The sequence below is a fragment of the Macaca fascicularis genome, chromosome 4, assembly GCF_037993035.2.
Source record: "Macaca fascicularis isolate 582-1 chromosome 4, T2T-MFA8v1.1".
Classification (NCBI taxonomy): domain Eukaryota; kingdom Metazoa; phylum Chordata; class Mammalia; order Primates; family Cercopithecidae; genus Macaca; species Macaca fascicularis.
Window position 1 is genome coordinate 168,082,376 of NC_088378.1, and position 288,358 is coordinate 168,370,733.

The window sequence follows — 288,358 nt, forward strand, 5'->3', positions numbered from 1 at the left end:
GATGCCAGGATGGGCTGGACACTGCAGGCCATTGGTCCCCTCCTCGCCTCCCCACTCAAGGGAAGAGTGCATAGAGCAGTGGAGTGTAGACCTCTCTTCCCAGGTGCGAGGTCACCAAAAGGCTGTGTGATGCTGGGCAGGTTGCCTGACTCTTTTGGGCCTTGGTTTCTTCACATGTAAAGTTAAACTGGTGCATGAAACATCAGCGATCTCCTCTTCTCCCTAGTTCTGGGCTGTACTCCAGGGTCTCATGTTCCCAGAGAAGTGCTTTCACCTGCCCGAGTATCTCCTTTCCTCTAGAGGGCAGGACTCCCTGGCATGTCCTGGAGTCCATTTGAAAAGCTTCAGCTTGGAAACAGCTTCTCACACTTGGTGGGGCACAGACCTGGGGCTATTGTGTCAGAAAAGTCTCAGAAAGCTGTCTGCACGCTAGGACAGGAAGGCCATGAGCCGGGGAAAGTTGGTTACAGAAGAGGTCAGTACAGAGAGGCCACCAGATGGCTCAGTGAGTAGATCTGGGAAAAGCAGAGACTGAGTTTCCCTAGGGCAATGACAGAACCCTGTCCCCAGGGTTTTTCCCTCTTAAGCTGTGTGTCACTATTTGGCAGGTGCCAATTCTCTTGCAACACACAGAAAATATATTTTCTTCTTTTAGAATATTTATAAATATTTATATTTATCTCTAGGGGAGAGAACTTGATTTTCTTCTTTTGGAGAAGCTGTAACGCTTGTTCATACTCGTGTAACGAGTACGAGTCTGATGGTCTACAAGTATGAACGAGTATGTTCATACTAGTGTAATGAGTGAGTAATGTACAAGTGGGTTGGAGCCTCTGATGGGCCCCAACAAGAGAGGGAGTTGGCCATGAGGCTGGCCCTAGCCCCCTACGCACCTGCTGTGCCCAGAGACTGGGGGCACCCCTCACTCCCTCTTGACCAAATACGGGGCGAGAGAATGGGAGCAGCCCCAGTCTGAGGCCATCTACAGTCCCGTTTACGTAGTTGACACGCCTTTCCCTCCAAGACTGTCAGAGTTGTGGGTTCTTCTCATTTCTGTAGCTGTCACTAGTTTTGCTGGGGACATCACAAACTAAATCAGCCTGCCTAAAGACTTTTTGAGAGCTCTCATTTTATAGAGTGATGCTAGGACAGGAAGGCCATGAGCTATAGGAGAGGTACAGAGACGCCACCAGATGGGCTCAGTGAGTGGATCTGGGAAGAGCGTATTAACGTGTATTACATTAATATTCTCTGCAAAATAATCTCAAAAAACTGAAGGAGCAAATGGACAAGTGTCTCGAAGCGAGCCTGGTCTACACTGCAGTGTAAGTGCCACCGTCACTGTCACCCTCATGGTTGAGGAAGCAAGGCCGCCTGTGTGTTGTGCCTGTCTCTGGATCTCAGAGGTAACAGGCTCCCGACTTTGGCTTTGAGGGGCTGAGCAGTCTTAAGCTGAGGAGCTAGGAAGCTCTAGAGAAGAGAACTTGATATATATACAAGATAATATTTTTTCATGCATATACTGAAGTTTTTTAAAGCATAGTTTTTTTTTTTAAACCTAAGATTCCATCAACATTCTTTTTTAATAAATGTGTATTCCACTGTGGTGGTGGTGCACAATTATTTAACCAAAACCCTACTGATGAACATGTATGTAGTTTCCAATGCTTCACTGTCAGGAACAATCCTGAGATGAACTTAACTGCATACATATCTTTATTGTCATATTTCCTACCTTTCCTACCACTCGTTCCTTAAGATGAATCCTTACAGATGGAGTTGCTGGGTCTGGGTTTTTTATATTTGAGAGTTACTGTCAAATTCTCCTCTAAAGTTGGACCGAGACTTGCACGCATCTGAGCAGTCACATTTCCCTTCCTCCTCACCCACACGGGGCACAAAACAGAAGAACTTCACTGCTGTCGCCAGTGCTACTTCTAGTTGGGCTCAGTTCTTGTGCAAGAAGTTGAAAGGTGGAAGATTTGCTTCAGAAAAAGAGGAGGTGGCTCACAAGGCCCAGAGGATGCAAAGTCTCGGAAGATGGAGATTTCACTTGGTTCCCTATTTGTAAATTCTACAACAGACATCTTAGTGTCTTTGTCAGAATATGTGCTTTGCCACATCGACCTTGGATAAAAGCTTGGTGCTACTCCTGATCAAATTACCTACACGACCTTGGGCATGTGTTTAATTCTTCAGGTTCCTCATCTGCAAAACAGGAGTGAAAATAGCCACATGACAGGTTTGGGTAGAGGAGGGGTAAGTTACAACTCTATGTAAGAGAAAATGTAACACTGAATGAAGTCAGTCACAGAAGCTTTTTTGTGATATAAAGGTTAAAAATATGTAGAACTAAAAGTAATTTATTTTAGGAATAAGTTCTTAGAAGAAGTGGATGATGGACACAAATTCAGGAAATGGTCACCTGGGTGAAGGTGACCAGGCAGGATATTGGTCAAATTATAGGTCCTGCCCAGGTGATAGTCATGCAGGGTTTCATTCCATTAAACTGTACAGATGCTTTACACACATATGTATATTTCACACACACACACACACACAGAGAAAACATCCCAGGAGAAACCTCACAAGAATCAGAGAAACATTTCAGATGTGTTAAGAAATATTAGTTTTATTTAACCAGTTTTCACAGCTGAATATTTATTCTATAAAAACTTTACAGATTGTACAGTTTATATATAGTTCAAACTACGGAACGAAAAGGTAGGTCCCACAGATGCAAAAATACTGTACTAATCAATCCAAGATAAAGGCAGATTTACACACTGTACAGCTCTCCACGTGGCCGGGGAGGTGGTCAGTTCTAAGTATAAACTTCAAAACTGTACAAAAATAAGAATTTGATTTTATTTCGCTCTTCATACATTCAATATGATTGCAAGCTCAGAAGCCTAATAATAGGCATCTGGAGTCTGGAGTCAGTACCCACTCCTGGAAGGAGAGCACGTGTCTATCCACACAGGGCACTTGTGGACACCACACTGAGCTCAGTATACTGTATAGACATAAAAGCAGAGACCAAGAACATTAAATGGTGAATATAAGGTAGTTCTTTTTTGTTTTGAAAGGAGTTTTTGCATTTAATAGTGTGCCAAAAGAATTTTAACTTATTAAATAAAATATATTCTAAGTGAACCTAAAAATTACACTTTATAAACATAAAAATATTTTATTTTGGTGTAATACATCAATCATATCTGCAAATAGAAAACCAAAACTGTCTATAAAGTAGTACTTCTCACCCAGCAACAAGAAGCACTTATGTAGTTATTTTTCAGAAGGGTCAGAAAAACTATTTAAAACCCACTAAAGACTAACTTATAACTTAGTCATACTTAAGCTATTCAGTGATTCACTAATACTGCAAAACAAGCTTTCTTCTAGAGACAGTGGTTTCTTCATGTTAACTGGGTAAGAACTGGACATATTTTAAAAAGAAGCAGAAACCAATTGATATCTCAGCCTGAATCCTAAGCATATGTCTGGTTTGAGGGTAAGCTTCTCAGTGGATTTTTCATCAGAAATATTTATCCTAGAAGCTGAGTCTTTTGATTTAGAGTTTCCCGAATCTGAGGTATCTGTACCTTTTTAGAGAAAAAGCCAACGCCTCAGATCACGGTGTCTCTAAGTGGGGCAGGGCAGGTGAGGTTGGCTAATACCCCTGTAGATTCTGCGTTCTAGAAGGAAGAAATGAGGAAAACAAACATTATTCCAGACTTTTCTGTCATCCAAAACCAGTAAAACACAATTCTGTTTTTTATACAGTACTAGCCAAAGAAAACAAAAATTAGAGCTTCTAAGAGCAGTCTAGTGCCCATCTTTATACTTTTACACTTGCGTGTATCTAAGTATAAAATAATGACGTTTGGACAAAGAAGCTTTGTAGTTATTTTTTTAAGGTTACAGTACTTTAAAACTCCTTGATAATAAATAGCGTGGATGTTCCCAGTCCTGCTTCCAAGTGTAAGCTACGGGTGAGCTTGTTTCAGGCTGTGAGAATGGATCAGGGCAACTGGAGCCAGTGAAGTTCTGCTCAGCCCGATCCCGGTGTCACCAGTGGGCAGCCCGACACTCAGAACTCATCGATCTTCCTCTGCAAGTACTTTAACATGGAGTCCATCCCCTGGGCCGAGCCCCAGATCTTCTTCAGCGCCTCACACTCCCGCTCGTTGGCCTGCTCCAGCTCCATCTTCATGTTGCAGCGCACAAGGGCTTTGGATTCCTCAAGCACCTGCGCCGGAAAACAAGAGCTAGTTAGCAGGGTGCGTGCTGGCAGACACGGGTCCCTTGTGCCTCCACATTTATGGAGGCGATCATCCAATTCCAACAATCACCTGTTCAAAAGGTTACCAGACGTTTTCTCACAATATGTCAGGCCTAACAGATGTATAAAGCACATTTCACACTAGGCACTGGGTACATTCTTAACTTCAAAATGGCTCATTTCAAAGGAGAGCTGGGCTGTTGGGATCCAGCCTGCACTGCATACTGCCGCACACTGGCGTGGACCCCCGAACTGGACGTCTGCTCTGCTGATGCCCAGAAAGCTCTGAGGATGCCTGTTGAGGGAATTTTTCTAAACAAAATGTAATTTTCATAATTAGGGTTGCTTGTCTGCCTGGGACAGTTTAGATGGGAATCGTGTCAGTTAATATTAAACATTTCGTATCTTATAATTAGCCAAATGCAATTTTGTTAGAAGCACATTTAAGAAAACAATTTGTATTTTTTTTTTTTTTTGACACAGGGTCTTGCTTTGTTGCCCAGGCTGGAGAGCAGTGGCGTGATCTCCGCTCACTGCAACCTCCGCCTCCCGGGTTCAAGCGATTCTCCTGCCTCAGCCTCTCGAGTACTTGTAATTACAGGCACGCAACACCAAGCCTGGCCAACTTTTGGATTTTTAGTACAGATGAGGTGTTGCCACATTGGCCAGGCTGGTCTCCAACTCCTGACCTCAAGTGATCTGCCCACTTTGGCCTCCCAAAGTGCTGGGATTTCAGGCGTGAGCCACTGTGCCTGGCCTATTCAGCACATTTATGAAACAAAAGTTTAGGAGGCTGGGCACAGTGGCTCATGCCTGTAATCCCAGCACTTTGGGAGGCTGAGCTGGGTGGATCAACTTGAGGTCAGGAGTTAGAGACCAGCCTAGCCAACATGGTGAGACTCCATCTCCAATGAAAATATAAAATAACCCAGGCGTGGTGGCACAAGCCTGTAGTCCCAGCTACTAGGGAGGCTGAGGCACGAGCATCACTTGAACCCGGGAGGTTGAGGCTGCAGTGAGCCGAGATTACACCACTGCACTCAAGCCTGAGCGACAGAGCAAGACTCCATCTCACAAACAACAACAACAACAACAACAAAAACAACTTTGGCCCACTGAGGGAAAGCGGGGAGAAGCTAATAATGTGGCTGAAAGGCTCTAGAACCAGGAAAGAGTTAGGGTTAGGTCCATGTTAGTTGGTGATTTTCACAGGACGTTTGCTAACTTGCTGACATTTCAGACTGAAGTCCATTTCTGTGGCTCCTGGGTATTTGCAAAGGGAGGGCAAGGTGTGCATGGGGCAGTGGTGGCAGCAGTAGCTTCTGGCAGGACTTCACGGGAAGGTGCTCTGCTGAGGACAAATGTGAAGGACTTAGGAATAATCGCAAATGTGTGAGCTCTCTGAGGGAAAAGGTTCTATGTTTTAAAAAGCTACATGTGTAACAGAAGCAAGTAGACATACAACTGGATTGCACGAGGCAAGCTCCTTAATGCGAACCATCACTTCCTGAGTGAACGTCCCGGGCCAAAACACCTGGGAGACCAGGCCCTTGCCACACGCCTCCTGCGCCGTCAGCTTCCGCCCACTGAGCAGCATCTCGTTTGCCTGCAAGGAAGATGAGTGGATGTAATATGAATTGCGGTGGGAGGTGGGCGGGGAAGACCCATCCCTTAAAATCCACACCAAAGAGAGACGTTCACAAACACTGCCCCGCGGGGAAAATGCGGCACATCCTTCAGTGGCACTGGGAACAGACCCTGTGCAAGGTGCTGTCCACTGGGCAGGTGGAAAAGTAATATATCGGGCTGATTTTTTTCTTAAAAAGGAACGCAAAAAAGTCATCTTACAACCTACTACAGAATTACAGGGACTCTACAGTAAAGAAATCTAAAATAGAAAAGGTCTTTTTGCCATTCATTTAAAAAGTTACTGGTATAACTTCCTCTCCTCCATCTGCCTTCCTCCCCCTAATGCCGGCCCTTCCCATGTGGGAGCTCTTTTAACACACAAAACAATCCCGCGAAAAACAGCATATGCAAAGTTAGGCAATTTATAATTTTAAGGATTTGAACCAGGCATAGAACTCCTACCAAACGTTTTTCTTTATCTGGGAGGCCAATGGTGACTTGTTTTTAATATACACAAAAAAATACTCTAATGGCAGTGACTGTTTCTGCTACAGTGTACCTTGAAGGCTGCCTTGCATCGCTTGGATATGAAAAGACAGAACTATCCAGGGCTTGAATGTGTCAGAAAATTACCATAATCTGCTTGAGAGGGGCTGGCTATAGTTATCTCACATGGCTCAATGGAGAAAGCTAACATTAGTTTTTCTTTAAAAAAAAAATATGTATGTGTATATATGAAATTAATTTTAACCTTGTCCTGGATTCTAGATCACTTTGTTTTTTAATACATGACACTTAACTAGATCACTTTTAAGGTTTCAGCACAACATGTATGGATTTTACATCACTCACATGACAGGTTCACAGGTGCCAGGATGAGGCGGGAAGGGGCGCGTACATGTCTGATAAAGAGCCTGCACGCTGGTCTGACGGGACAGTTTTTGGTCTGCCGTTTATCTTGCCTGGTTAATCTTCCTAACAACTCTGATGGTCACAAAGCCTTGACTATGAGCTGCTGGGCCTCTGGTAAAACACAATTTCGGTCGGTGGCTTCCATTTCCAAAAGAGGCAAAATCACCAAAGAGAGAAAAGGCCCTGAAGTTGCTTAGACAGTGTAAGACTGCCCAGTCACCTACTGTCAATGTCTCGATGCCGTCTACTGCATGTGAAACCCACAGCGTGGAGAACACACAGGCAGAGGTGGCAAAGCAAACACGCGGCTGACTCACTGCCCCTCCCATGCAGGCAGAGGCTGGGAAACAGGGCTGGGGACAGGCTCCTCCCAAGGGTTTGCAAGGTTCTTAATGATCACCCAAACTGGAGTCTGTCATTGGAGCTACAGCTTGGACAAAGGCATGAGTTTCTGAAGAGTCTGGAGAAGTTCTAGGAAGCCCTGAACTGAACGGCTTCTTCTCAGTGAAAAGACGGTCCATAAACAATGGATTTAGAAATGTGACCTGACCTCACTGTTCGTGGTTCTGACAGTTCTCCTAACGGCACAGACCCCGACGCAGCAGGAAAGGGAGCGGGGCTCCCGGCGTGCTGACCCCGACGCAGCAGGGAAGGGAGCGGGGCTCCCGTGCAGACCCCGACGCAGCAGGAAAGGGAGCGGGGCTCCCGGCGTGCTGCCGCCACAGGAAGCGCTCTGTGCTGTCGGGGTTTTCCTTTCCTAGACTGTGTTTCTTTCACTCTCAGCATAGAGTGAGGACACTACAGCCAAATGCCTGAAGTTAAGCATGAAGTATGTTCTCAGGAACAGCTTAGCAGAGCCTTAACTTGGGCAGCGGAGGCAAGTGACCCCGCCAGGCCTGGTGCCTGGCTGTATCACGAGGGGCAGGTGTCCTCAGGTTTCCTCTCCAGCCCTTCCTGCGGGGCCCTGGCTGTCTGTCCCAGTCAGTTCTTCCAACTTTATTTCCTGCTACCTGGAGGTCAATTTACAGCCCCACTACTGTTCTCTTCCCTGTGTGTCTCCCTTTCATCCTCTTTTCTTGACTCTCCTGGGCCTGGCGCCAGCCAAGAACAGCCCTCCTCTCTGCTCAGCGCTCACTCACTGCAGCCGGTCTTCCTCCCCGGCCCCGCAGGCTCCGCGCCTGCTCATCCCTGGAGATCCTCTCCCTACCTTTGGTGTTCTCCACTCCAGGCGGCTGGATGTGCAGGACAACCAAGGGCATCTCTCAATTTACTCAAGAGCAAAAATGACAGGGCCGACGCTAGGTCGCTAATGCTTTCTCCTTAAACATGGCCAGTGAGTTGGTCTGAACAAGTCACCCAAGAAAACAACAACAGATCTCCCTCGGTAACATCTGTATCACAGGATTAAATCTACTCAGTCTCCCTCGGTAACATCTGTATCACAGGATTAAATCTACTCGATCTCCCTCGGTAACATCTGTATCACAGGATTAAATCTACTCAATCTCCCTCGGTAACATTTGTATCAAGGATTAAATCTACTCAATCTCCCTCGGTAACATCTGTATCACAGCATTAAATCTACTCAATCTCCCTCGGTAACATTTGTATCACAGGATTAAATCCACTCAATCTCCCTCGGTAACATTTGTATCACAGGATTAAATCTACTCAGTCTCCCTTGGTAACATTTGTATCACAGGATTAAATCTACTCAATCTCCCTTGGTAAGATTTGCATTAGAGGATTAAATCTACTCAATTTGCGTGAGCATATTCTTCTATAAACACACTATTTTCAGTAGTTCTAAAATGAGAAGTTTTAAACTTCTACCCGAATAACAGATTCACACAGACGCAGTCAGTGGGAACCTGACCAGCTAGCATGATGATCTGAGATGGCTGAGTGCACAGGGACTCCCTGTAGACAACCTACATCACCCCATGATGTGGTCAACGTTGTCCAATTATTTAAAAAAAAGCTATTGTGTAACCATCCAGAGAAATGGGAAATGCCGGACGAAGGTTAAATAGAGATGTCTTGTTAGTTCAGCCAGAGTACAGCAGGAGGGGTGGCGAGGAAACTGGCCCAGTATGAGCACAGGGCATCCAGGAATCTCCAGCCTTATGGGGACGGCTGTGGCAGAGGTTTTACCACCTGCTCCCTCAGGCCAGTCTGTGAAGTCCCTAAGAGGCGGCTCTCAAGGTGCGAGCTACTTGCTGGGCATTCTCCAGCTTCACACCTCAGCAAGCCCCTGAGAGGTACAAGCTGTCCACGTGGAAGCCTGTGGGCGTCGGACTGTGCCATCCTCTGTGCATTCCATGAATGTCTACTGGGCACCAGGAAGGCTGAACTACAAGAGACTCCTCGGCGGATGTACACAGCCGCGCCTACAGCTGAGGGCCTGCAGCAGACAGTGTGAGAAAGCAGAGGCCGCACAGCCTCCATGGTTTGCATGTTCCTTTTATCTTGATAATGTGATTCCTTTAGCGTATCCTCCTGGCAGAGCTCTGCACACGCAAAGTGGGGAAAACCACACTCGTCCCAGTCTTAACTCAGGCTGCTGAAAGCTGAAATGCACCGAAGGCTCATGAAAGGAACGGCATCATTTACATAGTCACTTCCAACAAGACTGTCACAACACAAGTCATATGAGCAGCGTCTATTCACTTTCTGTGGACAGGCTTCGTCAGATACTCTCTCAGAAAGTGCGGAATTCACGCTGAGTGAAACGTGGGCTCTTCGCCCTTGAGTTAGAGCAGGGTTTCTGCCCCTGGACACTAGGGACATTCTGGGCTGGCCTGCTGTTTGGTGTGGGGGCTGTCCTGTGTGCCACATGCAGGGTGCTGAGCAGGGTTGTCCCATGTACCATGGAGGGTGCTGAGCAGTACCCCAGCCTCTGCTAATGGCCATCTCATGTGTGACAACCAAGTTGTCTCCAGACATTGCCCCCCAGATGTGTCCCCCGGGGTGAGGTCGGGGGTGAAAACGGCCCAGTTGAAAACAGCAGCTCAGGAGGCACCAGGACATTTCAAGGGGAAGCGAGAAGTAAAGATCTGTCAGGGCTTGTAGAGTGGGGAGAAACAGGCTGACCAGAGGGCAGGCATCCGTTCTGTAACGACTTCAAGCCTCACGGTCCTTTCTGGGCATGGTGAGCTCTGAGACCGCTACCCCCGAGCAGCGTTCAGCCCCCAGCTCCACGACCAAAACGTGTCTGAACATCAAGCTGGTTTAGTATCTGCACCGACACCACACATCTACGTAGATCATACACTGGGAGGGGTCAGAACCCCAGATCTCAACCTCCTTTGGATAAATTACTCAAAATGAGCTTCACGGGATGTTCCGCAGGATGAGGATTCTTTCTTGCTGGGACAGGGTAACTGGCAGGACACAGCGTGGTTTACAGTCATCACCATGATGAACTCATTTTCCTGATCACGACTCTTTACCATGGGAGTCCGGTGGTGTCCGGTGCGTGCAGCACGGTGAAAAGGACAAAGCAAACGACTCCGATAAGCCACCCACGTCCCCACCCCAGCAAGTTGCCTGCTGTGGGAAATGCTGTCAGCAGGCAACAGAGAGCTCAGGGCCTCCCCCATGGACCGCTCTACCCAGGGCCACCGACCCCACGGCCAACCGCAGTGGGGCACCCGGAACCACCGTGAGGCCACATGGTTCCAGAGCTCCCTGTCAGTCAGCTCTGCCCAATCCTGCTTCCTTTCTGCCCTTCCAGGGACGCTGACACCTAATCTACCAGACCCTGCTTCCCAAATCCATCTTAGCTTCCAGAGAAACCATCTTGCGATGGAGGGAGTGGACAAACCGAGGGTGAGGAGGATTCAGAAACTGCACAGCTCCCCATCTGGCAATGAGGACCACCCCTAACAGGCCAGGTGGAGAAGCCACAGTTCTCGGCACAGGGGGCCGTCCGTGTGCTAACACTCTTACAGCTGAGGGACAGGGACTGCCTGTCACCATGGATGCAAGCAGAGGGGCAGCCAGTAGCAAGAGGCAGAGAGGGCTGAGACTTGGCCCTAGCCCCTGGACTTGTCAACAAGAGTGGTCAAGCTCTACCCAGATTAATCAGCCACTGGAGGAAGGTCTGTCAGCTTGCGAGGGGTGGGGAGGTACCCTAGAACTTGCGATGGGTGCTTTTGGGTGAATGCCCCCAACTTCGAACTCCAGCTTCCTCTGAACCCCTGAGCCTACGGACATGGCCCACCCATCCCTATCAGAACACGCAAGCCCACCTTGCTAGAAGGTAAGGCAAACATCTCTCAGCAAGGCAACACTGGCCCCCCAAAACCTGCCCCATCCCCTCTGCTGGCATCAGGCCTGTAACTCGCCTCTTCCCTGAAAGGGGCTGCACAGCCCAGCCAAGGGTGCAGATGGGAGCTGTAAGAAGACACGAGGGTCTGGTTTCTCAGGGAGCCCGACCTGGAGCCCAACCACAAGTAGGACAGGAGAGTTCACTGATGTAGGACCAACTCCTGGGAGATGATCTGACCCGGCTGCTGGGATGGCTACTGGAAGCATGAGGGAGGTGGGGACCCTGCTGAGTGAGGCTGAAAGGCCAGGGCTGAGTAGGGAGGGGTGGGACAAGATGCATATGGAGGCCAGGCGCGGTGGCTCACGCCTGTAATCCCAGCACTTTGGGAGGCCGAGGTGGGCGGATCACAAGGTCAGGAGATGGAGACCACGGTGAAACCTCGTCTCTACTAAAAATACAAAAAATTAGCCGGGGGCTGTGGCGGGCGCCTGTAGTCCCAGCTACTCGGGAGGCTGAGACAGGAGAATGGCGTGAACCCGGGAGGCGGAGCTTGCAGTGAGCCAAGATTGCGCCACTGCACTCCAGCCTGGGGGACAGAGTGAGACTCCGTCTCAAAAAAAAAAAAGATGCATATGGAGCCTGTGGTCAGTGCCAGAGGGAGGGCAGCACAGCCAGTGGGGCCATCCACAGCACAGAAGGGCAAGCCTGGAGTGCTGCCTGGGACTGGGAGAGGCAGAGCGCCTGATCACGGGACCCCACATGACCACACGTGGGAAGTGGCCAGCACAAGCTGAGTTCCATCAGCCCCACAGGTGCAAGGTCAGGCAGGGCCCGCGGTGGATGCACAGCTGGGCTTGGCAAGCTCCAGAGGGCATCGGCCAGCAGCCTAGACCCCTGCATCACCCCCAGACCCTTGCGTACCCGCGCCCTGCCTCAGCTCATACCTACAGCCATGGGAGGACTGCCTGTGACCCAGTGTGGCCTGTGGGTGGGTCAGCAAGCCAAAAAGGGGACAGCAACTTCACCAGAGCCTCATCCAGCAGGCCTGGAAGAGAACGTGGTGAGGAAAATGCCCCCAGTGGCAGATGCACCTGGTCACCCCCTGGTGAGGAGGAAAAGTGGATCAAGGTTAGAGTAACACTAGCCCCCAGCAGGGGTGGGTGTCCTGGACAGAGGCGTGTGGTGGGTGGAGGAATGGGAAGTGTGCAGGTTGCTGTCTCACATTGTCCACCTGAGAGCATCCGCCATGGAGTGGGCACTGAACAGCTTTGAGAGACGGCTGGTGGCCGCTGGCCACCCAGGGCTGGCAAGAGGGGCCTTAACAGCACAGTCTCCGATTTATCAAAGGCTGATGCAGCCACTGTTGCTACTGAGTGTCCAGCCTGCCAGCAGGAGATGCCAATGTGAGTGGCCCTCAAGGCACCATTCCCAGGGAGGCCCACCTGTGGGCGCTGGGCAGCAGGCTGACGGCTCCAACAGGTGTGGGCGCACCCTCTGGGTCTGGGTCTGCCTGTCCCACCTGCAGATCCTCAGGCAGCACCACTCTCTGTGGCTATGGAGGGTCTAGTACACCAGCATGGCGTGCCTCAGGGTGCTGTGTGTGACCAGAACACCATCCTCACAGTAAATACCATGTCAGGGGGCAGGACCCCAGAGTCCTGTGGCTAAGTCACATACGGCACCTGCCGCAGCCGCCAGCCTGGTACGGCCCTGGCCTGGCCTGGCCTGAGAGGTGCCAGTTTGGAGTTGGCTCCATGACGGTGGGCAGCATCTTCTGATTTGTAGCACACACAGTACAAAGACCTTTACATGGAAGGACACGCGGCCTGGGAAATGGGATGGAGGCCGGTGCCGCTTGTTCCTTCCCTGACCCACTATAGCAGGGAAGTGGACAAGTGCAGCGACTCTGAGCCGGACACAGTGAGCAGGCCACAGATCCCTCGCGGTGTTTTCGCATCAGGGCGGCTGCTGAGGCCAGCAGAGGTGGGAGCCGCGGGTGAGGGGAACTAGCCTGGGGAGTGAGAAGGTGAGGAGCAGGGCAGCTCTGAGAACAGTGCGGCACTGGGGGCCACGGTCTGGCCTACCCATCTTCCTCCTCCTCTCTTGCATTCCTTAATTTTAAATGTTCTGCTTTTCGAGAACGTTTAGATGCAGGAAAAATGACAAAAGTAGTACAGAGTTCCCATAAACCTTCACGCAGCTCTCCCTGGGTTAAAACGTCACATAACATCTTATGATGACCAAAGCCGCTGACAATGTGCTATTCACTCAACTACAAACACGATGTGAATTTCACCAGCCTTCCCACTCTTGTCCTTTCGCTGGCCCAGGAGCCCATCCAGGGTCCCTGATGTTCTGAGCTGTCATGTCCCCTTGGTCTCCTCCAGTCTGAGACGGTTTCTCAGTCTTTCCACGTCTTCTTTGACCTTGGCGTTTTGGAGGAGCGCTGCGCGGCGTCTGCAGACTGCCCCACAGTCCGGGCCTGACGTTCCTCATGATGAATGTCATGATGCAGCGCTGAGCTGCTGCACCTTCAGGAGGAATCCCACGCAGCGACGAAGGCTGCGTTCCCCTCAGCGCTTCACGTTGGCTTTTGTCTCATTTCTGTGAACTCTGACCACTCAGGAAGGTGGTACCCGCCAGGTTTCTCTACTGTAAAGTTACTATTTTTCCCACTACAAATAATGAGAGGATCCAAACATCCTTTTTCTCATCACGCTTTTACCCACTGATTATAACATCCAGGTTAAACATTTCAGGTTCCGGCCTGCAAGTTATTGCTGCCTAATCTTCTTCCTCCAAGTTTCTCCCAGAAAGAAAGCCCCTTGGAACCTGAAGGAGCTGACCCCCAAAAGGTGCATGAATGACCTGAATGGCACTGGGGTGAACACGGAACTGTGCTGCCATGATCCCTTCTGGGGAGGCCTGGTTGCCTGACTGCGGGTGCTGCTGTTGGCAGACGGCCATAGGGCGCCTTTAGGGATGCCCTCAGCTGCAGGGAGCCACCTCGTCCAGGGCACAATGCTTCCCACGCATCCCACACCCAAGGATGATGGACACAGTATCACTTTGACCTCTTCCTCTGACCGGTCCTGCTTCCTCCCCATCCCTTCCACAGGTACTGACTACCTGCCAATTCTCCATGTGCCAAACTCATCTCAGTGTCCGCTTCTGGAGAACCTGACCTGTGACACCACCTCCTGCCCTATTTCAAGGACTAGGGAATGAGATGTGAATAACTGCTTGATAAATCACAAGCTACAATACAAACACAAACTACTATAATGAACGGATTAAACAGCTGAAGAAATAAAAACACACAATTATATGGAAGACAACCCTCTAATCCTGTGTAACTTTGCTCCCTCTTAAAATTGCCTTCTCTTCAAAGCGCAGCTTTTAAGTTATTAGGTGAAGAACTTTTCGATTGCAAATTGTTGGTTGGGTTACAGACTGGATATTTACTAACAGTAGATATCAGTGTGAATTATGCAAAGTGGTAGGGTAGGCTCCTCAATGAATGAAGTCCTTTTCTAGGGAATGATGCAAAAAGGGTCAACAACGTCTATGAACCCAAATCTGAACTACAAGATGAAAAGTCCCCACAGAATGACACACTGTACAGCTTTAGAAAAGCAATAACCAAACCAGATTTCTTCAGGAAGCTTTCTAGAATGATTTTTTTTTTAAAGGTACTCACAGATGCTCCTCCCATTATCTTGGGAAACATAACGGTAGAACAGCCATCTGGACTCTGTCCGAACGTAGTATAGGGTGTCTGAAACCAAGCCTTTTCATTAGCCCAAACCACATCGCAAAGAGGCAATATGGATGCTCCTAGCCCGATGGCTGGGCCATTGACCGCTACAATGATGGGCTTCTTAAACTGAATGAAAGTATTCACGAAGTTTCTAAAATGAAAAATAAATGGGGAATTACTCAAAACATTGCATATTTGAGCAAAGGAAAAGTCTATTATGGAATTCAGTTCACCAAGATGTAAACGCTGCGGAAATCATGAAGACCTGAGATTTGTTTAAGGCCTTCCCCAGCAGTTGCGGACCCTAGACTTATTTACTACGTGCTGTAAAGGTTTGGTGACAGCCCGCAGCCCACGCATGTGGTGGCTGTCGCTACAGGACCTACGTGAAGGCCACAGGGTAACACGCAGCCATGAGCTGCGCTGGCCTTTGCAGGTGGCTCTCGAGCTCTATGAACAACACATCTTGCTCCCCAACCCATCCTCCCTCGAAGACACACTGGGCCTCCCTCGGAGCCCAGTACATATTCTGGGCTTTATAAGACCAATCAAGAAGCTGTCACAGAGGAAATCTGCCAGGGCATACTAAGACTGCCTGCTGTTAAGTGGATAGTAGTGGATTAGGGGTCACAAAAACCCTGGGATCTGGGTCCGGCCTTGGCTCCTGATTTCAGACAGCTCACTGATTATTTGGCAATAACTGCTATTTCCTGAATTTACGTGCGAGTGGACTGAACAGTCTGGGGGACATGGAGACAAGTCTCACAGGCTGGCTCAAGACAGGAGACCCGCAAACAAGAAGAGCAAGCAGCACAGGGCCCAGGCCTTACCCACATCCTGCTCCACTGCGGGCTGGAGGGGACGGCTGCAGCAGGAGTTCGGAGGACAGGGGGTCAGGCGTGGAGCCACCTTTGAGCAGGATGGAGGTTTAATAAATCAAGCTAATGCTATTTTGGGATTTGCTTTAGATCAGGCTGGAAAAGTAGGCTGCTTTTCAATGTAGGGTAGCTTGGTGTCATAGCACTGTGGGAATGTGCATTTTCTTCCCCCGAATACTAGAAGCTGATTTTATGCTCAGAGGTTGTTTCTTCTTAATGATTTCACACAGTAGACAAAAGAATAAACACAAGATAGTCCCTTTAGTGCAGGCTGAGTTCTAGATCAGAAGTGCACCTTTAGTGCAGGCTGAGTTCTAGATCAGAAGTGCAGAGTAAGGACAGCTTTTCACTTGCTGGATTCTAAACCTGACCCCCATCTTTAATACTGAAAATAACAATCTAGATGCTCTCTACAGTTCAGCCATTTAAAACCAGAGCAATCTGTTCAGATCTTCTCTGAAAATCATGACTCAGCATCTGAGATAGCTCCTCGCTCAACTCCCCGAGATACTGATGGATGACTCATATTTTTTGGAGGGGGCAGGTTGGGGAAGTGAGGAGGGTGTGTGTGTGTGTGTGAACAGGAGGGTGAGGAATTGCAGTTTAGCGGCTGGACCTCAGTCGAGCCCCCAAGGTTTGTGGGATCTTTGCACTGAGCAAGAATTAACTCATTCAAATGAATGAGTTGCACCAAGTCTTTCTAAATGAGAGAGCCTAAGGCACTGTTAGAAAGATCACACTAAGGTTTACTGATACAGAATGTCAGACAACCTTTTAAGCAGACTCTTGAAATAAGCCCAGAAGAACTACATGAAGCTATTTCAGTTGTGTTGTCTTTTGAGGATTTGGGGTCAATGACACAAGACGGAAATACATTTCCTAGGCCCAGTGACTGATGACTCATGAAAAGGTAAAACTGCTGAACTGTCTCCATGATAAGGAGCAGCTGTTTCCAAAATCTGAGTAGCTCCACTTTCACCTGCCTCATGGAACAGAAGGCAAACGGGTATAGCCGCTGCCCAGGCTGACATCTGGAAACCACGGATGGGGCGATCAATTAACATAAAAGGGATGATAAAAATCAAGGTAATAAGAAGATAATTCTATAGAGAAACAGCAAAAGGAATTATTTCATATATCCTTGCCCCCCTTGCCCCTATATTTGTATTAAAAAATCTGCTTCTAAAATATTAATAGATATTGATAAGTCAAAACTTAGGTTTTAATAGGCTGAAGGCTTTTTTGGGGAACTGAAATTTTATTTTTACTTTTGCCTAGAATGGTGACTTCCCCTGCAGCTGGTGGCTCTTTCTGGGCGGAGTATGAACGAACCAGCATGCTCTGGGGCACAGACCCCCTTCCCTTTTGAGGGAATGGGAACTGGCCATTCTGAATCGTGAGCCCGGAGATGCCAGCAAAGGATGTGGTACACACAGAGACTCGTTTCGTTTTAAAAAAGAAAATCTTTACAGAAATGCTTTCTCTGCCTAGTACAACTTCCCAGGACCATCAAGGCTTAACCAAGGGAGCTGCACATCAAGGCAGAAGGCACCAGAGGCGAGGCAGGGGCTGCCTTCAGGCCTGGGACGGTCCTCTCCCGAGTAGCCCCTGCTTCTGTGGGCTTCAACCAAGTGTGTTTTAAACTTAAAATAAAAATGTATGAACACTCAAATGTGTGCCACGCAATGTATTGAATTTAAATTTGTTTCTTTGGAATTGAATTCAAGGCTGTTGTTGGATATGGCAGGGAAGGAGGTTGATATTTGCCATATAATTAGTCTAAAAAGACTTTATAATTAAACAAAACTCTTCCTTTAAAGGACATTTACTAATTTGGAGACAACAAACAGTTGGAAAATCACATAAGATGTAGGGACTGTCAAGGGAATGTCTGGGGAGAAGGAGGCAGCAGGGACCTGAGGTTGGGCAGCCAGTGTGCTGCTGCCTTTCCATGGCTGAGGTCTCCCTCATTTGAACGGCACCTTCACTTGAAGGATCGAATGGGGTACAGGTCAGGGTCATGGGGCATGTTTACTGGCTCCCTTTGTTCTCTCCCAAATCCTCTTGCCCCTGGGGCACTGCCTGGACAGGCCCCCCGGTCTCCCTCTGTGGGAGGAAGAAGAAACCTCGCTTCTGGGGAGAGAAGTCTCCTGGTCGATGACACCCCGTGGCAGCTACTGGTTCCGGCAGACTTCAGAAGCCCAATGCTATCCATGAACTTGAGATAATTTTGTTTTAATCACCAATGCGCAGAATATTTTTGTGGCAATTACTCTGCAAACTGCAAACCACCAATCCTCGTAACGAAGTTAGCTACTTTAGACACCTGGTGACCTAATACGAAACCTCATCTTCCTGTTTCCCGCTTTTCCCTTGGAAACTTGCTACAATGAAGTCCTTTGCCTCCAAGTTTTAAGGAACATGAGACAAGACACCAGAGAAATGAAAAATATACACAGGAAGAGCTTTTATCCATATAAAAATTAATTTAAATGCAAATAAGAGGAGGAAAGGTTAAGTGACTTTGGTGTAACTAATTATTTTTCTGATCTTGCCAGAGTATATTAAGGAAAATTCACATTGACAAAAATATAGTCACATGAAGAAGAAACAAGTCGGTTTTCCTAAAGTAGGACTTGGCTCTTCACAAGAATATCAATCCAGCTTTTTGTTGGGAGTAGGGAGAGTGGAGTGAGCAGGGAACTGATGAAAATGAACTATTAAAGTGACATAAAGTTCAACAAAGGAGATCTCCACTTAAACCTGACTTGATCAAGCTTTCCTCTGCTTTTACTAATCCCAGCGCCACAAGTCCACAGCCTCTGTCCAAGGGAATTCAACGCTGGAGGGAGGAGTGAGCTGCACCCGGCGAGGCACCAGCAGGGCTCACGAGTGGAGCCAGGGAAAAGTCTACACGGGAAAACGGAGCCAGGACCCAGAAGCCACTGGCTGACACATCTGATTTTCTTATTACCGCAGAGCTACCAAATAGCACAATATTATGTGTACATTGAGCAGGACATTATGGAGAACATACAAAGTGACCATATGAGGCATGGTGGTTTGTATTTTAAAAATAAAAGCTAAGTTCATGGAATTCACCCTGAATGGATAATAATGAAGCTGTCTTAGAGGTGCTGAGAGTCAGCCAAGGATTTATGATACTGATCAAGCAGTTTAATCTTAAACTGAAGAACAAGATGGTCCCACCTAGTGTACCACAGGGATGAAATCCCCTGGGAGATCAGAAACAATACTTAATAAGATTGTTAATAAAATTTCAAACTACTTCTGAAAAAAAAAAACACACATATGATAGCCTATAAAAGGCAACTCTCAAAAGATTTAGGGATAACGTCTTAAACACATGTGTACATCATATGAGAAAATACAGTAATTCTGAAAATGATTAAATATGTTATGAAAGACCAAGGCAATCCCCTTCAACCCAGAGGTGTGGGTTCCGGGACTCTTGTGATGGGCTGTTTGGGCAGTGCCCAGCAGAGTCATCTTGGGTGTCTGTCAAAGAAAGACGTCCCTGCCTACCCCGGACTCACCAAAACAGAAAAAACAGCCCCCGCCACCCACCACACCAATCCTGCTGTGCAAGCTCTAGAAGGGTTTAGGTGCTAGAAAGCCCAGTGCCCCACGGGCAGTGCTCAGCTGGAGCCTAGTAACTGCCAAAAGTAGTTCAACTTCAGCCCTCCAGAAATCTGGGATTTTGGAAAAGATCAAATTTATTTTATTGCCATTTTGCAAGTCTGTTTTCTTTCATTTGTCATCCTCTGTAAGTTAAAAAGGCAAGCACAAAGGGCTTATGGGGGCCACCTGGGGATATGTCATTTTAGGGAGGTGGGTAGAGAAGCATAGCCAACTTTCTGGTTGACGACTAGGTTTCATCCATTTCAAATAAAATTCACCTCTGAAAAATCAGACACTTCTAATTATACATAGAGTGATTAGCATGAGGGGATATGCTGTTAGCAGAATTAAATGGTTTTAGAGAAAGTTTTTTGCACTGTTATCATATAGCAGAGGAAAATCCAACAACCAAGGAAACAGAAACATCTCAGTCATATTGTCACATGAAAAAAGCAAGTTGCAAAGCAACGACAGAACTAAATTGATATTATTTATGTGTATGTATGAAACAAATATTTGAAAATGCTTAGATCAAGACATCTATTTTACATCATGGTGACCATAGTTAATGTATTTTATACTTGAAAATTGCAGAGAGTAGATTTTAAGTGTTCTCACCACACACACAAAATGGTAAGTATGTGAGGTAATACGTATGTTAATTAGCTTGATTTAATCATTCTGCAATGTATTTGTGTTTCAGTATATCATGTTGTACGCTATAAGTATATACAATTTTTACTTGTGAATTTAAAAATAAATCTAATAAATTGAACTGAACATGAGAACAAAATGTTCAGAAAAAGGTTGGGGAAGACACACCAATCAATGATGGATACCTTGAGGGGAGGGAAGGAGAAGGACTTCCGCTGTTTATTCCCTACTATCTGGTTCTCTGTCCAGCTGGAATTTAGGATGAACCTGAACAAGAACGTGTGCTACTTGTATTTAAAAACAAAACAAAACAAAAAAACAAAACAAAAAGGGCTCCATGTGACGTTGCAGAAGCATCTCATCAGAAAGCCTAGACAATTTGCTTCGGAGTCAAGCAAATGCTAAGTTATTATTTGGAAAAGATCTTTATTTAAGGATTGAAGACAGAACATACTCATGGCACAAATAATAGGAACTCTGTCTATACACGATCATATACTCTAATCATTAGAACATTCCCTGAACACTTGCTGGGTTTAAACCAACCTTGAAATCAGTTATTTGCCCAAGGCAAGTAGTAATTTATGGCAAGCCCATAGAAAAGACAGATGATTTAATTGATTTGGCTGCTCGTGTCTCTCCGTGGAAGAAGAAGAATATTTTATTCTCGAGGCTTGGTCAGGTCAGGCCCATTCTATCGGGATTTGTACACCAAAAACAAAGCACCCAACCAGCGTTTAAAAAACATCATTTTTACATACCTGATCGCTTCTGCCATTTTAGTGCTTTCTCTTTTCCTGTCATCTGTCAGACGTCGTATAAAATAAATAAAGTCAAGTCCACAACAGAAGACGCTGCCGACCGCGCTGAGCAGTACAAGCTTGCTGTCGTCGGCAGCGGCTGTGCTCAGAGCGCTCTGGACTTCTCTCATCACCTGAAAGTCACCAGAAGTTAAAGTGGCAAAGAATATTTTGGGTGTGAAATCCTAAAAGCATTTTTTTTTTTAGACAGTCTCATTCTGTTGCTCAGGCTGGCGTGCAATGGTTTAATCAAGGCTCACTGCATCTCGAACTCCTGGGCTCAAACAATCCTCCCGCCTCAGCCTCCTGAGTAGCTGGGACTACAGGCTTGGGCCATCATGCCTGGCTAATTTGTCAACTTTTTTGTAGAGATGGAGTTTTGCTATGTTGTCTAGGGTGGTCTTGAACTCCTGGGCTCAAGGGATTCTCCTGCCTTGGCCTCCCAAAGTGCTGGGATTACACACATCAGCCATCACGCTTGGCCTGAAAGCATTTTATTACTGGATAATCTGCATCTATGAAAAATGCATCATAGCCTGATATAGTTACTGATATCTACCATGATTTTAATTAATTTGCAAATGTCTCTTTTTCTGTAACCAGAGATTGAGATGCTGGGGATGGAGTAAAATATAACTACATAACTAGAGTATAATTAAAAAGACATGGGAATCTACATTATCTTAGTATTTCTACAGCCATTGCGGCTCTTAGATAAGGCAAGTTGCTTATTGTATCACTGGGCATTTCTCCAGTTTGGACAGCAGGTGGCACATTCAAACCAGTTGAAAGAAACTCGTTCAGTTCTACTGTTTCGGTTTTGTTTTGTTTTAAAAACTACCCTATTACACTTGGGACAGAAAATAGTTTGCTGCGTAAGTGCATTAAGTCCAAGTACGTTAGCACAGACAGGTAATTTTAGGGCATAAAATCATTTTAAATGATCTCTGTGAAGCATTTAAAAATAACCAATGAAGGGACTCTGCAGTCTAAAAGTGTACCACGGACCAACTTTGAACTGGTTTGTTATGTGACCCCGGGCAAACACACAGACTTTCTGTAGTTAGGTTTTCTTGTCTGGACAAAACTCAACCTAGCTACTCATAAACTACTAGGACTTCACATTTTGGAAAGGTACAGGTTAGGATCAAATACTGCCAATTCTAGAAACTTCACAAAATTCATGTTCTAACCTTTCCCACTACCAGTTCTAGAAAACTTCCTTACAAGGCACTACCAGCAATGAGCATGCGTGGAAAGCCCTGCTGTGTGTTCTGCTACAGCCGCTGAGGAGGATCTGGGGACTGGAAAGACAGTAAATATTCTGAAGGGACTGGGACCCCTGGGGCACTTATATTCTGTCTGAACAAAGAACCCTTTAAGAATCTGATGAAACCTAAAGCAAGGCGCGTGCACACACATTTTCCACGTGCCTTCATGGAGCCCTGTGCCCGCCAGATGAAGAGCTTCCAGGCAGGAGGTGGACCAGAGGCACGGAGCCCTGGGTGGACCCACACCCAGGAGAATGGGGATGGACACGCAGCACACTCCAAGCATCCTGAATTCATGGCCATCAGAGGTGTGACACGGAGCAAAGCCCGCAACTTCTCCTCTGCTCCCTCCCTTCTGGTGGGCATCGGGAGATGGCCCAAAGGGAAGGTTTAGAAAGAGCACAGGAAGAGCCAATTCCGCCAAGCAGGCCCGGAAATCAGGCAGGGAGAAGCGCGAAGCCCATGCCAGCCCAAGAGTGCCTCTCACCTCTGGATTCAGTGAGTTATTCTCTGAGGACTTTGTGGATAACAAGATGTGGGTGAAGCCATCCTGCTTCCTGACCACAATATCTCTGTATCTGTAGGCACTTTCTGTTTGCCTCACGCTGAAACGCAATCGTTTGTCAAAAGGCTGGTCTCTTCTGTCGTCAATAAATTTCCTTTTGCTGGCCGTCACTGCTGTAACAGATGTCTGTATGCTGGTTGTCCCATTGGCTGTTAATGCATCCATGAACGGAGATGTACCTGCTGAGAGTTTGAAATCACAGTAGTCTGTGACGTCCCACCACCAGTTCACTCCCAAGTGTCATCTTTGAACTGGATAAAAATGTTCATTACACACTTAGGATTTAATGTATTCATATAAGAACATTAAAACTTCGAACCTTTAGAAAGCCAAAGTCTACTTTTAAAGCCACTTTTTCTCTTTCAATGTCTGACAAGAAAATCACTCTTTTGTTTCCCCTTGCCTAAAAAACACAGATGGAGACGTACTCATTGAAAGGAGGCTACACAGTTAAGAGATTTTTTTAAAGGACAGAATCAAGAGAGAATGGATCTCGTGGAGAGTGTCTGTTCCAGGTTTGAGCAGCTGAAAGAAAAAAGGAAAATGACTCAGGAAAATACCTTATTATTAGAGCCAAGGCCATCTAGTCGAAACTTCTTTTTCCGAAGGCAAGATGAACTGGACAGACACACGGATGCAGCCGGCCTTCTCTCTGGGTCACAGAGCCGTGTGGCAGCCGCCACTTCAGACCACCGCCCCTGTGTGACACTCAGCAGTTGTTTCTAGCTGCCCTGGGAGGGGACTATCGGAAAGTCCATCTACTTGTCCCTGTTCCATCCTTTTTCAAACAGCCCTGTTAACCAGCTGAAGATAGCTCTCCTCTCTCCCACCACACAAAGCATCCTGCCAGCGTTCCCTCATACGCCACAGCTTAACAGCAGCGTGTTTTGCCAGGGTCTTGAGATGGGGTCTTGCTATGTTGCTCAGGCTGGTCTCAAACTCCTGGCCTCAAGTGATCCTCCTACCTTGGCCTCTCAAGCAGCTGAGATGTACAGGCACGAACCACTGCGCCTGGCTAAGAATGCAAATAATTATCCTATCTACATGAATTGTCCAGACATGATCTTATGTGGTGATGAATGCACAGAGTGGATGGGGAAAAAAGGAAAGAAATGTAAGAAAACCAGATCGGGCTTTACTAGTAACATCAGCAACGGGAGAAGTTCCCTGAGCGCGGAGCATGAAGAATTATGAATCAGAAATATTTCCTCCAAACTGAAAGAGAATAAGCCAAAGCCACCAGAAAACTCAAGAATGGACATTTCAGAGGAGCCAAATAACCTCCCTGGCAAAACAAGCTAGCTGTCATTCAACTGCTGGAAATACTACTTTAATTGCTAGAGGTTTTCTTTTTTTAAATTAAATGTTTTGAAAAATTTAAAGAGGTTATAATACATATATATGGTTCAAGAACCTAAAAATATAAAAGATATTAGAGTGAAAGCCCCTCACAACCTGATCCTATTTGCACAGGACCCCCTGCCCTCTCAGACACTGGGGCTGCTTTCTCAGGGGCCCCACCAGAGCACCTCCATGGATATACAAGAAGATATCACGGCAGACTTCTCCATCACCCTGGCTTTTAAAAGCACACATGGCAGCACACTAGACACAGGGTTTTGCTGTATCTTATGCATTGTTGCCTTGCTTGTACTTATACAAGAAATATACATTGCTACATCTCATGGTTATTCCTTTGACAATATCTTAGAATGGCTTCTCTATCAGAACAAAGCTTCCTGTTCTTTCCAAAAGCTGCGTGGCAGGCGAGGCCCACGGTAGGGATGCACTATAATTCCTTTTCCAGTCCACACTGGAATACGCACTACTATTCAGGGACTTGTCGATATGACCAACGACACAGTGACCTCTGTCACCCCAACGCTGTCAAATCTCTCAAGTTTCCAGAGGACTTGTAGCCTGGAGTGGTTCTAACTGAAGACCTCTGGGTCGGATGTTACCCGTCAGCCAAGGTGTTGCTGAGTCCTTCCAAGGAACTCAGGAAAGACTTTTCTTTTAACCTCCATCCTCTTCCCTACCAGATCCTTCTCTCATCTTCGTTTAAAAATGTTTGGCAATCTTGTCTCCCCTCAGGAGCCCTCTCTAATCTGCTCCTCTCCTCCGTGCCATCCTCCAGTCTCAGTCCCATCACAGCCTCACCCGTCTGCACTCGCTGTCTTCATCTGTCCCTCTGTCCCTCTGTCCATCATTCTTCAACCCATTCAACTGGGACCCAGAGTCCACATGGCCAGGAACCTTCTGAGTCTACAGAAATGGATGCTGGATGGCTCTGAACCTGTGAGTCTGGAGGAGTGGGAAAGGGGCTTCCACAGGGCAGCCTGGAGTTGCTGAGGGAGGAGGCGAGGGAGAAACGCTTGCTCCTCCAGGGTGAGTATCCAGGGGGAGATGTGCACGGCCCGAAGTGCACAACTAGATCAGGGGAGGGAAGTCAGGGCTGGAGAGAGGTACTTGGGGTTGGTGCCAAAAATGGCTAAACTGACAGTATGAGCTCCCAGGGGAAGACTGACACAGAGAGTGAGCCTGCTGAAGCCAGCTGGGAAGTGCTGGGGAGGAGCACAGGCAGAGCCAGGAGGCAGCAGGGAAGCAGGAATAACTGGCAATCACTGGCTTCCTCAAAGGAAGGAGAGCAGGCCACAGCAGTGAGGATGTGTCTGCAGGGGCACGTGCTGCAGAGGTGGAGGAGAACGCAGAAGAGGTAACATAGGGGGAAATGAGAGGCCACTCGTAAGCGTGGGCAATGCTTCACTACGGCGTGAAGAGTGGAAGCCAGACCACAGGACACAATGAAAGACAACTAAAAATCAACCAATAAAAACACACATGAGCACAGCAGTTGTTGTTAAAAGGGCAGGTGAGAAGACATTGCCACTTAGGTGACAGCCGACAGCAACGATTTCCCTGCCTAAAGAGAGATCGCACCAGGAACAATGCTGTGCGGAAGCAGGCAGAGGCTACGTGACACAGTGCTGGCATGTTGAGACAGGAGGCAGATGTGGAGACTTTGGGCATTCTCAGAAGGGGGTTCCTTCAGACTACACATGCCAGCAGCGGGTAATGCCAAGTGAGAGCTCCGTGGGTCTTTAAGAGCTCCGCAATCTGAGCTGGATTTTTAATTGCTGCTGTATCCAAGCACAAAAAGCAGCATCCTGGCAACACAGGGAAGGCCTGGTGCCATGGCCCAAATGCCTGTGCCTCACCCCAATTCCCGTGGTGAAATCCTCCCCAACAAGGCGATGGTCTGAGGAGGTGCGGCCTGTGGGGGGTGATTAGGTCATGGGGGTGGGGCCCTCATGAATGGGATGAGTGCCCTTAAAATGAGGGCCAATACCCCCTGGCCCTTCTGCCATGTGACGATGCAGCAAAAACGTGCTATCTGTGAACGAGGAAGTGAGCCCTCAGCAGATCCTGAACCTGCTAGCACCCTGATCTTAGGGTTCTCTCCAGAATTATGAGGACAATTAACACAATAATTCTGTTGTGTATTTACAAGCCACCCAGTTTACGGTATTTTGTTATGGCAGCCCAAATGGCTAAGACACCTGCCTCCCACCAGGACAAAGCTGGCTGGCTTCAGGTCCGCCCTCCCCACCTCTGAACTGCTCTTGCTTTCACTGTGTCTTTCCTTTCTCTATGTAAAAGTCACATATTCCTGCCGGGCGCGGTGGCTCAAGCCTGTAATCCCAGCACTTTGGGAGGCCGAGACGGGCGGATCACGAGGTCAGGAGATCGAGACCATCCTGGCTAACACGGTGAAACCCCGTCTCTACTAAAAAAAATACAAAAAACTAGCCGGGTGAGGTGGCGGGCACCTGTAGTCCCAGCTACTCGGGAGGCTGAGGCAGGAGAATGGCGTAAACCCAGGAGGCGGAGGTTGCAGTGAGCTGAGATCCGGCCACTGCACTCCAGCCTGGGCGACAGAGCGAGACTCCGTCTCAAAAAAAAAAAAAAAAAAAAAAAAGTCACATATTCCTTAAACCCTCCCAGCAGTTTTCCTGGTGGCTTCCTTCCACCGAAGCAACATTTCTAGGCTATGGAGTCCATGCAGCCTTTATATGTGAGTCTCAGAAAAAGCTCAGCATTTTCTTTGAGGCGATAGTGCCTACGGAACTATCCGTGGTTCTGCTAACTTAAAAATGGATTCATTTTGGCTCATGCTGATCATGACTACTTGACTTGGCCTTCAGCCTCCTGTGTTAAAACTGTGTTGGCTCCTAGTGCCAGTGAGGTCCCTGCTCATTTCAGACTCTGTGATCTTGCTGGAGCTTCAGCGACCACACCCCATCCCAATGTAATTCCTGGCACTCCCTGTTACTCATCTGAGTAGGGCATGTGACACTGAACTTTGCACTATTTAGGTAGAGAAGTATTCACAGCACGATCAAGTCTTGGAGTCCCAGACTGCCAGCACTGACTAGGACCCTGATCATCACATGTGCCCCCCACTCAAGACAATCGAGCCACAGTGTTCTCACATCACCCAGGGTTCTCACGCCACCCAGGTTTGTGCCCATCTCAGGACCTTTGCACATATTCTTCCCTCTGCCTAGAACATCTATGACCTGGAATTCAAATGGCCAGTTTCTTCTGCTTATCTGGACGGCAGCTCAAATTTCAGTGTCTCAGACAAGCCTTCTTGGACCTCCCATCCTAATGCCGGTCCCTCCCATCAGCACTTCATATCACCCTGGTTTGTTTTCTTCAAAGCACCCCTGAAAGTTATTTCTTTCTCATTGTATTTTTATTTATAGTATCATCTATGTACTCCACTAAGCTGTGTGTAAGAGCAGGGTCCTCACCTGTCTTACCCACCCATCTCCAGTGCACACAACACTCAGTACATATTTACTCAGTAAACTCATGGAAGGGGCCTTCAAGTCCCTTTAGTCCACATCCCTCAATTTAGAGACGAGTAGCTTAAATGACTGGCCAAGTGTCACACAGCTCATTACCTCAACCCAAGCCAAGGATGGTAAGCTCTACACTTCAGAGCAGAATTAGCTGCTCATGACTAAACAAATGGTAATCACTGAGATTTAGAAAAAACCCACCCCCCCACCCCAAACTGTGGAAATTAGTGTGACTCCCTGGAACGATGACTCTCATGGAAACACAGGAGTACAAGTTGCCTCAGTGAACTGAGAGTTCCTTAAGGATTTGGATTCAGAGAGTACCAAGGCTTTCCTAGGATTTATTAACATAAAATTCGACTAGGAAAGAAACCTATTTTAGTATCTCTTGCAGTAATTGATTTTCTTTTAATATGTTCAAGAACAAAAAGGATACCCTCAAATACACATGGTGAATCTGTTAAGTATCACTGCTTCAAAAAGTGCAAGTCTCTAACAATGACTTGTGACACCCACTTCCCACCTAAAGAGAACAGCGTCTGTACTTCTTCACCTGCCACTGATAACTAGGAAACTGAATAAAATACACATAACAACTGCAGCTGCCACACTGCAGGTGCAGGGAGGGGAACCCAGACACAGCTGGCAAAAACGCTGTCTTAGAACAGATGACTTGGGGGAGGCCCAGGAGGCTGTAATTTGTGAGGCATGATACGGAAAAGGAGGGAGCTACACAGACAGAAAGTTCCAGAGAGCCTAGGGATCCCTTTGAGTCTTTGCTGAACCAATCTGAGCATGCACAGGGAGAAATTCCACAAGGCTGGGCAGTGAACAACTTTTGAGGAAAGAACAATTACCAGAAACCTATAAAATGAATAATCTCAAGTTTGCCTAGGGACGGAAGTCCTCATCAGCCAGAGCAGAGACCTCATCAAATACATGAGGCATTCAGTAGAGAGACCCCAGAACAGTGGAAATAATCTAGCTCTAGAATACAGAATACTTAAAACTGCACTAACAAAGCTTCAAAATAAGCTGTGAAAGGATCAAACTGATATGCAACTAACAATTTACTGCCAGAACAAATCTAACACTTTAAAAAAGCATACAACAAAATCCAGCACCCCAAAATGTAAATCACAATGTTCAGTAATCAACCAAAAGTAATCAACCAAAAGACAAGAAAAGAAGTGGGAAAATAGGACCAGTGACTAAATCAGTTAATAAAGACTAAAAATGAGAGATGATGGTATTACCAGAAAAGAACATCTTCAAAACTGTTATAATCTCAATGTGCATAAGGATTTAAAGAAAAACATGAACATAATGCAGAAATGAAAGATTAGAAATAAAAATTTCATTGAATATGTTTAACCAATTAGATACTAAAAAGATCAGAGAACTTGAAGGCACAGCAATAGGCTGTGTCCAAAATGCAGTATGACAGGAGAAGAAACAGAAAAAATAATGAGCCATAGTGCTCTGTAGGACAATGTTAAGTAATCTAGTATATGTGTAATTTGAGTCTCAGAGAAGGGATGTGTGTGGGGGGTGTGTGTATGTGTAAGTAAACTATTTGCAGAAATAATAGTGGAAAGTTTTCCGTATTTAATAAAAACCAGAAGCTGACAGATCCAAGAAGCTTAAAAAATACTAATTATGATAAATACACATAAACCCCAAACTAAGGCCTATCATAATCTGTTGACAATGTGAGAACAAAAAGATTAGATAGAATAACAGAACTCAATACTGACATTCAGAAAGTATACAAGACAGAAGAAAATGGAATGGCACCTTTGAAGTATATCAAGAAAAAAAAAAGTCAACCTATATACCCAGCACACAGGCAGCAGAAATGTCCTTCAAAAACAGAGGAGAAACAAACACATTTCTAGACAAAAGCTGAGAGAGTTTGTTACCAGCAGGCCTGCACTGTAAGGAATGTTAAAAAAATGTTCTTCAGGCAGAAGGAAAATAATACCAGACAGAAAGAAGCCTGAATATATACAAAGGAATAAAGAGTATCAGACCAGTAAATATATGGGTAAAAATGACCTGCACCGACTGCATACTAAGTGTCATTAACTAACTGTAGACAGTAGTCACTGTTTGGCCTCATCACCGAAGCAATGTCTCCCCTGCTTTCATACCAACCTAACAAAAATGAATGAAAACCACTTTGCACATACTACAAAAATATATTAAAGTAGCTTCAAAAAATGACTATTCTTTGGAAAAATATAAATTCTCAAGACTGATCTTTGATGTAGCAGAAACAGAAAAAAAAAAAAAAAAACAAGGAAAGAGAAAAAATCATTAACGAATTACCTCTTAAAACAGTTTATAGGCTACGCAGGTTAAGGAACAGCTGTGTAGTACCAAATAGCCTCAGAGCACAGAGAAAAGAAAGAAAATTCACCCAATCTGTTTTGCAAAGAAAACCCTGACTAGACACAAGTGCCACAGAGCAAAATCACATACCAATTTTACCCATTACTCATGAAAGCACAATCTTACTGTACTAATGGTTAATGGTTTATATAAAGGGCATTTTAAGATGTTGTGAGATAGCTTAGTTCAAGGACAAGAATTGTAAAAATATACTCAACAACATTTCTAGATTCTGGGAACTATTTAGAAAATAAACATACATTAAAAAGAAAATACCCATAATCCCTAACTAAAATTAGGAATAAGTAACTTCAAAATTAAAAAAAAAAAAAGGAATAAACAAGTAGAAAACATCAAGTTGTACTAGGAAACATAAAAAGACCCTCCCCCCCACAACCACACACACAAAAAAGGTGGGGGGTGGGAATGCCATGATTCTGGAGAACACCAAATACTGTAAAGCTATTTCTCTTTCCGAATTTGAATTCTAGTAGACTTCTGATTAAAACTTTGGTGGTTAAGATTTAGCAGGACAGCAAGACAAGCTAACATTTTTTTGAAAAGAATAATGAGGGAAATATGCCTAACTAGTTGTATATTATCAATCTACACGAAGAGCACAGTTCTAGCACAGGGGAAAATGATGAGCTAGAATTAGTCTAACAGCTTCTATGATGAGGATACATGCATCACGAATCAACAAGCTGGTATAAACCATTCAATAAATAGCAAAAGTCTTGTTTAATAAAAAGCATTAACAGAACATGGGAAGTTTCTAGACGGAGAAGAACTTAAACACGAAAAGGGTTAAAAAATTTGAGTACATAAAAATTGAAAATTTCACAGATGAAAAGCTAGTATTTTTATCATTAAAGCACTAATAACTGCAAAGCATAAAACAGACCTAAAAACACACACAAGGCTGGGCGTGGTGGCTTACTCCTATAATCAATTCCACCACTCTGGGAGGCCAAGGCAGGTGGATCACTTCAGGTCAGGAGTTTGAGACGAGCCTGGTCAACATGGTGAAACCCTGTTTCTACTAAAAATGCAAAAACTAGTCGGGTGTGGTGGCGCATGCCTGTAGTCCCAGCTACTCGGGAGGCTGAGGCAGCAGGCAGTGAGCCAAGATCACACCACTGCACTCCAGCTTGGGTGACAGAGTGAGACTCCGTCTCAAAAGACACACACGATGTGTACAGCTAATTCGAATGATGGAATGAAAACACTAAAACACAAAAAAATTGATCTGATTTTTAAAAAAAGACACATTCTTTCTACCTTCAGATTAGAAAACTTTAAAATATGGCAATCTAGGGCTAGCGAAGGGCACATATACATAAATCGGTACATTCCTAGAAAGCAATTGTGTAAGATGTGGCCATCAACCCCTGCCCTTGTAATTCTACTTTTAGAATTTTACTCCTAAAACAGAAAGTATATGAGGATACGTTTTTACACACAAAAGGTATTCAAACAGCTTTACTTTTGAAATGGAAAAATTGCCAAAAGCACTAAACTTTGTGCCTAGCAGTAAGGAAATAGTAAAATCAATGATGGCATACATGTACCTGACTTAGTATTATATAGCTATTATATTTGTGAAGATTTTTAAAAATACAGGTCAATAAGTGCATCACAGCAGCTATCATTTATATCATACCTTACACATGCTGAGCTCCGAAGCATAAAATCTGATTCAAATCCCTGCAGCAGCGCACCTGAAATGTGTGTGGGACCTGCAGATCTGATTCCCACGCTCGTGTCCTTCCACTGCCCATCCCCAAAGTCATACATGAAAAAAATAAAAATGAAGGTAACAAAAGGGGTATGTGGACAGATAGATATCAACAATGTTTCCATGTGAGTTTATTAGGAATGTAAATTATAGAAATGTTAATAATGGCTCTTTCTTGATGAGAGAGACACAGAATAAATCTTATCTTCTCGCTATTTTGTAAATTTTTGCAATATATTACTGACAGAATCAAGAAAGCACTTGAAACTACACTATAGGATAAAAAATCCAGACAGAAGTGTCTGGGATATTATTCTTCACTAGGTAAAGATTAACAGATATTTCTCCAATTATATTTTAGTTTAGAATTGTCTAATCAAGAGTTAGCAAGTTTTAATATGTTTTTAAAGCAGAAGGGTCTCAATTGCAAAAAGAGTTCAAAAACTGCTTTTAACTATCTTGGATATTAATGACCACTGTTGTCTTTGGTCTGAAGTCAAAAAGCAAGGACTACAGCATCTACAGAATTAACAGCTCTCCCTTTATGGAGTTTAATATTTCAAAACATTGTATTTACATATATTGAAAGTAATCCTATGTACCTATACAAACCTTACAATTTTATTCAGATTATATAATCTGCAAATTTTCTTTAAGAACAAATTTTCATATGAACATGGAAGTAAATGTAGGCTTTAAACATCAATACTTCTTTTCTTCATAATGTGTTAAATAAGTCCTTCACAAATAATTGTGAAAGTGTCTTTGCTCCACCTCCTTCAATTCCAATTCCCCATCCATAGGGGTCTCCGAGTTATAAAGGCCAGTCTCATTCTAGTAGACTTCCAATAAAAACCTCAGTGGTTAGGATTTAGCAGGGAGATGGGCTAAGAAATTTTTGAAAAGAAGAATGAGTGAAGTATACCTAACTAGTTGTATGTTATAAATCTACATGAAGCGCATAGTTCCAGTACAGGGAAAATGATGAGCTAGAATTAGTCTAAGGATAGCTCCTGTGATGAGGATAGATGCATCACAAATCTATATAAGCTGGTATAAATCATTCAATATATAGTTCACTATATGTGCTCATTCTTAGCCATCTCTAAGAAAGACATTGATACACCATCAGGACTGAAATCAGGTTTTGTTGTAAAAACAAGTGACACATTAGGAACAATCTCAGTATACTGTGAATTTCACACATTTATGCACAATTGTCTAAGGCAGTGAATGCACAACCGCACCCAGCTGAAACTGGCTAGGCAGGAATACACAAAACACACAGAGAACACACTCAAACAGCCGCCCACCCACATCAGGTATTACAACTTTCTGTATGATTTCAGATTGCAGTCCTTCTATTGCTTCACAGTAACCACACGCTGAAACCTTTCCAATGCCCACTTCCACAGGCAAATTTCTGCTGTCCTTTTTCAAGATAAAGTATCATATTTATTGTAGTACTTGCTTTTCTTAACTATTTGACACTTGAAATTGTGCCACTGTTTCTATTAGGCTAACGTGCCCATGACAAAGTTTCTGTGGGCTGTGCCTCTCATCTCATTTGCCCCATAAGCCCTGTAGCTTTTATTGCATGATTTTCCAGTGTGGTGATTTTTAGGAACACATATATCATATTACAGCAGAACTCATTGTAAGTTTTCTTTCTACTGCTCAGTATCAAAGTCATTCATTTTTTGGTTGACTCAAGAAAAAATTTATTCACAGCCATGTTTTAGACGTGGCCCTAAAAATAAAACCATCTAACTTAATGATATGCTTCAAGATGTCATGCAAACCAACCAGCAAGAGCTCAATGGGGAGCAAGGATGGAAATGCTTACTACCAAACACCACATTCACAGAAGGCTTTAAACTCACTTTAAAAGCAAAAGAAAAACCTGAGAACGGAGAAGGTGTAAAAAGCATTTTAGTCCATGAAACATACAAATAATTCCTTGAAACTGCTAAATAACTTCAGAATGCTAGAAATATAAGGAAGGACAGGTGAACGGCAAACCACAAAATGAGAACATTAAATACCTGAGACTCCACAGGCTTAGGGAGCATTCTGAAAATCAACAGAGAAGAACACAAGCTACGGTTCCTGCGATTAAAATGATTCTGTTTTATAGCTAACTTTTCATGGAGAATCAACCCCAAAAAATTAAGTGCCGAAAGAAACGAGGGGACTTTAAAAAGAAAAATAACTACTTTGAGATAAAAGTACCAACTAACGAGATGATGTATCTTTAAATCAACTCTAATGATATTTTCCTAAAACTAAATAAGACTAGCCTGATTAAACCACAGAACTGTGAACCTAGAGACACATAATAATGTTGTATCAGATGTGGCAAGTGCAATGTGCTGCATGATGGCAGGGGTTCTCACCCTGACTCTGCAATGGGATTGCCAGGGGACTTTTAAAAAATGCTCCTTGGAGAAAGGGGAACTCTCTATTAACCACTGTTGGTAGGAGTGTAAACTAGTACACTCATTATGGAAAAGAGGATGCAGGTTTCTTCAAAAATAAATCTGTCATATGATCCAGCAATCCCTTGACTAGATATTTATCCGAAGAAAATGAAATCAGCATGTCAAAGAGACCTCCGCACTCCCACGTTTGCTGCAGCAGTATTCACAATAGCCGAGATATCAAACCGACCTAAATGCCCATCAACACACGGATGGATAAAGAAGATGTTGGTACATACACACAATGGAGTATTATTCAGCCTTAAAAGAAGAGTGAAATTCTGTCATGTGGGGCAACATGGGTGAGCCTGGAGGACGTCATGCTAAGTGAAATAAGCCAGGCACAGCAAGACAAATACTGCATGATCTCACTCATATGAAGTCGACCTCACAGGGAGTACAACAGTGGTTACTAGAGGCTGGGAAGGAGGGGGTGGGGGGAGAAGAGCCAGAGGTCAGTTAACAGATATAAAATTAAAGCTAGACTGGAGGAGTAAGTTCTGAGTGTTCTATGGCACTGCAGGGTGACGATAATTAGCAACAATGTATCGTATATTTTCAAATAGCCAGAAGAGCAGATTTTAAATGTTACCAAAATAAAGAAATGATAAATGTCTGAAGTGATGGATTTGATCACTACGTATTGCACATATATATCAAATTATATTGTACATAATTGTAAGGTGTACATAAGTGTTGAGTAAAAATAATAAAAAATAAAAGGAGGTAAAAAACACTTCCTGGGCCACATTTGCAGGCACCCGAGGGCTCTGGGTGGAGCTCAGGCCCGCACTGTGATCAGATGCACCCCGAGGCTGGGGACCTGCTCCAGGTCGGTGTGTCTGCTGTCCGTTGATGATACTGCGTATCAGAGGACCCAAACAGGATATTCAGGGTAACCCAAAGGAAATGGCTCAGGTCAGAACACTGAGATTACAGCAGCAGTAACAGTTCCCGTAAATCAGAGGAGGGACTGTTCAAGTCCAGGTAATTAACACAGATAAGGAACAATGATAAAAGGGGAGGCAGGCGGCTCAGGATCTGGAAGCCAGCAGGGAGCCCTGAAGTGCATACTAGTGGGCACCATCAGGATTACTCCGTGTTCCTCGTTAAAACTGCACCCAAGGAAACGCACTCAACACAGTGAAGTGGTCTCCAGTGTAGACACACTGTAACTGCTCGTTCTTGTATTTATACTTTTTTAACAATATCATTCAGGAAGATAAAAATGTTCACATATTAATCATCTTTCTTCAGGATTAATTGCCCACACATTGATAACTCTTTCCAACTTTGTTTTATTCCTCACTGAAAGCAAGAGGGGGAATTCCAGTGAACAGTCATACTGGATTTCAGAGCAAGGTGATCACAGGAGGTCAGAGACACAGATACCGAGGCAACGGGTCGGCAACCAACATCTGCGGACCCATCACTGCTGGCCGGGCAGTACCAGGTGTCTCACCCAATCCCCACACCATAATCCCCTGAAGATGAAAACTTCAGGTCCAGGATGCCTAACCACCTCGCCTGCCCAAGGTCACTGAGCAGGTGGGGGGTGCCACGCTCATACCAAATTCAGGCCCATGAGGCTGCACAAATGTGGTCTCCATCACACCCAGCTGCCTGCCACCACATAGGCAGTAATGGCACCTACACATGAAAAACAAACTAGCAAAAGAAGAATGGTGGAAAAATGAGTGATTACTGACAAGAAGCCTCTCCACGAAGGTCAGGAATATTCCCAGGGAGTGCTGGGGAAGTGCTGAGATTTAAACTGACTCCCAAGTGCTTTGCATGCCTTTGGTGCTCAATATGTATTTTTTGAATGCAATTGGTTAAAAAAAAATATATATGGCACGCCGAGGTACCTAAATATGCAGTATATCTGGCCACCTCCATTTCTAGGCCATCAGCAAAGAAACGGAGGTGGCCAGATATACTGCATATTTAGGGGATGATGCAGGTTTACCATGAAAAACCAGGATAGAAACAAACAGACTGCAGCCAGCCTTTGAAGGGTTAAATGCCAAGTTAAAAAGCATATGGACACAAAGCTGGAGGCACGGGAAAGTGCATAGCTCGCCCACCTGCGAGGAGTAACAAAAAGCTGAACCTAGGAAGGGGGCGCTGGGAAACATCCTCCACGGCTCAGAAAATGTGTTCCGAGCCAGCTTAAGGGGAAAAAATAAAACAAAAAAAAAAAGAATCAAGAGCTGTTGTAACTCCCAATGTGTCTTCTTGTTTATCAAATGTTAAGGGCTTCAAACCAGAGTCCTCGTTACTGCTGGCATCAACCTAGGGTAAGGGCAAGTGGACTGGTTTTCACGAATGGGGAGAAGGCCGGTGCTGGGCCACCGTGCGGTGAGCCTCAGTTACTTGGGCAGAGAGAGAAAACGAGGCTTAGTCACTAGTATTCTGCGTCCTGCGGAGGGAAAATGTGGGAAGTGACACACTAGGCACCAATGTTGGTGCTTCCTGCCCTGTGCTTAAAACACACCCATTTCTGTCCTATTGATCTATCTACCCACCTACCCTAGAGCTGAAACTGACCTTCCCTTCTTGCCATGCCTACAGCTGGGCTGAAGACCACCATTTTCCAGAGGAATGGCTCAGGGATGTATCATGCTGGTGCAATTACTAAGAAACCATACACACACACACACACGCACACAATTTAAAACTGAACAAATTCGACTGGGCGCAGTAGCCGATGCCTGTAATTCCAGCACTTTAGGAGGCCGAGGTGGGTGGATCACTTGAGGTCAGGAGTTTGAGACCAGCCTGGCCACCATGGTGAAACCCTGTCTCTACTAACTTTACAAAAATTAGCTAGGCATGGTGGCACGTGACTCTAATTCCACCTCCAGAGGCTGAGGCATGACAATCACTTGAACCCGGGAGGCGGAGGTTGCAGTGAGCCGAGATCACACCACTGTACTTCAGCCTGGGCGACAGAGTGAGAGTCCATCTCAATCAATCAATCAATCAATCAACCTGAACAAATTTGATTAATGAGCTCTGCCATTTCACTTTAACCACTCCTGCTTTTATCCCTCCTACTGCTTAAAGCTGCTGGGGCATTGGTGTTCCAGGAAAGGCACCCTCCACGGTTTGCATGACCCACCCGAGGCTTGGCAGCAGAGCCCCGTCTCACTGGGGACACCTAAGGACTTTGTCCTTAGATAATTATAGTCCAGTGGTGCCATAATGGATATTGTATACGTGTATTTTTCACAAGTCCTGCATATTAGCAAATGGAATCTGGAGCATTTTTATTGTGACACAATGCACACAGCATACAATTTACCATTTTTAAGTGTAGAGTCTGATGGCATTAAGCACACTCACACTATTGCGCAACCATCACCGCCACGCATCTCCAGAACCTTCTGTCTCCCCAGACTCCAATTAAATGCCAGCTGCCCATTCCCACCCCCCAAGCCCTGGTAAACCACCACTCTAGTTTACTTTAGGTACCTCTTATAAGGGGAACTGTTTAGTTATTGATCCTTTTTAGACGGTCTTATGTCACTGAGCACGGGTTTCATCCATATTGCAACACGTGTGAGAATCTCCCTCCTTTCCAAGGCTGATGCGTATTCCATTCTGTGGACAGGCCACATTGTGTTTATTTACTCAGCTGACGGCAGACACCTGGGTTGCTTCCGCCTTTTAGCTATTAACGACGCTAACAGGGGGTACGAAGATTTCTTCGCCATCCTGCTTTCAATTCTTTGGGTATATACCTACAAACAGAACGGCTGCATCATGTGGCCATTTTCATTTTCTGAAGTTGTATTTAATATTTTCCTAAATTATCCAGAATGTTTAGTTAGTAATTATAATAAAACTCTTGGAAAAGATTAAAATCATGGACTTTGATTACTTCCATTTCCTTGTTTAATGTCTTCACTTTCGTTCTCCTGGGATGGAGAAGCGGGGATACAAGGAGGTAAAATCCTTTACATGTTGGAGAGAGGTAAGTAACTCTAACCTGAAAACTCGAAATTCAAAATGCTCCAAAAGCGGAAACTTTTCACCAACGCTAACACTCAATGGAAATGCTCGTCACGGATTTCTGATTTGAGATGCTCAACTGGTAAGCATAATGCAAATATTCCAAAATCTGAAACATGTGAAATCTGAAACACTTCTGGTCCCAAGAATTTCAGACGGGTTATTTAACCCATATTATCAATGATAAATTGTGCAAGAATCTCTAGCCAATTTTGAGGCTATCTTAGCTTAGAGACAACACCTTCATAAACTGTTACTTCTTTTTTGACGGCCTGGAACTGCTGTATGCCAGCCAGCCTTGTAGTTTTAATGTACACACACAGGCCACACATGTATCCAAGCGTAGGATCCAGGCCTCATCAAGCTTGTGCCTCTGGTTCCGTGCAGGTGCCTCACTCTTAAAGACACTCACTTTGCTGAATGACTTTCTGACAGTAGGATAATGAAAAGAACTTGAATTTGTTTTGTTCTGGTCCTCTGGAACAAAACACTCTAATTAGCAATATCACCATAAACTATGCAAAACTATACAGTGAGTGCAGGTTTCAACTAGAGACAATCAAGTGTCCTTGCCCACGTCTGAAGGTTCTGTGGTATAAAGGCCCATACTTATGGATTACTATGTGTAGAAGAATCCTGTGTCAATTTTAATCTTCATTTTGAGTTGTGCTGAGCTCCTCCGATAGCATTAATCCCTAAGGGGATTTGGATTCCTAAATCAGAAAAGCAGCAAAGTCTTTAGTAACCCAAAGGAAATCTAAGTGCTCACCCTTACTCAGTTCTTCAAAACATACACGGAGATAAAGCAGTTTCAAAGTGATCCCTACAACTAGCATTTCAGAATCAAAATTAAAAACACTGAGGAAAGCGAAATCCTTAAAAGTGAAATGTTATTATTTGAAGAAGTTAATGGAAAACTTTATTCAAGCATGGTCAATCTTTAATTACAGACGCAAATTCAAGTTATTTAGTTTTACTTCTGACAAACTAAAACAAAAAAATCAGAAATTACTAAGCAATATTAATCCTATCATTCTAACTAAGCGTATCAGGATAAATTCCTGAAGTAAATTAAACAAGACAGGTGGTACTTTAAATTTAGTTATTTCCTTATTAATTGCTTTGAAAATAAATCAAACATTGGAGAGAAAAAAGTAACAATCTGTATGTTACAATGTCACCTTAAAGTGCCAAAAAAAAAAGGGGGGGTGGGGGGGGAACAGAACATCACCCAACCTTTCTTTTTAGTGCAGAGAATAAAGAAGAATTAACAGCAACAACAACAATTAAAAAGGGCAAATGAAAATATAAAAATAACCATAGCTACCTACAAGGTATCATTCTCCAGCAGTGGGATCTTATTATTGATCCCATCTTCAAAAATTATATTTCCTGCAGAAATGAGTCTACTTTGACATGGGATTGAATGATCAATACTTTTCTTCATGCTGATCCTGACTCTCAGAACCAACTGGCTTTTTCCAACTACTATTTTCATAGACAACTGATCAATTACAACCTAATTTCTCTATTTCATTAACAGTGTGTGGCCATTAATTTCAAAACCTAGACATTAAAGGAAGATACTATCTTGGGTAGATACAAGAAGAGTAGCTACAAGCAAACTTCTACTCCAAAGAAAATTAGCTTACAACCTATTGTTACTGCATCTAATGTGTTCTAAGCTAAAATGTTCAAGTGCTAATTTTCCACCCTTAGTTCACCTCACAGAGGGTAACACTTCAAACACCTCGTTTGGAAGTATATCTATAATTACTCAGAGTAAGGAGGGGTTCAAGGTGTTTGCTGATATTCATCATGTCTACTTCAGCCTTCTACCTGCAATGCCAACAGCAATAGCCTAAGAATGAAAATTTGTCATCTATACTTTTAATCCTTCCTCAGTGCTGCCATTTCTATCAATTTCTCAGTATTCAAACAGCAGAGTACAGCACAGGACAATTAACTTCTGACTTCTGACCCCCACTTCATCTCTAAATGAGAGATTAGAAAAACAGTTTAAACTTGAGTAACATTTACATTAATTTTAACTGCGTCTCAACTGCTATCATAATGACTCTCTATGCTTAGTTACAATGTATTAGTATTAGTAGATGTTACAGACCTCCCTTAAAACTACAAAGGCAAAGACTACAAAGTGTAACAACTAAACCCCAACAAGAAGCTAGTGGTGGAACCACCACACAAAAACAGTCAGTCTTGTGGTTAGCTCCTAAAAGCAAGCCACATACTTAGTTCTGGTGTTTCTAGAGGCTAGGGCAAGCCATGGAAACGCCATTAAAATGAATATTCTAAGGCAAAAACAAACCTATGACTTCAGAAGACAATCTGGTACTTCTAAGATCTAAGATAAATTGCTCCATGAGGTTCTTTAAAAGAAACAAGTCAATACACACACAGACACTCAACCACCCCAAAACCATAAGGAAGGAATAATAAACATGAAAGAAACGACTCGATAAGACAGGGCAGGTTACAAACTCAGCAGAATCCCCAAAGTACAGAAAAGCAGCTGTTTTCCTAGCGTTGCCCCTGCACATAGAGCTATTTTTTCCTCCCTCAAGAAAAATCTTACTTGGAACCTCAAAAACAAAACGGATCAAAGCTGAGGTTCTCTGGGGGGCGGGGTGCTCTGGACTCCCCCTCAGCCTCAGGGCCCACCTGTCAGAGGTGGAGGTGTGGCAGTGGGCCGTGCATGTGGCCAGGCCTCCATGTGGGGGGCCTGCCCAGCATGGGGGTGGGGGATCACTACACACTACACCTCCTTGGAATTAGGAAGCATCATAAGAAAATGGAAATACGTGATTTGATTTGAGAGAGAAACAGGCTGCTGAGAGAACAGACAGATGCCTCTGTCCTCACAGGCTCAGCTGCTTGCCTGGAATGAACCACTCAGATAAAGGTGAATGGTCAGCATCACTGAAAGGGGGGAGGCAGGCCAGGGGGACAGAAACTGCATCCCCCCCACACACATCTGGTCACCCTTCCAGGTGTCATTCTGTTAGCCTTTCAATTACTTTTCAGACCATGTGAACAGGGTCTTCACTTACCTCACAGTGAACTTTTCAAAACCTGTTCTCAGTGGTTGTGACATTCACTCAGTCTTTATCTTTAGTTCTCTTCAGTCAAGAGTTTCTCATCTCATGAGTTCTTTGAGGAAATTCATCCACAAGTACATAGATTTGATATAAAGACTATCTTTGAAATTTAAAAAATTTGGCATGTAGTGTCATCTTCTAAGAGAAGGCTAGAGCTATGCAGTTTGTAAAAAAGATGGCCACTCCAAACCTGAAGGTTTCAAAGCAATCATGTTAATCATTCTGTAGACTACAAAGTATCGGAGACAAGTCTCAATCAGTTTAGATCATGGCCCATGACATAGCCTCAGGAGATGCTGAGAACACGTGCTAAGGTGGCTGGGTTACAGCTTGGCTTTATGCATTTTAGGAATACAGAAGTTACAGGCAAAGACATAAATCAATACATGTAAGGTATACATCAGTTTGGCCTAGGAAGGCAGGATGGGGTGGCGGGCCGGGGAGGCTTCCAGGTCACAGGTGGATCCAAAGATCTCCTAATTGGTAATTGGTTTCAAGAGGAAGCCCTATGTGAAGAGTTGAATCCAGCATAAAGAAATGCTTGAGTTCAGATATGGAGGTGTGGAAGCCAAGGTTCCTGTCACGGAAGCCAAGGTTTTTGTCATACACATGAAGTCTCCAGGTAGCAGGCTTCCTATATAGGGCGACTGTTTCTTATCAGACCTGAAAAGGTGTCAGCCTTTCTGGAAAAGACCTGGTAAGGGAAGGAGATTCTCTAAGGGAAATGAACATTTTCCCCACAAGAGAGCTTTACAGGGGCATTTCAGAATATGTCAAGTTGTATTTTGGGTTATGATAACACGCTTTGGCTTCCTTCAGGGCGCCTATTCCCTGTCATGTGATGCTCTACCTGAGTCAGGTTGGAAATTGGTATCTGGTTGCTACACAGTCTGTTCTGTCAGTATTAGGATCTCTCTTTTAATGTTAATGTTAGTCAGCTGTGTCTGCCTCCATCCCTCACATTATGGCCTGAACTAGTTATGTAGGTTTCTTTAGGGTCCCCTTGGACAAGAGGCAGTAAAATTCTAAGTTGGGGGGGTTAGAAGGCTATTTTTGGTTTAAAATTCTAATATCAAAACACATAAGTTTATCAAACATCCAAAACAACCCTAACATCAGGGCCAAGCAAAATGTGTTCACTGGCTAGAGAGCACAGTGGCAAAATGTGTTTTGGAAGATAGTTAGATAACTTGCATCAAAAATATTAAACTAAACAAAACAAACCTTCGAGAAATCCGAATCTAGGAATTTATTCATCATCATGGATTTCCACTGGGATGTAATCGAAAGGATGCTCTTTGCAGTGTGACTAAACAGTGGGGCGTTTGCTGTAATTAAAGTAGACTGTGGTTATGCCTAATGACACAGAGCTAAACATGATCTATGAGGTTGGGCCAACCCCAGCACACAAGACAGAGATGTGTGTTCTCACATGCAAACCACAGGCAGGGCACAGTGAATAAAGGCAAGGATATGCGCCTGACCTCCTAGGCTCAGAAGCCAGCTCTGTCCGGGATTCGCCCACTCATCCATGCCTACTCTCCCAGCTGGAGGACAGTCTACTCTTCACCCTGTTTCCACAACTGTGAACACTGTGGTACCGTGCCAGGCTGTTACTGCTGTACTGAACACCTCTATGCGTGGGCATGCCTATGTAATACAAGTGTTGCAGGCCATGAGGCTGGGCTGTAAAGGCCAGTCCCCTGCAGCTCTGGCTCATCATGGATAATGCCATGCGTGGACCCCCATGTCAGAACCTACCCCAGTCACAAACCCATTCTACAAACCCTGTGTTCTATGCGAACAAAAGTCAAATGAAAACTAGCTTAATAGCTCAGAATGAAGAATAGGCCCGTGCACAGCTAAAACATTGGTTAGAGCAGGATAAACTATCAATTACAACTTTTCTTGAACTTGTAGGAGGGCTGAGGTTGCAAAGCAGCCACACAGCCTGCAATCTGATGAAACACAAGCCACTCCAAGGAAAGCTGGGGCCATGTGGACTGTGTCTCAAGTGCTGGAGAACATGAGAGACAGATAATAGTAAGAAACACTCAGCTGAGCTTCTAAAGAACAGCAAGAGGCGGTGTGTGGACGGGCACCACAGTGCAGCGGTTCACTGATGAGAAAGTCGGGAGGCGAAGCAGATCAGAGACAATCTCCCTTAGTGATTTAGGCACAGAGCAGGGGACCTGCCACCCCCATGAGAAAAGCAAGGACCCCCCAGTCTCCTGCCCTGCCCTCTCTCTGGCCTCTGGGGGGGAGGGCAGCAAACCCTGTTGATCTACCAGTGCCAAAGGAAGGAGAGTGTGGAAAAGAAAACAAACAAAAAAAAAGAACTCTTTCACTCTTTGAGCAAAAGAAAAAAACCATGAAACACTTCACCCCCACAGCTGAGACACACAGGGCCTAAGACAGAACAACCAAAGATTACCCCGTTCCCAGCCTCCACTGCAGCCCTCTCCCAGCCTAGCAAGAACTGAGTACAAACCAGCAACAGTCCCCTCCCCGGAGAAGAGAAGACCAGAGAGAGCAGTCAGTCCTCTACGACTCAGGCATATAGGGACAGCCAGAAGCGGACGGTAAACCACAAGCACAGAAAAACCTTCCGGCAACCCCAGGTTTCCACCCTCGGGGAAAGGGTGCCATTTTTTTTAATATCATAAAATGTTTAAAAGCCATCAAAAAACCAAAACATGTCCTGTTCATACAGATAAAAGACTGCAGTGAAAATATGGAAGAGGGATTTGGGCTATTTTCAGGATGGTTAGAGGTGAGTGCTCTGGTTTTTGGTAGTAAATTACATTTCCCAAGGTGAGAACGTTAGGAGGAGACAGGTAAGAACTTGGGTGGCCAACAGGCTAGACCCAGGCTCGGCCAACAGGGGCTCCTGGCCAAATCTGGGCTGCTTCCTGTTTTTGTGAATAAAGTTTTGTAAGCCACGTTCATTTGTTTACCTGTTGTCTTTGGCGGCTTTCAGGCTACAACAGTGGAGTTAAGTAGTAGTAGAGACCATCTGGCCTCAAACTCTAAAATATTTACTAACTGGTTCTTTAAAGAGAAAGCATGCTGATCCCTAGACTAGACAGGCCTCTTTTGTCCAGTATAACCCTCCTAGTAAGGAAGTATAGAGAGTTCCCTGGAAGGCCGGAAGAAGATAACTGTTTAGCGACCGGAAATATTTTAAAGCCAAGGGCTGTTGTTTCTAAATCTAAAATTGTTTGCCAGTCATGCTACCAGGCTTTCTGTTCCCTGCTTAAATATGGAAGTATCAGCTTTTCCCCAATCCCATAATCACTTTTTAAACAGCTTTAAAACACTACAGGCCACCATTCTCCATGCTTTTAGCTTTGGTGATTCTATTGCCACTGCCACACACTTTCTGCTTTTTAACAGAGCCCCTAAATGTATCAGGGCCTCACACTGTGGAGAGGGGAGAAGCTCAGGTTAGCAAATTACCAATGTAATGCTTTAAAAGATGGCAATTAAAACCACCTCTGAAATAAAAAAAAATTTTAATAATAAGGAAGAGTGTTAATAAAATTACCCTCATTCAAGAGATTTTCATTCCTTCGCTCAAATTTTGAGCACTGGGAAGAAAATTCTGAAGACACAATAAGGTCTCTGCCAAGTTAGCTTTGATCCCGGGGAAACAAACTTTGAAGAGTTTAGTAGCGTTTGGTAATGCTGGACTACATGTGCGAGCCACCATCATTAACAGTCTGGCCTGGACTCAGAGAAAGGCTCAGGACTTCTGCTAGTCCCCCTCCCCTGCAAGTCACTCTCCTCGGAGCAGTCAGCAGTTGCTATGGTTTGAACATTTATCCCTTCCAAAATGCATCCTGAAATGTAACCCCGAGTGTGGCAGTATTGAGACGAGGGGCCTTTAAGAGGCAGCTGGGTCATGGGGGCTCTGCCCTCATGAATGGGTTATCACGGGAGTGCGACCAACTGGTGGCTTCATAAGAAGAGGGGGAGAGTGAGTGGAGCTGGCACATGAGCATGCTCTGCCCCCTCGCCATGTGATGCCTGGGAACTCGGCAGAGTCCTCACCAGCAAAGAGGCTCCACCAGAGGGAGCCCCTTGATCCTGGACTCCTCAGCATCTACAACTTGAAGGAAGAAAAATTCCTTTTCTTTATAAATTACGTAGTTTCAGACATTCTCTCATAAATGTCTGAAAATGGACTGAGAGAGCAATCAAACGTCAAACGTCAATCAGTGCACGTTATGTCTCCACTTCAATCCCCTCACCATCTGAAAAAAACCCAACCTTCTTACCCCAGCCACAAAGCCCTACGACATTCCACCCCTGCTGATCGGTAACTGTAACTGCGCCTTGGTACCTGCCTTGATGAACAGGGTGCTACTCCTCTCCGAAGGAGCCACTGCAGGGAACAGTGACCCTCCAGGCCACATGCAGATGACGATGAGCTGGGGTTGTCTACAGAAATGAGAAGCGGCCGTGTTATCCTATTGCTCCCAGGAAGAAAGGGTCAGATCAAATTCATCAAAATCAACGTCAACATTTTTCCTAATGGTCAGGAAAAAAAAAAAATTCCCAACTTGCAAACAGGTGAAAGGACCACGTATCATTTCAACATTATGCCGGGGCACTGTGAGCCACTCCCACCCAGGATCATCTCGTTCTTTATGGCCATGTACTTTCATCTGACTGTTTAGCGCTGGTTAGAGCATTTTATAGCTTCCTATGGATGTTAATTTTAGAAAACTGACAGTGATATAAATCAATAGCATTGCTTAGAGGTTTAAATGACACCTGTTCAGGAGAAAAGACAACAGCAAAGGTTAGTATGGCTGCCCTGCAGGCCGTTAAAGTCTCTCTCTCTGCAACTATCCCCCCACTGTTTCAGAGCCTACACATGCTCTCCTGCATTTTCTTGGACTCCACTCTACTATCTTTTTGATTTCTTCGCTGAGTTAAATGAATACTTCACATGAATGGATTCTGTATTTGTAAGTTATGTTTTTACTTACTGGAAGTTGAAATTTGAAAGTGGATGTCCTGTAACCCCTACAGGTTTAAAACTAACCTAGGAAGTTATTTAAAGTTAAGCAATTTTGAAAATTATAGATTCTTTTCTAGTATTTTGTTTAAAGCTAAGGGACAGGGGTTAGAAACACCACGCTCTATGACATGAACTCTGAGGCTCTCAGCTATCCCTAGAACCAATACCAAAATTGGATTGTGCCTCTGGCTACAAACCAAGGACCCCCTTGAGGAAACAGTACCACGAATACCACATCAATTGTGAAGAAAGTGGTGCAGACACATTTTGTTCACTAAACCAGGCAAAACTTTCCTAATGAACTAGGGCAAAATTTTCTTTCAAGTGTCATGACCATGCACAGTTATACTTTTACTGAGTAACTACTGTGTGCATTTATGTGTGAGGGCACTGTGTATCTGACTCGTCAGCACACTCTTATCACATGCTACCAGACAGCTTAAAGCCAAATTTGTGGCCCACTTGCAGTCACCAAAGCCACGGCATGCATACCCTGAACTGGACTAACCATATCCCTGGCTTTAATATGTTTTCATTTTGGTTTGTCTTGACATCTTTGCTTGGATAAAAAAACAAAACACTATATCCCTGTATTTCCAAACTGTCAACTGCCTTAAAAATCCTTTTTCAGGTGAGGTCTAGAGGTGTATAAATCATCAGAAACACTCCACTACCCACTTCATGCCTTCTATCCAAACCATCGCTTCCAACATTGCTGCTTTATAAAAACCCGACGAATCCTTCCAGGCCCACGGAGACCCCTTTTCCCTCCTCTTCATAGTTTCTGTAGACCTCAACCAGACATGCTCGCTCCTTGAACCTCTGAACACAGTCTCTTTTAAGTTGCTCAGCTGAGAGCACTTACCCGCTGCCTTACGTTACAGCCTTTTGTGCACCTGGCCTCTCCGCAGCCCAGCAAGCACTGGCTCTCAGAGGACAAATCACATGGTCCCATGGGGCTCACCCAGTGGACCTCATGACATGGCACACAGCATGCAGTGTGCTTAATAAACTGGACAGAAGGAACAGAGCAGAAAGTATGAAGGGAGTTAAAGGCAGAGCACTCATTCGTTAATGAGTGCCTCTTCTGGCCATAACCATAATAAAACCATAGAATAACTTAATCTGGCCACGAGACAAAGATACAAAAATCAGAATCACCGTTTAACAAACCTGAGCAGGCGAGCACTGCTTGATGCTGTTCCAGGTGCTAATGCTGTGAGACTGAGTAAATAAACATATGCTTAGGTAAAGAAACCAGCACATTAAGCATGCAACTAGAACTGCGGCTCAATGCTACGTTTTAGATGGAGGGGGAAGATCGGGGAGCCTTCTCCCAGGAAGTGCCATCCGTGCTGAGGCCACAAGGATAAGGAGTCAACCAGACCAAAAAAAAAAAAGTATGTGTGCATATGTATATATATGACTACATGTGCAAAACCATGAGGAAGGAATTTGGCCAATTCCAGAAAGTGAAGGGAGCCTAGTGTATTGGAAGCAGAGTAAGCAATGAAGGGTCAGCCGCAAAGGGTCCTGTAGGCCACAGTAAGAAGTACGAATTTGACCAGGCGCAGTGGCTCACGCCTGTAATCCCAGCACTTTGGGAGGCCAAGACGGGCAGATCACGAGATCAGGAGATCGAGACCATCCTGGCTAACACGGTAAAACCCCGTCTCTACTAAAAATACAAAAAAATTAGCCGAGTGTGGTGGCGGGCGCCTGTCCCAGCTACTCTGGAGGCTAAGGCAGGACAATGGCGTGAACCTGGGACGCGGAGCTTGCAGCGAGCTGAGATGGCACCACTGCACTCCAGCCTGGGCGACGGAGGGAGACTCCGTCAAAAAAAAAAAAAAAAAAAAAAAGGTATGAATTTTATCTCAGGTACACCAGAAAGTGAAGACACACCCTTAAACAGGGCAGTAATGTATGACTTACATCTATAAAAAATCCTCCTGGTGTGTGAGGCATGGATTGGAAAAAGGCAATAAAGACAGATGTCAATTGCTTGGACAAGGTGGTGGCAATGGTGAGAGGCAGAGCAGACAGTAAGGATGCAGGAGAGGGGACGGCATGGCTTTCGGCTGGAGCTACTGAATAGCTGGAGGTAGCACTTACTGACACCGGACAGCCTGGACACAGCAGCCCCTCCCTAACTCCTCACATGGAGGGCGTCAGTAATTACCCTAGTGTTTACAGTAAGTTTAATACAGGGCTTAGTCATGACATGATAAATGTATCTTCTTTCCAATATACTTGCTTCTCCTTTCTGGATGAGTGCCTTTAAAAGACTGCTCTCATTCTCAAAGAGCAACAAAACCAAAGGTGTCAGGTGAAATACAGAGACCACCATCTTATGACCTAGGGCCCCTCAAGGCACGGTGTGTCTATGACTGTGACCACTTGCTCATGCATACTTTGTACACTTCTGCACACGAGCATGGAAACTTTTAAATCCCATATATAGTCTAAGCATAGAACCTTTTGGGGCTTAACCAGGTAAGCAGAACACAGCAAAGAATGGAGCCTCAAGAGACAGGCAGAATGTGACCATGGGCAGGAGAGGTGACCTCCAGTTAGTAAGCACCACGATAGTGATTAAGGGGCACAGCATTTCCACTTGTGGATGTAAGAAGCTGCAGGGCGGAGGATGCACAGCGGGTCAGGATGTCAAAGGACTGCCTGTGGGCTACTGGTTGTCCTGGATCAGAATTTAAAGTTCCATTTCTACAGGATGGAGGGGAGAAAATGGGGAGAGACGTTAAGCTTAGAGGTCAGGCATGATTTCGTAGGTAGTATTTAAAAGTAGAAGCATTTATGCTTAAAAAAACAGACCCTGGAAGCTTGGAGAGCCAAGGATATACACTGCCTCGGGGCACGGGGGCGGGGTGGTTCTGAGGAGGTATTTTCACTAAGTAGCTAGCTTAATCTGCAAAGCTAAAGGCTAAGCAAACTACAGTGAAATCAGATACTTCCTTAAGCAAATTTCTAAAACAAACACCTAGCTTCAGTCCAGATCAGTCTTTCTCAAACTAAGGTCCAAGGTCATACCACCTATCCATCTATGGAACACCAATGCCTAAATCCTGTGCTCGCACCCTCTGATCATCTATAAGGCCTGGATGGCCTGCCCAGTCCCAGACCCTTTCCCATGAGGTTAACCAGGTGCTGCCAAGGATCACCCATTGCTATGGTTCTGAATGGCTCCCAGGACAATCAATGAGGGACCATGCCCATCTCTGCAAGGGAATGCCTGGGTACTTACAAAGCAGCGAGGGCTGAGAAACAAGGACTTGTAATGCAGTGTTCCTCTAACTAGGATGCTAGAATTTTCCATGTGTTTGGCATTTCAGGGGTCCACACTAAGTACACTGAGAAATGACAGCCCATGAGCCCCCTGATAGCAAGGAGCGGCTTTTATGTGTCTCCTTCCTTATGGGCACCAAGTGGGGTGGTAGAGAACACGGAGCTCAAGAGGGGCCAAACTGTGGAACCAATGGTTTCCTGTAACAGAGACGTTTACGACATGCTGAAGAGCAAAGGATCAAGGGAGAGCATCTAACTGAACACATCATGTTCGAGATGAAGGCAAAAGCTACTCAAAATCTGAGACAGGAAGCTGACCTCACCATAACAGAAACCTAAAAGCCACAATGTGTCAAGTTTTATAAATACGGCTACAAAAACTATCAAGTAATTTTAAAATCCAGTTTTGCGATCAGTTTTGAGCATCTAAGACTACTTAAAAATTGTTTTAGAAGCTGGACATGGTGGCTCACGCCTATTACAGGCACTTTGGGAGGCTGATGTTGAAAGATCACTTGAGCTCAGGAGTTCAAGACCAGCCTGGGCAAAACCTCATCTTTTGTAGAGATGGCGAAACCTCGTCTCTACAAAAAAGTACAAAAATTAGTGGGGTGTGGTGAGGCACGCCTGCAGTCCTGGCTACTTGGAAAGCTGAGGTGGATCACCTGAGCCTGGGAGGAGGAACTTGCAGTGAGCCGAGATGGCACCAGCCACTGCACTCCAGCCTGGGCGAGATGGAGCCAGACCCTGTCTCAGAAAAAAAGAAAAAAGAAAAAACAAAAAAAACCCAAAAACCCACAAAAAAAACTACTTGACAGTCAGCTTTTCTTCCAATCCTTCCATAAATCATGGAAATACAGGCCAGAACTGCAGCGGTGTGGTCTGTTTTCCCCCCATCTCCCCTTTCTGTAGGAGGACAACCTGGTAACCCACTGGCCCTACAGTGATCCTAGCTCTTGGGGTGCACCCCTGACTCACTTGAGCTTGCAGTAGCAGCAGTTTCTAATGTTAAACAGTAACGTGCAACTCTGAAGACTGTGGTGAGGTGCCACCCCAGGCTGTCACAGCATTACACAGACTATATAATCAAGAAAACCCAGTGTGGAACTGCTTATTACATGCATATGAGAAAAATCCCTTGTGAAAACTGGGAAATGCACAGATTAGACTGCACAACATACATTCCTAAATGGCGAATTTCTGTAAACAGTGATTAATATAACACCATAAATTAGTTTAGGCCACTTATTGAGAACATATTAACAGAAAAAAATGAAATGTGGAAGACTCTGCAAGTAGAAATTTTACTAGGGCAACCTCCTTCTCCCCAAATAAAACTAAACCAAACCAAAACTCAGACTGAGACTATTTTTACACCACTCTTCCTCTTGGTTTGTTGTTATAAAGCTGTGACAATTTTGATAGCTGCCATAGTTTTAGAACTTTTGTCCCATCAGATAAGGTTTATCTGAAAAACCAAAGCACAGAAGTTAAACTTATGCTCACTTTCCCTTTGAAGTCCATAATAAAAGAGCGCTTCAAATCACAGAAATCAGAAGCAACCGACACACTCTGTATGCAATGTCATGCCTTCCAAGGCCGGTCCGGGCTGTGTGGTCCTCCTCTTTTTCTCCTGTGGCCTTCACACTTGTACTGTCATGAGGCAGACACAAAGAGGCAGCCGCATGCACAGAGAATGCTCAGGAGCATTAATTGCTGGCAATCCAGCAATTAAACAGCATGATCTTCTGCACTCACCTAGCTGATAACGCTCACGTTATGCTTTCATGGATTCCTACAAAATTCTTACGTTACTTCAAACAGCTACCAAACTTTGCTGAAAGTGTCATGCAAGAAAATGCTACAATTACAATGTGAACATGGAATACGTAATTTAAAACTACATTAGCAAGATGAAAAATAATCTCCGTCCCGTTTTCCATTCAATAAAAGTCATATCACTCGACCATGGGAGAGGCAGAGTTTCTCTTACCAGATAAAATGTACAACCCTCTCACCATTACCAACGTAGTAATTAAAGCTGTAGACACTCCTCCTTACAGACCACATCATCTTACTATTTGATTTTACAATTTTACTAGGAGGAAGTTACTTCTTCCAAGGCTTAAATCACTGTAGAAACAATTCCCACAACAATTACTGTTGACAGTAGAGAGGCCCTATGATACGAAATTACTCAATTGGTGGAATGTATGGTTATGTGGGTGAGGGATCCCCTAAAAGTCCTGACTTGATCCCTATGCAATCTATGCATGTTACAAATGTGCACTTGTACCCCATACACTTATATAAATAAAAAATAATAAATATAATAAAGGGGAAGGCCAGGCGTGGTGGCTCACGCCTGTAATCCCAGTACTTTGGGAGGCCGAGGCGGGCGGATCACAAGGTCAGGAGAACGAGACCATCCTGGCTAAAGATGGTGAAACCCTGTCTCTAATAAAAAATACAAAAAATTAGCCGGGCATGGTTGCGGGCGCCTGTATTCCCAGCTACTTGGGAGGCTGAGGAAGGAGAATGGTGTGAACCCGGGAACCAGAGCTTGCAGTGAGCCGAGATTGCGCCACTGCACTCCAGCCTGGGCGACAGAGCAAGACTCCGTTTCAAAAAAAAATTACAAAATAAAAAATAAAAATAAATAAAATAAAAAGGGGGAACAAATAAAACTAAAACAATGAAAAAGAAGAGGTCCTATGAAAATGGAGGCAAAGACTTGACACAAGAGGCGTGTGGCATGCAGAAAACCAGTGCTGTGGGCAGGTGGCTCCCAGCCACCAAACGTGGCCCGTCGGCTCTGATCCAGGCCGAGTCAGTGGCTTCACTGGTGTAATTCTCAAACATGAATTTTATGACTGACTTCCCCTTTCATTACTTCAAACTCAGCAGTCCATCCCCTCCCACTGACTGCTTCTAAACATTCCCTCACTGCAACTGTGAAATTAAGCATGCCACATCAGAAAAGGCGCTGAAATGTGGCCTGCCTTTGTCACAGAATACATTTCTCACAATCAGCTGAGCAGCTGAGGAGACAGTTCAGGTCTGTCTTGTGGGAGAAGAGGCAGGCACCCACAGGCACATCAAGTCTGAAGGCTCAGGTCAACCCCGGTAAGTTGGTTGACAGAGTGTCAAAGACAAATGAACACAGTCCTTTAGACCAACGAGAATTCCTGAGTGGGTTTAACATTCCTATTCAGTCTGGAGAGAGCTGAAGAGAACAGCCAGCCATGCGCAAACTCACTTGAGTCAGCATCCTAGTCGTGTAAACCCAGGTTCAGTAAGACGGACACACAGTCACTGTGACAGCCATGCTACTACTGGGCTGGCTTCATTTATCCAACGTGGACTTCTCTGACTTCAGTAGTTCAGATCACGCTGGGGGTAGATAGAGCACTGGGGTGTCTGGGGCAGTGGTCACCTTCCTAATGCTGTCTCTGAGATCAGTAGCTCACATAGAGACGGCCGATCACACAGGCACCGCAGAGGTCTGCTAGTGATTGAACGTCTCCATTTCAGGGCACGGACTCTGTGACAATCATTTCTCAGCTGAAGTTGGGGTGGGGATGAGGGGGACACAGTGCACACTGTAGTCTAAGTAGCTAACGTGGGTCCTCAGTACAGCGTGCAGCTGTACGATGAGGCCCAAAGCCATTTCCAACTTTTCTCCTGGAAACACACTCCTCCTCCTTGCTGCACAGACATAAATAAGAACTTAAACTGCAGACAGAAATTAGAGATGACTATGACTGAGGTAACTGGGCTGAAAGTGTATTTGAGAACCTAGTATGTTCCCATTAAAAAAGTTCTTTTTAAGCAAAAACAAGTCTTAAATAATAAAGTAGGGAGGACAGACCAGATGTTATCATAAATAAACCTGATTGTAAAATGTCATCTTCCCAAAAGCAGGGCAGGGAGGGGCGCGGTGAATGGAAGAATTGAGCATCAAATCCACTTGCTTGGAAGAGCAAATACGTCGTCCAGAAAATAACCTGGAGTAACAAATACTTTGGAGGTAAGATTTAAAATATTTTCTTAATATTTCCTATTAAGAATGCCTTGGCAGATGCCATTTATGATCTCAGACTGAGAGCCAATTACATCAGGTCCGTATCACTGGAGGAGATGGGTATTCCCTATATCGGGGTAATTACTTTTTAAATAGAGACAGTTTATCCCATTCGGTGTCATCACTCCATGAGAAGCAGGGCTGTACAAGGATCAGTTTATTATAATCTCCTTAACGATCGTCTGGCATCTGCTCTTGCCTTAGGGAACGCTGCCCACAACCGCAGGGCTGAACTTTCAACACTGCGAGGGGCCCGGCCTCTGGTCTGCAGACAGCGTGGCATGGCTCTGTCAACCACAATGCTTTTCTGACGGACCCTATCATCAGAAACCAGGGCTCTTTCTTGAACGTCCATTCTGTCAGGCTCTGAGCTCCTGGAAGTCAGGGGCTCTACGCTGTCAAGCTCCGGTCCCACCTGCCTGCCATGTGGTACGTGTTTAACACACATATGAAGCGGCACAGAGCTTCCAGAAACTCTCCCAGGCAGAGGGCTGATGGGTGTATGGCATGGGACACAGAATGAATCTGAAACTAAAAGCAAGCTTTAAAAAGATACCTCAAAACCTGAGGAAAATCTGTTTCAGGAACTCAGAAGCCACGAAGATACTTAGGAGCCAGTAACTGTGTGGACACCAAGTAATACGAATCGAGTACAGCAGACTCCAGCTGCAGGGGCCAGGCACCCAAAGCGGGAGAGGCGAGGTGTGCGTTGTGTGGTTAGGTGGCGGGTTCTTTTATCATTTCACTTGTTGTTGAAGTTGAATGAATCCTTTAAGTAGATTTTGCTCAGATAAAACAATGTAATTTTCAATAAAATGCTAATTATCCAAAGACATTTAAGATGAACCATCAAAGAAGAAAATGCTTTCATCCACTCCACAGTTTAGTGGCCGCCTACCATGTGGCAGGTAGTAGAAAAACTAGGACGAAATGTCTTGGTTCTCACTGTCAAGAAGTTCCCTTGAGCACTGGGATGCAGCTGTGAAGAGGAATGTATTAACCTCACTTAAAAGGACATGTGCATATACAGCAGGGACACGGCGCAGGGGCACAGGTGTGCTGACTCTTCCAATTTGGAGGAGGTCCCCGAAGTGCTTAGGGCAGCAGGAGTGTAGGGGTGCCTCTTGGTGCCTTGGTAATCTGTCCCGACTACCCTGACAAACCACTTCTTTTTACTCTTCTTTTTAAAAGACAAACACTGATAATGGAAGCAGAAGTGATAAAAATTCCTCCAACAACTCACTCATGCACGTGCAAATGTTAATTAAGCCCCTAATGTGTGTAAACAACTGGACTAGGCAATGTAGGACATTCTTAACACCATTAAAATACCTGCGCAACATTTTCCATGTTGCCGTTTAAAGTTTAAGTGAATTTGTCCATCTACTCTGGATCTTGCCCTGGATATTTTTAAAAATCCGATTTTAGTTTTTCAGAGTCTTCTAGGGAATTGGCTCCCATCCATCCAATCTAAGTACACAAGCCACTTCAGTTAAGCCTTCTCCACCCGAGGCAAACGGCCTCTGAGAACTGGACTCCCTGGCACCTGCCTTCAAGGGGATCCTCATAAATAGTCCGTCTGTGTGATTAATGTGACTGACGTGAAAAAGGTGTGTTATCAAATTAGAAAGGAGATAAATGCAGTGCCTAGCCCCCCAAAAATAGGACTAGAAAAGGAGGAAGAACACCTATTCAAAAAGACAAAGTGCAGAACTGGGCACAGCTCAGTCTCCTGGCGAGCAGCATCTTGGGCACAGCTGTATTGGGAGGATGACTGTGTATCGTTTCAGAGGACCACCCAAATGCTGGAACATGACATTAATTCCAAGTATGATTGCCCAGGCCTGCTCAGTACATACTGCCTTTTTTTTTTGAGACGGAGTTTCACTCTTTCTGCCTAGACTGGAGTGCAATGGCGTGATCTTGGCTCACCGCAACCTCTGCCTCTCAAGTTCAAGCGATTCTCCTGCCTCAGCCTCCCGAGTAGCTGGGTTTATAGGCACGCGCCACCACACCTGGCTAATTGTGCGTGTGTGTGTTTTTTTTTTTTTTAGTAGAGACAGGGTTTTTCCATGTTGGTTAGGTTGGTCTCGAACTCCTAACTTCAGATGATCTGTTCACTTTGGGCTCCCAAAGTGCTGGGATTACAGGTGTGAGCCACTGTGCCCGGCCCCTAATGCCATTTCTATTGTTATTAGCCCTGGCTTTCCCTTGGGGTATCCTCTCACTCCCTTTCTTCTAGGTTACAGAGTTTAGATGAAGTTGACCTCACCCCTTGACACTTAGGAGGAAGAGAAGCCCCTTTTCTGTCTGGTCAGCTGAGAGGTCAGGGCGGCAACCCAGAGCTGCGGGGGCACCTTGCTTCCATGCGGGAAGGACTGGCCTGACTGAGCAAGTGGAGGCTGGGGGTGGAATGGGGGTACGAGGATGATGGTAACTTCAGGCCACAGATCCAGCTGTGCCTGGATTTTGGTTCCACGAGCCAACAGATGGCATTTCATTTGCTTGTATGTTTAAGCCACTGTGGTTCAGTTTCACTCACTTGAGACAGAAGCCAAAGTCTTGAGTAATATTGTGTACTTAATAAAATCAATTACACTTATAAAAAACTCACTTGTCATCAGTGTGACACAGTACAAAGAACTAAATGGAAGTCAGGAGTAGGTTCTAACGTGGAGTCTACTTTCCTGCCAATTCTGCTAGTGACTTTGATCAAATCACTCTTTCACAAGCGGCCTCTTCTGTAAAACAAGGATTCTCTGAAAGAGGAAGATGAATGTTGGAGGAACTTAAGACAGAACAAAGGCACCAGAATAGCAGGCTCGGAAGAGGCTAGAAGGCCTGTACCCTTTGTATATATAACTGCTCTCAACCTTAAGGTACAGCATGCCATTGGAGGAATATTCCAGAAGGCCAGTACCTGGCTGCAGCAAAAACAATGCTAACGGGAATACAGGAGACAAGGGGGATTTGTAACAGGGCTCAATTCCTAGTAGCACATGCAGCAACAAGAGCAAATTTAATCTGAAAATGTGATTTTCCCCCCTTTGTCCTTGTATCAGTTAAAGTTCGAAAGGAGCAAGAACTGTAGTTAGAAATATTCCTTTTACGTCATCTGACCTAAGAAATCTCAATTTCTTTTAAATTGTACATCATGTAAGTCCAAAGTAATCAAATACACTTAGGTATATTCAAACTGAAGAGGAACCATAAAATTAATGCAAATCATTTAGAGGTTTTCTATTCCCTTAAGGCAGGGTCTAGATGGTCCTATCTCACCCCATGAGTGGGGTAGGGAGGACCGTGAATCGTGGACCTCTTTTTAGGCACTCCCTTTAGAAGCATGAACACCACAGCTCAAACATGCAGAGAAGATCAATGTAGTACCTGGGCAAGGACAGGTACATTCATGAAATGGTCACATTTTGGAAGTTAAACCACCCAAAAGAAAAACAGGCAAGATATATATGTATGTATATGGAATTAACAGAAAAATGAATGCGAACAGTCAATTAACCTGCAAAAACAGTTTTCCTTTTTTAAAATTAAAACAATGTGATAGCATTTTCTCATCTGCCAGACGCTGAAAAGGAGATTAAAATGCTGGTTAAGAATGGGCAAATATGTACTCACAATCGTTTCAGCTTTTTTAGAGAGCAATTTGGCAACATCTATTAAAATCTTAAATCAATTACAGCCCTTGTGTTTTATCATTTACAACAGCAATTTGCCAACTAACTCAAATAGTATAAAATGTACCCTCAAATAGGAAAAAAATATATATGCATATGTATATGCGTGTATAAATATATACTTATATGGGGGAGAAAAAAGGAGGAAAGTAAATGAGGCAAAATGTAAACAAGTGGTGAATCTGGGTAAGGGATACTATATGGGTATTTCTTGTACTGGTCTTGCAACTTCTAAGTTTGAAATCCTGTTTATATAAAGTTTAAAACATAAAAAGAATTTGAATCTTAAAATAGAAAGTTCCCCAAGACATGATGTTAAATAAAAAGAGCAAATGCTAAGAACAAATTATGTAGTATGATCTCATATAAAAGAGTATAAATTCATAGAACAAGATAGAAATGACACACATCAAACTACTGATGTTCTCTGGGGAATCCAGTACTCAGAGGGGACAGGTAATAGTGAACTCTTATATTTTGCTCAAAGTACTACTAAATTACTTGTGCAAAAATGTATGTCATTTATATATTCTTTTTAGAACAGGATGTGTGTGAACATTTCTGGAGCTGTGACATCAATAAACTTCATTTGCAGGGAAAAAAACTCTCGAAGTCTGCAGCAGGGATTCTCAGAGTGAGAAGGAAAACACTCCCTGAGAAACCCTGGTTCCCTATCCAGAGTGAGGGGGTCACTGGACTCCACACAGCTCACACTTGACTCTTTCCCTCAGGACGTGACTGTTAAAGAGCTGGCAGGGTTCATTCCCTAAACTTCTGATGGGAATCAGAACATGCAATTCCAAATATGCCACTTTTGAATAGGATTATTTTGAGCTAAAGGCAACTGAGAAGCAACAGATGCAGAATGAACTCTCTGCCCTCCCCATTTCTGCCTAAAAGGGCTTAAATTCCTATCTCTAAAGGTATTCCCACTTTCCTGTACCAGGAAAAGGAAAACAACTCATTACCAGAGAGATGAAACTGGGCCAAGACTGCATCAGCAGACCTTACTAAAACAGCCTTTGTCTTCCATTAGTTTCCCTGTATATCTACCTCCCTACATTTTACCACCTGCAAGACGCCTAGAAACCCCACTTTCTTTTGTCTAGGAACTTCTCCACAATTTATCATCCTTTGTTAAAATGGTATATAAGCTCTCAAGCCTAACCACTTCTTTGGGGTTTCCTCTTTTGTGTGGAGACCCGTTGGGCACAGAAAATTTAAAACACCAATTAAATGTATATGCCCTTTTCTCCTGTTAGTATGTCTTTTGCCACTATAATTCACAGGCCCCAGCCACAAACCTAAGAGGATAGAGGGAACACTCTCCTTCCTCCTAGACTTTTTTGGCTGGCTGAACTTGTTATATTTAATTCATATTTTACATAAAACAGGAGGTGATTACAAAAGGGGAGCTGATGCTTCAAGGAAAACTACATTGAATGATTTGGAAAGGCTCTAGACTAAAAACTACTGTCAAAACTAGGTGTGAGAAAATGAGAAAAATCAAAAAGGCTAGGACTGTACTCAGATTTATAAGAACACCTGCGTTTTGCTCTGCTTTGAAGAAATCCAAACTGGTGACAGTAAGTGGTACATTATGAGCATGCTTGTCACAAGAGAGGACTCCAAGCAATGAATCCATAACTCAAAAGGCCTTGGCTCTTCCAACAAGCGGCAAATGCAAGCACTCCCTTGGAAAGGGCCTTGGTTCAACATCAATGATTGGAAAATAATGCACATTTATAAAGTTTTAAAATAAAATCATTATGGTGCGCATGTTTTTAAAGATTCCTGGGAGTAAGCAGACTGGCTCCAGCTGGACAAGAGCATCATCTCTAGGGGCTCTGTGCCTGAAACTCTGCACTAGAATTCTTAAGCACATGCAGGTTTGAGGACCCCTGTGCTCACTCTGAGGAACTGAGGAACCCACCTGCTGCTGGGCATCACATCATTCTGCCTGAGGATGCCTATTAAATGCTCAGAAAGGAGGGAGGCTGTGCATCTGCTTGTCTCAAAGGACTACTCTTCTCTCATTTGATTTTTAGCTCTGGACCCTTTCCCTGTGTAAGTGGGTTTGCTCTTGAAAAGAATAAGCAAGGCCGGGCGCGGTGGCTCAAGCCTGTAATCCCAGCACTTTGGGAGGCTGAGATGGGCGGATCACGAGGTCAGGAGATCGAGACCATCCTGGCAAACACGGTGAAACCCCATCTCTACTAAAAAATACAAAAAACTAGCCGGGCGAGGTGGCGGGCGCCTGTAGTCCCAGCTGCTCGGGAGGCTGAGGCAGGAGAATGGCGTGAACCCGGGAGGCGGAGCTTGCAGTGAGCTGAGATCCGGCCACTGCACTCCAGCCTGGGCGACAGAGAGAGACTCCGTCTCAAAAAAAAAAAAAAAAAAAAAAGAAAAGAATAAGCAAGATAACACATGTGGAAGCCTCTAGCATGGACCCACTATATAGGACATATCAATCATCTGTCGGGTTTCAAACTGCAATCTTTCTTGATCAACCCCTCAAACACACTTCTAATTTGCTGTAACTTGACTTCAAATGTCTTCTCTTTTCAAGTGGAGGTTTTCTGCTGTGGCTCCAGGGAATAGCTGCTACCTTTGGGCACTGGTCTGCTAACTTTTTGGTTTTTTTTTTTTTTTTTGAAACAGGGTCTTGCTCTGTGGAACGGGCTGGAGTGCAGTGGTGCCACCACAGCTCACTGGAGCCTTGAGTTACTGGGCTCAAGCAATCCTCCCACCTCAGCCTCTTAAGCAGTTGGGACTACAGGCAGCATGTAGTCACAATGCCTGGATAATTTTTTTTTAAAACACATTTTTAAAACCTACGAAAATATTTTTCATTTTTATAAAGATGGGGTCTTACTATGCTGCCCAGGTTGGTCTCGAACTCCTTGCCTCAAGCTATCCTCCAGCTTCAGCTTCCCAAAGTGCTGGGATTATAGGTGTGAGCCACTACACCTGGCCCGGTCTCCTGATTTCTTAACCTTCCCTGGGGTTAAGTTCTAATGTCTAAGATTAAATCAAAAAGGCCCTATAAAGCCCTGGGGTCTCTTTCTAGAGGGCAGCTGTGCCTCTTACACTTCCCTGATAACCACAGAGGAAAGGGAGACGGATCATCTATTCACGTTCTTACTGAGAGGAAACCACACTCCAGCTCCTCAGAAGCAGCCAGGTTTTCCTGAACACTTTCTCTCAGGAGCTTATTTGGTTGAAATGTTCATGAAATGCAACGTGTGCTAAGGTATTAATATTTCCTCAGTCATTTTCCTACTAGGTCTGTCGGCTTCAATATGAAGTCCAAAAGCCAACCCTATGTCACAACACTGATAAGGTTTATACCTATTTAAGTTTGCTACTAGCATTTTCTGAAATTTCATACTTAGGGAATGATGATGAATTACATGTTTGAATTCATGAAAGAGCAAAGTCATGATAATCCAGTTTTTAAAAGCAATTACTTCTTTTGTAGGATTAATTCATTAGGGAATTAAAGGAGCAAGAAATCACCATTAACATGGATAGACAGAAAGAGGACAGCAAGCTGTACCACCTAAATTTTAGAATTTCTCACATTTCTGAGTGAAATAATATATTCATCATTTAAACCTTTGTGTCATACTTAAGATAATTAAAAAGCAAACACATATGTGGTTGTTCTATAAAAGTAAGTGAGTGTGTGTGAAAATACTCCAGAAACACTCCTTCTTTGGGTTCACAGATATTCAAGTATCTGTGGTTTTTGGTGGCAAAAATATCCCCTCGGCACACATGACCAGTGTTTTGCATAGGGGATGGTTCGTTCCCAATGACTCCACCAGTATCTACTTCAATTAGTTCTAGAAAAACAAATCCGTTTCCTTACGTAGCTCTAAAATTAATCTGGAAAGTAAAAGCAAACAACTGCTTAAAAAGCGTCTGAGTGTGGACCAACAGCCTAACAGAGCTTCAGCGTGGCTTCTCATTCAGGAAGCATGTGCCGGAGGGCGAACGAGCGCTTTCTGAAATGTCTGTGTTTCTGGCATTTCTCCCCTCCTGCTCTCCTTCCCTCCTCTCTGAGCCAGAGATCCAGGCCACAAATGACTCCTTACAACCCTTGTCTTCCACGCGCACCCATTCTACTGGAATCATCCCATCCACAAGTACTTGCAGAGCACCGACTACACGGCAGGTGCCATTCTGGGCACAGTTTGATTTAGTCTGGAAAAACAAAATGCTTTCTTGGAGCTTACGTTCTAGCAGAGAGTATAACAAAGCTCTTCCCTGCACAGGGACCAGGGCAGCGACAGCACCGACCCTCCCGAATCCGCAGGAGGTCCGCTGTCAGGGGTTCCACCAGCTTTGCAGTTGCTTTCCCTCCAGAAAGACCTCCTCCTCGTTAATCTGCAAGCCTGATTCAGATCAAGGCCACAGGGGATGTCATTCACCACTGTCCTAAAAATGGTCCCTAACGGCTTCTATTTTCCTCTAACTAGAGACTATATTCTCAGTAGTATACAGGGCTCAGGGCTGATCTGACCAGCGCCCAGGCAGAAGTGAGAGAGGGGTAGAGATCATAGCCTCGGAGAAAAATGATGGTGAGGGCCTTGGAAAAATACTGTCATTCCCACTCCAACCTCCCAACTCTACAGAACAAGGTAAAATAATTTAAGATTCTACGCTTACACGTCCCTTTTGGTTTAACCAATGCCACACGTGTGGATGCTTTTTAGAAAGGAAGTCACTAAATCCTCATTTAAATGGAAGCTATTACCTTCCTTATATAAGAAATATAAAGGAATGAAGGTTTTTGCTGCCAATTGTTTCACATGTGGTGAAAGTGGAATGTGGATCTGGCGAGGGCTGCAGTTCATTTGGAAAGAACTCACACACGAGGGGGAACCAGCAAGACCGCACTGGAGGTGGTGACCACCCAAAACAGGACGTAACGACTACGGCTCTTAACCCTGTTGGCGCAAAGTTTTGAAAATCAAGGGTTCCCACAACAAAAAATGTACACACACACACAAACTCTCTCTCTCTATATACACACACACACACACACACACACACACACACACAACTTTTGTGGACAAAATAGGTGGCCCACAGATCTACAGCCTCCTAAGAGCTGAGATCAGGTATAGCCAAGTAGGTCAGATGCAGTGGCTCATGCCTGTAATCCAGCATTTTGAGAGGCCAAGGCAGGTGGATCACTTGAGGCCAGGAGTTTGAGACCAGTCTGGCCAACATGGTGAAACCCGTCTCGACTAAAAATACAAAAATTAGCCAGGATTGGTGGTGGAAGTAAATGAATGCATAGCTCCATTCATTCATAGTAATGGATGGTTAGCTGTGTTCCAATAAAACTTTATGTATGAACACAGAAATCTTAATTTCTTATATTTTCACGTTAGTAAATATTCCTCTTGATTTTTTTTTCAAACATTAGGAAATGTAAAATCCATTCTGAGCCTTCAGGCCATACAAAACCAGGAGCGGGGCAGGGCCAAGCCCACGGGCTATACATCGTCAATCCTTTTTGGCAGCACTACAGTCCAGGACCGTGCCTGGCCCCTAAGTTATTAATGAAGACGGAGGTGCTTATCTGTCCAGGAGGCAACAAGCAATGCTGGGAAGAATGTCAGTGAGGCACGAAGGTACACGCTCTAGTTCCCCTTCGGGCTTCGGTTCTCTCCATGAGCATCACCTTCTCTCTGGACTCAACTTCCCTAACTTCAAAACAGAGCGTGCTATTAAGTGAGTCCCTTCTACCTCTGAACTTCACTGATTCCTCACACACAACTAAGTAAGAGAAAACTGTCCCCATGAGGTCAGCAACATAGGAAGTCAAACCTGCAAACAAGTTCACAAGCTCCAACGGAGCTTGAAAAGGCACCGTTTGGGTCAAGTGTGTATCTGAAAAACACTGGCAAGATGGCACCTTCCTGTCAAAGGGAAACCCCAGATTTCAGTTCATATTCCACTTCTTTGCTACACAAGGGCCTGGACCAAGGAGAAAGTCTGCTGAATGCACCACAGCAGGATGGTTAGAATGTCTTAGTGACCACGTCTCTAGAGGAAAGCAGCTCCCCAAACAAACCAACACCATTGTATTTTGTTTGCTATTATTCTACTGAGCTTGGGCTGGGGGAGACAAACACAGGTAAAGGGACAATTTTTTTTTTTAGGGGGGTAGACGGAGAATCACTCTGTCACCCTGGCTAGAGTGCAAAGGCACCATCTCAGCTTACTGCAACCTCTGCTTTCTGGGTTCAAGCAATTCTCGTGCCTCACCCTCCTGAGTAGCTGGGATTACAGGTGCACGCCACCACACCTGGCTAATTTTTGTATTTTTAGTAGAGACAGGTTTTCACCATGTTGGCCAGGCTGGTGTCTCGAACTCCTGACCTCAAGCGATCTGCCCTCCTCGGCCTCCCAAAGTGTTGACACTACAGGCGTAAGCAATCCGCGCCCGGCTAAAGAGGCAATTTTAAGACTACAACTCAGAAAGGAGAGAGAGGAGAGGGCCAGGTGGTGGGGGGCCCCTGAGCAGATGGAGAAGACGGGACAACGTGCGGCCCTGGTGCTGACAGAGAGAGGGAGCCAGAGGGCAGGGGAGGGCCGGGTCGCAGACACACAGGGCACACCTGCTACTGAAGGCAATGGGGTGGAGGTACCAGTGGACACCACTCTCGTCCAAGAATGACTGAAAAGGGATGGGAGCTGTCAGGAAGCAGGAAGCCCTATTAGAAAGCTCCAGCAGGTGAGAAGTCATGAGGACTTGTAAGAGAAAACTGTGGCCAGCACAGCATGGCAAGTGAGGAGAAGGAAGCCACCTGTGTGAACTCCCAGTTGTGCTGTCCTGGGAGATGGACAGGTCACGGCACAACCAAGGCAGCTGCAGAACTCAGGAGCAGGGCTGGGTGTGAGAGTAAAACAGAGGACACCACCGGTGCCAGGCAGACTGGGCTCTGACAGGGGGAGCAATGGCACCTGCACTGCCGATCAAAACAGAGAAACGAGCCCGGCTCCCAAAGGTCCTAATGGGTTAGCAGTGCCCCCACTGAAAGGCATTCCTGGGTATTCAAACGGATGAGCAAAATAAGAACCAGCACTTCTATATCAACGCTGGCCACACTTAGAAGAAAACGCTAACACGAGACAAGACTCAGCACTTAAGAGGTGAAGACAGGTATACAGCTTCAGAAACGTGCTGTAAAAACTTACTCCCCTAATAACCTAGTTAGAGGGAGATACTGTTTAAAGCAAGTCAGTGTGGTAGCACAGTCTGTGGATGGCGAATTACACAGAGACAACTAGTGCCGAATTAAGAGAAATACCAAAGGCTTCAAGCGAAGAAAGGAGAAGCTGGCAAAATCTCTGCAAGTCTCCAGCAGATGCTGCGAGAATCCCCGGACGCTCCATAGCTCGAGGCCTGATCTCTAGAGAAGGACCCACGCCCTCTGGGATCACCACGGAGCCGGAGGCAGCTCCCTAGACACTCACCTTTCCCGTTAACAGCTAAGCCTGTGGCCATGGCTGCAGTCACAGGCCCGGGCACCTGAGGCACTAGTGGATGTATCCTGGGCCTGCTCCCCATCCTGGCCCTCTCGGCACCGGGGCCCAATAAAGCTCCGACAGGCTTTTCTGCTGCCACTTCGGGTGCCACTGTGTCCTCCTGACCCTGCTCGATGGGGTCCAGTTTCTCGGGGCTCTCGCTCTGAAAGCCGTCCACTGCGGTCCTGCTCTTAATGGGGCTCTTAGGCACGAGGATCTTGATACCTGACTTCGCTAGGTCCATGTTCTTCCGGCTGGAGAGAGATGCAGCTGTGTTCTTCCTGAACTTCTGGCTGGCAGCAAACAGCTGGCTGTTTTTGGATTCGTGGTCTTTCCCAATCACGAGTGCCTTAGGAGAGGTCTTAGAAAAGTTGCTGTTGGTGGATCTGGAGATTTGTTTCCTAGCATTGTTGGGAGAGGTCCTGTTTGTTCTGGTCAACGTGCTCTCCTTCTGCTTCTCCGTGTGGCGTCTGTTGAAGTCGTGGATGTATTCCTCACAGTTCACGAGGTGCTGCTCCGGCTCCCAAGTGTCATCCTCGCTGTCATAGCCTTTCCACCGAACCAAATACTCCGTCTTCCCTTTTTTATTTTTCCTTTTGTCAACAATCCTTTCAACCTGTTTATAAAAGGAAAAAAATAGTTTTTAAAAAATCAAAATTTGGGGTAAAAGTCCAAGTTTAATTAGGAAACATCAAAAATAGCAAAAACCACAAAAGATTATAAAAATGATCTCTTCCCCAACCCCAATAAAACAGTAATAGGCCATTTGGGGTGTAAGCAATTTCCCTGAAAGTCAGTCAAACAAGACACAACATTTTTATGCTGAGAACGTGTGGATATGCATTAGGTGACTTATGGTTCTTGTGACTAGAAGGGGCTCTCTGTTATTTCTGTGTTGAAGCCTGACCAGCGAGTTGGTTTCCATACTCATGGCTGGAGCAGCTCGAGGCATCTGCAGCTGTGCCTGGTAATCCCAGGGTACCAGCAGCAGACACCCAAGCAACAGCCTGGAGTGGTGACGGCAACGAGCTACCAGGGGCTGAGAACCTTCTGCGGTGTGACACTGCCATCAAAGAAACATATGATCTGTATCATTCAGAAGCACTCAATTAAAACTAAAAAGGTCAACAGAGAACATCACACTTGATTGTAACAAAACAGTCTAGAGTGATCGGATTATTATTTTCAAATCTTGGTTTTAATTAATTTTACACTAACATCTTTCAATGGAGGTGCTGTTAATCGTTGAAATGGATGACCAATACATTCTGGATCAAATTTGTCAATTCACACAACCCTGCCTTGTAAGCATGTTTTATGACTGTGACAAATTCTACTACCATGACATCCGAAGTGCAAATGGAAGCGAGATCTTCCACAATTCACATGAACAGGAATTATCTGACATAGTGCCTCCATACGTTACTGGAGAAACGCCTAGAATCTGTTGTTACATTTCCAGGAGAAACACCTAGAATCTGCTGTTACATCTGCAGTTAATATAAAAGCATCAGCCTGCATCCTGGGGGCAGTATGTGACTCTGTATCTTGTGGGCAGAGGCCTACAGTCACGGAGTGGCTCTTTAATTAAGAATGCAAGGTCTGAGCCTATCAATTATTAAGAATATCAGTACATTTCTGGCAGTTAGAGGTAGGTCGGACTACACAATGGCATGCCTGGTTCTCTAACATCCCCAAATACTTGAGCCTAATGAGTAGAAGTGCAGATGATCGTAGAGAACGGGAGAATACTCCAATCCCCATCATTTCATCTACTCTCAAAGAAACAAAAAACTCTCCTGTTTATCTACCTAAGATACAGAAAATTGAAGCCGTTAACTACTGAACAGCCCTAAAACTAAAGATATATTACTGCTCCCGAGCAAAAAGGATTAGGAACAGAAAGATCTTAGCTCATCACAGGGCCGATTTCACGTCTGACAGATCTCCACATTCAGTAATTAATGTCAGGTCAGCAAGTGCGAGGCCACGCAGGCCACATCAGAGCAGGGAAAGCTTTCGAAAGTCATGTTTCCCCTGCTCTTCCACTTGTGAATAGTTGTGTATGAGGGTGTATTTCAATGTAAGTAAAAGACATGCTTCTGGAAAAGTCCATATAACGATGTTTCTGCAGAAACAGTTTAAGAGTTTTAAATGAAAAGGGGCAAAGAGATTATGTCTTGTAGGAAAGCTATGTTTAATGTTCCCCCCTCCTCCTGCCCAATTTCCGCTCCAGAAGCGGGCAGTATACTAAACCAGAGTACGCCTGTTTGCTTTCCTCCGTGTCCTTAGAGCCGAGGCAGGAGTCTGGTGGAGCACAGTGCATTTCTTTCCCCTCCCTCCTTAACCATGTACCACTGGTCCCCCCAGGGCCAGCATCCCTGGGGACCTACAGCTGCCAGGCCCCACGCAGATCCTGCCCCTCCCTCCCCAGGAAATTGAGCAAAGAGGAAGAGCAACAGTAGCCTCCACAGCTAAGGGTAGGTGTGTGCTCCGTGTTAGGCATACTCACTGGCCGGACTGAGTATACATAACAAAGTCATAGTGGACATATTAGACCAGGAGTTGGCAAACTTTACATAAAGTGCCAAAGAGTAAATGTCTTAGGCTTATGCGCCATCTGGTCTCCCAATCACTTAACCCTGTTCCTGTAGCAAGGAAGTAGCCAGACACAATATGTAATGAACGAAATGGCATTAAAGACAAAAACAAAAACCCCTCTACCTATGGACACTAAAATTTGAATTTTATCTGTCGCACATCATGAAATATTATTATTCTTTTGATGTTTTTCAGCTAGTAAAAAAAAATGTGGACCAGGCGCGGTGGCTCAAGCCTGTAATCCTAGCACTTTGGGAGGCTGAGGCGGGCAGATCACGAGGTCAGGAGTTCAAGACCAGCCTGGACAACATGGTGAAACCCCGTCTCTACTAAAAATACACAAAATTAGCTGGGCAAGGGGGTGCACACCTGTAGTCCCAGCTACTCGGGAGGCTGAGGCAGGAGAATCACTTGAACCGGGAGGTGGAGGTTGTGGTGAGCCAAGATCGAGCTTCAGCACTCCAGCCTGGGGGACAGAGCGAGACTCCGTCTCAAAAAAAAAAAAAAAAAAAAAAAAAAAAATGAGAAAGAAAAAAGGTATGAAAACCATCTTTTGAGTTAACCGGCAGGCAGCCATAGCTTGCGATCTCAGCATCAGACTGTGAAGGAGCAATAACATCCGGGGCAGGCAAACTGCTCCATTAATTCCTGCGATGGAAACATTATACAAGTCTGACAAGAAGGAAACTCTTCACCCAGCAACAGCAGAGTATACATTCTTCTCAAGCACACACAGGACACTCGCCAGCACAGACCATATGCTAAGTCTTAAGATAAGCTCAGTACATTTAAAAGGATTGCAATCATGCAAATTCTATCTGCAAATGGGGATGATACTGAAAATAACAAAGAAGTTGGGAAAATTCATAAATATGCAGAAATTAACCCATGCTAAATAATCAACGGGCCACCTCCCCCCAAAATGTCTTAAGAGAAGTTAGAAACTTTGAGATAATGAAAACAACACAACATACCAAAACTTGTGGAATTCAGCAAAAGCAGTGATGGGAGGGAAATTTCGACCAGTGAACACCCACACTAAAAAGAAGACCTCAAATCAGTAACCTGAACCTGTATCTTAGGACACTGGCAAAAAAGGAAACTAAACCCAAGGCAAGCAGAAGAAAAGAAACAGAATTTAGAACTTAATAAACTGAAAAACAATATTTTAAAAGCAACAAAACCAAAAGTTTCTTTTTAAAAAATTAACAAAATAGACAAACTTTTAGTTATTCTGATTAAGAAAAACAGAACATCCACATTTCTAACACCAGGAATTAAAGAGGGAACATTACTACAAACCATATAGAAATAAAAAATTAAAATACTATGAACAACTATATGCCAATAATTTTAACAACTCAGATGAAATAAACAAATTCCTAGAAAGATACAAACTAGTCAAATTGAATTAAGAACATCTAAATAGACCTATATAAGACTGATCATCAAAATCTCCCTTAAAGAAAAGCATAGGATTACATAGCTTCACTGGTGAATTCTATCAAAATTTTAAATAATTAGTACCAGTTTTTCATAAACTCTTCCAATAATTGGAAGAGAAAACAATTTACCACACTTTCTACGAGGCCACTATTTACCCAATACCAAAACAAAAGACATCACAAGAAAGCTATAGGCCTATACCTCTTTTATGAATATAGACACAAAAAATCCTCAACAAAACATTCGCAAATTGAATTTTGTAATATATAAATATGACCATGACCAAGAAGGATTTATTCCAAAAATGCAAGGCTGGTTTAATATGTGAAAGTCAATTAATGTTCATATGCCACATCAATAGAATAAAGGGGGAAAAATCACATATTGTTTCAATAGGTGCAGAAAAAACACTTGAGAAAATTCAACACCTCGTCATGATTTAAAAAAAAAAAAAGAAGTCAATAAACTAGAGGGAACTTCCTCAACTTAATAAAGGGAATCTACGAAAAACACACAAATAACATCACGCTCAATACTGTAAGACTAAAAGCTTCCCCGTAAGATCAGAAAAACACGATGTTTGTTCTTGCCGCTTCTATGCAACATTGTACTGGAGTTCTAGCTAGCTCTGGCTGAGTGATTAGACAAGAAATACAAAGATACCTGAATTGGAAAGGAAGAAGTACAATTATTGCTATTTGCATATGACATACTCTTCTATATAGAAAAGTTTAAGGAGTCCATTAAAAACTATTAGAACAAAGAAGTTCACCAAGATTGCAAGATACAAATCAACATACAAAATCAATTTTTAAAATGGAATAATTGCATTTTATTTCTATACAGTAGCAATGATCAAACTGAACATGAAATTAAGAAAGTCTCAGTTATAATATCATCAAAAAGAAAAAAACAGGAGTAAAACAGGTGTAAAACTTATAAAGTGGAAACTATAAAACATTATTGAAAAAAGTAATTAAATGGAAAGACATTCCATGTTCATGGATCAGGGGACTTAATACTGTTAATACCATAAAACTCTCCAAATTGATCTTCAGATTCGATGTGACTCTTATTAACATTTAAGTTATTTTCTTTGTAGAAACTAGCATGCTAATCCCAAAATTCACATGGAATTGGTAAGGTCTGAGAACAGCCCAAAAAATCTTCAAAAAGAAAAAGTTGAAGAACTCACATTAACTGGTTTCAACTTAATACAAAGCTATGGTAATTAATACACTATGATATTGGCAACATGGAACTACAGACATAGCTTAATGGAAGAGAGGGCCCTGAAATAAACTCCCCTATATATGGTCAAATATTTTGGACAACAGTGCCACGACCATTCCATGGGGAAAAGAATAATCTTTTTAACAAACAATGTTGGGACAACTGGATATCCATATGCCAAAGAGGCAAGTTGGACCTCTACACCTCATACCATACATTAAGTTGATCAAAGATCTACAAGAAAGAGTGAAAATTATAAAATTCTTAAAAGAATATAGCGGTGTAATTTGTTGTGACTTTAGGCAGTGATTTCTCGGATGCGGCACCAGAAGTAATGGTAACAAAAGAAAAAAAGTGGATTAAACTAGACATCAAAATTAAAAACTTTTGTGTTTCAAAGAATACCACCAAGAAAGTGAGAAAACAACCTAGAGAATGGGAGGAAAAAAATTTTTTTGATAAGGGACTTATATCAAACATATAAAGTTTTACAGTTCAACAATAAAAAGACAACCCAGTTTAACAATGGCAAAGGATCTGAATAGACATTTCTCTGAAAAAGATACACAAAGGACCAGTAAAGCACATGAAAAGATGCCCAACATCATTAGCCATCGGGGAAATGCATATCACAACCACAGTGAGGTACACTTCACAGCCGATAGGATGGCTGTAATAAAAACGATAGGCCAGGCGCGGTGGCGCACACCTGTAATCCCAGCACTTTGGGAGGCCGAGGCGGGCGGATCATGAGGTCAGGAGATCGAGACCATCCTGGCAAACATGGTGAAACCCCGTCCCTACTAAAAATACAAAAAAAAAAAAAAAATTAGCCGGCGTGGTGGCGGGTGCCTGTAGTCCCAGCTTCTCGGGAGGCTGAGGCAGAAGAATGGCGTGAACCTGGGAGGCGGCGGAGCTTGCAGTTGAGTGGAGATCATGCCACTGCACTCCAGCCTGGGTGACAGAACGAGATTCCGTCTCAAAAAAATAAAAAATAAAAATAAAAAATAAATAAATAAATAAATAAAAAGGGTAAGTCCTGGTGAGGGTGGAAAGGAATGGGAACTGTCATGTACTACTTGTGGTAATGTAAAATGGTGCAGCCACATCGGAGAACAGTCTGGTTGTTCCTCCAATAATTAGAGTTATCATATGACCCAGCAACTCCATTCCTAGGTATCTACCCAAGAGAAAGAAAACTTGTCCCCACCAAAACTTATACAAGAATGTTCACAGCAGCACTGTTTATAATAGTCAAAAAGTAGAAACAATCCAAATGTCTACTAATTGATGAATAAATAACAAAATGTGACATATCTATACTACAGAATATTTATTCAGCCACAAAAACGAATGACGTACTGATACATACAACAACATGGATGGACTTTAAAAACACTACACTATGTAAAAGAAGCCAGTCACATATATGATGCCATTTATAAAAAATAACCAGAATGGGTGTAATGCACTCCGCCCTTCCCTAGATACTAGCATTGCTGCTCTCCTTCCACCAGGACACTTACAGAGACAGAAAACAGATTAGTGGCTGCTTAGGGCTGGGGGGAAGGTAATAGGGGTAAATAGGGAGATGATAGCTAACGGATACTAGATTTCTTTCTGAGGTGATGAAAATGTTCTAAACTCAACTGTGGTGATGGATACAAAACAGTACATGTTAACAGCCACTGATCTATAATTTAAATGGTTAAACTGGTACGTGAGTTAATTTCAAAAAAGCAGTTTAAAGAAAGGAGGAAGTGAAATAAAGACACTTTCAGATGAGTAAGAGCTAAAAGAACTTTTTGCAAGAGACCTGTCAGGAAACTTAAAGGGTCTGAGATTTCACCTGCTTGCAAACTACCAAGCTATAACTTGTTTTTGACATTTTCACGGATGCTGGCAGAAGACATGAGTCCTCATCAGAGAAACAGTCTGTCTCCCCTTATCAGTGGGGGATATACTCCAAGAACCCCTGCCGACGCCTGAAACCTCGGATAAAACCCAGTCCTATACGCACTCTGATCCATCTGATAACTGAACCAGCTACTAAGTAACTAATGAGGTGGTAGCATTTACAGCATCCAGACGCCGAACAAAGGAAAATTCATGTCCTGGGCAAGACACGTCAGGACAACATAAAATTTCATCACCCTACTCAGAAGCGTACACAAGTTAAAATAATGAATTGGCTGGGCGTAGTGGCTCACGTCTGTAATCCCAGCACTTTGGGAAGCTGAGGTGGCAGCACTGCTAGAACCTAGGAGTTTGAGGCCAGCCTGGGCAACACAGCAAGACCCTATCTCTACAAAATATAAAAAAATGAGCTGGGCATAGTATGCAGTACACCTATAGTCCCAGCTACTTGGGAGGCTGAGGTAGGAGGATTACTTGAGCCAAGGAGGTCTAGGCTACAGTGAGCTGTGATCACATCACTGCACTCCAGCCTGGGTAACAGAGTGGGACCCTGTCTCAAATAAAAAAAAATTATAAGTAGTTTCCAAAATTTTTCATTTAACATTTTTAGGGCATGGTTGAATACGGGTAACTGAAACCGTGGAAACTGAAAGCTTAAAGGGTAAACGGGGACTACCGCTCTTCTACTCACAGTAGTAGCAGCTGTCAGTCTGTTAGTACTGCTTGTACCGGTTACCTAAGTCCGCAATTCCAGGGCAATACAAAGACAGTCAGGTAACAACTGCTGAAACAGTAGGTTACATTACAAGAAAGGATCCCTGAGCTTGGGGATCCCAAATGTTTATAACGGGCATGACTGCCCACTCCCATCACGCAGTAAACAAACTTACCCTACGGCCTGGAGACACTATCTATCTCCAAGGCTAACTGCTTACACCAACACTACTGAAAAGACAGTCCACAACAAACGCACTCACTCTCTTTTCCAGAGACATACAGAAATGCAAGAGATCCCTGGAGAACTCTCTCCCAACAAGACTCACTCCTTACATTTACACTGTCTTGGATTCTAGCAAATTTCCCTCTGAGTATCCACTCCATTAGCCACTCTGATCAATCTAATATAGGCCGGAACCAAATCCACTCAATTTGTCTCACACATTTAATAAAAGCTGCTATCAACAGGACTCCAAGCATCATGATGAGCCGAACTAAAATCCTGCCCTTAACCATGCTTCCCAGCATGCCGGACCCAGCCAGCTAAAGCAATACCATAAAATATCAGGGTCCACCTTAGCAAGCCATGTGGCTTTCTCCAGAAGCTTCTGAATGGACATTTCCTTTTGGTTGGGGCCACTGACACGGATAATACAGGATGTGTTAGCAATTGCATGAACTCTGTCTTGGCCGAAAGAAGGAAATCTACAGCAATCCTATCATCCATTAATGGATGTTTCCAGATGCTTTTATGGATCACTTCAGAGAACGTCACAGACAAATTTCCTACCACCATGTCCACGGCTCTCACAGTGGGGTAAGCTACCTGTAGGATGCACACACACGGTGGATCAATGATCCCTCTGGGGAGCTGCCCCAGATACTCAAGGGGAGCCTCATATTGGAGAATTCGCCGCTGTTCTATGAGGACTACGGGATCTAATTAATGTAGTTTTTTTCTTTACATACTCAAGGTTCTCTGATGATCACTGCTAAGGTGCAAGTCACCATGATTCTAGGAGGAAGATATGTTCTTCACACAGGGAGAGTGCAGTCTCAGTGTTGCACTGGTCCTGAAAAGTGCTGCTTACAATTACCAGCAAGCCCTGCATCACAGGGGCACAGGCTGACAGTGCCTTCAACATAGCTTTCTAGATGGCCACAGCTCTTAAAAGTCTACAGTTCAGTTCAATCATTGAGTCTTGCCCTTGTTTTTGGAGGAACTGCCTGACAGCGGTCAGTCCAATCTATCCTGTTTGCCTGCTCCATCAGTCAGGTGGCACTCATCTGTGCCATGGCCATGAGTATGAGTGGGCAGACAGCCAGAGGTGCTAGCAGGTGTTCTGCGTGGCAGGTGCAGGAGCTGGCACCATCCACTGCTGCTTCTGACAGAATTCTCAGCATGGGTCAAAGGAATGCACCAAATCGTCATCAGAGTGGTCTGGCAAGGAGGAATAGCAGATCCAAAAGCTTCACTTAGGTCCCTTGCAAAAATCTGGGAGAACCACACCAGGGCTTTTTCATCCCTGAGGAAGGCTCTAGGGGTGGTTCTGAATGACATGGATCATTAATGTTCCCTGTCCCAGAACTTCCCAAGGTATAATGCACTCCCCATTTCCCTAGGTACTAGCATTGTTGCTCTCCTTCCACCAGGACAAAATTGTTGTTTCCTATTTTGGGAGCTATTTTCACCTGTTTACCAATGATACCCTACTCATATCCAGCCCTTCTGTAAGCAAGGGCCAGATGCAAAAGGGACAAAGGCAATTTTAGGTCGCTTTCACAGACTGATTATGTCCTCCATGTTGACCAATCTGGGCCCCACAGTCATGGTAACATCTCACGGGTTATCACGTGGCTTTAATAAGGGCCAGGGGAGAATTTCCCAGAGCAGTGGAGCGGAGGGCAAGAATTTAAGTCAACTTGTTTGGGTTAAATTTCTCACTCTCCAGTGGGTCATCGTCATTAGCACTGGAACCCTCATCTGGGGCAGGAAGAGCTGGAATACTAGTCAATGTCTTATTAGACATTAACATTTTCCCACAGGTGTTTGTCTATGTCAGGGTAATCTCCCTGAGAGGGTTACACATCCCTAAAGCAGCCAGGATTCACTGCAAAAATCACTGAGCCTTTTACTGCCATCTCCCAGCGCATCTGAGGTTGGCAGGACCAGTGCTGGAAGAGCCAACCATGGGACAACCTAGCTGTTAGCCTCCTGCCTTAACAAGTCCCACCCTTTCTTCTCCCAAAAGAACCAGCCAGCATTCAGTTCAAACACTTTGTCTGCTTTCCACCCCTGGTGGTTATCAATTTCTCTCCTTTAACTTTTGAAAAGGGTCAGAACCATCTGCCCACCAAAGGGTGAAGATGTCCTCCCACCCAGAGAAGAGTTAGCAATAACCAGGGCATTGTTTGGGCAGCTGTGTTTAAAACCATCTCCCCAATCTCCCCTCATGAGCAGGCAGCAAAGTGGAGGACCATTTATCACTAGGATGACAATTTGGTCACCACGTCAGCTAAAATTCCCATGGATTTTCCTCAAATCTCACCAACTGATCCATGAGACTCCCATCCTCCTCTTTGAGAAAAACCACAAGGAAGACAGAAGCTAACAAGTGAGCTTGCCGCGGTCTCAAGAAAGCTCACGGAAGGCAAGCGACTCTTGAGTCATGGATCAAAGTGAACCAGGAGCAAGCGCGGTAAGCCAGGGTACCAGCATGTTCCTGCTCCTCAGTTCCCAGAGGATGACACCTCTGCGTGCAATGGACGATGTCACAGCAGCAGAACCCTGAGCTTCAAAAGGCAAACTTTCATGATGGATAGTGAGCATGCCTGCTGCAGCCTCTGGCAGGAGAAATGACTTCTGTCTTCTCTGTGAATGTCCGTGAAAGGGTAGTCTAGAAGAAACGCAGCCAGTGCACTGCTCGCAAAAGGTGCAGAAATGCAGGAGACCTATGGAGAATCATCTCCCAACGATTTCTATCATGAGAAAACTAACGAAAATTATTTGAGCTGAAGCAAAATGGTACTACCAGATGGAACCTGAGATACACAGCAAGAATGAGAACCGGAAATTGTGAATACCTGAGATACACAGCAAGAATGAGAACCGGAAACTGTGAATACCTGAGATACACAGCAAGAATGAGAACCGGAAATTGTGAATAAATATAAATAGTCGTTTTTTGTTTCTCTTAATTTTGTAAGACAGTGTAATAATGCTTCATGCAAAATCCCAAAAACACTATTGTGAGGCTTATCGCATGTAGACAGAAAATACATAACGATAGCATAAACAAGAAAACTCAATTGAATGATACCGGTACAAGATTCTTCTGTTTTACATAAGGTGGTACAACAGATTTTTATCATGCATTTCAGAAGCGTCTGATACCTTTATTTAAACCATGAAATGCCAGGTCTTTCCCCCAGAATTTCTGAGGCCCAGGATGCAGCCTCGTAATTCATGTTTCAAATAAGTTCCCATTCAATGCTGAGCCTGAGTGATTACTCAGAAGCACTACTCTACAACAAGCACTTAAAAAAAAGGCAAAAACAGAAATCATAATAATATAAACAAGTATAACTAAAAGCCAGTAGAGAATTATAATGAAATGTCAAATTTCAATAATGTTATTACCCAAAGAAAGCAGAAAAGAGGAACAGAGGAACAAAAAACAAAAAAAGAGAACTAGAAAAAAAAACACTAGACCTAAATCAAACCCTATCAACAATTACACTAAATGTAAGTGGACTGAGTGCGCCACTGAAAGGGCAGAAATCATCAAAATGGATTAAAAAAAAAACACACACACACAAGCCAAGTACATGCTATCTATAAAGGATGCCACACAAATAAAAAGACACAGATAAGTCAAAAATAAAAGAATGGTAAAAGAAAATGCTATGTAAATAACAATTTAAAAGATGGTGTTTCAAGAGAACGAGAAGACAAACCACAAACTGAGAGAAAATATTTGCAAAGGACTTACCTGACAAACGGCTGTTACCAAAATAAAGATATCTTAAAACTCAAAAAGTGAAACTGATTTAAAAATGGGCAAAAGACATCTCACCAAAGATGATGTACAGATGGCAAATAAATGTATGAAAAGATGCGCCACATAATAGGTCACTAGGGAAATGCAATTAATACAACACTGAGATACCACTACACAGCTATTAGAATGGCCAAAATCCAGAACACGACAACAGCAAATGCTGACGAGGATGTGGAGCAATAGAAATGCTCGCTCCCTGTTGGATGGAAAGCAAAATAGCACAGCCACTTTGGACAACAGTTTGGCAGTTGCTTACAAAATGAAACATACTCTTATCATATGATTCAGCAATCATGTTCCCTAGTATTTACCCAAGAGAGATGAATGAAAACTTACGAAAACTTTCCACACAAACATTTATATAGCAGCTTTATTCATAATAGCCAAAACTTGTGACGCCATCAACATGTCATTCAGTATGTAACTGGATAGATAAGTATATTGTGGTACATCCAGACAATAAAATGCTATTCTGCACCAAAAAGAAATGAGCTATCAAGCCACAAAAGGACACAGAGGAACCTTAAACATATTGCCAGGTAAAAGACACTCATCTGAAAAGGCTACATACCATATGATTTAAACTATAGAACATATTGTAAAAGGCAAAACTATGGAGACAGTACAAAGCTCCGTGGTTGCTAAGAGAGGGTAGGAGGAAACATAAAGGCAGAGGATTTCTAGGGCAGTGAGACTACTCTGCATGATACTACAATGGCAGATCCATGTTGATACATTTGTCTAACCCATAGAATGCATAGCACCAAGAGTGAATCCTGATGTAAACTAAGGACTTGGGGTGATGATGTGCCAATGTAGATGCATCAAGTGTAACAGCTGTATCACTCTGGTGGGGAATGCTGATAATGAGGGAAGCTATGTGTGTGTAGGGACACGGGAGGGGGTATAGGGAAATCTATTTTTCAGCCTAATTTTGCTGAGAATTTGAAACTACTCTTTTTTTTAAAAAAAAAAAAAAAAAAGCTCTATTAAAACCACAAGGTTGGGCGCGGTGGCTTACACCACTTACAGTGCTGCTGTAATCCCAGCACTTTGGGAGGCTGAGGCAAGCAGATCATCTGAGGTCAGGAATTCAAGAGCAGCCTGGCCAACACGGTGAAACCCCGTCTCTATTAAAAATACAAAAAATTAGCTGGGCATGGTGGCAGGCTCCTATAATGCCAGCTACATGGGAGGCTGAGGCAGGGGAATAGCTTGAACCTCGGAGGCCAAGGTTGCAATGAGCCAAGATGGTGCCATTGCACTCCAGCCTGGGTAACAAGAGCGAAACTCTGTCTCAAACAAAACAGAACAAAACAAAACAAAACAACCACAAAAAAGAAATGGGAATATTATAATTACTCTTAGATGAGACTCATGAAACTAAATTTATTTTTTCTTAATGCTGGTGTTTACCGAAGTAAACTCTAAGAAAGCATTATGAGACATAAACAGGGACATTTCTTCATTATAAGCTCGATTCATTAAGATTCTATAACAACCCTAAATGTGTATTCACTTAGTACAACAGCTTCAAAATATACAAAAGAAAACTGACAGAACTTAAGGGAGAAAGTAATCTACAAACTCAGTTGAAAACTTTAACATCCCTCTTTTAGTAATTGATATATAATTCACTAAAGACTTCAACAGCACTCTTATTCACATTAAACTAAGTGATATTTACAAAATGTTATATCTAACTGTCGAATATATATTCTTAAATCACTTGAAATATTCACAATGACAGACCACTTGGTAAGCCATAAAACAAGTCTCAATAAAAATTTTAAAAGAGTGAATGATTATCTTACAGGTTATGTTCTCTGACTGCAGGGGAGTTAGACAGCAACAACAATATCATATCTAGAAATAAATAAGCTATTAGTAAATTTTTCTAAATAAACCATGAGTCAAAGAAGAAATCACACAAAAAATATTAGAAAATATTGTGGGATACAGCTAAGGCAATGTTTACAGGGAATTGGGTGCCTTTAAATGTTTACCCTAGAAAAAAATAATTATCTAAGTTTCTACTTGAAAAACTAGAAAAATAAACTGTACCCAAACCAGTAGAAACAAGGAAATAATTAGGAACAGAAATAAATTAGAAGAGCAATAAAAAATAACATTAAAAAGCCAAAAGAATGCTTCTCTGGAATATTATTTAAATTGATACAGCCCTAAGTCACAACAGTCTGGAAATAAAACACACACGACCAATATCGAAATATAACGGAATAACACTACAGAGCCTACAGACATTAAAACGACAAAATATTACGAAAAACATTATACCAATAAATTCACCATCTTAAAAGCAGACACGTTTCTTGATAAATACAACTTACCAAAACTGATACCAAGATGAAACAAAATTATGAATATATACACATATGGCTATTTTACACATATAAAATTATATATAATACACAGTAACATATTATTTATAATATATTAAAATGTTACACATACACAAATTTCTCCCAAACCTCTACACACACACACACACACACACACACACCCCAAACCGCAGATGGCTTCGCTGGTGAATTCTATCAAACATTTGAGGGAAAAAAATACCAATTTTATAGAAATCATTTCAGAAAACGAGAGACTATTTCCTACTTCGCTTTATGAAGCCAACATAATCTTAAAAAAAGAGGTAAATAAAAACAGTAAATTATGGACCAATATCCCTCAAGAATAGATACAAAAATCCATATGAAAGTATTAACAATCTGACCTCAAAGATATAAACAATTAAAATGTCATGATTAAATGTGGCTTATCCCAGAAATGCAAGGTTTACAAAATCAATATAATCCCTCATACTATAAGAATAAAAGAGAAAAGCTGTATTTCAATGGATGCAATAAAATACTGCTGAGAAATTAAAAGCCTAAATGAATGTAAAGACAGTCCATGTTTACAAATTAAAAGAGCAAATATTAATATAAAATTTCCCCCAAATGCATCTATAGATACAACACATTCCCAAAAATAATCCCAGCAGGCTTTTATGTAGAAACCAACAAGATGATTTTAACATTTAGAAGGAAAGGCAGCAAACTTGAAAGGCAATCCAAAGCGGCAGCAAACTTGAAAGGCAATCCAAAGCAATCTTGAAAAAGAAGTACTAAGTAGGGCTCATACAACCTATTTCAAGACATAACATCATAAAGCGACAGATTTTAAGGAAAAACAGTACCTGTGTAAGTATCTACAAAGACATCAACGAAACAAGAGAGCACGAGAAATAGACTTTATGATTCTAAATTACCCAACGGATTTCTGATTATGAAGATCCCCAAGAAATCTATTTGATCAAGTCTTTTTGAAAAATGTAGCTGGGATACTGGATATCCATATGTTACAAAGTGAACCACAAACTACGATATACACAGAAGTTCATTCAAGATATATTACAGGCCTAAGAATAAAAGCTGAAGCGATGACGTTTTTAGAGCAAACCAACATCATTCTTGTGACGTTGGGGAAGGCAAAAGTTCCTCAGGTCACAAAAAACCACTAACTAGGAAAGAAAGAAAATTTATTTTAAAAAAGACTGCATTAAAAAAATTTTAAACTTCTCATCAAAAACACAAGGTTGATGGGAAGAGACTGTGAGGACAGAATAAATTTTTTTAAAAAATGGTGAAAGATGTTAAGAACAAGCCATAGATGGGGAGATATCTATGAAACACCCACTCTCAGTACCAACTTCTGTCTTGGTCTACTTGGGCCACTGTAACAAAACACCTTAGACTGGGTAATTCATAAACAACAGAAATTTACTGCGCACAGTTTTGGAGGCTGGGAAGTCCAAGGTCAAGGTGCCCGCAGATTTGGTGTCTGGCAAGGGCCCATTCCTCATAGATGGCATCTTACATGTGTCCTCACGTGGGGGAAGGGACAAAGAAGCTCTGTTGGGCTTCTTTATTAAGGGCACAGATCCCATGGCCGCGTCCTCATGGCCTAACCTCCTCCCAGTACCATGATGGCACTGTGTTAATCCCCAAGTGTCAAGATATGAATTTTGGCAGGACACAAACATTCAGATCACAGCATTCCAGCTCTGGTCCCGCAAAATTCATGTCATTCCCACAAAATTCATGTCATTGCCACGTGCAAAATATATTCATTTCGTCCCAATAGCCCCTAGTCCCTAAGACCTATAAAAAGTTTCTAGAATAATGAAAAGACCAAGTATAATTAAAATGTGGACAAAAGATTTGAACATATGCTCCCTAAAATAACCATATGAATGTGTAGTGAGCACATTAAAAAGTGATGAATATTTTACTTGTCAATCAAAAGTTTATTTGAAGTGATGAATATCACACCGTTCATGAGGGAAATGTAAATTAGAAGCACAATAAGTTACAACTACATGCCCATTACAATGGCTAAAATGAAAAAATCACTGAGGTAAGCAACTAGGACATTCATACATTGTTGGTATAGGATTTAAAAGTAGGACAGCCACTTTGGCAAAAGGTCTGACAGCGTTTTATAAAACTCAATACATACCTACCCTGTGACCCAGCAATCCCCAACCTAATTACCCCAAAGGAATGAAAACACATGTCAGCAAACAGACTTGTACAAAAATATTTATAGGAGCTCTGTTCATAATGGCTCCAAACTAGAAACAGCCCACGTTTTCATCAACAGGTGACTGACCAAACTACGGTATAAATTCTCAAAAAATACTTTGTAATATGATCCCATTTAAAAGAAAATTCTAGAACAAAAACTACTGCATAAGCAACAACAACAAACAACAAGGGTGGGAGGCAAACTGACTGGGAAGGAACATGAATGAACTTTCTGGGGAGACTGACAGCTTTCCAGCTTGATAAACTTTTAGGTTACCCAGGTATATGCATTTATTTAGCTCAGCAACTGGTCGCAGTATTTAAGATCAGCACATTGCATTGTTAGGAAATTTTACATCAAAAGAAAAAAGCTGGCCGGGCGCAGTGGCTCACGCCAGTAGTCCTAGCACTTTGGGAGGCCAAGGCAAGCAGATCACAAGATCAGGAGATCGAGACCATCCTGGCTAACACGGCGAAACCCCGTCTCTATTAAAAATACAAAAAATTAGCCAGGCGTGATGGCGGGCGCCTGTAGTCCCAGCTACTTGGGAGGCTGAGGCAGGAGAATGGCGTGAACCCAGGAGGCGGAGCATGCAGTGAGCCAAGATCGCGTCACTGCACTCCAGCCTGGGCGACAGAGCGAGACTGCGTCTCCAAAAAAAAAAAAAAAAGACATTCTTTTTAGTGGGTTATAAACATTCACTGAATAATTTTTTCAACTTAGTTGTATGTTTAAAATTTTCATAATTAAAAAATGTGAGGAAAAATGTGAGGAAAAAAGGAAAAAAATCAGTATTTATTCTCAATTTAAAAATTCTCAGAAAATAAAGAAATACACAACCAACCAACTAGAAAAAGCAAATTCAGTAAAGTCACAGATATGTCAAATTTTTTAAAATCAAATGAATGTTTATATAGTAGTTGTAAACTGAAAGCGAGATTTTAAAATTTCCATTTACAATATAATAAAAAGCCAAAATATTAGAAATATATTTAACAAAAATGACAAAACATGGCTGAGACAAATTAAAGAGCACCTATAAATTGGGAGACATGCCATATTTATAAGTTGGCAAATAAAAAATTGTCAATTTTTCCCAAACTGATACCCAGATCCAATACAATCCCAATCACAAGTCCCCAAAGGCTTTGTCATGGAAATTGACAAGTTTCCATGAAACTCTAACATTGATACAGCAGAGCACCAAACCTAGAATAGCGAAAACAATCTCACGAGAGAAGAGCAAAGTTCTTCGGTCTCACCGTATCTTAATTCAAGACTTACCACAGTGGCTAAAATGATAAAGAAAACCATCAGTGTTGCTAGGATGCAGGACAACAGGGACTCTCATGTGATGCCTGTCAGAGTCACGAGCGGCACAACCACCCTGGAAAACCAGGTGGAGTTTCCTAAACACACACCTCCCTCAGCAATTCCACTCCTAGGCATTTTACCCAAAAGAAATTCCTGTGTTTGTCCCCAGAAAGACCCATGCAAGAATGTTCATCGCCACTTGAGTCAGAAGAGCCGGAAATGGAATCAGCCCAGGCACCCATCAAGAGCAAAGCAGATGAACATGCTGGGTATGTTCACACAACGCAACACCGCTCACCATCCCACGACAACATGGACGACTCCAAACGTCACCATGCTCAGCAAATGAAAAGAGATACAAACAAGTACATACTATATGACTGTATTTCTATAAAATCCTAGAAGTGGCAAACCTTCCTGTGGAAAGGAAAATTAGAACAGTGCTTGTCCATGGTGGTGGGACGATGGGAGCCCAAAGAAACTGTCAGGTGGTGAAAATGTTCTGCACCTCTAGGGAAATGGTAGTTCCACAGGTGTACACATTTGTCAAGCTCGCCAATTGTATACTTAAGATCTGTGCACACACTGTACGTAACCCATATTTCATTTAACGCACCTCGCAGAAAGGAAGTTAGGCAGTGCTTAGTCTGGGATCAGTCTTGGAACGGAGAAGTGCTTCTGGCCAGCAGCACCTAACACGCAGTTGGGCTTTCAGAGACCGTGGGCTGCTCACAGGCCGAGCTTCCCATGAGGAGCACAGAGCAACAGTTCCTGCCGTGCACACAGTGGGGAAGGCCTCGCTAACCCTAACACCAGCGCTCAACAGAAACATTGAATAACGTGCACATGTATACACAAAAAAGAAACGCTATAAAATAAAACTGACATGCTGTAAATAAGAGGCTATGACTTATTAATAAAAAGCCCTTTCAAATCAGCAAGGCCAACACAAAGAATACCCACCAAATTCTGAGTCAGCAATTCATAGAAAAAACAAATACAAATGGCCAATAAATATGAGTAACATTTAACCTCACCAAAGTGAACCATTTTCTGCCTGTAAGGCCTACAAAGGTGTGAAGAAACACCTTTAACTGTCGAGAGTGTGAGTGGGAAGAATTTTAGAGGCACCCGAACGATGAGCACCGAAAAGTTTTCAAACGATCTTCCTCTACGGCTTGAAACAATCTTCCTCTACGGTTTGGAAATGTAGCTAAGGAATGAACCCAAGGAAATAACTGAATGGGGGCTCAAAAGACGCACATATGTGTGCCCACGTACAGATAGGCAGAAGACAGGGACGAGAATGAACAAACGGGTGGCAGGAGGTGAAATCTGTGCGGCTGTGGCACATGTGACGGTGTGCCCTGTGAGATGCTCCTACTTTGTGGTTTCAAACCAGGCTCTCAGAGCCTATTCACGATAAAACACGTCACCACAGGAATGCTAAACTTCCCTCGTAATTTCTTCAATAATGACAGAATTGTGTATTATCACATCCATTTATTCCTCAAGCAGGTAGGCAGAATTAAGGTACAGAAATCTCCGACAGTCATGTTTTCCAGAGTGTTAAATGTAAGTTAATGTTCTAACCAAATACAAAGGAGAAATGCTATGATTTAAGTTATTAACGTGTGGATTTCTATCCATCCCATTAAAATATGCACAGAACAGTATCATCATTATCCCCATCTTTCCTTCCCGTAAGGACACCAAATACTACAGCAAAGAAATGTCTCTCGGTATATACCTACGAAGGTAGAAGAACAGCATATTGTTATTCTCTTCCTCCCCAATACGAGATTGGGAATTCTATGTGCATAAAAATTAAATACACCCCTTTTGCTAAAAGTCATAGTACTCATTATCATACCTATCCACTTCTTTTCTTACATGGCCTTCCCAAATAAATACTGATTTAAATATTTAAGAGGTTAAGCCATTTATTCATGCTAAGAAGTGGGCAGTGGAAAAAAAAGGTTAAGCCATGGAGAAATTATACTGGCACGTCCTATTTCTAGTGTTTTGTTCTAACAAGTGTAGAATGGTGTCTGGTACAAATATAACCACTTGCTTCTTTGTGTACTTGACAAATTACAAATTGAATCATATCTATAGATGTGTATTGTATAAGCAGAACTTCTCCCACACAGCTGCTACAACTGAGAAGGAAAAACTATAAAAACATATTCACAACAACTGTATTATTCTTCAGATACCTCAAAAGATAATAAAGCATTTGTTATTTCTCATTGACAACACAAACCAAAAATGTTAAACAGAAAGCTTGAAGAAACCATAAAGAAATTCCTGTTCTGAATCGGAATCACTCTTACTATGCTTTACTGTCTGTCTGTATTAAATGGATAGAGACAAAGATGAACTGTTCAGGAACTAAAAATAGATAAACTAGGATTTCTGAGGTTAAGAATTTTCTATCTGGTTCTATCTTCATAATAAAACGGCAAAGTTAGAAACTATAGTGTTATAGGCAAGCCTCTACATATCTCAAATTATAAAAACTTTGCGGTTGGGCGTAGTGGCTCACGCCTGTAATCCTAGCACTTTGGGAGGCCAAGGCGTGTGGATCACCTGAGGTCAGGAGTTCGAGACCAGCCTGACCAACATGGTGCAACCCTGTGTCTACTAAATACAAAAAAATTAGCTGGGCATGGTGGCGCACGCCTGTAGTCCCAGCTACTTGGGAGGGTGAGGCAAGAGAATCCTTGAACCTGGGAGGTGGAGGTTGCAGTGAGCTGAGACTGCGCCACTGCACTCCAGCCTGGGCAACAAGAGTGAAAACTGTCTCAAAAACAAAAATCTCTGCCAACATGTTTGTTTTTTAAACCTAATGTACCACCAAAAAAAAAAAAAAAAAAAAGGCCAAATCAAAACACCAAGACATGCCTAAATTAAATAGGTATGGAATTCACCTGGCACACAGAAAGCTCTTGGTGTAAAGGTATGACAGGTTTCACAGCTGCAATGTGATGATCACTCACTGAGAGGGTACCTTAGTGTTGAAAAACTAAGCCCTCTGCTAACAAGAATAAGTATTTCCACCAGAGGAATAAAATCCACTCCAGGGTGAAATGCAGCAAAGCTGTTCCACAGCCCCCAAGACTACTCAAACCACACACTGATATACTTGCGCACACATACTCAGACCAATGACGGACAGATAATGCATTTAGGAACCAGAATACAACAGCTCTGGTCAGAAACCCAAATTGCAACTCCTGCACAGAGATCCTGGGCGATGTTACGGAGGCAGGACCTCTTCCAACCTCACAATGCAGGCTCCTAAACTGCAAAACTGTCACAATGCCAATGCGGAATATTAGGGGTCAGTGGGAACTGAGGTTCCTTCAGCCGTAACTGGGAACTTAGCTTCCTTCAGTCGTAACATGCATATCAGAAGAGGCATGTCAGACAGACCAGGGGTACTGAGCAGTTTGTGTGAGAAAGCACCCCTTTGTATTTCTTCTAAACTTCATCTAGGGGAAACTATTTAGGGTGGAGAGGACACGACCAAATACAAATTTTACACAAAATCCTAACCCACTAGAGTGAATCACAGATGCACAGTCAATATTTGCAGGCTCCGGGTTTGACACTAGCTTGAAAGTCTGCCACGTGAGAGGCTGCGATGCTGAGACCCTTCAGTGTGTTGGAGCACATCCCAGAGTTTGGTTTCGCTAACTGCAATCTTTCATCATAGCAATATTTATTGAACCCCTATGTCTTGCTTTTGCTGAGGATATAGTACAGGTTGAACAATCATAATCTGAAAATCCAAAATCCAAAATCCAAAATGCTCCAAAATCCAAAACTTTTTGGGGCAGCCTTGAAACCTGCCTAAATTTTGAATGCACTTCCAGTCCACACTAAAATCCAACAGCAGGGAGTGGAAGCCTTATGGGCTCAAGATGTTTGTCCACAATCCCTGACCAAAACGTGGCTCACACATAAACTATGCAGACACAAGACTGACTCCTAGAAAGTCAGGCTAAAAGCAAGGGGGACGGGGTGACTGAAAAGAAAAAAATCAGTGTTCATTCAATGTAGAGAGGACAAGATACCTCAGCTTATACCCAGGCAAGTGACTCAAAACACAAATACACACACACTCCTAAAACAATAACAAAACTCAAAGTAAAATCCTGAAAACAAAATACCAGGAAAAGCATGAGTCATACGCAAATTAGAATAGTCAATGGAAACTAAGTTTGCCTAGAATTTGGGCTTAGTAGAAAAGGATTTCACATCAACTATTTTAATGGTGCTTGACAGATTTTTAAAACCATGTTTACTGAACTAAAGGAAAACATGATGACAATGACTCAAATAGAAAATGCCAACAAATAAAAAGCATCTATCAAAATAAAAAAATAATTCTAGAGTTTAAAAATCCAATGACGGACTCAACAGTAGATGTGAAATGGCAGAAGAAAGAACCAGTGAACATCTGAGAGATCAACAGAACTTCTCCGAAAGACAGAAACAAAGATGTAAGAAAAACAGACTCAGAGAGTGGGGAAACAGCAACAGTGCAGACATACACGTAATGGGAATACCCTAAGGAGAGGAGAGGGGAGAGAGAAGGAACAGAAAAAGCATTTTAAGAAATAATGGCTGAAAATATTCCAAATAAAATGAAAGGCAATTATGTACAGGTCCAAGAAGCTCAGCAAAGCCCAAACAATATAAACAAAAAGAGATTCTTAGACACATACTAAACTGGTGGAAGAGAAAGATAAAAATCTTAAAACCAGCAAGAAAAACAATAATTCATAATTTATACAGGAACAAAAATATATATAAATATAATGGCTGACTTTTCATCAGAAATGATGGAGGTCAGAAAGCAGGAGAATGAATGACATCCTCAAAGCACCAAAGGGAAAACAATCAAGAATTCTATATTTAGCAAAACTATCCTTTGAAAATGAAGACAAGGCTAGGCACAGTGGCACGCACCTGTAGTTCAAGCTACTTGGGAAGCTGAGGTAGGAGGATCACTTGAACCTATGAGTTCGAAGTTGCAGTGAGCTATGATCACACCACTGCACTCCAGCCTGTGCAATAGATCAAGACCCCATCTCACACCAATAAATGAAGGAATAAATTTTTAAAAGAAAAAAAAGAAAGCAAAATAAAGGTATTCCCAAATAAATGAAAATATCTTGCCAACAGAGCTGCCTGACAGAAAGCATGAAGTCCTATAGGCTGAAAGGACTCCAAAAAGTAATGCAAAACCATGGGAAGAAGGGTAAAGCACTAGAAAAGGGAAATATGTGAGTAAATACAGAAGACTACTTGAATATTCTTTCTTCTCTTGATTTCTTTAAATGACATAACATTGTATAAAGCATTAATTACAACATAACGCACATTTAACACACTCTGTATAATAAATATGAATAAATTACCAAAAAGCAGGGGGGAGGAGATGGAGAGATATGAAGCAAAGCTGATATACTGACTAGAATTAGGGTAGTATTAATCCCAAGTGGGCTGTGATAAATTAAAATGCATATTATAATCCCTAGAGCAATCAATAAGAAAATAATCCAAAGATTAAGTTTTAAAATTCAGAGACTACGGTACAGGCCAAAAAATAAAACAAACACATTTAACTAAGAGGCAGCAGGAAAGGATAAACTGACAACAGATAAACAGAAAAATAGCAAATTGACAAACTAAAACCAACCATATCAGTAACTACATTAAATATGAAACAACTGAATACTCCTAACTAAATGCAGAAATTACTAGATCAAGGCCAGGCACAGTGGCTCACGCCTGTAATCTCAACACCTTGGGAGGCCAAGGTGAGTGGATCACCTGAGGTTAGGAGTTTGAGACCAGCCTGGTCAACACAGTGAAACCCTGTCTCTACTAAAAATACAAAAAATAGCTGGGCATGGTGGTGGGCGCGGGCAGTCCCAGCACTTGGGAGGCTGAGGCAGGAGAATGTCTTGAACCCAGGAGGCAGAGGCTGCAGTGAGCCGAGATTGCACCACTGTACGCCAGCCTGGATGACAGAGCAGGACTTCATCTCAAAAAAAAAAAAAAAAAAATTATCAGATCAGCTTTTTTAAAGCAACCATATGCTGTCCACAAGGGACACATTTTAGATTCTAAGACAAAAACTGGTAAAAAGTAAGAGGAAAAAATATGACATGAAAACAATAATCATAAGAAGTGACTGTATGAGTATCAAACAAGACTTTTAGCCAATAAATATTACTACAAAGAGAAACATTTCATAATGGTAAAAAGAGTCAGTATCTCAAGCAAGATGTAATAACTATGAATGTGTGCGTGTATGTATGATCCTCAAACACGTAAAGCAAAAACTGACAGAAATGAAAGAATACACAATTCTACATTTATAGTTGGATATTTCAATATCCCACTATCAGTAACTGATAGACCAAAACAGAAAGTCAGCAAAGATATACAAGACTTGAACACTGTCAACTGACTCACTCTGAAATTTACAGTCCGTCCAACAATGGAATACACATTCCTTTCAAGTGCATTCAGAACATTTACTACAGGAGACCAGAATGTCGGCCATAAAATAGGTCTCAGTAATTTTAAAAAGATTTAAGACATACAAAAAGATCCTTATCTGGACACATAATAGTCAAACTATCAAAAACTATAGAGAAAATTTTGTTTAATGGCCATAATGGAATTAAATTAGAAATCAACAATGTTGGAAACTCTCCAAAATTTAAACATTAAAAAAAAACACACTTCTTAAAAAAAAAAACCATCAGTCAAAAAAGAAAATATAGGGAAAATTAGAAAGTATTTAGAATTGAATGAAAATGAAAGCAACACATGAAAATTTTTGAAATGTAGCCAATATAGTGCCTACAGAAAATTGTAGTTTTAAACACTTATGTCATAAAGAAGTAAAAGAACCAATAATCTAATCTTCCTATTGAAGAAATAAGAAACAGAAGGGCAAATTCAGCCCGAAGGAAGCAGGAGAGAGGAAACAATAAAGATTCAAGTATAAATCAATTCAGCAGCAGCAACAATAAAACAGAAAAATACATCAAACCAAAAAATAAGTTATTTGAAAGCTTCAACAGAATTCAGCTCTTCACTAGACTGACCTTCCACCCAAAAAAAGAGAGATGACACAAATAACCCATATCAGAAATCAAAGAGGAGACATCACTACCTACACCTGGTAGAAAGGAAGGAAACACGATATACTCTGAATAACTCTGTGTCAACAAATCAGGCAATTTAGATGAAATGCAAAAATTGCTAGGAAACTGTAAGTTACCAAAACTGACTCCAGAAGAAAAGGAAATCCGCAAAATCTTTTTTACCAAAAAACAAAAAACAAAAAAACCCCACAACAACCTACATAACAATATTCCTCAAAAACAAATTCAGCAACATATAAATAGGATTGTGCACCATGACCAAGCAGAGTTTATCCCAGGAATTCAGAGTTGGTTTCACATCAGAAAGTCAATTAATGTAATGGATTACAGGACAAAAACCACAAAATCATCTCAATAGTCACTGACAAAGCATTTAATAAAATCCAACACCCCTTCATGACCAAAACTCTCAACAAATTAGAAATAAAAGGGAACGTTCTCCACTTGATAAGGAAATCTACAAAAACCCTACAGCTAACACATACTTAATGTGAAAGACTGAAGATGTTTCCCCAAAGATCCCAGGAAAGAAGTAAGGATGATCATTCTCAGCACTCCTATTGTCCATTGTACTGCAGATTCTTGCTAAAGACAAAATCCATATTGATTGGAAAAAAGTAAAACCATCCTTATTCACAGACAGTATGATCCAATATGCAGGAAGAAATTAAGAAAGTTTTTTGAAAAACTTTGAAAATAAATGAGTTTAGCAAGGCTTGGATTTGCTTTAACATACTCCAGAAACAACAAACAAAACATTAGAAATGAAAAGTGGGTCATATCTACAGTTACAAGTATTTTAAAACAAACAAAAAAGGGTATCTGTGAGAAATTATTGATGAAACACTAATGGCAAAATATTCTAATTGTTAATGCTAGGTGACTGATGATGAGTTCACAAGAATTTGTTATACTTATCTGTGACAGAAATTTGAAGCTTTTCATGATAGCTTGAAAATAAAACCAAACTAGAGGATCAATTTAGTTCCTTTTTTTCCTTCTCTCTGGAAATAATGGTATAAAATTCTGAGAATCCATTCCCTTGACTGTTTGGTAGAACACATGCGTGAACTCTCTGGGCCTAGTATGGGGGTAGAGGGCAAAATAAGCCGGTATAGATTATTAACTAATTCATTTATTGAATGGTCTCCTACTCTTCTTTAGTCAATCTGGTTGGGTATTTCTAGAAAACTGCTTATATTCTAAGTATTATATAGTAAGTCCTCTGTCTTTGACAGGTTCTTGGAAACTGTGACTTCAAGCAAAATTATTTATAACACAACAATTTTTCCCCTCATCAACATTATAATAAAATGACACTGAAGGAAATGATCTTATTCAAGGACTCGCCATTGTCTTTTCACTTAAAGTAGCAGTTTCCAAGAACTTACTGATGATGTTAAGTGAGGACTTACTATAATATCTCATACTTGCTGGCATGCAGTTGTTTGTAGTCTTTTAAAAATACTTGTTGTTGCTGTAGATGTGACCTTCTTTTCATTCCTAATGTTTTAATCTTCTTTCTTGTACTTGATAAACTGTCACTTTAAAAAAATAAATAAATAAAAATAAATAAAAATAATAAATAAATACTTTTGCACTTGTATCCTCTCAACTGTATCCGTGTTTTGGAATTATTTTCTGTTCTTCTCTGTAACATTCTTAAAGAAAACAAAGAAAAACATCTCTTCTCCTTTAACTTTATTCACTCTTCTGATTTTTAATTTGGGTACTTGACTGACTCCAAAATTTTGACAACCACTCTTAATTCCAGTTTGTTTTCTTCATTGGCCCGCATGTTATATTGAATTCAAATTTCCAAAATGCGTAAAATTAGAAATTCAGTTTCTAATCTAACAATTGTGATCAGATAACACAGTATGATATAAATATGTTTTTTGTTGATATTAACTGCTTTCTGGTCTAGTGTGTAAAGAAATTTGAATGTCTTGTATTTTAAAAGAATTTATCTCCTTATTAAAGGTAAGGTTCTTTATGTCCACTTAAACAAAACTGTAGTGGTTCAAATTTTCTGATCTTTGTAATTTCTCATCAATCTACTAGTTACTTACAGAGAAGTCATTCAACAACTGACACTGACTATAGATCTAAAATTATGTTGCCTTTGCCTTAACTATTTTGAAACTATGCTACCAAAAGCAAACAAGTTTAAAATCACTTTATCTTCATGGAGAACTATTTGTTTTATCAATGTACAATGACCACCTTCATCTTCTTTCCTCCTTAAAATTATGTTTTATCCAATCTGATCATCTCTGATCTTTACCTGAAATTTAATCCTTTTTTAGCTATTGGGATTACAAACACATTTTATCTGTATTTATTTTGACCATTTCATTCTATACACTTTGTGAGAAACAAATGCTTGTTACTTGGTGCTACAAGAAAATAGCACTTGAACATAAATTTCCTTTTCTCAGCAAGGCAATTTTTACTTCTATAGAAGGGTGTGACTCACAGATGGAGCAATGGCGAGAGCACACCTGGACAAGGAAGGGGAACGGGTTCTTATTCCTGATGCAGGTAGCCCTTACTATTGTGTCATTCTCCTGTTGGCTAGGGTTGGACTGCACAGTCTAAGCTAATCCCAACTGGCTATTTTAAAGACAGAAGGGGTATGAGCCGGAGTGGTGGGATGAGTAGTTTGGCGGGAAGGGCGGTTATAGAACAGGTGACCCGGGATGATTCAGGTCAGAGCCGGTGACCAGGGGTGACTCAAGATGGAGCAGGTGACCAGGAGTAACTCAGGGCAGAGCAGGTGACCAGGGGTGACTCAAGACAGAACAGGTGACCAGGGGTGACTCAGGATGGAGCAGGTGATCAGAGGAACAGATGTGAACTACTGACTAGAACTGGCAGCAAAGTTGTTTACTGAAACTAGAGGCAACGGGGCAAAGAGAACCAGGAAGTTAAACTTTAAATTGGAGAATCAAAGAATAAGAAAGCTGAACATACTGACATACTGATTCTTTGAAGAGAAACTTGGAGTTCACTCTCTCTAACACTCTTGCTTTTTCCATAGTTCTTTGGCTCTTTCTTCCTATAATTTGTAATTTTCAGTTGTTATCCTTACAGCTTTAGCATGTGTATTAGTTCATTTTCACGTTGCTGCTAAAGATATACCCAAAACTGAGAACAAAAAGAGGTTTAATTGGATTTACAATTCCACATGGCTAGGGAGGCCTCAGAATCATGGTGGGAGGTGAAAGGCACTTCTTACATGGTGACAGCAACAGAAAAATGAGGGAGAAGCAAAAGCAGAAACCCCTGATAAACCCATCAGATCTCGTGAGACTTACTCACTGTCACAAGACAGCATGAGAAAAACTGGTCCCCACAATTCAATTACCCCCTCGCCCTGGGTCCCTCCCCCAACACGTGGGAATTCTGGGAGGTATAATCCAAGCTGAGGTTTGGGTGGGGACACAGCCAAACCATATGAGCATGCTTATCTATTAAAATCTAAAATTATTTCCTTCCCTCCCAAATAATAAAAGGACAGGATAAAATATTACTCCTGATCACCTATCTTCTTGTTGCTACAAGTTTTAGTCGATAAAATGTTCCCCAATTTTGTCAAAATTAGTATTACTGTTTTGTACAACTAATACAACTAATGTGGTTTAGATATACCTGCCATCTCCCACTTCCTTGCTCACCAATCATCTAAACGCCTTTCTGAGCTCAATTTCTTTCTTTTTGAAGAATATCCTTTCGTGATCTTTTTAGCATGAGTCCCACAGTGGTAAAAATTTCAGATGTTCAAATGTTTGAAAGTGTCCATTTCATTTTGCTTCTTGAATCATATTTTACATTAGTAAAGTATTCTAGGTTGGCAGTTATGTTCTCAGCTCCATCTTCATATTTCTATGATTACCGTGGAAATCCACAGTCAGTGTCATTGCAGGCCCTCAGGCGATCCCTCTTTCTCCCTCTGTGCCTTCAACATCTTCTACTTTACCTTTGAGGGTCTGTACTTTCTAATAATATGGGTCTGAATTCAATTTGCTAGGGTTTTAGCATGTTTCAACTTGAGGATTTTATCAGGGCCTCTCTTGTCTACCAAGAAACTAGTTTTACTTAAATTGGACTTTCTTGTGCTTGAGACAAGGTCTTGGGTCCCAAATGAGGAAAGGATATGGGATACAGGTTTATTCCAATGCAGGCATTAAAAACTCAGCCAATTTGAAATCAGCTTTTTATTAAATATGTCTTGGCTTCTGCATGGAATATGTCTTACATGCTTATAAAAATTTGCAAAAGGATATTTATTTTCTTGATTAAATATGTTCATAGAACAAAATGGCTTTCTAGGAGCAACTCTTCATAATCTCACCCTCATGGGAAATACCATTTTGCAACAGGAACCAGCTGCATCAAAGCCAGGATCTCTTAGAGAAGAATGCCACCAAATGCAAATGTCAATACCTAGTTACCTGTTAATTCCTTTGGAAGGATCATTCTTTTTGAGTGCAAAGTGCCCTTTTTTTAACTCCAAAAGAACAAGACATTATGTGACTCGATTTTTTCTATTTTTGCTATGAAAAGCAAGGCAAATAGGGGAAGAGATAGTCTTTTTAAAAATAATTATTTCAGATTCAGGGACTACATGTACAAGTGTGTTACAGTGGTATAATATATAAAGCTGGGGTTTGGGCTTCTAGTGAACCCATTACTCAAACAGTGAACACAGTACCCAACAAGCAGTTTTTTCAACCTTTGATCCCCTCCCTCCCTCCGTTTTGGAGTCCCCAGTGTTTACCGCTCCTATCTTTGCATCCATGCGTACCCACTGTTTAGTTCCCACTTATATGTGAAAACGTCGTATTTGATTTTCTGTTTCTGCATTAATTCACTTCGGATAATGGCCTTCAGCTGCATCATGTTGCTGCAAAGAACATGATTTCATTCTTTTTTATGGGGGTATAGTATTCCATGGTGTACATGTACCACATCTTCTTTATTCAGTACACTGTTGATTGGCACTTAAGTAGATTCCATGATTTTGCTATTGTGAACAGTGCTGCAATAAACATACATGTGCAGGTGTCTTTCTGACAGAACGATTTCTTTTTTATTTAGGTAGATACCCAGAGTAGAGGGAATGCTGGGTCAAATGACAGTTCTAATTTTAGTTCTTTGAGAAAGGGAAGGGACATTCTTAACAAAGTGAACCACCTAGAAAATTACTGCCACAGAGTTTTTCTTTGAAGCTACAAAATAGGAAATAGTCTAGGAATTACAAACTAAGAATAAGCAAATTAACTGTTCTAAAGTATTTTATGTGAAAAGTTTGTAGACCTAGCACACTAACAGCTATAGTGGGCATTCACATTAACTTAACAGCCCCCAAAGGTAGGGAGCTTCGAGATCATTGTTTATTAGATCATGTTTACAGCTCTTTCAGAGTTTGTTACTTTTAAGGAATACTCTTTTAATAAATATCACAATATTTATTATTTACAATGGGTTTTATGTTTATATGGCTCAGATAAAAATTACTCTCCACAAAAGAAAGAAGTTGTAGGGTGAGCTGTCACCAGGCAGAGCTGATGGCTACATCATGGGCTTAAAGCCTACTTTATAGGCTTAAGCCATGGTCAGAATTAACTCATCCCACCCCCTCAAAAAAGAACAAAAATACCTCCGGTGAAACAGCAGCACTTTCCTCTCTCTTTCAAACAAATGTTTCTTTCAGAGCTAAAACCTACAGACTATGCCAGGGGATCAGGGGCAATTACAGGAAAGGAGGGGACTTGTTACTTTTCATTCTAGGGTGTTTTATTTATTTACGTAGGATGTTGAAACAGCAACAGAACCTGGCACACACAGAGACCTGCACGATACCCTCAGGAGCAAGACATCCAGGAGTCTGACAGCTCTTTTTGTTTCTGGTTTCTGGGGAGCGGGGGTTGGGGAGGAGGCAGGGTACCTTTACTTCCTGTTTATGACCAATTCATAAAAATGACTATGTGATTGAATGAGGAATGTACACTTTGTATTGGATGCTGGATTTTCGGGAGATGGTCATGGGTCTTTATAACTTAACCAGATCCATGCACATCATAACCAAGGTGCTTGGAGAAGCCAAACTGCATAAGGACAAGCAACAAGCGGAGAGTCACTCTGTACCCAGCACATGTAAAGAGACAGATACAGTACTGCACGATGGCAATAAACTGGACTCACGCGACAGCTTCCAAGGGCATCAAGAAGCACAGCTTTTAAAATCTACTCTCTTTAAGGAGCAATCCCATAAAGTTAAGATATCTCCAACATATAAAAATATTGTGGCAGCTCTACTCATGAAAACATATCCTTAGACATCACATTAGACATGGACTATGTCTTAGGTTTCGGGTTTCCATTTCCCGTCCTACAAGTCTCTTCCCCCTACTTCTTGAGAAAAGGCAGACCATGATGGCCCTCAAAAAACATCTGACGCAGGGAAGTGGAGCTCAAACATGGCCAAGGACAGCATCTCCAGCTCTATTATCTGGGTGACCACAAAAGCCACTTAGGGGCAGGTGCCACTCCAACGTCCAAGAAGAAGTCCTGGGGCCACCTCCTCCCCAGCCACCAGTCTGGCTCTGAGACAACTTATGCCCACAGCTAATGACCCCATTTGCACCTTAGTGCCTTTCAGGCCTGGGTGCACATCCAAGAGAATGGTAACCTAAGCATCACTGTATACGCCACAAATACACATAATCAGAAAGGACACAGATAGGCTTCCCTAATATTTTGCTCATAGCATCACATTTTTCATTGACATTTATAAAACATAAACTGTTCTATATTTTTAGATCCTCTGCATTAAATAAGTAACTGAATAAGTTAACTAAATATAAATATAAATATATATGGCCGGGCGCGGTGGCTCAAGCCAGTAATCCCAGCACTTTGGGAGGCCGAGACGGGTGGATCACGAGGTCAGGAGATCGAGACCATCCTGGTGAACACAGTGAAACCCCGTCTCTACTAAAACTACAAAAAAACTAGCCGGGCGAGGTGGCGGGCGCCTGTAGTCCCAGCTACTCGGGAGGCTGAGGCAGGAGAATGGCGTGAACCCGGGAGGCGGAGCTTGCAGTGAGCTGAGATCCGGCCACTGCACTCCAGCCTGGGCGACAGAGCGAGACTCCGTCTCAAAAAAAATAAATAAATAAAATAAATAAATAAATAAATAAATATAAATATATATAAATATTTATATATAAATAGATAAATATCAATATATATAAATATTAACTAAATATAAATAAGTAACTAAATATAGAACATAACTGTTCTATATTTTTAGATCCTCTGCATTAAATAAGTAACTGCTGTTAATGAACTAATCTCACTTTCCATACTGTTTTGATGATTGGTGTGATGGTTAATACTGTCAACTTGATTGGACTGAAGGATACAAAGTATTAATCTTGGGTGTGTCTGGGTGGGTGTTGCCAAAAGAGATTAACATTTGAGTCAGTGGGCTGGGGAAGGCAGATCTACCCTTAATCTGGTGGGCACCATCTAATCAGTTGCCTGTTAATATAAACCAGGCAGAAAAACATGAAAAGGAGAGACAGACCTAGCCTCCCAGTCTTCATCTTTCTCCATGCTGGATGTTTCCTACCCTCGAACACTGGACTCCAAGTCCTTCAGTATGGGGACTCAGAATGGCTCTTCTTGGCTTCTTGCTTCTCAGCTTGCAGATTGGCTATTGTGGGACCTTGTGATTGTGTAAGTTAATACTTAATAAACTCCTATATATATTATTTATATTATATATGATATATAATACATGCATAATATGATATATAACATATGCATAATATATTATACATTATATATATCTGTGTGTGTGTGTGTGTGTGTGTGTATATCCTATTAGTTCTGTCCCTCTAAGAGAACCCTAATACAATCGCTAACAAGCTCCCCAACTGGAGACTCACCTCCCATATGTTAGCACCTGCATGCTACACTATCAGGAGCTTCACCATAGTAGTTGGGAGGATGGGGAGGGAAGGAAGGAGGGAGTGAGGGGAATATGGATGGCAAGAACTGGCGGTAACAATCATATCCATTACGCAAATGTAACGAAACATTAACACTAAAGTCACAGTTCAAAAGTTTTTCTTTTGCTGGAAGTATAAACTTGTTCTTCAGATCCTCATGAACTGTGTTTGTGCTGACAAAAGTCATCCCACCAGTCTAGCCCCGAGGCCGTCACTCAGAGCTGTCTGCCTGCAGCCAGGAGAGGTGGTGCCAGCAAACAGATGCCCTTATCCACCAAACATCTAAGTTAGCAAGCACTCTGTAAATGGGGTATCTAAAGACAGAATTATCTCCTAAGTAAGGCAGAGTCCCTAAAACGCAAGTGTGCAGAACTAGCACTCATCAAAATAATCTAATTGTCTAAAGACAGAATCCACAGTAAAAATTCCCTTTCATGGGACGGTCAAAGGCAAGGCTGCCACCCTGAAATTGCGCTTTCCTTACAGAGGGAGTGAGTGTGGTCGTGCTCTGGAGACCACTGTTGGCTCTGCCAGGGAACCGTGGCCAGGACATAACTCCATCTGCTTCTTTGTCTGTGATGCAAGGGCAACCGACTCAGGACTGAGGAGGTCTAAGCAAGGCACCCGCACCCAGGGCAGCTGAACCACCTACACAAAGGCAAGTAATCCACAGTGACCATTATTGGAAAAGAAAGTCTACAAGTAGAAGCACACAGCTCACAGAATCGAGCTCACACCAGAAAGAAAATGTCGCTGTCTGCTGTAATCCAAGGATAGGTTTGTTCCACAGAACGTGTCCCTGCTGTGCGAGTCACTGAAAAGATCACAAAATAGAAAGCACGAAGGAAAGCTCAGTAAGAGAACCGCCAGTCACCAAACCAACAATGAAACCTTCCCACGAAAAAGGCTTAAAGAAATAACAAATCAGTAAAATGTGTACAAATGATTCTAGCTCTAGGACTACTCTAAAAGCACGTATACTCTCACAAGCCCATGAGTCAGGAACAAGCCCAGAATGAGCAGAGACCCCTGCAGGTAGCCGACATTTAACCTGGGTAACATTTGCCCAGTTTTTAAGCTGTTTTAAGCTCTTTACCTCTGTTTTAAGCTCTTTACCTCTGTTAACTCATTTAATTCCTGCAAAACCTGATGAGAGATATCATTTCTGTCCTCCCCTTTTTCCAGAGGAGGAACTGGGGCACAGAGGTTAAGTTACTCTGTCAAGAGAGCAGTAATTGGAAGAGCTGGATTCAAACTCACACAGTCTAATAGTCTCATTCAAGTCTACACTCTCCACCTTCAAGCTGACAGCCTTAAATTGCAGGTCTGTACATAAATATTGGAAGATTTGCAACATATCCTTGAATTTAAAACAAAAGGCAGGTCACAGGAAAGCATGAATACGCACGCCAACCAAGAGAGATTGCCCAGACAGGCTGGCCAGGGTGGCGCTCAATCCCATGGTTTGGGATGTGTGGTGCTGGGCAGGTTCCTTAAGCTCCGTGAGCTCTGGTTTGCTCATCCAGGAGGCTGGATGGCTGGACAATAGTAGTGCTGAACCTCAGAGGGCTGCTGTGACAAGTAGTGGAAGTGTTTGGGTGTGAAACATTTTAGTGCCTGACACCTGCCAGGACTGTACTTATGTTCGTCATTATTACATGTCAGTAAGGTAATAACCTAGAAGAATAATCAAAACAAACGGTGGTTTAGTACTGAGTCTTAAGATTTTTTCCCTGAGTTTCCCTTCCTCTTTACTGCTTGAATTTTTCTAGGAAAATATGTAGTTTTTAAAATACAACCAAAAATAAATCTATTTAAAGCCTCATTTTGGACAAGAAGTATATTTTAAGATAAAAGGAAATGAAAGAAAGTGGATGAATATGGCTCCTAGTTGAACTTCTTGCATTCAGAAATAAGCACAATTTTGAAGGGCAAGGAAAATAAGCAATGGAGGCAGAGCCTTGAGCTGGTGCAAAACAGCAGCTTCAGTCAATGGGACAAGATGGGGGTGCGGGGTGGGGGTGGGTAGAAAAACCTTTAGGCCGAAAGGATACACTCCGACTTGGCAAATCCACTATTTAAATCGCTATTTCAGCAAAGAGGTGGTTTTTCTTCTAAACAGGCACAATGAGAATGAGCAACAGCTGACTTAATTTCTTTAGCAAGGGTTGAAGGAGCACAGCAATCATCGGATAATTCCCTCTAAAGTTAAATGGAAGACCTGGGTCACGTCTATAATTCAACAGAGCTTTCTGAGAAGCACAGGGCAAGAAACAACATTCTGTCCAATGACAGACTGTATTGAAACAGACAGAAGGGATTCATAAACAGGTGGCTGTGAGCACAGGTCCTGCCCTGGAGACTTGCCCATTAGGAGACTTTTAGAAAGCACCCACACACAGCGAACCAGCAACAAACAGTCTCCAACAATCCACCTGTTCTGAAGGGACTTCGAAGGCCTACAAAGCTACAAAGACCTTAAGTTTGCTAAAGGGTGAGTTATCAGCAAAAGGCAGAGTCTAGTAAGAGTCCCTTAGACTTATTTCTCAAGAATTTCAGCATATTTTGCCCCACACAGGGAAGTCCTCCCTAGAGTAACATTTGCAACTGCTCTTAAATTTGATGTTTACTCTCGTGTATATAAAAACGCAGTTTTTATGTAAAACTTTTCACCAGAAATTGGGTAATTCTGAAATACTTTTGGGAAGGATGTCTGAATGCAAAACTTTTTTTTTAAGTTGTGGTGATGTTTGGTGGTGATGGTTGATTATCAGTGTGAATGTATTTAATGCCAGCGAACTGGACACAGAAAATGGTTAAAACGGCAAACTCTGTCACATATATTTTACCAATTAATAAACCCAGTTTTTACAATGAAAAAAGCCTGTTTTTCTGATTCTAAAAGGCCACTAACTATAACACTGAACCACAAATGACCACTGAAACATGGAGGAAAGTTGCCTTTCTCTTAAGTTGACTTCTCTCACCTCTGTGGACTTCCCCTGGCTGGCTGAGAAAGGAACTGCCAGGAATTCAGGCCCACATTAAAAATCCTACGAGACAGCCATGGACAAAAATATCCTGACTATACTTGTCAGGTTAGGCTAGCGTTTCTCTCTCAAATTAGTGAGGAAATGTGCAAAAATTGTTAATTAATGATTCTATTATCTTCTTGACTTTTCCAATGCGCTGTAAAAGGCTTCATAAAGTTCTACCTGCCCCAAGCTGAGCTCCTGAAGTTCCCCCAGGGCCCCAAGCTACTCCATCTCAGTCTTTCCCATCAGAGTTCCAGCTGGGGCCATCCTGGGCTCTCTTCTTTCCTTCCCACCCAGGTTCAGTCTTTGCAGAAGTCACGCATTTCTCGCTCTTCCCGTTGCCATCGCCCAGGCCCACATCGCCACATCACCACCACGTCCTCACAGCTGTTCCCCTGCTTCTACCCTGATGCCCTCAGGCTGCCTGGCACAACCAAAAGGTCTCATGGACATCTGTGGGCTGCTCCTCTGGCCCTCGTCGCCCTCCCTCCTCTCCAGACATGACTGGGCTCTGTCTCATTCAGGGCCTGCGCACTTCCATGGCCTCTGCCTACAAAGTCCTGTCCGCAATCGTCTATCCAGCCGACCTCTTCACTTCACTCAGGCCTTTACTCAAAGGTCGCTTTCTCAGTGACACTAATACCCCAGCGATCCAACCTAAAATTTCAAACCTTATCCCAACTCTTCATACCCCACTCTCTGCTTTACTTTTTCTTCTTATCATTTATCACAGTCTGACACATTTTATGATCTCATTTGATGCCCCTCTCCTCTCCTAGAAGGCTGGAACTTTTGTTTTATTCACTGCTATACCCTGGTGTTTTTCGATACCTGTGCTGTGACCACAAAGGAGGCACATTTGCTGAGCATGTGAGATCTCTATAATCTATATGAATCAGGTGGGCCAGATCTTAACACTTTTAATGTGTCAAAAGTTAAACTGTAATTTTTTTTTTTTCTAACTGCCTGGGGTATGCATTTAGCCAGACTCAACCTTGGCAACAAATAGACAGTGAGCACAAAAACGATGTCCGAGCACGAGATGCCCAGTACTGAGCTTGGCCGTGACAAGGCAAGGGTTCTAAAGCCTACCCACTCAGCACACTGAGAGCTACAGTTTTCTAACTGCAGGTGGAGACCCTTTAGTGTGTCATAAAATCATTTCATTAAACAGCCTTTCATGAAACGAGCCAGAATAGGAGTGTGTTGACCATAGTTAGGTCAGTATTCTATGAAGCTTTTCAACTTATATGCTTACGTGTAGATTGTGATGTAAACTACATTTTCAACTGTGGGCTACGGTCAAGAAAACTTTTTGAGATAAAAGATCCACAAATAACTTTCAGATGAATTTGTGATTTCCCTGGTCCTTCCACCAAACAGGAAAAAAAAAAAAAAAATGTGTGAAAAATCGTGGGTGCATGTTTGCAACTTTCTAGGTTGAGGATCTATGCCTTCTTAGCACCTTCCAGAAGGGACCCTGGGCTTAAATAGGTTAAACACGGCTGATAAAAATCAGCTGGGTGGTGGCATGCGCCTGTAATCCCGGCTACTCCAGAGGATGAGGTTGGGGGAGTCCCTTGAGCCCAGGAGTTCGAGGTTGCAGTGAGCCGTGATCATGACACTCTGATCATAACACTGCACTCCAGCCTGGGCAACAGAGCAAGTACTCATCTCTAAAAAAATTAAAATTTTGAACTGTTTGATGGGAGGATATTATTAGAGAAAAGGATCAATTATCTTTCACTTTACTTGAAAGGGTTAAATACTAGGCTTTCACACATGCACACGTATGTTTATTGCGGCACTATTCACAATAGCAAAGACTTGGAACCAACCCAAATGCCCATCAATGATAGACTGGATTAAGAAAATGTGGCAGATATACACCATGGAATACTATGCAACCATAAAAAAAAAAGGATGAGTTCATGTCCTTTGTAGGGACATGGATGAAGCTGGAAACCATCATTCTCAGCAAACTATCGCAAGGACAGAAAACCAAACACTGCATGTTCTCACTCATAGGTGGGAATTGAACAATGAGATCACTTGGACACAGGAAGGGGAACATCACACACCAGGGCCTGTTGTGGGGTGAGGGGAGCGGGGAGGTTTAGCATTAGGAGATATACCTAATGTAAATGACGAGTTAATGGGTGCAGCACACCAACAGGGTACATGGATACATACCTAACAAACCTGCACGTTGTGCATATATACTATAGAACTTAAAGTACAATAAAAAAAAAAAAAGAAAAAAAATACTGGGCTTTCATTGGTTCTCTCTTTAGAATCCACTGCAGATCTATTAATTTATATAAACCATCCTCCAATCTATCTATATAGTCAATCTAAAATCCGAAGCATATTATCCAGGAAATAACTATTTCTCTCATTTTATCCTAAAGCAACCTTGTCTAGACATAGACTATTTCTAGAATTCCAACACTTGATAAGGAAGCTCATATTGACTCTATTCATATATTTCATAATTACAACCGGATTGAGTTGAATTCCGACCTTAGCCCTGACTCTCAACATGAGTCTTGGCTGACAATTATCAGGGGCCGCCTCAGACTTCTTCCTTTAATCTTACCTAACTCTTTACACTTCTAAGGCAAGTGGCCAAAAGAGGACAGGCCAAACCTAAATCGGTGTGTGGTGCCTCATGTACACTCCTGGGGTGGCTGGTTTTTGTTTCAACGTCACCCTAGGGGATGACAGACTCCGGGAACCCAGCCTTGCTTGTGCTGCCACTGATGTGTGACAACTTACCTGCTAGGTTTGTGTGCCCTCAATGGGACATGATTCCCCCCAGGCCTTGGAACCTTGTTTCTCCTCATGCAGTGTCATGAGGTTATTTTATTCCAGGTGGCGTAGCATTTTGCCATTTGAAAACACGTGCTATAGTAGAAGACTTGGCGTCTATCCACTCTCTAGACACCACTAGTAGGAACACAGAGCTCCCAGGTGACCAAGCGCCTCCACCACTTCACCAACAAAAATGACTCTGCGGGGTGCACAGTCTGCGGGGTGCACAGTCCTTTGTGCTGGGGAGAACCCTCAAGTGCAAACTCGGTCATCTGATGGGGTAAATACATGACTAGTATGAAACTGCGTAACATGAACAGGGTGATGTGAACTGGGGATGCTGAGTTTTCTGGAAACTGGGATGAGGAAACATCTTAAAGAGGATCTAAGCCATGCCTGAAAGACGGCATCACTTAGATTACCTAAGAATCTAAGCGACAATTCCGGTGAGGAGAGCCAGACATCGGTGTGCTCACACAGGTCTCGAGGGTTAACAATACCTTATCTGCTGACTGAAAGAACTAGCCTACGAAGATGACTCGGGTCCTTGCCCTGCTGGAGGAGGCCGTGTGTGCACAGTGAACCACACCCCCGGGGACATATGTGCAAAGTCCACACACTTCAAGGGGGCTCACCAGGAGTAGGAGCTCACCTCTGCACAGAGATTCAGGACAACACCTTCAGAGAAGCCCATCTGTGCTGAATTCCAGGAAAACAAAATTTTACAAAGTGGGAGAAGGATCCCAAGAAGAAGAAACAAGGTGTGCAAAGGCACAGAAGCACACGAGGCCAGCTAAGAGGTGCCTGCCATGCTGTTCTGCACACGTAGTTGTGCTGTGTCGTGGCAGGAGAAGCTGGGGCAGGTGTGGAGACAGGTGTGAGGAGCCAGTGTGCCACACGAATGGCAGCGGGCTCTATTCTATATGCAAAGGTGACAGCTGCCTGATGTTTTGTTTTGTTTTGTTTTCCTTTTTAAAAGATCTTCCTGACAAGAATGTGGATATTGGAAGAAGAAAGGCAGGAGACAGAGACTCGATGCAATAATCTAAAAGAAAAACCAGCACCTGAAGCAACATAGCAATGAAGCTGAGAACAGATTCAACAGATACTTTAAGAGCTATCCTTGGTACTAAAAATGGGAGAGGAAGGGAGGAGGAGGGGAGTGAGGAGAAGGAGGAGGAAGAGAAGGAAGAGGTCTGCCAAAACTGACAGTGATGAGGAACAACAGTTTGGAGGTTCCGCAGTTGGAAGTCCTGGATTCAGATGCAGGCTCTGCCATCTAGCAGCTTAGCTTTGGATAAGTTATGTTACCCTTTCTTAAGCACTCTGAACTTTGATGTCCTCATTTTACTGGGAAAAATAAGAATACCTACCCTCGCGGTTGTTATGAGGACTGAATGTGGTAATTCTTTTAAAGCACAAACCAGTACCTGACATATGCGTGTGCTCTGTAACGGCTACGGAATTACTGTCATCAACTACATGGGGAAGCATAAGGTGAGCCTTGGCCACCTTACTGTGTCAAAAAGCAGGAAAAGACTAGTGAGGGAGTATGGGCAGATGTCAAAAAGAACAAAGGAGCCAGGCATGGTGACTCCTGCCTAAAATCCCAGCACTTTGGGAGGCCCAGGAGGAGGATCACTTAAGGCCAGGAGTTCAAGACCAGCCTGGGCAACAAAGCAAGACCTCTTCTCTACAAAGAATTAAAATATTAGCTGGGTGTGGTGGCATGTGCCTATGGTCCAGCTACTCAAATGACTGAGGCAGGAGGATCACTTGTACCCAGGAGCTCGAGGTTGCAGTGAGCTGTGATTAAGCCACTGCACTCTAGCCTGGGTGACAGAGACAGACCCTGTCTCAAGAAAAAGAAAAAAAGAACAAAGAAACCCACGAGAAAGGGTTCCCACTGGCTAAAAATTGTACAGTTCAAACAAAAATAATGTATTTGAATCATCAAATAAAAATCATAAACCCACAATGATACGCACACAAAAATGTTAAATCTTCACTTATAATCAATGATTTTACACCAAATGTAAACTTGGTTTAAATCTAAAGTGGCTTAAAAAAAAAAAAAAAAAAGAATTGGCCCTGCCTTTTTGGGAAGAATCATCATTTGCCCCAGTTGGTGACAGCTCTTCCTTGCAAAATAGTTCCACCTGGTAACCACAGAAGGACCGACAGGACTAGAAAATCTTCCGATTTTAACATCCACTGAAGATTCAGCAAGGATCATCAGTAGATGCTAAATCCACGTGTTGAAACATTAACGGGAAATGAGATTTCTGCCTGGTGCCTAGATGTCACCCAACACGTTATCTGCTAAGAGCAAAGGGAAAGCCATCGCTTTCTGGTTACTTCAAAAAGTCACTATAAAAATAAATAAATAAAAGTAGGGGACTGACATAGAAAAGGGTGTAAAATACCACACTTTTTGGTTAGTATCATTATCACCCTCACCTATTTGAACCTCAACTGGGGGCTGGTAGATTCAGCACTCCTCAGCCCTGGACCAATCCCCAAATTTGACTGTTCAGTTTCTCAGGTTTAAACATGAAGAATGACAGCCACGTGCATCTTCTGACACAAGGCTGACAAAGCCTGAATGAACAAATGCACAGCCATGATCAGGGATTGTTGCATTAAGACTTTTTACCAAGGGGCTGGTGGATGCAATGCACCTGCGAATGCAGTGAAGAATTAAATGGTGGTTCCTTTCCAGCCAGGTCCTCGTGCCCACCTGAAAATCCCCTCACAAACGGCCGAGCAAATCGCCTGTTTCTACTCCCAAAAGATCTTTAAACAGAGAGAGCCCCCAGACTCCAGCTTCCTACACCCACAAGAGAAGAGCTGTCCCAGATGTCGCCTGCCACAATGAAGACGTCAAAAGCTCACCCCTAACCTATAGGGAGAGTTAAACATTTCCCAGCCCAGAAGCTCTCCAATATGGTGAAGTACTCATGATTCTTTTCTGACAATCCTTCAGCTCTGTATGATAGATAATAATAATAAAGTACCTAGTATATCTACACGCCAGGCACTAGGTTAAGTCTTTATCATCAGTTAACTCATTTGATTCTCACCACCCTGCTGTTATGTCCATTTTACAGATGGGAAAACTAAAGGTAACTTTGGCCCAGGTTACAGAACTAGCACAGAGCTACTACTTTCTCCTAAATAAGACATCCACGTCCTCTGGCTCTGAGAGGGAACGAGTAGGCCAATCTGTAGTAATTATGCCCACCCAAGTAAGCTCCCAAATCTTGCAGGCAGTAAGATTAAATCAAAATCCCAGTCAGTCAAGAGCCACAGACTCTAACGCTCAGTTTTAATCAGTCACTGCCATGTGCCTCGGTGCCATTGTATTTCCCCTGGAAATCAAAAACTTTTTTGAAATGAGCAGTACTCCTGGATTTTCTGCTTGTTAGTTAGGAACTCTGTACTGGCTAATGTAAATTATACATTTTTTCAAATTTTTTAACTCTTGAAAATTTTTGTTAAGTATCCAAATTATATGGATCCCTCCATTCTACTCGCCCAAATGGAGAAAGATTTACCTTATTCACCAGTCAGCATTTCATCAACTTAGATAAATTCTAGCGTGTGGCTTTCACAAGCTAACTATATGCTTTCAATCACCAAATGGCATATTTCATTTCTACTTCTTGATCTACACTGTCATCACGAAATGTATTACATCCAAAGTTCTTCTGAACCATCATAAACTTTAGGGCTATACAGTAGCATTCTTACAAGGAAAAGAACTCTATGAATACTTTTAAAATTAAGAAACTTATAGAATAAACAAAATTACTAGTTTAAATAGCCCCCAAGAGTAAGTAATAGGAAAATAAAACCACCATGAGTTCCCTACCACAAGCTCTATTGAAATTATAAACTTTTTTTGCTAAAACGTCAACTTTTCTAGTTAATTGACAAAAGGTCACCAAACTGAACATTTAAAGATAAAATACACAGCAATAGTGAAAGGTATAAGGCACTACATATCTTCAATCATAGCTCAACTAGAATGAGAACAGAGTTTTGTCTATCTAAAATCTAGCAATATCACTCGCGCCTAGAAGACACTCAACAAGTATTTGCTGAATTAATCAGGGAACGAATTGTGATACTGGCAATTAGCGTGAAGCATTATTGTGAAGATTCAATAAGCAAATACAGTTATCCTGTGTGCACTTACAAGGCCCTTGTTACTACTACTAATATTCCTCTTACCCATAAAACTCTACAAAGTAGGCTGAACATGTATTATTTTTGCCAACCCAGTGATGAGAAAACAGGTTCCAGAGTTAAATGAAGTCACCCAGCCCAGGTAATCCACTCTAGTTAGTGGTAGGGCTGGAACTGCCCCCCTCCCTCCCCTCCCTTTCCCCCTGATTCTATCCCCTTCCTTGCCTCCTGTTTTATCCTGAGCACTTCACACCATCTCACCATCAAACACACTGCATTTTATTTCCGTGTTTGTGGTCTACACATGAGCTTCATGAAGGCAGAAGTTCATTAGTATTGTTTCCCCGCTATGTCCCTTGAACTTTCAAGTGCCTGGCACTTAACAGGTGCAAAATAAGAATTTCCTGACATGCTTACATTTGGAAGGAAGAGATTTTTTTTTCCTGGCATGACCAGTTTGGGGGACACTTGATCTTAAAAATAAAAAATAAACTGAATGGACAATATTCTTCAAACAGTCAAGTTTTTGTGCAAAAGCAGTGGAGAAAGAAAATAAGAGCACTTATTTTAACACCTTCCCCCAAATAACTCAGTAACATAAAAAAGACTTAAGATGGTTAATCTTTGAAAAGAACATAGTACATGAATTATCACGCTGCTCAGCAGTGACCTTAGTGTCTGTAGTCTCCTGTTTATAATTCTGTTCACCTCAACAAGCACGTGCACTTGTCAGATCATCATTAAGGTTATGTTTTCACAAAGACTCATTTTGCCAAAAGTCAGTACTATCTGTTTTCATAATTGGCTTTTCATTCCACATTTTTAACAGACTCCAACACCATTATGAAGCCCCCTTCAATATGTTTTTCCTCATCCCAGTTTGCCTAAAATGTTGCTTTATACATGTTGGTTTTAAGAAACACTCATTCCTGCCTTTAGGAATTTAAAAGAGAAACGATGGACTAAGGCAAAAAAAAGTTTCATCTAGATGTCCCTAAATAATCAGAATACTCTTAAGACAGACTACTCTTCTAAGCTAAATATGATTAAACCTAAAATTTGATCAAGAAAAAAGTATCGGCTCTACAAGAACAGGTGAAGGACAACTAGGGCCTAATATATTACATTACTTATCTTTTTAATCTTTGCTGTTATGCAAAGAAGAATGTTTAGAAAAAAATGACTCAAGTATTATTAACAAAGTAAACAAGATAAGCTTCGAATATCCTATGAATACAATGACTTTCTGCCCTTGTCTCTATCACCTTCACTAAAGAAAGGCCAAACTGGCCAGCAGGTGTCCCACCAGGCTTCACAGAGAAGCCTCCAGGCAACCAAGTGCAACTGCGTCTTCTATACAATTGACGCCCACGACCCTCAATCCTTAGCATGTCCTGAAAACCAAATAAAGACTAAGATGCAAGTCATCGGGCAGCTATAAATAGCCACACAACTAAAAATACACTGTGCTAATACTCCCTAGGAAGAATTCCTCTCCTGACCAAAATATTTGCCTTTTCATGGAATCGAACTTTCGGATCGGCTGTGATGCAGTGCAGACTCTCTCCTGTCTCGAAGACCTTCATTGTTGTTTTTCTACATAAGAAGCTGTACACTGTTCTCACGTGCCTGGTCACTGTTGGATTTGTCAAACGAACATTTTCAACACTGTAACAGGAGGCATATATCTGGCTTAAGGTACTGGCAATTGTTTCCAAATTGATTATCTAGGAAAGGATATCATAGGTAATTCTGACAACTTTTTAAAAGTCTTTACAAAACTCTCCAATTTCTATAAAAGTTTGCCATTGGAAAAAAAGCACCAAGAATCAGTCTGCCATACTGGAGTTATGTTACCATGAGTTCACTCATTCAACAAATATTGTCAGACACTACTATTTATCAGACACTGTTCAAGAGCTTAATACAATAAGCAACCACGCCCAAAAATACCCTGCCTTACATTGCTCACATTTTTCTTGAAAAGCCTACCTAATTTCACAGAATCATATGTAACTATGGTTAAATTTTACTAAACTTCAATATTTATAAGCAAAAGCACAAGCAAGTAATATTTTCCCATTTCAACACTGGTCATTAATCGCCAGCGGTTCTTAATTTCAATTACGGGACATGTGAAAGCAAGGGCAAAAACCCCCAGGAAAGTTTTCGCAGGTCTTTTTTCTAACCAGCCTTACGGCAATCCCAACATGCAGGATCAGCTACAGACCTCCTGCCAGTTGTTCCTGACTCTACATCCCCAAAGCGCAGGCGGCTTCCAGCACCTTTCAGCTTTTGTTTGTTGAGCCCTACCCTGGCGGTAGGGAGACACAGTTGCTATTTTAATTCAAAATACAGCAGAAGTTGTAAATGTTTAGGAGGCATTTTTGCCCGTTCTAAAGTTCAATTTTTAAAGTATGAAATTTAAAATTACCACACTGATTGATCCTGGAGAAAACTGAAGTTTTACAGGCAGAACTTGATACATACAATGAAGTGACTACACAAATCCTACTTTAATTCATTGAACTTTCAGTTCATGTCAAGAGAAACAATGGAAAGATTGTTAACCCTGAATCTGATACCATCACTCAACAGTAACCACAAGTTTCAGGCATCAGGTTAAGAATACAGATGATCTGAGACCTAGACCCTGCTATCACACAAGATGCTCAGCTACAGAGAAATGGAATCAAAGAGCAATAAACTTAATTTCAACAGAAAGATGTACAACAGCAGCTCCTTAGCTGTGGGAAAAATGTGGGGAAAAAGATAGATTCACTAAACAGGACATTGCGGACCTACAACAGCTGGGTGGACCATGAGACAGGGACGGGGGGTGGGGGGGAGGCAGCAGATGACGAAGTAATGAGATGGACAGAGACTCAACTTCGATGCACCAGGGCTTTCCCAAGACTTACTGAATACCAATCTCTAGGAGGGAACCAGAAATCTGCAACTACCCTCACACACTGATGATTTTGGTGCATGCAATAGTTACAGGGCCATTAGTGGCATTCCTGGGTGGTCCATGCTGGGTTTTCAGCAGCAGACAGACATGACCATAACTGGGTCTCATTAGTTCACATAGAGGGCTGTGTAAATGTAGTGTGCAGAATAAGAATGGGGATATCACAGATCTAAGTGGATCTAAGACTACTGCAGAAACCTAATAGGGGGCTACTTTGCTGACCAAAATGGGAAAAGGAAAGAGTAGAACTATTCAAATTACAGAAAAGCTTAATTTTATGGATTTAAACAGGACAACCATATGTCTTGGTTTGCCTAAAATAGTCTTGGCTTACAACTGCTGTCTCAGTGTCCAATCTGGTTTTGTCTTTGTATTTTTCATTTTTAATTAAATATTATGATTCATTATTGCATTAAGACAGTTTGAGTTTAATAACCTCTTTTTTGTATGTCTTGCTTCTGTCACCATCTCATCTAGCAACATGCAAGACACATACACAGTGAATAGAACTCACACTTCAATGTGTTGTTAACTCTGAAAGTCAACCAGGAATAAACCACCTATTTCCTGGGCCCTTTCCTAGCTCCCTCTACAGCACACTGATGGAAGAAAGCATGCTGGCATCACATGGGAAGCAATCACATAGAATATTAGTCTGACAGCTCGTACTATAATGATTCTGTCATGTACAATGTAAATTCACAACTATTTTATTGTTTTGTTTGCATTTTACAAGCCATTCTAGGAGCAATGAACTAAAAAATAAAAATGCAGATTTAATAAGTACTACATTTCCGTTTCTCAAGAAAGTTAATAGTAAATAGTAATTTGCACATCTCTCCACATTTGCCATCCACCCTGGGGGTTGGGGTCCTATCAGTGGGTGCATGAAAACTAGAAGACATCTGAAAAAATATCCACATCCACCTTTTTTTTTTATTATTAAGAAGGCAGTACCCAAAGACAACTGATTCTTAGATGCAATCACAGAATTTGCATTTATAAAACTGTAGTATTCACATTTCTTTCTAAAGCATGACTTTTCATTTAGATCAAATGACTATTCTAAAATAATTATGCCAATTTTTCCCCTTAAAGTTCTCCTGAACATAAAAAAGACACATAACACCAGTTAAATATTGGCTCTTTCAGCTTGCAAGAACTTTACAGGCAATTAGATCGTGCCAGCTTTCAAATAGGAGACCAGTTCCATTAGTAGTTCTATTTTTTACATCCAACTCGTGGAACAAGGGTCAACAAATTGGTCTGTGGGTGGAATCTGCCCTGTCACCTGTTTTGGCATGGCCTGCAAGGTAAGAATGGTTTTTACAGTTTTCAGTGGTTGGAAGAAGATCGAAAGTTGAATGCTTTGTGATATATGAAAAGTATATAAAATTCACAATTCAGTCTCCATAAATAAAGTTTTACTGGTATATAGCCACACTTATTTGTTTGCATACTGTCTATAGCTACTTTAAGGCTACCAAGGCAGACGTGAGTTGCAATACATAGCTTTGGCCCAGAAAGCACAAAATATTTATTGTCTGACCCCTTACAGAAAAGGTTTGCTGAATCCTGCCTTAAAAGGTTAAACACTACGGTTAATAATACTGTAAAAGCTCAATGAGGAACATTATTTGTTACTGTGATGTTAGTACAAATACAGTTTTTCACATACACAATAACGAAGAACAAATTAAAGTTAAAAATACTTCATCATGGCAGTATCCATTCTCTTTGGCACTCAACTTATTTAGCCTTCAAAAACTACTTTGAAAACCAATCCAGGCATCGCAAAATGTACCTGGAACCCTTTTTTTTTGGGGGGGGGGGGTGGTGGTGAGACCTCTAAGATTGGGTTACGTTTTGTTCAAAATCAGCTGGAAATTTTGATCAAAACTTTCAACAAATAGAACTGTTTTTTGAAAAGTCAGCTTTTGAACCTCTTGGCAAACTGCAATTGTTGAAATCAAAGCTTGCAAGTAAGCATACAGTGAAATTAACCTCTAAAAAAATCAAGTGACAGACAAAAATGGAATATATAGAGCAATGTACAGCAATTTTGAAATTCAGTAAGTGCACTTTGGAATATCTCAAATGGTGGAAAGAATAATTTCATAGCGCTTCTATATTTTTAATTGGATAAAGACAAAATGTTACAGCATCTAAATTTAGCAAAAGATTCAAAAGAATGAAAAAGATAATTTATTTGACAACTTTTTTGTCTTGCAAAATTATTTGTTGAATATAGGTATTCTAAATACAGGTTTAGAAAGATAGTTCTTATGAAAATATTTGAGCTATAATACTTCATATCTCATTAAAAATAACAACAAAATATCCTCCCTTTAGCACTAGGTTGCCCTGAACTCATAAGCTAGCTACCTTAGCACCAATAAACTTTTTCAATAATAAAAGGATGGCTTACAGAAGAATAAAATCCAAATGTCAACAATCTCAAATGTATTAACTGAAAATGCAACTTTTAAGAAGTGTGGACTTTCATGAGAAGCTCAGAAACAAACCCATGTTGGGGGAAAAATATTCTTGAGCGTCACAAGGAAAATGGCGGACAGGAAGATAGGACTAGCTTGCAGCTCCCGCTCACGGACAGAGCAGCGGGCGGAGACTCACCTGGTGAACTTTTGCTCCAAGAGCTACTGCAGGAACATACCAGGAAAGCCAAGACAATCCACAGACCCTTTGGAGGAAGCGGATTGCTGCTGCAGGCCCCAGGGGACAGCTGAAAAACTCCAAAGACAAAGCACATAATCTCTTGGGAGCTCTAGGGCCCCACACACCACCCAGTCCTCCCTATACCACCACAGCTGATGCTCTCTTGACAGCGCCACCTATTGGCTGGAGGCCAACCAACACAAAACTAGCACAATGAACAAAACCACAATTAAGCACCCTCACAGAGCCCATGTCACTCACCTCCCACCACGAGAGCAGGTGCTGGTATCTACAGCTAAGAGACCTGAAGATGGTTCACATCGCAGGACTCTGCAGACACTCCCCAGTACCAACCCAGAGCCCAGTATCTCTGCAGGGTGACTAGATCCGGAAGAGAAAAAACAATCACTGCAGTTTGGCTCTCACAAAGCCACATCCCTAGGGGAAGGGAGAGAGTACCACAGCAAGGGAGCACCTCATAGGACAAAAGAATCTGAATAGCAGCCTTTGGGCCCCAGATCTTCCCTGGGACATAGTATACCCAAATGAGAAAGAACCAGAAAAACAATTCTGGGTCATAAGACAAAACAAGGTTCTTTGACAACCCCAAAAGATCACACTACCTCAACAGCAATGGATTCAAAACAAGAAGAAATCTCTGAATTGCCACAAAAAGAATTCAGAAGGTTGATTATTAAGCTAATCAAGGAGGCACCAGAGAATGGTAAAGTCCAATTTAATAAAATCATAAAAATGATACAAGATAGGAAGGACAAAATCTTCAGTGAAATAGCATAAATAAAAAATAATCACAACTTCTGAAAATGAAAAACACACTTAGAGAAATGCAAAATACACTCAAAAGTCTAAGCAATATAATCAAACAAGTAGAAGAAAGAACTTCAGAGCTCAAAGACAAGACTTTCAAATTACCCCAATCCAACAAAGACAAAAAAAATTAAAAACAAAAACAAAAAGAAAAAGCCTCTGAGAAGTTTGGGATTATGTTAAATGGCCAATCCTACGAATAACTGGTGTTACTGAGGAAGAAGAGAAATCTGAAAGTTTGAAAAACATATTGAGGGAATAATTGAGGAAAACTTCCCTGGCCTTGCTAGAGATCTAGACATCCAAATATGAGAAGCTCAAAGAACACCTGGGAAATGTATTGCAAAAAGATCATCACTTAGGCACATAGTCATCACGTTATCTAAAGACGAAGGAAAGAATCTTAAGAGCTGTGAGGCAAAAGTACCAGGTAACCTATCAAGAAAAACCTAACAGATTAACAGCAGATTTCTCAGCAGAAACACAACAAGCTAGAAGGGACTGGGGGGAGCCTCTCCTTAGTCTCCTTAAACAAAACGATTATCAGCCAAGAATTTTATATCCAGCAAAACTAAACTCCATAAATGAAGAAAATATACCATCTTTTTAAGACAAATAATGAGAGAATTTTCCAATACCAAGCCAGCACTACAATAACTGCTAAAAGGAGATATAAATTTTGAAACAAATCCTCGAAATACACCAAAATATAACCTCCTTAAAGCAGTAACTATATAACAATAACATAATGAAAAAACCCACAAGGTTTTTCATATTCATTTTCATGTTGTGTATTCATAGCACAATGAATAGAATAGTACCTCACATCTCAACGCTAACTGAATGTAAATGGCTCCACTGGAAAGATAACTGAATGGCAGAATGGAAAAGAATTCACCAAGTATCTGCTGTCAAGAAGCTCACCTAACACATAAGGACTCACATAAACTTAAGGTAAAGGGGTGAAACAGATATTCCATGCAAGAGGACACAAAAAGCAAGCAGGAGTAGCTATTCTTTTATCAGAAAAAAAAAAATGTTAAAGCAACAGTAGTTAAAAAAGACAAAGAGGGGCATTATATAATGATAAAAGGACTAGTCCAACAGAAAAATATCACAATCCTAAATATATATGCACCTAACACCAGAGCTCCCAAACATATAAAACACTAGACCTAAGAAATGAGATAGACAGCGACACAATAATAGTGGGGGACTTTAATAGTCCACTGACAGCACTAGACAGGTCATCAAGACAGAAAGTCAACAAAGAAACAATGGACTTAAACTATAACTTAAAACAAAAGGACTTAACAGATATTTATAGAACATTTTATCCAACAACTGCAGAATATGCATTCTATTCATCAGCACATGTAACATTCTCCAAGATAGGCCACATGATAGGCCACAAAACAAGTTTCAGTAAATTTAAGAAAATCAAAACTATGTCAGGTACTCTTTCAGACCACAGTGGAATAAAATTGGAAATCAACTCCAAAAAGTAACCCTCAAAACCATGCAAAAACATAAAAATTAAATAACCTGCTCCTGCATGATCACTCGGTCAACAATGAAATCAAGATGGAAATTTTAAAATTCTTTGAATTGAACGACAATAGTGACACAACCTAGCAAAACTTCTGGGATACAACCAAAGGCAGTGCTAAGGGGTAAGTTCAAATGCTTAAATGCCTACATTGAAAAGTCTTAAAGAGAACAAATACACAATCTAAGGTCACATCTCAAGGAACTGTAAAAATAAGAACAAACCAAACCCAGACCCAGCAGAAGAAATAACAAAGATCAAAGCAGAACTAAATGAAACTCAAACAAAAAATAAATACAAAAGATAAATGAAACAAAAAGCTGGTTCTTTAAAAAGATAAATAAAATTAGTGAGATTAACCAAGACAAGGAGAAGATCCAATAAGCTCAGTTAGAACTGACACAAGAGATACCCCAACTGATACCACAGAAATACAAAAGATTATTCAAGTCAACTATGAACACCTTTATACACATAAACTAGAAAACCTAGAGGAGATGGATACATTCCTGAAAATATAAAACCCACCTAGATTAAACCAGGAAGAAACAGAAACTCTGAACAGACGAGTAACAAACAGTGACACTGAAATGGTAATTTAAAAATTGGCAACAAAAAAAAGTCCAGGACCAGGTGGATTCACAGTTAATTTTATCAGACATTCAAGGAAAAATTGGTACCAATCCTATGGACACTATTCCGCAAGATAGAGAAAGAGGGAATCCTTCCTAAATCATTCTAGGAAGCTAGTATCACTCTAATGCCAAAACCAGGAAAGGACATAACAACAACAACAACAAAGAACCAACAAAAAACATAACAAAACAAAAAAATCCCTGATGAATATAAATGCAAAAATCCTTAACAAAATACTATCAAACTGAATCCAACAACACATCAAAAAGATAACCCACCATGATCAACTGGGTTTCATACCAGGACGCAGGGATAGTTTAAAATACCCAAGTCAATGTTAAGTCACCATATAAACACAATTAAAAATTTAAAAATCACATGATCATCTCAATAGATGCAGAAAAAACATTTGACAAAATCCAGCATCCCTTTACAATTAAAACCCTCAGCAAAATCAGTATAGAAGGGACATAACTTAATGTAATAAAAGGCATCTATGACATACCCAAAGCCAACATAATTCTGAATGGGGAAAAGTTAAAAACATTCCCCTGAGAACTGGAACAAGACAAGGATGCCCACTCTCATCATTTCTATTCAACATATTGGAAGTCATAGCCGAAGCAATCAAACAAGAGAAAGAAATAAAGGCCATCCAAATCAGTAGACAGGAAGTCAAACTGTCACCATTTGCTGATGACATGATCATATACCAAGAAACCCCTAAAGATTCTTCCAAAAAGCTCCTAGAACTGATAAATTCAGCAAAGTTTTAGGATACAAAATTAATGTACACAAATCAGTAGCTCTGCTATACACCAAAACAACCAAGCTGAGAATCAAATCAAGAACTCAACCCCTTTACAAATAGTTGCAAAAAAAAAAAAAAATGCTTAGGAATGTACCTAAGGAGGTGAGAGACCTCTACAAGAAAAACTATAAAACACTGCTGAGAGAAATCACAGATGACACAATCAAATGGAAACACATCCCATGCTCATGGATAGGTAGAATCAATATTGTGAAAATGACCATACTGTCAAAAACAATGTACAAATTCAATGCAATTCCCATCAAAACACCACCATCATTCTTCAGAGAACTAGAAAAAAATATCCCAAAATTCATACGGAACCAAAAAAGAGCCCACATAGCCAAAGCAAGACTAAGCAAAAAGAACAAATCTGGAGGCATCACATTACCCAACTTCAAACTATACTATAAGGCCATAGTCACCAAAACAGCATGGTACTGGTATAAAAATAGGCACATAGACCAATGGAACAGAATAAAGAACCCAGAAATAAAGTCAAATACTTACAGCCAACTGATCTTCAACAAAGCAAACAAAAACAAAGTGGGGAAAGGACACCTATTTAACAAATGGTGCTGGGCTAATTGGCAAGCCACGTGCAGGAGAATGAAACTGCATCAACTCAAGATGGACCAAACACTTAATTAAATCTAAGACCGAAACCATAAAAATTCTAGAAGATAACATCAGAAAAACCCTTTAAGACACTGGCTTAGGCAAAGACTTCATGACCAAGAACCAAAAAGCATATGCAACAAAAACAAAGAAAAATAGATGGGACTTAATTCAACTAAAAAGCTTCTGCACAGCAAAATAAACAATCAGCAGAGTAAACAGACAACCCACAGAGTGGGAGAAATTCTTCACAATCTATACATCTGACAAAGAACTAACATCCAGAATCTACAAAGAACTCAGACAAATCAGCAAGAAAAAAACAATCACATCAGAAAGTGGAACTAAGGACATGAATAGACAATTCTCAAAAGAAGATACACAAATGGACAACAAACATATGAAAAAATGCTCAACATCACTAATGATCAGGGAAATACAAATCAAAACCACAATACGGTACCACCTCACTCCTGCAAGATGGTCATAATAAAAAAATCAAAAAAAAATAGATGTTGGTGTGGATGTGGTAAAAAGGAAACACACTGCTGGCAGGAAAGTAAACTAATACAGCCGCTATGGAAAACAGTGTGAATATTCCTTAAAGAACTAAAAGTAAGGCTGGGAGTGGTGGCTCACGCCTGTAATCCCAACACTTTGGGAGGCCGAGGCGGGTGGATCAGGAGGCCAGGAGTTCAAGACCAGCCTGGCCAACATGGCGAAACCCCGTCTCTACCAAAAATACAAAAATTAGCAGGGTATGGTGGCGGGCACCTGTAATCCCAGCTACTCGGGAGGCTGAAGCAAAAAATTGCTTGAACCTGGGAGGCAGAAGTTGCAGTGAGCCGAGATCGCACCACTGCACTCCAGCCTGGGTGACAGAGGGAGACTCTGTCTCAAAAAAAAAGAACTAAAACTACCATTTGATCCAGCAATCCCACTACTGGGTATCTTCCCAGAGGAAAAGAAGTCATTATATGAAAAAGACAGTAGCACACACGTTTATATTTGCAATTGCAAAAACATGGAGCCAGCCAAATACCTACCAGTCAACAAATGATTGAAGAAACTGTGGTGTATATATACCATGGAATACTCTCAGCCATAAAAAGAAATGAAATAATGGCATTTGCAGCAACCTGGATGGAACGGGAGATCATTATTCTAAGTGAAGTAACTCAGGAGTAGAAAACCAAACACCGTAAGTTCTCACTCATAAGTGGCAGCTAAGCTATGAAGATGCAAAGGCCTAAAAATAATACAATGGACTTTGAGGCTTGGGAGAAAGGGTGGGAGGGGGGTGAGGGATAAAAGACTACACATTGGGTACAGTGTACACTGCTCGGGTGATGGGTGCACTAAAATCTCAGAAATCACCACTAAGGAATTGTTCATATAACCAACCACCACCTGTTCCCCAAAAACCTATTAAAATAAAAAAATAAATAAAAAGACATAGCAAAAAAATTTTAAAGAGTCACAAGGCATCACAACAGACACATGATAAAAATGTATCAAGAATATTTACAGCCTGGTATGATAGCTCACAAGTGTAATCTCAGCACTTCTGAAGGAGGAGGAAAGCGGATCGCTTGAGCCCAGGAGTTCGAGACAAGCCTGGGCAACATGGCAAAACCCCATCTCTATTTAAAAAAAAAAAAAACAAAAAAAAAACGCACAAAAAAATTAGCCGGGTTTGTTGGTGCATGCCTGTAGTCCTAGATACTGGAGAGGCTGAGGTATTGGGATCACCTGAGCCTGGGAGACGGAGGCTGCAGTGAGCCATGTGCAGGCCATTGCACTCCAGCTTGGGCGACAGACAGAGCAAGACTCTGTCTTAAACCAAAGGGAAAAAAAAGAGGCCAGGCACGGCGGCTCACGCACCTGTAAGCCTAGCACTTTGGGAGGCCGAGGTGGGCAGATCATGACGTCAGGAGTTCTAGAGCAGCCTGACCAACATGGTGAAATCTCGTCTCTACTAAAAATACAAAAATTAGCCAGGCGTGGTAACACTCGCCTGTAATCCCAACAACTCAGGAGGCTGAGGCAGGAGAATCGCTTGAACACAGGAGGTAGAGGTTGCAGTGAGCCAAGGTCGTGCCACTGCACTCCAGCCTAGGCGACAGAGCAAGACTCTGTCTCCAAAAACAACAACAACAACAACAACAACAGAGTATTTACTAATTTTTGTAATGTACAGGTGATCCATTTATTTTAATCCACTGACATTTACTTCAGAATCTTTTGAAAAATTTTTTGAATAAAACTATTTTATGTCTATAAATACAATATATGATAAATTGTATTGTCACTCAAGTTATAACACTGTGAGGAATATACACAGAGGCAAATTAGTAAAATAAAACAAATTGCCAATTCATATCCCTGAACATGTAACACCCACTGTGCCTCTAACAATGATTGGCCTATCTTATCTGGATTCTCATTCATTCAGCAAGAGAGTGTCTGCTATGTACAAGGCACTGTACAAGATACTGGGGATATACAGGTGAACAAGGTGAACAGCACTGCTGCCCTCATTCTCATGAGAGAGACTTCCACCCAGCAGAGGTGGGAGCAGACACACATACCCACACCCACACCCATCACTCCATTCCAGGGCACTCACATAGGTCAAATTCTATTTTGTTCCATCGAAGTTCTGTATCCCCAATTCTGTATCCAGGGACAAGGTCTACAAGTGACAGGACCATCTCTATCAAGGTGCCAAAATCAGAAATGTACTCACCCCCCTTCCTCGCATTCAGTCTCAGCATTTTCTTTCAGCCACATTAGAGACCAGCACACCAAGGCCGGAAACAGCCCCCAAATTCAATACAAACAGTTCTTTTCTGCCTCCTTTCCTTTGCATTTTTCCTTGTTGCATGGTGGTGAGCATAGAAATTAGGCTGTCATTATTTTCTCCATTGCTAACAGATTTTAAAAATACTTTAATGAGCCTTCTTTTACAGGACTTTAGAAGGACAAAGCACTTACTGCAGAAACAGGAGAGGGGAGAGGCTGGTGAGAGCCATGCTCCCAAATGGACGCACAATGGCAAGTGGTATCACTGGAAGGAAAGTCGAAGTCTCAATTCCCAGAACCCATAAGGGAAAGGTAAAAAATGAAAAGTAAACTGAAGCAAACAGAAAACGTATCACACTGGTTTAAAGTCCCAACTCCTCTAGGGGGCTGGAATTCTGAAAGCACATGTATAAAATAAATAATTAAAACTCACTTTTTGGTTCTATGCAACTTTTTTCTACTTTATGTAGTTTTGGGTAGCATTTGTGGCTGACTTAGAAACCTAAGCCTTATGAATAACACTAATTTCAAAGTTTCCAGATCAAGCACCAATTTAAAAATAACAAAAAGCTTCAGAACACAAACTATTCCTGAGTTGTGGAGTGCCTGCCAATAAATGTGGCTGTGACCATATTACACAATGGGGTAGACTGATCTAGAATGTAGCAGGGGGCTGGGCAAGGAAAACTATCAATTCCAGCCAAGATCTGTACTTATGGCAGAAGATAGTTTCCCAAAGCATGATGTACAACCTCCTAGTGGTCCACAAGATGACTTCTAGATGGCATAAGAATGAATATTTAGATGTATTAACACTGTTTATTATATAATTAGAAGAACCATAAGCCAGCGCCAATTGTTTAATCGGGTAGTGCGGTGATAAGCCCTGTTACACAGACTCACAGTTATGTAGGGATGGTGCTTACACACACCTTCAACACTGAAAATTGTCAGTGACTTTCCACCACAACCATTCAGATGTACAGACAGGGGCAGACTTGGTAGAGTAGGAAGTTCTGACTTCTCATATGGAAACGTTTCCAAAAAACAGCAATTATTGTTACAACCAACATTATCAGGACTCTGGAAATAAGTCAAAGATTGGCAGCAGACTAGTGAACACTGAATCAAGAAGCTACTGACTTCAAAATTACAGGTTTGCATTCCCAGTGGGAAAGTCCCTGGTTCCTGGTTTTAGAGGGAGCATGGCCAAACTTATTCACAAATTATTGTGTAGGGATATTCTAACCTGACAGAAGGCTATCTAGAAGACCATGGCATGACACCTGAACTTGGGTCCTTAAGCCAGAAAAGTGGGGAAATGGTTCATAAACTAATACCCACAAACACCTGGGCTAAATGATCAAGTTGAGATATACAAACAAGTCCACAGGCCCCCAAAAAAAGCTGCAGGAGAGTTTCTTTAGAAGATCAGGACATTCTAAAGCATGTGGGTGTAAGGGGAAAGACAGAAACCATGCACATGCCCATGGCAAGATACACACACTCAGATAGCAAGATACACAGCAAGATACACACTCCGAAAGACCTGAGAAGTTTCTCGGCTTTCACCTCAGGCTGATCACCTGGCTCAATGCAAACCTGGAGTCACAAAGTTAAATGCAAAAACTAGGAGAAGTGCTCTGTTTTGTTTTGTTTTGTTTTGTTTGCTTAAGTCCAAGGCTTCCAAAGAAATCTCTGCCAAAACACAGTGGGACACAATCTGAGGAACAAAGGCTTCAGTGACCACAAACAATAAGGAATACAGTCTCTACAGAAATAGTGTGGAAATGTCACTAAACAGACAACTCTAGCCTTCAACAACAACAACAAAATCCCAGCAACACAAGGAAGAAAATCCGATTTCCAGAATTACATAATATCAAATGTGCAGTTTTCAACAATAACAACAACAGAAACCCCACAAAGCATATAAAGAAACAGGGAAGTACAATTCATTCAAAAGAATAAAATAATTGACAGAAATCAGCCAGAAGGAAACCCAGGCAGACTGTCTTAAATAAGCTCAAAAAGCTAAAGAAAGATATGAAGAACTGAAGGAAATCAGAAGAACAATTTATAAACAAAATAAAGAAACAAATTTTATAAAGGAACCAAGCAAACATTCTGGAGCTGAAACATACATAATTGAAATAAAAAAAATTCACTAGAGCGGTTCAAAAACAGTTTTTAATAAACAGAAAAAAATGAATCAATGAACTTGAAGATAGCACAATTAAGATTACTGAATCTGAAAAGTAGAAAGTAAAGAAAATAAAGAAAAATGAATAGAGCCTAGGAGGCTAGTAGGACACCATCATGCATACCAACAAATATTATGGAAGACTTGGTAGAAAAGAAAGGGACAAAGCGATTATCTAAATAAATAATGGACAAAGCTTCCTAAATCTGAAGACAGACATGATTTACTTATCCAAAAGTCAATGAATTCCAAGCAGCATAAACTCAAAAAGATCCACACTGAGACACATCATAATCAAACTATTGGAAGTAAAAGACAAAAAGAAAATCCTAAAAGCAGCAGGAGGTGACTTGACAAGTACAAGGTATCCTCAATAAGATTAAAAGCTGATTTCTCAACAGAAACCATGGAAGGCAGAAATCAATGGAACGACATAGTTAAAATGCTGAAGCCAGGCATGGTGGTGTGCACCTGGAGTCCCAGCTACTTGGGAGGCTGAGGCAGGAGATCACTTGAGCCTATGAATTTGAGGCTTACAGTGAGCTATATCATGCCATTGCACTCCAGCCTGGGCAACAGAGCAAGACCTAATCTCTTAAAAAAAAAAAAAAAAGGCTGAAAGGAAAAAAAATCCCTGTTAAACAAAAGTCCTATATCCAGCAAACTAACTGTCAAAACTGAGGGAGAAAGAAAGACATTCTCAGATAAATAAAAGCTGAGGAAGTTCATTACCACTAGACTTGCCCTGAAAGAAATGCTTCCAGTGAAAGCATGCTAAACAGTAACTCAAAGTTGAAATCTCTCTGGTACTGTTAAATGCATGAGCAAATATAAAAGCTAGTAGTACTGTATTTAGGGGTTGTGAATGTACTTTTTCTTTCACACATGACTTAAGAGAAATACACAGGCTGGGTGTGATGGCTCATGCCTGTAGTTCCCACACTTGGGGAGGCCGAGGTGGGTGGATCACTTGACTCGCTGGTCAGGAGTTTGAGATCAGCCTAGTTAACATGGTGAAACCCCGTCTCTACTAAAAATACAAAAATTAGGTAGGTGTGGTGGCACACGCCTGTAATCCCAGCTACTCAGAAGGCTGAGGCAGGAGATCACTTGAGCCTGGGAAGCAGAGGTTTCAGTGAGCCGAGATCACGCCACTGCACTCCAGCCTGGGTGACAGAGTGAGACTCTGTCTCAAAGAAGAAAAAAAAGGACAAATGCATGAAAAATAATTATCAGTCCATGTTACTGGGCACACAATGCATAAAATACATACTTTGTAAGAACATAAAGGGGGCAGATGGAGCTGTATAGAGACAGACATTTGTATGCTATTGAAGCTGATATTGATTTAAACAACATTATTATCAATTATGGATGTTACATGTAATTCCCATGATAACCACAAAGAAAATATCTAAAAGCTATATATTCAAAAGGAAATGAGAAGGGAATCCAAACAATCCATTATTAAAAAGAAAAAAGATCAACTAATCACATAAGGTGGTAATCAAGGCAATGAGGAACAAAAGTATAAGGCAGAGAACAAACAGCAACATGGAAGAAGTGCTTGTCAGTAGTAACTTTAAATGTAAATTAAACTTTTCTGGCAGAAGGCAGAGATTGGCAGAATGGATGTAAAAACATATAACTATATATTCTCTACAAGAAATCAAGATTCAAAAACAAAAAGGTTGAAAGGGAAATGATTTAAAAATATATTAAATGTAAACAGTAAGCAAGAGAGAGCTGGAGGTGGCTACACTAATATCAGACAAAATGGATTTTAAGTAAAAAACTGTAACAAGACACAAAGGATGGCGATATAAAAGCCAGTTCAACAAGAAAATATAACAATTATAAACATATAAGCACCAAACAACAGGGCTCCAAAATACATGAAGAAAATATTGACAAAGCTGAAGGGGAAAACATAGCTTTACAATAATAGTTGGCTAATTCAATACACTGCACTTTCAGCATAGGACAGTATATCTGGAAGATCAATCAGGAAACAGAGGACTTACACAACACTATAAACCAACTAGACCTAACACTTCACCAGACAGCAGAATATACCTTCTTAAGTGCACAGGAATCATTTTCCAGAACAGACCACATGTCAGACCTCATAACAAGTCTCACATTTTAAGAAATTGAAATCTTACAAAGTTATCTTGTGGAATGAAGCTAGAAATTAACACCAAAAGAAAAATGGGAAAATTCACAAATATGTGGAAATTAAAACAACACCCTCCTTCAGCAATCAGGGGTCAAAAAAGAAATCACAAGGGAAAGTAGAAGACACTTAGGGACTCATGAAAAGAAAATCACAACACAGAAAAAGTATGCAATGCAGTGAAGGCAGTGCTCAGAGGAAAGCTTACAGATGTAAAGGTTACATTAAAAAAGAAAAAAAGATCTCATATCAGCAGCCTGACTTTACACCTTAAGAAGCTAGAAAAAGAAGAACAAAGTAAACCCAAAGGTACTAGAAGGATGAAAATAATGAAGATTACAGTGAAGATAAATAGAGAATAGAAGAAAAGAAAAATCAATGAAATTAAGAGTTGGTTATTTGAAAAACTCAATAAAAATTGAGAAACCATGAGCTGAACTGACAGAGGGGAAAAAAAAGAAAAGACACAAATAACTAAAATTAGAAATAAAGGTGAGGACCACTGAGTTAGTGGATACTAAACCACCTGCTCATAAGGTAAATATACACACACATATCTCACATACATTATAATCCTACAAATAACTGATCCTAGCCGATTCTATTTTACAGAATGGAGAAATGAAACTCAAAAATGTTAAGTGACTTGCCTGAGACCATCTCACTAACAGGTGCCAGAGTTGAGATTTAAACCACTTCAAGTGGCTCTGAGGCCACAGATTTTGGTACTACACTGCACTACCCACTATCACTTACACCCTATGGTGGTCTCACAGCTCAAACAAGGCAGTGTGTTGTTACGGGCAATCTCAGCTAGGAAGGTGTGTGTCAGGTGACTCTCACTTTTTTTTTTTTTTTTTGCCATTCTAAGTGTATGTACAAATGACCATGAAACCATTGCATTATTAATTCTCAGGTTACAAATAAATTTTACAAATAGGCAAATATGAAATCCATGAATAATGAGGATTGCCTGTTAGAGCAAACCAAATCTAACAGAATTCTAAAAGGATTATAACCAAAAGGGATTTATCCCAGGAATGCAAGGGTGGTTTAATATGAGAAAATTAATCAATATATTGCATTAGAAAAATTAAAGAAAGGAAAACCACAGGATCATCTCAATCAATGCAGAAAAGGCACTGATAAAATCTAACTCATGATTAAAACATTCAGCACACTGGGAATAGAAGAGAACTTCCTCAACATGATAAGGACATTTACGAAAAACTCACAGCTAATACACTCAAGTGTGATAAACTGAAGCTTTCAGCAACAAGATAAGGACGACTGCTTTCACCACTGCTGTTCAACATGGTACTGGAAGTTATAGTCTGAGTAATTAGACAAAAAACAAAAGGCATCCAAATCGGAAAGAAGTAAAACTATCACTATTCATTCACACTTCTATATATAGGAGATAATCCTATATATAGAAAATCCCAAAGAATCCACAGGAATGTTACTAGAGCTAATAAATTCAGCAAAGTTGCAGGATAACACATAAAAATCAGAGTGTTTCTACATACTAGCAATGTATACTAACCAAAAGTGATCTACAGGTTCATGCAATCCCTATCAAAATTCCAACAGCTGGCCGAGCATGGTGGCTCACGCCTGAAATCCCAGCACTTTGGGAGACCGAGGCTGGTGGATCACCTGAGGTCAGGAGTTCGAGAACAGCCTGACCAACATGGTGAAACCCTGTCTCTAATAAAAATGCAAAAATTAGCTGGGTGTGGTGGCAGGCGCCTGTAATCCCAGCTACTCGGGAAGCTGAAGCACAAAAATCACTTGAACCCAGGAGGCGGAGGTTGCACTGAGCCGAGATCATGCCACTGCACTCCAGCCTGGGCAACAGAGTGAGACTCTGTCTAAAAAAAAAAAAAAAAAAAAAAAATTTCCAACAGTCTTTTTTGCAGAACCAGAAAGGCTTGTACTCAAATTCATATGGATTTGCAAAAGGTCCCAGAAAGTCAAAACAATCTTGAAAATGAAAAAGTTGGATATGTCACCCAAAAGATGAACAGAAAAAAGAAAAAAAAAAATAAACTGAACTTTAACCAATTAAAAACTTGTGTGTTTCAAAGGACATTATCAAGCAAGTGAAAAGACAACATAAAAATATTTGCAAATCATATCTGGTAAGGGCTTAATAACCAGAATATACAAAGAACTCAACAAAACTCAACAACAACAACCCAATGAAAAATGGGCAAAGGACTAGACATTTCTCCAAAGAAGATATACAAATAGCTAATAAGCACATCAAGTGATGCTCATGGTACTCATTAGGAAAACACAAATGAAAATCACAATGAAATACTACTTTAAATCTATGAGGATGACTGTACTTTTAAAAATGGAAAATAAGTGCTGACGAGTGCTGCTGGTGGAAATGTAAAATGGTGTGGCCACTGTGTAAAATAGTTTGGCAGCTCCTCAAAAAGTTAAACATCAAATTACCATATGACCCAACAATGATCCACCATGTGACCCACAGGACCCACTCCTAGACATATATACCAAATACCTGAAAACAGGGACTCAATTATATACTTGAGTATCAAGGTACATTGCAGCATTATTCACAGTAGTCAAAATACGGAAACAACCCATGTGTCCACTAAGATGAATGGATACATAAAATATGGTGTGTCTATGTAAGAGAATTATTCAGTCATAAACAGGAATAAAGTTCTGATACATGCTGAAATACGGATGAACCTTGAAAAACTATGCTAAGTGAAGGAAGCCAGACACAAAAAGGACACATACTGTAAGATCTCCCTTATATCAAATATCTAGAATAGGCAAATTCATTGAGGCAGAAAGTAGAATAGAGACGTCCAGGGACTGGGGGAAGACAATGGGGAGTTTTTACATAATGGTTACAGAGCTTCTGTTTGGGGGAATTAAAAAGTTTTGGAGAGACAAAATACAAATACAAATATAACATTGTGAATAATGTCATGGAATTGTACACTTAAAATTGTTATAATGGCAAATGTTATGTTACATATATTTTTACCAGTTACAAAGTTTCTGTTTGGGGGAATTTAAAAGTTTTGGAGATACAAATACAGCATTGTGATTAATGTCAGGAAATTGTACACTTAAAATGGTTATAATGGCAAATGTTAGGTTACATATATATTTTATCACAAGAGAAAAAGACTGCAGATAGTATGGAAAGCATGCATGAATGCCAATCAAGATTTCTGAACAATGACTTTCCAGGTGTATCTATGCACTCTTACCAGTGACAGACCAAAAGTCACCCCAGAAGCCAGCAATATTTTAGTAAGTATGTTATGTATAAGCACACATAATTCGGAAAAGGAATTGGGACCGTTCTCTGAATATTTGTTCTTTGTGTTGAACCCATCATGGATGAGATCAATTAAGTAATTAAAAAGAGTCTTAAAGGTAAATGTCGTCACGGAAATATACTAAATTACCACAATGTTTTTGCTAAAATGCTAAAATAAGCTTATCTACTCCTTGTTTATACATGGAAGCAAACTCAAAATGTTAAAATTTGTTAAGAAAAGCTGCTGAATCCTGCACTTTTCCCCTCTGCTTTCTATAGAGATAAGTGGTGTCGACTTCTTACAACAATGCACAGCCATGTCCACGTCAGAGCATAGAAGGAATTGGGCAGGCTTCAGGAATCCGTGTATTCTGCTAAGGTATTTGTTCATTTAAAGCACCTGAATTTATCCTGACAAGGTGGTACTGGGCATGCAAGAAGAGAGAAACTCCCTTGTGAGCACAGAAGCGGAGCGGTGGGGTCACATTTGAATAACAAAATTCAGGACGTTTTTGTTGTTGTCTACATAACTGAGACAAATATTAATCTGAAAACTCACTGAAAATATTTTGCACATTATGAAGAGAGCCGAAAACACATGAAATAGGGTTTCATTTTCCATACTAGACGGCAGCAGTGAGTGGCAAAGGGCCCTCTTATCTCACTGTCTGGATTCTACCCACATACTTTGACGCATTCAGATAGATTCCAGAGAATGGCTTCTGGTGGCTCCTGGAGACCCAAGTCGCTTTTATTGCCGGTATTAGAAATTCTTGGTATTCAACCAAAATAAAGAAAATGGTAAAACAGCTTTTGTACTTTACAAGTGTACACAAGTGAATTGGCTCTCAGGCTGGTTATTCCAAAACTATTGACAGATGAATGATAGCATTGATTTCCCCCCTAGATTAACTCTGTAGCTTCATTAATGCTTTTTATATCTCTATTTAAGCTGAATGATATTCCATTTATGGCTATAATAATATTTACTTTTAAAAGAAAAGGTTGTTAAGAAGCTGATTTGGCCAGGCACAGTGGCTCACATCTATAATCCCAACACTTTGGGAGGCTGAGGTGGGTGAATCACCTGAGCCCAGGAGTTCAAGACCACCCTGGGTGACATAGTGAGATGCCCCCCGCCAACCCTATCTCTACAGAAGAAAAAAAGAAAGAAAAAAAAATGAGCCAGGCATTGTGGTGCGCGCCTGTAGTCCTAGCTACTCAGCTACTCAGGAAGCTGAGCTGGGAGGATCGTTTGAGCCCGGGAGGTCAAGGTTGTAGTGAGCCATTTACACCACTGCACTCCAGCCTGGGTGACAGAGCAAGACCCTCTCTCGAAAAAATAGATAAATAAAAAGCTGATTTATTTAAAGACAAAAAGTAACCATTTGGCTGGTACATACGTTATTGCAACAACCACCAAGAACAACTAAAATTTGGAAAATTATTATATGGCTACAATTACCTCAAACAATGTAGGTGCGTATTTTAATCTATGTACTCTGAAAGGAGCATGCTTTAAATTTGGTAAGCCACAAATATTAGGAACACATGGAAACCCAAGGATTGCTCCCCCTCCCCCTGCCCCGCAACACAGAGTCTTGCTCTATAGCTCGGGCTGGAGTACAGTGGTGTGATCTCAGTACACTGCAACCTCCGCCTCCCGGGTTGTTCAAGTGATTCTCATGCCTCAGCCCCCTGAATAGCTGGGATTACAGGTGCACGCCACCATGCCCAACTAATTTTTGTATTATTAGTAGAGATGGGGTTTCACCATGTTGACCAGGATGATCTCAAACTCCTGACCTCGTGATCTGCCAGCCTCGGCCTCCCAAAGTGCTGGGATTACAGGTGTAAGCCACTACACTGGGCCACAAGGAATGCTTTTATATAAAGAATTCCCATATGACCCACTGGGCATGGGGTGGCTGAGGCAGGAGAATCACTTGAACCCAGGAGGTAGAGGTTGCAGTAAGCCGAGATCATACCACTGCACTCCAGCCTGGGAGACAGAGTGAGACTCCAACTCAAAAAATACGTAAATATATATATCCCACATGACCATGACAATCACCTCTCCTCTGATGTACATTTTGTTTTGCTTTTTTCTTGACAGAGCTGTTGTCTTAAGATTTACATTTTGTATACCTCAACTTGCACTTGGACCATAAAGGCACTAGAACCACAAAGATGAAAAGGCAAGAAAGAAATGAATAATGATAAAGGTAAAATGAGATTCTACATGACATCATTAATAAGATGAATACAATCAAAAGCCAGGTTAGAAAAGTTAAAGATGGCTCCCACTGCTATTAATACTGAAACCTATTCTGGGTCAAGAACTGAGTAAGATGTAAGACAGTTCTGGCGGGCCGGGCGCGGTGGCTCAAGCCTGTAATCCCAGCACTTTGGGAGGCTGAGACGGGCGGATCACGAGGTCAGGAGATCGAGACCATCCTAACATGGGCTAACACGGTGAAACCCCGTCTCCACTAAAAAATACAAAAAGCTAGCCAGGCGAGGTGGCGGGCGCCTGTCGTCCCAGCTATTCGGGAGGCTGAGGCTGAAGAATGGCATAAACCCGGGAGGCGGAGCTTGCAGTGAGCCACTGCACTCCAGCCTGGGCGACAGAGCGAGACTCCGTCTCCAAAAAAAAAAAAAAAAAAAGATGTAAGACAGTTCTGGTTGTGGATGTCACATTCCGGATGTGAGGCAAGGCCTGTGGATGTTTTACAGATTTCAAGATGTCTGATGATTCCCGTGTTTCCGCACGCTGCAGGCTGCCGCTCTGCCTCACTGTCCACTATATTTCCATTTCCACAGGCGTTTTGCAGGACTGTTTCCATACCTGCAATTAAGTTATCTCAGTCATCTTGTGGGCATCACTTCTAATCACTTCCCAGCGCACTCACAAGGGAACCGGTTTAATTTGGTCCTATTTTTCTTCATACAGCTCCTCAAAGTGTTCCTGTCTACGTAACCTCTTCTTAAATACAATCTGGTGGGGGGAACATAACATCCACTAGTGAGAGGGCCGTGGTGAAGATCAAAGTCCCTCGATTCCCTCACTGGGATGCCTCCCGAAGGTCCAAGAGCCAAACCTCAGGACCCCAGAAGGCCTGATGCTGCCAGAGAGCGAGAGAGGAAAACAGCAGAATCCAACCCGCAGAGGAGCCCATCTCTTTACCATGGTACAGGCTGGCTTCAGAACGTTGAACCTGATACGTAAAACTTGCTGTGAGGAGGGAGAAAAGCCCGGCTTTACAGCCAGACATCAGGGGAACTGTCTTTAACATCTTTTGTCTCACCACAGGGGAAATCGGGTACTTTTCACAGTCACTTTCAAGTCACAGAGGTGTACTCAGAGCCCTGAAATAACCGGGAAATGCTACAACTGCTGAAAAACCACACTTTAAAATCGACCTGTTGGGTGCACTTATGCACTTTTAGAGAAAATCTAGATCTCTGTGCTGGCATGTGTGGCTCTAACAGCTCTCTGTGCACCTGTGTGGCCACAGGATGAATCACCAGAGAGCACACAGAGGGAGATGGATTAGGAATCAGCCTGCATTCCCCATCACTGGCCTAGGACGGCCCCTCTCCTCGTTTCCCTGCCTACTCAGCCTTCCGTAATGACTCTTGTCCTGCTGAAGTCACGACCAGACCTTCCACTCCACCACCACCATCTGGTCCATTCCCATGATACAGGGTTTCTCCACTCAGCGCTGCTGGCATGCGGGGCCAGATAACTCTTGGTTGTGGAGTCGTCCCTACGCACGGCAGGATGTTCAGCAGAATGCCTGGCCTCTACCCACAAGATGCCAGGAGCACGGCCCCTCACCCGGCCTGGCCATGACCATCACAAAATGTCTCCAGACATTGCCAAATGTCCCTTGGGGGTGACTCTGATCTACCCCCCCTCTGAAAACCACTGTCATAAACACCTGATATCAGATTATGAGATCAGAGGAGAAATAAGCAGAGATCAAGGAAGATGGCATCACGAGTAACCTCTCTGACCTGAAGTTCTTAACTACAAAACTGCAGATACCTGAGCCTCAAGATGTTGTCATGATGAGACCTGTAAAACAATGAGCTGGACCCCAAACACCACAAGGTCCCAACACGTGAAGGTTGACAACAGACCGGAAAGAAAAAGGGCAGAAGTCACCACTATCTGGTAGACATGTCAAATTTTTAAGTCTGGGCAAACCCCTCAGCCACCTGTCCAATGAGGGACTGGGAACATCTTAACAAAGGAAGCTTGAGAACCAATGACTGACACACATAAGTAGTAATTCCTTACCTCTATGAATTGAGTACGAATAAAGCATCCCCAAGTCTCAACATACAAGTGAGATTTTAACGATTTATAATAAAAGCATTAAATCCAATGCACATAAATAACATCCCTATTCACAAAAAATGAAAAACTGTTGAAGAGCTACACAGAGAGAGAGAGAGAGAACCTAAAAAGAAAAAGAGCCAGGTAGCATTTCCATTATCAAGGTATAAAAACAGTTGGATTTACGGACAATACTCAGACTCCCAGTGCTCCTCTCTGCGGGGTACAGGGAAGCACTCTCAATTCACAAGGACCTACAGAGGAGAGCAGGGACACCGCACCTGCATTAACTTTCACAACAGACCTGTGGTCTTAAAGGCAGGAGGGGATCGACCCCTGGAAAAAGAAAAAGTAACTGAAAAATTAAGGCCTTGTGCCTCTGTCTTCGGTCACCTGGTAACACAGTTACACTCAAGTTAACATGATTTTTACATCCACAGTTTAAATGCTAAGCAATTGTGATCAGAGTCAGCTTTCACACCTTACCCATTTAGCGTCTTTACTATGATACAACTATGCCTCCCTCCTGAAGAAGGAAAATTAATTTGGTGATAAAAATGCCCAGACAAAGCATGATAAGCATAACATGAGGAGGAAAACAAGGGACCCACAAGAGAAATGTCCGTTTGCTCATAGAAGACAATCAAATTGTGTCCCAAAAGTCAATAAACTCTATGCATCTACTGAATACATCTCCAACCTCAGACTCACATTGAAGAAATTCATAACACCTCCACGGTCCATATAATCAACAAAGGGCAAAGACTGCCGACTAATTCAGCTGTCCATTGTACATACATCACACAGCGTTAACACAGGGGGGTATCAAACATGCCTTCAAAAGGCTTAGAAAATCTCCCTTTCATAGAAACAGTCTTTCTTAGAAAGGTTTAACAATATCGACACCATTTATACTGCCCACACTCCCTTTCTTGGTGTTTTCTGTTTTATTTATTTTATTTTATTTTTTGAGACAGGGGCTCACTCTATCACCCAGGCTAGAATGCAGTGGCACAATCTCCGCTCACTGCAGCCTCAACCACCAGGCTCAAGTGATCCTCCCATTTCAGCCTTCCGAGTAGCTAGGACTACAGGTGTGTGCCACCGTGCCCAGCTAATTTTTGTATTTTTTGTAGAGATGGGGTTTTGCCATGTTGCCCAGGCTGGTCTTGAACCCTGGACTCCAGCAATCTGCCCACCTCAGCCTCCCAAAGTGCTGGGATTACAGGCGTAAGCCACTGTGCCTGGCCTCTTTTCCATATTACATGTAAATAGTTAGCTACTATCTTAAGCATTTAAAGGCTGACAAAACATAACTTTAGTTGTAGCCATAAAACAAGAATTACCAATGAATGCCTAAACGTTTTAAAATCTTCTCAGATGGTATTTCGAAGTTTCTTTAGAGGATGTTTTGTCCCAAGCAATGAGATTACAAACTCATCTAATTCGGACGCAGCAACCAGCCCAAAACAAACCCTGGGTCACACAGAAGTTTGAACTTTGATAGTCATGGTGAGTCATAAATAATACAAAAATGTTGGCTGATTGATTATGAGATTTAGGCCCTCAAGACACAACACTGGGCAAAATAAAGCTCAGATATGTAAATTACAGATTTAAAAGTTTAAGATGATAAAAATACTAACTTTACAATTACAGATTTAAAAGTTTAAGACGATAAAAATATTAACTTTACACTAACAAAATTTTCCAAATCACTTAGCTTCTAGTGAGCTAAGAAATGCAAATTGAAAGATAACCCTTTTCTATCAAATGAGCTAAGTTTTGAACCCACTGTCTGGCGGTGGCTGGTAAGGGAATGGCTCAGGCGGTCACGCAGGCACTGCCGCTGGGAGTGAGGAGCTGGCTCCGACAAAAGCCATGGCTTCTGATCCAGGAATTTCAGGGTTGGTTGTTTTTTTTTTTTTTTTTTTTTTAAATCCTCTCTTAAAAAGGAAAGGGTGATTGAAGAGTCGGGTCACAGTATTACTTGTAACTGTGGACCTGTAATTAAAGGCCTGAAGGAAAGAGTGCACCATTCAACGCATGAGCATTAGAAAGGCTCTGGCTGCAGTGGGCGGGCTCCCGGGCCTCTTTTGGAGAATCCATACCTCACAGGTGACACACTCTGTCACACACACCACAACTGCGAATGAAAGGGATCCCAAAAAATACAAGGCCTGTAGGAGTAACCAGATTTTAAAACAATACAACAGGCAAGATACAACAGTATTTATTAATTGTATTTCTAAAAGCATTGTGATGATATCAGGAAATGCTCATGACTTATAAAAAGCAGGACACAAATACTGTTAATTGTGTTCAATGTGGGTATATGAGAATTGCAGGTCCCTTGAGGGGCAAGGCTGGAACCTCAGGCCACCTCAAATCTATACTAAACACAATTTTATACTGTCTCAGCTAAAACACATAGTTGTCAGCTTATTATCATTTCCCCATTACAGTCATGCAACCAGACCAATTTTTTGCTCACTATGAAATCAAAATATAGGCTGGGCATGGTGGCTCATGACTGTAATCCCAGCACTTTGGGAGGCTGAGACAGACGGATCACTTGAGTTCAGGAGTTCAAGACCACCCTGGGCAACATGGAAAAACCCCATCTCTACTAAAAATACAAAAATTAGCTAGGCATGGTGGTAGTCCCAGCAACTCAGGAGGCTGAGGTGGAAGGATTGCCTGAGCCTGGGAGGCAGAGGTTGCAGTGAGCCGAGACTATGCTACTGCGAGCTCCAGCCTTGGTGACAGAGTGAGATTTCATTAGAAAGAAGGAGGGAAAGGAAGGAAGGAAGGAAGGAGGGAGGGAGGGAAGGGAGGGAGGGAGGGAGGGAGGGAGGGAAAGAAAAAGAAAGAGACAGAAAAAGAAAGAAAGAAAGAAAGAAAGAAAGAAAGAAAGAAAGAAAGAAAGAAAGAAAGAAAGAGAAATCAAAGTATAAATGCTTCTTCTGTAACAATATCTGCAAAGTACTTACAACAATACTCAGCAGATGGGAAATATAAATCTTGGTAGTACTAGTTTCTTGGGGCTATTTGTATTTTTGACTTTGTAAAATGCAATCCCTTTACTACTTACAAAATCCAAAATAAAACTCTTAAAGTCAACCTACATACACAAAAATAATCAAGAGAATTTTGACCAAAAAAAAAAAAAAAAAAAAAAAACAGGGAGGAGAGAGACGTGCATGCTTGATGCTCAGTGCGCCCTCTACAGCCGGGGTAATGACAGCTCTGTAACTGCTGCTGAATACGAAGCTGAATAGAAACTTCGGAAATATATAGAAATTTAGTGCATGCCAACTGGTAGCATTTTTAAAACATGAAATTCAATAAACTACTGGGGCAACTGGTTATTTCATCTGGAAAAATTTTAAAGTTCAATCTCTATGTTCCCAAACACAAACAATATCCTCCAATAGGGTAACGTGAAAAAAAAAAAAAAAAAGAACTATAAAAATACTCGAGGAAAATGTATGAGTGTGTTTACAATGTTGATAAAGAAAAGGACTTTTTAACCAAGACACACAAGCCAGCTGTCATAAAGAAAGAGTTGACGATAAAAACATTCTGTAGAGCAAAAAAACTATTTATTTTTAAAAGCCAAAACAGGCAGCAAATTAGAAGAAAATGCTGACACGGGACTACAGCATGTAATATGGAAAGTGCCAACTGCCTGATATGGAAGAACATTAAATAAGCATACCTTGGACAAGGGAAAAAACAACAAAAAGTTAAAAAACAAACAAACCAAAAAAAAAAGGTGAAATCTCACTATTAAAACAATCACATGCCAATTTCTGTCGATTAGATTAGCAAAAATTAAAGATTGATAATAACCAGTATTGCTACACATGCAGGAAGAAAGGCACTCAATCTGCGAGTATGAACAAATACACTGGAAGGCAATCTGGTTATACACAGATTTTTTAAATGTGTGTTCTTTCTGACCTAGTAAGTCTATTGGAAAAAACTGTATACAACCTAAAAATCAACAGAGATATGGCTAAATGACAGTACTCCATACTAAGGAATAAAACTATGAGGCTCCTAGGTAGAGAAGGTTGATATGTGGTAATCGACTACATAGTGATACACAAAATATTCTTAAATTCCGAACTTAAAGGCCATATAGCTCTATTTATATAAACTTCTGGTGCAAATTTAAAAATCTACGTATGTGATATATGATATATACATAAACATATGCATATATACACATACATACATATGCAGGCATATTCTGGAAGGTTAGGGTGGAGGGAGAGTGAGAACACAGACATATCCTATTTCCATCAGTAAGTATTTATTACTAGTATATAAGCATAAGTATGTACTATTAAAGCTCAAGTTCCTACTGGCAGCTTTAAAACTCTGACTTTGGGACTGAAGAGAACGCAAACTAATGGTCACAAACCAGGAAAAATGAGAATATTTCTGAATAAGAGATCTGTTACCAAGGGACTGGCAGACCCTACAACACTGCCCCTCAATCTGGCAGGCTCTCTTCATCCTCTCCCTCTTCTTTGAATGGATTCCATCAAAACCCTAAAACAAGCTGACATGAATCCCACATGGCACATCCATAGGATCTATTCTCAATCCTAAATTTGGGCCGGGTGTGGTGGCGCACACCTGTAATTCCAGCACTTTAGGAGGCTGAGGCAAGTGGATCATTTGAGGCAAGGAGATGGAGAGCAGCCGGGCCAACATGGTAAAACGCCGTCTCTACTAAAAATACAAAAATTAGCCGGGCGTGGTAGCCGCCTGTAATCTCAGCTACTCAGGAGGCTGGGGCACGAGAATTGCTTGAACCTTGGAGGTGGAGGCTGCAGTGAGCCAAGATTGCACCACTGCACTCCAGCCTCGGCAAGGAACAAGACCCTGTCTCCAAAACAACAATGACAACAAAGTACTAATTTGTCTGTGAACTCTACTTTTCTAATATTAAGTCCTCACAGTGAATTGAAGCAGAACTTCCTCTCATCATAAGTTAAAATCCTTTGACCTCTCAGGTTAACTCTGCATATGCTCCATGAACAGTAAAATCTCTGTTCAGTTTCACTTTCTAATAGGTTCAAGTCAATTACTTAAAGGTTGTTTTTCCCCTCTCATGATTTCAACTCTAAAATAATTAACTACTATAAAAATAGCTGCTTACACAAAGTTTAAAAAATTTACTTCAACATTTTAAGAAAATGTTTTATTCCCAAAAGTTTGCTAAAAATAATTTTAACTCAATGTGGAAATGAAAATAATGGGAATGCTACCTATCCAGATGCACCAAAAGTTCACTGTTATTAGAAATAAAAAATACTTGGCCAGGTGCAGTGGCTCATCCTGTAATCCCAACGCTTTGAGAGGCCAAGGTGGGTAGATCACTTGAGTTCAAGCTGGAGTTCAAGACCAACCTGAGTAATATGGTGAAACCTTGTTTCTACATTAAAAAAAAAAAACAAAAAAAAAAAGGTAGCCAGGCATGTGGCACACTTCTGTAGTTCCAGCCGGAAGGCTGAGGTGGGAGGATCATTGGAGCCTGGGAGGCTGTGGCTGCAGTGAGCCATAATCGCACCACACCAACTTCCAGCCTGGGCTACAGAGCAAGATCCTGTCTCAAAAAAAAAAAACAGAAAAACAAAAAAACAAATTGCACCAATTCTATTTACAAGTCTGAGATAGAAACTTGAGGCAAATTCCACCAAAACATCAAGAAACAAGTAATTAGATTCTAATAATCGGATAAAATAAAACCAGAACAGCATGTGCACATATACACACACATGCACAAACAGATCCATCAATCTCACAGCAGATATTTACACATCCTAAACACATAATTTAGCAAAATGCATCCATCAGTGGCAGAAGAATAAATGATAACCCAGTAGAGTAAGTCCCTGAAATAACAGGGTAATTCAGTCTTAGAAAATCTGTCACTACCATCATTAGATACAGGAGAAAACCTAAGAATATCAGCGGATGCTGTGAAAGCACACTATCAAATTAAAACCCACTCATGATTTTAAAAAGTAACAAAGACCTCTTCGCCAGCAAATCTGGATAGAGTATCTACAACAAGACATTTCTGGGAACATTCATACTTCAATGGTGAAACACTAGAAGCACTCCAGGAGGCGAAGATGACGACGGCAGTGTTCTCCACCATGTTACTACTCAAAATGGTCCTGGAAGTTCCCAGCCTACACTAGATGAGAAAATGAAACAGATGCATAAACACAAGGAAAAAGAAGTACGAACTATAATTAATTCGAAGGTAGAAGACTGCCGACTCCAAAATCCTAGAGCTCTAACTGACCATTAAAACAGTGTCCAGCAAAGAAACAAGATAAACATATGAAAACTCAGTGATTTTCCCATACAATGACAATCAATTAGAAATCAGTCTTTTTGAAAACCCTATTCATAATAGCTAGAAAAATGACCTATGAATAAATCTAAAAGAAAACAGACAAAACGACAATACGCAACACACACATACAAATGCATATATACCTGGCTGGGCGCGGTGGCTCACGCCTGTAATCCCAGCACTTTGGGAGGCCGAGATGGGCGGATCACGAGGTCAGGAGATCGAGATCATCCTCGCTAACACGGTTAAACCCCGTCTCTACTAAAAATACAAAAAATTAGCCGGGCGTGGTGCTGGGCACCTGTAGTCCCAGCTACTCGGGAGGCTGAGGCAGGAGAATGGCGTGAACCCGGGAGGTGGAGCTTGCAGTGAGCTGAGTTCGCGCCACTGCACTGCACTCCAGCCTGGGCAACACAGCAAGATTCCTTCTCAAAAAAAAAAAAAAAATGCATAAATACCTATACATTCAGCTATAAAACTTCACTCAAGGACAGAAAAAGACAAGTAAATTGGGAGAAATACCATGTTCAGAGATGAGTATCAGAAGGCTCAACACTTCACATACCTAGTCTCCACCCAAATTAATCTAGAAATTCAATACAATCTTCAGCCATAAAAAACAAAAGCGAAAAACAAACCTGAAACAAACAAAAAACCCCTACTAGAATTTTTCACAGAACTTGACAGGCTGATTTTAAAACTTCCTATAGAAGAATGTACAATTTATTTAAAAGCCAATGTAGTTTTGAAGAATTACAGCAAAGGGGAGGGATAGGCAACTTGATATGAAAACATTATAATGCTATGGCCATTAAAACAATGTTATAAAGAATAAAGACTATGTAAATTGATCACTGAAACAAAGTAAGAGTCAAATTGATACAACCAGTTTGGAGGGCAATTTAGCAGGATCTTTAAGTTAAAAATGTTCACACTCTTCTATTCAGCTACTTTCCCGGCACATGTACATAAGACATGCCCTGGAGTGAGTTCACAGCCACACCGGATGTCTCAAAAAAACAAAAGCTGCAGACAACCTTTATGTCCTTCAATGGGGAAATGACTAATCATTTAACACTGCAGAAGTAAAGTTAGGAAGCAACTAAGAAAAGAATGAGACAGGTCTACACACACCGCACAGAGTGACCTTTAGAAGTATCTAGGGCATCTTGTTGATGGAAAAAGTTACAGTATTACACCGTTTGTATACATTCTAAACACACTGGCGGTACTTTCTATGTTCACTATAGAAAACATGTATACAAAACCATGTCCCTACAAATCACCAAAGATCTTGTTAAGATGTAGATTCCCATTCAACTGGATTGGGGTGGTGCCCGAGAGTCTGCATTTCCAACCAACTCCGGCAAGCTTGCTGCTGCTGCTGCTCCACGGACCACCCTGCAGACAGCTAAGGCACAGATGATGATGTGGAAGGTTCCAGGGGAGGCCAACACTAAGAGCTGCTGAATGGGGAAGAGGGTGGAAGACAACAGTCAAGTGAGATGAACAGCAGGAGTCTTTATAATGTTCCAGACCAGCCTGCGTAACGGTGAGACCCCCCTCTAAACTAAATTAATTTAATATTTTTTAAAGAAGAGAGAGGCCAGGGATGGTGGCTCATGCCTGTAATCCCAGAGCTTTGGGAAGGCAGGGCAGGAAGATCCCTTGAGGCCAAGAATTTGAGGCTGCAGTGAGCTATAATGGCACCACTGCATTATGGCCTGGATGACAGACCCTGTCTAAAAAAAAAAAAAAAAAGAATAATGTCGTTCAGTACTTGTGTAATTAAAAGCTGGTTTTAAACAAACCCATACAGACTACTTTTGAGTTTCTCCTTACTAAATTCTAGGAGCCTCATGACGTTAAGTACACAGAGGGCCAACTAGTGTTACCAGCTCCTCTCCTCAAACAAGAACCCGCAGGTGGCCAGAAGAGAGCAGGAGTCGAGGGAAAATAATCAAGAAGCTATAGCAGTGACAGCCTATTACTACTGAAGAGGTACTTTTAAAAACGCTATTTTAAGCCAGGTGCTCTGTTTTTATTTAAAATAGTTTAAGTCTAGAGAGCTTATAAAAAATAAACAACTGCTAGTTCTATCTTTAGTATTATCTATGCAACGCGGTTCAGGAAGTTCTCACATGGTCTACTATGCTTTATTTTTACTTCATACTCTTGCTAATTAATGCTTCCAGAGGAAACCCTTCTTAACTACTGAAGAATCAATGAGCATGCAAAACGTCCCCTCTATAATGCCAACTATCAAAAACTTCTGTCAGGCCTGAAACTGCAGCTTCATCAGCTCCCAGGAAACAGACCTCTGTACGGCTGATCTGACACAAGATGATACGCACTGGCCAGCTCCTTCTCTATTACTGAAGGAATTGCCTGCAATAACTGAACAGACACAAATGGCCACTTGCTATGGTCTGAATATTTGTGTCCCCCCACATTTCATATGTTGAAACCCAATCCCTAGTATAATGGTACTAGAAGGTTAGACTTTTGAGAAATAACTAGGTCACGAGGCTCTGCCCTCATGAATGGGATTGGTACCCTGATAACGGAGACCTGGCTAGTCCCTTCCACCATGTGAGGACACTGTGAGAAGGTCAGAGAGCAGCCCTCGCCAGGCACCAATCTGCTGGGTACCCTGACCTTGGACTTCTGGGCCCCCAGGACTGTGAGCATACATTAACATTATTTCTAAGCCTCCCAGTTTATAGCATTTTGTTACAGCTATCCAAATGGACTATGACACCACGCAAGTCAAAACTGAGATGTGTAGATTTTATTATATACTAAAACAAAAAAGATTTTGGTGGAAATGGATTCATGAAATACATTAAAATAGGAGGCCAAGTCTCAGGTCCAACAGTGAGTCATCCCATACAGTCACAATAACTGATAAAATCTGAAAGAAACTCTGACATAGTTAACTGGTCCTAGACACATAATCACAAGCAGGCATTAAAGTTGAGGAGCAACAACTTTTAAAAGCAGCACCCTCTGAGAAGGCAGAACATAATCTCTTTCTTTAACTCATGCTAGTTGAGAAATCATTTGGGAACTGATGCCTGAACTGAAATCTTGCTAAGTAGGAGTTAGGAAGTACAATGCAAACAACAAACAGCAAAGGGTAACCCATCACACACTTAGAGAACTATGTATTATGTCATTATCCGTAGGCAAGGGCGAGTCATTAAGGCAAAAATACACACACACACACACACACACACACCCCCACACACACACACCCCATGATCAAAGTTGAAAGTCAACTGGGAGAAAGTATGAGCAATAAATATCACCAAGGATTAATACAATACCCCTGTCATACAAAGTACTCTTACAAATGGGTAATCCCACATCCAAGAAACCATCCTGAAGGCAGGCCTCCAGCAGTATAAAACTACACATCCACAAGCTGATTCACTGCAACACCATTTATAATACAAACACTGGAAACATTCTAAATGCCATACATAGGCAAGTGGTTGAATAAACTATGGTACATCCACACGAAGGAGCGGCTGTTTTTTAAAATGAAGATGATCTTTAAGAGCTGATGTGGAGTGATTTCCAAGACATATTGATAAGTGAAAAAAGTCAAGTGCAGAAGAGTATCTTATACCATGCTACTTGCTCTTTTTTTTTCAAGAAAGATAATGCAAGAAAATACATATGTATCTGTTGATTTGCACAAAATATACATGAAAGACAAACTAGAAACAAAAGAGATTGGTCACCCACAGGGGATGGGCAGAAAAGGAGTGGAGGGCATACAGAATGGGAATGGGAAAGCTGGAACAAGGAGGCTTTTCCGAGTGTATACCCCGGTGCACAGCTCCCACATTTGGGAGCCACAGCAAAGTTTCACACATCCAAAATACACAATGACAACCAACCAGGATGCGTGTATGGGGAACAAAAAATGGAATCCAAACAGTAACAAATAAATCTAACTGAATTATAATGCATAAAATAACCACATTGAAGGAGGTGAAAAGAAAAAGCAATCTTGGAAAACGGTATTTTAAAAGACTAGGACACCATAAAGCTAAAGACAAAAAGAGCTGTACACAAAATCTATATTCTTGGAGTTTAAGAGTCAGCAAACCATGTCCATAAAGGGCCAGACAGTAAAGCTTTTCAGCTTTGGAGGTCATATGGTCTCCCTCGCAACCATGAATGATATATAAACAAATAGGCAGGCTGTGTTCCAATAAAACTTTATTTACAAAAACACCAAGTGGGTCAGATTTGACCCACTTCACTGGCACGTGTTCTAGTTAATAAAGCTGTTTCTCACAGGGATCTGGGTTAGCAAATCTGAAACCATTTTGATGTTATAGTAGAGCTGAGCAAATGAGTAAATGTATTACAGACAGTGTGGAGTATGGATTTCTCACTGCTGGAGAAAGGAGTTAAAAATTAAGGAAAAGAAGGTTAGAATGAACGCTATGGTGTTAAACTGGAAATAGAACTCATCAATATGAACTCGTTTTTAACTACATATGCAGAGAGATCCACACATAGATGTGCAGGTTTGTGTGGGCTAAGATGCAGGCATGCACTTCCATGGCTTTGTCCTCCTAGAGGTTCGAGGGCAAAGGCAACAAGAGCACCTTGCCCTCACATCTGCATTTCCAAATGCCATTCTCCAATAAAACGGAACAGTGCTCCTTCAAGTGCCTGACTCCAGAGCTGGAGCAAAGAAAATACAAGATGCAACCTGAGTGTCCTGTGGTAGCTGAAAACAACAAAGTGCCGAAAGAAACTGGGAAAACATGATAAAAGGACACAGGACCCAAACTGCAGGAGCTTCCAATGACCAAAGCTACAACAATCTGAGTAACAGAATAAGAATACTGGATTATAACACATAAAGTAAAAAAAAAAAAAGAAATCTAAGTGCATAAAGACATAAATGAGCCTGGCACAGTGGCTCATCCCTGTAATCTCAGCATTTTAGGAGGAGGAGGCAAGTGGATCACTTGACCCCAAGGAGTTCAAGACCAGGCTGGGCAACATAGCAAGACCCTATCTCTACAAAAGAAAATTAAAAATTAGCCAGGTGTGGTGGTACATGCCCATAGTCCCAGCTACTCAGGAGCCTGAAGGCAGGGGGACTGCTTGAGCCCAGGAGGTAGAGGCTGCAGTGAGCCACCTTCATACCACTGCACTCCAGCCTAGATGACAGTGCAAAACCCTATCTCCAAAAATAAAAAATGAACAAAGACATGAATGAATGATATACAGAGAAGGACGGGCTTCTCCTTACAAAACAACTCCAATTAGCAAATGTGGAGGAAACAAAGGAACTGACAATCACCATTAGGTAAGCACCACAAAACTGCTGCAGGCAGATCCGTCAGTGGAATGAATGCTAAAGATGGGTAAAAGTTCAAGGAGAAATACCCTATTTTCACAGTCTCAAACTTACCGTCCCCAAGATATGTATTAATTACAAAGTGAAAAACAGTTACTTTATGGTGGAAAAACTTGGCAGACATCTCCGTAACCAAGTAATCAAAGTTAATATCACACTAATCAGACAACATCATATACTCCTCCCTCCATCATACACCCCATCTATAAGAGACCCACTGAAATGTATGGGCTGAGCTGCATCCCCTAAAATTCCTATATTGAAGCCCTAACCATTATAACCTCAGAATGTGACTGCATTTGCAGACAAGAGCCTTTAGTGAGGTGACTGAGTTAACATGAGATCTAGAGGGTGAGCCCTAATCTAATATGACTGGCGTCCTCATACGAAGAAATCTGGACACACAGAGACACCGGGGCACGCATGCACAGAGGAAAGGGCATGTGAGGACACGGCGGAGAGATGCCATCCACAAGCCTCTGAGGAAAGAAAGCCCTCGGGAGAAACCCATCCTGCCCACACCTTGATCTTGGATGCAGCCTCAGAAACAGCAAGGGAACAAATGTCTGTTGCCTGAGCCACTTGGTTTGCGTATTTTATTACGGCTGCCCAAGGAGACTAACACAGAAGGACACAACATTGCATCTATGGAATTCTTGCCAAAAATGTGCTCACCTGACAGAAAACCTGAATTTAGGAACATTTTACAAAATAACTTAAAGGCACTCTTCGAAAGTGTCCAGATCATCGAAGGGAAGACTGAGGAACTGTCACAGAAGGAAGGAGCCTAAAGAGACAGGACTCTGAATGCAATGCTGGGTCCTAAAACAGAAAAAAAGCACTCATGGGAAAACGTGAAGCGTGAACACAGCCTGGATAGCTCGTCCCGAAGACTTTCCCTGTTTTCATAACTGTGCTACAATATTACGGAAGATGTTAACACTCAGGAAGTTGGAGGAGTGGTATTTGAGAATGCTGTATCATTTTTACAACTTTTCTGTAAAACTCTAAAACTACTGCAAAATAAAAAGTTGAAACACTTTCTGTTTGAGAGCCATGAAGATCCTCTGGTAGGGGGATGCCAGAACGAATTTCATGTTTTGGAAAGACAGCTCTGGGAGCAGCGTGGAGGTGGTGTCAAGACTCTGCCTCTCAGACGCAGACCTCGCCCTGCCCTGCTCTGAGATCCTGGGTGATGCTTGATGCCACGCTTTGCCAACAGAGGGTGCTGGAGGGACTGCAAGGATTTCTTTTCTTCTCCAGCATGTGGTTTTCCAGGTGGCACAGCCAGTGGGTCGGCATGCAGGGCCCCTCCTGCTGACCTCAGAGGACTTTGTGGATGGCCACTCTGTCCAGCGCTGGCAGGTCTTGCGTCCCTGCGGCATGTACACCCGCTCCCTGCGGGTCGAATCTCAGTAGTAGACAGGCTGTGCTGCTCTCAGCTCCTTCCTCACACTCTTGCACCAGTGACTGCTGCAGCTGCCCCTCTGTACACATCTTCTTCCAGCCCCTCGTGATGGTGAGTTTTACATGTCAGTTTGACTGCTGAAGGGATGCTCAGATGGGTAGCTGGTAAAACATTATTTCTGGGTGTGTCTGTGGGGGTGTTTCAGGAAGACACTGGCATTTGAATCAGTGAACTCAGGAAAGGAGATCCGCCCTCTTAAGCCTCTTAGGCATCATCCAATCCACTTAGAGGCTGGAGAGAACAAAGAGGTAGACAGAGGAAGGGCAAATCCCCTTTCTCTCTTCATGAGCCAGAATCCATCTCTCTTGCCCTCACACATCGCTGCTCCTGATTCCCGGGCCTTCAGTCTCCCACTGGGACTTTACCCCATTGGCTCCCCTGGCTCTCAGGACTTGGAGTTTGGGCTGGAACTACACCACCACTTTCCAGGGCCTCCAGCTTGCAGAAAGCAGATCACGGACCTTCTAGGCCTCCATCATTGCATAAACAAATCCTATAATCCCTATAATAAACCTGGTTCTATGTATCTATCTCTACCCTATGGGCTCTGTTTCTCTGGAGGATCCTAAATACCCCTCCAACAATTCTATGAAATTTCCGCCATTCAAATTACCAGTGTGGCTCTGAGCCCTGATGGCACCTTGCCTGATTCAAGTCCTAACATTTCTTTCTACTTTAATCAAGCATATGCTCTTTTTTTTTTTCCCTATGGGTAGCAGAATAGATTTTCATTACTAAGTTACTTAGATGACACGAGTTACCACGTTTGGTTCTAAAAGTTTCTAAAAGTAAAGCAAAACCTACTCTTAAGTTTAGAGTAAAAAGCAAATTCACTGACTGATGAGCATACACTAGTTTTCAGTGTTTTGAGACCAATGGTTTATATACATTATTCCCATTCAAAAGTACCTTCTAGTCTGTTTTCTGGGTTTTTGTTTTTGGGAGGTTTTTTGGTCTAATTTAGAAATCCGATTCAAGTCTTTATTCTAGCTAACACCGTTAACCAGGCAGCTACGGTGAACAATTTCTCCCTCTTTCTTTTCTCATATTTAAAATAAGTGTAACCTGGAACACACAGAAAAAAGGATAGAAATGGGATAGATGCATGCACTACATGGGCCAATAGTTCTGTAAAATTTTCCACATTTGTGTTTTAAGTGATGGACTAAAAAAACTTTCCAGTTATTAAGTCTTCATTACTCTCCTTGAATGTTAATTTGCCATTAACAGACATTTTTTCAAATAACCTAAAATTCCCACCACTGGCCATGAGTAGGAGAATGGACCAAGACGGACATGCAGACATTGTTCCTTTTAGCAGCGGTCTGTATGACAGTCAGGTCTGAAAAACAGTGCCAGGGTCTAGAAACCGCAGAGCTGAGGGCCGTTCTGCATTGACAGCAGTGGGGCGAGAGTGGTGAGCAAAACAAGCCTCCGAGGCCATCGTTTCCCACTGATGGGGAGGAAGAGCGGGGCCCGGGGCGTCAGAGGAACAAGCTCTCTGGCTCCCAGGCTGCTGGCCTGGAGATGCAGTCGTAAGACAAAGGTCTTTATTTTGAGATCTGAACTGTACTTCTATTTCAACACTTAACCAAAGACTCATTCTCTTCGGCTCTAAAAGTGGTGACTAATGCCTGCCTTGCAGTGATGTGGGGAGCCTAGGAGCTAGGTTCTTAGGCAGGGCTCCGCACTTCAACATGACTGAATAATGGCCTTCTCTTGGTCTCAGGCCCACCATTCTCGTGGGTGAAACTGGAAGTGGGCTGACTGGGCGAGGCCGCTGCTTATGATGTTCCTCCTGTAAAACACGGGGAGTGGCCTCAGCTCTCCCGGATCTCATAACACAAGTGTCACACTTTTCCTCTTACTTCTGTCCACACTGGTTAGTCTGTAAATACCTGACAGCCCGCGTTTCATAAAATTACAGACCTTGACTGGTTTCTTAAAATAGTAAACTCTTAAAACATGCACAGCAAAGTATTTTAAAAATCAAAAAGATTCAGGAGAGCAAAAAAAAGCATGCTATGCCATGAGACACATAAGCTATTAAAAAAAAAGTTTTAAAAAATATAATTTATACTACCAATATAAGGACAAAGGTACCCCCAAAATTCCTCCTAGTACAAAAAACACACATCCACACAAAGAGTTGGATAAAATATCTTTTAACTACGTTTAAAAATACATCATTTACAAGCTAGAATGAAGAGAAGTCATCAGGAAAATAACGATGAAAACTAAAAAAAAAAAAAAATCAAGGAAAGTAAGCCAAGTCTGAAGCCAGGTGATATCCCAAGGCCACGCGCTGATGCTGGAGAGGGATGCAGAGCCACAGTGACGGGGCTCTGAGGTCAGAGCCCACGCAGACAGGCAAGGTCACCGGCTACACTCAAGTGAAAGGGCGACCAGGGAACAGAGCCCACAGGAAACCTGCCTATCGTCTGTCGATCCTGTTATGGGAGAAAGTTGGTGAGAGAATCCTAAAAGAATTCTCACTCATGCCCCAGGCTTCAAAGCAGGATAAAATCTGCTTCACTTCAAGGCAGATGGAGGAGAATGGGGACAGCAGAGGAGGTGCAGAAATTGCCCAATCCCTCAAATCTTGAGATAATAGCCAAGAGGAAACTAAGTAAGCCACAAAATATGACTGATAAATGGGCAAAAGCTGCAGGACCAGGTGGATGAGGATCTGTGCAGAGGAAGCAGAGGGTAGCAACAGGGTGCCTGAGGGATGGGAGCAGAAGAACCGCAACACTGTCAACAGGCACTCACAGGAAAACTCGAGGAGCCAGCTGAGAACAGCAGCCAAAACCAGAAAAGTCTTTGCGTGCTTCCACCTACAGGTGGACACAAAGTCATCACAGTCAGGTCTGAAGAGACCGCAGCCGTCTAAGGCTGAAGCCAAAGCACCCTTCTACTAAGAAAACCTCCTGGGAACAGAAAAGCAATGGAGCAGGAAAGGGACAGTGTGGGGTGGAGGGATGCAACGGAAAGAGAAGGTCTAGCCCAGATGGAAGGGGAAGGAGAGGGATGGGAGGACAGCCCTTGAGCTCAAAAGGTACCAAGCCACATTTTCAAGCACCTAGTGAGATGCCGGAAGAGAGAACACTGTGGCCTCTGAACACCTCTCCCGCCCACCCTCCCTGCACAAGTGCACACAGCCTAATTTCAGATAAAAAGAAGAACAGAAAGAGGCTGGTGGCTGACTCTCATACAAACTTATCTCAAGGGAAAAAAAAGAAAAAAATCAACTCAATAATGACCCTAAAAGCAATGAAAGCACAACAGAAAGACATGCTCATGAAACAGACAAGCTATACTCACCCTAATATTTCAAAACTAAAAATATCAACTTTCTGTAATGGCAGGAAGGGTGAAGAGGTCAAGCAAACACTCACAGAAAACATTTATAACAACTGATTTTTTTTTTTTTTTGAGGTAGGGTCTGGCTCTGTTGCCCAGGCCGGAATACAGTGGTGCAATCACAGCTCACTGCAACCTCAACCTCCTGGGCTCAGGTGATCCTTCCACCTCAGCCTCCCAAGTAGCTGGGACGACAGGCATGCGCCACCACACTCAGCTAATTTTTTTTTTTTAATTTTTAGTAGAGATGGGGTCTCACTATGTTGCCCAGGCTTGTCTCGAACTCCTGGCCTCAGGTGAGACTCATGTCTCGTCCTCCCAAAGTGCTGGGATTACAGGTGTGTACCACCATGCCAAGCTAATTAGTGATTTTTTTGTTCAGTGATCTAAGGTAGTATTTGCAGAAGTCAGGAAGAGAGTTAAATCTCAAAACTATAACTAGAAGGGTTAAGAATTGTGAGTCTGTGGCATCTTGGCTCAAGGCACTGCCCAACCCCCACGGCTATTGCTGCAAAACGTGGGGCAAAAAAAGCCAGTTTCTCACCAGCTAAAGGTGCCAGATATCAGAATCTGGAATTGGGGAAGCAGCTAGAAATTTAAAGCACCCTGACAGCACTAGAATATAGGGGTGACACTCAAATTCAGAGCATAAGATGCTGAAATCCCTAGCTGACAGCTGAACTACATACTACATATGTGCGGATGAAACCACAAGCGGCATGGTGAGAAAGCAGTCAGAAACCAGAAAGCAATATTTTTTAAGAAGAGTAGCATGGAGCCAAATCTGTGAATATGATGCTCTTTCCCAACTGTGCTCTGCTAGGGTGGCATAAAGCTTGAAATGTCAGAGTACAGAGCTCAAAGCTGGTGGAGTGCTAGAAACTAGGGGAATCCCCAGAAGAAACAAAACCACAGAGAAAAGTCTATCTCTACTCAGATCCTTAGCCAACTTCCAAATTTTGCAGACACAGGGGAGACTCACAGCGTGCCAGACTGAAAACACCACCAGTGCAAAGACATAAGAACAGAGCAGAGGTACAAGCCGTTGCGTATCACGGGAAAAACAAAGTGTGCAGTTTGACCAAGCAGTTTATAAACTGTCTGCTACCATAAAAACACAATAATCCTCAGAAGAACACAGAGTTCAGAGTCACGACAGCATATGTCCAACTTTCAGCCAGACAAGAAAAAAACAGGAAATGTTGACCCTACGCAGGTAAAATGATAGCTAATAGAAACTGATTCCAAGTGAGCCCAAATGCTGGATTTAACAGACTTCAAACAGTTATCATAAATATTTCAAAAAGTCTGAAAAACGTGCTCAAAGAATTGAAAGAAAATATGGTATCAATGAGTGAACAGATATGGCAATCTCAAGGGAGAAAAATGAAACTAGAAAAATTAAAATTCTAGATCTGAACAAAACATTTACTGAAATAAACGCGTTAGACTGGCTAAGCAACAGATTGATGCTCAGTTCTGCCATCGGCAATGAACCTGAATATAGAATAATCTGAAGAACATAAAGAGAAAGTGATGAATGAGAAACAAGTAGAATTCCTAAAAATGTGACAACAGGAAGCAGCACATTAATTGGAATCTAGAGCGAGGAAAGGAGGAAGAGACATCTGAAGACACAACAACTGAAATATTCCCCCAAAAGCTCAATAAACCTCAAACAGAATAACACAAATAAAAACTTCTTAGTCACACCTTAGTCAAATGGCAAAAAGCCAAAGACAAATAAAATCCTGAAAGCCAGTCGGAGAAAATGACATGTCATAAACAGGAAAACAATGGCAACAATAATGATAAGAACAAAGACTTCTCCTTCGAAACTTTTAAGTCTGAAGACACTGGGACCACATATTCAAATTACTGAAGAAGGAAAAGGAAGAAAACCAGTCAACCAAGAATTCTAGTATTCAGAAGAAGTATCCTTTAAAAATGAAGGTAAAATAAGGGCATTTGCAAACAAACTATTTGTCACTGGTAGATCTATAACAAGAAATGCTAAAGAAAGATCTCTAGTCCAAATGGAAACTACTACACTAGATGACAACTTGGAGCTACTGGAAGAAATGAACACAGCCAGAAATTATAATTATGTGGATATATGTAATATCTTAGTTTTCTATGAAATATGACAGTATAAAGCAAAAAATACAACACTACTGAACAAAGTATATAAATGCAATACTGTGACAACAATACTAAGGATAAGTAGAGGAACTGGAAATACATCATTGAAAAAATTCTATGTCTTATCCAAAGTGATTCAATATTAAAGAAAAAGCTAAGATGCAGATAGCTAGAAAACCAACAGAAGAATTAAAATGAATAAGAAATTTTGGTTAACACAAAATCAACAAAAGAGGAGAAACAAAAAAGCAAATAAAATCCCTTCCCTAAGAAAAGCAAAAAACGATAGATCTAATATAACCATATTAATAATTACTTTAAATGTAAATGGATTAATTTCAATTAAAAAGCAGAGACTATCAGATTATTTTTAAAAAGCAAGAACTGACTATATTCTGGTTTCTAAAGAAGAATTTTAAACATAAAGACAGAAACAAACTAAAAGTAACAGGCTGGAAAAAGATATACCAAAGCTAGAATGGACACATTAATGTAAAATAAAGTAGACTTTGAAAAGTATTACTAGAAACAAAAAAGACATTTCATAGTGATTTTAAAAGGAAGATCTAACAATATTATAAATGGATACATCCATCCAATGACAGAGCTTCAAAATATGTGAAACAAAAACAGAAATAAACAACCAAGGCACAATCACAGTTGGACATTCTAACACACTTCTCAGTAACAAAACTGAACCAAAAAACAATAAAACAGGGACAAGAGATCTTGGTGGGGTGCAATGGCTCATGCTCTGTAACCCCAGCACTTTGGGAGCCGAGCGAGGCAGGCAGATCGCCTAGCTCAGGAGTTCAAGATCAGTCTAGGCATATTATGAAAACCCATCTCTACAAAAACTATATGGGTGTGGTGGCACACACCTATAGTCCCAGCTACTTGGGAGGCTGAGGTGAGAGGATCATCTGGGCCTCAGAAGTCGAGGCTATGGTGAGCCATGATCATGCCACTGCACTGCAGCCTGGGTGAGACCTTGCCTAAAAAACAAAAAAGAAAAACAGAGATGGGAGACCTATGTGACTATTCCAGCTGTAATTTAGCTGGTGTTTATGAAAAGCTCCATCAGTAACCAAAGAATTATATAATCTTTTCAAATCCACATAGAACATTCACCAAGACAGACCATATACTGGGCCATAAAACAATTCTGAATAGATTCCAAAAAACTGAAATCCTATAGGAAATGTGCTTTGACTGCAATGGAATTCAAAATCAACAATAAAACATTTAGAAAAACCTCAAATATCTAAATTGTAATCGAATTCTAAACCCATGGGCCAAAGAAGAAATGACAAAGCAAATCAGAAAATATTTTGAACTGGATTAAAATGAAAGCATATCAAATTCTGATACGCTGAAACACAGCTACAAGAAAATGTAATGTCAATTAATTCCAATTAAAAAGCAGAGACTATCAGATTATTTTAAAATAATCTTTTATTATTTTAAGCACGATGTGCTCATATAAGACAATAAAGCAATGGCCTAAACTTCCACCTTAAGAAACTAAAACAGAAAAAGCAAACTAAACTGAAAGGAAAGGTAAATAATAATAAAGAGCAGAAACAAGTATCTGCTAATGAATGCAACACTTCAGACTAAGTGAATTCCTTTAAAGATACAACTTACACAAAAACTGACCCAAGGACAAATGTTAAATCTACTTAGCTTATGTTTAATTAAAGGCTGTGAATTCATAATCTAAAAATTTATCACAAAGAAAATCTTAGTCCCCAATAGTTTCACTGATAAATTTTAGTATATATTCATGAAAGAATCCAAACCAGTACAACACATTCAACTTGAGAAACAGAGAAAGTGCTTCCTAACTCCTTTTATGAGGCCAGCATTAACTGTGACATGAAATAAGAAAATTATAGATCAACATACCTTATGAAGATAGACACAATTCCTCAAGGCGTTGACATTTATTAAAACATACATTAACATCCTCAGATCAATTTATACTGAGACCAAAAGTATATATCTACTCTCAGACACACTGTAATAAAACTACAGAACTATCAAAGGTAAGAAATCTTAAACTATCAGAAACTCAGATAACTTAGAAAAGGAGGGCAGGGGACTTTTCATCAGCTCTAAGACTGATAAAAATGGTAAACCAATAAACTTATCTATCTCCAGCTAAACTGTCATTACTAGTGACAACAGTGCAATTATCTTTAGACAAATGAATACCAAGAACTTATCCCCAAATCCCCACTAAAATAATTATTAAAAGATGTCTGGCAAGGCATAGTGGCTCACGCATGTAATCCTAGCACTTGGGAGGTCAAGGCGGGCAGATTGCTGGAGCCCAGGAGTTCAAGACCAGCCAAGGAAACATGATGAAACTCCATCTCTACAAAAATTACAAAAATTAGCCAGGTATAGTGGCACACACTTATAGTCCTAGCTACCTAGGAGGCTGAGGTGGGAGGATTATCTGAGTCCAGGAAGTCAAGGCTGCAATGAGCTGTGACTGTGCCACTGCATTCCAGCCTGGACAACAGAATGAAATCCTATCTCCAAAAAAAGGGGGAAAAAAAAAAAGGATGTATCATACTCAAACAAAAACAAAAACACAGAAAATATATGTTCACACTAAAACTTCTACGTGAATGCTCATATTCATAATAGACAAAAAGCAGAAACAACTCAAATGTCCCACCAACTGATCAATAGATAAACAAGCCACAGTGTATCCACAAAATGGGGTATTAATCATCCGCAAAAAGGAATGAGTTACTGATACATTCTGCAACATAAACCTGGGAAACATTCTGCTAAGTGAAAGTAGTCAGACACAAAATGTATGTTCCCATTTATATGAAATGTACAGGATAAACAAACTCATAGACACAAAAAGTGGATTCATGGTTGCCAGGGGTGTAGAGTGAGATGGGAATTGACAGCTAATGGGCATGGAGTTTCTTTCCAAGAGGATAAAAACGTTCTGGTATTACATAGTGGTGGTAGCTGTACAACTCTGTGAACACACTAAAAACCAGTGAACTATATACTTTAAAAGGAGAAATTCTATGGTATGTGAATTATATCTCAAAAAAAAAAAAAAAGGAAAAGAAAAAGATGTAATTCAGGAAGAAAAAACAGCCCACATAGAAGAGAAGTAATAAAGAAAACAATAAGCTCTCAAATGTAATGTTGGGAAATTTAAGTAACCTGTAATTTTTAAAAGTATTATTGATGTGTTTTCTTTTTTTTTTTTTTTTTTTTTCCCTTGAGACGGAGTCTCGCTCTGTCACCCAGGCTGGAGTGCAGTGACCGAATCTCAGCTCACTGCAAGCTCCGCCTCCCGGGTTCACGCCATTCTCCTGCCTCAGCCTCCCGAGTAGCTGGGACTACAGGCGCCCGCCACCACGCCCGGCTAGTTTTTTTATTTTTATTTTTAGTAGAGACGGGGTTTCTCCGTGTTAGCCAGGATGGTCTCGATCTCCTGACCTCGTGATCCGCCAGTCTCGGCCTCCCAAAGTGCTGGGATTACAGGCTTGAGCCACCACGCCCGGCCTATTGATGTGTGTTCTAAAACTAAAAATTAATCTAGTGGAGGGTAAGATTATAGATTAGAACGAAGAGTTAATCAGTGAATTTCCTTATTGTGTCTTCAAGAAAGATAGATATAAACTAATATACATACTCCATTTTTGGTACACTGAAAAGAATTAAAAATTCTAGATACACATAAAATAGGAGAAAGAATACATTCAAAAGGTAAAGAATGCCAATGTCCTTGTCACATTCCAGGAGAAATTATTGAATAATTTATTCAAAAGAACAGATAAGCAGAATTCAAAGAAACTAATGGCAACCACAAGGTCAGACACAGAATCTGTATAGTTCAACACAGCAAATAGCAAATCCATGTAGAAAAATCTCTCATACGAACTAGGTACTAAAAATAATACTAATAGTAAGCCAAGAAGAATGAGAAACAGTAAACACTAAGAATTCCAACCATTATAGTAATAACAAAATTAAACACATTAAACTGATAAAAGATACCACATTGAAGGGTTAAAATCTAGTTATATGGTGCTTTCAAGACAGAGTTCTAAACAAAACCAAACTTTTTTAAATAAAAAGGGAAGGAAAAAGATTCGACTAGTAAATACTATCCAAAATTAGTTATTACAGCAACATAAACAAATTTTAAGGGAAAAATTTATTAAGTGATGAGCACTACACCTTAATACAATAAATGATCATGAATTTGTATATATCTAAAGCCTAGGCTCAAAATATACAAAATATTTATTGACAAACCTATAATCTTAGGAAACCAACTCATCTGTGCCAGTTAATTAAAAGATCGGGCCAGAAAAAGATGAAGGGTATAGTAAATACTTGATAAAAATACATTTGATATATATGTATATATATATGAACCCTGAATATTTAAATCTAATCCCAATAGAAAATCTTTTACAAAATCATAAGAAAAAAACTTTTCACTTTAGAAATGTAAATGTTCTCAAATCAAACAAAAATCATTTTTCGGTTTTCATTTTTTATACTTTTTGGCCTTTTAGACCTATGAATAAATATCCTAGTCAAAAAATAAGTAGGCCAGGCACAGTGGCTCATGCCTGTAATCCCAGTACTTTGCAGGGCCGAGGCAGGTGGATCACATGAGGTCAGGAGTTCCAGACAAGCCTGGCCAACATGGTGAAACCCTGTCTCTACTAAAAATACAAAAATTAGCCAGGCGTGGTGGTGCTTGCCTGTAGTCCCAGTTACTCGGGAAGCTGAGGCAGGAGAATCACTTGAACCTGGAAGGCAGAGGTTGCAGTGAGCTGAGATCATGCCACTTGAACTGCACTCCAACCTGGGCAACAGAGCAAGACTCCATTTCAAAAAAAAAAAAAAAAGTGAATGTATTTTAAATAAATTTCAGAAACAAACAAAATCTAAAAGTGAAAAAAATGAAATCAAGCTTACAAGATGCAGCAAAAGCTACCTTTAGAGGATAATGTTCATTGAAGACAATACGAGCTAAATGTTCAATTCAATGAGCTAGAAAAAGAACCAAATAACCTAAAGGCAGAAGGAAATAAAGAACTAGAAATAATGAAAGACAAGGATGGGACAGAAAGAACCAAGACAAAAACTCATTCTTTAAAAAAAAAAAATCAAAGAAAAGAAATACCTCTAAGAGAAAAGGTACAAAAAAAATGAGGCAATCTGAGTCATAGATCCAGCAGAGATGTTTAAGTATCCTAAGAATCTTTTAATACAAAAGATATTAAGCCATAATTGATTCAAGAAATAGTACTCATAAATCAGTAAGATCAAACTCTCGATGGATAAACAAATAGTTCACCTTCCATCCAAAAAGGCAGCAGAGGCTGAGATGATTTTTTAGGCGAGTAAAACGCAAACCGGAAAAAAAACAGAATATCCAAAAATTCTAAAAACTGAGAATAGAAAAAAATATTAAGTTGTGTCTTTCTCTTTCATGTGACTAATTATAACAATGATTAGGAAAAAAACTATAGCAATATACACAAAATGACACATGTGACTAAGCAGGGTCACATTTATCCCAGAAATGTAAGGATGGCTCAACATCAGAAAATAAAAATAAGGGTAAAACAACAATCTGCAATAAATGCAGAAACATATTCAATGATCATGATTTAAAACTCTTCACAAGCTAGCAATAAAACTTTAACCAAAAAAAAAATTTTTTTAAGAGCATCTAACAAATATTCACAGCTTTTATTTAGCAATAAAATTTTACAGATCCACTCTTTTGGAATCAGAAATAAAACAAAAATGCTTCTTGTTACAACTTACATTCAACACTGTACTTGATGGTCCTAGCCAATTCAGTAAAATAAATAACAGGTACTGTAGGAGTTTGAAAAAATATGTAACTATCCCTATTTGCACAAGATACAATTGTCTACATATAAATCTAAAAGAAACTACGGTTTTTCAAATACCAAGACAGTTTAACAAGTCTGCTAGGCCGGGCGCGGTGGCTCAAGCCTGTAATCCCAGCACTTTGGGAGGCCGAGGCGGGCGGATCACAAGGTCAGGAGATCGAGACCACAGTGAAACCCCGTCTCTACTAAAAATACAAAAAATTACCCGGGCGTGGTGGCAGGCGCCTGTAGTCCCAGCTACTCGGGAAGCTGAGGCAGGAGAATGGCGGGAACCCGGGAGGCGGAGCTTGCAGTGAGCCAAGATCGCACCACTGCACTCCAGCCTGGGCAACGGCGTGAGACTCTGTCTCAAAAAAAAAAAAAAAAAAAACAAGTCTGCTAGATATAAGATCAGATATACATAAACAGCCTTTCTATGTACTGGCATTAACCAATTGCTTTTCCATTAACGAGAACAACAACAACAACAAAAAAAAACCTCTAGTTTCTAGGAATAAATCAAGAAACGTTGTGCAAAACTTTCAAAAAGTTCCTAACAAAACATTCCTGAGAGAGAGGGGATACGAGTACGGGACATGCACCCCATGCTCTTCGATGCAATCCCTTCTGGCCATCTCAGGAAATCGTTCCAGCCCCTGTCCCTGCACTCTCTCTCTCTCCTGGCCCTCCCCTTCCCGAGCTCTTTCCCATCACACAGCTACCATCACTCCTCTGTCTTTAAGCAAACAAACCCGGGAGCCTGCCCAGCACTCCCAGTTCTCTTTCCATGAAACCATTCCCAGGAGTCGCCCATAATCACCACCTCCAAATCCTCTCTTCCCATTCTTTCATGAGCCCATGCCAGACTCCAGTCTCCATACTCCACCAAAAGAGCTGCTGCCAAGTGGCCTCCACGCTGCCAAATCTAACAGCCAATTCTCAGTCCTCAGTAGCACTAAACACGGTGGGGCTCATTCCGTCCTTGAGGTTTTCTTCCAACGCACCACTATCTCTTGGTTCTCCTCCTCCTCTGGCCACATCTCTTCTCAGTCTCCTTTACTGTGTCTCTATCTCCCCCCCAAGCTCTATGTGATGACGGCTACAGAGCCCCCAGGATTCAGACTTCACATCTCTTCTCTACTTATGCTTACCTCCTGGATGATTAAATGCACTCATGGCTCTAAGAACCAAGGATATTACATGGATAACTCCTAAAATTCTCTCCTGCCCTAAACTGTAATCCTATGTAGTTCACAGCTGCCCAGAACCTCCCGCTAGATGTCTAAAAGGAATCTCAAACTTGACACATCTAAAATCCAACTCCTAAATACCCACCCCCACCAGCCCTGCCTGGCAATAAAGTCAAAGCTGCGCCCTACACATTAACCCCCATCTCAGTAAATGGCAAGCCCATTCCAGGTACTCAACCCTAAAAACTCCAGGTCCCTTCCATTCCTTCTGATTCCCTGACATATGATATTCAATCCATGGGTAAATCCTGCTCAGCAATACCTTCAAAATATCCCCGAAATGCAATCAACTCCTCGCCACCTCCCAATGCCACCGCCTGCATTTCAAACCACCACCCTCTTTTGCCTGGATTATTCTGCCAGGATTATTCTGCCAGCCTCCTAGTTGGTCTACTGGTTTCCTTTTTAGTCTCCCTCCAATTGCCCGGATAGCATCTGGCATAAACTTTAAAATAATTTAATGTTATTACATCATTCCTTCATGGCTTCCCATCTTACTACAAATAAAATTCAAAGTACTTCTTAGCACATCTATGAAGTCCTACAAGTACCCCCAACCTCATCCACCGTTCTCTCCCTTGGTTTCCAGAGACATTGGCCTCCTGTCGGCCTCACTCCAACCCTAGTCCCAAATGTCACCCTATCAATGAAGCTCTGATTGCTTCACCTAAAAATAACACCACCCCCACCAGCCACTAGCACTCCGATTCTCACTAGACTGTTGCCACTACTAGAATAAAAGCGACTTGAAGGTGGGCGGGCAGTGGCTTGAGCGGTCATGCCCGCTGCTATATCTCCAGTGCCACAGATTACTCCATGAATGTGATGCAGTACCAACCCCAGTCCAACAGGGTTTCTCACGTAATCAACATGATGATTCCAGGGTGTAGATGGAAGAGCACACCACCAAGAGGAGAGAAATTTGGCAGAAAAGAAGAACACAATGAAGATATTTGGAAGGATGAGTTTCCAAGACTTACGTAAAGCCATGCTAATCAAGCCAGCGTGGTATGATTCAGGAAAGACACATACCAATTCAACGGAAGAAACTGCCCCACGCATGGATGGAAACATCTATGACAGAGGTAGCAAATAACAGGGAGAGATGATTTAATAAACAGTGACTATGGATTATCCACGTTTCAAAAATAAGTTGGACCCTAAGCTCAGGCTACACACTAAAAACAAACTATAGGTAGGTGAAAGTTCATACTGTAGAAAGCAAAATATTTAGATGAAAACACAGCAGACAATGATCTTGGGGTAGGAAGGATTTCTTAAACAAAAAACGAAATGAGAGAAGCCAGGCGCAGTGGCTGTAATCCCAGCACTTTGGGAGGCCAAGGTGGGTAGATCACTTGAAGACAGGAGTTCAAGACCAGCCTGGCCAACACGGTGAAACCCTGTCTCCACTAAAAATACAAAAATTAGTCGGGCGTGGTAGCATGTGCCTGTAGTCCCAGCTACTTTACTCGGGAAGCTGAGTCAGGAGAATTGCTTGAACAGGGAGGTGAAGGTTACAGTGAGCCAAGATCGCGCCACTGCACTCCAGCCTGGGCAAGAGAGAGACTCTGTCTCAAAAAAAAAAAAAAACACACACACACACACACACATTGAAAGAAAAATCTGACTACATTAAAATGTCAGATTTCATTTGGCAAGTGAAATATAACTATATTATTCATTTTAAAAATGTTTTAAAAGGACAAAGCCATATATCAGAAGATATTTCCAATATATATAGTAGCGAAGATTAGAATCTATTACATACCAAGATCTCCAACAAATCAACAAGGAAAAGGCAAAATAAAAGTGATTCAATGATGTACAATGTTTTCATATAAAATTCTACAATTCCTGGCCAGGTGCGGTGGCTCATGCCTGTAATCCCAGCACTTTGGGAGGCCGAGGCAGGCAGATCACAAGGTCAGGAGATCGAGACCTTCCTGGTTAACACGGTGAAACCCCATCTCTACTAAAAATACAAAAAATTAGCCGGGTGTGGGGACGGGCGCCTGTAGTCCCAGCTACTCCGGAGGCTGAGGCAGGAGAATGGCGTGAACCCGGGAGGCGGAGCTTGCAGTGAGCTGAGATCGCGCCACTGCACTCCAGCCTGGGTGACAGAGAGAGACTCCACCTCAAAAAAAAAAAAGAAAAAAAAGAAAAAAAAATTTATACAGTTCCTTCCTATTACCTCATATTTGTCTTCTGCTAAATATCATGTATACCATTCTATGTTTATGAAATAACTGTTACCTGTATGCATCCACTCTTCTATCTATATTTATGCAGAGCTTTCTAGAATGATGGTCTTCTGTGGTTCGTAGCTGTTAGACCACGGATGCAGGGGATGGGATTTTTTTTTCTTTCTTTCTTTGACGTTTCTTTGCTCAGTAAACACGCACAGGGCCCTGACATTATGTATATCCCACACTAAAGTAATGAGACCACGTAAATGCTAGAAATTCAGAGAGCCTGCCTGCCAAGTGGATGTCAGCTAGGTCAAGCCAAGATGTCAGAGGCCAAACTCTCAGTTCAAAGCAGCTGTTGACAACAGAATATCCTCAGAACTTTCTTCTCTTTTAGGACTGCCCTCTGACACAGTGTTTTGAATATGCTCTATGGTGCCAAATCTTCACGCCCTAATTGAGAAACAGATTTGGACGTGAACTAAAGTATTTCCGTACTAGAAGTCTAGAGAGCGAGGTTGATGATACATTGTAAATCAAAAGTGATTTCTCACACACAAAATGAAAGATCTTCGTTAAAAAAATTCATCACTAGGGCCCCGCCTTGTTCCCTCCACCTCACTGATTCTCAAACGTCCTGATTTCCGCATCTCTCTGAGCCTATGGAATCGGTTATACAATGAACAGCGCTATTGATGACAAAGATCATATGATGCTTTCTCGATTCTTAGGAATGTTAATGCTGGCCACGGTATATGAGTCTTCACGTTGGTTTTGGAAAGGTTCCTCCCTTAATGTATTCTCCAAAGACGTGACGCTTTGTTCTGTTTCTCTAAGAAACACTAATAACAGATGTTAAATCATCACTTTGTACCCATCTTTGGGGACTAAATACTCAAATTCTCTTCCAAAGTGAGCACTTGCTCATGTGTGTTGGACCAAATTTTCAGTTAGCCTACTTGGACAAATCCAATCTCTGATATTTTCTGTTTTTATCAGTGTTTTGTGCTTCATTACAGACATGTGCTTAACTTGAAATCGTTAATGACAGTCAAAAACTGCTATCCATGATGACGCATTAAATCCATTCTTCCTGCAAATTTGCTTAACCTCGCACAAAGCTTATTAATTTTCTATCCTATCATTAGTCACTCATTTTTGGGTTCATACAAAAGATTTCCAAGGTGCTTACACAGGAAACCTACTGGCTGCCTTTGAGATTACAGGTAATTAGCTGAGCCTTCCTATTCTACTTCTATAAGCTACATTAGAAAATGTCGTTGCTTTAGTCACGCCTGCTCTATGTTCTGCTTAATGATCCCACGTATGATGACCAGGGGAAAAGGCAGATGAGGAACTCAAATGTCCGCCTACATTCCAAAAGAGCTTCAGAAATTATCCTAACTCAAGTCCTCATACCAAGAAAAATGAGGATTTTGCTGTTGTTGTTGTTGTTAAGGTCATTAGTATGTGTCTTGGAGAAAAATAACATCTAACGCTCTCAAGTAAACCCAAAACCATAGCAGTAACACCTCCTGAACTCTGACAAGCTTTTCTATAGCACGCAAAAGGTCACTTACACATCATATTAAGTCCCACTGTTAACTGCTCACTAAAAGTTTGTTAAGTAAAAAGCTGTCTTCATATTTAAAAGGTTTCACTAGTATTATATTATTTATAAACTCAAGGCTTTCAAATACCACCACCCTTAACAAACACAGGATGCTTATTGAAAGAGTAAATAGCTTCTTGCTAATACAGCATATACCCAAAAGAGATAACTGAGGAGAACAGCAAATCCTCGTATATGCTTGTTGCTTTTTCTTATCATTATCAACATCCACACACCACGAGTCTAGCAAAACCCTGACGGCATGATGTCCTCAATGATGTACGGCAGGAGAGAAAACCCATTCTCCAGCAAGGATGAACCACCCACAGGGAAGGGGAGCACACAGGCGTAAAGGGCAGTTTCGTGTCATCTGAAAGGCTATTTGTTTTAGAAAAACAGGAGGATTTTATTGTTCACCTCATGTCTTTCATTAAGAACAGGAAACTGCACTTCTCTGAATGGTTCAACTCCACATTACTCCATGGAGTGTTGAGGGGGCCCTACCCAGGGGCAGGTGAGAAGAGTAACCCCCAGAGTAGGTGGGTAAGAGCCAGATAGGGCCAAAGACATGAGAGCGAGGGAAACAGAGCAAAGCGATTTGGAAAGAACGCTGAATCCAGAGTTCAGGTACTGATTCTACAACCATTTTTAGTGGCAAGTGCTTCTGATGACATGGCCCCTCAAAAGCTCACAGCTCCTCAATGACTGTACTGGGTAGTAGGCATTTAAGTTTGAATCACTGGAGTTCCTGCCCACTGGGATTGGGGTAGATGCCTAGGACAGGGAGGCTGCCAGGGCCAGGGAACCAGAAATAAAGCTGGTCCAGCAAGACAGATGTGGTGACGAGGGCCCACTGTGCCCAGAGATGCCACTACAAGACAGATGTGCAACTGAAAACCAGGAGCAGTCGGGCACGGCATATCACATCTGTAATCTCAGCGCTTCAGGAGGCTGAAGAGCAGACTTCTTGAGCCCAGGAGTTTGAGACCAGCCTGGCCAACATGGCGAAACCCCGTATCTACTAAAAATATAAAAATTAGCCAGGCATGGTGGCGCACACCCATGGTCCCAGGTACTCAGGAGGCTGAAGTGGGCAGATCACCTGAGACCAGGAGACGGAGGCTGCAGTGAGTGGAGATCATGACCTTGCACTCCAGCCTGGGCAACAGAGCAAGACCCTGTCTCAAAAACAAACAAAAAACACGAAAACCAGGAACTTCTGCATGTACCAGTATGGCTCGGCTATCCCTGGCACACAATGTAAAGCCAGGAGGAGCAGCACCTGGCCCACCATGTAGCTACAAGACAGGGAGGGCTCTAGCTCACACAGCTTCACCTTGAGGGACAGGGCCAAAGGAGGCTGGCCCACCTGGCACAATGGAGGAAGCAGCAACATCCTTCATCCCAGGACAGCAGAGCAAAGCCAGCGGGTGTCCCAACAGGTGGGGTGGGAAGGCGGCTGGCTGTTTCGCAGGCAGACCACAAATTCCAGAGAAACACGGGTCACTCTAGATACGAATTCCCCACTTCTGCTGCTGAATGGTGGTGGGGAAGCACAGAAAGGATGGGAATTTCCATCCTACTTACAGTTCCCATCCCAGTGACCCAGGAGATTGAGGGTTCAGGAATATGGTGGGGGAAGGGTGGTGTTACAATCTTTTGCGAGTTCCTGACCCACCTTCAGGACCTAGGGCACACTGACTTCCTTATTTGCCCCAAGGGTTCCTTTTCAAACTCTAAGGGAAGCTCTTTTCTTCAGAGAGAGACCTGCTCCACTACTAAAAAGCCCTTTTTCTTTTTTTGACAGAGTCTCTCTCTGTCACCGAGGCTGGAGTGCAGTGAGGCGATCTCAGCACACTGCTAACTCCGCCTCCCAGGTTCAAGCGATTCTCCTGCCTCAGCCTCCCAAGTAGTTGCGACTACAGGCACTACCACGCTTGGTTAAATTTTTGTTATTTTTAGTAGAAAGGGGATTTTACCATGTTGGCCAGGCTGGTCTTGAACTCCTGGCCTCAACTGATCCTCCTGCCTTGGCCTCCCACAGTTCTAGGATTACCAGCGTCAGCCACTACACCCAGCCTGAAAGACTTCTTCAACAGTTCGCCAAACCCCAAGTCATGTCCCTTGCCCACTACAGAGCCGAGCCACTGGAGACCCAAACGAAGGACCCTGAACTTTCCTTTCAGTGGAATGATGACTATAAGACTCGAATTTCGGCCAGGCACAGTGGCTCTGGGTGGTAATCCCAGCACTTTGTGAGGCCAAGGTGGGCAGATCAGTTGAGGTCAGGAGTTCGAGACCGGACCCCTGGCCAACATGGTGAAACCCCATCTCCACTAAAAATACAAAAATTAGCCAGGCGTGGTGGCGCACGCCTGTAGTCCCAGCTACTCAGGAGGCTGAGGCAGGAGAATTACTTGAACCGGGAGGCAGAGGTTGCAGTGAGCCGAGATCGCGACTTTGCACTCCAGCCTGGGCGACAGAGCGAGACTCTGTCTCAAAACAAAAAAACAAAAAAAAGACTTGAATTTCAGAGCAGCCTGTCCCCAGCCCCACCTTCATGTCTTTGGTCTCTCCCAGCTACCTTTCTGTCAAAGGTGAGGGGGCACTGTTGCCATGAAGCTGCCCAGCTCAGGACCACGATTTCTTTTCTGTTGACTTTCATCAGGTTCCCGGGCAAGCTGAATGTGTCTGGTCTCAGCACTGAACTTCTTCTGCCAAGGCACAAGCATGCGCTTCCACAGGACCTCATTTCCAGGATCTTTTCAACATCCTCTCTATAGTCACTGCAGCCTCTTCATTTTTAAGCAGCCCCAATCTAGAGCTACTTAGGAAGGACTGAGGAGTGCACATTTAGATACGTATCTAGCAACTGAATCAAGACTTTTTCAAAAAGCTCATTTATAAGCAAAAACCAGTGGTGCTGCAGGACGGGGTGCCAAATGATTCTGGGGGAACTTTTCCTCATCTCGGCGCACTCTGAAGAAAGGGCACAACAAATCAGTCTAGCGAGCACCTCCCCTCAAACACACACCTACTTCTTTGCATCCCTAAAGGTGCTAATAAAATAATCACTCGCCTCTTGCTTTAAGTTCCAAAGCTCATCTGCATATGAGAGAGAAGTTAGAGGACTAAGAAGCCCAGAAGCTTGTCCTGCTGGGAGACTTGGCTACACCCTAGCTCACAGGCCTGAGGTGTAAGACGGTTGAAAACTTCCCACTGGACCGTGCAGACGAAAAGCCAGGTAACACAAACACAAGTGGGCAGCCATTCTTCTGCTTCCAAGGCCAGAGCTCTGCAGAGCCACAGCAAGTGCAGAAGCCAGGGTCAAGAATCAGGACAGGAGGAATGAAGCCCCAACTCGAGGGACCTGGCAGATGGCTGAAAATCAGGTTAGAGGGACACAGCTGGACATGCAGGCAATAAAACTCAGGAAAGGGGGAGGAGAAAAAGGGTGGAAACTCCCTGGAAGACATGGAGTTTTCCAAGGGTACTCTGGTCTAGCCCACAGACAGGGAGCAGTTACGAAGCAGATTGCTCCTCATTCCAACAGGGACCCTACAAATGCTCCCACAGCCAGCTCAAGGCAACAGCACCATCACTTTTTTAAAAGTACAGAGAATAAACAGGGAGACTCGAGACAAAAACTACGAGTACACCTTCCCTTGAATCCCTAGCAATAAGACGACTGCAGACAGAAAACAAGTAGTTTTTAATCTTTATTGGTGAAAAAAACTAGTAAAACAAGTTTTTTAAATCTTTTTTGAACTACTTAATTCAAATCTTATTTACATTTCACCAAATGAGCTAATGCCTCCTTCACCCAGCATCACTATGGAAGATAGCACGGTCCTCTGCTTCTGAAGCCGGAGGACACACACACAGCAAGAGACCAAGGGCACACAAGGCCACTGATCCACAGCTCAGCTTCCTGAAACATCATCCTGAATCAAGGATCCATGGACAAGAGTTCCTTGGTAAATATGTTTAAAATATTTCATATTGAATCCCAAAAATGGTATGGACTACATGGTTAACATCACAAAACAAGTAAGGTAACTTGAGATTTCAAACAACAGGTCAGGCTTGCAAAAGCCATTTCTTCCCCATTCCCAACTCCAGCTCCTTAGGAGAATACCTGCTGACGCCTCTGCTGTTAGGAGGACTTGGGTGGAAACGACCATAAAATTTGCATTTAAGTTTACCATAAAAGTAGACTTCCTTTTTTTCACTTACACTTACATAGCAACACTTTTTAAAAACCCTTCTTGAGGGAGGCTGAGGCAGGCAGATCACAAGGTCAGGAGATCGAGACCATCCTGGCTAACACGGTGAAACCTCGTCTCTACTAAAAAAAAATACAAAAACTTAGCCGGGCATGGTTGCAGGCACCTGTAGTCCCAGCTACATGGGAGGCTGAGGCAGGAGAATGGCATGAACCTGGGAGGCGGAGCTTGCAGTGAGCGTAGATCGCGCCACTGCACCTCCAGCCTGGGCAACAGAGCAAGACTCCGTCTCAAAAAGAAAAAAAAAACCCTTCTTGATAGCTCTTCGTGACATACACCTTTTCTTTCATAAGCGTGCCCTTCACTTGCTCTAAGAGGTGCAGGACTGGCCCACAGAGACTGTTACCCCAAGACTTGGAGTGTCATCACCAGCTACCCTCTTCAGCGAACTTCATGAGCAAACTTATTAACATCAACTCACCGGCCTCTGGCGGAGCCTTTTCCTTTACCAAATAACCTGTTTCTAACATGCTAAAGATGCCAGTTAAGTCCGAGTACATCATGCCTAAAGCAAATGTCAACAGTCTCCAAGGGAGACCCAGAGCTGTCGTCCAGTGTGCATGGGGTGGTGGATCTTTTTGCAAACGAAGATGACTGTGTTTGTCCTGGTTCTCAGATACGCTAAAGAGCTGGGATGTCCACATTAGTTACATGCTATTAATAAAATAAGAGAAGCTTCTGTGTGCGACTATGTGACGCCCCGAATTCCTCAACAGTAAACTACTAATGAAAAATGGGTACAGATGAAAAATGGATACATTTTAACCAAAGAACATTCATGATGTGCAGTCAACATTGTTGGGTTTTATCAACGAACACTAGGAAACTACCAACATAGAAAACGTCACATAGCAGAGGGCCTAATACAAATGAGACAAAAGGTAAATAAAACAAAAGACATTCTCGAAATATATCGAAGCTGACTTCTCCCCAAAAAAGAAAGTATACTATACAGTCACACGTTGCTTAACTACGGTGATATGTTCTGAGAAATGCGTTGTTAGGCAATTTCACTGTTGTGCGAACCTCACCGAGTGAACTTACACAAACCTCAATGTTGTAGCCTACTACACACCTAGGCTGTATGGTAGAGCCTATTGCTCCCAGGTTACAAACCTGTACAGATGTTACTGCACTGAATACTGCAGGCAATGATAACACAACAGTAAGGACTTGTGTATTAGTCCATTCTCACACTGTTAATAAAGACAAAACCAAGACCGGGTAACTTATAAAGGAAATAAGTTTAATTAACTCAGTTCCACATGGCTTTGGGGGGTGGCTCACAATCATGGAGACAGGTGAATGAGGAGCAAGGTCACATCTTACATGGTGGCAGGCAAGAGAGTTTGTGCAGGGGAACTTCTCTTTATCAAACCATGAGATCTCATGAGACTTACTATCAGGAGAACAGCACTGGAAAGACCCACTCCACGATTCAGCTACCTCCCACAGGGTCCCTCCCATGATACGTGGGAATTATGGGAGCTACAGTTCAAAATGAGATTTGAGGACACAGCCAAACCATATCAACTTGTATATCTAAACATAGAAAAGGTACAGTAAAAATGTGGTATTATAATCTTATGGGACCACCATCGTAAGACCAAAGTATCATTATGTGGTACAAGATTATATATCAAGGCAGACAGAACAAAGATGTTGAACATTTTGCTTCAGAAGCAACTGTGTTATAACTATTATAATCCATTTCCATAAACAGTCACCTTGAAATCTACTGGTTTGCATTTTCAGTATCATTAGGTAAATCTCAAGTGTTGGTTCAAACCCTCAATCCCTGCTCATGCCACAAATTCCAAATCAAGCAGATTTCTTCAGATTCTGGCAATAAAAGCAAACATTACTCCAAAGGGCCCTCTCATTACAAATTAACTAGATCTTTAATAAAATATAACTCTCATTAAGAGTGATACTACATAGCACTTGTAGGAAACCAGCAAAACATTCCAACTGCCCCCAACCCAAAATGATGACTAAATCATAAAAATGGAAAAACACCAAAGACTTAAAAAATGAATTGCAGATTAGGTAAAAACTCACCAGAATATTTCAAAGAAAAAAAACGTAATTACTGAAAATTAAAACTCAATGGTTGAATAAAATGGCAGATTAAACACAGCTCATTAGTAAACTATAGTTTAGATCCAAGGAAATACCTAAAATGCAGCACATAAAAAGAAAATAAAACACAAACAAGGAGATGGAAATGAAAGGGTAAAAGACAAGGAAGAGAGAATGAAATGATCCAATAGATGTCTACTTGGAATTTCAGACGAGTACAGAGAAGCAGTATTTGAAGACAAATTGGCCAAATTCATTTTCGAACTGATGAGGCACAAATTCAAAAAGCAGCACAACATATACCCACCTAAAAAAAAAAAAAAATCACACAAAATACACTGTTGTATTAAACTAGAGGAAACCAAAGTCAAAGAGATGATCTCAAGAACAACCAGAGACAGAAGACAGATCTCCTAGAAAGTGTCTACACCTATGCTGACAACAGTCTCAGCCAGGTACAGAGGCTCTCCCCTGTAATCCAAGCGCTCTGGGAGGCTGAGGCAGGTGAATCATTTGATGTCAGGAGTTCGAGACCAGCCTGGCCAACATGGTGAAACCCCATCTCTACTAAAAACACAAAAATCAGCCAGGCGTGGTGGTGCACGCCTATAATCCCAGCTACCTGAAAGGCTGAGGCAGGAGAATCACTTGAACCAGGGACGCAGAGGCTGCAGTGGGCCGAGATCATGCCACTGCACTCCAGCCTGGGCGACAACAGTGAAACTCCATCTCAAAAAAAAAAAGTCTCAAGAATAGTGCAAAGGCAAGGCAGAAGACAATGGAGCACCATCTTCAGAATGAGAGGAAAGAAATGAACCAATTAACCAGTTTTATCTGAAATACTATTCTCTTTCAAAAATGATGGCAAAATAAAGACATGTCCAGATAATTTAAAAAAAAAAACAAAAAACCTAGAAACTTTTCCATCCATAGAGCTTCACTAAAGAAATCTCTAAAGGATACACTTAAGAAAAAAAAGAAAATCCCAGAAGGAAGTTCTGAGATATAAAATGGATGATCTGATTGAAGAAACTGGTGAAAAAACTACTAAAGTCATAGGTGAATCTAAAGAAAGGCTGTATAAAATAATAATATTCTATTTGATGAGGGTTTTTTCATGGCCAATAAGAAAGCAGTAGCATGTGAGTTCAGGAATGCACCAGGGTTCAAGGATTGTAAAATCTTCACATTGTCAGAAGTGCCATTAAATATTGACTATCTTTAGACTTCATGTATGCATAGTTGCAAAATTAGTCACTTAAAGACTAGAAACAGTATACGACTTCTAAACCCAATCAGTGAGGTTTTAATATGGTTTTACTGCAGGTTGTGGCAGAGGACAGTTCGACAAAACTAATGTCAAAGTGGTCCATGGAGGACAGCCACAGTTAAGTCTTAGTTCAAAGGTCTCAATGCTGTTTTTAATACTTGCTTTGGGTCCTATATCCATCTAAGAATCAGATGAAAGCTCTTGATTCTCTCCCCCCTGAAATATGGTCATATGTACTTGTACAAATTTTCATAAAATTCTAGTTGAGGTTATAACTGGATTTAAAGTCATATCTAGACTTGTAATAGGCCCTCCCCAGACTTCCTGGAGAACATGAACCCCAAAACCTTGCCCAGCTTAAAAGGCTGAAGAGAATTAAGTTTGTGTGGGAAACAGTGAAATTCTCCATTCTAGAGTTGAAACCATGTAAGGAGCTGAGGAACAAAATGTAAAAGGAACAGCAAGAGGCATGATGCTTAGGGGAGGAGGAACCTGGAGGTAAGCAAGGAGTCAGGAATGGAGACTCATTCCTGTAATTCACTCTTCCATTAAAGTAACTCAACAATTATGCAACGATTGCAATATTTTGAGCTGTGGAAAATAATGGCCAGAAAATGAATCTGAGCTTTAAAGCACTTCCATTCTAGTGGACAAACACGCCAAGCAATCAAGACAGAAAACAGAAATTACAACACCTTTAGCTAACTACTTGATGTTTGTAATATTCCCTTCCCGGAATTACTCAGCTAACAACTAGCAGTGGGTCAAGGAGCCTGCAGAAAGCAACAGTATGGTCCACTTAGAGCTCCTCTTCTGCCAGGCAGATCCCCAATCCACCCCCACCCACCTCCACGCATAGCCTAAGGGTCTGAAACACAGAAGGGTGTATCCAGAGGCTCCTAAATCCACCGGCATTCCAAAAAGAAGCTTCTCGGAACATAAGATTCCGGTCTCCATCCAAACACTGAACGTGGTTTGGGTTCAAGAATCTGAATTGAAAAAAGACCCCAGGCTGGTCCTGTTCCACCTAGGAGTGCTCACAATATAAAAACTATCACTCCTTATTTACAAAAAAATTCATTTCAGACCTGGCTTTGTGAATCACAGTTATCCAAAACTGTGAACCAGAACAATGCGAAGAAAGTGTTGCCTACATACCATGAAAATATTCTCCGTGGTTAAAATCATTACAGAGCACGAGGGAAAAGTCTATGATTCTTAGATATCACAGCAAGAATGAAAACACACTATTCTGGTACACAGGAATTGAAAGTAGCTCAAAGGAAGAGCACATGGGAGGTCTCCACACTGTTGCTGGGGCAAATGAATAAATAATATTCTCAGCAACTCACAGGAAAAAGAGCATTTAAGATAGGCTATTTATTTTCAAAACACACACGCACGTTTGACCTCACTGCCTCACTATCAACTCCGGAAGTCAAATGAACTCTTTTGCTTTCCTAATTTTGGTGATCCCAATCTCTTCAGACAGCGACACCACATACAACATATGCTGACTTAGCTTGGCCAACATCCATGAAAGGTGTCCTGGTCTCTGCGACTTCCATTTGAACTACAGATTGAGACTTTATTCATAACTGCTTTCGGTCAACATAAGTAAAAGCCTTGTGGTGCACAGAAGAAAGCAGGAATCTTATCCCCAAGTAGGAAGAAAGATTCCAAGGACCTACCTTCCCCTGCAAATCCTGATCATCCCTTCAAACTAACCAACTTTAAAACAATTTTCTACACACCAGATACGAGTTCGTTCTTAAAAGCTTACTTCCATTTTTGAAAATGAAAATATAAATATTCTCTCAGAAGGTCAAGACTAATCATTGAGAACTTGTTGAAATTTAAATTAACTATTACAGGAGTTCTCAAGGGAATAACTCCACATCTGCTGAGGAAAAAAGGAATTATTAAGACATACAAATAAAGAGAATGCTTATTCCATTTTACTACAGCACACGTTCCTTATTCGGTCCCACATGAACAAAGTCTTATGGTGGTTACCTGACTGCTAGATAAATTAAGGTCCTCTTGACCTCACAGCTTTCTCTGGTGATATAATCAATTTATAGAATATTTTCAAATCCTAAATCTTTAAGAAGGGAAAACAGGTTTGGTTTCATGGTTTGAGAGTTGGGTGCTTTTTTTCCTCTTTAAAAATGGAAAATGTTTTTTAGTATTGCTTTTACATACTAATGCCATTTAAGCCTCAATTATTTAGTTATCATCCTCCCTATTTTACTGATGAGAAAGTTTAGGATAGATAGTTAAGACAAGTACAAGACAAGTTACTTAACAAGCTTCTAAGAACAAGGGAAGGCCAGGTGCAGTGATTCATGCCTGTAATCCCAGCACTTTGGAAGGCCAAGGTGGGCAGATAACTTGAGGCCAGGAGTTTGAGACCAGCCTGGCCCACATAGTTAAACCTTGTCTCTACTAAAAATACAAAACATTAGCTGGGGAGCGGGGGAGGGTGCACGTCTGTAATCACAGCTACTCGGGAGGCTGAGGCATGAGAATAGCTTGAACCCAGGAGGCAAAGGTTGTAGTGAGTGGATATCAAACCACTGCACATCAGCCTGGGAGATAGAGCAAGACTCTGTCTCCAGAAAAAAAGAAAGAAAGAAAGAGACAGAGGAAGGGAGGGAGGGAGGAAAGCAGGGAAGAATACCACCCAGATCTTCTAGCTCTAAGTCTAGAGCTGGGATGAAAGTTAGAAATACTGTCTAACGTCCACATATCCCCAACCCTTGAGTAAACGCAGGTTCCTAAACAGACTATGACAGCTGATCACCTACAGCAGCGTTTAACAAACAACGTACAGGGCAAAGCCAGCCCGCTGCCTATTTTTGTGGAACCTACAAGTTAGGAATCATTTTTACATTTTTAAGTGATTGGGAAAAAAAACAAATGTGTATTTCATGACACATAAAAATGATATAAAATATACTAAATGAATTTTACTATCCATAAGCAGTTTGAGACACCGTGCACATTCATACAGGAGTCTACGACTGCTTTTGCACTACATGAAGTGAGCTGAGTGGTTGCAACAAAGACCATAACATAACCTACAAGTCTAAAATATGTATCATCTGGCCCTTTACATTAGAAGAGTGATGTAAAGGATGTTTGTCTTTTTGTGAAAACTATGAAGTTCTAACCCATGCCGCATCAAAAATTTGTTTTTCTTCAATCTGAGCTGCTGGAAAAGCTGGGAGTAAATCTATTCTATCTTTCAACTAATAGTAACTCTTCAAATTTTGCAAGACTCATGCTCTATCCATCTTTTCCAGGATCTGTTCCTTTATTTTTTGTCCACAAAGTCTAGTTTCAATACCCATTTAAACATTTACTAAAGTCCTATTACTACATACCAGGTTGCATGCTAAGTATTGGAGACATTTCTTTTAGGCGAGAAAACCAAGCCTCAGCAGTTGGGTAACTCACCCAAGTTCCCAAAGTTACTGCAGACCTGCCCTCCTACCAGACCATGTGAGTTCAAAGAAGCAAGACCTTGCATTTCCTCCTGTCAATACATCCCTCTAGATTCGTGGAGCTTGAGGCCAAATATAAAACTTCTATTTCAGTTTAGGCAGAAATGGACAAAACAAGGCAACTAACATCCCTTGACTTGGCCACAAAAAGTATCTTAGTGTCTTTCCCAGCCTTCTCAGACGATCGTGTTCATTTACAATTGCGTATCACTTCTGCCCTACAAATAATACCGCCTTTATGAAAACAATACAACTATACCTTTAGAAACAAAACCAGGTTTCAGGGAGGCATTTCAAGCCAGTTACAATACAATCATCATCACTTACTGGGTGCTTGCCATGGGAATTTTAGGGTGGGCTTTACTTATGTTCTCATTTAAACTTCATAGCTCTATAAGGGAAACACTGATCCCAATTTCACAGATGAGGAAACTGAGCTTTCAAGACTAATTTACCCAATCTGACAGAGTTGGAAGTCACTAACTGGGTTGTCTGACTCCAAATCTAGGCTCTCAACTGCTATGCAAAACTTTCAATGTCAACTTTCAACGGTAACATAGTCACAGTGTTCAATGGTAACACAGTCACAGTGTTCAACGGTAACACAGTCACAGTGTTCAACGGTAACACAGTCACAGTGTTGCCTACAAGTTAAAAATTTTGTCTTGAGAGATACTGACCACTACATATTTACTACACATACTTAAATTTATCACCTGTACTATACTTCTATAGTACCTTTTTCCAAAACTAAAATAAAACCCAGAATCAGAAGTTCAATTGTGCAGGTGTATCATTTCTTTGCAATATACTTACTTCCTCCCCAATAGACACTCCTTGAAAGCATGAACCATTCTCATACCTCAATATTTCCCTGTGAAACCTCCATATGGCAAGCATTCAATAAACGTTATATGAACACAGACTTAGTACAAAATGTTACTCATTAATGACTTCTGTTAAGAATAGAAACCTGAATATACAGAATAAGCACAGAAGGAACTAACCTTAGTTCATAATGTCCTGGTGTGAAACGTGCTGTCTTCAGAATCATTCTTATACACAAAGGATACAACTTACGTATAAGGTACTACTCTCATCCACTGATGGAACTGATTATGTAATTATACTCATAAAAGCAAATGCCAAGCGTGAACGCTCATGACTAAACAACCAAAGAATGATCCAATGTAGAAACTAAAATCCCCCATACCCTCATGCTATGTACTTCCCCCCTGTACAGACTTCATCTGGAAGACCTCAACCTCAAACATCCCAGCCTCTATTTCTGTGTCTTCCAGACAGACACCACTTTCCTTCCTAGAAGGAAAGCTCCTTGAGAACAGGGAGATTTTTCTTCTTTTACATCCTCAAATGACCTCAAACAGTATCCTGAATACAGTGGGGCACAGCTAATGTGTAAAATGGTTGAAAAGAATGGAACATTTCCAGTACCAGCTAAGGTATACTGACCACATACAATGTAAGGAGAAGCAACAACCTTACCCTTAATTCTACAGAAGGCAGCTTCCTCCTGAGAACTTTTGCAAACACTTGCTCTTAAAAAGCACCAAAAAAGTTGCCAGAAGACTAATATCGCAGACAACAAAGCTCTACTCTATGCCAACAGCAATAATACGCCCATAAGAGAAGACAACCGAAAGGATCCCTGGGGCCACAGGGCTCTACTTGTTACAGATGTTTCCTTTAGTCCCTCAACACCCGGGTCCCTAAACGCATCATAAAGGTGACTCTAGAGAGTCCTCCCAAGTTTTAAGTCTCTCAGGAACTTATTTATAAATACATGTGAAACCAGACAATCATTTACCCAGAAGAACAGAAAGCCTTCCAAACTTCTGTACTCCCAGGAAGTCTACTTTGAAATACGTCAAAAGAAGTTACATGGAGACATACAAAACATGTCTTAACGATCCAAATTGGTAACTCTCAAACTGGAAGCTGGTTTAAATCCATCGACCATAACTTACAGTTCTGGCTATGCCCTTCTCATTTGCAACGCTGCGGCGCAAATGAATGACGGTGTATCAGCGTTAAATTTAAATTTCCTGGCTCTGGCCACAACGCTAACCTAATTAAAGCATGTGGTCAACGTTTAGCATTTTCGGTGCGAGATTTTGCATCGCTTTGGCGAACAGCAAAGTCGAAAGCGTTTGCACTGGTCTTCTCCCCGCCACCCCCCGACCGGGGGCAAAACCCTCTCGCAAATGCTTTATTAAATGGTCAAGAACCCCCCCCCCACCCCACCCCCGCACCGCCCACGGTCCCCGCCGAGCGGCAACGGGGGCTCCACTTCCATGATCCACGCCAAAAGCACTTTGAGCTCAGTCTGAGCAAGTGACTTGTGTCAGCACCACTTCCCCACGGCCGGGACCCCCCCCCCCACCCTACGCCCGGCAACTTCAGGACCCCCCGGCCGGGGCCCCTCGGAGCCAAGGCTCGGGCTCCCTTCACACACATTTCCCGTCCAGCAAACTGCGGCCGCGGCGGGGGAGGGGACGCGGCGGGCGCGGGCGGCGAGCGGGGCCGTCGGGCGGCACGGCCGGGCCGGGAGGGGCGGCGGGCGGGGGGCGGCCCGAGGCCGGGGGGAGGGGAGGTACCTCGTACAGCTCCTCGGAAGCCATGGTGGGCGGCGGAGTTGCGGGCGGGAGGGGCAGGGTCGGGGCGGGCGCCGGCGCCGGGCGGCCGACACTTTGTTTCAGTTGGGTCCTGCGTGGCCTGCGCTTCCTGCTCCCGCGGCCGGCCGGGCGCTGGGCACGGACGAGCCTCTCGCACTCCGCGGCCAGTGCGGGCCGGCGGCGCGGCGGGGTTGTGCGCAGGAGCAGCTGCGCAACGCGCCCTGGGCGCCCCGCGCTCACTCCCCGGCGGGCCGGCTCGGGCTCGGGCTCATCGCGCCCCGCCGCGGGGCCGGGCGGGCTGGGGCGGGCGCGGCGGCGTGCGGGCGGCGCGGCCGGATCGCGGCTCCCCTCTCCGGTGTAGTGCAGAAAGCTTCCTACTTGCGACCAAAAAACCTGCCCCGGCTACTGAGCATGCCCAGTGCGGCCGCCCGGCCCGGCGGAGCCGCGCTCCCGCGCTCCGGGTTTTCGGGCCGCCCGCGCGGGAGGGGCGGGGCGGCGGCGGGGCGGGGCAGCCGAGGGGAGCAGTGGGCTCCACTCGGGGCCGAGGCGGGCGGCCGGCGGGGCCGGGAGCGAGCCGGCAGGAAGGGGAGGAGCGGGGCCGCGGGGGCGGGGCCGCGAGCGCGGGGGCGGGGTGGTGGGCGGGGCTCCGACTTCCCCAGTCCCGCTCGCGGGGTCGGCTTGGCCCGCGGCACCGCCCCCCGGCCCTACTCGACGTGGGCGCTCGCGGCCTGGCCCGGGGCAGGCGGGGCCCGGACCTCGAAGTTCGAGGCGCAGGGTGGTCGTGCACACCGGGACGGGCAGCGACGGACCCGAGATGAGGCAGGGGACCGTGCGAGCGAACCGGACCGCGTCTGGAGCCCACCGCCCCGACGGCGGTCTACCGCGCGCCTCCCTCCAGGAGGAGCCCAAAGAGGCGGCCTCCGAGCGCCCGCCCGTCCGGGGCCGGGCCAGCCCGCAGAGGGCCGGCGGCGTGGCCAGGTGGAGCACCCACCCTAGCCCGTGCCCGCCCCGCCGGCCGCCGCCAAGACCCGGAGCCCGGGCCGCGCGCCCCGCGGGGTGGCCCGGCGCGCTCCGGCTGGCACGCTGGCTCGGCGGCAGGCCGGGGGTGGGAGCCGGGCGCGGCGGAGGGCGGCGCGAGGGCGCGGCTGCCTCCGCTCTGCCCGCAGCTCCCCCCACGCCAGGCCTCCGGGTTCCTCTTGGAGCGTCCGCCTCCTTCGAAGCTCAGCGGGGAGGGAACGGAGTCTGGATTCCCGGGAGGTCCGGGTTCTAATCGAACGAGGCTGTCAATGGTAGTTCCTTTCGCGGAACGGTGTGGACTACACGACAGGCCCTCGCTCAGAACAGCGAGGGCTGGCTCGCGCTCCACTTCCCAGGGAAGATCTACTGCCAGGGCACACCTGCCGGGCCCTGGACGTGCCCCATCGGTGGCGAAAGAAGGGGCTTCCTGGCCCAACTCCCCCAGACAGCCGGCAACTCCGAACCCTCTGGCCATGTATGCGGAACTTCCCCACGGGGCACTGCGGAGGCATTAGTTCACCTTCTCTCCCAGGCCCTGCATGGGGAAGCCCTCGCCAGTTCCTCCATGTCTCCCCGGGCATCCTTCGGGCCGCCTCACTCCTCCGTGCTCCATCTCGCTCCAGTTCCTAACCTACCTTGGAGCCACCAGGCTCTTCCCACCAGTTTTGTTCCTAAAGCCCTGTTTGTGCCCCCCAACAGCGTTTCAACAACCACGGGGCGTTTTACAGACCCCGCGGTTTCCTGCCCTCCCCACGCCCAGGAACAAGCACCACGCCGACCCTTAAGTGACTGCGAGTCGAATCGCCGTTCCCCTTAAGCAGTGCTTCTACCTGCGGTCTCCACCTTTTGAAACAAACTCCCAGCTCAGGCATCACCTTAAAAGGATAGCCTTGCTGACTTCCAGGGTCAAATAGGTAACTCCCTCTTCAAGCGCTGCCTAAGCGCTCACGCGTGCTCACTGCAGCACTCATCTCTGTATTTTAATGTTTGTCTACTCTTCACCCCACCCCATCTCCAAACGATGACTTTCAATCAGACTTCATCTTCAAATTTGACGCTGGCCCCTAGCACCATTCTCTGTATAGGAAATAAGGTGTTATTTAATGAATGGAATTTCAGTGTCCACAAGAAAGCCCAATACCCACACATCCAATTCCCATTATGAAATGCTTGCACAAGAATCGCAAATTAAAGTCACCACTTCATCTGCTGGTCAAGGCGCCTCAAGTTCTGCCTCTTTCCCTGATGGCCCAGCCAATTCCCTCTCCCTCCTCCAAACAGCGCCTCTTTCCTCTCACTTAGCATTTCCATTATTTGCTGCATTTCATTGTTGCCTTCTCTCTAGGTATACCGATTCAACAAAAGTTGCAAGTTCCTTGAAGGCAAGGAGTAGGACTTTATACATTTGAGAAATCCCAAAGCATTTGAACGCACACTTCGGCAAGCGCTCAAGTACTGGCAGGTGACAGTTAAAAATCCCTCAAGCAAAATAAACTATAAAGAAGAAAGAGCTCCTCAATAGGAAATAAACAGATACATCTAACATATAAGCCTATTATGCAATGGTGGACCAATACAAATACAAGCACTTCTCCCCATGACCATTACCCTAATTTTGCCCCCTTCAGAACATCCACAAGCTCAGGCATTCAGGAGGAGCTCCACCATGTGCTTAATGGTATTGTGGTCACCAAGGAGTCTCCAAAACTGCCATTGTTGCCCAGGAGAGGGAAAGAAAGGAACATAGACATCCACAACAAACATATTCAGATATTGAGCTAGTAAGGTGATTTTCCCCATTGTGGAAACAAAAAGGGGAAGAATTATAGCCTCGAAAAGGTAACTCAAAAATGTCAATTTACATAGACCTTTGTCAATTTACGTAGCTTTTCAATCTTGACAATCTGGAATGTTATGCTGCTATCCTTAGTCTACAACTTTAAGAGTAACCACCGGTAGCCTCTATAACAAAGCAGGAGTGAGCCATACTCCTAAGTTCCAACTACATCTCCACTCTGACCGTTGGCTTCCACTGGCGAAGGAGATGGGTATCCACCTAGCGACTGAGAAGTTGAGCAAGTTCTCAGTTGTCCACTTTGTTCATTTCATCTGCCCTCCATTTAAAACTCAGATTTATGGAATGCTATTTTGCATATATACACACACACACACACACACACATATATTTTTTAACCTCATTCGTTCAATTTGTCTTACTTTTAAGCAAACTTTGCTTTCCTCCGTCACTTTTTTACATAAACATTTTATCAGCACTCATAGTAGAAGTAAACATGCCCAAGATTATTTAATGACTTGGAATTTCCACCTTTTATGAAACAGTGAGGTTCTGTAGTTTCCATGACCACGTGTGTGGGTGCTATTAAAGTATTTTCTCTGTGGCTTGAGAATAAAAGTGAAATCACATCCCCTAAGCACATCAAGAAGATTGCACCAAAAATACATACAGCACAATAGTATGTACTAGTAAGACATATGACTCTTAAAAGATTCGAGAAGTGGTCAACAAGAGAGACGATGTGCACACATGATTAAAATACATGTCTACCAGCAATAAAAGATTCTTACCTGACCTGCTCCCGTTGTTGTAGGCCAACATAATTAAATTCGCTCCTCCTCAAATCCAAACAATTGATCATCGATGGCAAGTACTACCCACGGTAAGACTCTTCAGATCAAGAATCACAGCCTTTTCCCATCTCAGGAGAACAATGACTAAAACTTTAAGTTTGAGATCCTCCTCTTTTCCCAATTACCAGCCAAACCGGGCAAGTCTTCCTTTCTCCCAACAATCTGCATTTCATCTACATTTGAATCCCAAGGCATCCAAGAGGAGATGGGGGATGGGACAGAATAAAACAAAAGAAGCCAAAATCTGGCTACTACTACTCTCAGAGCCAAATGCATTTTGTGGTTGGGTGGCTGTGAAAAGCTGCTGATAATGATTCCCTTCAACAGTTTTGTACCCCCAAAGCATATTCTATCCTGGTTACCTCCTCCATAACCCAAAATTTAGTTGTGATTTTTATGAAAATGCGACCTAAGTTTGTTTGTTTTAAACACACAGTGGCTAAAGGGAAATTAAGTGATATTCTTGTCATAGAGTGCCTACTCCAGAAAACAATGGAACTTCCATCTCAATCACCCACTCAAAAGAAAGAACATTTTAAACCTGAGACGCAAAAGACAGAAGCATACAAAACCAGTTATAAGATTAATTCAGATGCTAGAGGCTTTGTCTGAACTGGGAGCCAACCAGTTCTTCCTTCCCTGAAAGCTTAGAGTGGATACCAGTACCCTTTTCTGTTCAACCAATAACAGCTGATTTCCTTTTTTCCGTCACTGTTTCCTTTCCTGCCCAAAGAGTCAGTTTCCCCATTTGGAGGGGCAGCCTCTCTCTGCCTCCCTCCATGTTGGTCCCAGGTAGGTACCATTTCTCTCTTTCATATGGAAGCCAGTAGCCAGCTGCCACGCTGCTGCTCCTTGGCCAGATACCACTATTTGTTTCATCTCTTTGCCCTCGTGATGTCAATCTGAGACCTGTTAACGTTTGATTTTCCCAATTTCATCTTAGGCTATGATACCATCACTGGCCGGAGTTCATCAATCTACAATTAAGGATCATTTGCTTTTACAACTAGATTTAGTGTTTAAGTACGGTTCCTCTTTCTATTTAGCTAACGGTGTTCTACCGAGAGAATCTTTGTAATATGTACTTGTTGAACTTTTTTTGATTAAAGTAATGACCAAGAGCAAGGAAGTTTTTCATTGATAATTTTATACATTGCCCCATTTTTGGAAAGCAAAAAGACCAAAAATCATAAAGAGGAAATAGGCACAGGTATTCCCGTAATTTTGGTTGACTTTATGCCAAGGCAGTAACTAACTCATTTTGGATCCCTGGAAAAAAATAGCAAGTACTGTATAACTTTCCCTTGAATTACTGTGATGATTAATTGCATTTGTCTCTCAAGTCAGACCATCCTAGTATCCTCTTTACCTTTCCATTTCTAGACAGAGAGAGAAAGAGAGAGAGAGAACAACTAGGCAAGAGATGAGTGTGGACATTTTGACAGGTAAGGAAAATAGAAACACAAGACCCACCAAAAGTGGGGGAACCCAGAATTATCCCAGGAGCAGGTGGATGTTGAATCTAAAGCAAAGTGTAAATGAGTTTGAAGACGGGGGCCAGACCAGCACTTGGAGGCGCTTAGTGGGGCTTGACTTTTTTTCAATCACTAGTATTGTCTAGTGTAGAAGTTCTCAAAGTTGCTACTAGTCTGGTCCCCAGACTAGTAGCAACGGCATCAACTTGGGACTTGTTCAAAGTGCAAATTCTCAGCTGGAGGTGGTGGCTTACACCTGTAATCCCAGCACTTTAGGAGGCCAAGGCAGGTGGATCTCCTGAGCTCAGGAGTTCAAGACCAGCCTGGCCAACATGGCAAAACCCCATCTCTACTAAAACTACAAAAATTAGCCAGGTGTGGTGGCATGCGCCTATAATCCCAGCCACTCTGGAGGCTGAGGCAAGAGGATTGCTTGAACCCGGGAGGCAGAGGTTGCAAGGAGCCGAGATCGCACCACTGCACTCCAGCCTGGGTGACAGAACAAGATTCCGTCTAAACAAGAAAAAGAAAAAGAAAAAAGTGCAAATTATCTTACCCTCTCACTTACTGGAACTAAAAACAGTATTAGAGAGCATCCATCACTTTACTAGGAATGACCATTGCGTAGTAAAATTTTGTTTCCATCATATATATACACAAATATTTAGGCATGTATATATATGCTTATATATGCACACACATATATATTATTGTGTACTAAGTCATAATGTAAAATGTATTTCTTACATTTTGAGCTAGGGCAAAAAGTTTGAAAGCCATTGTTTTGAAACCAGGTAACAAACCCTTGCAAAGGTGGATTGTTAATTACATATGAATGGTATTGTTGTAGTGCACAGCAATTTTCTTAAATGATTGAATGATTCCTTTTTTGTAGTACATATTACTTCTCCATAACTACTACAGAAGTGTTCAGATCAGGTTCCTTTCTGAATTACACATGTCCCAGAGTGATATATTTTGAACGAATCAGAATAGTATGCATTTTAGGCCTTATCTTTCCACAGAATGTGGAAGATTTTCCAAAGAATATCCCTAACAAACTAAACAAAATGAATGTGAAGTTTAATTTGGTCAACAGCAACATTAAAAAAATAAATAAACACAAATAAGAAGCACTTACCCTGTTCCAGAAACTGTTCTAAGCACTTTACAAATATTAAGCTATTTAATTCAGCACGCACCTAATAAAAATCATAGCTAACATTTACAAAGAACCATAATAAGTAAGCACATTCGTCCACAAAGCGCCTTCAGGAGTAGGCATTATTATTGACCCCGTTCCTAGTAAGTGGGGAAGCTAAACTTCATTTTCAGGTCCAGGTAACTCTAGGGTCTAAGTTTTGAATCATTAAGTTATAGTCACTCAATAAATACTTATTGACCATTTATTGTATGCCAGGCACCTTGCTAATCAATGTATATGCAATCATCCCTGCTCCCAGGTAGCTGGCAATCTATTAGGATAGATACACATTAAGTTGTCAGGAAAAAAAAAATGCTGGCCGGGCGCGGTGGCTCACTCCTGTAATCCCAGCACTTTGGGAGGCAGAGGCGGGCGGATCACGAGGTCAAGAGATCTAGACCATCCTGGCTAACAGGGTGAAACCCCGTCTCTACTAAAAATACAAAAAATTAGCCTGGCGAGGTGGCGGTGCCTGTAGTCCCAGCTACTTGGGAGGCTGAGGCAGGAGAACGGCGTGAACCCGGGAGGCGGAGCTTGCAGTGAGCCGAGATCGGGCCACTGCACTACAGCCTGGGCGACAGAGCGAGACTCCGTCTCAAAACAAACAAACAAACAAAAAACAACAAATCTTCAGATTATGACCATCAGTGACAGACTGGATTAAGAAAATGTGGCACATATACACCATGGAATACTATGCAGCCATAAAAAAGGATGAGTTTGTGTCCTTTGTAGGGACATGGATGCAGCTGGAAACCATCATTCTTAGCAAACTATCACAAGAACAGAAAACCAAACACCGCATGTTCTCACTCATAGGTGGGAACTGAACAATGAGATCACTTGGACTCGGGAAGGGGAACATCACACACCGGGGCCTATCATGGGGAGGGGGGAGGGGGAAGGGATTGCATTGGGAGTTATACCTGATGTAAATGACGAGTTGAGGGGTGCTGACGAGTTGATGGGTGCAGCACACCAACATGGCACAAGTATACATATGTAACAAACCTGCACGTTATGCACATGTACCCTAGAACTTAAAGTATAATAATAATAAAAAATAAATAAATTTAAAAAAAAAATCTTAACTATCAATCAAAGAAAATGGCAGGAAGCTGTTGAGCCCAGGCTAGACCTAGAGATGAGTCTGGTTTGCTGCTTCCCCAGAGACAGTGCCCAGCGCCCCGTGGGCACACTGGCCATGCTTGGGTACCAGCAAAGCAGAATCAATCATTAAGAAATTATGTTCAAATAATTTGATATTTTTAAATGAAGTAGCCATCATGGGAGATATCAACATTTTGACTTTTATGCAATTGCTTTACAGTTGAGCATTTTAAAAAATGAAATACTAGATATGCAAAAAGGCATAAAGAAAAATACAACAAGGCTTAGGTACCCACTCCCCAGCAAAATATGATTTCCATATTCAGACCAATACTTGGCAGACTTTTGAATAATTTATGAGAAGTAGGAGGTATACCATGTTCTATTCACTATTTAGAGCTTATTTAATTGTTGATGTTTTTCATACAGATTTTAACAGATTTAGAGTTACAGAAAAATTGCAAATATACTACAGAGAGTTCCCATACCCAGTTTTCCCCGTTACATTTTGTCAGGTACACATGGCACAATTAATAAACCAATATTGATACAGTATTATTAACTAAAACATATGCTTTATTCAGATTTCCCTAATTTTTACCTAATTTTCTTTTTTTCTGCCCTGGGATCCCATCCGTGGTACCGCATTACCTCTATTAATAGTTCTCCTGTCTCCTTACGCTTCTCTTGGCTATGGCAGTGTCTTAGGTTTTTCTTGGTTTTGATGACCTTGACAGTTTTGAAGAGTACATTTTGTGAAATGTTTGCAGAATGTCCTCAACTGGAATTTGTCTGATATTTGTCTCATGATATGATTAGACTGGGCTTTTGTGTTTGGGGGAGGAAGACCACAGAGGTAAAATGCCATTCTCATCACATTGTATCAAGGATACCTACTATCAACATGACTTCACTGTTGATGTTGACCTTGATCACCTAGCAAATACAGTGCTTGTCAGATTTCTGCACTGAACACTGACTGTTCTCCACTACCAGCCCCTGCCCCTTTCCATACTGTAGTGTTTGGAAGGGAGTCACTTTGAGCAGCCCACATTTAAGAAATAAGGATTATGTTTCCCCTCCTTGAGGGCAGAGTGTCTACAAAAAGTGTCTGGAGTTCTTCTGCATAGGAGATTTCTCTCTTCTCCCCCACTTATCAATCAATTTATTCATCTTTTTTATACCAATTGAGACTCATGGATTATAATCCATAATGCATTATTTATTTCCTTGATTCTCTACTCTGGCCACCGGGAGCTCTTTCAGTTGACTTCTATGTGCCTTTGACATACTCTAATCATAAGAGAGTGTATATTTTGAGCACTTCCTTACTTTCTGGCATTGTAAGATGCTGCAGGCTCATCTTGTATATTTTCTGCTCCAGTCCTAGAATCAACCATTTCTCCAAGGAGCTTTGGTTCCTCTTTGTTGAAAAATCACATTAGAAAGCAAGTTGTGGATCTTAGATGTGCTCATTGTGACTGGGGCTATTCCCTATTTGTGATTAGGTTGTCCCTGAACTGGTGAGCTAAAATCTAAAGGATGGATTTAGGTGAAAAGGACAGTGGAAATGGTCCCAGGCTGTGGAAAGGGCTTTTTCCAAAGGTCTAGATGTGGAAGGTGCATGACACCTTTGAGACTCTGAAAATGCTGGTGAAACTGGAATGCAGATAACAGGAAGGAAGACATAAGATGGGATGGAGAGACAGGCAAATCTGGTAGCTCATGACCAGGTCCTGGGTCTCTTCACCAATAATCTGATCTGTGTTTTCTAAACATTTGGCTCTATGAAGAGAAAGTAGTTGGAGCAGGGTGGTTAGGGAATTATTGCAATATTGCATTAAATTTGATGTTTTTAAAATTTTGTTTAGAAATCAAATCATTTAAAAATAAAGTTTTGGTAGCCCTACTTTGCTGATGCCAACTGCGTATGCAGCGTGCCTATAAAGTGAGGGACACTGCACTTAGGACTTCCAACATGACATTGAGTAAAGTGGATATCAGGTCTTGATTTTTATTACAGAGGGAAAGCTTTTACCATTAGGGATATTTGCTGAAGGAATTTTGTAGGCCTATTTAATTAGATTAAGGCAGTTCCTTTCCATCCTAATTTCCCTCTCCTCCCCTCCCTTCCCCTCCCCTTCCTTCTCCTCCCCTCCTCTCCCCTCCCCTTCCCTCTCCTCTTCTCTGGAGGGTGTCTTACTCTGTCACCCAGGCTGGAGTGCAGTGGCACGATCTCAGCTCACTGCAACCTCCACCTCCTGGGTTCAAATGATTCTCCCACCTCAGCCTCCCAAGTAGCTGGGATTATAGGCGCACGCCACCATGCCCGGCTAATTTTTGTATTTTTGGTAGTGACAGGGTTTCACGATGTTGGCCAGGCTGGTCTCGAACTCCTGAGCTCATGATCCACCTGCCTTAGCCTCCCAAAGTGCTGGGGTTACAGGTGTGAGCCACTGAGCTCAGTCTCCATCCTAGTTTTCTAAAAGTTTTTTTTTTTAATCATGAATGAATATTGAATTTTGTCATCTACTGAAATGATCAAATGATTTTATTCCTTCATTTTGTAAATGCGTTGACTTATATTTATTATTTTTAATTTTAAGCCAATTTTCTGTTTCTGGAATAAACCAAATAAAGTTTTGATGCATTATCCTTTTCATAAATTGCTAAATGTGGTGTGCTAATAATATGTTTAGGATTTGAATCTATGTTCATGAGGAAGGTTCACCTGAAATTTTTCTTTCCTGTCAATTTGTTTTTTTTAGACAGGGTCTCACTTTGTCACCCAGGCTAGAATACAGTGGCAAGATCTTGGGATACTGCAGCCTCAACCTTCTGGGCTCAAGTGATCCTCCCACATCAGTTCCCCTCAAGCAGCTGAGACTACAGGTGCACACCACCATGCCCAGCTAACCTTTTTTTTGTAGAGACAGGGTTTCACAATGTTGCCCAGGCTGGTCTCAAGCTCCTGAACTCAAGCAATCCACTGACCTCAGCCTCCCAAAGTCTAGGATTACAGGTGTGAGCCACTGTACCCGGCCTCTTGTCAGATTTTAATATCAAGGTTATACAGATCTTATAAAAGAAGTTGTCATGTACTTCCTCTTTTCCAATTTTCAGTTTGTGTATGAATGCCATTATTTCTTCTTTTCATATCTGTATGCATTTGCTTGTAAAGCCACCTGGGTCTGCAGCATTCTTATTGGAAGACTTTAAATTATAGATTCAAATTCTTTAATAAAGAAATATTCAGGTCCGGGTGCCATGGCTCACACCTGTAATCCCAGAACGTTGGAAGGCTGAAGCAGGTAGATCACCTGAGGGTGGGAGATGGAGACTATCCTGGCTAACATAGTGAAACCTTGTCTCTACACAAAAAATTAGCTGGGCGCGGGGGCACATGCCTGTTATCCCAGTTACTTGGGAGGCAGAGGCAGGAGAATTGCTTGAACCCAGGAGGCAGAGGTTACAGTGAACCAAGATCGTGCCATTGCACTCCAGCCTGGGCAACAAGAGAGAAATTCCATCTCAAAAGAAAAAAAACAAAACAGAAAAGGAATATTCAGGATTTCTATTTCTTTGTGTCAATTTGTCCATTTCATCTAAATTTGCAAATTTAATAACATAAAATTGTTCATAAAATTTTAGTATTTGCAGGATCTGTAATAATATTCCCATTTTAATTATTGAAAATATGTATCGCTGGGTGCAGTGGCTCACGCCTGTAATCCCAGCACTTTGGAAGGCCGAGGCGGGCGGATCACAAGGTCAGGAGATCGAGACCATCCTGGCTAACACAGTGAAACCCCGTCTCTACTAAAAATGCAAAAAATTAGCCGAGCGTGGCGGCGGGCGCCTGTAGTCCCAGCTACTTGGGAGGCTGAGGCAGGAGAATGGCGTGAACCCAGGAGGCGGAGCTTGCAGTGAGCGGAGACCGCGCCACTGCACTCCAGCCTGGGCGACAGAGTGAGACTCCGTCTCAAAAAAAAAGAAAATATGTATCATTTCTCTCCTTTTTCTTTATCAGTCCTGCCATGGGTATATTAATTTATTAGTCTTCTGAAAATACCAATTTTGAGCTTTTTTGATTCTTTGTATATACCGTACAAAGAATGGTACTCTATTTAATTATGCTTCCACCATTATTATTTCCTTTGTTTTATTTGTTATTCATTTTTTAATTTCTTAAGATAACTTTGTTCAACAGGCATGGTGGCTCATGCCTGTAATCCCAGCATTTTGGAAGGCCAAGGTGGGTGGATCACCCGAGGTCAGGTGTTCCAGACCAGCCTGGCCAAAATGGCAAAACCCCATCTGTGAAAAAAATACAAAAATTAGCCGGGCGTGGTGGCACGCACCTGTAGTCCCAGCTACATGGGAGGCCAAGGCAGTGGAATTGCTTGAACCTGGGAGGCAGAGGTTGCAGAGAGCTGAGACAGTGCCACTGCACTCCAGCCTGGGCGACAGAGCAAGACTCTGTAAGAGAGAAAAGAAAGAAAGAGAGAGAGAGAGAGAGAGAAAGAGAGAGAGAGAGAGAGGCAAAAAAGATGACTTTGTTCATTGATCTTCAGTCTTCAAATGTATGAATTAAAACCTATAAATTCCCCTGCATCCCACGAGTCTTAATAGTTTGTATTTTTATTATTATTTAGTTGAAAATATGTTCTAATTTCCATTGTGGTTTCTTCTTTGAGCCATGTGTTATTAGAATGATATTTCTTTTTTTTTTTTTTTTTGAGACGGAGTCTCACGCTGTTGCCCAGGCTGGAGTGCAGTGGCGCGATCTCGGCTCACTGCAAGCTCCGCCTCCCGGGTTCCCGCCATTCTCCTGCCTCAGCCTCCCGAGTAGCTGGGACTACAGGCGCCCGCCACCGCGCCCGGCTAATTTTTGTATTTTTTTTAGTAGAGACGGGGTTTCACTGTGGTCTCGATCTCCTGACCTTGTGATCCGCCCGCCTCGGCCTCCCAAAGTGCTGGGATTACAGGCTTGAGCCACCGCGCCCGGCCTAGAATGATATTTCTAAATTTAAAAATATAAGGATTTTCTAGTGATTTTTATTTCTGCCTTTTTTTTTCTTTTTTTTTTAGATGAAGTCTCCCTCTGTGGCTGTGGTCTCGGCTCACTGCAACCTCTGCCTCCTGGGTTCAAGCGATTCTTGTGCCTCAGCCTCCCTAAGTAGCTGAGATTACAAGCGCCCACCACCAAGCCTGCCTGATTTTTGTACTTTAGTAGAGACGGGTTTCACCATGTTGGCCAGGCTGGTTTCAAACCCCTGACCTCAGGTGATCCACCTGCCTTGGCCTCCCAAAGTGCTGGGATTACAGGCATAAGCCACCACGCCTGGCCTATTTCTTGCTTAATAACATTGTGGTGAAAGAATATAATCTGTAGAATTTCAATCCTTTAAAATTTCTTAAGACTTATGTCACAAAATTGCTCAAGTTTTATAAATATGTGGTCCTTCAAAAGACTATGTATTTTTTAGTTGTTATGCACGTGTTTTCTCTCCATTATATATATGTGTGTTCAATTTTGCTGTATTTTACTGTTTATGTTGTTCAAATATTCTATTAGTTACTGGGACAGGTGCATTAAAATATCCCAACATGATTATGAATTTGTCTAAGTCTTTCTGTATAGTTTTTGCTTTGCATATTTTTAAGCTATGTTTCTAGGTACATACAAGTTTAAAATTGTTATATCTATCTGGTGAAGGAAGAATTTTGTCATTGCAAAGACACCAACAATGCTTTTTACATTGTCTACTTTGATATTAAGATACCTACAACTGGCCAGGTGCGGTGGTTCACACCTGTAATCCCAGCACTTTGGGAGGCCAAGGTGGGCAGATCACGAGGTCAGGAGTTCAAGACCAGCCTGACCAACATGGTGACACCCTGTTTCTACTAAAAATGCAAAAATTAGCCAGGCCTGGGGGTGTGTGCCTGTAATCGCAACTACTCAGGAGACTGAGGCAGGAGAATCGCTTGAACCCAGGAAGCAGAGGTTGCAGTGAGCCAAGATCATGCCATTGCACTCCATCCTGGGTGACAGAGCAAGACTCCATCTCAAAATAAAAAAAAAAACCTACAACCAAATTTGTTTTGTGTTTGTATGATAGCTAAATCTTTCTCCAAATGTGTTTTTTTACCTTTCTGGATTCTTAAGTTTTACATGTCTCTTACAATTTACAGTTTTATTTTTTAATAAAAATAAAAATAATAATCTTTGTCTTTTAATTGGGGCATTTAGTCCATTTACCTTTAAAGTAATTACTGGTATGTGTAATTTTGATTCTACCTATAATTCTAGGTATGGTTCTGTATTTTCTATTTATCCTACTTGTTCTGTTTCTTTTTCTTTCCTTCATTGGTTTGTACCAGACTGATTGAGAACTTTACAATAATTTTTTCTTTTTTGGGTTTGGGGGTTGAACTCTCACTCTGTTGCCCAGGCTGGAGTGCAGTGGCACGATCTTGGCTCACTGCAACCTCTGCCTCCGGGTTCAAGTGATTCTCCTGCCTCAGCCTCCTGAGTAACTAAAACTATAGGCACATGCCACCATGCCCAGCTAATTTTTGTATTGTTAGTAGAGACGGGGTTTCACCATGTCGGCCGGGCTGATCTCCAGCTCCTGATCTCAAGTGATCCCTCCACCTCGGCCTCCCAAAGTGCTGGGACTACAGGTGTGAGCCATCTGGCCCTACAAGAAATTATTCTATTATTTTTCTCCTTATTACCTGGAAAGCCATATATTCCTTTAAAATATATACAGTAATAACCCTAAATATTAAGTGTGTCTTTTTCTTTACTAAATGTAATACCCATACTCTTATTTTTTTTCCTGGACAACACAAGAAACTTATAACACTTTAGACCATTTATTCCATGTCCTACTGAACCATGTTCCAACACCACTAATTCTATATTCCATCCTTATTGTTGCTTTATATTTTAATTCTTTATTTTAATTGCTAAAAATTATTATAATTATTGGCTTATGCAGTCAATATTTATTTATTGACCCACATATTTAACTCATTATTTTATCCTATGGTTTTTTCTTTTGTTTTGTTTTGTTTTTACTGTATCTCCAAGGCTGGACATTTTCCTTCTGCCATAAAAACATCTAATATTTGCTTTAGTTTGTCTAAAAAGTTATTTATGGGCCGGGCGCGGTGGCTCAAGCCTGTAATCCCAGCACTTTGGGAGGCCGAGACGGGCGGATCACGAGGTCAGGAGATCGAGACCATCCTGGCTAACACGGTGAAACCCCGTCTCTACTAAAAAATACAAAAAACTAGCCGGGCGAGGTGGCGGGCGCCTGTAGTCCCAGCTACTCGGGAGGCTGAGGCAGGAGAATGGCGGGAACCCGGGAGGCGGAGCTTGCAGTGAGCTGAGATCCGGCCACTGCACTCCAGCCCGGGCGACAGAGGGAGACTCCGTCTCAAAAAATAAATAAATAAATAAATAAATAAATAAATAAATAAATAAATAAAAAGTTATTTATTTTATCTTTCTATGGAAGGCTATGTCAGCTGGTATAGAATTTCAGTGGTAATTTTCTTACTTTCTCTCAGTGCTTTTCATATATTTTATAGTCTCCTACTTTCAATTGTTTCCATTGAGAAATCTGCTATATTTTTGCTCCTTTGGAGGTAATATATCTTTCTTCTCTTGCTATTTTCACAATTTTCTCTTTGTCTTTGGTTTTCAGCAGTTTTACTATGATGTGTCTAGGTATTAGTTTGTGTATTTATCCTGCTTGGGTTTCCTAGGATTTATAGAGTCTTCAAATTGATTTATTTTACCAGTTTGCAAGATTTTGTCAGCCATTATCTCTTATTATTGCTGCTACCTCAGTCTCTTCTTCCCTTCTGGGTTTCCAATGAACGTACGTATGTTAGAACTTTTCACTATAGTTCTATGTGTCTTCTTATCATTTCTGAGTTTTCTATTATTTTGTTTTTCTACTACATTCTGGGTACTTTCTCCTGCTCTATCTTTTGGTTTACAAATTCTTGCTTCAATTGTGTCTCATCTGCTCTTGAACCTTTTTTTTTATTATTTTTGTACATTTTAATCTGGAATATCCTTTTGATTTGTTATTGAGTTTTTGTTGTTGTTGTTCTTGGTTGAGATTTTAATCTTGTTGGATTTTTAAAAATCTCTTTGACCTGAATAATATCATTAGTTTGAAGTCAGTGTGCAAACTCTAACACCTGTAGCCTCTGTAAGTCTGTTTCTATTGTCTGCTGTATCTATTGATATTAGTTCATGTTATTTCACTCCTTGTGTGTCTGATTATTTTTTATTATGTGCCAGATATTGGATTTACAAGATGTAGAAATATCTGAGGTCTGAGATGAATGTTATCTTTCTCCAGAGAGGATATGTTTGTTCCTGCCAGCTGCCTAAGTGCTCAAACACTAAAATGTCACCTGAAACCAATTTCATGGCTTGAAAGAATTAAAAGCTAAGCTGTAGCCTCTAAGAGTGCTTACTTCTGAATTACGCTTTTCCCTAAGGTCCTTCAGAGTTTTAATCCAGTGTGAAAAGAGTTCATCCACTAGGGCTCCCATGCCTTGATGGAAACTGAGCACCAACCCCTGTCACCTTAGATCTTTGTGGCTTTCAAAATCGTAACTCAACCTGTTGTTCTCTCAGCCTTCTGGTCTTGCTCACAGGGAAAAACATATAGAAACTCTGGGCTCACCTCCATGGGTCTCCAAGCTTCCCCACCCTAGCTCAGTGTTTTTAAACATCTTATTAGTTCTCTAGTGCTTCGAATCAGATTCTTAACATGTTTTTCCCCCAGCTTTCTTAGTTGTCCTTAGCAGGGAACTCAATCATACTTATTTAATCTGTCATTACTGGAAATCTGATTTAACCTTTACAACAATTCTATAAAACAGATATTATTTCCATCTTACAGAGAGGAAATAGGTTGAGAATAATGAAAGAATGGGACCAATACAAATACAGTTTATTTTGTTAATTAGAGTAGGTGGTCTTTGGGTACTTGAATACTACCACATACATAGTCATCTTTAACAATCCTGGGGAAAGTAAGTCATGCACTTTGGGAGGCTGAGGCAGGCAGATCACGAGGTCAAGAGTTCAAGACGAGCCTGGCCAACATGGTGAAACCTTGTCTCTACTAAAAATACAAAAATTAGCTGGGCATGGGGGCGAGCGCCTATAATCCCAGCTACTCAGGAGGCTGAGGTAGGAAAACAGCTTGAACCCTGGAGGTGGAGGTTCCAGTGAGCTGAGATTGTGCCATTGCACTCCAGCCTGGGTGACAGAGCAAGACTCAGTCTAGGGGGAAAAAAAATCATGGGGAAAGTCACTCTCACCAAAAATATTTCTGCAGTTGACCCTCTCATGGTACCTTATATGCCTACATTAAATTATCCCTCGAGATACAGCTTTGAAAGGATATATTTAAATATCTGTTTAACACATATGTAACTGGAGAGTGCTCAGTCTTGGTCTTTATCTGCCACGGAGCGCTTATCTCAATTGGTTCTCAGGTTGTAGAAATAGTTTTTATGAAGCGTGTACAATAGTTGGGAGCAAAAAACAATTTTGCCACAGTTACTTTGAACATTTCTATAAAAGAGAGTCTTAGAGTAATATTATAACATAGTTGGAAATATAGTCAGAAGAGTGGGCTGGATCCTGGAGTTACATAACACTTTACATCAAATTGAGAACAGGCTAAATTTCCATTACAAGGAATAGGACAAGGATAATAGACTTTATCTACGGGGGTTGGGATGGGGCTGGGAGTTGGGTTGGTTGAGAGAGAATCCCAGAAAAAAATATGAAGTGAAGGCTCACTGATTTATCTGTTTTTGTTTGTTTGTTTTCTGGAAGTTACTCTTATCTTTGACAGTTCTATCTACATTAAGCCCATATTTCTCCCTTTCTACTGCAAATTTTTTAACCAAGTATTTTCCTTTCTTGTCAGGCTTCTTCTTGGTCCTTTTATGCCAATTTCCTCATAGCGTAGGTCCAGATTTCTCACTCTGAAGAGCTCTATTTCACATAGACCTTCTTCTAGGCAAGAAATTCATGGTTTCTCCTCTGCTTTGGGAAGGCTTCCTCATCTTTCTCTATTCATTACCAACTCCACAAATATTCCTCTAAATGAGGTGAACTCTTTTCTGACCAATCCATGATGAACCAGTGTCTTTAGCATTCAGCACAAAGCCCATCAACACTACACAGTCCTCTGAAAGCAGCACAAACATTTGTTTATTCTTGGGCATGCTTTCTACTTGGGTCATCTTTTTTTTTTTTTTTTTTGTATTGCCGTGCTATTCCTTGGGTATGTTTGAATGCATAACTACTCTTTGCTTTCGAGGGGGAGCTCCAATGGGAGTCTTAAACAACAGTGCTTCGACCCTCTGAGCTCCCAGGATACAGGGAGTCAGCAACAATGATGAGGTCAAAATGCAGTCCACTTTGGACTGGGGCATTCCTACTAGAAATATTTGTGGAGCACTGAGCTGACGGATGTTCTTTCCAAAGTATAAGAGAATGTGACTATAACCTGCTGAGGTCAGTTGTGGAGATAAAGGATTGTTTAAACCCTGATGGACTAGCCTTAGCAGGAAAAAACAACAGACTTGCTTTTGAGAATAGGGATAAAATAAAACTAATCTCTTCAAGGAAAGTTATTGTGAAAGTCCTATAATTTCTTTTCTTTTCTTTTCTTTTTTTTTTTTTTTTTGAGATAGAGTTTCTCTCTTGTTGCCCAGGCTGGAATGCAATGGTGCAATCTCAGCTCACTGCAACCTCTGCCTCCCGGGTTCAAGTGATTCTCCTGCCTCAGCCTCCCGAGTAGCTGGGATTACAGGCGCGCATCACCATGCCCAGCTAATTTTTTGTATTTTTAGTAGAGACAGGGTTTCACCATGGCCAGGCTGGTCTTGAACTCCCACCCACCTTGGCCTCCCAGAGTGCTGGGATTACAGGCGTGAGCCACTGTGCCTGGCCAAGTCCTACAATTTCTAAAATGGGCTCTTTTAATTTAAGCACTAGATTCTACAAAGTTGCTAAAAATCAAAAGTTGGAAACAATTTTAATGTCTGATGTATAATTAGGACTAAGCAAATTATAGTATATTTATATAATAAAATATTATGTGGGCCTTAAAATTGACATTTTACATGATTCTAAATAAGATGGAAAGTGAATATGTTTTAATATTAAGGTAAATAACCTGAACAAAATGCACAAAGTCTCTTTGGAAAGATACACATATGAAAACTTTTAACAACTGTATTCATTTTGGTTAGGAAAAAAACTGGGTGATTGAGGTAGAAAGATCAGAAAAAGCCTCTTCACTCTATATCTGTTTGTTCTTTCCAAGCTTTAAAATACGTAAATATATTACATATTTTTAAGAAATTAAAATAAATATGTAAAATGAAGAATCAGGAAATATGTAGTATAATTTCAACTGTACAAAAATATACATTGAAAGATATGTAGCAGGAACTATGTTAAAGTGTCAATTGTGATTTTTCTCTAGAATTATAGGGTTTTTATTCCTTCCTCTTATATTTTCAGAATCTTCAGGTACACAAAGTTTTTTTTTTTTTTTTTTTTGAGACAGAGTCTCTCTCTGTTGCCCAGACTGGAGTGCAGTGGCATGATCTCGGCTCACTGCAACCTCTGCCTCCCAGGTTCAAGTGATTCTCGTGCCTCAGCCTCCCAAGTAGCTGGGTGTACAGGTGTGTGTCACACCACTCTCGGCTAATTTCTTTTGTATTTTTAGTAGAGATGGGTTTTGTCACTTTGGCCAGGCTGGTCTCAAACTCCTGACTTCAAGTAATCCACCCGTCTCTGCCTCCCAAAATGCTGGGATTACAGGTGTGAGCCACCGTGCTGGCCACAAAGAGATATATATATATATATATTTTTTTTTTCCCCCCCCAAGACATGAGTCTTGTTCTGTCCCCTAGGCTGGAATGCAGTGGCGTGATCTCGACTCACTGCAACCTCCGCCTCCTGGGTCCAAGTGATTCTCCTGCTTCAGCCTCCCATTTAGCTGGGACTACAGGTGTGAGCCACCACGCCCTGCTATTTTTGTATTTTTAGTAGAGACAGGATTTCACCGTATTGGCCAGGCTGGTCTCAAACTCCTGACTTCAAGTGATCCACCTGCCTCAGCCTCCCAAAGAGCTGGGATTACAGGTGTGAGCCACTGTACCAGGCCACAAATATATTTTTTTTTATATAATTTTCTTTTTTTTTTTTTTTTTTTGAGACGGAGTCTCACTCTGTCACCCAGGCTGGAGTGCAGTGGCCAGATCTCAGCTCACTGCAAGCTCTGCCTCCCAGGTTTACACCCTTTTTCTGCCTCAGCCTCCCGAGTAGCCGGGACTACAGGCGCCCGCCACTGCACCTGGTTAGTTTTTTGTATTTTTTTAGTAGAGACGGGGTTTCACCATGTTAGCCAGGATGGTCTCAAACTCCTGACCTCATGATCCACCCGCCTCGGCCTCCCAAAGTGCTGGGATTACCATCCAGTTTCTTTCATTTAGTGATAAAGCCATCTTTTGGGAGGATTTTAATAAGTTTATTTACTTATTTTTATTTGACATGATGTTTCACTATGTTGCCCAGGCTGGTCTACAACTCCTGGGCTCAAGTAATCCTCCTGCCTCGGCCTCCCACAGTGCTGGGATTACAGGCATGAACCACCACACCTGGCCTAATAAAATTATTTTCAGCAAATAAAATTTACACAATGTCTTTTCTTCAAAAGTTATATGAAAAATAAATTCTTCTTTTCATTTGTAGAAAAGACAGCTTTTCACTTAAATAATGAGGTATATTCTGCATTGAGAGTTAATAGAGTTGAATTCTCATATTGGGTCTGCAGTAGTAAGTTACATGATCTCGGACAAATAATTTAACTTCTGTAAGTCAAATAATTCTCAACTCTAAAACAAAGAGCTTGGGCTAGATTAGGGTTTCCAAGCATTTGAGGTAATATGGATCTGTAACATTTTCAAAGCTATTGTGGAAATCAACATCAGTTTGCTAACTTGGATTTGTTAAGGAAAGCCGTGATAGAAATAACAAAAACCACAGCTACTGTCCTTTACCATCTATCATCACCATTGTTTTATTTATTTTTATTTTTTTATTTTTGAGATGGAGTCTCGCTCTGTCGCCCAGGCTGGAGTGCAGTGGCCGGATCTCAGCTCACTGCAAGCTCCGCCTCCCGGGTTCCCGCCATTCTCCTGCCTCAGCCTCCCGAGTAGCTGGGACTACAGGCATCCGCCACCTCGCCCGGCTAGTTTTTTTGTATTTCTTAGTAGAGACGGGGTTTCACCGTGTTAGCCAGGATGGCATCACCATTGTTTTATAAAGCAAAGAAATGTTAACCCACACAAAAAGTAGGAGGGTCGTAATTGCAAAATACAGAATAACCCTAAAACTTGCATTATTTAGTTTAACAAAAAAACTCATTATAATAATGGTTTTCTCATTTTCTTGCAGACCTGTGTTTGGGAATCATTGGTTTAGATGAGAACTATTTCAACACTAAAGTTATATTTCTAAATACAGAAATATTGAACAAACTTTTAAAAAATAGTTGGAGTTTATATTCTGTATATTTATTCATGTCAATCAGTTATGGGTACAATGGTGATTCACACCAATCACTTATGCTCACACAAGACTTAAAAAGACAGTGATACTCTTCAGTTATCAAATAACCACAATAGTTTTTCTTTTTAGTACACACGGATGGCAGGGAGTAGCCTAAATTCTCTCGTAATAAGCTATGAACATCACAATAAGCTATAAGGTGACAAAAGTAACCCATATTATTAAAAAATTTGAACTTGACTGAATTCATACAGCTGATTGGATTGGAATTCATATATTCTTAATTTCAAAACCCATGTTCTTTTTATTTGCCCTGTTGCCTCTATCAAAGTAATTTGCTTTCTTTGAATACTACATTGTTTGTAGAATGATTTACATGTAAACACATTTCAGACATCTGAGAGATGTAGAAGATGGATGTAATTCATTTTGCCCTCTAGGAATTTAAAATCTGACCAAGGAGGCAAGATACACACACACACACACACACACACACACACACACACACACGGTAATTTTAATTACTACAATTACTACACAGGCAACATATGCTTCTGCTGAATGAGTAACACAAATAATAAATACAGTAGGTAAACTTTAGAGGAAAGTAAAAACCGCAGACCCAACTCAGAGACTTGAGTTGGACATTTTAAGGGAAAAAGGTGGGAGGATATTTATTTTGAGAGGGAAGACTGAGTGAGAAAAGTTTAGAAGGCAGAAAGTAAAATGCCTATTTCAAGCAGTGTGAAGAGAGCAAAAGAGTGGAGTGAATTTTATCAGCTATTGGAAAAGTAGGTTGGAGTCAAATTGTGGAAAGCCTAGACTGTCAGGGCAATGACCTTAAGACACTGTATCAGCTGAAGGCTTCTGGTCAACTGGAGGACAGGGCAACTGCTGCCTTCTGAAAGGTTGTTCAGTGGCCATTCAGGGAAGGAGAATGTGCAAGGAGCTAAAAGCAGAAAGAGAGGACAGAGATTTACTGGAGACCTTAATGGGTAAGTGTGTGAACTAGAGGAAGGAAGAAAGGAAAGTTACAAAGAGGCAATATTACAGAACTTACAGATAGATTTGATAGGAGTAGTAATAAGGAGGAGGGAAAAACCTTCACAGTTTCAAGTTGCCATATGAAGGAGAATTATGGTACCATAGGCAAAAAATAGGCATACGAGAAGAAAGTTACAGAGAAAATAAAAACAATCTAATTTTAGATATAATTTTTGGGAGACCACTTAACATGACACTTGAGTTCAAGTTTTGCAGTATACTTGCTGTGAGACCAGGACAAGTCTCTTTCTTTACCTCTCTTATTTCCAATTTCCTAACAGGTAAAATGAAGGTGGTAAAACTCACCTATAAAATGGTTTGGAGGATTAAATGAGATTTGTTTTTAAAGCAGCTCTTAGGCCGGGCGTGGTGGCTCACACCTGTAATCCCAGCACTTTGGGAGGCCGAGGCGGGCGGATCACGAGGTCAGGAGATCGAGACCATCCTGGCTAACATGGTGAAACCCCGTCTCTACTAAAAAGTACAAAAAATTAGCTGGGCGTGGTGGCGGGCGCCTGTAGTCCCAGCTACTCCGGAGGCTGAGGCAGGAGAATGGCGTGAACCCGGGAGGTGGAGCTTGCAGTGAGCCGAGATCGCGCTACTGCACTCCAGCCTGGGCGACAGAGCGAGACTCCGTCTCAAAAAAAATAAATAAATAAATAAAAAATAAAATAAAATAAAGCAGCTCTTGTGGTATGTAGTATACAATTGATTAAAGAGTTTTCTTGTTATTGCTAAGTTTTTTAATGCCACTAACATAAAATTAACAGTAATGATTAACAGTTGACATAATGAATTTGAGGTGACAGTGGAAGTATCCAGTGGGGAATCTAAGAAGTTGGAACTCAAGTGATATTCAGGTCCCAGAGCCATCCGTTAAGAATGATAGTTGATACTTTAAGAAGGATTGGTTATCCTAGGTAAGCATGAAGGAAGAAGTGCTGAATTTGGGGAATCATACAATTGGGAGGTGTGAAGAGGAAGAAATGTTTAACAAGACAAAGGTAGTCGGGTGTGGTGGTTCACACCTGTAATCCCAGCACTTTGGGAGGCTGAGGCAGGTGGATCACCTGAGGTCAGGAGTTCAAGACCAGCCTAGCCAACATGGTGAAACCCCATCTCAACTAAAAATACAAAAAAAATTAGGTGGGCATGGTGGCAGGCACCTGTAGTCCCAGCTACTTTGGGAGGTTGAGGCAGGAGAATAGTTTGAACTTGGGAGGCAGAGGTTACAGTGAGCCAAGATTGCGCTATTGCACTCCAGCCTGGGTGACAAGAGCAAAATTCTGTCTCAACAAAACAAAACAAAACAACACAACAACAAACAGGACAAAGGCTTAATCAGAGAGAGAACTAAAAGAAAGAGGATATAATATTCTGGAATTCAAGACAGGGGTCATTTCAAGAAAGTAAGCAAACACATTTCCAAATGTTTCAAAAAGGCATATACCATTGTATTACATTTCAGAGTGATTTCAGGAATTTAGAATGATTTTCAAGACCATACATATTAGTAAATGTTTTAATTTATAGGATGTCATTCAAGAGTACATATTTATGACCTTCAAGGATGGATTTCCTTGGAAATTATAGTAATCAAATATTAATTTAACAAATAGGAAGGGTCTGTAATAGGCACATTAAAGTACCAATCAGAGCAGTGCTAGAATATAAAGATAATCTAATGGCATTGTAATATGCAAATAAGAATAAAAGCTGCTGGGAAATAGCTCTTTAATATCCAGATACTCCTTCTTATAATTTATACTCATTTGTTTAATATACTCAGAGAGCAAAGAGTAAACTTCAACCACTCTTTGTCCAAATTGTCACAAAACCCAAATAACTGAGATTTTACTGTTTTGCTTGTTGGTGAGTCCAAGAACTATGTGTCAAAGATCAAGTACCTATTTACCCCTCAATGTCTGTTCATAAATTTAAGAGATCTTAAAATGTTAAATGTGTCTTCTGAAATGAAAATCTGCCAACCACATGGACTTGAAAATGTGAGTGGTTTGCATTCATGACTTAACATATGCCTCTGAAAAATCATAGCTGAGTGTCATCTCCAAGGTCCAGCTGCTGGAAATAGTTGGCTTAAAGACTGATTCAAGGCTTCACTGGAAAATGATGTCAGGGACTCAATTCAATTGAAATTTATGAAGTAATCACAACTGATTTTTTTTTTTTTTTCTTAAGAGACAGGGTCTCGCTCTATTGCCCAGACTGTAGTTTGCAGTGAGGCAATCATAGCTCACCGCAGCTTCAAACTCCTGGGCTCAAATGATCCTCCCACCTCAGCCTCCCAAGTAGCTAGGGACAGTTAATTATAAAAAACAAGTCGACTTACAAAAGGTAGGCAACTACATAGATAAAACAAGTTGCCAAAGGGAAAAAAGGGATAAGAACATTAAAGCCAAGATTGTTACAGAACAATGTAATCCATTTGATAAATAAATTTGACCCCAAGTTTCCCAGTGGCCAGAGCAAAGAGGGAGGAGGCTGATGCTTTCACCATAAGATTAAAAAGTTGTTCAGTAGAAGCCAAGTTTCTCCTGAAGCTGCAGCCCCAAGGAAATTTATCCTGTGAGTCCTCATAAAGAGTAATCTGGCAATCTATCAGATCGGGCTCTCCATAAAATCCTTGTGTTGAATATAATAATGCATTTCTTAGAGTTGGGTCTGATATCCTTCATGTAAGCACAGTTCAGTCAAGTTAGTACTACCAGGAGGCAAATACCCAGGATCCAAATACACAGTGCCCTGACAATCAGGTTTGATCCATAGGTAAATTTTAGGATATCCAGCAGAGTGGAGAATTTGCATAACCTTCAGGCGATTCTTCACAAACATTACTTCTCAAAAATCAGTATTTTGCTAAGGGATTGAACAGCAGGGAGTTCAAAGTTGTATTCTCTAGTGATAGCCAGAGTGCAGGCATTCTGTATTATTACATTCTCTGGTCATAGCCCAGAGTGCAGGCATTCTGTATTATTACACATCTTTAGCACTGACAGCCCAAGAGGAAGAACCAAGTTTCCTTAGTGAAACTACCTAATACATTTCAGCATGCAGGTGGGTGAGCACCGCTGAGGGAGCTCCTGTCTTGTTACCACTTGACTCCTTTGAGTCTATTTTTACAGCTTAAAATAATAAAGATCATTAAAAATACACATATTAGGCCAGGCACAGTGGCTCACGCTTGCAATCCCAGCACTTTTGGAGGTAGAGGCGGGCAGATTGCTAACATGGCAAAACCCCGTCTCTACCAGAAATATAAAAAAAATTAGCCGGGCATGGTGATGCACACCTGTGGTCCCAGCTACTCAGGAGGCTGAGGAGGGAGGATTGCTTGAGCCCAGGAGGTTGAGGCTGCAGTGAGCCAAGATCACACTGCTGCACTCCAGCCTGGCTGACAGAGTGAGATGCTGTCTTAAAAAAGAAAAAAATTGCATCTATCTACCTACCTACCTACCTATCTACACACGCACATTATTTTGGTTTGCAGACATGAAAGAGTTTTCAATTGCAAGCTCCCAGGGTGTCTAATTTGGTCCTCACCGCCATGTGATGAGGCAGGATCTGTAAGATCCTCATTTCGTAGACAATCACCAAAAAAGGAGGGGTGGGCTTTAAAATATCTTTGAGGGCTAATATTCCATGATTTTCACTAGGAACTACTTTGCCTCTTTGGCCTTTCGGGATAACAGAGATGATTGTTTTAGTGCTCACCTATTCTATCTGAACTATAAAATCCTAGGAGGCAGGGTAATCGTTTGTGTTAGGAGGGCCCCAGGAGGGTGCTTAGTCAATATTATCCTGATTTCGACCCCATCTGTGCACCTAAATCTTCCCCATTCTAATTCTTCTTTCCTGAAGTTATGATGAAAGCCTGTTAAAGTACAAGTTCAGAAATGTAAATTTTTTAAGTTGTCAAGCCAGTAGGCGAAAGAAACCATGACTGAATGACTTACAGCTTTAAAGAGTTATAAAAGACCTTTATTTGGAGGCACTCACAACCCCCTCATCGCCCTTCACAGCATTCATCTTGGGAAGGAAGGGAACGGCTGCCCAGAAGCTGCAGCGGATCTCTATCCTTGCAATGACCAGCCCTGAGGATGGTAATGGGGCGTTCGCGGAATTCTCAGGAGCACCCACCTGGGATGTGCTGCGAACGTGAACGTGGGCAACAGTCTGCTAGGAAGACCCGCCGTCCCTGTGCTAATTGCCCCAGACTAATTATTCTTGCTTCATTGTACAGGGGATTGATTCATCAGGTCACATGTGCAGCAACACATGTTGGAGATGGGAGAAGCTATTTAATGCCTGCAAAAATAGAGATGCAATGCAGGCCGGCATGCAGCTGTGGCCTTGTCCCGTACTACCAAATTCATGCCGGGCCCAGAGCCAGCAAAACAGTCGCAGGAAAGACACCCCCATAGCATGTTAATATTCCTTCAACTTGGGAAAGATAAAGCCTTTTGTTCAGTATTTATGAGGATGGAAAGTCAAGATTTCCTTGAATAGTTTGCATTTCTAAGTATGGTTTCTTGTTCTATCACTTTTTTCTTCTCCCGGGAGAAGTTTTAAAAATGAAATGGATTGATTACAGTTAAAAACTGGTTCGTGCCAAAATGGAGCAGCTTATCACGCGCCTTTGAGTCTTTGTCCATCGTTACCTCTGAATGAGGAGTGCATTATGGGAAACTAGGGTGTTCATCCTATTCTTACTGTTTTCTTTGTAAACAACAGCCGTCTTCATTATTGTCATTAAAGTTCTAGACACTTAAATGGCTTAAAAGCAAAAGGAAGCATACTATCAATACATTTTACAAAGGAGAAGAAGAGCAAAGTAGGAAAGGTATATTTAAATGCTTAAATACATTTCATGCTTCTGAAAGAATGAAGGTTGTACAGACCAATACTTCTTGAACTTTAATGTGCCTGCAAACCATCTGGGCACCTCACTGAAAGGTAAAATTTGACTCCATAGGTCGGGGGTGAGGCCTGAAAATCTGCATTTCTAACGGATTCCCAAGTGCTGCTGATGCTGTGACTCCAGAGACCACAGTGTGTATAGCGAGTGTATAAACCTACCCTATAATTACCAACATTTCCACCATTTAAAGATAAACTCTAGGCTACTCTCATTAAACCATTAAAAAGAGTATTTTGGCCGGGCACGGTGGCTCATGCCTGTAATCCCAGTACTTTGGGAGGCCAAGGTGGGCGGATCACGAAGTCAGGAGATCAAGACCATCCTGGCTAACCCAGTGAAACCCCGTCTCTACTGAAAGATATACAAAAAATGAGCCGGGCGTGGTGGTGGGCGCCTGTGGTCCCAGCTACTATGGAGGCTGAGGCAGGAGAACGGCGTGAACCCAGGAGGTGGAGCTTGCAGTGAGTTGATATCCCGCCACTACACTCCAACCTGGGCGACAGAGCGAGACTCCGTCTCAAAAAAAGAAAGAAAGAAAAGAAAAGAGTATTTTGCTCAAAACCAAGTATCTGAAATTTAAACCTCTAGAAAGACACGTGTGATTTTTTTTTTAAATGAGATAACAAACTCCTGTTTATATACTTACAGTAGGTACAGAATCTTTTTTTTCTAGACTTTATCATTCGTACACACGTCACCAACTTATTTTTCATACATCACACATATTAATTTGATTGTTGCTGTTATGCAGTGGCACAATCCTAGCTCACTACAGCCTTGAACTCCTAGGCTCCAGCAGTCCTCTGGCTCCAGCCTCCTGAGTAGCTGAGACCACCTACATGTGCCACCACGCCCAGCTAATTAAAAACCATTTTATGGCCAGGAGCGGTGGCTCATGCTTATAATCCCAGCACTTTGGGAGGCTGAGGTGGATGGATCACCTGAGGTCAGGAGTTTGAGACCAGCCTGGCCAACATGGTGAAACCCCATCTCTTCTAAAAATACAAAAATTAGCCAGGTGTGATGGTGCATACCTGTAGTCCCAGCTACGTGGGTGGCTGAGGCAGGAGAATCTCTTGAACCTGGGAGGTGGAGGTTGCAGTGAGCCAAGATCATGCCATTGAACTCCAGCCTGGGCAACAGAGCAAGACTCCATCTCAAAAAAATAATAATAACGAATAAAATGAAATAAAATAAAATAAAATAAAATAAATGTTTTGTAAGGACAGAGTCTTGCTCTGTTGCCCAGACTTGTCTTAAACTCCTGGCCTCAAGCAGTCTTCCAGCCTCAGCCTCCCAAAGTGCTGGGATTACAGGGGTTACCCACCATGCTTGGCCTTTATAGTTATTAATTTTAAGACTAAGTAGCTCTTACCTAAGTAGGAATGGAGAGAGATGTGCTCCAAATTATGGGCACAGCACAGGCAAAGTTCAAGAAACCTCCTCAGTACATGGGAAACCTGCCCTCTCATCTGAACTCCTAGCTTGGACCATACAGCCCTGTTTGTTCCCATTGGATTGGTGTATTAATAACGCCCTCTTTCACTCTCAAAGGGGACCCAGTTTAGAAAACAACTTAGATCGCTTTACCTACAGCTTATCTGCAAGAATAGTCATCTGGCACTTAACACACTGTTTTCCTGTATTGCTAATCATTTCTGCTTATATCCATGTCTTAGGTTTCTGATGAGATTATAACTTATTCAAAAACATCTCATTTATTAATTAGATCATTTACCAAGATTTCCTTAAAACAACCTGGGATCATTGTCCCATATGCAGAAGCAAGTTAGATCAAATACCTCTTAAAGTCAGAAAACATTTAAACAGTCTATTAAATAACTATCTGAATAGTGGTGGCAGCCCTAAATAGAACACATTTATCCATCCACCCTTCCATTCATTCATCCATCCTTCCATCCATCTATCCATCCATCCATGCATCATATATCCATTCATCCATCCATCTATCCATCACATATCCATTCATCCATCCATCCATCACATATCCATCCATCCATCCATCCATCCATCCATCCATCCATCCATTCATCCATCCATCCATCCATCCAACAAAACCCTATTGAAAACTACTTTTGTGCCACGCTCTGGGCTAGGTGCTAGAAGTACAAAAACCAGTTCTTGCCTCCCAGGCCTATTGCTTAGTCCTTCACAATGAAATGTTTATTGACTTACTTTAAAAAACAGACTTTTTCCCCCCAGTTTTTGAGAAGGTCATTTGTTTGGGAAAATGGGAGTAGAAAACAATTACCTGTTGGAATAAACACTATTCTAGAAATACACAGACTGTGACTTTGGCTCAGGCTCCGAGATGATCTAACAGTATGTCTACAGGGGAGTAACTTCCATCCTCTTTGTGAAACGAAGGAGCTTGGTGATTGCTAAGATCCCTTACAGTCTCACTGTTCTATTATAGGAGGTAAGATGTTTTCTTCTCTGCTGCTAAAGACTTCTAGGAAGAGCAGAATTTTAGGAAAGCTTTGAATAGCAGAGGGAATAATTTCGTAGAAGCCTTTAGAGACGAGTAATTATAAGCTAAGATATTTCTTGGCTTTTTGCACATTTTCCTTTTTTACCTCTCCCTCTTCCATCTTTAGTTTTATAGTTTGCCAAGATTTCTTTTCTTTATATTTTCTTTTACTAAAAGTTGTTTTATTTGTGTGTGTGTCTTTGCCATCAGTCTCTCCACCCAACCATGTAAGTCTTCCTATGCTGGTCCCCATACCTCCCACGCTCCTACCCCTACCCCCATGTCCATTCATCCTCTTGGCTTCCCGAACTTCCCTGGAATCTCCCAATGCCATCATACTCCTGTTGTGCTCCTATTCCAAGTCTTGTTATCACTTTCTGTTTTTCTTCCCTCAGAATTCTCTTTCTCAAGCTCCCCCAGTTAGACATTTGCCACATAGCCTGTGTTATTAGTATGTATTCTTCATGTTTTTTTCCAGGTGAAAAATGATGCTTTTTACCTAGAAAAAAACGCTGTGTTTCCCAGGCTGGTCTTAAACTCCTGGCCTCAAGCAGTCTTCCAGCTTTGGCTTCCCAAAGTGCATGAGCCACTGTGGCCCAGCCTTTATATTTATTAATTTTAAGAAGACTAAGTAGCTGTTACCTAATTAGGAATGAAGAGAGATGTGCTTCAAATCACGGGCACAGCACATGCAAAGGTCAAGAAGCAAGAGGTCAACGTAGCAATAAGAATCTTGTATTTCCTGGAAAACCTGCCAGTGTGACTTGGTGTGTCCAGACGCTCCCCGACATGCCCTGTGAATAGTATATATCTCTGCAGATTCATTCACCCAGTAGATATTTATTAAACACCTACTATCTACAGCATTGTGTTCAGGCACAGGGACAGGCAGTACAAAGATGGAGAAGGTACGACATTTCTCTTCTTGTAATTTACAACATAGAAGGAAAGACAGACTTGAAAACAGAAGAATTTTGGTGCAGTGTGACAAATGCCATACTGCCATGGGAACATGGTGAAGAAGTCCCTAATGATTCCTGTGGGAAAGCTTCCCTGGGGTACTGGCATTTGACTACACAGTTGTTTCTTCTTTGCCACCCACTGGCAGATGTTTCTGACTCAAGGGCCTTGCACTGGTGAGAAACAGTTCTAGTTCTCTTTTGTCTGTGTCCTGTGCTAAAGTAGCCACAATTGCAGTTGTCCATTACAAAGATAAATAAATGCACTAAGTGCTGGTACAGGCTCTCTAAGGTAAAAAGGATCAGGACCTGGGGAGCAATTTATACCTGTGCATGAAAAGCAAAGGAAATATTCAACTTTTGGAAAATACACGGTTGGGGAAATGAGAGTTCTAGTGGCAGGAGTGGGACATGAGGGCCAGGTCGCCTCAGTAATAACCACCTATCACAAATACATAAATAAAAGAAAGGAAAAGCTCTGAGCTCTTCTATGAATTCAAATCCTATTGATTCTCTTCTATTAAAATTCAGAAATGTTTTGGGTAATAACACATTAATGTCTATTAATTTTTTTTTTTTGAGATGAAGTCATGCTCTGTCACCCAGGCTGGGGTGCAGTGGTGCAATCTCTGCTCACTGCAACCTCTGACTCCCAGGTACAAGCAATTCTCCTGCCTCAATCTCATAAGTAGCTGGGATTACAGGTGCCCGCCACCACTCCCGGCTAATTTTTGGATTTTCAGTAGAGACAGGGTTTCACCATGTTGGCCAGGTTGGTCTTGAACTTGAACTCTTGACCTCATGATCCGCCCACCTCGACCTCCCAAAGTGCTGGGATTATAGACGCAAGCCACTTTGCCTGACCAATGCCGATGAATTTTTAACATTAAATCATTCACCAGAGTAGCTAGGAGAGACCCTGAGAGAAAGGGACACAGAACTAATTTAGGATGGGGATTGGGGCAACTGAGCATGGAGCAAGACCCCCAAGAGTAGATGGGATGAGGGGCCGGCACAGCGAGAAGACCTGGCCAGTGTGTCCTATGTGGGGTGTAGGGCAGGAGGCCAACAGTCCTCTTCCGGGAAAATCTCATCCTTCCCCTGGCTCCCATTAGTCTATGCCAGTGACTTCACAGCTTCTTCTCCAGGCCAGATCTGTCCTGTGAACTCTGGATTCCTGTGAGCTCTATTTGATTTGAACCTGTTTCCAAACCTGCTTCTCTCCTCCCTGTTTTTTTAGACCCACTCACCAACCTAATTGTCCAAGCTAGGTACCTGGATGTTGGGCCTGACCCAACCTCCTCTCTCACCCACCAGGCTTAAGCATGCATCAAGCTCTGGTCTCTCCACCTCCTCAGCAGCATTCCAGTCTCTCCATTACTGTCTATTCCTGTTGTTGTGCCCTAGGTCTGGCTCTCACCATTTCAGCACTCCATTACCTTGATAGACTCATTGATTTCCTTCATTGCAGTCATCTTTCAAACCATTCTCTACCCTGCAGCTAGACTAAACCTTTTTTTTTTTTTTTTTTGAGACAGAGTCTGCTCTGTCGCCCAGGCTGGAGTGCAGTGGTGTGATCTTGGCTCATTGCAACCTCCACCTCCTGGGTTCAAGTGATTCTCCTGTCTCAGCCTCCTGAGTAGCTGGGATTACAGGCATGCACCACCACGCCTGGCTAGTTTTTGTACTTTTAGTAGAGACTGGGTTTCACCATGTTGGCCAGACTGGTCTAGAACGCCTGACCTCGCGATCCGCCTGCTTCAGCCTCCTAAAGTGCTGGGATTACAGGGGTGAGCCACCGTGCCCGGCCAGCTAGAATGAACCTTCTAAAGCACAAATTGGAGGTCCCGTTTGTATGTAACATTTATCTTGCTAGGATGAAGTCCATACTGGTGAGTGCAGCATGCTGGGCATCTTCAGGCTGATTCCTGTCACTTCCCTACCCATGGTTCTCACATTCTGGTGACCACCACCATTTCCCTGAACATATGTTTCTCTTGCTCTGGGCTTTTGCACTGCTGTCTCCACTACTGGGATTGCCCCCCCTGCTTGCCCACACTTGGCCAGTTTCTATTTATCCTCCCAGGTCTCAGCTTGGGCATCATCAAAAGGATTTCTACCCTCATTTCCCCATGAGACCAGCTGCCTCTCATTGCAGGCACAACACCTGAGCTTAACCGACAGCACTGGACGCCCTGTTCTACAAGTGCAGAGCTGGCTTTGACCCTGGTGACGCTTCTACTCCTCAGTGTTTTACCTGACCAGTGTGGGCACTCAGTGTTATTTAACTTCTTTTTTTGTTTGTTTAATTTTAGTAGAGATGGGGTTTCACTATGTTGGCCAGGCTGGTCTTGAACTCCTGACCTCAAGTGATCTGCCCACCTCAGCCTCCCAAAGTGCTGAGATTACAGGCGTGAGCCACCGAACCCGGCCAACACTAGGTGTTTGATGAAAGAAAGGAGAGAGGGAAAGAGGGGGCTTTTCTAAGAGAGGAGTAAGAGGTCTTCAAATCATACTTGGTCTATTTTCTCATTTTCCTAAGTGCCCACCTCTTCCTTTCCCCCTTTTTATTCATAGAGACCATGACATGTGGCTTATAAATACAAATTAGTAAAGTATGGCTGGGGTAGACCAGGCGAGGTGGCTCAGGCCTGTCATCCTGGCACTTTGGGAGGCTGAGCCTGGAGGATTGCTTGAGGCCAGTAATTCAAGACCAGCCTGAGCAATATAGTGAGACCTCTTCTACAACAAATAAAATTAGCCAGGTATAGTGGCACCTGCCTGTAGTCCTAGCTACTTGGGAGGCTGAGGCAGGAGGATTGCTTGAGCCTAGGAGTTGGAGACTGAGGCAGCAGTGAGCTATAATCATGCCACTGCACTCCAGCCTGGGCAACAGAGCTAGGGGCCTGTCTCTAAAAAGAAAAGAAATATATGTCTGAGATGTCTTCTCTCATAATTATGCCAGACTGATTACACAGGTGATGAATGATTGGCTAGTGTTGAATAGTTAACACAGTTGAGAGTCATTCCTTTGGAAAAAAAAAAAAACAAAACAATAAGCTCAAATCTACTTTACAAACAGTTTACCATAGAGGTTAAGAGATTAGCATTGCTCTCTGAGAGACCTGAGTTCAAGTCTTGGCTCTGCCATCTGCTATGACCTTGGAAAACTTAACCTCTTTTAGCCTCGGTTTCCTTATCTGTAAAATGAAGATCATAGTAGTATCTACCTCATAAGGTTTTCAGAGATTAGTAAAGGTGTGTAAAGAATTTAGTACACTGCCTGGCACATAGTGACAAGAAATATTGGTTCTTTTAGTAATCGGTGGCAGTAAGACTCTGGACTTCTCTTTGATGTCAACATGCATTTTTCTTTCTCTTTGTCTCATAATTTGACAATTTTTTTTTTTTTTTGAGACAGGGTCTTGCTCTGTTGTTTAGGCTGAAGTGCAGTGGGTTCAATCATAGCCCACTGCAGCCTTGAACTCCTGGGCTCAAGCAATCCTCCTGCCTCAGCCTGCTGAGTAGCTAGGACTACAGGCATGCAGCACCACACCCCTGGCTATTTTAAAAATTTTTTGTAGAGACAGGGTTTTACCATGCTGTCTAGGCTGGCCTTAAACTCCTGGCCTCAAGCAATCCTCCCACCTCAGCCTCCCAGAGTGCTGGGATTGCAGTGTGAGACTTCGTGCCTGAGCTATTTAGCAATTTTATAGTCAGATTCTGGACTGATGGGCCCCCACAATGGCTTCCCTCCATGCTGTCCTTCCCAACTCCCATCTGACCTTTGTCCTGCTCAGTAGTGATTCGGCTCCCCACCCCTCCCTCACCAGCCTCTGCAGACTTCTGGGTCAGGAATTAGTCGACATTATCATAAAATCTTCGGATTTCTCCTTATGAGAAACAACATCTTTTTTTTCCTTTTTCTTTTTTTTTATTATACTTTAAGTTCTAGGGTACATGTGTACAACATGCAGGTTTGTAACATAGTTATACACGTGCCCTGTTGGTTTGTTGCACTCATCAACTTGTCGTTTACATTGTGTATTTCTTCTAATGCTATCCCTCCCCCCAGCCCCCCCACCCCCTGACAAGCCCTGTTGTGTCATGTTCCCTGCCCTGTGTCCGTGTGTTCTCATTGTTCAACTCCCACCTATGAGTGAGAACATGCAGTGTTTGGTTTTCTGTCCTTGTGATAGTTTGTTGAAAATGATGGTTTCCAGCTTCATCCATGTCCCTGCAAAGAACATGAACTCATCATTTTTTATGGTTGCATAGTATTCCATGGGGTATATGTGCCACATTTTCTTTTTTATTATTATTAATTTTTTATTATACTTTAAGTTCTAGGGTACATATGCACACCGTTCAGGTTTGTTACATGTGTATACATGTGCTATGTTGGTGTGCTGTACCCATTAACTCATCATTTACCTTAGGTATATCTCCTAACGCTATCCCTCCCCACTTCCCCCACCCCATGATAGACCTTGGTGTGTGATGTTCCCCTTCCTATAGTTTGCTGAGAATGATGGTATCCCCTTGCGATAGTTTGCTGAGAATAATGGTTTCCAGCTGCATCCATGTCCCTACAAAGGACATTAACTCATCCTTTTTTATGGCTGCATAGTATTCTATGGTGTATATGTGCCACATTTTCTTAATCCAGTCTATCATTGATGGACATTTGGGTTGGTTCCAAGCTTGCTATTGTGAATAGTACCACAATAAACATATGTGTGCATGTGTCTTTATAGCAGCATGATTTATACTCCTTGGGATGGCTGGGTCAAATGGTATTTCTAGTTTTAGATCCTTGAGGAATTGTCATACTGTCTTCCACAATGGTTGAACTAGTTTACAGTCCCACCAATAGTGCAAAAGTGTTCCTATTTCTCCACATCCTCTCCAGCACCTGTTGTTTCCTGACTTTTTAATGATTGCCATTCTAACTGGTGTGAGATGGTATCTTATTGTGGTTTTGATTTGCATTTCTCTGATGGCCAGTGATGATGAGCATTTTTTCATGTGTCTGTTGGCTGCATAAATGTCTTCTTTTGAGAAGTGTCTGTTCATATCCTTTGCCCAATTTTTGATGGGGTTGTTTGTTTTTTTTCTTGTAAATTTGTTTGAGTTCTTTGTAGGTTCTGGATATTAGCCTTTTGTCAGATGATTGCAAAAATTTTCTCCCATTCTGTAGGTTGCCTGTTCACTCTGATGGTAGTTTCTTTTGCTGTGCAGAAGCTCTTTAGTTTAATTAAATTTCATTTGTCAATTTTGGCTTTTGTTGCCATTGCTTTTGGTGTTTTAGACATGAAGTCCTTGCCCATGCCTATGTCCTGAATGGTATTGCCAAGGTTTTCTTCTACGGTTTTTATGGTTTTAGGTCTAACATGTAAGTCTTTAATCCATCTTGAATTAATTTTTGTATAAGGTGTAAGGAAGGGATCCAGTTTCAGCTTTCTATATACGGCTAGCCAGTTTTCCCAGCACCATTTATTAAATAGGGAATCCTTTCCCCATTTCTTGTTTTTGTCAGGTTTGTCAAAGATCAGATGGTTGTAGATGTGTGATATTATTTCTGAGGGCTCTGTTCTGTTCCATTGATCTATATCTCTGTTTTGGTACCAGTACCATGCTGTTTTGGTTACTGTAGCCTTGTAGTATAGTTTGAAGTCAGGTAGTGTGATGCCTCCAGCTTTGTTCTTTTGGCCTAGGATTTTCTTGGCAATGTGGGCTCTTTTTTGGTCCCATATGAACTTTAAAGCAGTTTTATTTCCAATTCTGTGAAGAAAGTCATTGGTAGCTTCATGGGGATGGCATTGAATCTATAAATTACCTTGGGCAGTATGAGAAACAACATCTTAAATTCTGTTCCAACTTGAGAAAAGTCTCACAAGCTACATAGGAAAAGGAGCTTTTATCACACTCATCTGTAGGTTTTTTATCTAAGTCATATATGCTCAGGTACAAGTCATTAGTAGGAACTATTATAATTATTACTAGGAACAGTTATAATTAATCAGCAAATGTGTGTTTCTTATCATACTACACATCTGACAAGCCACATCTGACAAGCCACATCTGTGGGGTTACCACCTTGTATTATGTTTCAACACCTAGTATTTTGCATTTTCCTGTTTTATGCAACTAAACCTTATCCTAATCAACATAAAATTCAACACCCACGAGTTGGATGATATATATAATAAAATCCAATTGTGTCATTGGGTTAGTGGAGAAGATCAGATATGGAGCAATGATGAGCAGATATTATCAGCTGGAAAATTAGTGACCCTTGTTATGCTGTAGCAAAACATTTGATTAAAAATTGTCATTTCCTGAATAATATAAAGCAAGCAACATGCAAACCAAAGATGTAGCTGGGGGAAAGGGTAAGAAGTATAAAATTTTGGTTTGTATTGATTGCATCTTGTGGCTTTTAGCTAGGAACTGTGATAAAGATATAAACTCATCTGGAGCTATTCTGCCTGCCAACAGAGATGGAAGGAAACATGGCTTTGTAAAGATTAGACTCTGCCTGTAATCTAAACTCGGCTGTGAGTCCTGTAACTGGGAGTCTCGTAGGATGAAAAATACAACTTCTAGTGAGTGCAAGCCCATCCAGCCTTGGCAGGAAATAAGGCTGTGGCCCCAGGCACTTTCTGAGCATCTTCTTAGGTTCATTGCCAGACAATGGAAACAAGCCCAGACACAAAAATTGCATTAAGGGTGTTCCCATCTCACCCAACTTCTTTCTTCTTTCAAATGGTCTCAAGGCAGCCAGGCCAATTGGAGAGGGAAAGATTGGGCAGAGCATAAAGAGCTCTAAATAAAAGATCAGAGCCTTCGGGCATGAGAAGTGTTTCTGGACACAGTGTTAGGCTGTAGTAACCCACACTCAGAATTGACTCGAAGCAAAGATATTGGATGGAAACTTACTATGTTTGGACAGAAACCTCAAGCTTGGTCTGCAAAAACTTCTGATTAGTCAACTCTGAAAAGAATTCCTGGGAACCTGCACCTGCACCAGCAAGAAGTTCGCTGTGGAAACCATGCAGCTTCAAGCTGATCCTATCTCCAGTGCCCAGGGATCTCAGATATAGCCATGGAGGAAAACGGACAAGGAAGAACCCCCGAGAAGGCAAAGCCAGAGACCATGCAGGCAATGGACAAGAGAGTTCCTCCAAGGCAGCAGTTCAATCAAGGAATGACCTTCTCTGCCAGCAAAGGAACTCCTTGCCTTTCCTATCCAGCAGGATTTGATCATTGCTATGGACAAATACCTGCAATATTTCTCTTTCCTCCTTTTTTTTTTGAGCCAGGGTCTTTGTCACCTAGGCTGGAACTGCAGTGGTGCAATCTTGGCTCACTGCAACCTCTGCCTCCTGGGCTTAAGTGACCCTCCCAGTTCAGTCTCCCAGGTAGCTGGGATTATAGGCGCATGCCACCACAACTGGCTAATTAAAAAAATATTTTTTGTTTTTTATTTTTTGTAGAGACGGGGTTTCACTATGTTGCCCAAGCTGGTCGTGAATTCCTGGGCTCAAGGGATCTGAGTAATCCCAAAGTGTTGGGGTTACAGGCATGAGCCACCACATCCAGCCTTTCCCCACTTTTCTAATGTGAGTTTTTCTGTGTGTCTGCTTATTCTGCTCCTATGCCAGCAATTATATTGCATGTAAATGCAGATAACCTTTTTTGCTTTGCAAATGACCAGACCATGAGGAGGCACATGCAGACGTGATAGAGCACATCGCTTAGAGATTCCGGACTTTGAGATGCACTAACTGGATGGGAAATGCCTGGGTCTACACAGGGGCAGAAGAGTATCCATGAGTGAAACCCCTTCATGAGTATTCATGAGTGAAACCCCGTCTCTACAAAAAATGAAAAACAAAAAAATTTTTTTTAATTAGCCAGGTGTGGTGGCGTGTGCCTGTAGTCCCAGCTACTTGGGAGACTGAGGTGGGAGGCTCATTTAAGCCCAGGAGGCAGAGGTTGCAGTGAGCCAAGATTGCATGCCAGGGGAGCAGTCTACGGCATCAACTACTAGCTGCCTTCCAAAACCCACCCTTTGCTTCTCCTTTAGCAAAGAAATCCTGATTTTTACCCAGGCACATTGCTGCCCAGCTAGAAATCTGTATTTCCCTGCCTCCTTGACCATTAGGTATGGTCAGGTAATTAAATTCTGGCCAATGAGATAAAGGTAGTTGGGTTGCAAGGAACTGCCTGGAAGGGCTCTTAAAAGAGTAGAGGCATGCCCTTCCCTCCTCCTTCCTGCTGATTTGAACTTAGAAACAGGGATGTTCTGGCGGAGCTTCAGCCGGCGTCTGGAACTATGAGGATGAGGGGCACAGAGAACACTATGGAGCATGATGATGTCATGGAGCTACCAAAGCAGCTCTGGACTGCTTATCTCTAGATTTCTTTTAACTGAGAGAGAAATGAAATTTAATCTTGTATAAGCCTTTGTCTTTTGCAGTTTTCTGCTATGAAGCTGAATGTAACCATGATTGGTAGACTCTCCATGCATGACGTGGCCAATTGAACTTTAAGACTATGGAGAAGGTGATTTAATGGTGTGGGTTTGACATCTGGTCCATGGATCCGTTGAACTATTTCCTGGGAGGTTGAAAAGAAATACCTGTGTTGTGCTTCCTTTAGCTTTAGAAATAGCCAGGGTTAGACTGAATTAGAATGCAAGCCTGATTAATTTTCATGATTGAAAAAAAAATTCCATAATATCTTGCCCAATTAAAATGATTATAGAGGCCAGGTGCGGTGGCTCACATGGATGATCCCAGCACTTTGGGAGGCTGAGGCAGGTGGCTCACTGGAGGTCAGGAGTTAGAGACCAGCCTGGCCAACATGGTGAAACCCTGTTTCTACTAAAAATACAAAAATCAGCCAGGCATGGTGGTGCATGCCTGTAATCCCAGCTACTAGGGAGGCTGAGGGAGGAGAATCGCTTGAACCTGGGAGGCGGAGGTTGCAGCAAGCCGAGATCGCACCACTGTACTCCAACCTAGGTGACAGAGCGAGACTCCATCTAAAAAAAAAAAAAAGATTATAGAGTATATGCCCTTTCCAACAGATGCCATTCTGCCTGCTGTGGATACGGAGAAGAGAAACCAGAGGTCATGGTTTTGGCAGAAGCAGCTCTATCACCCACACTCTCTGGTCTAGTCAGTTTCCAATATTAGAAAGAAAGATTAGAAATAAGATGTGGCTTCACTTGTCTGATAATTTATAAAAAGGACTCATCAGAAAAAATAGTTAAATTTAGTACATTAGATTCAATGCAACGGTTATTTATGTTATTTTCTATGAGCTTACATTAGGTTTCTCAACCTCAGCACTATTGACATTTGGACCAGATGATTCTTTGTGATGGGGGTTGCCTGGGAGTCACAGGATGGTCAGCAGCTTCCCTGGCTTCGACACTCTACATTCTAGTAGCAATGCCCTCTGCCCCAGCTGTGACAACTAAAATGCCTCCAGACATTGCCAAGTGTCCCCTGGCGGTGAAAATTGTCCCTAGGTTGAGAAGCGCTGGCTTAACATGAGGCTCAAGGCTCGTACCATGTTGTTGTGTGATACGCAGAGCCTGCTGTTAGCACATGTGTGGAATGAGGAGAAGCCACCAGTTGGTGTAGTTGGGACATAGGACCCAAGTACATTTTAGCACCTGTTCTTGATAGATAACTTCAAGAATAGCTATAATTTAGTAAGTACATAATAAAAGTCAGACACTCTCCTTCGTAATTTCACATGTACTGCTTTTTTTGGAAAAGTTTTTTTAAAGTATAGAAAAGTACAATAACACTTCTCCTGTTTCCTTCCCAATTTCCTTTCCATCAGAAATTTAGTGTGTATCAATCACCTTTTTCTTTTCTTTTCTTTTCTTTTTTTTGAAACAGAGTTTCACTCTTGTTGCCCAGGCTGGAGTGCAATGGCGTGATTTCTGTTCACCACAACCTCTGCCTCGTGGGTTCTAGCGATTCTCCTGTCTCAGCCTCCCAAGTAGCTGGGATTATAGGCATGTGCCACCATTGCCAGCAAATTTTGTGTTTTTTAGTAGAGATAGCGTTTCTCCATGTTGGTCAGGCTGGTCTCGAACTCCTGACCTCAGGTGATCTGCCTGCCTCTCCTCCCAAAGTGCTGGGATTACAGGCATGAGCCACCATGCCCGGCCTCAATCACCTTTTTATGCTTTTACTAGGTAGAAATATATCTATAAATATTTAATGTTGCTTTGGATATTTAAGAATATTAAGTGGTATACTGTATAAAACTGCAGCATTTTTTTTAACTCAACTTTTTTTTTTGAGACAGAGTTTCACTCTTGTCACCCAGGCTGGAGTGCAATGGTGCAATCTTGGCTCACTGCAACCTCTGCCTCCCAGGTTCAAGTGATTCTTCTGTCTCAGCCTCCCGAGTAGCTGGGATTACAGGTGCCTGCCACCATGCCTGGCTAATTTTTTGTGTTTTTAGTAGAAATGGGGTTTCGCCATGTTAGCCAGGCTGGTCTTGAACTCCTGACCTCAGGTCATTCACCTACCTCAGCCTCCCAAAGTGCTGGGATTACAGGAGTGAGCCACTGTGCCTGGCCTTAACATTGTTTTTATTTTATTTTATTTTATTTTATTTATTTATTTATTTATTTATTTATTTATTTATTTATTTATTTTTGAGACAGAGTTTTGCTCTTGTTGCCCAGGCTGGAGCGCAATGGCGCTATCTCGGCCCACTGCAACCTCCGCCTCACGGGTTCAAGCGATTCTCCTGCCTCAGCCTCCCAAGTAGCTGGGATTACAGGCATGTGCCAGCACACCCGGCTAATTTTGTGTTTTTAGTAGAGATGCGGTTTCTCCATATTGTCAGGCTGGTCTCGAACTCCCGACCTCAGGTGATCCGCCTGCCTTGTCCTTTCAAAATGCTGGGATTACAGGCGTGAGCCACTGTGCCAGGCCACAACACTATTTTCAATAATTCCTCAATGTTGCTACGTATAAACCTGGTTTCTTTGTTTTACTGTGCATATTGTTCCATTGGAGTTTATTTATCCATTCTTCTACACACAGACATTTGAGCTAGTTCCAGCTAATCTCTGCTATAAAGCAATGCTGCAGTAAACATCTTTATTTGTCTCTTTGCACACATGTACAAGTGTTTCTTCAGAAGCAGAATTGGGTCAGAGGTTGTACTCATTTTCTACTTTGCTGGATAATGCCAAATTGTTCTCCAAAGTGATTGAATCAGTTTGCCTTCCCCCTAATAGTGCATGAGAATCTTTGGTTTCCCATGATCCTCTCTAACACTTGGTTTTATCAAAATTCTAAAGTTTTTCTAATCGTATGGGAGAGTGAAATGATTTGTGGGAGTGAAATGTGGATTTATTTGCGTTTACATGTTTGTGGTAAAGCTGTACAACTTTTCCTGCATTTGTTTTATTTTTATTTTTACTTATTATTACTTTTTGGAGACAGAGTCTTACTCGGTCACCCACGCTGGAGTGCAGTGGTGCAATCTTGGCTCACTGCAACCTCTGCCTCCCAGGTTCAAATGATTCTTGTGCCTTAGCCTCCCTAGTAGTTGGGATTACAGGTGTGCACCACCATGCCTGGCTAATTTATTGTATTTTTAGTAGAGGTGGGGTTCACCATGTTGGCCAGGCTGGTCTCCAACTCCTGGCCTCAAGTGACCCATTTGCCTCAGCCTCCCAAAGTGCAGGGAGCCATAGAGCCCAGCCTGTATTTGTTGACTATATCTGTTTCTTCTGTGAATTATCATATGTATCATTTACTCATTTTTTATTGTATTTTCTTTAAAGTTTATTTAAAATAATTTTAGCATGTTTTGTATATTAATGCTTTGTTTTTCTTGTTGTAAACACTTTCCTTTAGGCTTTTGTCTTTTTAAATTTTTTCTTTTTTTTTTTTTTTTTTTTTTCTGAGACGGAGTCTCTCTCTGTAGCCCAGGCTGGAGTGCAGTGGCTGGATCTCAGCTCAGTGCAAGCTCCGCCTCCCGGGTTCACGCCATTCTCCGGCCTCAGCCTCCCGAGTAGCTGGGACTACAGGCGCTGCCACCTCGCCCGGCTATTTTTTGTATTTCTTAGTAGAGACGGGGTTTCACCGTGTTAGCCAGGATGGTCTCGATCTCCTGACCTCGTGATCCGCCCATCTCAGCCTCCCAAAGTGCTGGGATTACAGGCTTGAGCCACTGCGCCCGGCCGCTTTTTAAATTTTTTCTAAGATGTCTGTTATTGTGTTGACGTTTTCAACTTTCATGTAATTCAATTTATGTTTTCAAACATTTGTCCATTTGGGGTCTTATTTAAGAAACCATTTCCAGCTGGGTGCAATGGCTCACACCTATAATCCCAGCACTTTGGGATGCCACGGCAGGCGGATCATAAGGTCAAGAGATCGAGACCATCCTGGCTAACACGGTGAAACCCCGTCTCTACTAAAAAAATACAAAAAACTAGCCGGGCGACTTGGCGGGCGCCTGTAGTCCCAGCTACTCGGGAGGCTGAGGCAGGAGAATGGTCTAAACCCGGGAGGCGGAGCTTGCAGTGAGCTGAGATCCGGTCACTGCACCCCAGCCTGGGCGACAGAGCAAGACTCTGTCTCAAAAAAAAAAAAAAAAAAAAAAAAAAAAGACAGAGTTTCGCTGTTGTTGCCCAGGTTGGAATACAACATGATCTCGGCTCACTGCAACCTCTACCTCCCAGTTTCAGGGGATCCTCCTGCCTCAACCTCCTGAGTATCTGGGATTTCAGGCATGCACCACCATGCTAATTTTGAATTTTCAGTAGAGACAGGGTTTCACCATGTTGGCCAGGCTGGTCTCAAACTCCTGACCTCAGGTGATTCACCTTGGCCTCCCAAAATACTGCGATTACAGGCGTGAGCCACTGTGCCCAGCCCCTTTTGTTTAATTTTTGTTCCAAATTTGTCTTAAGTTTTTTATTTTTGGTCTGTGACATTGTTGTGTTTTGCATCTTTGTGTGTGTGTGTGTGTGTGTGTAATCAAATCTATCAATTTCCCCTATCATTCCTTTTATTACTTTTATACTTAGAAAGCTTCTACTTGCCTCAAATCAGTTAAAGTCACGTATGGTTTCCTTCAGAAAAACTTTCACAGTTGTCTTTACAACTTGTTTTTCATCATATAAACAAGATGTTTATTATTATTTTTAAAGACAGTACAAAGGAGTTTCACATGAAAAGAAATTCCCTTCTTTTCCTCTCAATTTCCATCTCTACTCCCCAGAGGTCATCACTGTTAGCATTTTCTTGGGTATCAATTCCAGAATATTTCGTGAACATCAAACATAAACAGGAGTCACAGTAACAGACCATTTAGGGAACTCGTTCTGTCATTTCAGAGCTGCTTGTCCCAAAGCTCAGTAGGATTGGCTTTAACATCTCTCCACTCCTAGGGGAGTTGCTAGGTGATTCTGCAAACCTCACCAAGAGGCCACCAAACCGGCCCTGCAGCCATGTCCCCTGCACCCTCCTGACCTGTATAAGCAGAGGCCAGGAAGGCTGTGGGAGGATTCCCTCCAGCAGGCAGTACTCAGTCTAGGGCATGGGTTCTTTATCCATCCTTAGCACGTTGTGAACATGAAAGGGAAAACTATTCCATCCTTATTTTCACTATCCTCTAGCTGAAATGTTGCACTTCCCCCAATTATGAATGTAGGCAACAAACTACAGTAGTACTGGCAACAACCGTAACTTAGTCTCTAGTAGAAAGCACACGTGTTTTCATATTACATACAGCTGTTGCATATATAGCAAAATACCTTTATACTCATCACTAGTTAGAAATCACTGTTAGACCTTGTCATATCATGTTTTAATAAAACATCATCTAAGTGAAAGAAGTCAGAAGCAGAAGGACAACCACTACATCATTTCACTTACTTGAAGAATGTAAAATAGTCAAACGCATAGAAGCGCAGAGTGGAATGATGGTTGCCAGGGGCTAGGGGAGCCGGAAACAGGAGGTGTTGGTCAAAGGGTACAATATTTCCCTTATACAAGATGAATGAGTTCTAAAGAGCTACTGGAGAGCATGCTGCCTGTAGTTAACAGAACTTGCATACATTTACCAGGAGGGTAGATCTTAACTGTTAAGTGCTCTCATCCCCGCCCCTCTCTCTATCACGTGCACATAAATACAGAGGGCAGGGGGAACCTTTTGGAGATGATGGATATGTTTATAACATAGACTGTGGTGATAGTTTCATGGGGGTGCACTTATACATTAAATATGTACAACTTTTTTTTTCGAGATGGAGTTTCACTCTTGTGGCCCATGCTGGAGTGCAATGGAGCGATCTCAGCTCGCTGCAACCTCTACCTCCCAGGTTCAAGTGATTTTCCCGCCTCAGCCTCCTGAGTAGCTGGGATTACAGGCATACGCCACCACACCCCCGGCTAATTTTGTATGTTTAGTAGAGATGGGGTTTCTCCATGTTGGTCAGGCTGGTCTCGAACTCCAGACTTCAGGTGATCCACCCGCCTCGGCCTCCCAAAGTGCTGGGATTACAGACGTGAGCCACCATGCCCGGCCAAAAACATCATTCTAAGGAGTCCACAGCTTCACCATACCTCCAAAGGGAGCCACGCACAGGAAAGATGTAAAGGGAGAGTGTGGTGTGGGGTGATTCCCCTACCGGCTCTTCCTTGCCAGATGAAGGACTCCAAGCTTGCCACTGGGAGAAACCAAGACCTACCTGTAAGTGGGAAGCTGCTGTGCCCCGCTTTGCTCACTGCTCGCGGAGATGCTGGGGTCTGAAGGCCCATCCTGGTGCTGACACTGGCACAGAATAATGAGAAAGTTTGAGAGAGGTGGACCCGTCCTCTTTCCCATCCCCATCTTCCCTCCATCCCCATCCCCCAACTTCCCATCCCTGTGCCCTCCCCTTCCCCCTCACTGAATTAGGAGTCTGACTGAACATAGAAACTGGTCTCTCCTTTTCATCTAGAGAATTCTGAATGCAAAAGTCTTGCTGGAGCAGCCCGTCCCAGCGGGATGAAGAGAAAGCGGACAGAGAGAGCAGCAACACTCTCTCCATTTGGAATGTGGAGTGGAAGGATGTGCTGTGGGCCACGTGAATGCAGCAGACAGTGACTCAGGCCGTCTGACCTGTGCCCCGCCCAAGGTGGCTGGCTGGTGCGGAGACCCCTGCCTCACATCCCCCAGGCTGTGATGGGGATGGCAGGAGCCTAGGAGTGGGACTCTGAGGTGACCCAGTATGCATCAGACAACAGTGCCCTGGAGAGACCCTCAAAGGTCTCTTGAGCCCCACAAGGGGACCTTCCCAGAGAGAGCTTGACTATCAGGACAGCTGCATGACTTACATAAAAGCACCTTTCCCCTAGTCCTTTCCCCTCCCTTCCCCACAACGCCAGAGGAGTCAGAAACAGCAGAGAGAGGACTGGGCGTGGTGGCTCATGCCTATAATCCCAGCACTTTGGGAGGCTGAGACAGATGGATCACCTGAGGTCAGGAGTTCGAGACCAGTCTGGCCAACATGGTGAAACCCCATCTCTACTAAAAATACAAAAATTAGCCATCACCTGTAATCCCAGCTACTTGGGTAGCTGAGGCAGGAGAATGGCTTGAACCCAGGAGGCGGAGGTTGCAGTGAGATGAGATTGTGCCATTGCACTCCAACCTGGGCAACAGAGTGAGACTCTGTTTCAAGAAAAAAAAAAAAAGAAAGAAAGAAAGAAAGAAAAGAAAAGAAAAAGAAACTGCAGAGAAAGAGAGGAGAAGACTAGTAAAATGCAGAGGGAGCAAACAGCCCACCTTCCAAAACAGGGGCTGTGAGCCTGGCCTTAGGTGGAGGGGAAAAGCCTTTAAATGAATATAAAATTAATCTTTGCCTTCACTTACTGAACTTTTCATACCTGAGATGGAGTCTTAATGAACAGAATGAAGTTTTTCTTGAAACTGAGTGATTAAAAGGCTGTCTATTCAGCCCAAGGAGTAAGGAAGGGGACAAAAATTTGGAGATTTGGAGCCAGAGGTTGAAAAAAGTATTTCATGGTGTGCACTAAACAATTTACACTGGTCTTCTGTAATATTTACCCATTTGTTCTCTGTCTTTTTAAAAACACACGACCACTGACTTTTTTTTTTTTTTTTTTTTACTTTATCTGAGTCACATTCATTTTTATGGTTTCATTTTTTTAAAAACATGAAACTTTTAAATCTAACTGGAAATGATTTTGCCATGCTGTAGGGACACAGGGACATGGCTTTTACCCTGAAGTTAGGATTGCACTGTGGCCAGGAAAGCCCTGGATTGTCACTGCCTGCCTACCTGGGAGGCTTCAGTGAAGAGTCATTGACATTCCTCTTGAAACTTGCAGGGCTCTGCTTGATCGTTATCAGGCAGGCTACTGCTCAGGCCCTGGGGAAGGAGAGGAAAGCAGAGCAGCTGAGTCACCGGGAGGGAGACACTCAGGTGTACAGGGAATCTGTACCCAGAGCTGCGAGGGAACGCGCTTCCTGGCTCTGGGCCACACAGGCTGAATAGCAGTGGGAGGCTGACTGCCTTAGGTGGTTGAAGCAGAATGCTAAGGAATAGGATGGATTTGCTGACGTTTCTTGGAGGATCCGAAGTAGCTTCCGCTGTTCCTCTCTCTCTCTGCAGTGCTGCAGGGACTCCTCACCGCCTGTGTCATCCCTGTTCAGCCAAATACTCCATCTAATCCTCCTATCTCTGCCTGTCTTCCAGGCCTCTATCTTTTCTTTCATTTTCCTTTTCAATCTTAAATCTTTTTTCCTCCCTTTCATTTGCTTATCTATTGCTGTCTCCTCATTTTTTACCATTACCTTTTTTTCCCCCTCAAAATTGAAGGGATACTGAGAATTTTTTCCCTACTTTTTTTTTTTTTTTAAAAAAAAAAAAAAAAAAAAGATCTGTCTCTGTTGCCCAGGCTGGAGTGCAGTGATGCAACCACAGCTCATTTGCAGCCTCTAACTCCCAGGCTTGAGCAATCCTCCCCCCTTAGCCTCCTGAGTAGCTATGACTATAGGCACTCACTACGATGCCTAGTGAATTTTTTATTTTTTAATGTTTTTGTAGAGATGGGGTCTTGCTCTCTTGCTCAGGCTGGTCTTGAATTTCTTGCCTAAAGTGATCCTCCAGCCTCTACCTCCCAATGTGCTGGGATTACAGGCATGAGCCACAGTGCCCAACCATTTCTTCCGATTAAATTAAATTAACTAATTAATTTAGAGACAGGGTCTGGCTCTGTTGCCCAGGCTGGGGTGCAGTGGCATAATCATAGCTCACTACATTTGCAATCTCTGGGGCTCAAGCAAACCGCCCACCTCAGCCTCCTGGGTAGCTGGAACTACAAGCATGCGTCATCATGCTTAGCTAATTTTTGTATTTTTTGTAGAGACAGGATCTTGCTATGTTGCCCAGGCCAGTCCCAAACTCCTTGGCTCAAGTGATCCTCCTGTCTCAGCCTCCCATCCCAGAGTGCTGGGGTTACGGGGATGGACCACCATGTCCAGCCATTTCTTCCTATTTTAAATCAACTCTACATATTACTTTTAAATTATCACATATTTAAAATTTGTATCGTGGACTATTTCATTCATACAAGACAATATATTATAAAATAAAATGACCTCATGTAATTGACGCCCAAAAGAAAGAAAACATTACCATCTTCCCCTTCCACAGATTACTAGTCCCTTGAATTTTCTTGCATATTAATTTTTGCAGGAAGCTTTTTTTTTTTTTTTTTTTTTTTTGGAGACAGAGTATTGCTCTGTCACCCAGGCTGGGGTGCAGTGGTGCGATGTTGGCTCACTGCAACCTCTGCCTCTGGGATTCAAGTGATTCTCCTGCCCCAGTTTCCTGAGTAGCTGGGATTACAGGTGCATGCCACCACACCTGGCTAATTATTGTATTTTTAATAGAGACGGGGTTTCACTATGTTGACCAGGCTCTGGTCTCGAACTCCTGACCTCAAGTGATCTTCCTACCTCCGCCTCCCAAAGTGCTGGGATTACAGGCATGAGCCACCGCACCTGGCCAGGAGGCAACATTTCAAGAAATGTTTTGTGGATCCACAATGGAAGGATGAGAGACAGAGGGAGCCAGAGGCACCTGACATAGACCCTGGAATTCTTACCATTTGAATTAGATCACGACAGCCCCTTTAAAAGGCATGCTTGTTATTTAGGTAGTTTAATACACTAGTACCCTTTAATACTGTAAGAAGGATTTATGTCTTAACTACTCATAAAGATGAAAATAGGTTGGGAGATCCATGATTTATGTGAACACTTCATGTGAAAAAGACCTGGAGGCTTCAGCTAGCTACAAGATTTATATAAGCTGAAGGTGTTAAGTGGTTTTGAAAAAGACAAATACAATCGTATAGTGTATTACCAGAAGTGTAATGTTCCGGACACAGGAGATGCCAGCAATGGAGTAGTCACACTAGTCAGAACAGCACAGTCAATGCTGAGCATCGTGACAGAATGAGCAAAGGAATACCTGTACTTGTTCCAAGCCCAGCCGTTGAAAACACGCAAAGAAGCAGCAAACAACAGTGTTACCGGTAATCTAATCACTCCAAACAACCACGTTTAGCTTTTTTTGGAAATATTTTTCCAGCATATTTGCCAAATAGGTGCTAACAATTAAGAGGGACAGCAAGGTGGAATGTGTGCAGAGGAAAGTCACCAGAATGGCGTGGGGAGTGAGGCATTGAACTGCAACTGCATGTTCAGGCAAGTGAGGGAGGCCAACTCTTCTGTTGTTTCAGAGAATACTGTTGGAATCACAGAGAAAGGGAGGACCCTGCGAGGCGATGCTGAAAGAGGTATGTTCTCTCTTTCTTCCTTTTTTTTTTTTTTTTTTTTTGAGATGGAGTTTCACTCTTGCTGCCTAGGCTGGAGTGCAATGGCGCAATCTCGGCTCACTGCAACCTCCGCCTCCTGGGTTCAAGCGATTCTTCTGCCTCAGCCTCCCAAGTAGCTTTGATTACAGGCATGCACCACCACGCCTGGCTAATTTTGTATTTTTAGTAGAGATGGGGTTTCACCATGTTGGTCAGGCTGGTCTCGAACTCCTGACCTTGTGATCTGCCCGCCTCAACCTCCCAAAGTGCTGGGATTACAGGCATGAGCCACCGTGCCCGGCCAATCTTCACATTTCCTTGACTCTTCACTCTGCCTCTGTAGGAGAACTCAGCTTAGTTCACGAACAAGGCTTTAAAATGGACTTGCTGAGCAGGAAGACATTTGGTGCCAGAACTGGAACTGTTATGCTTTGTCTCCAAAGAATTTCCTTCCCTCACTTGGAAGCATGTAAATGACATTACCTAATTATAGAATCTCAGAAAAACACATAATTAAGTCTCCATGGTCGCTTCTGTAGTTACCTCCAGCAAAGGTTTGTAATCTCAGGCTGGTTTCTCTGTGCCACCAAGAACTCACCTTTATCATTTTCCAGACTGAAAGTGGTTGGAGACACTTGTTCTGGTAATATTTCCAGTAAACCCTCATCAGAAAAATATATTTATTGTAAGAAAATTGCCTGATGCTTTCAGAATAGAAAAGCTTTTGAGTTTTTGGATATTTCAAGGTACTGTACTATTGTCTCTATCTTTTTTTTTTTTTTTTGACAGAGTCTTATTTTATGGCCCAGGCTGGAGTGCGGTAGCATGATCGTGGCTCATTGCAACCTCCGCTTCCCAGGCTCAAGTGATTCTCTCACCTCAGCCTCCTGAGTAGCTGGGACCACATACATGCACCACCATGCACAGCTAATTTTTGTATTTTTTGTAGAGATAGGATTTCACCCTGTTGCCCATACAGGTCTCAAACTCCTGACCTCAAGTGATCCACCTGCCTTGGCCTCCCAAAGTGCTGGGATTACAGGCATGAGTCACCATGCCCAGCCTCTACCTTTTAATCCTAATCAAAATGTGATTTGGTAATTTTTTTTTTAGATGATGGATTTCTAATTACTTAAGGAATGGGCCTTCTGTATGTGAACATGTGAGGATGTCTCAGATCCATGCCTAGGTGTGATGAATATTCTCTTCTCTAAAGCAATGTATATCCTGGGAGTAATCCCATTTGGTCTGGGCTTTAGATGTGCCAGAGGTCTGAGGAGGTATCAAGGTCTAGAAATGTGGATGTGGGCTTTGCATGCTCAGTACAACTTGTTGATTCTAGTGTGTGTATATGGACACAAAATAAAGTTTCAGGGAAAGTAGATTGGAAAAAGGCTTGAAAAAAGCCTGAGAAAAACAGGCTGTAGGGCCTCTTTAGGATCTTGCTGCATGCCAGCACAAGGGATAGTCTGTTTGGGGGAATTTCAGGGGTGGAAAAAAGACGCTACAGAGTGGGGTTTGTGTGTTTGGAGAAGAGGGAATTTTATCCCACTCTGTTGTTGACCTGCTCACTATGTGTTGTAATTGATGAGTTTCTGTGCCTGACTACCACACTGGGCTGAGTAGGCAGAGAGTAGATATGAAATAAGGGTTAAGTTGAATTGGTTTGACCCTAAGAGGGAGACTGGGACCTGGGAGGAAAGATCTTTGGGAAGATGTGTGCTGAGACTGGGCTTGGGAGGTAGAACCGAGACCAGACTGAAACCTGGGTACACCCTGGTGTGTACTAAATTAGTGGAATGGCATGGAACTGTGCAAATAGTTAAAGCTGGATTGTAGAGAAGTCATTGTTCCACTTCAAATGGCCAACTGACCTTGAGAACTGGAGAGGGCACAATATGGCAAAGTGCACAGAAGGCTCTGAGCCCACGACATCGCTTCGAAGGATGATACTTTCCTATGTCTTTACAACCAAAAGCAGAAAAGCTACCCTGGCCACTGAAGCCCTCCGCCAGGGGCTCACTGGAATTTCTTGACAAGTCTCCAGTAGAATGGACTTCCTTTCCCTTTCATAAGCAAGAGTCCAAGATTCCTTGTCAGGTGTGCAGGGGAATCAGTCCTTTCTGGAGACCTCTGAAGAGTTTCATTAACTGGTTTCTCAGTGCCTGGCTTTCATCATCTTTTCCACTCTTCAGTTCAGCCACTAGTGTTCAGGACCTGGAAGCAATAATTGGAAATGTTCTAGAAGCAAGCGGGATGGAAGAGGAAGTCTGTGCAAGGATGGGGGAGTGAAGAGGAGGACGCGGAGGCTGAAGAGCCACATGCAGCAGGGAAGCCCACACGGGGGGGACAGGGGCTTGGGAATGCCTCGGCACAGGCAGTGGCCTTAGGGTTGAGCCCGAGGCAAAGTCCACCTAAGCATCCAGCCAATTGGCTCAGACGGGGACCAGCCTGCTGCTAATCATCCACAGACAAGCTTAATTTTGCTGGGTGTGACCAGAGATAAAAGAAGTAACAGTCGCAGTCATTTCATGGGAGCGGAGTGATAACACTCTGAAGAGAAACTGTTTAGTTGAAGAAAGAACCCTTAAAAAGAAAAAAAAGGAAAAAAAAAAAAAAGCAAATTCTGAAGCATGGGTTAACTATCAAACGTGTACTTGCAGGTCGTCTCGGTTGTAAACCCCCTAACCAACAAATGGCTTCTGTCAATAGCAAGGAGCTTGCTGCAATAACCCTGGAGGAGAGGCAGTCACAGCCTTTAAATGTGGAAAAGGTTGGTAACCCAGGAGAAAGAGCCAGCAAGACTGAAACCAACCAGTCCTAAACCACAGACAGAAAAAAGTCAACATACCGTTTGTCACCATGTCACCACCAGCCTTGCTAAAGAGCACTCATTGAGTGCATGAGCCCCCAGGTGGCAGCTGAAATCCTCAGCAAACACGACGCTGTATTTTATCACACTGGCATCCCACCCTAGAGGGCAGCTGGAAGCGGTTTGTCAGGGAAAATTCAAGAAAGAGAATCCACATCTACCCAGGGCTTCTGCTAAACACAGTATCAGATGGAGGCACTTGAGAAATTTAACTTCATTTGGTGGAGGGAGGGGTGAGTGGGAGGCAGGGGATAATGACTGGACAGAGAGAAGGAGGGAGAAAGGAAAGCTTTGAGTAAATAGTCAATACTTGGCTGGACTTGTGTGAAGAGAGATGACTTGGTAGTTTTCCTCCTTGTTCTGTCCTAACTCATACTCCTAACAACAGATGGGCTTGAGTCTGTGGAAGGCTGTGTTGCAAATCCACCCCATGTATGGACAAGAAGCTTTTTTTTAATGGTGTTTGAGAGGAGTTCTTAAGTTTCCTCTCCATAAATCCATGAGGTTCCTACGCTTCTTCCTCACCTGAATGTATGACATTTTTGGACAAACTGTCATTACTTAGTGATTAGATTACATCGAAGAGGTTGAAAGGAGGAAACCCACACTTCTCTGGAAACCCTTGGTTCAATGGAATATCCTATTCCTTTCACCTCATTCCTGGTATTGGCAAATAGCTACTTTGTGTCAAGGAAGTAGAGAGACATTTGGAGTTTCTAGGAGGGTTTGGGGAAAATATATTTCTGAAGTTACTAAAATGTAACATTATTAAACAAAGTGACTAAAACTATGTATTTAAATGTATAAATGCACTTTGGGTAAGGTAGAAAGTTTGAGGGTGGGGAGACTAATTTTAGAGGCTACTTTGTGTTAGGTATTTTTTTGGAAATTGTACTACTTAACCCTTACAACAATCAATGAGTTACCCATTATTTCCCACATTTTACAAAGAGAGGGATGGAGTCTCAGACTAACTTGTCTTCTAAAAATCATAAGCACCCTTCACAGGGAGACTTGTCTTTCCATGAGACATTAGTTGCTATGATGCTATCATTGTGTGAGGAATTTCTGAAGTTCAATGCTAACAGAATGAAATCTAATTTTGTGATACATTTATTCATTTATTTTTATTTTTATTTATTTATTTTTTTGAGACAGGTTTCACTCCGTCACCTAGGCTGTACTGGAATGCAGTGGTGCCATCTCAGCTCACTGTAACTTCTGTCTCCTGGGCTCAAGCAATCCTCTGACCTCAACCTCCCAAATAAGTGGGAACACAGGTGTGTGCCAGCACATCCGGCTGATTTTTTTTTTTTGGAGACGGAGTCTCGCCCTGTCCCCTAGGCTGGAGTGCAATGCTGCGATCTCGGCTCACTGCAATCTCTGTCTCCCTGGTTCAAACGATTCTCCTGCCTCAGTCTCCTGAGTAGCTGGGATTACAGGCACCCGCCACTATGCTCAGCTAATTTTTGTATTTTTAGTAGAGACAGGGTCTCGCCATGTTGATCAGGCTGGTCTGGAACTCCTAACTTTGTGATTCGCGGCCTCCCAAAGTGCTGGGATTACAGGTGAGAGCCACTGCGCTGGCCTAATTGTTTTGTATTTTTTGTAGAGACAAATGTTGCCCAGGCTGGTCTTGAACTCCTGAGTTCAAGTGATCTGCCCACCTGTGTACTCCAAAGTGCTGGGATTACAGGCATGCGCCACCATGCCAGGCTCATTTATTAGAATTTTAACCTCTAAACCTTGGACTAATGGTGATGGAAAGAATAAGACTTGGGAACCATTTTGGGGCTCACATTCCTGACGATTTCCTGTGATGTTCCCCCTGTAAATTTCAGTCGCCCTTAGCAAGTCAGGAGTTGTAGACAACAGAGTAAATGCAGTGAAGCGCTGCTTGGTAATTTGCTCTTTTGTTTTTGGCTTTGACGAAAATAGACATATTTTGGAAAAGCACAGAGATGCTCACCTTTGATAAGAGCAGGTTACTTCAGGGTAAGATGTTGGGCACAGTACTGCAGGGTAAACCCAACAAAGTAAGCCCTGAGATGCTACACGAAAGACACCCTCACATTTGAAATTATAAAGGGCAGGGGGACAGGCCGGGCATGGTGGCTCACGCCTATAATCCCATCACTTTGGGAGGCCGAGGCAGGTGGATTACATGAGGTCAGCAGTTTGAGACCAGCCTGGCCAACATATAATGAAACCCCGTCTCTACTAAAACAACAACAACAACAACACAAAAAAAACAAAGATTAGCTGGGCATGGGGGTGCATGCCTGTGGTCCCAGCTACTTGGGAAGCTGAGGCAAGAGAATCGCTTGAACCCAGGAGGGTCAAGGTTGCAGTGAGCCAAGATCACGCCACTGCACTCCAGAGCCTGGGTGACAGAGCAAGACTCACTCTCTCACACACACGCACACACAAAAAGTGAGGGGAGAGATGCAGGACTCAAACTGGCGTAGATATGTAAGATGACTAAAATAATTTCACATATACGTAAATCTCTGTTTTTGACCCCCGGGGCTCATTCATTCCAACCAAAAGCAGACCAGGTCAGGAGCCACAAGGAATGAATAACTTGATTTTGATTTAATTCTGCAAGGACCGGTTAGACCTAAACACTCAGTTTTTGGGACTAGTGAGTTGTCTCAGTATGTGCCTAAAATAACGTCTTGATGTTTCCCTTAGATTTTTAAGTTGCCAAGAGCAGGGGCCAGGCTTATGTGTTCTCTGGGTGCCCCCGGACTCACTCGGCCCTGCTCTGTGGCTTGGGGTGCTGACAGACGAGGACTCCATCAACAAGCCCCCTTCCTCCGCCTTGCGGTCAGATTCACCCAGTGGGAGGCACCAGTGCTAGTCTGTAGGGTGAAGCAGGGGAGGGCTTGCCTCCTCCTCCTGGGTTGTGGTGAGTTCAGGTTGGACAGCCTCCTCTGCCCTTTCAGGTGCTGGCAGCCCCCACTCCTGCTAGCCCAGGATGCTTCTCTATTCATTGTTTTCCCTAACTATGCCCACACCTCTGTAAATAGACTCTTTGTGACACTCTCCTCAAATCGCCCAGTTTGGCTGTACTGTCCGTCTCCTGCCTGGACCCTGACTGATTTCTGCTCAGCACAGTACAGTCATCCTTGGTATCTGTTGGGGATTGTTCTAGGACCCTAGCAATACCAGAATCCACAGATGCTCAAGTCCCTGATATAATGGCATAGTCAATGCATATAACTGCATCCTCCTGTGTACTTTAAATCATCTCTAGATTACTTAAGTAATACCTACTGCAATGTAAATGCTATGTAAATAGTTATACTATATGGTTTTTAAATTTGTATTTTTATTGTTGTATTGTTATTTTTACTACTGTTTTATCCCCAAATATTTTAGATCTATGGTTGACTGTATCCATGGATGTGGAACCTGTGGGTATGAAGGGCTGCCTGTACTTTATATACAGTAGGCATTCAATAAAGGCTGTTTAATTCAATTAAAGGGAGTGGTCTGATGATTCTGATATTTTCATTCCAAGATTGCTTGTGCTAGGGTAACCAGTTGCCTCAGTTTGGTCTGTGGGGTGTTCCCAGGACTGTGGGCTTTTTTGAATTTATTTTTTTGAGACAAAGTCTCACTCTATCACCCAGGCTGCAATACAGTGGCACAATCTTGACTCACTTCAACTTCTGCCTCCTGGGTTCAAGCAATTGTCATGCCTCAGCCTCCTGAGTAGCTGGGATTATGGGCATGCGCCCCCACATCCAGCTAATTTTCGTATTTTTAGTAGCGACGGGGTTTCACCATGTTGGTCAGGCTGGTCTTGAACTCCTGGCCTCAAGTCATCTGCCTGCCATGGCCTCCCAAAGTGCTGGGATTACAGGCATGAACCACTGTGCCTGGCTGTGAACTGTGGACTTTAAAAACAGTTTTAGTTTTAAAACTGTAATAGTTCTAGATTAACCAGGATGGGTTGGTCACTGTGGCACGTACTCTTTTTAAAAATCTTTACCTGGTATTTGAAGAACATTTTCTGTCACTCAGGCTGGACTGCAGTGGTGTGATCTCAGCTCACTGCAAGCTCCGCCTCCCGGGTTCACGCCATTCTCCTGCCTCAGCCTCCCCAGTAGCTGGGACTGCAGGCGCCCGCCACCATGCCTGGCTAATTTTTTGTATGGGGTTTCACTGTGTTAGCCAGAATGGTCTCAACCTCCTGACCTCGTGATCTGCCTGCCTCAGTCTCCCAGAGTGCTGGGATTACAGGCATGAGCCACCACGCCCGGCCTGAAGAACATTTTCTTATCTTTCAAAATATTTCTATGACCATATTTTTGTTAGTTGTTTAAATTTTTTCTTTGGCCGGGCATGGTGGCATACACCTGTAATCCCAGCACTTTGGGAGGCTGAGGTGGGCGGATCACCTAAGGCCGGGAGTTTGAGACCAGCCTTACAAACATGGAGAAACCCCTTCCCTACTAAAAATACAAAATTAGCTGGGCGTGGTGGCGCACGCCTGTAATCCCAGCTACTCAGGAGGCTGAGGCAGGAGAATCGCTTGAATCTGGGAGGCAGAGTTGCAATGAGCCGAGATTGTGCCATTGCACTCCAGCCTGGACAACAAGAGCAAAACTCCGTCTCAATAAATAAATAAATAAATAAATAAATAAATAAATAAATAAATTCTTTATGTTTTTTTGAGACAGGGTCTTGCCAAGTAGCTGAGGCTGGTCTCAAACTCTTTACCTTAAGCCATCCTCCCATGCTGGCCTCCCAAAGTGTTTTTAAATTTTTTTGTTGAGATGAGGTCCTGCTATGTTGCCCAGAATGGTTGAACTGTCCTCAAGTGATCCTCCCCCCTTGGCCTCCCAAAGTACTGGGATTAAAGGTGTAAGCTACTGTGCCTGGCCTCTAAAGTTGTTTATTAAAAAATAATATTTCTCTGGTCGGGAGCAGTGGCTCATGCCTGTAATCCCAGCACTTTGGGAGGCTGAGGCAGGCAGATCAAAAGATCAGGAGTTCGAGACCAGCCTGACCAACATGGTGAAACCCCATCTCTGCTAAAAATACAAAAATTAGCCAGGCGTGGTGGCATATGCCCGTAATCCCAGCTACTCAGGAGGCTGAACGCAGGAGAATGGCATGAACCCGGGTGGCGGAGCTTGCAGTGAGCCGAAATCAGGCCACTGCACTTCAGCCTGGGTGACAGAGCAAGACTCCATCTCAAAAAAACACCAAAACCCAAAAACAAAACAAAACAAAAAACACCAAAAAATCAAAAACAAAACCAGAAATTCTTATTTATGATAAAATCTGTGTCGAAACTCTTCAGGTAAACTGCTGTGAAGCGGACAGAGCACATGTTGCCATTTTGTGTCTGTTTGAATCATTTCACTCTCCGGGGAACTCACCCAAGGAAGAGTGAGACAGCTAGCAGTGACGTGTAAGTGTTTCTTAGGAAGTTCTGGGCCAGGCATGGTGGCTTATGCCTGTAACCCCAGCACTTTTGGAGGCTGAGGTGGGTGGATTACTTGAGGCCAGGAGTGGATACCAGCCTGGCCAACAGGGCGAAACCATCTCTGCTAAAAATACAAAAATTATCCAAGTGTGGTGGTGCACACCTGTAATCCCAGCTACTAGGGAGGCTGAGGCATGAGAATTGCTTGAATCCTGGGAAGCGGAGGTTGCAGTGAGCTGAGATTGCGCCACTATACTCCAGCCTGGGTGACAGCGCAAGACTCTGTCTTAAAAACAAAAATGAAAAAACAACGCCCCTCTCCCCCCAAAAAAAGTGCTCGCTTCGGCAGCACACATGTTAAAATTGGAAAGATACAGAGAAGATTACCAAAATATAGTCAATTAAAAAAATAAAAAAGGAAACTCTGAATAAAGAGAATGACAATGTGCATCATAATGAAAAATAAGGTTGTTTGAATATGGTTCCTGGTTGAAAAAACGCTGTTAGGCATTTAAAGAATAGTTTATTGTTTCCCTATCCTTCCTGAATATCGTTATCCTGAGAAATAAAAAAGATATTGACATATTATGAAAAGCATACTTTATTAGTCTGTGTTCCTAACTCTATTTATTGCTATTTTTTAGCTTCTCAGTTGGGCAGAGGCAAATCAATTGGAAAGGAAAAGCAGCAATCCCAAACCAAGCTAACATTTTGAGAAAAAAATCTTAACTTACGCTGTGGTAATAGTTGGAATGGAGTTCATTTTTACTAGAAATATGTTTATTAAATGATAATATTAACAGCTATCATACTGCTTTAGTGAATAGGCTACTTAGAAGGAAATTTAATTGGGTTAAAAATCTACCATGATCTGAATGCTTTTCAATTCAAGATATTATTTTCTAGCAGGAGAGATGACTGTTCACTCCAGGAAGCCAGAATTTCCAATGTGTATCCCTTTACTCTTGCCATTTAATACTAATTTTCTTGATCTACTTCTGCTCCCCAAATCATTGTTTCCTTCTAGGAGTTGGACAAGTTATTTAAAACAAATTAGTAATATTGGTTGTGGTTAAGTTAGAATTTAATAACTCATTTCAGGCATCTTAGGATGGCTCCCTTTGGTAGCGTCTTTACATTTTCTATGGATGAAGTAAATGTTATTCGTAGAAATGGCTGTTAATATTATTTTCCAAATATAAGACCCTATAAAGAATGTATGAAAGACATTGACCTGAGCATATTACATTTAATTCACTTCAACAAACATTTATTTCACGCCAACTAGGTGTAAGTGGATAATAGAAAATCAGATTTCACAACGGAAATACACTAATCCAAACATCAAACTATTGGAAAGAAAGATCAATTGTCGCTCATTCTGGTTAAGTTTTAAGAATTTTTCAAGACCACATTCCCCTTTTGCTTTGTAGCCTTGTGAAATTTGTAAGAATTTTTTCCACTCCTCTGCCTTCCAAAATTTGTAAGATTTTGACTCCATGTTCGCAGGTTTTTTTCCTTCAGAGGAATGTGAGGACATGAAATAAGATCCCAGATTTTCCCAGGAAACTCTCTAGCTTCCATGGCTTTGCCCACATATGCACCTTGCAAGGTTAGTTGGTGAGGTTTGTGATTAATAATGCAGTAAAGATTAATTGACTTAGTAATTATTGGGTCACAATGTTGATTTGCTAGAAGCATTGAAATGAACTACAGAGAGAAATACAGAGACCAAAGGAGTGTGATTTAGTTGTACACAGTGGGGATAATTTGGTCCAAAGCTGAGCTTTCTTTGGAGGCACAGATAAGTTTTTTCTGTGTAATGGCCATAGAAGGTATTTTGGGGAAAGTGGCAAGAGATCTTGGAAATGCAAATTCTGGTGACTGTTTCAATGAAGAGATTGTGCTCATTAAAGATCAAGAAGATCTCTCATTACAGATGGGCAGAGTATCTGATTTTAATTCAAAATGACTCACCCGGGGTGCTAATGGTCGACTTTGAAGTCAAGTCTATCAGCCAAGGATCAACCCCCATAATTGTTCTCCTGTCTTTGTTGTCTTCATTATAGCTTCATTCCTTGGCTCTGGAAGTCATTTTAATCTTCATGAAAATGAGTCATAATTTTAAAAGCTATCCAAAGTTAATATTCTGTTGATTAGCTAATAGGCAGCTAGTAGGCAGCTTAACCTTGCAGGAATGGGGGTCAATACAAGTGTAGAGCTGGGAAAGAGGTACCACATGATGAGTGGGAAGTACTTAGAAGGAAGGGAAGGTGAGGCCACACTTTAAATGACTCGATGTTAAATTTATCTAAGGACGGTATGTATTAATACCATTAACCACATCTTTCGACCTAGTAATCCTACTTCTATAAATGGATAGCAAGGAGAGACACCCAGATACCTGCACAAGAGTATGCATATGAAGATGTTTATTATCATAGTATTATCTAAAAGTGATTTAAAAGTGGAAATAACCAGCCAGGTGCGGTGGCTCACGCCTGTAATCTCAGCACTTTGGGAGGCCAAGGTGGGTGGATCAACTGAGGTCAGGAGTTTGAGACCAGCCTGGCCAACATGGCGAAACCCCATCTCTACTAAAAATACAAAAAATTGGCTGGGTGTGGTGGTGCACGCCTGTAGTCCTAGCTACTGGGAAGGCTGAGGCAGGAGAATCGTTTGAACCCAGGAGGTGGAGGTTGCAGTGAGCTGAGATTGCTACACTGTACTCCAGCCTGGACAACAAGTGCAAAACTCTGTCTCCGAAAAAAAAAAAAAAAGGCGGGGGGTGGGGGCGTGAAGTGGGAAATAACCTGAATGTCTATCAAGAAATTGGAATACCCAGCAGGAACCTAAAATGATAATATACGTGTATATGTCAAAAAAGGCCACGATATATAATTTAGTGAAAAAGAAAATAATACCAAAATTACAACATCATCCAATTTTTGTTTTTAAAAAAATTGCAAATAAAAGTAGAATCAACACGCAAATATTAATTTGCCTTAGTTGCATTAATCAAATAGAAAAGTTTGGTACTATAAATGAATTTACCTCTGGGTAGTGGGAATATGGATTTAAAAAAAGCTTTTCTATACTTTTAAGATTAAGGAAATTATGAGGTTCGGGCATGGTGGTTCACACCTGTAATCCTAGCACTTTGGAAGGCTGAGGTGAGTTAATCACTTGAGGTCAGAAGTTCGAGACCAGTTTGGCCAACATGGTGAAACCCCGTGTCTACTTATAATACAAAAATTAGCTGGGCGTCATGGCACACGCTGTAGTCCCAGCTACTTGGGAGGCTGAGACGGGAGAATCATTTGAACCCAGGAGGCAGAGGTTGCAGTGAGCTGAGATCATGCCACCGCATTCCAGCTTGGGTGACAAAAACCAACCAAACAAACAAATGAAAGGGAAAAAACCACCACCACCACCACCAACAAAAAACTGGACATTCTTAAAAATGAGAAAAAATGAAATAATAAATTATTTCCTGGTCTATGGCCTAATACGTAATCTATTATTACAAATGTCTTAGGTATATTCAAAAAGAATGCTGGGACCTGGTGCAGCGGCTCACACCTATAATCCTAGCACTTTGGAAGGCTGAGGCAGGAGGATTGCTTGAGAGCAGGAGACCAGCCTGGGCAATATAGGGAGACACCATCTCTACAAAACATAAAAAAAATCAGTCAGGTGTGGTGGCATGTGCCTATAGTCACAGCTATTTGGGAGGCTGAGGCAGGAGGATCCCTTGAGCCCAGGGGGTCGAGGATCTTGTGAGCCGTCCTGAGCCACTGTACTTCAGCCTATGTGACAGAGTGAGACCCTGCCTCAAAAAAAGGAAAAAGAAAAAAAAAATTAACAGGGTGACGTCTGTGAAGACAATGTAAAAAAATAAGAAAAAACAAAACAAAGCAACAAAAACAAAAATCTAACAAAACCACAAAAAGCTCTTTCCTTTTAATTTTATTACTATTATTATTTTTAAGTCACGGTCTTTGTTCTGTTGCCCAAGCTTGAGTGCAATGACCTGATCATAGCTCACTGTAGCTTCAAAATCCTGGGCTCAAGTGATGCTTCTGCCTCCCACTTCAGGCTCCTGAGTGTCTGGGACTACAGGCATATACTACTGTGTCCAGCTAATTTTTATTTTCTTTTTTTTTAGAGATGGAGCCTCACAGTGTTGGCCAGGCTGTTGCTGAACTCCTGGGCTCAAGCGACCCCATCACCTCAGCCTCCCAAAGGCCTTTAGCCACAGTGCCTGACCCTCTTTTCTTTTAAAAACTGAATGCAATTTCGTCGAAGCAGAAGTCCCTTATGGTGGATCCTGGGTGAGCTGCAGCAGAACATGTGTTCAGTTAAAAGCCTCAGCTGCACCAGGCTCTGGAAGCTGTAGGAGTGAAAGTATCTCAGTAGCCAGAACACGAATTAGAGAACTGAGGACAATCTCTTTCTCAAACTCCCTGGCTGAAGTGATCCTCCTGCCTCAGCCTCCTAAAGTACTGGAATCTCAGGCGTGAGCCCCCCACCACTCCAGCCATGACAACCTCTTCCAAAAGACTTTGGACCCCTTATATCCTACCCACCCTTTTCTTCCTGATTTCGGTCCCAGGTTCCCACTGCCTGCTCATGCTTCCCTTGAATGCCCCAATGACTTCAAACTCATAATTCCCAGAACTGACCTGAACCTCCACCAAGTCTTTCCCGGTAAGATGTAATCGTTCCCTCATTTGATTTTTCCATAGCTCTGTGTCCCTCTCTGGGGTGCCTACTTCATGCTACCTGTTGGTATCGGTTTGAGCTCCTGTCTTATTCCACTTGCAGAATGAAAGCTCCTTGTCAGTGTTTTTGTCTTGCTCATTGCTAAACACCCTGAAGCACCTCGCTCCATGCTTTTTGTGCACCCAATACCATACACAGTAAATAAATGAAAGAACAGATGACTTCTTCAGGTTGCTAGCTCTCGTGGTATCTAGACTTGCCTGTTATTTCTTAGCAATGTAGAAAACCACGTTTACATCCTACCTGGCCCTGTCAAGAATTCAGGCAGCCCTTCATGAAGATGAGGGGAAAAAAAAAATTGCTACCTTCTCTGATACTTGTAAACACAGAGTGTAGGATGTGCTATCAACTGACTTGGAGGAAGTAGAAAATTAAAGGAAGCCAATGATGTCTCAGGTCATTAAAAGTCATTAAAGAAAGCAATAGGAAACACAAAAGAAACCACTGCAAAAAAATGGAAGCTCTGGCTACAAAAAATTAATTTAGGGAAGCCAAATGGGAGAAGATTTAAAGAGAATGAAAAAAGAGAGCTTGCGAGAGAGAAGGCGTTGTCCGAACAGCTAGAGTATTATGACTGTGGAATACCAGAAAGCTTATGTTGAACAATTTCTGACTACATATTGGTAAAATCATTATTTTTAAATAACAAGGCTCTAAGAATTCTGCCTACTACATCCGAACTAATTTGATTCCTGCAAGTTCTTACCATTGTTTCTCTTCAGAAATAACTTTCGGGTAAGGCCCTCGTATTGCCAGTTGTTCTTGCTTTTTCTCCAGGCTGGCCTGTGGCCTGCCTGAAATCCCATAAAATCATTCTGGGGGCTCTGTGTTCTCTGATTACCACCTGCAATTACAATCCCAACAAGGGGAATTTACTACAGTACATGGGAAAAACCCAAGGCTCACAGCATTTAATGACTTTGCCCAGGTCTACATTGAATTTGAGAGTGAGCCAGCATTTTGTGCTTGTGCAGAGGAAGCAATAAATATCAGTAAGGAGTGCATCAGAAGCATCAAAAGCATTTTAAATAACACATTTAAAATGATAAGGAATAAAAAGCAATGTTTAAAGTTGTCAAACTTGCTTTTCTTCATCACAATGTATGTCAATATCTTGGTTACTGCAATTTATAATGATGCATTACAATACGTGAAAGAGTGAGTTAGCCAAGTGACCTGATATTTATCATGAGGGTGGAAGGCTAGCAATTGCAGTCACGAAAATGTGTCTGCATTACACCTTAAGAACCGCCCTCTTTCCTTTTTTCAGCTTTTCTAGTAAACTGGTGGACACAAAGATGACAAGGAGGCGCTTCTTGTGCTCACGTTGTATCCACAATTGGTGGGTTCATTGGTCTCACTGACTTCAAGAATGAAGCCGTGGACCCTCGCGGTGAGTGTTACAGTTCTTAAAGATGGTGTGTCTGAGGCTTGTTCCTTCAGACGTTCAGATGTGTCTGGAGCTTCTTTCTTCTGGTGGGTTCCTGCTCTTGCCGTCAGGAGTGAAGCTGCAGACCTTCGTGGTGAGTGTTACAGCTCTTACAGACAGTGCGTCTGAAGTTGTTCATTCTTCCCAGTGGGTTCGTGGTCTCGCTGGCTTCAGTAGTGAAGCTGCAGAACTTCACGATAAGTGTTACAGCTCATAAAGGCAGCGTGGACCCAAAGAGCGAAAGAACAAAACTCCCACAGTATGCAAGCAGACCCCAGCGGGTTGTGCTGGCAGACTCGGGCAGCCTGCTTTTATTCCCTTATCCGGCCCCACCCACATCCTGCTGATTGGTCCACTTTACAGAGAGCTGATTGGTACGTTTTGACAGAGTGCTGATTGGTGCATTTACAATGCTTGAGCTAGAGACAGGGTCACAGAGTGCCAGTCCTCCAAGTCCCCACTAGATTAGCTAGATACAGAGTGTATTCACAAACCCTAAGCTAGACACAGAGTGCTGATTGGTGTATTCACAAACCCTGAGCTAGACACAGGGTCACAGAGTGCCAGTCCTCCAAGACCCCACTAGATTAGCTAGATACAGAGTGTATTCACAAACCCTGAGCTAGACACAGAGTGCTGATTGGTGTATTTACAAACCCTGAGCTAGACACAGAGTGCTGATTGGTGTATTCACAAACCCTGAGCTAGACACAGAGTGCTGATTGGTGTATTTACAAACCCTGAGCTAGACACAGAGTGCTGATTGGTGTATTTACAAACCCTGAGCTAGACACAGAGTGCTGATTGGTGTATTCACAAACCCTGAGCTAGACACAGAGTGCTGATTGGTGTATTTACAAACCCTGAGCTAGACACAGAGTGCTGATTGGTGTATTCACAAACCCTGAGCTAGACACAGGGTCACAGAGTGCTCGTCCTCCAAGTCTCCACTAGGTTAGCTAGATACAGAGTACCAATTGGTGTATTCACAAACCTTGAGCTAGACACAGAGTGCTGATTGGTCCACATACAAGCCTCCGGCTAGATATAAAAGTTCTCCAAGTTCCCATCCAGTTCAGGAGCCCAGTTGGCTTCACCCAGTGGATCCTGCCCTGGGGCTGCAGGCGGAGCTGCCCGCCAGTTCCCAGCGGTGCCTGCACTTCTCAGCCCTTGGGCTGTCGACGGGACCCGGCGCAACTGAGCAGGAGGCGGCGCCCCTCGGGGAGGCTCAGGCCTCGCGGGAGCCCACCGCAGGGGGAGGAGCTTATACATGGCGGGCTGCAGGTCCCGACCCGTGCCCCGCCGGGAGGCAGCTAAGGCCTGGCCAGAATTTGAGTGCAGCGCAGCGCCGGCGGGCCGGCACTGCTGGGGGACCCGGCGCAACCTCCGCAGCTGCTGGCCCCGGTGCAAAGCCCCTCACTGCCTTGGGCCGGCAGCCGCTCCGTGTGCTGGGCCCGCCAAGACCGCGCCCGCCCGAACTCACACCGGCCCGCGAGCCCAGCCCGGGTGTCCGCCCACGCCTCTCTCTCCACACCTCCTCGCAAGCAGAGGAAGTTGGCTCTGGCCTCAGCCAGCCCAGAGAGGGGCTTCCAGCGTGCCGTGGAGGGCTGAAGGGCTCCTCAAGTGCCGCCAGAGTGGACACCGAGGCCGAGGAGGCGCCCAGAGCGAGGGCTGTGCTAGCACGTTGTCACCTCTCAATGTGGTCTACAGTCTAGTAGGAAGACATAAGCGACGTCTTATACAAAAGGTCTGAAAGCGAGGAAGAAGTAACCAAATGCTTCAACGGAGACAAGGAAGTGATTCATTCTCAGGTAGGGAGGGTGAGAGCAAAGGCACAGAGGGGTGAGAAAGCACGATATATTTTCAGAGTGGCGAGTGGTTGGGCATGCCTATGCAGAGGGTTTACGGAAATATGCCATTGGAGATGGTGCTGGAGAGTCTATACCTTTTGGACTTTGTTTTGGAAAAATAAAAACAGGTCATTTCCTTTGCCTTTTAAGACACAAAAGTGAAAAACTCACTTATAAATTTAAAACTATTTTAACTCATATCATATACAGCTGAGTGGAACCCTCAGGTGGCGCATCAAGATTGCTGCTGTCAGCACGGGCAACTGGGGTAACTGAGGTCTCTAAACCAGCCAGAACAGTCACGGATTCTGTAGTAGTCAGTCCTCAAGTTTGCTGGGGAGCATGTGGTGTGACCCTAAAGGAAGAGCTTCATCCTCTAACTTATCCACGCATCCACACTTGGCTCCATATGAATGGCAGCTGGTCGTCTACCTGACAATTTAACTTGGGATCAACTGTGCTCTTTCTGGAAGCTGCCTTTAAGGCAGGGAATGTTCAGGGTAGCTGAAATCTGCAGAAGCTGGCAGCCCAGGAGCATGGTGCTTCAATCCAGGGCTGGCCAGCAGCAGTGCTGTGACGGGGGCCCAGATGATCTTTGGTGTCCTGAACCATGATTATGTGTTTTCATTGAGAACTCATTATATACCAGGCATTGCACTGAGCATTGTACATGGGTTCTGAGATTTAATCTTCACAACAGTTCTGTGAGCAATAATCTAGAATCATTCTTATTTGGATGAGACACTGCAGTTCATACAGGTTAACGTCTAAGTAATAAGTGGTGCAGCTGGGCCTCGAGCCCAGGTGCTCTGATGTTGTCTCTTATCTTCCTTACTCTGTCAAAACCTGACTTAAGTAATGGTGTTAGAGAGACATATTAATGCCAGGTGTAAATACCCACCGAGAGACAGTGTGGTGCAGGGGTCGGGGACATGGACTGTGGAGTCAGTCTATCTAACATGTGGGTTTGATCCTGGCCCCATACCTCCCCTGTGTGGATGAATAAATGACCTCACTCTCCACCCCTCTGTGTTCGCATCTGTAAGGTGCTGGTAACAGCCACACGTCCCATAAGCGTGAGATGAAATGACATCTACAAAACTCCTGGCACACGGCATCCTTTCAATGTTAGATGTGATTATTATCCACAAGGAGTTATGTGAGAATGTTCCTCCAATGGGATATCTGTGATTTACCTATTAAATATTACTTAAGCCAAAATAAATGAATCTAGGCCAGGTGTGGTGACTCGCACCTATAATCTCAGTACTTTGGGAGGCTCAGGCAGGCGGATCACTGGAGATCTGGAGTTTGAGACCAGCCTGGCCAAAATGGTGAAACTTCGTTTCTACTAAAAACGCAAAAATTAGCAGGGTGTGGTGGCCCACGCCTGTGATCCCAGCTACTCAGGAGGCTGAGGCAGGAGAATTCCTTGAACCCAGGAGGTAGAGGCTGCAGTGAATTGAGATTGTGTCATTGCACTCCAGCCTGGGCAACAGAGCGAGATTCTGTCTCCAAAAAAAAAAAAAAAAAAATCTAAATGATAGAAGTTTTAAGACTCTGTATTCAGTTTTTAATTAAGTCATACTGAAATGTCTGCTTGATTGTATGAAATTCAAATAATACAGATAGAGTAGAGTGGTCTTTAGTTAGCCCATGTAATTTGACTTCTCATTAGTTTCATGGGGGAGCTCTGACAAATAGCAGAGTGGCCTTCTCTTGGCATCTGGAAATTTCCCATGTAGCCTGTAGCCTGCAGCCTGCATCTTGGGGCCTTTTGTCTAGCCTATGGCTCCAGGATCCTCCTCCCGCCACTCCTATTGACAGCAGGTGGCTAGGAATCACAGGTGCAAGGAAGGCGATGTCGGGTAGGGCAGAGAAGCGCCATATCCAGGGAGGCAGGTTCCAGCTCTGCTCTGACCCAACTGGCTGTGTGATTGGAGCCCTCACCTAATGATTGTGAAATGAGGATTTGTAACTACAGAATTGTCGGGCTATTTTCAAAGAGTCGTTTTGCTCGACCCCCTCATGTTACAGATGTGGGAATGGTGAGCCACATCCACAGTGCCCAGGTCCACATATTTGGTACCTACTTGGTAAATGGCAGAGTAGAGGCTGGAAAGAACCCTTTCCTGCTAGTTCTCCTGGCTTGAACATCTGTAGCACGTGAGTCGTGAATGCTTTGCTTTGCTCTCTCATCCAGTTTCTCATAAATGGGAGCCATTTAAAGCTCTGAAATTATCTCATTCTAACAGTCTGAATTTCCTCTTGGGGACTAGCAGAGTGGTTCCAGGTGTGAATAGGGGTATACACGATAGTGAAGATGCCAATGTGGAAAGACACAGGGCATGAGAGTACTCACCATCTGCAGCTGTCCCCAGTCACAAGTGTCCTTCGGCTTGTGCCCAGATGGGAGGTGGCCGTCCCCAGCCATGGCTGCTGTGGGCTGCTAATCAAAGCCTTAACTGCTGCAGATGGGAACAGCGGCCACCTGTGTGGGCCCGGCCCCTGCTGTCTTTCTCACTCCCCTGGCCACTGTCACCCTTTCTAACTTTAGTTGGGGACCTTGGCAACAGCCTTGCCCAGGAAGAAATCCAGGGGGAATTCCTGGTGTCTCTGCACCTCATGGGGATGGAAATCACTTTAACATCTGCCAGTGACTTGGGATTACAGAGTCATTATTGCTGGAGTGCAGAATTCTAATTCTCTCATGAACATGTGCTCCTGGCCTGAATTCCAGGGCCCCCGTTGGCCTCTCTACCCAAGAGGTGCTCTTTCCTGCCTGTCCTGGCTTCACATTGGTTTATAGAGGTTGCTTTTCCTCCAAATTGGTGGAAGCTTCTGCTTCTACTTAACTGTTATATATTTTTTTCTTTTCTTTCATTTTTGTTTCTTTGAGACAGAGTCTTGCTCTGTCAGCCAGGCTGTAGTGCAGTGGCATGGTCACGGCTCACTGCAGCCTTGAGCTTCTGGGCTCAAGCTATCCTCCCACCTCAGCCTCCCAAGTAGCTGGATCTACAGGTTGCATACCACCATACCTTGCTAATTTTTATATTTTTTGTAGAGACAGGGTCTTGCCATGTTGGCCAGCCTGGTCTCAAACTCCTGGCCTCATGTGATCTGCCTACCCCAGCCTTCCGAAGTGTTGGGATTACGGGCATGAGCCACTGTGCCCAGCCTGCTTTTTTCTTTTATACTCCCTTGGTGGCCTGCCCTCCTGTAGCCTCAGCTGAAGCCTCTTCCTGGCCAATTTAGAGCCATAGTTCCTCTGTTTAACCCAGAAGACAAACTCAACCTTTGGTGTGTATGTCAGCAATAATTCCAGAAAGGTCCCCAACCCCCTCCCTCACAAAGAATGACTCTTCAGGGAAGGACTTTCAGAAAAAAACTGCAGCAGCTGAATTGCCCTGAGGGCTGAGGTTCTGTGCTGTTCTCTGGGCTCTGCCACCAAAGACAGCAGCTGAGTGACCTATCACTGAGAAAGATACAGTTCTTAAGGCTGAGAGAGAAAGGTGAGGGTAAAGGGCCTTCTGTCGCTCCTGAGGGGGAATCAGTGGAGAGAATGAGAAAAACAGATGGCTGTGAATAAGCAACCAGAGAAGAGCCTTGAGGTTGCTAGATTTGGGTCAAGATGTGTGACTTCCCATAAGTCACTTAACCTTCTTGTTTCTTCATTTACTCTGTGGCAGGAGAGGGTTAGGTTAAAGGGCCTCCTCTGGAAAAAGCATTCAATTAGCAAACCATCTCTCCACAGGGTAAGAGGCCAGGGTTGTGGCCACAGAATCTTAGCCATGGTCGCTGTTCTCAGGGAATTTGTGATCTTAGAGAGACAAGTGCGTGGACTGGTGGTGGGGATAAGTCCATTGTGTTAGATTTTGTGCCAACTCGAAGGTCTTATTTCTTTTTTTTTTGTAGTATATATTTAAAGTGTGCAGCATGATGTTTTGCAATACATATCCATAGTGAAATGAATACTACAGTCAAGCAAATTAACATATCCATCTCCTGACAGTTACCTTTGTGTGTGTGTGTGTGTGTGTGTGTGTGTGTGTGTGTGTGTGGTGAGAACACCTGATATCTACACTCCTCGCCAATTTCCAGCATTCAATACAGTGTTATTAGCTATGGTCATCATGCTTATTTCAACACAGGGATTTAGAAAGGGATGATAGCAGAGGTCTGGGAAACTTTGAGGAGGAGGGAATGGCTTGGAAGGATGGTTAGAGTGTGAGTAGGGGAGGGCAGAAGGGAAATATCCAGGTGCAAGGAGCAGGGAATAAAGATGGGAGCACAGTGTGTCTGTGGGACCTGGAGGAGCCTAGGAGCAGAGGCACCTGTTGGAAGAAGTAGCTGAATAGATTGGATGGGCCTGTGAAACGTGCCCTGAAAGCCACTGGGTTCCTCCCTCCTTTCTCCCTCCCTCCCTGTTTTAGAGGTTTAGAGATAAAACTGGTCAAATTAAAAGGGACCAAAAAAGTGGTGGTTCTCAATCCTGGTGGCACATGAGAAAATTAAGGATGTCGGACTCCTTCTCCAGAAATTCTCATGTAATTGGTCTGGGAAGGGGATCTAAATGTAGTTTCTTTCCTTCTTCTTTCCTTTCCTCCCGCCCTCCCTCCTTCCTCCCTCCCTCCCTCCCTTCCTTTCTTCTTCCCTTCCTCCTTTCTTTCCTTTCATCCTTCCTTCCATCCTTCCTCTCTCTCTCTTTCTGCAGAGCAGCAATCAAAATGGAAAAGAAATGAACATAAAGAGATGTGTTTTTGTTTTGTTTTTTGAGATGGAGCCTCGCTCTGTGGCCCAGGCTGGAGTGCAATGGCGTGATCTCGGGTCACTGCAACCTCCACCTCCCAGGTTCAAGCGATTCTCCTGCCTCAGCCTCCTGAGTAGCTGGGATTATAAGTGCCTGTCACCACGCCCAGCTAATTTTTTGTGTTTTTAGTAGAGACAGGGTTTCACTATGTTGGCCAGGCTGGTCTTGAACTTCTGAACACAGGCGATCTGCCCACCTCGGCCTCCCAAAGTGCTGGGATTAAGGCATGAGCCACTGCGCCCCGGCCAAAGAGATGTTTTAAAGGGAAAAAATGCTAGCTATCTTGACTAATGAAACATAACTGGGTTAAAGAAGAGATTCTATTCACTTCTTTAAAATATTGGTTGAGCACTTACCATATGCCTCCCACTGAGTCAAGCTAAGGAAAATTCAGAGGTTAAGACCCTTGTCCTGTCTTCAAGGAGTTTATATATAATAGGTGACAAAGAAAATAACCACAATATGAGAATAATATGAAAGCTGGCTTAAGAGTAATTTTTTAAAAAGGTGTGAAGATACAGAGAATAGAGAGGCAGAGGTTCCCTCTTGAGGAGAGAGTGAAGGACACTCTACAGAGGTACCACTTAGCTGCAGTTTGAAGCCTGGGGAGGTTTTTGGCGGGGGAGGTGGGGAAGCCTGGGGAGGTTTTTGGCGGGGGAGGTGGGGAAGGGACCCTCACGTGGGAGGCATCACTAGGTGTAAGAGAAGCCATAAAAATGGGTGCGTCTGGGTGCGTGGCTCACGCCGGTAATCCCAGCACTTTGGGGAGCCAAGGCAGGAGGATCACAAGGTCAGGAGTTCAAGACCAGCTTGACCAACATGATGAAACCCTGTCTCCTACTAAAAATACAAAAATTAGCTGAGCATGGGGTGGTGAGTGCCTTTAATCCCAGCTACTTGGGAGACTGAGGCAGGAGAATTGCTTGAACCTGGGAGGCGGAGGTTGCAGTGAGCCAAGATTGTGCCACTGCACTCCAGCCTAGGAAATAGAGTGAGACCCTGTCCAAACAAACAAACAGAATGATTGGGTGCAATGAACAGCAGAATTAGTGCATAGTGACAAACAGCCTTATCCCAAAGAAGCGTGAGGTATATGGAAGGGTTGGTGGAGAAGGTGGATTAGTGCCAGAAAAGGTTAGAAAGATGGGTTTATTTTTAAAACTGTTAATTAAAAAAAAGTTAACAATATTTTATTCTTTTTTTTTTTTTTTTTTTTAAGACGGGGTCCCACTCTGTCACCCAGGCTGGAGTGCAGTGGCGTGATCTTGGCTCACTGCAACCTGTGCCTCCTGGGTTCAAGTGATTCTTCCTGTCTCAGCCTCCCAAGCAGCTGGGACTACAGGCACATGCCACGAAGCCCGGCTAATTTTTGTATTTTTAGTAGAGATGGGATTTTGCCATGTTGGCCGGGCTAGTCTTGAACTCCTGACCTCAGGTGATCCACCCATCTTGGCCTCCCAAAGTGCTGCTATTACAGGTGTGAGCCACCGTGCCCAGCCTATTTCTTGACCTTAGTGGTGGTTATATGGGTGTCTATAAGTATTGCTTTAAATATGTAGATAAGATTTATAAACTTTCTTCATGTAAATTATATTTCACGGTTTAAAAATGTTTAAAGAACAGTATAAAATCAAAATAATCATCATAAACATATAACACCTTACAATACAATCTTGACTATATCAGATGCATAGAAAAAGTACAAATATTAACAGTTGCAGTTGGAAACGTTCATTCATGGATATGAAAGGGCAAAAATACAATTAAAAATACATGTCCTGGTGTCGTGGCTCACAGCCATAATCCCAGCACTTTGGGAGGACAAGGTGGGCAGATCACTTGAGACCAGGAGTTTGAGACCAGCCTGGACAACATGGTGGAAACCCATCTTTACTAAAAATACAAAAATTAGTCAGGCATGGTGGCACAAACCTGTAGTCCCAGGTACTTGGGAGGCTGAGGCATGAGAATTCCTTGAACACTGGAGGTGTAGGTTGCAGTGAGTCAAGATCATGCCTGGGTGACAGAGCAAGACTGTGTCTCAAATAAATATATATGTGTACACAACATAAACAGAAAACATTATTTTTGATTATACCTAAAACATTTGCAGTTAATAGATCACATATTAGGCCACAAAGGAAGCTTCAGTAAATTCCAAAGAATTAATCCTATTCTGACAATGTTTTCCAACTACAATGTCATCACAGAATTAATATTTTTAAAAAGATGGCTAAAATAAAGTAGTGCTTATTTAGAGATTAGATAGCATACTATTAAATAACATTTGGACTGAAAAAAAATAGAACTGAATAAAATACTACATGATTGAATTTGTATACATCTAAAGCAGTACTTAAAGGCAAATTTATAGTCTTAAATATACTAATGAACAAAAAAGTTAAAAACAAATGAGTTTTCATAATAAGATATTACCTCACACCCACTAGGATGACTACTATTAAAAAAACACAAGAAAATAACAAGTGTTTTGAGGATCAGCTTAACTTTTAAATTAGGTATTATTCGCATATGATAAAATGCACACATTTTAGACGTCTGATTTTTTAAGGTCTTGAATGCCCAGGTAAGGGATTGGGATGGCTGGAGGTCATACAGTACAGTAAAAAGTTTAATAGGCAGCTGGGTGCCATGGCTCACACCTGTAATCCCAGCACTTTGGGAGGCCGAGGAGGGCAGATCACGAGGTCAAGAGATAAAGACCATCCTGGCTAACGTGGTGAAACCCAGTCTCTATTAAAAATACAAAAAATTAGCGTGGTGGCGCATGCCTGTAGTCCCAGCTACTCAGGAGACTGAGGCAGGAGAATCGCTCAAACCCAGGAGGTGGAGGTTGCAGTGAGTGCAGTGAGCCGAGATTGCATACCACTGCACTCCACCCTGGCAACAGAGTGAGACTCTGTCTCAATTAAAAAAAAAAAAACAAACAAAAAACAGACTTGGCATTGAATTACAGTTTAGTCATTTGCTCACTATGTCATCTTGGACAAATGACTTGAGTCTCAGGGCCTTATTTCCTCATCTCCAATGATGACAGGAATACACCCTTGGGGAATGTGGAAAGGATCAAATAAAGTATTGTATGCAATGTATACCTCTTTCTTGGATATTTGACTTCATGGAATGCATCTTTTCCTTAAGAAAACCTGATTGAGGCCCTTGTTATAGAAAATACCTGGCAGTTGGTGCCTCTGTTTTATCTTCCAACTCCAGTCTCCATCCTGAACTCTGTAACCAAGTTAGTCTCTGTTCAGCATTGCTTTCACCATTCTGTTCCTTCCACAAAAGCTTTTGGCGAGTCCCCATTAGCCTGAGGTGAAAATCTGAATGCCTTAGATTAGAGTTCAAGGCCTTCTGAAGTCTGTCTTTGATCTGCTTTGCCACTGTCTGCTCCTCTATATTTGTAGTTTTATTTTATTTATTTATTTTAAAACAGTGTCTCACTGTCACCCAGGCTGGAGTGCAGTGGCGCCATCTCGACTCACTGCAATCTCTGCCTCCAGGGTTCAAGCGATTCCTGTGCCTCAGCCTCCAGAGTAGCTGAAATTATAGGCGTACACCACCACACCTGGCTAATTTTTGTAATTTTTTTTTAGTAGAGGCGGGGTTTTACCATGTTGGCCATGCTGGTCTCGAACTCCTGACCTCAGCCCACCTTGGCGTCCCAAAGTGCTGGGATTATAGGTGTGAGCCACCACACCCGGCCTAATTATAGTTTTAAAACTCCTAAATTCTCTATAAATTCTGATGTGGCAAAAAACAAACAAATGAAAAGAAAAAAAAAAAAAAAAACCAGACCCAAACTCTTAAAGTTACAGAACCCAGAGCTCTTTGTTCAAATGGAATCTTTTGTTCAAAAACATTGCAGCTCCATCCATCAGGCATATGAGAGTGAAGCTTTTAGTTGAAGCCAGGATGGGGGTCCCGGACTGACTTCCTCTCCCCTCCCATTTCCTCCTTTCCATTCCTACCTGCTTAGTTCCCTGAGATGAGTCTCCAGGACGTTGTTTGAAACCCATTGCCTTCTGGGAATGTCCTTAGATAGGAATAGGTCCTCTCTCCTCAAGGAACAAGGAGGTCACTGAACTCTGTGTGTGTTACCCTCCACTGGGCCTCTCGCCTGACCCTCCTGTGGTTGTTTGCTCATCAGTCAGGGACCCCGCCTCATAAAAGGCCCCCTCTGTGATGTAATGTTAACACGCTTAGCTACGCCTCTGGCATGAGTACAACAGCAGTTTTAATCATATGCCTGTTTGTAGCAGCCTTCAAGCAGCCAAGGGTATCGTAACAAATCACAGCCCAGTGAAAACAGTTTAACAACAAATCACAGCCCAGTGAAAACAGTTTAACAAGGGACTGTCTGATGTGGTATAAGCATTCCCTTGGTCTGATTTCACCTAGAAAATGTTGTGTCGGAGAGCAGTGGTTTGCAAACCTGCAGGTGGGGCCTTGGAACTTGTGCTTACAGATAATCCCCTGAGTTCAGAACCAGTGGCATGGGCACTAGAAAACAGCTAAGGAGAATGGACATTTTGAGTTGCGTGCAGTGGGGATGGTACACTCAGGGATGAGAATATGTGCTGTACTTCATATGGATATTTTTTCATATGAAGGAACAGAAGAGTGGAAAGTGCAGAAGAAGCAGGTTTTCAGGGGGTTGTCTTGCTTTCAGTTTTGAGCAGGTGGAGTTTAAAATACCCATGGGCCAATGAAGTGCAGATTTCCAGCAGGTAGTTGGAAATTTGAGTCTGGGACTCAAGAGTGAAGTGAGCGGTGAGCTGATAATACAGAATCATCTGTATGGAGGAGAGAGTTGAAGGTGTAAAAAGCGTGAGTTTTTTAAGGAAAAGAGGAGAGCCTTGTGAAGTACTTACGTTTAGTTTCCAGAGGAAGAGAGTAGAGTAAAGGAGGTGGGAGATGTGGCCAGAAAGGAATAACAGAAGTTCACCTGCCAACTCACAGAGAGGGAAGAGCTTCTGGGAGGAGGAGGTGGGTGGGTGGCCAATGGGGTGTGATATGGTTAGGCTTTGTGTTCCTACCCATATCCCCTCTCCCCTCCTCTCCCCTCCCCTCCTCTCCCCTCCCCTCCCCTCCCCTCCCCTCCCATCCCCTCCCTCCCATCCCCTCCCATCCCCTCCCCTCTCCTCTCCTCTTTCTTCCTTTCTTTCTTGATGGAGTCTCATGCTGTTGCCTAAGCTGGAGTGCACTGGTGCAATCTCTGCTCACTGCAACCTCCGCCTCCCAGGTTCAAGAGATTCTCCTGCCTCAGCATCCCGAGTAGCTGGGATTACAGGCACCTGCCACCATGCCTGGCTAACTTTTATATTTTCAGTACAGATGGGGTTTTGCCGTGTTGGCCAGGCTGGTCTTGAACTCCTGAACCTCAGGTGATCCACCCACCTTGGCCTTCCAAAGTGCTGGGATTACAGGCATGAGCCACTGTGCCTGGCGAAATCTCATTTTGAATTGTAATCCTGAGATGTCAAGGGAGGGAAGTGACTGAATGATGGGGGTGGTTTCCCCCATGCTGTTCTTGTGATAATGAGTGAATTCTCACGAGATCTGATGGTTTTATAAATGGTAGTTTTTCTTGTGCTCTCATACAGTCTCTCTCTCCTACCACCGTGTAAGATGAGGCTGCTCCCCCTTCTGCCATGACTGTAAGTTTCCTGAGGCTTCCCAAGACATGTGGAATTTAAATCTCTTTTCTTTATAAATTATCCAGTCTTGGGCAATTCTTTATAGCAGTGTGAAAACGGACTAATAGAGGGTGGCTGTTATTAACTACAGTTCCTGGGGGATAAAAGGTGAGAAGCTGTCAGGACTTTGGACTTCAGGTTTACCTTGCAGTATGTATGATGGGGATGGGTGGTTTTCACGGGCTGGAGAGCTGAGTGGGAAGTGAGAAGTCTCCTTTCACTTCCTGGGACTTCATGGAGATCATTTCAATCTGATAAGTCTCCTGACCACCTTCTTACTCTTGCTTTATACAGAAAATATTATTTTTAAGAAGTCTGGCTGGTGCGGTGGCTCACACCTGTAATCCCAGCACTTTGGGAGGCTGAAGCGGGTGGATCACTTGAGGTCAAGAGTCTGAGACCAGCCTGGCCAACATGGCAACACCCCATCTCTGCTAAAAACACAAAAATTAGCTAGGTGTGGTGGCGCACACCTGTAATCCCATGTACTCTGGAGACTGAGGCATGAGAATCGCTTGAACCGAGGAGGCAGAGATTGCAGTGAGCCAAGATTGTGCCACTGCACTCCAGCGTGGGCAACAGAGCGAGACTTTTTTTTTTTTTTTTTTTTTTTTTTGGTGAAAGAACACACTTCATTGGGAAGCAGACTGCTGCACAGTGACCAACAGAAGAAGGCCACCCAATGAGCACTTACACATTGTGCTCCAAAAGACACAGGATGTTTTGCTAATAAAAATCAATGGGAACAGGGATTCCTCTGGGCAACTCCCCCAGCCTCATCCCTTTCAGGGATTCATAAATCTCCCATCCATTTTCCTGATGGCAGCTGTGGTTCATTAGAGAGACAGCCCTTTAGGGGTGCCTTCCTGTTTCTTATAAAGCACATTTTCTTTAGATTTTTGAAATCTTCATTTGTTACTTTCATTCTAGTTCTCTTAAGGCCATGAGATCAGCTTCCGTGCAGATTGCCTTGATGTCAGCACCAGAGAGGTCATCTTTAGCCACGATCAAGTCGTCCAGGGTTACATCATCGGCCAGCATCATCCTGCTGGGTGAATCTGAAATATGCGCTTCTTAGTCTTTTCATCAGGCAGGGGGAACTCAATCTTCCTGCTAACGTGGCCTGGTCTGATAAGTGCTGGATCCAAAGTTTCTATTCGGTTTGTGGCCACGGTATCTTTCACATTCCCCCTAGAATCAAATCCATCCAACATGTTCAACAGTTCCAACATTGTTTGCTGAATTTCTCTCTCACCACCAGAATTTGAGTCATATCTTTCTGTCCCAATGGCGCCAGTTTCATTGATAAGCACAATGGACGGTTCATGTTCTTCAGGAACTTGAAACAATTCCTGTACAAGTTTGGGCCCATCACCTAGGTACTTCTGAATAAGTTCAGAGCCAACCACTCTCAAGAAAATGGCTGAGGTTTGGTTTGCTACTGCTTTGGCTAACAAGGTTTTACCCGTGCCAGGTGGATCATAGAGAATGACCCCCTTAGGAGGCTTTATACCCGTCTCTTCATGATATTCAGCATGGGTGAAAGGAAGCTCCAGAGATTCCTTAATTTCTGGAATTTGATTGTCCAACTCCCCAGTATCAGCATAGGTCTCCTGAGGGACCTTTTCCACCTTCATCACTGTGACCAGGGGATGCGTGTCATCCATCAGCACCCCTCTCACAGCATGCACCTTGTGGTTGAGCAGGACTGAGCAGCCAGTTTCCAGCACATCCTTATCTACAAATGAAAGAATGCTGACGTAGTGTTCTGAGCCCACAGATGTAGACACGATGGCATGATTGTCATTGATGATCTCTTCCAAGGTTCCTATTGATATCGGGGTTCCTCTCAGATCATCCACTTTTGATCTTTCCTCCTCTTGCTTTTCTTGTAATGGTTTCATTTATTCCTGATTTCTAATGAATTCTTCCTCCATGAGAAGACAGTCTTTAATTTTCTCTAACTTCAGTAATTTTAACCAGCACTGAGTGTGAGGTGTCACCAGTGGCAGTTTGCTGGCAACGTCTGGTTCCTTTGTTTTCTTCTTCTTTTTCCCCACTCTAGTTGGTACAGGAGGTTCGTATTTCTTTTTCTAGTCCTTATCATCCTTCTTGCCACCTCCAGGACCGTGACCACCACTCTGACTTTGACCCATCTGGCCTTGGCTACTTGAACTTAAGACTCTTAAAAAAAAAAAAAAAAAAAAAAAAAAAAAGAAATCCAATTACTCTGCAAAGGCTGATTAAGCCCAGAATCACTGATTATTATGATTAAAGTTGAGACCCTTCAAAGGTGAGGTTTAACTTTCTTTGGTGTAGAAGAAATGTTTCAAGTAATTGAGTTTCAGAACCTGTCATTGCTAAACCCCTGTGAGGGGGCTTCGATTTTGAACCTTTTAAAAACTATTTTCAGAGGGCCATCTTTTTTGGTGTATTCTTGCTAGTGAGAGAGGGACAGTCTCCAGGAAGCTCAGAATCTCTCAGTTGTCCAAACAACCTAGCAAAGCTTCCGACAGTGGATTCAGAGTGAAATGGTTCTGTCACAGGAATGTGAGATAGGTCTGTTTTCAGTGTCATTTTCTAACTATTGATAACTTGATCTTTTTTCTTGCTTGCTTTTTTTTTTTTTTTTTTTTTTTTTGCGACAGAGTCTCATTCTGTCGCCCAGGCTGGAATGCAGTGGCACGATCTCGGCTCACTCCAAGCTCCGCCTCCTGGGTTTAAGCGATTCTCCTGCCTCAATCTCCCAAGTAGCTGGGACTACAGGCGTGCACCATCACACTCAGTTGATTTTTTTTGTATTTTTGATAGAGATGGGGTTTTACCATGTTGGCCAGGCTGGTCTTGAACTGCTGACCTCAGGTGATCTGCCCGCCTTGGCCTCCCAAATTGCTGGGATTACAGGTGTGAGCCACCACGCCCGGCTGCTTTCTTTAGTTCATACATGTATCTATACTCAGAACCCTCGTTCTGGCTCTGTTGCTCAGGCTGGAGTGCAGTGGCGCAATCTTGGCTCACTGCAGCCTCTGCCTCCTGGGCTTAAGTGATCCTCCCACCTGAGCCTCCAGAGTAGCTGGGAGTAGGAGTACAGGCATGCACCATCGCACAGAGCTAATTTTTTTTTTTTGTATTTTTTGTAGAGGCGGGATTTCACCATGTTGCCCACGCTGGTCTCAAACTTTTGAGCTCAAGCAATCCACCCACCTTGGCCTCCCAAAGTGCTGGGATTACAGGTGTGAGCCATTGTGCCTGGCCATATGTAACAATTTTTTTTACATTTTGCTACGTATTTGCTTCATATGAAAACATTACATATATGCCTGTATATACTATTTTTTCTAAACATTTAAAAGTTACATACATAAAAAAACTTCACCTTTAAATACTTTAGCATATATCTCTCAAAATGATATTCTCCTGCATAACCATATAACAATATAACACCTAACTCAACTAAATAATTACGCTCCAGTGTATAAGATTTCCTCACATTAGGCTGGGTGTGGTGACTCACGCCTGTAATCCCAGCACTTTGGGAGGTTGAGGCAGTTGGATCACAAGGTCAGGAGTTCAAGACTAGCCTGGTCAATATAGTGAAACCCTATCTGTACTAAAAATACAAAAATTAGCCAGGCGTGGTGGTGCGCGCCTGTAGTCCCAGCTACTTGGGAGGCTGAGGCAGAAGAATCGCTTGAACCCAGGAGGCAGAAGTTGCAGTGAGCCAAGATCGCGCCACTGCACTCTAGCCTGGGCGACAGAGCGAGACTCCCTCTCAAAAAAAAAGATTTCCCCAGTTGTCCCCAAAGTATTTTATATATCTGGTTTGTTCAAAACAAGATCTAATCAAGAGCATTCCTCTTTTTCTAGAACAATCATTCCTTCCCTTCCCCTCCTCCCAAGTATGTTGACTTGATGACGAGAGATTGGGCTACTTAAGAATGTCCACATTCTGGATTTGTCTGATGGGTTTTTCATAGTATCACTTGTCTTGTTCCTCTGTCTCCTGTGTTCTGTATCTGGAAGTTACGATAAACTGAAGGCTTACTTAGATTGAAACTAAACCTGTTTGGTGAGAAACCTCATGGGGATGCTGTGCACTTCATACTGTGCCACATAAGGAGGCACATACTGACCAGTGTCCTACTATTAGTGATGTTATGATCATTGGTTTAAGGTGCTGACAGCCAGCTATCTCCATTGTAAAGTTACATTTTCACCTTTGAGACTGGGGAGTAATCTGTGGGATAATTCTTACCTGTTGTGGGAAAAACTAGTTCACCATCATCAACTTGTGTTTAAGGCTTTTTAGCATCCATTGATTATTTTTGCTTGGATCAATTATGAGAAAACAATTACTGGTGATTTTCTACAAAAATTAGCTGGGCATGGTGGCAGGCACCTGTAATCCCAGCAACTGGGAGGCTGAGGCACGAGAATTACTTGAACCCGGGAGGTTGCAGTGAGCTGAGATAGTGCCACTGCACTCAAGCCTGGGTAACAGAGCAAGATTCTATCTCAAGAAAAAAAGAAAAAGGAATTCTAATTTTACAATTCCTTCTATATTTGTTAGCTAGCATTTGCCTGTAAATGCTAGATAAATTGTTATTTCCTTCCCTTTAATTGCAATTTTCAGAGCCAGAAGTTGAGATAATAGTCACTCTCTTGTCATTATGGGCTCATGGATTTAAAAAATATATTCAATGTGTTTTATTCAATTACAGTCATTGTAGTTTTTTATATGAAATTGTCTAAAATGCATCCAGTGGAAGCTTCTTTGAGCTTGCTTCTGGGTCCTTTTAACATGTCCCTATAATTTTTGAACGTTTTCTTAGTTTCTGCCACAAGATGGCCCAGATTCATGTTCTGCATTCTTTAACCCACACCTGGGTTAGCCATTTCTTCAAGGAGTTCTGCGTCCTTTCAGTGGAAAAATGGTATTTAGTTACCAAAACTTGTGCTTTGTGTGTGCTCATGGCTGCTGAGTTTTCACAGGCCCTTTCAGTGGGCAGAGAGAGGAAATATATAGCTGAAAGATTATGAGTTTGTATCCATATTTCCAAATGTAACAATTCAACATTGCATTGTTTTATTTAACACCTTTGATTTTCTCCCTATATCTCTTTTCTCTCTATACTGTTATTTTAGTTCCTAATATTACCATAATTAGTTGTTTGCATTCTCTCTCTCTCTCTCTCTCTCTCTCTCTCTCTCTCAGAGAGAGAGAAAATTATCACTGAAAGAGAGGGAAATAGAGACTGCTTCAAAATAACATACTGATATTTTTACTAGCAATAGAACTGCTAAATGAAATTTAAGATTGGTCTGCAGCAGTATGCCACCAAGCATGCATAAAGTACTAACTTCAAAGTCCCTAGAAGGAGCTCTTTCCTTTGGATGGTTATTTACAATATTACTAGTTTTATTTAGTTTAGTTTGTTTTCAATTCCAGGATTTGCTTCATTTTTTTCCCATAGGGTTTAAGTTTATTATTTGAGTATGTAAAAATCTTCACATGGTTTAAAAATGAAAACTATATGAAGACATATACTTAGAGAAGCTTGTCTCTAATCTCTTCTTTTCAATTCTGCCGCTCTCCTGTAAGTAATCGTTTTCTGCTTGTTTGTTTTTATCTTTTATTTAAAAAAACCGCTCCTTGCAGAGCAGGGCTAACTCATAGGTCATGTGTCCAGAGTTGACTAGGTAATCATTTTTGTCGGTTTCTAATGTATTCTTTTAACATTTCTTTTTATAAATAAAGGCCATTTATATGTGTATATTACTATTATATTATGCTATTATATTAATAGCATTATATTATATATTTTTTCTTTTTTAAAAAAAAAAGCTGTTAATCTCATTATTATTCACCATGAAGTTTTCACTGAACACACACTGAGGATCACACCACATCAATGGATAGAATTTTTTCATACACTTTACGATTGTACCCTACTTCACTATGTTGAATGTACCATTGTTCCAAATTTATAAATATTTATGTTATTTCCAATCTCTTGTTATTTCAAATAATGTTGCAATAATAACCTCATACTTTAGTCATTTCATTTATGTGTGGGTATATCTTTAGGACAGAATTGAGATTATGTGGTTGGTTGTGTTAACACTTTCATTTTTTTCTTGCCTTCTCATTCTTTATTTTTCTTTAACATGGTTAAAATTATCAAATAAATTATATATACAGAAGAGTATATGATATACCTGCAAACTTGAATGAATACCAGCTCACATTCACAGCTTTGGAATGACACACCACCAGTACCCTTGAAGCCTCCTGTATAACCCTTTCTGGTAACACCCCTGCCTCTTCCTGCCAGAAGTAGTGATTTTCTTGAAGTCTGTGTCAAATGCTTCCTGTATTTTCTTTATATTTATTTATATACACCAATGTATCTCCAAATACATATATACCAGTGTACCTCCAAATATCTATCTGCCTGCCTGCCTGCCTGCCTGCCTGTCTGTCTGTCTGTCTGTCTATCTATCTATCTATCTATCTATCTATCTATCTATCTATCTATCTATCTATCTATCTATCTGTCTGTCTGTCTGTCTGTCTGTCTGTCTATCTAGCTATCTATCTGGTACATATATATGTTTATGCCTCCAAATAATATATTGTTTAGTGTTAAACTTATATAAATCAAATCATACTGTGTATAGCCTGTTACAAGTTATTTTCACTCAACATTATTTTTGCAATTTATCCACAGATAAGTTATTCATTTTCATATTTGTGTAGTATTCTCTTGATTATATTACCACTTACTTGTCCATGCTACTCTTGATAGATATTGTGTTGTCTCCAGTTTTTCATTACAAACAGTGCTGCGATAAGTATCCTTGTATGTATTTGTGGTTTACATATCCAAGAGTTTCTTTAGGGTCTATACCTAGGAAAACAATTGTTGGGCTGCATAGTATATACAAGTACAACTTTGCTGGTGTATTGATTCAGGTAGAGGACAAACAGCAGAATGCACCCTCATTCATTAAAGTAGAAAGGGATTTATGATAGATGATTGATCGTTTATAGAATTGTTGGGAGGGTTAAAGAAATAGACTCAAGATTGAACTTCTAGTGATAATTCCCGAGGCCACACCAAAGCCACACTGAGCCACCAAGAAAGCTGCCACTTTTCCCTTCAATGGGAAGCTGTGTTTTGAATTGGAAAGCTGCCAATACAATCTGACTCCAAAGCCACAGTGCCTTGGGCACAGTTAGGGGCCACTTCAGCTAAATCAAGAAGCCACTGTCAGACCTGCTGGCTCCAGAACCAAACACAGCTCTGAAATCACCTTCTAAAATTGGGAAACCACCATTTTAATCCCTGCCAGTAAAACGAATACCCTCAGCCCTGCCTCTCTCTCTTCACTTAACTCAGTTCAAGTCTCACTGAGAGCATTGGATGGGTCAAACTTCAATCGTATATGGAACCCTGGCTATAAGGGTGTCTTGCAAATGGAGTTTTTAGTTTTCTGCCCTTTGAAATATAGGAAGGCACCCTAGGAGAAGTTGGAATAAAAGTTGAGCAAACCAGTGAATAGTATCTGGTGCATGAAGTATTGCTAATTTCTAATGTGGTTGAGCCAGCTCCTGCCAGGAATGTATGAGAGTATCTGTGGTTCTAAACTTTTGGCAATGCTTGATTTTGTTGGGCTTCTGTTTTTGAATATCTATTTTATTGTCATTCTAATTTGCAGTTCCTTGATTAATACTGAGGTTGAGTATGTCTTTGTAGATATCTTGGCCATTCATATTTGCTTTTCACAGATATGCCTGTTTAAGCCTTCTGTACATTTCATTTTTTTCTTTCTTATTCTGTAGCATACTCTTCATATTCTGTACAATGATTCATTGTTGGTTATAATAACAAGTGTCTTCTCAGATTGAGGCTTATCTTTTTACCCTCCTAATGGTGATTTTGCTCAATAGCATTCTTTTTATTAGTCAGTTTTATTAATTTTTTTCTTTATGGTTTGTATTGTTCTTGCTTGATTAAAAATCTTTTCCTACTCACAGGTCATTAGAATATTCTTTTGTATATTCTCTAAATGTTTTAAAGTTTTGCTTTTCCTGTTTTGGTTTCTGATACACCTGAAATTGATTTTTCTGTATGGTATGGGACAGAAATCCGTTTTCACTTTTTTTTTTTTCTCTGATCTGCAATACTAGATCTATCATATATCATTGTATTAAGTGTGGATCAGTTCCTGGGTTCTCTTTTTGTTGGTCTGTTTTTCATCCTCATGCTAATAACACACAATCTAATTACTTATGTCATTTCTGGCAGAACACTTTCCCTTGTCTCAGCTTTTGGTCATTGGCTCTTCTTTATACATTTTAGAATGTTTGCCAAGTTCTATGAAATGTCTAACTGGTATTTTTATTAGAATTACATTGAATCGGCCGGGCACAGTGACTCACGCCTGTAATCCCAACTCTTTGGGAGGCCGAGGCAGGTGGATCACCTGAGGTCAGGAGTTCAAGACAAGCCTGCCCAACATGGGGAAACCCTGCCTCTACCAAAAATATGAAAAAAAATTAGCCAGACAGGGTGGTGGGCACTGTAATCCCAGCTACTTGGGAGGCTGAGGCAGGAGAATCGCTTGAACCTGGGAGGTGGAGGTTGCAGTCAGCCAAGATTGTGCCATTGCACTCCAGCCTGGGCAACAAGAGCAAAACTCCATCTAAAAAAAACAAAAAAAAGAAAGAATTACATGGAATCCATATGAAAGTTTAGGGGAGAATTGATTGATCTTTAAGATACTGAATTTTCCCATCCATGGAAAAAGTGATGCTGTTCTCTTTATTTAGGTCCTATTTAAGACCTTTCACTAAAGTTTTATAACTTTCTGCCAAAAGGTCTTGTGTCTCTTTCACTAGACTTAATCTTTGGTACCTTATTTTGTTGTTGCTACTGTAAATAATATATTTTAAAATTGTATTTTGCACCTGTTTTTTGGCTGGTGTTTAGAAATGCAGTTGATGCAGTTGATGCACTTGTTGATTTTATGCCTGGGAAACTTACTAAACTCTTTCATTACTTCTAATAATGTATATGATATGCTTTGTCTGTGTCCCCACCCAAATCTCATCTTGAATTATAGTCCCATAATCCCCACACGTCATGAGAGGGGGCAGGTAGAGATAAGTGCATCACGGAGGTGGTTCCCCCCATCCTGCTCTCGTGATAGTACATAAGTTCTCATGAGATCAGATGGTTTTATAAGGGGCTTCCCCTTTTGCTCGGCTTTCATTCTTCTACCTGCTGCCATGTGAAGAAGGGCGTGTTGGCTTCCCCCTTCACCATGATCGTAAGTTTCCTGAGGCCTCCCTAGCCACGCTGAACTGTGAGTCAATTAAACCTCTTTATAAATTACCCAGTCTTGGGTATGTCTTTATTAGCAGCATGAGAATGGACTAAGTATAGATAACTGGAAGTTTTCTGTGTAGAACATAATACCTGCACATAATGACAGATATTTTTTGAATCTGTATTATTTTCCTTATCTTTGCGTGTATTCTTATTTTTGCACAGGTTAGAATTCCAATGCAGCACTGAGTAGAACTGAGGATTGTGTAACATCTTATTATGCCTGATTTTTAAAAGTATGTGTTAGTATTTCACAATTGAAAAACTCTTTTTTTGCTCATTACTTTGAAGATACGCTTATCATGTTAAGAACATTCCTTTTTGTTTCTAGTGTGTAAGTGATTTTATTTTTTTACTTTTTGTCTGAAAAAACAACTGAATGTTGTTTTGAATTTTATCACATGCTTACTCATCTCAATTAAGATCACAACATAGGCCAGGCGCAGTGGCTCAGCCTGTAATCCCAGCACTTTAGGAGGCCAAGGTGGGCGGATCATGAAGTCAGGAAATTGAGACCATCTTGGCTAACACTGTGAAACCCCATCTCTACTAAAAATACAAAAAATTAGCCGGGCCTGATGGTGGGCACCTATAGTTCCAGCTACTTGGGAGGCTGAGGCAGGAGAATGGTGTGAACCCGGGAGGCGGAGGTTGCAGTGAGCCAAGATTGTATCACTGTACTCCAGCCTGGGTGACTGAATGAGACTCCGTCTCAAAAAAAAAGATCACAACATAATTTTTCGCCGACTAATAAGCTAAATTACATTAATGTATATTCTAATGATCTAAATTTCATTCCTGGAATAAACCCAACTTGGTCATTTTTTTTAAATTTTAATTGTTGGATTCAGTTTGCTAATATTTTGTTCAGGATTCTTGCATTTATGTTCATGAAGGAGATTGACCTTCAATTTTTCTTTCCAATATTGACCTTGTTTACATTTTTTTTATACCAAGCTTGCAATTGCTCACAAAACGAGTCTGCATAGTGTTCCTTCTTTTTCTATTCTCTAAAGAGTTAGTGTGTGTGATGAGAACACTGAAGGTCTACCCATTTAGCAAATTTTAAGTATACAAAGCAGTATTGTTAACAGTAGTCACCAGGCTATATATTAGATCTCCAGAACTTATTCATCTTGCATAACTGAAAATGTGTACTCCTTGACCAACATCTCCGCATCTCCCCTCCCCTCAGCCACTGGTAACCACCATTCCACTCTGTTTCTTTTCTTTTCTTACTCTGTCACCCAGGCTGGAGTGCAGTGGTGCGATCTTGGCTCACTGTAACCTCCGCCTCCTGGGTTTACGCCATTCTCCTGCCTCAGCCTCCCGAGTAGCTGGGACTACAGGCGCCCGCCACCTCGCCCGGCTAGTTTTTGTATTTTTGGTAGTGATGGGGTTTCACCATGTTGGTCAGGCTGGTCTTGAACTCCTGACCTCAAGATCTGCCCGCCTCAGCCTCTCAAAGTGCGGGGATTACAGGCGTGAGCCACCGTGCCTGGCCCCCTTTTTAATTTTTAATTTTTTTTTCAGAAGGAGTTTCGTTCTTGTTGCCCAGGCTGGAGTGCGATGGCACAATCTCAGCTCACTGCAACCTCCACCTCCTGGGTTCAAGTGATTCTCCTGCCTCAGCCTCCCAAGTAGCTGGGATTACAGGCATGCACCACTGTGTCCAACAAGTTTTGTATTTTTTTTTTTTTTTCAGTAGAGGCCAGGTTTCTCCATGTTGGTCAGGCTGGTCTCAAACTCCCCACCTCAGGTGATTAGCCCACCTCGGCGTCCCAGAGTGCTGGGATTACAGGCATGAGCCACTGAGCCCAGACTCCCTTTTTAATTTTTTTAAAGCAACCTCCATACTGTTTTCCATAATGGCTTTATCGATTTACCTTCCCACCAAAATGTACAAGGGTTCCCTTTTCTCTGCATCTTCACCAACACTTCTTATTGCTTGCCTTTTTGATAATGTCCTAACAGAACTGAAGTGATATCTTACTGCAGTTTTGATTTGCATTTCCCTGATGGTTAGTGATGCCAAGCACCTTTTCATATACCTGTTGCTTATTTGTATGTCTTTGGATTATTGGGCTTTTGAAGATGTTAGAGGCAACCAGGTTAATGGAGAGATCAGTACTTGGGGTCTGAGACATGTTGGAGCTCTTGTCTTTGTTATTTAGTGCGAAGAACTTTTGGGCTGGTAACTTACGTATTTGGGACTCAGTTTCCTCCTAAGTTAAATGGAAGTAGTAGTACACACTGTCTCCGCCTTTCAGAGTTGTGTACTGTGAGCATCAAATGGAATACTTTACAGTATGCGACAGTGCAGAATAAATCCTCTTAAGAAAGAGTACCACCTCTCCTAAAGCTGACCTTCGGGAAAATATTGTCCTGTGGATTGTTTTCAAAACAGATTCTCGCCGGTATTTTAAATCAGAGCAGGGAGTAGAAATGTTCCTGGAGTCTACCTCTGCTTATAAGGTTGGGGTCAGGAGCACTGACAATGTACTTCCAGAAGAGATGATGTTGGCAGTTTGTGAAGTTAAATTCATAGCCTTTCCGGGTATTTTAGAATGTTAGATCTGGAGATCTTACAGATCATCTGGTCCATGATGAACTTCAGTCTTGAAGGTGTTTAACTCATATGTAGAGAATTATTATCTTAATTTTACATTGCACATTAATTTTGCATACATGTTTTAGCTTATTAAAAATACATTCTCATGGTAATGGTATAGAGATATTTAAAATGGTATGAAAGACATAAGTGAAAAGTCCAGGGCCAGGCATAGTGGCTCACGCCTGTAATCTCAGCACTTTGGGAAGCTGAGGCAGGCAGATCGCTTGAGGTCAGGAGTTCGAGACCAGCCTGGCCAACATGGTGAAATCTCGTAGCTCTACTAAAAATATGAAAATGAGCCAGATGTGGGCAGATGCTTGTAATCTCAGCTACTTGGAAGACTGAGGCAGGAGAATTGCTTGAACCTGGGAGGCAGAGTTTGCCGTGAGCTGAGATCGTGCCACTGCACTCCAGACTGGGTGACAGAGAGAGAGAGACCAAAACAAAACAAAACAAAAAAGCCCAAGCCTTCCTTTTTCTTCAGCCACCTCAGCCTGTTTTTCTCCTTAGAGATACAACTTTTTAAACTTTCTCTTTTGGTTCTTCTGGTAGTTACTGCCACATTCGAAATGATGTGATTTTACCTCTGTTCCTTGATTTATGATTTTTAGACAGTATCTGTTGTCTCCCCATTACAACAATGATTAATTTATGTTTCTTTCTTTTCCTCCTCTTTAGTTTCTGCTTGTCACATTTTATTTTTAGTTCCTCTCTTGGCTACCACTGTAGCTTTAAGTAGTATTTTTGGACTTTCACATCCTGACCTATTGGTTAGAGTTTCCCTTGAATTCTCACTCTGTAAAATGAGAAAATTGGTTCCCCTGCATTTCCCTTCGCTGTTCCAGCTCCATCTGTCTCTTGGCTGCTGTCATCATTTCAACATCTAGGTTTACAACACATATTGTTTTCTATAACCATATGTGTCCTTTACGCTTTGCCTACAGGTTGATTCTAAAAACTGAAAGCCAATATCCGTAGTTTATAATAAGATTATATGAATATTTGTTCAATGAAGAACTACGTAATGTGATTGTATAACTAGAGAAGGAAATGAGATGCTATGCTTACAAACTCAGGTACTTAAGAGAGGAGAACTCTCAAAAATAAAGAGTGATTTTTAGGAGACAGGAAGAAGGACAGCATAATTTAACTATTTACCTTTATTATTATTATTTTTTACAGGCTGAGTTGAACTCCTGGGCTCAAGTGATCTTCCTATCTCTGCCTCCTAAGTAGCTGGGACTAAAGATACATGCCAGCTTACTTTTATTGTTTTATACATCCATGTTATAACTAACATTATTAACTTTTAAGTGATAAAATTTCTTGCAGGAAATCAATTTTCTTTATGAATACACTTAGTTTAGAGCTTGCTGAATTTTCTAATTTGGATCTATTTTTTTCCAGCTGTTGCACAGCTATCACCCTAGGGTGTCTTTTCACTCTCTCCTGGGTTAACACTACTGTGTCTGTCACTTTCTTGCACTCCTTTGTTGTTTTGCTGGGGTGCACACTTGAGTAATGCTCTCAGAGAAGATCACTATGTGGTAAATATCAGAGTCTTTGCTTATACATTAACATCTAGGTTTTATTCTAATTATTGATTGATAACTCAGGAAGACATAACCTTTTATGTTTAAAATAAAATTTCTCCAAAACTTAAAGGCAATACTTTATTGTCCTATGGCATCAAGCATTGCTGATTAAAAATCTAATGCCAACATGATTTTGGTTCCTTTGTAGGCAACTTAATCTTTCTGGAAACTTTATATTTGGCATTCTAAAACGTTATGATGATAGCTCCAGGGTTGTGTATGTGTGTGCTGTTGTTGTTGTCGTTGTTGTTTTGTTTTTGAGACAGAGTCTCATGCTGTCTCCCAGGCTGGAGTGCAGTGAGTGGCATGATCTCGGCTCACTGCAGCCTCTGCCTCCCGGGATCAAATGATTCTCCTGCCTCAGCCTCCTGAGTAGCTGGGATTACAGGCTGGGATTACAGCTGCCACTGCACCTGGCTAATTTTTGTATTTTTAGTAGAGGTGGGATTTCACCATCTTGGCCAGGCTGGTCTTGAACTCCTGACCTCGTGATCCACCCGCCTTAGCCTCCCAAAGTGCTGGAATTACAGGCGTGAGCCACCACCCCCAGCCATGTGTGTGCATTTTAACTTACCCTTTTCATGACTTAGTGATTCCTGGAGATTCACATCTTTCCTTTGTTCTGGAAAAATGCAATAATTTTCTTCTCGCATGTTGTCTGTTCTCTTTTACTTGAACACAAGTGGGTATTAGGATTTTTGAATTGATCTTTTTAAGTCTCTTAACTTTTTAAGTGATTTTTTCTAAATCTTTGCATTTTAAATTTATAATCTGAGAGATCAGTGTTTTGCTTCTAGCTCTTTTATTGAATTTTTAATTTGTCAATTATATTTTTAAAACTCAAGTTATTTTGTATCTGCTTTTTTGGTGAGCATCTTGTGTTTCTTTTCTTTCTTGATGAGTAAACTATAGTGACTCTGAGGTAGTTTAGAAAGTTTTGAAGCTCTCTTCTGTCTGCATTATCTGTTTCCTCCAGGGTCTTTTGTTTTTGTTTATTTTATTCTGTCAGTCTGTTTTTTCCTCTAATTAATTACTAATTGATTGATTATAAATAATATTCATTTAGTTCTAATTCTGAGCCAGACCCTGAGCAAGACAGACAGAGTCTCTACCCTCATGGGGCTTGCATCACAGGGCAGAAGTCACAATTACCATGTATGTAAACGGACACACAGGAATTCCAATTTGTAGTAAGTGCCAGGAAGGAAATAAGCAGGGTGATGTGAGAGTGAGTGATGGGGAGGCCTCTTTCAGAATGGGGTGTGTGAGCTGACAGCTGGAAGACAAGGGGCAGCCAGCAAGGTGACCACAGCCAGGGAGCATCTGGAGGGGAAAAGGGGTCAGATATGGTGCACCTCTAAGTAGGCTCTGGGGTAAGGAGCTTGCCTTTGATTTAAGTGCAGTAGGAAGCCATAGGAGCATATTAAGAGGGATGCGATGCAATGGAATACGATTCAGCCATAAAAAAGAATGAAATCATGTATTCTGCTGCAATCATATATTCTGCTGTGGATGGAACTGGAGGCCATTTTCTTAAGTGAAACAAGTCAGACACAGAGACAAATACCACGTTTTCACTTATAAGTGGGAGCTAAATAATGTGTAGACATGGACACAGAGTGTGGAATGATGACCATGGACACTTGGAAGGGAAAGGGGGTGGGAGGGAGGTGAATGATGAGAGATTACTCAATGTGTGCAATGTACATTATTTGGGTGATGCATACCCTAAAAACCCTGACTTCACCACTACACAATCTGTGTATGTGGCAAAATTACTCCTGTACCCTATACATTTATACAAATAAAAAATAGTGAAAAGAAGGGGGAGGGATGGTTTGATCTGGCCTGTGTTTCTAATGATCCACTCTCGCTGCCGAGTGGAGAATGACCCGAGACAGGCAAGAATAGCGGTGGGAGGATCACGAGGAGTCTGCTGTGGCTAGCTAAGCTCAGAGAAGGGTAGGGTGGCTGGGTATGCTGGGGAAATGGGAAGGGAGCATCACCAGCAGAACATGGTGTCAGAAAGCCAGGACAGAAAGTGTTCCGTGAAGGAGAGAGTCGTTCGATAAGCCAGTGCTGCTGAAAGGTCGTGGAAGCCTAGGACAGAGCAGTGGGCACCCTGCTTGGCAAGTGAAGGTTGCTGGTGACTTGATAGTCTTGGGGGAGGGCTGAAGAGAACCTCAGATGGTGGGAAGCGTTCACCCAGCTTTTGGACATAGTAACTGCACAGTAAGTTACTGCAGTGGTGTATTTGTGGCTTTCCATTGGCTATGGTTTGGGTCTGTGTCTGCGCCCAGATCTCATGTGGAACTATAATCCCCAGTGTTGGTGGAGGGGCTTGGTGGCAGGTGATTGTTTCCTGCACAGGTGCAGACTTTCCCCTTGCTGTTCTCATGATAGTGAGTTCTCACGAGATCTGGTTGTTTAAAAGTGTGTAGCACCTCCTCTTTCTCTTGCTGTTCCTCCTGCTCCTGCCAAGTAAGACGTGCTAAGGCCGGGCGCGGTGGCTCAAGCCTGTAATCCCAGCACTTTGGGAGGCCGAGACGGGCGGATCACAAGGTCAGGAGATCGAGACCATCCTGGCTAACACGGCGAAACCCCGTCTCTACTAAAAACACAAAAAATTAGCCGGGCGAGGTGGCGGCGCCTGTGGTCCCAGCTACTCGGGAGGCTGAGGCAGGAGAATGGCGGGAACCCGGGAGGCGGAGCTTGCAGTGAGCTGAGATCTGGCCACTGCACTCCAGCCTGGGCGACAGAGCGAGACTCCGTCTCAAAAAAAAAAAAAAAAAAAAAAAAGACGTGCTAGCTTCCCCTTCGCCTTCCACCATGATTGTTTCCTGAGGCTTCCCCGGCCAGGCTTCCTGTAAAGCCAGTGGTGAGCCAATTAAATCTTTTTTCTTTATAAATGACTCTGTCTTGGCCAGGCATGGTGGTTCATGCCTGTAATCCGAACACTTTGGGAGGCTGAGGCAGGTGGAGTGCTTGAGCTCAGGAGTTCTAGACCAGCCTGGCTAACATGGTGAAACCTCCTCTCTACTAAAAATACAAAAATTAGCCCGGCGTGGTGGCACGCACCTGTAGTCGCAGCTACTTGAGAGACTGAGGTGGGAGGATGATGCCTTGAGCCTGGCAGGCGGAGGTTGCAGTGAGCCGAGATTGTGCTACTGCACTCCAGCATGGGCAACAGAGCAAGACGCTGTCTCAGAAAAGAAAAATAAAGTAAAAAATACCCAGTCTCAGGTAGTTCTTTTTTTTTTTTTTGAGATGGAGTATCGCTCTGTGGCCCAGGTTGGAGTGCAGTGGCACAATCTCTGCTCACTGCAGCCTCTGCCTCTGGGTTCAAGTGATTCTCCTGCCTGAGCCTCCTGAATAGCTGGGACTACAGCCATGCACCGCTACACCTGGCTAATTTTTGTATTTTTAGTAGAGACAGGGTTTCACCATGTCGACCAGGCTGGTCTCAAACTCCTGAACTCAGGTAATCCACCCACCTTGGCCTCCCAAAGTGCTGCGATTATAGGTGTGAGCCACTGTGCCTGGTCTCAGGTAGTTCTTTATGTGAGAAGGGACTAATACACCGTTGGTAGCTTGGAAATGGAAATTCCTTGAATAGTTGCTCCCAACCCCAAACACTTTGTAGTACCATCCTAATTTCTTCCAAAGCCCTCCTGTTTTGTGTACATTTCCCCCTTTTCTTATGATTCCATCAGAAAATATCTTATGTGAGGAAGAAATGGTTTAAAGGATTTCTATTTACTTTCATGTTATTTCTGATTATCTACTAGAGAGCATAGGTTTTTTTTTTTTTTTTTTTTTTTTTTTTTTTTTGAGGCAGAGTCTCATTCACTGTTGCCCAGGCTGGAGTGCAGTGGTGCCATCTCGGCTCACTGCAACCTCTGCCTCCCAGGTTCAAGAGATTCTTCTGCCTGAGCCTCTCGAGTAGCTAGGACTACAGGTATGTACTACCATGCCTGGCTAATTTTTTTTTTTTTTCCAATAGAGATGGGGGTTTCCCCATGTTGACCAGACTGGTCTCAAACTCATGACCTCAAGTGATCCGCCCGCCTCGGCCTCTCAAAGTGGGATGTTCAGTATAGACACAATGTTTTTCCAGCTATTTTCAATCGGAAATAATCTGAGTGAAATCAGATTATCGAAATCGGTTGGTTGAATTCACAGACGTGGAATCCACGGATACAGAGGGCCAACTGTACTTGGTGGTCAACAACACAATTGAAGTCTTCTCCATTCTCTTCATCCAGTTAAGTTCTAATTTTGGTTGGCTCATTTTTCAGTGTTTATTGCTTGCTGAGTCATGCAGTACACAACCATTACCTTTCCTTCCTGTTGCACTTTTTTATTTTCCATAGAGTTAATAATTGTCTTCCAGTTCTATTTGCTTATTTTTCTGTATACTTGTAACTAATTCAATGCCAGCTCTTTCAATTGGGCATACCTCTCAGTACGTTTAATTTCATTTTCTTGAAGAAATCTCTTCTGGATCTTCTGATCTGCTCCAGACTGCCCGGGTTGCCTACACAGCAGTGACTCATCTGCCATCTTGAGTTCTGCCTCCACGCATTATCTGGGTAATTTCTTCACCTCTTTCCCTGCAGGTCTGAAAAGGTCCTTACCGTATCATCTCGTTTCATTGATAGTTTGGCTGAGTATTAAATTCTAGGTTTTAAAACATTTGACTTCAGGAATTTGGAAGTTTCGCTCCACTGTATTCTGCCTTGTTACATGAGACCTGTGTTGTTCTCTCTCTCTCGAAGTTTGTAGAATCTTTCTCTGTCCCTAGTGTTCCTATATATCACAAGGATGCACTTTGTTGTGGGTTTATTTTATCTTCTGGGACTTGGTGGGCTCCTTTTAATCTAGAAACTTACTGTCTTTCAATTCTGGGAGATTTTTCTTGAATAATTTTGCTGCTGATATCTTTATTTTCTCCTTTTGAAACTCCTGGACAATTCTCTAATTTTCTTATTTTTTTCTTGTCTATTTTCTTTTTTTTTTTTTTTTTTTGAGATGGAGTCTCGGTCTGTCACCCAGGCTGGAGTGCAGTGGCGCAATCTCTGCTCACTGCAAGCTCCGCCACCCGGGTTCACGCCATTCTCCTGCCTCAGCCTCCCGAGTAGCTGGGACTACAGGCGCCCGCCACCGCGCCCGGCTAATTTTTTCTATTTTTAGTAGAGACGGGGTTTCACCATGGTCTCGATCTCCTGACCTTGTGATCCACCCGCCTCGGCCTCCCAAAGTGCTGGGATTACAGGCATGAGCCACCGCGCCCGGCCTTCTTGTCTATTTTCTATCTCTTTTTCTGTTTACCCTTCTCTCTGGGAAATTTTCCCAACCTAGCCTTCTGTTGCAAGCTACCTTATTTTAAATTCCAGGATTATTTAAATGTTCTTTCATATTTAAAAAAAATGAATACATTGTATTCCATTATCTTTCTCAAGATATTAATAATGGTTTGGCGTCTGTTTTCTCTGTTTTTACCTCCTTTTTCCAGTTTGCTTTGGTCTCTGGTTTTCAGATTACCATATTTTATTGACTCTGAGAACCTTTGATGCTGATGCTCTTAATCCTACGAGAAAGTGTCCACGATATTATTTTGCATGGCTGTATCATGGCTACCTCCTGACTGACCACGATTTTGTAATACCATTGATTTGTAAGGCGGATTTCAGAGATGTTCATTCGGACACATGCATCTTAAGATCAATGAAACAGGGTAAATGCTTCTCAAGTTATCTTGGGATTCTTGCCTGCTCTGTTTATAGTTTAAGAGTGGTGCACCAAAAATCTGTTTGTAGTCTACTCTGCATGGTGCTGGTGGTAGTAGGTGAGTGGAGGGCTTCACTGACAGTGGAATTAATTGTAAGATGATTCAGTTGGGCTGTTTTTGTTGTTGTTGTTGTTTTTTGAGACATAGTCTCACACTGTCTCTCAGGCTGGAGTGCAATGATGTGATATCGGCCCACTGCAACCTCCACCTCCCGGGTTCAAATGATTCTCCTGCCTTAGTCTCCCGAGTAGCTGGGATTACAGGTGCCTGCCACCATGCCCAGCTAATTTTTGTATTTTTAGTAGAGATGGGGTTTCACCATCTTGGCCAGGCTGGTCTCGAACTCCTGACCTCGTGATCCATTTCCCACCCCCCCCCCCAGCCTCCCAAAGTGTTGGGATTACAGGCATCAGCCATCGCGCCCAGCCTGTTTTTTAAAGAAACGTGGTCTTGATATGTTGCCCAGGCTGAAGTGCAGTGGCATGATCATGGCTTACTGCTACCTCGAACTCCTGGACTCAAATGATCCTCCCACTTTAGCATCCTGGGTAGCTAGGACTACAGGTGTGCACTGCTACACCTGGCTGATTTAAACATTTTTTGTGGGGACGGGGTCTCACTACGTTGCCCCGGCTGGTTGTGAACTGGCCTCGAGTGATCCTCTTGCCTTGATCTTTCAGTATGTGGAGATTACAGGTGTAAGCCAGTGTGTTGGGCCCAGCTTGACAGTTTTGTTAAGAAACGCTCTGATGATGACTTTCTCATGAACTTGTTGGATTCCCAAGAGAAGAGTTTTTGAATCTTCTGCCTGGAGGATTTAAGCTTGGCGGTCAGCCTTCTGAGCGTCACGAGGGGAAGGAAGGCTGGGACTCAGATGCTCAGCGTGCAGCTTTGACTTAGTCCTTTTCTTCCATGCGGTACTCCTGCCCTTATCTCTGCCTGGTGTTCACCAGCCCAGAGAGGCTTGGTTTTACCTCTCCGGAGGGAAAAAGCCTCCAGGCTCCTGCCTTTGTGGAGCTGGGAAAGAAAGCTAGCGGGGTCACCTGCTTCTCAAACAGGCTTTTCAGTCAGACCTTCTGTTTTCTGCCCCATCTTTTTCTCTGTTTCCAAAGGAGCTGGGTGTTGCTGCCTCTTGAGCCTTTGAAGTTCAGGATGTTAAAGATTCAGGTTGTGTCTTAGCTTTACCTGTGGTTGGTTCAGGTTTTGCTTAAGTTAGTTACTTCTCCTTCATTTTCCAGCTTTCAAAATGTTTTTCTTTTTTTGGCTGGGCATAGTGGCTCACACCTGTAATCTCAGTACTTTGGGAGGCCAAGGCCAGTGGATCACTTGAGGTCAGGAGTTCGAGACCAGCCTGGCCAACATGGTGAAACCCCGTCTCTACTGAAAATACAAAAATTAGCCGGGCGTGGTGGTGCACACCTGTAATCCCAGCTGCCCGGGAGGCTGACACAGGAGAATTGCCTGAACCTGGGAGGCAGAGGTCGCAGTGAGCTGAGACCGTGCCATTGTACTCTAGCCTGGGCAACAGAGTGAGATTCTGTCTCAAAAAAATAAAAAAAGGTTTTTTCCACGCTCCCCCCCGTTCCCCCATTCTCTTTGCTAAAAATCACATTACAGAGAGGGGAACATCACACAGCGGGGCCTGTTGGGGGGCGGGGTCTACAGGAGGGATAGCATTAGGAGAAATACCTAATGTAGGAGACGGGTTGATGGGTGCAGCAAACCACCATGGCACGTGTATACCTGTGTAACAAAATTGCATGTTCTGCACGTGTCCCCAAACTTAAAGTATAGTAAATTTAAAAAAAAAAAAAAAAATCACATTACTGTTATTTTAGTTTGGTTTTGGGAAAAAATAAAGGTAAATATCAGTGTTCAATCTGTCATCTTTACCTGAAGATCCTCATTTATTTTTTAATAAGTTCAAGACTGGGTATGGTGGCTCATGCCTATAATCCCAGCACTTTGAGAGGCTAAAGCAGGCGGATTGCTTGAGTCCAGGAGTTCAAGACCAGCCTGGTCAACATAGTAAAACCCTGCCTCTACAAAAAATACAAAAAATTAGCTGAGCATGGTGGCATGTGCTTGTGGTCCCAGCTACTAGGGAGGCTGAGTTGGGAGGATTGCCTGAGCTAGGGAGGCAGAGGTTGCGTTGAGCTGTGATTGTGCCAGTGCACTCCAGCGTGGGTAACAGAGCAAGATATTGTCCTAAATAAATAAATAAATAAATAAATTTTCAATTTAGAACACCTGGAAAACAGTAACAAGTACAAAGGAAAAAACCAGTTACCAGAGATTACCACAGTTAACATCTTTGCACATAACTCAAAATGCTTCTTTGTGATAAATTCTTAGTTTTGGAAATGGTGAGTAAATTAGCAGGCACATCTTAAAGGCTTTTTTTTTTTTTTTTTTTTTTTTTTTTGAGACAGAGTCTAGCTCTGTCGCCCAGGCTGGAGTGCAGTGGCACGATCTCCGCTCACTGCAAGCTCCGCCTCCCAGGTTCACGCCACTCTCCTGCCTCAGCCTCCCAAGTAGCTGGGACTACAGGCGCCCGCCACTACGCCTGGCTAATTTTTTAAAAAATATTTTTAGTAGAGACCGGGTTTCACCTGTGTAGCCAGGATGGTCTGGATCTCCTGACCTCGTGATCCACCCGCCTCGGCCTCCCAAAGTGCTGGGATTACAGGCGTGAGCCCCCGCGCCCGGCCAAGGCTTTTTAAAAAAATAATTATTTTAATTTTATAGGGATGGGATCTTGCTATGTTGCCCAGGCTAGTCTCAAATTCCTGGGCTTAAATGATCCTCCCACCTTGGCCTCCCAAAATGCTAGAATTACAGGCACGAGCTACCATGCCTGGCCCTCTTTAAAGATTTTTGACATGTGTTGCCAAGTAGACCCAGAGAAGAGTTATTCCCATGTACAATGCTACCAGCATTGGAGAACACCTATTTTTATAAAAAATATCATCAACAGTGATTGGTATTCTTTTTGTCATGCGTGTCCGTGTGAAGAGACCATCAAACAGGCTTTGTGTGAGCAATAAAGCTTTTTAATCACCTGGGTGCAGCCGGGCTGAGTCCAAAAAGAGAGACAGCAAGGAAGATAGGGGTGGAGCCGTTTTATAGGATTTGGGTGGGTAGTGGAAAATTACAGTCAAAGGGGGGTTTTTTTCTTGCGGGCAGGGGACGGGGGTCACAGGGTGCTCAGTGGGGGAGCTTCTGAGCCAGGAGAAGGAATTTCACAAGGTTAATAGATCAGTTAAGGTGGGACAGGAACAAATCACAATGGTGGAATGTCATCAGCAAAGGCAGGAATCGGCCATTTTCACTTCTTTTGTGATTCTTCAGTTGCTTCAGGCCATCTGGATATATATGGGCAGGCTTGGGCTCAGAGGCCTGACACTTTTCAAGCTTTTTCTGACCATGTAGACAACAAAGATCTCTTCTTTGAACTTGCTTTGCTTAAATCCTAGTGACCTTTGGTCCTATTAAACATATAGTCCTATAAAATCTGATATGTATTGTTGATTTGTTTCTTCTTTTATGAATTACCTTTTTCATTTCTTTTGCCTATTTTCAATTAGTGCTTTTATCTTATTGATTCATAATAATTCTGTATATTATAAAGGCTATTGATTCAATACTTCAAAAGTATTTTTTCATTTGCCTTTCAATTTTTTAAGGTTCTTAAACATTTTGTGCTGTCAAGCAATTGATCCTTCATTTTCTCTCTGTATCTTTGTTATTCTGTGCTTATCCCAAGACCATGTTTACCTACACTGATGGACTTCTAGTTCTTATGTATGGTTTAATGTGGTGTGAAAGAAAGCCCTACCTTTTTTTTTTCTTATGTTATTTACTTACTATCTTGGCAATATTTATTAAAAATATATCTTCCACATTGATTTGAAATGCAACTTTATTTGAATCTGTTTTGGAGCAAAGCCTTCCAGTGCTCCACCCTCTCCCTTAATGCTAGGTGAGTTCATCTTTCTTTCTGGGTCTCTGCTTCTTGCTGTGTAAGTGATGTTAGGGAACTGCATTATTCTTGCTGTTGCTAAGCTCTGCAGCCACATATGATCTTATTAATTTGACCAACATGTATGGGTCCTCTGCAGTGCCTGTGTTTGTACTAAGCACTGGGAATAAAAACAACGAGGCAAGCCCCCTGCGGTAGCCACTGTAGAAACAACGACACATTAGTCTGGGAGTGATTCCTCTGTCCTAGGATGGGTCTCTTTCATGGAGGATTACAGAGTGTTCTGGAAGACATTGTGCAAAATGTTAATGATGGTTGTTTCTGAGGGTGTGGTTTCAGTTGAATTTTGATCTCTGCTTTATTCCTTTCTGTATTGCTTATACTTTTGGCAAGCATACACTTTTTTTTTTTTTTTTTAGCATGATTGTTTTGTTTTTAACAGACCCCAGTTTCACAGAATTGGTTTAGTTGTAATCCTTGGTTCATAACACTCTCTGGGGTTCCACATTACCTTTAGAAAAGGAAATCAACGAGAAGCAATCTGCAGAGGTTAGAGAGGATTCCAGGAGTGACCAGAGGGCGTTCCTGAGGTAAGACACATCAGAGAGCCGGAGCAGTCAGGCACCCTTGCTGCTGTGAGGTGCCTGTGTGAGGGTGCAAGGTACAGCTGCCTGAAACAATGTGGCCTTTGGGGAACTGTGAGGAATTCAACTTGCCAGAAGCTGAGGTTATAAACAGGAGTGACTGTGTGTTACCTGGTGTACACACAGAACACTAAAAATGAATAATTTCAAGACTGAAAATTTGCACATCTGAGGATCTCATATACCCAATTAAGCCCCTCCTTTGGGGCATTTTCTCACAAATGGAGATTAGATATTCTTTGTATTAAAAAGTGTAACTGTGTATTAGTACAACAGAAATAAAGACTCTCTAAGCTGAAGAATCCCTACGTGAAAGAAAAATTATAGATGCATGCACCTGTACACAAATTAACACAATGAGAGCTTTTACAAAAACTGCCTCTTGTCCAGCATTATCAATTTCTTTCTCTCTGCCACATTCCCCCGGAGGGCATGCTGACATGTCCTTGGCTCTTCCTTGATCTCTCTGCCTGTCTAGATACCACTTGATTTCTCTGCTCTCCCTCCCAGAGAGAGGGAGTCTTGCTGTCTGTTTGCTTTTCCACATTTCCTTCTTTCCTGAGTCTTCTTCAGTCAGGCTTTCAGCTGAAACTGTCTTCACAATGGAGACCTCCAACCTGCCAAGTCCCATGATCCATCTGCTAGCCTCTTTATTGAGTCTTTAGTGACATTTGGCATGACTGACCACTCCTTCCTTTTGGAAGCATTTTTTTTTGGAGCTTTCATTTCATTCCATTCCATTCTATTTCATCCCATTCTATTCCATCCCATCCCATTCCATGCCATCCCATCCCATCCCATCCCATCCCATTCCATCCCATCCCATCCCATTCCATGCCATTTCATGGTGTCCCATTCTTCTCGTCGTCCTGCTACTTCACCAGCTGCTCCTGGTCAGTATCTCCCCTCAATGTCTGTCCTTTGAATGTTGGAATATTCCAAAACCCCACTCTAGATCCCCTTCTCTTTTCCCCATTTTCTCCCTATGTGATCCTACCTGCACTCTCAGCTTTCATGACCATCTTTCTATTGAAGACTTCTGATAGCCTCATTTCCTCCTGGATCTCCAGATTCCTAAATCCATCTGCCTGCCTGACATCACTTAGAGGTGTATCAAGCATCTCAGGCTTGTGTCGCCAACACAGAACTCTTGTTTCTCTGTCTCCTCATGGCTCCTTCTCCATCTTTTCTCTCAGTAAATGGCACCATCATCTACCCACACTGTGGGACCTCAAACACAGAAACCGTCCTTCATGCTTTTCTTCCTTTTGCTCCTTACAAAATGCAAGGAGCAAGTCCTGGGAGATTTATTTTGAAAATGTATTCCAAACCTGACCACTTCTCCCCATTTGTACCACTCGAGTCCTACTGTAAGCCATTGTCCTCTCTTAGTGGGGCTACTCTAAAAGTCTCCTAACTGGTCCTACTGCTTTTCCTTTTATCCCTTCCAGTCATTTCTCTGAAAAGTAGAGTGGACAGTGATCATTTTGAAATGTTAATCTAAATCTAAAGCCTTCAGATTACCACTAGAGTGAATCCAAACTCCTTCTGAAGCCCCATGAAACTCAGACACTGCCTACCTCACTGTATTAGTCCTTTGTCATACTTTCATAAAGAAATACCTGAGACTCAGTAATTTATAAAGAAAAGAGGTTTAATTGACTCACGGTTCCGCAGGCTGTAAGGGAGCATGGTGGCATCAGCTTCTGGGGAGCCCTCAGGGAACTTACAATCACGGCAGAAAGTGAAGGAGGAGCAAGGCATCTCACATTGCAGGAACAGGAGCATGCATGGGGGAGAGGGGGAGGCACCCCACACTTGTAAACAACCAGATCTCACTATCATGAGAACAGCAGCACCAAGGGAGAGATCCGTCCTCATGATCTAATCACCTCCCATCAGGCCCCTCCTCCAACACTGGGGATTACAATTCAACATGAGATTTGTGTGGGAACACAGATCCAAACCATATCACTCACTGGTCACATTTTGTATACTTCTTCATTTTCTGCCGCTCAAACACAACAAACTTCCATCCATCCTTGACCCTTGGTGTTTGCTGTTCCCTCTGCCTAAAATGCTTTTCCCTAGACCTTTGTGTCGCTGGCTCCTTATCATTCAGGCTGGTTACCATGTCCTTGAAAAGGCCTCCCTAGAGTCACTTACATCCTCTGCATTGCACAGTGTTTTAAAAAATTCTCAGAATAGAATTTATTCCTACTGGATATTTCTGTTATTCTTCACATGTGTTTTCCTGATCAGAACAAAAGCTCTGAGAGAGCAAAAGCCGTGTCTGACTTGCTTAGGCCTCTGTCTTTGACACCTAGAACAGTGCCTGCACTCAATAAATGTGTGTTGAATGAGAATATGTTATCTTGTTATACCTTTGTTAACAGCCCTGTGATGGAGATAGTCTTATCCTCAGTTTGTAGGTGGGAAAACAACAGCAAAGAGGCTAATAGTTTGCCCAAGGTCAAACAGCTCTGAAGAGTGTAAGTTTTGAGCTTTTGATTTTAATCTCCCACAATACTGACTTCAGAATCCATTCCCCTGGACTCAAGAATTATTTTATAAGATGGGGGGGAACCCCTAAATATCTATAAGCAGATGAGTTAACTTTTTATACCTGCTGGAAACTAGGGTTACTGAAGGTGTTAAAAACATTTTTATCAGCAGAGAAGATCAGGTTTAAACAAAGTTATTTCTTTTCTCCTTTTTTAAACTTATAATGAACACATGGTGCTATTTCTGTTAGAACCTGTAGCTTGAGCACAGATCCTAGTCTGCAGCGTGCAGAGCTCTAGGAGGGAAGTCTGACAGGATTGTTCCATGTTGCCCTGGCTTGTCACCTAAAGTCCCAGACTCTCAGGTGGCTGCCCCTAACTTCTCCATGACACATGCACGAATGAATTTGCTCACACAGGGCCTGCTAAGCTTTTCAGAACAGGGAAGTGTTTATTTGAACATGTAAATTACCAGGTGTGTCTTTCCTCCTCATCCTTTAGAGCCCAAGCTCTTCAGGGAGTGCATTCTAAGTATGTCACGAGATCCCTGAAGCTTGTGGCCCCCATAGAGTTGTCAAGGTCTGCAGTGAGCTTTGCTGGCTCTTCCGGCCAGGTATGCGATCTGATCTCTTGGGCTTACCTGGAAGGCGGCCTGAGAAAGGGTGGCTTTTCTGATGAGGAGCTGATCTGGAGAGAAGCTGATGTCAGGACCATGCCTGAGACACCTGCTCTGCCAATGCTCTATGTCCCCCCTACCCCTGGTTCTGCCTAGGGAATGGCAGGTAGGGTGGAGGTAGGCGGGAAGGGCCATTGCAGCTGAGAAGGCCAAAGACAAGAAACCTTTTGTTTCTGCACTGTGATTCTCTGTGAGGTCAGCACTCCTCTGAGTATCAGCCACCAACGGGAAAGAGACATTTTTTGAGAGAGCTGAGGACAATGTAAGATGGACGGATGGACTGTATATTAGATGTCAGTTTTATTGGTGGGGCAATGGTGTTATGGCTATTTTGTTGTTGTTTTTGAGACAGAGCCTTGCTCTGTTGCCCAGTCTGGAGGGCAACGGCACCATCTTGGCTCACCGCAACGTCTGCCTCCCGGGTTCAGGCAATTCTCCTGCCTCAGCCTCCCAAGTAGCTGGGATTACAGGTGCCCGCCACCATGCCTGGCTAATTTGTGTGTACTTAGTAGAGATGGGGTTTCACCATGTTGGCCAGGCTGGTCTCAAACTCCTGACCTCAAGTGATCTGCCCACCTTGGCCTCCCAAAATGCTGAGATTTCAGGTGCAGGCCACTGCACCCAGCTGTTATGGCTATTTTTAAAAAGCCCTGTCTGTTACAGATACATACTAAAGTATTCACAGGTGAAATGATGTGATGGCTGAGATCTGCTTTAAGCTCCGGAAGAAATTGTGTGTGTATCTCTCTGGAGGAGGGTCAATAAAACAAGTAAGGTAGAAAGTTGATGGTTGTTGAAACTGAATGATGGATGCAGGAGGATTCTTCATACTAGTCTCTGCTTCTTAATAAGCTTAAAATGTCCTCAATAAAAGGGCTTTTATAAACCATCATTATTATTTATGGATTCTGCCTGGTGTTGGGTTTATAAACTGCCTGTTTTAGTTGCCTTGTAGAACTTAGTGCTGTCGTGGGTATTAAGGGGTTTACACGGAGGGAGTGTCAGCCAAGATCCTAAAGGTTGTGTACTCTTCAGTACAGTGCTCATAATTAAGGGCTTAAAAATAGCCAGGTGCCGTGGCTCACGCCTGTAATCCCAGCACTCTGGGAGGCTGAGGCAGGTGGATCATCTGAGGTCAGGAGTTCGAGACCAGCCTGGACAATGTAGTGAAACCCTGTCTCTACTAAAAATACAAAAAATGTTGTGACTGTGCTGGTGGGTGCCTATAATCCCAGCTACTCAGGAGGCTGAGGCAGGAGTATCGCTTGAACCTGGGAGGCGGAGGTTGCAGTGAGCCAAGATCACATCATTGCACTCCAGCCTGGGTGACAGAGCGAGACTCTGTCTCAAACAACAACAACAACAACAACAACAACAACAACAACATAATTTACTGATCACAAGTTTCCCACGTAGGTAGATGGTATGGGCTATACTGATTGAGCTGTCTATTCGAGTAAAGTTTCAACTCTTTGGTGCAAACCTTTCTAAAAAGATAGCCCTCTTTTTGTCATGATAAATAGATCCTATTTACCCTAACTGAAACTTTGTTGAACAGTTTATGGAACTACCCAGACTCAGGAGGCCATGGCATAGGCCTTGGTCTGTACTGCGGATGAGAGCTGTAGGGGCTCAGGGAGGTGTACGTCTAGGAGGTGCCAAAGCTAAATGCTTAGCGTGCAGCTGGCGCTCAATGAGAGCATCGTGACTGCTTTGCCTGAGGAGTGCCCTAATCAGAATTACACTTCAAGACTGCTTTTTCTTCTACAAGAAATAAGTTGGCAATGGCTTCAAGGTATAGGCAGGATAGAAGCTCACAGGTTTTCCTTGGCCCGGGAAGAATCGCTAATGGAATCTCCCTTACAAGAATGGCCTAGTCAGGGCACATTATGCCAGGGGCTTTGAGTGGCTTAAACAGCTGTTTTGTCTCTGGAGTGGGGGTCTCCAGCTCTGGGAGATGGGCCTGGCTCCCTCTCGTCTCTGGGGACTGCTGGGTACTTGAGAGGGAAGCTTATAGGGTTCTCATCCTCAGCACTATTGACATTTGAGGCCAGATCCTTTTTGTGGTGGGACTGTCCTGTGCATTGTAGGATGCTCATTAGCATCCCTGGCCTCCACCCACTAGATACCAGGAACAACCTCTGCCCAGCTGTGGCAACCAAAAACGTCTCCAGCCATTGTCAAATATCTTTTGGGGAGCAAAATCACGCCTAATTGAGGAGCACTATATTCACAGAGAGGCCCACCTCCAGGCCTGCCAAGGCCTGAAACCAGCGTGAAGCAGCAGGGCTCCTTTCCCCAACAAACCCAAGAACCACCCGCCTCAGTTTCAGGCCCCACGTAGGGGAAGCAGAGGCCTCGGTTTTCGCATTAACTCCCTCCTAGACTTGCTGAAACAACGTCTGCCTGAGTGGGCCATGTGTTACCCTCGACCAGGGTGGGGCCTCCCGGGGCCACACCTGGGAGCCCCACGCATTCCCTGCTGCTGCACATGCCTCCGTGCTGTGTCTGTCACCCGGGGGTGATGGAGCTTTGACTCTGTCTGCCAGGGTGAAGAGCAGACAGTGCCTTGAGATAGGTGAACCCAGCTGGACTCTGCAGTCCTAACTCGCAGCATGTTTCAGCACTGGAGAAGACCTGGTTGTATTAATCCAGTTTCACACTACTGTAAAGATACTATCTGAGACTGGGTAGTTTATAAAGGAAAGAAGCTTAATTTAGTCACAGTTCCGCATGGCTTGGGAGGCCTCAGGAAACTTACAATTATGGCACAAGTCTAAGGAGAAGCAAGTACCTTCTTCACAGGGTGACAGGAGAGAGAGAGAGCAAGAGAGGCAGTGCCAAACACTTTTAAACCATCAGATCTCATGAGAACTCACACACTATCATGAGAACAGCATGAGAGAAACCACCCCGTGATATAATCACCTCCCACCAGGTCCCTCCCTCAACAAGCAGGGATTGCAATTTGGATTACAATCCAAGATGAGATTAGTTCCACACAGAGCCCAAACCATATCACTGGTGTCAGAGCCTTGAGGCCTTGGTAAGAAGGACTGGCCATGTGAAGGCTTGCACTGTGCATTGTGGGGACAGGAGGCCATTATTGGCATCCAGAATTAGGCCGAAAGATGCCCCAATTACAAATACATATTTGATTGCTCAACCAACTCATTATCAATTTGTATGGGCCCTAGGAGATATATTACAAATTGTGCCAGCCTGGATAACAAAGTGAGACCCTGTCTCTACAAAAAATTTAAAAACAAATTAGCCGGGCATGGTGGCATGCACCCAGTTTCTTGGGAGGCTGAGGTAAGAGGATCACTTGAGCCCAAGAGGTTAAGGCTACAGTGAGGCAGTAAAGCTATGATTGTGCCACGGCACTCCAGCCTGGATGGCAGAGCAAGACCCTATCTCTTTTTAAGAAAAACAAACAACCAAAAAATTGGGGTTGTATTTTTAAAGCCAGAAATAATAAAATACGAACGTTAGCTTCCTTGTCTGTGATTGGACTCTTCTTAAGGTAAAATGTAGATACTGGGAAACGCCAGTGAACTAGTGATTCCTGTTAGTCAGGTTTGGTTGATAGCAGATTTACTTTGTTTTTCTCCGGCAAGAATCAGACTTCCAAACAATTTGTTTCCTTGGGTTCTAGCTGGAAGTGCCTGGAGCCTGCAGACAGCGTCTCTCCACCCTAGCTGCTGGTGCAACCTGTCTAGCAGGGCGTGACATGGCTGTTGTTGTCACTGCCTTGCGCTCTGCCTTACCAGTCCCAGTGAGTACAGTGAATCGGTACCTCCTCCATTCCTGTCTTCCCTCTTCCCGCATGCCCACTCAGCTGAGGTCACTTCTGCACAAGCGTGCCGTGTGTATTTTCTTATGACATGCATGGGAGGTTACCCACGGGCTACCTGGACTAGCCTGCTGGACCAGGCTGTGAAGGCTGAATTAAGCTTCATAGCGCAGACTGAGTGGAGTCAAGGATTCGGGTCGTCATTACCCCGTGAAGCCCGGAAACAGGATCAGAGGAACTGGCTCATCTCGGGGGTGCTGGGTCACGTGGTGGTTCTAAAGCATTTCCACAAACTCTTTGGCACTTCTCCATCAAAAGGTGAATTCTAATCTCATCCCTTTGAATGTGGGCCAGCGCTAGTGCCTCCCGTCGAACAACAGAATGTGGCAGAGTGACGGTGCATGACTTCTGAAAGCCAGGCCACGCGAGGCGGCACGATTTCCACCTGGCTCTCTGTGTCCCGCTTACTTGCCATGTGTCTCTGCATATCTGTCTATCTCCCCCTTGCTCGGGCTTCCAGCTGCCATGGACAGGCCTGCATGGGTGTTCCAGGTAAGGCCCTGGGTAAGGCCCTGCTGGGGCCAGCGCCACCACCTTCCAGGTGAGTGCACCTGTTTGCAGGTGTTTTCAGTCCCAGCCTTCCAGCCGCTCCAGCGGACGTCCAGTGGAGTAGGGATGAGCTGTTCTTGCTGAGATCTGTCCAGATTTCAGATTTGGGAGCAATACCAATGTCATTGTTGTTTTTCATTTTTGAATATGTTTAGAGACAGGGCCTTGCTGTGTCCCCAGGCTGGAGTGCAGTGGTATGATTATAGCTCACTGCAGCTTCTAACTCCTGGGCTCAAGTGATCCTCTCGCCTCAGTCTCCTGAGTAGCTGGGACTACAGCCAGGCGTCACCACGCCCACATAATTTTAAAATTTCTTGTAGAGGTGAAGTCTTGCTATGTTGCCCAGGTTGGTCTCAAACTCTCAACCTCAAGGGTCCTCCTGCCTCAATCTCCCAAAATGCTGGGATTAAGGCGTGAGCCACCGCTCCACACCACCATTGTTGTTTTAAGGTACTTCGTTTTGGGATAGTTGGCTATATAGCAACAGATAACTGGAATAGATCACAATAACATCAAAAAAGATTAACAGCTACCCTTAACTGAGCCTTTACTGTGTACTCAGACCCTGCACTAAGCATTTTATACAGATCATCGCATTTTATCCTTGTGGCAGCTCTGTAACATAAGGTATGTCATTAATCCCGTCTTTGAAACAAGGCCCAGAGAGATTGAGTAACTTGAGGGGTCAGTCACCTCAGGGTGGCTGATGAGTAGCTGGAGTCCAGGTTCAAACCCAGAGCCTGTGTTCTACGCGATACAGAGTGACCAGCGTGCGTGTTGGTGGAGGGGTTCATAGGTGTCCTGGGGCTGCTGACTGAGAGGCTGCAGAAGGTGTCCCCATGTAACTGCTTCAAGCTGCCTTTTAGCTTGGTGGTATCCGCTGCCTTTTAGCTTGGTGGTATCCGCTGCCTTTTAGCTTGGTGGTATCCGCTGCCTTTTAGCTTGGTGGTATCCGCTGCCTTTTAGCTTGGTGGTATCCACTGCCTTTTAGGTGACAGCAGCTCAGCCTCACTTGCCGGATCCTGCCCTGCCCAGATGCTCTGGCTGCTCTCCGAGCAGCTCCCTCAACCTTTGGTCTGCACAGCGGTGCTTCTCAAAGCAAGGCCCTGTGCCACTTCCATCAGAATCCCCTGGGCAGCTGGCTAAAAATGCAGATTCCACTATCCCTCACCAGACTTACTGAAAGAGCATCTCCAGAGATGGGACCGTGGAAGCAGCATTTATTACAAGCTCCGGTGGGATTCTCATGCCTAAGGAATCTTTAGACTCATGGCTTGGGACAAATTCAAATGCCAAGGAGATGCAGAGGGGAAGCAGGGGAGCCTCAGGCTCCTCCTCCACCCCCCCCCACCTTCTCCTCCCCATCCATCACTTTTAGAGAGGTGACTACAGAGGCTGAAAACTGTAGCCAACTCCCTGTGTGTCAATGAATGACAGATTTTGCTCCTCTTTTTATAAGGGGCAGAAGCGACACAATTTGGGAGAGCTCTTTTTCAAGCTTTTCTGAGGTGCTGGTGGATATGCAAAGTCATTCCCATGAAACTTCATGAGATAAGAGCTTCCAATGTACTGGAATTTTTTTGTTCTTGATTCTGACATCTTTGTCAACTCCGCCTGACACTATGTGGCCTTCAAGACAAGGGGAAAATAACCCTAACACTACCTTATCCCACCGAATTTCTGCAGAACAATTGCCACAGCTGAGAATCAAGATGACAGTGCTCCCTAAGTACAGTGTTTTACAATGAAAAGCCTTTGATGGCCACGGACACTCCTAATGGTTTCCCAGAGGGAGACACTGAGGGGGACAACACTGCCAGATGCGATTCCTTTGGTCCTGATGGCATGGGAGGAAACCATATGCATAACCTCTACTCTGCAACACTCTTTTATCATGGTATGTCCATAGCATCTTTCTCTTTGTAATTCAAGCCATTAATACAGAGGGATTCAGCATCTGCGGCTGTGGGGACACTCTTGGCAGCTTGCCAGAGATGCAAAGAAGCCACACACACAGCCCCTCAGTTGCTGCACTGCCGGTGCTGCAGATGGGAAAGGGGTACGAAGGTGGGAAGATGGCCCCTGTCCGGAAGCTGTTTGCAATCTACTGGGAGGGATGAGGGGTGTCCACACAAACACGGACAATGCAAGGGTGCTATGGGAAAAAGCCATGCATCTGCGGTAAACAGAGGGCCCTAGGATCTCAAAGGAATGGACATGAGAGTTGACGGGTCCTCAGGGAGGCTCGATGGAGGGCAGGTCTTGGGTAGCCTTTGAAGGGCAGGTAGACTTTGGTCGTCCGGGGTGGACTGGAGGGAGGTGCCCCGCGGCCTGTAAAGGATGGTTCTCACTCTCAGTGCTGACTCTGCACTCACTCCATCCTGAGAATCACGCCTCCTGCAAGTCTGCACTCTGGGGCCTGTTTCGGCTCACCCTTGTTTGAGCCCTGTGGGAGCCACAGGTTTATGGGGAAGAGTTAGAGACACATTGGAATTTGCATCTTCCTTCCTGGGAGAGTTGCTGTGATGGCTTTGGTTGTGGGTTGGGGAGGGTGAAAGCCAGCCTCACACGCACCCCACAGGAGGAGGCTGGCTGGGGATCACTTTGTGGGGTCCTTGCAGCTGTTGGATAGACTAGAGGCCACATGGCAGGTTCTTCTGACAAGGGTCATAGATTCCAAAGTGACCACATTTGGTGACCAAAATGGAACCATCTTTTGATTTGTTTCCCTTTGGAGATGGGGACCATGCTGGGCATTTCTCTTCTGTGGGAAGTTTTTGTCTTCTGCTGCTGACACTGTGCAAAGGCCAGGTATGGAGAGAGGTATGCCCTCTTGTTGAGAATATCATTGTAACCAAGAAATGTTCCGTGAGTGTGTGGAAGCTAGACCCTGGGCTTCAGAGAACAAAGGAACACTTACTTAGTTCCACAACAGACCCGCCCTTGTTTTGGCATCTTCCCTGCATCTTTATAGTGAAGGCATGACCTATGTGGTGGGGACTGAGCCCCAGCAAATCGCATCACAACAGCCAGATCATTGGCACCTTTCAGAACTGATGGAGCAGGTGCAAGAGGAACTCCTCCACAGTGAAAACTTTGTCACTTGGGGTGACCACTGCAAGACCTTGGCCTCTGGGAAGCATCACTGATTAGGCACTAAGTCCTTTGCTGAGTTTACCCTGGGACCATGCCTCCCAGGGCTGCTGCCTGCCAATGACCTGTCTAGGAGAGCTGGGATTCCTTTGTCAGCTACCTTGGGCTCAGGGACTCCCCAGTGGTTTTGCCAAAGCTCTCTTAGACTGCACGGTGGTTTAGGGTATTTCCACCGAACCTCCCTTCTTCTGTCCTTCCCTCCGGGTCAGACTTGCACTGTGGTCTGATGACACCCTAGCCTGCCTTTGTTCCCTTATTATATCCCTTAATTCAGGCATTTCCTTTCTTAAAATCCTTGCATGTTTAATTCCATCCTGGATACGGAGGAGCTGAACTAGCATAACTTGCTGTTCCATCTTGCAAAACAGAAAAGGGTTTGAGAGGGTCCAGTCAGGCAGCACTGGTGATGGAATACCTCAAGCAACAATTTGAAAGTGACCAAAGGGTACACATGGTTAGCACCAGGCCTCCTGCCAGCCCTATTCAGGAGGACCCTTATGTTGGCTGCTGGGGTATTTCTAATGCTCTGGGGACAGCTGAGCAGGGCTTGGACAACATGAAGAAGCTGAAGGTTGTCTAGGGCTGTTGTGAAGGGCCAGATGCCTGTTCCTGTAGTGCCTTGTTGAACCTATAGGCACTGGCCCCAATGGGCAAGAGGCCACTCCACCTTGCTGGCCAGCAGTGACACGGGGTTTACCTACTGGGATTTCTGACCTCATAAGCCTGCTGTGAAGAGGCACTGGGAAGCCTATGG

The 288,358-nt window shown here is 42.8% G+C and overlaps 1 protein-coding gene and 1 pseudogene across 6 annotated transcripts; both read right to left on the minus strand.

The window, feature by feature from the left end:
- Nucleotides 1-2,612: 2,612 nt before the first annotated feature.
- CDYL (chromodomain Y like) lies at nt 2,613-180,322 on the minus strand. 6 transcript variants are annotated; one of them, XM_065544479.1, is made up of 8 exons: nt 176,496-176,926; nt 67,912-68,032; nt 64,891-65,557; nt 22,592-22,851; nt 20,795-20,967; nt 14,800-15,010; nt 5,748-5,891; nt 2,613-4,252 (listed from the first exon to the last, which is right to left on the minus strand). In XM_065544479.1, exons 3-8 carry the CDS (start codon nt 65,183-65,185, stop codon nt 4,094-4,096), a joined length of 1,242 nt encoding a protein of 413 aa, XP_065400551.1. In that variant the 5' UTR covers nt 65,186-65,557; nt 67,912-68,032; nt 176,496-176,926; the 3' UTR covers nt 2,613-4,093. The 6 variants fall into 6 exon arrangements, with proteins under 6 accessions (XP_065400551.1, XP_015305419.2, XP_015305418.2 ...); XM_015449933.3 differs by lacking the exons at nt 67,912-68,032; nt 176,496-176,926 and adding an exon at nt 180,122-180,322 and having other exon boundaries at nt 22,592-22,848; XM_015449932.3 differs by lacking the exons at nt 67,912-68,032; nt 176,496-176,926 and adding an exon at nt 180,122-180,321.
- A 73,191-nt stretch (nt 180,323-253,513) lies between these two features.
- LOC102132655 (26S proteasome regulatory subunit 4 pseudogene) lies at nt 253,514-254,997 on the minus strand (annotated as a pseudogene).
- Nucleotides 254,998-288,358: the final 33,361 nt, after the last annotated feature.

Excerpts from the sequence above, each read along its gene's own strand:
- CDYL (XM_015449932.3), bottom strand. The coding sequence starts at position 180,187 with ATGATCAATTGTTTGGATTTGAGGAGGAGCGAATTTAATTATGTTGGC. Across the intron at positions 65,558-180,121 it reads GCCTACAACAACGGGAGCAG|GTTGAAAGGATTGTTGACAA; the intron begins GTCAGGTAAGAA and ends TTTTATAAACAG. Across the intron at positions 5,892-14,799 it reads AGATAATGGGAGGAGCATCT|GCAAACGAGATGCTGCTCAG; the intron begins GTGAGTACCTTT and ends TCTTCCTTGCAG.